Below are 206,461 nucleotides of genomic sequence, written 5' to 3'. Positions count from 1 at the left end.
GCTGGAAGCCCCCAGAGTAAGCCATCTTGCCCAGCACAATGCCAAGAGTTGCGTGGCAGATAATGCTTCTTCCTCCTTGGAGGGTCTGAAAGGGAAATCTGTGTTTTGAAAGTTCAATACGTTTTGTAGCTGCCGTAGGGAGGGAATGCAGAGACACCCCACATTCGCCCCCCTCTGGAGACAGCTCCAGAGCAGAGGCCTGCTTGGAGCCAAGCCCAGTCCTGTTGGGTTCTCCCGGCTGGCACCGCACACTTCAGACTTGCTAATTGATTCTGCTGCCATAAAGAGCCTCTGCCTCTCCATTGATTGGCCTGGAAAAAAAGATCTGACTTTCAAGGCCAAGCAATAAAAGGAATAATAGAGCAGTTAATATTTTATTCCGGCAATAAACACAGAAATACCATGCCGAATCCCCTTTTGCCCTCCCGGGCTGGACTGCAAAGGCAGAACATAATAAATGGTGACATGCTGCATGCTGGCTGTGCCAGGGGCAGGCACTAAAGAAGAGACTTCCGTTTGTCATGCCATGCCCGGTCAAGAGCCCACCCTCCAACATTTCTCCAATGAAAATAGGGACATCCTATTATTATTATTATTATTATTATTATTATTATTATTATTATTATTACTTTATTATCTGATTGGGTTGCCCCAGTCACTCTAGGTGGCTTCCAATACACACACACACACACACACACACACACTGCATTTTAAAGCTTCCCTTTAGAGGGCTGCCTTTGCATGTCTTCTAAAGGTGGTATAATTACTTCTTTCCGTGGCTCAGGGGTCACATAACTCCATGCCCTCAAATGAAAATAGGGGCATCCTAAAGAAAAGTGGGACATTCCAGGTTCAAATCAGGAACTAGGACAACTTCTGTAAATTTGGGACTGTCCCTGGAAAATAAGGACACTTGGAACTCAGCTACATTAGTTGTTTTTTTTATAAAAAGTTTAAAATGCATTCTAACACTGTGACCCCAGATGGCCTTGTGGTATTCCGTCTTTCTGCAATGTGATTTCCCATTATGAAGTTTACAACACGTTTCCCTGCAACGTTTTTTTTGATGTGTCTAGATCCAGCCTTGGAGGATGTGAGCACTATCCTACTAACAGCCAACTGGACATTGTAATAGCTATTGCCTGTGGTTTATTCTCAGAGGCTGGCTATTATCCTACCTGAGAACATCAGCATGCGCCACACATTCAGGGCCACTGTTTTGCACATGTCAGCTCTGGGCCAGGGACACAGATAAGAGCATAAGAGCCTGCTGACCCATCTAGTCCTCACAGTGGCCAACCAGATACCTGTAGGAAACCCGCAAGCAGGACCCAAACACAAGAGCAACTCTCTCCTCCTGTGGCTGAATATTCAAAGCTTCCAGACAGATAAACTATGGAACTCTCTGCTGCAGGAGGCAGTGATGGCCACCAATCTAGATGGCTTTAAAAAAGGGCTGCACAAATTAATGGAAAAGAGGACTTTGAAGGCTACTAGCGCTTGCCAACAAAGGTCCGTATAGTTAAAGCTATGGTTTTCCCAGTAGTGATGTATGGAAGTGAGAGCTGGACCATAAAGAAGGCTGATCGCCGAAGAATTGATGCTTTTGAATTATGGTGCTGGAGGAGACTCTTGAGAGTCCCGCGGACTGCAAGAAGATCAAACCTATCCATTCTTAAGGAAAACAGCCCTGAGTGCTCACTGGAAGGACAGATCCTGAAGCTGAGGCTCCAAGACTTTGGCCACCTCATGAGAAGAGAAGACTCCCTGGAAAAGACCCTGATGTTGGGAAAGATGGAGGGCACAAGGAGAAGGGGACGACAGAGGACGAGATGGTTGGACAGGGTTATCGAAGCTACGAACATGAGTTTGACCAATCTGTGGGAGGCAGTGGAAGATAGGAGTGCCTGGCGTGCTCTGGTCCATGGGATCACGAAGAGTCGGACACGACTAAATGACTAAACAACAACAACAGCCAGCATGACTATGCTTTGCCTCCATGGGCAGAGATCCTGCTTGCTGGCTTCCCATTGGGGCACCTGGTTGGCCACTGTGAGAACAGGATGCTGGACTAGATGAGCCATTGGCCTGATCCAGCAGGCTGTTCTTATGTACTTATGGTCATCGCTGTACTGTCTCTTTGTCTCTCCAACTGATAAAACTTTATATGATCATCACACATCACTCAGGCTCCATCCAGTGAAGCTGCCCCCTGGCACCCTCCAAAACGACTACAACTCCCATCAGCCCCTGCCAGCACAGCCATGTTCCCATCCGACCCAGCATTCCACAATGTGTTGACAGGGGCTGATGGGAGTCGTAGTCTGAAGGACCGCAGGGTGCCAGGCTGGGGGGAGACTGACTTAATTCAAATGAGCAGAGAAGCGCAGTGATGAAGGGCTGGATTGATCTTCAGCGAAATATTATGATGTTCCTTTCAAACAGCATGGCTAATCGTGTAATAACCGGAGACAGTGGAAGGTACCAGCTCACCAGCATCAGACAGGAGCTTTTAAGTGGCCTGCATTTATTCAACGCCGTCTTTCGCAATTTGACAGGGATCGTTGGCAAGGAAGCAAAACTTAAGTCAAGGAGACAGCTAATCAATCCCTGGTGTTCTAAGATGAACCGGCCAACCAGCTAGCTTGCCCTGCGTTGATGGTCCAAGAGAGGCAGATGGCTTTTTGAAGTGAAGCCCCAAGAAAAAATTATTGATGCTCTCAGCCCTGTGAAATATATTTTGGTCCCATTGCTGTTAAATCTGCACACTGGGCATCCACTTGATTGTATGTTCGGACTGGAGAAGGGAAAACTGAGAAGTGATAAGATAGCCACCATCAAATATCTGGATGATTGTCACATGGAAGATGGAGCAAGCTTGTTTTCTGCTGTTCTAGAGGGCGGGATCCAAACCAATGGATTCAAATTACAGGAAATAAGATTCCAACTAGACAGGAAAATAAAACCATCCTCATCATGACCACCATCATCAATCCTTTTCCCTATACACATTGTCCATGTTTTCTCACAAGGAATCAGCAAGGCTGGTCAGATTCTTAGAAGATCCCTTCTTGGAGACCCAATGGTGGAAAAGGGACTGGGTCCCCTGGTTTGGGGAGGGAAACAAGCTGCAAAAAGAAGTTCAGCTTCTTATCTAAAACTCTCCCCACCTTGGCTTCATTGGGGGGGGGGGTGACCCCTGGATCTTTCTGACAAGGTACCGCAAGTTCCTCAGTTAGACATTTGAAGTACAGTGGTACCTCGGGTTAAGAACTTAATTCGTTCCTGAGGTCCGTACTTAACCTGAAACTGTTCTTAACCTGAAGCACCAATTTAGCTAATGGGGCCTCCTGCTGCTGCTGCGCTGCCGGAGCACGATTTCTGTTCTCATCCTGAAGCAAAGTTCTTAACCCAAGGTAATATTTCTGGGTTAGCGGAGTCTGTAACCTGAAGCGTATGTAACCTGAAGTGTATGTAACCCGAGGTACCACTGTACAGCGGAACCTCTGTTTTCGAGCATCTTGGAAGCCGAATGATTCAGAACCTGAATGCCAAAAACCGGGAAGTAATTGCTTCCGTTTTTGAACATGCCTCGGAAGTCGAACGGCTTCCAAGGCACGTTTCTCAATTTTCCCCATTGAACTTGCTGACAGCCCATTGCGCCTCAGTTGTCGAACATTTCGGAAGTCGAACGGTCTTCCGGGACAGATTACGTTCGACAACCGAGGTTCCACTGTACCCATTATGCATATGAGGAGGACTGGCAGGAGATACCTGACAAACTCACTTAGAGAAGTGCTGGGCAGCTTAGCCTCCACTCTATTAAAAAAAATTTTTAAATTAATTTTGGGGAAAATGGTATACTGTACAAGATTCTGCAAAATACAGTGCTGTCATGCAGGACCTGGTGACAGTATGCATAGTCCATAAGCAATTATTGATCCCTGTTGAACACAGAAGGTTGCCCTAGAGTGTTGGCAAACACTGAAGTTTTGACATGGAAAGTGCAAGGTCACGGGGGGCCACCAGGGGGCGCATTGGAAGATGGCCGACAATAACATCTCTCCGACCAACACGAGGTAATTAAGAGGCTGATATGGGAGTATGCAGCCTCCCTTTGTTGCCCCAAGGGAATGGGGAACACTGCCTTGCCTGCTGTGTCCATAATTCACCCCCAGATTCGAAAGAAGGGGGTGAGGGCACTAGCCTCAAAGCCCTCAGGTGGGTCCGGCTCTCCCGGACGCTGTCTCTGATTGCACACTGGATGCATCAGCTCGAAATATATAATTGGAAATGAAGCAAATGCACATATTTCAAGTGAAGAAAGGGAGTGAAGACTGCTAACTGAAGTGACCTCTGTGAAACAAGAGCGATAGGTTGGATTTAACGGAATATAACATGAAGAAATACATCAAAGGTTCAGTATGCCGGAGTGGGACTGGATGGGGGGGGGCTTTTTTTCTTTTCTTCTATGTGATTAACCAATAACCCCTCCCCCAAAAAGAAGTGTCGCATAACTGACCTAAGCAGGATGATTAAAAACTGTGTGGAAATGATTTACTACCAAAAGTTTGGCTTATGAGATTGAGAAAAGAACAAGGGCTTTTGATGACGCAGCAACAAAAAGGGAGTCGCCATCTTGACAGGTCCTGTCGAGAGATTCATGATCGGGAGGAGGAAGCTTTGCTTTCATATTGGATTCTTGGCAGAACCTCCTCGAGGACGGAGAAGTGACAGACCTGTGAAAGTTAACGAGTAGACGGCAAGCATGTTTTTCTATATGGAAGTGATGAAACACGGTAGCCGTCTGAAATATGACTCTTGGACGAACGGAAAAATCCATACAGGAATACAAATTTGTTTTAACCCGCTTATGGAGACTATCAGAGGCCACAAAGAGAAAGGAAAAATATATGAAAATAACTAGGAGAGATGTGGAAAACAACAAGAAAGGATTGGACAGAATTGTGAACATTATTTGGACAGATTTGTTGACTTTTAAAGCAGCAGCAACAAGAGGATTGGATCCCTTTCAGAACTTGAAATATGGGTACCCCCAACAAAAATTTAAAATTCGGCTTTGTAATTTGGAATTTATGTGATTTGATTTGATTTGATTGGTCTGTTAATAAAAATAATTTTAAAAAAAAAGGAAAGTGCAAGGTCACTATGGTCAGGAGAACAGCCTCACAATGATCCACGAAAAAGGTGGCGCTGTCTTCTTTTGACCCCAACCCATACTTCCTTCCCCTTCCAAAGCACCAGAATAATGAAGATACGCAAAGGCTAGACATCCTTTTTTCCTTCATTCAAACTTGCCAGCTTAAACCAGTGCCTTCCGAGCAGAAATACAAGAATATGCTGAACAGAAGGATATGCCAAAAAAGCAAATAACAAATTTTTGCTGCAAAAGTTAAAGACATTTCTTTTTTAAAAAAAGATAAAATAAAAAAATAGGGAAAATAGGGAAAATAGCTCGTTCAAACTGTTGGATAGGCTAATTGAAAGCTAATATAGCCTCTAAATTGAATTTCAAATGAATTTTACATCCATAGTTCATTTTGCTAATTTCATTCCCTGCAACCTGTAATTTGGTGACAGTGATTGATCACTTGAGTGAATAATATCTATGTAGCAGGACCACTTAGTAATAGAATATGTCATGTGAGATCACACTGGTAATGAATATGGTTTATTGAGAAATTCATTATGTATTTAGGTTTCAGGCGAACAAAGGAATAGCTTTGGCTGGGCTGCACCAGCTCACAGACAATAGGGACAGGAGGGTTTCTGCCATCGTGCTGACTTTTTAACAAGCGTGTTTCAGCTGCTGTATTTCCGTCTTGCTGAACTGGAGTCCTGTCCTCACTGGGACCTAGATTACATGGGACCTTCCAGATAAAGAAGACTCGGAGCCAGGGGACTGGTGGTGGGGTGACGATGAGTGGTCAGAGGGAGAAGAGGGAGAAGCCTGGGGGAGGAGGTGTCGGAAGCTGAAGAGGTAACAGGGTTTAGCGAGCAGGAAGAGGCTGGGGCAGAGAGAAGCCCAGAAGCAGAGGCTGGAGAAGAGGGGGGCCAAGAGGCAGAGTTTAGACAGGCTGCTGAAGAGGCCAGGGGGTCTCCTGCTCCTGCTGTGACCAACTCCCCTCCCCCCTGGCCTCCCAGCACCCACAGAGGTATGAAGAGGGCAGAGCAGAGACAGACAAGGTGGCGTAGTCTCAGGCTTCTAGGGAAGGAACCAGGGGAGGAGGAGGAGACTTGGAAAGTGGTGAGGGGACCTTCAGTCCTTGCAACTGCTTCATGTGGGCAAGACGTACTGAGAAGAGTAGCTGGGATCACTAGGCCTGCGTTCTTTTGGTTTCTTTGGTTTCTTAGCTTCACTGACACTGGTGAAGAAGAAGAAGAAGAGTTTGGATTTGATATCCCGCTTTATCACTACCCGAAGGAGTCTCAAAGGGGCTAACATTCTCCTTTCCCTTCCTCCCCCACAACAAACACTCTGTGAGGTGAGTGGGGCTGAGAGACTTCAGAGAAGTGTGACTGGCCCAAGGTCACCCAGTAGCTGCATGTGGAGGAGCGGAGACGCGAACCCGATTCCCCAGATTACGAATCTATCGCTCTTAACCACTACACCACGCTGGCTCTCGGAGAGAGCTGCCTTGCAGTGAGTCAGACCATTGGTCCACCTAGTTCAGTATTGTCCACACTGACTGGCAGCAGCTCTCCAATGCTGCCAGTAGGGATTCTCTCCCAGCCCTACCCAGAGATGTTTCGGGAAGTTTTTAATGTTTGATCTTTTATTGTGTTTTTAGTATTCTATTGGGAGCCGCCCAGAGTGGCTGGGGAAACCCAGCCAGATGGGCGGGGTATAAATAAATTACTATTAATGATGATGATGATTCAGGTTGAACTGGGGCCTTCTGCATGCAATGAAGATGCTCTGCTATGGGCCTTTCCTGCTTGTTTCATTTGGACACCTTAAGATCTTTTGCAGAATTTCATGCTGGCATTTAAAGCGGTCTCCACGGCCTTCTTTTATAGATCCTTCTTTGAAGAAATTGACTGAAGCAGGGGGCAGGTTAGAGGTGGGCAGGGGAAGAGAGAGACATAGCTAGCTGCACATCCAGGAATGAGTTGGCAGAAGGACAAACCCAATTTGATTGCAATAAAATTTTCATGCAAGGAAGCTTTGCACTTTGCCACCAGCCCACAATTAGCCGTTGCTACGTTACAGGCAGTCTGACAAAACGAAGCAAATCAACCAGGGAGCTGCCTTGTTGGGAGACAGAGCCCTGCTCCCCCTAGCCTGGGGTGGGCAATCTTGTCTTTCTATCAGGTAGGGTGGCCTTCCCAAGGCCACCCAGGAAGCTTTGCTGCCAAGTCAGGATTTGAACCCAGGCCCTTCCAGTTCAACCCGGCATGCCTACTCAACCACACTGGCTCACAGCACATGGGAACAAAGCTGCAATTGATGGGAGGTGGGAAGTTAGTACAGAGGGCTGCACGAAGTAAACAGAACTTTGCACCTTTCTGCCAAGAGCTGTCTTTTCTAATTTCTGGTTTACAGTCCTAATAGCAAGATTGACATGAAATCCAAGGACAGCCTGTTGCTTCTCCAATGCTTGAAAAGGGGTTTGCAGAAATCATTGGGAAGAGACCTGTTTGTTTGTTTGTTTGTTTGTTTGTTTGTTTGTTTGTTTAATTTATGAATCACTGCCTGTAAAGCACAACCTGAAGTGATTTAAGAATCAGGAAACAAAAACAATAAAATTATATTTAAAGGCAATTTCAAGTCCAGTACAGACTGGGATAAAAATGATAATAATCTCCACTTAAAGGGCTCGTTGGAAAAGGAAGTTACTGTAGTTACTGTATTTTTCCGTGTATAAGTCTAGGTTTCCCCCCTAAAAAATAATGTCAAAAATTAAGGGACATCTTATACACGGATACATCTCCCCCCATTTTCTTAAATGTTCCCCAAAAAAGGGGGCGTCTTATACATGGGGGCGTCTTATAGACAGAAAAATACGGTATATGTATTTACATGAAAAACAAGCACCGTAACTCTCCAACAATTTTTCTTTACCCCAAAGGTGTACTCCTGCATTGACTCCCAGGACAGGTGGATGCCAACAACGAAACGACATTTCAAAAACAGAGGACATCAATAAAATGAAGAAAGTCAAACCTACAAAAGCCAGAGACAAATTAGCTTCTCTGGTCAAAGGACTGCCTGGAAGGGCTGTCGCTCTGTGGCAGAGCAGCATGGATTTCCTGTTGTGTGGTGGACAATCTGAAGCCACCCCTAGAGCCAGCCAGGCCCTCATTGGTTGCTGGGAGGATGAACTGCAGCCCCATCTTTCTGGTCACTGAATGGGTTCTACTGCCAGGCAGGACCAATCAAGTCGTAAGCTTCTTCCTCCTGCAAACTGATCTGCCTTGGTGGAGGACAAAAGACGCTTAAGTGCTTGGTTTGAATCCCCCAATGCTACCACCACCTCCCATTCTGCTGTGATCAAATCCAGAGCTCTCCACCGCCAGCACCGTTACATGAAAGTAGAAGCAACACTTGTAAGGAGACCCTCAACCCATCTCCCCATTTTGTACCTTGTTGGCTGCAGGCCAGATGCGGGCCCACCCAACTCCAGTCGGGAAGAGGCAGGCAATTGTAATTCAAAAAAACTAGAGGCAGTGGCATAGCGTGGGTTGCCAGTGTCCGGGGCTGTGCGGAGGGGTGGGTGGGAGAATGGGAAACGGATGGAGTACAGGCATGCACATTCAACTGCCTAATGGCTCCTGTGTCACTTAGGAGATTGTGGCCACAGAGATGAGAACAGAAGAGTCATTCCACTGTCTGGAGAGGTCACTTCCTGATTTGCATGGCGAAGCCATTTTCAACAGAGCCCAGCGACGGAAGCGTGCAGCTGTATGGAGGCCGAATTTTGCGCCCCCTAACAATTTTGCAACTTCCCCCCGGGCCCTCCCCCTTGCTACGACATTGGATGGAGGGCACCAGGTTGGGGAAGGTTTGGGGAAATGTGTTCCACCTGCATCCACAGTTAGGAAGTGACTTTGAGTATTGCATCTGCAGCAGATCTGGCTGCTTGGAATTCCACCCCCAAGCCGCCCACGCCGAGCTCTGAAATTTGAGGGGAATCATGGTCAGCAAAGACATAAATGTTTCATGTTGTTTGTAATTTCTCTGACACATAAAGAGAAGCGTAATTATGGACTCCCACGCACTCTGCACACCGACTGAGATGAGCGGCTCTGGCTTCCCCCTCCCGCTGCAGCCCCCACTCCCTGTCACACATTTGAACCCCTATTATCTTCCCACGGACTATGCCTAGCAAAAAAAACACCAACCCAGCTGCCTGGAATATTTGTTCTCTAGGCTCCTGCAAAGGGTCTTTCCAGGCAACGACTGTGGAGTTCCTACTCGGCTCTCGTGCAAGAGGATCCAGGTGACTCCAGGTTGGTCAGCACCTTGAGACCTACAGAGGCCAACAAGGTGAATCCAGGAAGCCCCAGGGGAGGGTGTGGGCTGTGCGCCAGTGCTATAATGTAACAAAAGCAGGGCAAAACAAAAAAAACTTGGAAAACTTGTGGTAGGAAAAGAGATTTTCTCAGGAGGTGATGGTATGTGCACTGGCTGGATGCAAAGGAGTGGGCCTGCCCCAAAACATTTGCAGGCACAAGCAGTATTGGAAGTGGGATTGTGGATAACTGTGCCTTGTGCCTTCGTGAGCACCAATAATCATGGTGTCAGGAATGAGCCAGCTCCAAGCAAAAGTTTGCAGCCAACAGCAGGAAGCAGCCCGGAACAGAGAGGCTTAGATATTAGTCAGACAGGGGAGAGCCGGCAGCTGCAGAATTTGGCTCTTCCTGACCTTGACGCGCAAGCTGATAAGGCAGTAATTGAGAGCAGGCTAGAACACAGCCAAAGCTCGCCGGAAGCACAAACACAAGCGAATAGACTCAGAGACAGCTCAGAACAGGAAGAGGTTAGAGCTGATCCAATAAGTTCACACAGTCAGCGAATGGGAGGGCTGTTAGACAGGAAGCAAAACAAGGTGCGGAAGTTCAATATATTCTGTAGACACTGGAAGGAATCTTCAGAAGGGTCATCTTGAGTAATGATGCCAGAGGCTTTGTTAGAGCCGTCCGGAGCTATCTGTTTGCTTTTGCAATAATTTCTCCTTTTTAATTACCTACGCTTACTGTGTTATCAAGCTGGGAACCTGGACTTCTGACACATGGATGCAGAATAAAAAGAATGTCTAGAGAGTCCTTTAGAAGTGTAGAATTGTAGCGTTGGAAGGGACCTCAAGGGTCATCAAGTCCATCCCCAGCAATGCAGGAATCAAAGTGAAAGAATCCCTGGCAGATGGCCATCCAAACTCTGTTGAAAAACAAACAGTGAAGGAGAGTGCACCACCTTCCCCGATCGTCCTTTTGACTGTTCTTACCTCCAGGAAGTTCTTCCTAATGTTTAGTTGGACTCTCCCTTCTTGTCATTTGACCCACCGATTTGGGTCTTCCCCTCTGGAGCAGCAGAAAACAAGCTTGCTCCATCTTCCACGTGATGAGGGCCTTTCAGATATTGGAGGATGGCTCTTGTATCACCTCTCAGCCTTCTCTTCTTCAGGCTAAACATTCCTGCCACCTCCTCCTCCTGTTCCTCATAAAGCTAGGTTTCAGATCTGTCTTTTGTCAACCTAGTGCCCTCCAGATGTTATGGGCTACCACTCCCATCAGCCCCAGGTAGGACTGTTAATGGTGGGTGGGGCTGATGGAGAGCCCCAGGTTAGGGCATGTCAGAGTAGGTGAACTAATAGCTGGTGTTCTGTGCAGCTTTCTGTTCACCGTTTGATAACTCTCTTCTCTGGAATTGGTGAAAAGCAGAGAATAATGGAATTACCTGACAAAGTCAATGCTTTCTGACAGGCTCAATTAAATAGCCTGTATTATGTCTCTATCTTACAGTTAATGGAGCGGGCAAAGAAAGTACATTAGCCAAAGGGGAAGAAAAATTGACATTTGATCTCTGTTGCCTCCGCTCGTCGCTTTCCTCTGAGATCTCTCGATCCCTTTATTAGTTAGAGTTCTTTCTCAGATGTGGTCCAAACTGGGTCCTTTGCCCATCCATCATCCACCGTCCTGCATATACACAATTCTGATGTGAAACTGATGTTGGAGTCCCGTAACCAATACATTATTTGGTGCTTTCGGTTGAATGTCTAGGTTCAAGGGCAAAAAAATCCCCAGAAACTATTATTGGTCTATGCTGAGAAGATATAAATTGCAAAAGTGAATTTAGAAATCTGACCGTGTCACTGCTCGGGCTCCAAGCAGATTCCTGGGGATGGGTTTGGCAGCTCAGAATGAAGCCGTCCTTCAGAGCGGCTATTATTAGCCTGGCTGTTTTGATTTATCAATAAAATATGATGCGGAGAGCACCGGGGCTTTGGAGCAGAGCAGCGCCACCCGCAACATGCATTTCTTATGGGGCCATTGTGTCGCTTCTCAGATAATTGAAGCCATTCATGCGTCATAATGCTGCACACAGTGCGCCCTAATGATGCGGAAGAGGGAGCCTAAATGCATCTCACCCACAGCTGATCCACAGAGAGTGCATTGGCACAGAGCCTCTGGGGCGTTGGCAGAGCCCAGGGAAACCACCTAAAAATCCAACACCTGAAGCCAGTCTGGATAGGTGTCCCACAGAGGAAGGGGAGACCTTCCATCAAGTCTAAGGCATTAACAGCCCCTTCTTTATGGCTTCCTTACATTGCAAAAGGAGTGGCACTGTGGGTTAAACCACAGAGTCTAGGACTTGCTGATCAGAAGGTTGGCGGTTCGAATCCCCATGACGGGGTGAGCTCCCGTTGCTCGGTCCCTGCTCCTGCCAACCGAGCAGTTTGAAAGCACGTTAAAATGCTCCGGTGGGAAGGTAAACGGCGTTTCCGTGCTCTGCTCTGGTTCGCCAGAAGCGGCTTCGTCATGCTGGCCACATGACCCAGAAGCTGTACACCAGCTCCCTCGGCCAATAAAGAGAGATGAGCGCCGCAACCCCAGAATCGGCCACGACTGGACCTAATGGTCAGGGGTCCCTTTACCTTTACATTGTAAAAGAGGCCTGGACAGGAAGAGAAAGTGGGGTGTCCAAAACCTGGGGTCCTTTCTCAGAGTAGCCAACCTGAAGCCTGCAAGCTGGAAATGAGTACATGACAGCCTTCTGCTCACCTGAAGATCCTGGCAACTTGTATTCAGGAGCATCACTGCCTCCAGCTATGGAGCCAGAACCTATCTATCATGGCTAGTAGCCATCAATAGCCCCATCCTTTAAAGTCCTAAACGGCCTCGGCCCAGTATACCCGAAGGAACGTCTCCACCCCCATCGTTCAGCCCGGACACTGAGGTCCAGCATCGAGGGCCTTCTGGCGGTTCCCTCACTGCGAGAAGTGAGGTTACAGGAACCAGGCAGAGGGCCTTCTCAGTAGTGGCTGTGGAATGGCCTCCCACCAGATGTCAAGGAAATAAACAACGATCTGACTTTTAGAAGACATCTGAAGGCAGCCCTGTTTAGGCAAGTTTTTATGTCTGATGTTTTATCGCTTTGTTATTATTAATACAATCATACCTCGGGTTGAATGTGCTTCGGGATGAGTGTGTTCGAGTTGTGCTCCGCGGCAACCCGGAAGTAATGGAGAGCGTTACTTCCGGGTTTCGCCGCTTGCGCATGCGCAGACGCTCAAAATAACGTCACACGCATGCTCAGAAGTGGTGAAAAGTGACACGTGAGTGCGCAGACGTGCCATCGCTGGTTACGTTTGCTTCTAGATGCGAACGGGCTCCGGAACGGATGCCATTCGCATCTAGAGGTAACACTGTATTCTGTTGGGAGTGCCCAGAGTGGCTGGGGAAACCCAGCCAGATGGGCGGGGTATAAATAAGTTATCATCACCATCATCATCAGTATTATTATCCTTCTTAAATTTTTCCAATTCTCTTTTAAAGCCATCTAAGTTGGTGGCCATCACTGTCGGAATCTTAAGCCTTGTCAGAGGAATTGGCCACTCTCCAGGCACCCGGCTTTGATTCCTTGTTGACCTCCCCATCTGCGACTCCCGGCAAGATACAGGCGAAGGTCTCTATCGGTGATCCTCCTCTAACGTGAGAAGAACACACCACTCCTCCTCCTCCCTGCCATCCCCAGGGAGGGGAAAGAGACAGACAGAAATGTATTTACATGCCTTTATTTCTGTCTTTTGCAGCAGTACAGAGAAACGTGTCTGCACTCTCTTAACACCAACAGCAGAGAGAGAAGGCTCCACCCCTGTACTTCCAGTACAGGTCAGATGACACTCTGAGCTAACATCCAGTGCTTAGTACAGTGAATAGACTGTCCCTTTGTTCCCACGGTACAGTCCCAAACATCAACATCCTGTCTGGCTTTCCAGCCAGCTGGAGCTCGCTGCTGCATTGCTCCTTTTTCGTAACAATCACTGGGGTGGTGTGGGATGAAGTTCCACAGATGTGCTGCATGTCCTTTATTTGATCTGCCCCCAATTTTCCAGTGTTCAACTTCACTTGAAGTCCATGAGTTCTAGGAGTTAGGAGAAAGGGAGAAAAACGCTTCTCCGCTTTTTTCTTTACACTATGCAGTTTTTGTTACAGTTCTATTATGTTGCCTCTTCGTCCCCTTTTTCTCTAAATTACAAATCCCTCCCAAAGGGTTGCGGGTGGTGCAAGTGGAGAGGCACCAAAGGCTGGCTGCTGGAGGCCCTGGTTTGATCCAGCCCCCTTGGCACCTTACGGGAAACGAGAGCAACGCTAGCACCCTGAGTCGGGTGCTGTCAACTGAAACTGCACGGCTACATGATTCCAGGCAAAAGTTTTAAAGCCAAGACTTCAGGGTAATGTTAAAGGCGGCCCAGTTAAAACCATTGCCCTTTGCCTTCCTTGTCCATTAGCTGGCTCTCCAGAGAGTTCCAGCTGCTGTTTTGTTGCGCTGCTCTGCCAAGGTTAATGGGGAAGAGGTGTGCTAAATGGGATTGCAGCAGCAACGGGTCACCGTCCAGGCATGCGTGGAAATCACAATGCGGAAAGTAGAGACAATCGTTGTTCTTTTTTTTAAGAGTCAAAAGTGGTAAGATGAACAAAGGCAGCGTTGTCCATCCTGCAGGAATGCCTTTCCCTTTTCCCTGCTGTTGTTATCTGGTCCAGCAAGTTTTACAGGTCTTTGAAGCCTTACAGAAACCAGCCAGACCTGTTTGCTTAGTCTACCCACATCTAAGTACAGTGGTACCTCGGGTTAAGTACTTAATTCGTTCCGGAGGTCCATTCTTAACCTGAAACTGTTCTTAACCTGAAGCACCACTTTAGCTAATGGGGCCTCCTGCTGCCGCCGCGCCGCCAGAGCACAATTTCTGTTCTCATCCTGAAGCAAAGTTCTTAATCTGAGGTACTATTTCTGGGTTAGCAAAGTCTGTAACCTGAAGCGTATGTAACCTGAGGTACCACTGTAGAAGGATCCCTTTTTCAAAGGACTCCCAACTCTCTGAAAGTAAACACAGACCATTTGTCTCCAGGCAAAGTCTTTTTTGGCATGTGATATGGATTTCTCCATCCATTCCACACCCACACACCTCAGCCCTAAGAGCATCTGGATGCACCAGCTGTGCTGTCTGGGGCTAATGGGAGTTGCAGGTGCCCAGTTATCTCTGCCAGCTGAGTCTAACACATAAAGCCTCTCACCAAGCAGACTCCCTCCAGCCCGTGAAAGCTTCTGACACGAGAAGTGTGGTTCCTTTCTCCAAACTGCAGATGAAGACGCTGTGTGTGTCCATTCCTAGTTCCATTTGGAGGGTGGCACTTTCTCAAGGGAAATAAAACTTCATAAATGAAAGGGAAGGGTCATAGCTCGGTGGCTGAACATCTGCTTTGCATGCGGGAGGTGCCAGGTTCAACTCCTCTAACAGCATCTCCAGGTAGGACTCCTTGGCTGAAATCAGTGTTGAGCTAGATGTGACATAGTGGTTAGAGTGAAGAGGATCTGGGAAAGACCAGGGTTCAAATCCCCACTCGGCCAGGAAGCTCTTTCTGGGGGACCTTGGGTCAGTCGCTGCCTGTCACCCAAACCTACCTCACAGGATTGTTGTGGGGATTAAATGAGGTGGAGGAGTGAAAGTAGATGAGAATGCTGGATTACAACAGGAAAATAAAGAAGAAGAAAATTAAAATACCGGTATTTCACACGGAACTACGAAGGACTAACCCGCTTGTTAAACGAACTCAGAGGCTGTTAAAAATAAATGAAGGATCAACATCAGAAATGTCCATTGGGACTATTGGACTGATTAAGGAATGCATTACAATATTAGATCATCACTCCCTGAACTTCAGAGCATGGGAAGCCACCAAAAGATATATAATTTGGCATGGTTATTTGGCTTTTTTGATTGTATGATAATTTGGAATGTTTTAATGTGGTTTTCATTGGATTGTTAAAATGGAAAATTTAATATATATACAGTGGTACCTCGGGTTACATACGCTTCAGGTTACAGACTCCGCTAACCCAGAAATAATACCTCGGGTTAAGAACTTTGCTTCAGGATGAGAACAGAAATCATGCTCCGGCGGCGCAGCAACAGTGGGAGGCCCCATTAGCTAAAGTGGTGCTTCAGGTTAAGAACAGTTTCAGGTTAAGTACGGACCTCCGGAACGAATTAAGTACTTAACCTGAGGTACCACTGTGTGTGTGTGTGTGTGTGTGTGTGTGTGTGTGTGTGTATATATATATATATATATATATATATATATATATATATAAGTGAGGTGGGGGAGAACCATGCATGCTCCTTGGAGGAAAGAAAAAGGTGGAATCTAAATGCAAAATTAGAACTAGATGGGCAAGTGGTTTGACTTGGTATAAGGCAGCCTTCTCTATTCGTAAATAAAGCACGGCAGCTGGAATGCACTCCTGTCTGAACACACACACCCCAAAAGAAGCTATGGCACAATGCTCTTTTGCAGGCCTCTCCAGAGCATGCTCAGAAGGCTGGGAGCTGCAGCTGCAGAGCAGGGAGGTGAGCCCAGACCCTGCTGCTCTGCCTGGCTGCTGCCTGGCCTTGCATTGCATCTGCGGCCCTTTGGAGGCCGGCAGATCAATTAGCATCAATTATGCATCAGCCACTTAGCTCACTGCCTTCATCTGCCCCCAGCTGTGTCTGTGGAGCGACAACTCACGTCTTCCTCACATCACAACAGCCTGTTAGGGAGTGCCTCCTGGCCCACCGGCAAAATATGACTGATGGATGGAGACAGATCCCACCTCCCACTGCTCCCTCCTGGAGATCTGGAAATTGTTAGAAGTTTGTGCACACCGTAAATACTCAGGGCTGGATATGTAAATGGTTAAATATGCCTATAGCATGGTGTAGAATGCTGTGACAAAGACCAGGGGCGATGAGCTGGACAGCCCCGGTTGAAATCTCAGCTTAACTTTAGGCAAGTAAGAACAAAGGAAAGTGCTTTATCCCGGGTCAAATCCTTGGTCCATTTGGCTCAGTCTCGTCTACACTGACTGGCAGTAGCTCTCTAGCATTTCAGGCAGGAGTATCTCCTGGCGGCCTTACCTGGAGAGGTGGTGGATAGAACCTGGGACCTCTGTTATCAGATTGTTGTTGTTGTTTTGTCGTTTAGTCGTGTCTGACTCTTCGTGACCCCCTGGACCAGAACACGCCAGGCACTCCTGTCTTCCACTGCCTCCCGCAGTTTGGTCAAACTCACGCTGGTAGCTTCGAAGACACTATCCAACCATTTCGTCCTCTGTCGTCCCCTTCTCCTTCTCTTTCCCAACATCAGGGTCTTTTCCAGGGAGTCTTCTCTTCTCATGAGGTGGCCAAAGTCTTGGAGCCTCAGCTTCAGGATCTGTCCTTCCAGTGAGCACTCAGGGCTGATTTCCTTCAGAATGGAGAGGTTTGATCTTCTTGCAGTCCATGGGACTCTCAAGAGTCTCCTCCAGCACCATAATTCAAAAGCATCAATTCTTCGGCGATCAGCCTTCTTTAGCCCTGCTCGGCATAGTTCATAGCTTCTCTGAGTTATTCAAGCCCCTTCGCCACAGCAAGGCAGTGATCCATGAAGGGGCTGTATGCAGATAATTCACCACAAAGCTTCTGTTAGGACTGGAAAGCAAATGTTATGGTGCCTCCAAGCTCTTGTTAGTTTGCAGGATTCAAGTGTGTATCATGGAATTTAGGTTTGTGCAATTACAGATTAAAGCGCTCTGTCACCCTAGTGAAAATCCAAATAGGGGAGCGACATTGATTACCGTACATCAGGAATCTCCAGATTCAGGGAAGCAGCGTAGCTGGAGGAGAACGCTGTATGGACGAGGGGGAATTAAAGGGGGGCACAAGAGCTTCATAACCTACATTAAGCTGAGATATAGTTGGGCCCAGAGCCGCTTTTAAAGAGAGTCCGTCTTGTTGTGGTTTGGAAAGAGATAGTGAAATGAATTGGAAAGTGTGGGAAGAATAAACTCCTAGCAGGAAGTTGTAAGAACACCCCACAAGTGAAGCAGGGTGAAGGTTGGGTGAATGATTGTTGTCTTGCAAACAAATCAAAACAAATGCTCAGTAAAGACCAGACATGGGGACCCTAGATGTTCTGTTCATTGTGCATTCATGATTATTTGTGCTCATGAATTGTGATATTGGAACGGTTACAGTGGTACCTCTGGTTAAGTACTTAATTCGTTCCGGAGGTCCGTTCTTAACCTGAAGCACCACTTTAGCTAATGGGGCCTCCTGCTGCCACTGCGCTACTACTGCACGATTTCTGTTCTCATCCCGAAGCAAAGTTCTTAACCCAAGGTACTATTTCTGGATTAGCGGAGTCTGTAACCTGAAGCGTATGTAACCCGAGGTACCACTATATAAGCTTCCAATACTGTTTGTGCCTGCAAAAGTGTCTCTGCTTCCAGCCAGGGCTCATTCACATTTCCTCTTGTCTCACAGTTTCTAGGCACGGGTTCAAGCAGTTTTCCCCTTGCCCCACTCCTTTCCCTGCTCCTTAGCTTTAGATCAGAGCAAATGGCAATTTGGATTTTATCCAGATTGATGTTTGATCTGATTTAGCACTAAAGAGCAGGTTTTCCACTTAAGTGACCTTTTAAAATAAATGTATTTTTATTCGATTTTATAGGCAATTTATAAGATGGAGAATGAATGACTCCCTATTTAGAGAGGAACAATTCTGTATAAAGGCCCTAAAGACATTGAAAGATTACTTCGAGATAAATTTGAGAACAAATGTGGAAAAAAGAACAATTTGGGATGCGAGTAAAGCCGTGATGAGAGGCTTCCTGATACAACAGAATTCAATCAAGAGGAAAAAGCAAAATGAAAGGAAAGAAAGAATCTTAGAAAAAATGAAGGAAGGAGAAAAGAAACTGAGGTCAAAACCAAAGTCTCAAGAAATTTTGAGAGAGATAAAACATTATCAGACGCAATATATGGAACTGACAAATCAAGAGATAGAATGGAAAATTAAACAAATGAGACAAAGGACTTTTGAGTCTGCAGACAAGTGTGGGAAGCTCCTTGCATGGCAATTGAAAAAGAGGCAAAAATTGAATACAGTTACTTGTTTGGAGATAGAGGGAAAGAATGTTCATAAGCCAAATGAGATAAGTAACTGTTTTCAAAGTTTTTTTAGGAAATTATACACACAAGGGCCAGTAAACGAACAAGAAATAGAAGAATTTCTTAAAAATTATGGACTACCGAAAATTCCAGAACAGGGTAAGTTGATTTTGAATGAGAAAATAACAGAACAGGAAATAGAGGAGGCCATTCAAAAGGCACAACTGGGAAAGTCTCCAGGACCAGATGGACTGACGGCTAGATATTATAAAGCTTTGAGAGAAGGTTTAGTGCAACCACTGAAAGAAGTTTGCAATGAAATATTGGAGGGGAAAAAGGCACCTGAAACGTGGAAAGAGGCCTTTATCTCACTTATACCAAAGACCGAGACTGAAAAGAACCAGGTTAAGAACTACCGCCCGATATCATTATTAAATGTGGATTACAAAATTTTTGCAGACATTTTAGCAAAAAGACTGAAGAAAGTATTGACAGGTGAGATTCATAAGGATCAATCTGGCTTTCTCCCGGGAAGACACATGTCTGACAATGTGAGGAACATAATAGACATTGTGGAACTGTTGGAAATGAACATTAACAGAAAAGCGGTTTTGATTTTTGTGGACGCGGAGAAAGCCTTTGACAATATTTGTTGGAGTTTTATGAAAAAGAATCTCCAAGGGATGGGGGTAGGCCAAGGTTTTGAAAATGGTATAAGTGCAATTTATTCTGAGCAGAAGGCAAAGCTAATTGTGAATAATGTGGTAACGGAAGAGATAGCTATAGAGAAAGGAACACGACAGGGATGCCCTATTTTCCCCCTACTTTTTATACTGGTTCTGGAGGTTTTGTTAAATATGATTAGAAAGGACCAGTTGGTTAAAGGAATTCAGGTCGGAGTGAGAGAGTATAAATTAAGGGCATTTGCAGATGACCTAGTTTTGACTTTGCAACAGCCAATCACTAGCACAAAAAGAGTTTTAGAACTGATCGAGATATTTGGTCAAGTTGCAGGATTTAAGTTGAACAAACAAAAAACTAAAGTCTTGGAAAAAAACCTAACAAATGAAGAAAAAGAGACATTCCAGAATGAAACAGGTTTGGAGATAGCAAAAAAAGTGAAGTACCTGGGGGTGAATTTGTCATCGAAAAATGTGAATCTTTTTAAAGACAATTATGATAAATGTTGGACAGAAGTTAAGAAAGATTTAGACATATGGTCAAGGCTGAAACTTTCCTTGTTAGGCAGAATTGCTGTTATCAAAATGAATGTATTGCCTAGAATGTTATTTCTGTTTCAGACATTACAAATAATAGACAAGATGGACTGTTTCAAGAGGTGGCAGAAAGACATATCGAAATTTGTTTGGCAGGGCAAAAAGCCAAGAATAAAATTTAAGACATTAACAGATGCGAAAGATAGAGGGGGTTTTGCCCTGCCGGACTTAAGACTTTACTATGAATCAGCAGCGTTTTGCTGGTTGAAAGATTGGCTGCTCCTCGAGAATACAGACATTTTGGATCTTGAAGGATTTGACAACAGATTTGGTTGGCATGCATATATATGGTATGACAAGGTAAAATTGCATAAAGGTTTTAAGAACCATATGGTGAGGAAAGCTCTGTATAATGTTTGGATTAAGTATAAAGACCTGTTTGAAAGTAGAACCCCCAGGTGGTTGTCACCAATGGAAGCAAAAGAGGTGAAAAAATTGAATATGGGTTCTAATTGGCCTAAATATTGTGAAATTATAGAACAAGATGGTGAAAATGTAAAATTGCAGAGTTTTGAGAAACTGAAGTTTAAGGTGAGAGATTGGTTACATTATCGACAGATAAATGAAGTATTCAAACAGGACAGAAAGAAAGGCTTCCAAGTGGAGAAGTCAAAATTAGAAACAGAACTGTTAGAACCCAATACTAAAAATTTGTCAAGAATGTACAACTTGCTGTTGAAATGGAATACTCAAGATGAAATGGTGAAATCTAATATGATTAAATGGGCACAGGATATTGGGCATGACATTGAACTTGCTGACTGGGAGCAGTTATGGACCACTGGTGTTAAATTTACGGCATGCAATGCCTTAAAAGAAAACATTATGAAAATGATCTACAGGTGGTACATGACTCCTGCTAAGTTAGCAAAGATCTATCATTTGCCCAACAACAAGTGTTGGAAGTGTAGTGAAACGGAGGGAACCTTCTATCACCTTTGGTGGACCTGCCCGAAGATTAAGGCTTTCTGGGAAATGATCTATAATGAAATAAAAAAAGTTCTGAAGAGAACGTTTGTTAAAAAACCAGAGGCCTTTCTCTTGGGTATGGTGGGCCAAATGGTGCCAAAGAAGGATAGGACATTTTTTATGTATGCCACTACAGCAGCAAGAATTCTTCTAGCAAAGTATTGGAAGACGCAAGATTTACCCACGTTGGAAGAATGGCAGACGAAGGTGATCGACTATATGGGACTGGCAGAGATGACTGGCAGAATTCGAGACCGGGGGAAAGAGGCGGTGGATGAAGATTGGAACAAATTTAAAGTTTATCTTAAAAACTGTTGTAATTTGGAAAATTAGGGGCTCAGAGTTACAAGAGATAAAGAACTACAGTTGTATTAATAACTAACTGAAGTTAAATACATGAAATATATTTAAGTTATGTTCAGAGGGTTGCTGAAAAATCTTGAAACAAGAATGCAGAAAAGGGGTGGTATGGGGAAGTCGTGTTTTTGTTTGTTTATGTTTATGTTTTTGTTTTGTCTCCTCTTTATTCATGGAAAACTAATAAAAATTTATTATAAAAAAAAAAGATTTTATAGGCAATTTATAAAGGTAATACAATAAACAACAAAACAACAACAGCATTAACTAAGAAGGTAGGAAAGGTAAATTGCATTGTGACTCCATGAACCTAGCTGCTAGGTAGGAGAACCATAGTAGGTAGGAGAGGCAGAGTCCGTGAGCCATGCTGGAAGCAGGCTGGAAGCTGGATACACAAGAGACATGCTTGCTTTGTGGTGGATCCAAAGCTGCAACTCAAGGAGAAGCAAGATCTGTAGGGGTGTTAACACTGGGAGCCGCTACATCTTATGCTCAGGTTGTATATATGTGTAAATAAAACTGGGGACTCAGCTACATTAGTAAAGAAAAACTGCTTTATATGCGTTATAACACTGTGACACCAGATGGCGCTGTGGAGCCCCATCTTTCGCCAACGCGATTTTCCACTTTGAGGTTTGCAACGCGTTTTCTTGAAACACTTTTTTTGATGTGTCTAGATCCAGCCCATATTTCCTAAAGACACGACAGTCTCCACTGACCTTCATTCCAAGGAAACAGAACCCTGAGTCTGGAAGCCCTGGAGTCTCCTACCACTTGGCAATTGGTGTGGCATGTAACACTATTTTGTGTGGCAAGGAAAAGGCCTCTTTTTGCTCCTTCCCTTTCTGCTGCTGCTGCCGCTGCTGCTGCTGCTGCTGCTGTGATGTGTGTTGAGCGGAAGGACTTTTCAGTTCTTCTGGAGATGAAAGGGACAGACAAATCCATGCACATGGCATCCCATCACACACACACACACACACACACACACACACACACACACACACTGCTTTGCCAATTACCGTCCCAGGAACAGAGCAGGGCTCCCCTGTGAGCAAGAATGGGAAGCAATCGAAGAAGATGGATGCGTCACTGGAGCCAGATGTACGTGGAGAGCCTTAAGAAATGCCAGCCCGTTTCAAGCATCAGGTTTCCGCCCTACTTTATCTGCCTGCACAGAGCCCAGGAAAACAGGGAGGATTGTTGCAGGCAGAAACAAATGCCTCCACCGCGGCCCCAGGTGTGTCCTGGGGAGAGTAGCAAGATGGGCTCCTCTGCCCATGACCATCACCAGGGCAAAAAGCTTTCGTTAGCTAGGTTTCCTGAAGATTCTTGTTCACACATGAATGTACATCCCTCAGTATTTCATCTCTCAGTGACCCACTGCTGAACATTTTGGGTGCCAGGTGAAAACATTTCTTTTCAGCCAAGCCTTTGGCCTTTAACTTGGGGAGTTTTCAATACTGAGGCCTCCTTTAGGATGGGCAGGGAGTCTATATGAATGTTTTTTTAGCTTTCATTTTATTTTAGTTTTGTACTGGTTTTAATTTTTGCATTGCATTGTAAGTCATTTGAGTTTACTTTTTATTTTTCTAAAAAAAACCACCTGATGATGATGATAGAAGAACTGGCAGTGTGATGAATGTACAGTGGTACCTTGGGTTAAGTACTTAATTGGTTCCGGAGGTCCGTTCTTAACCTGAAACTGTTCTTAACCTGAAGCACCACCACAGCAGATAGCTGTGATGAGCCAATCACCCATTCCCACCACCCTTCTGAGTAATACCCCTCCCCACCTTCTCACTATATAGAAGGATCTGGCAACTTTTGTTTCAGTGTATCTGAAGAAGTGTGCATGCACACGAAAGCTCATACCAAGAACTAACTTAGTTGGTCTTTAAGGTGCTACTGGAAGGAATTTTTTTTGTTTTGACTATGGCAGACCAACACGGCTACCTATCTTTAACTAGGGCTTTAAAGGTTAAAACCAGCACCTTAAACCTGATCCTGTACTCCACCGGAAGCCAGTGCAGCTGGTATAGCACTGGGTGAATGTGATCCTGCAGCGAGGACCCCATAAGGAGTCTCGCCGCAGCATTCTGCACCCGCTGGAGTTTCTGGGTCAGTCTCAAGGGCAGCCCCATGTAGAGTGAGTTACAATAATGAGCCTTTGGACCAATCTAGCAGGGCTTTCCTTATGTTCTTAAAAAGCCCATCTCTCTCTCTCTGGTTGTCAGTAGATATTCCACCTTCGTTCCACTCCAAGGAGGCCCTGCCAAGCAGAGCCATTGCAAACCAACAAGGATGTGCCCATTAGCAGAAGTCATCTATCCCCTGGTGTGGCAAATGGAGCGTGATGGGCAGGTTCGGGTTGTACCACATTCCCCCTTGCACGCTTTTCATTTTCAGTTTATTTGATATACATGTACCCATGCAACCCCCCCTTTTATTTTTTACTCATGGCTGATTTTGCCATAAAATAAATGTCTCATCCGAATGATTTTCTGCCCCCTCCCTGCAAACAGAGGAGTCAGCATATTGCACAGGCCCATCATAAAAACGGCATATAAATCTGCCGGGAAATGTGGTTTAGCAGGAGTATTTGTGTAGGGATGCAATCGGTCCCTTGTGGGCAATTGATAATAAAGAGAGAACCTCAGCCAAAGTAGAGAAGCCAGAGTCCCCGAGCCCCTGCTTTCTGTGCCCATGTTACTGAGTTGCTCTCCTGAATATGGTGGGTGGATGCCTTCGTTTTATTTTTATTTAATTCTTTTAAAAAAGTAAAGATTAGCCCAGCTCTCCTCCACCCCCCCCCTTGCCCAGCCGCCCACTATTTTCTTTGCAATGAAAGACAGCCTGCAGAGAAGTCTGCATGGAAACAGCGAGGTCTGGATCCTGTTTCTGATCACAAATCTTTCATGTAAAATGTCTGTGGGTTTTGCATTCTAATGCAAGCTCCCCCTTTTCTCTCTCTCCCACAGCTAGCAGCCAGCAAGGCCACAGGTGAGGTAGGCTTTGCATACGACACAACAGACCTCTGGACAGAAATGCAGATTTGAAGTTTATATACCCATTTATACAAGCTCAGCATAGGACGGAAGGTTCACAGTGTCAACACTCCAGTGGATCCTGCTCCCATTAGGTTTCTTGGGGGATGAGCAAGGATTCTTATCAAAAGCAAGTCAAGCCTCTTGTTGTGTCTCTCTCAGGCCCAGTTTCAAGACCGCCCTGCAAACAGGAGGCGTCTTGGTCACATCGCCTCCAGAAAGGGGAATGAGGGAAGAAGAAAAATATACTTCCCCTTCCAGAAGAACCTCCAGCTATTCAGTTTCTGTGGCAACACATCACTTGTACTTGACCGTCTCTTTGGTGATGCAAAGGACCATTCTCCCAAACAAAGAGATTGTGACATCCAAGTTAAGTTTGTCAAGGCCATTGAACCTCTTTTTACCACCAGAGTCACAGGGTTCTTGGTAGGGGATATTTAATCTAACACATTTAATTACAGTACAAACAGCTGCCAGTCCCATGGGCGTAGCTGGGATTTATGTTAGAAGGGGACAGGACACCCACCTGCCAGCATCCTCTAGTCTATCTGGCTCTATCTAGCAGATTCAGAATGAAATGTCTCAACAACAGTTGTTTTAAATTACACTTGTACCTTGGATCCCAAACACCTTGGTACTTGGACGTTTTGGCTCCCGAACACCACAAACCCGAAAGTGAGTGTTCCGGTTTGTGAACGTTATTTGGAACGTCCGATGGGGCTTCCATGGCTTCTGATTGGCTGCAGGAGCTTCCTGCAGCCAATCAGAAGCCGCACTTTGGTTTTGGAAGTCAAACAGATTCCATTCGACTTCCATGGTACAACTGTACTCCCCAAGTGTCCAGAAAAATCTTTCTACAATTTCTACTTTTAGTTAAGTATTTTCTTTATTTAGTTGATGGGGGGTGCCCCCCTGACTACTCCTATGTCCCACAGAAACCAGCTGTTCCTGTGGTTTTTCTGCCATGGTATATGAGGCCTCTGAATTAAGAAGGCAGGGCAGGATGGATCCCTTGGCCGGAGGAGACTGTGGTCAAGGATGGCTAACTTGACCAAAAAGCAGAGAAGGCCCCCCGCTTTGTTCTGTGCCTCACAAAAGGAGATGTTGGTACTTCCTTAGAAAGTTTCGCACAGCTGGACGGAATCTGATTTGTGCTAGCAGCACCCATCAAAGTCCAGCCCTGGCAGCTGCTTGCAATGGGAATATGGGAAGAACAGGTAAAAGTGGCAGACATTATGGACTGTCTGACCTGGAATAAGGCACTTTTCTGCATCCCCTGCTTTTTTGGGGGGTGGGGGGAATCACAATCTGCTTCTGCAGAAGAATTGCTTCTTATGCTGTGAAAGTAGCTGTGAAAATCCCTGGATTGTATGCTTTATATTAAGTGAGTGGTTGGAAGCGAAATCTCCTCCCAATTACTCATACATCTGCTGATTGAGCCACATGTATTCTCTTTCAAGGAGGGATATTTTGGATGGTGAGGTGCTGGCTCCCTCTGGTGGCGAAGAAAATTAATGTTGGCAGAGGGACGATGTGGGCTTAAATATGTGGGGGGCTAAAACACACCTTGAACTTTTTATATTTTGAGCAGGTGGGAAGGGGCACAGGGAAGAAATAATTTAATTTTAAACAGGTCTTAAAGCCTCAATTTGAGGGGGGCTGATTGGTAAATTTTAATTGTACATTATGCTGGTAATGTGCACTTTGAATACTTTAAATATATTTTGGAATTCATGGATTTGTATTTTTAAATGGTTGCGAACCACTTTTGGAGGCATTTGTGCTTAAAAAGTCTATTTAAAAAGTATTTTGCATTTATATGGCACTTTCAAATGTTCAAAGCGTTTCACATCCAATACCTTGCTTCCATCACTTGCTGTCCATCTCTATTTTCCCTGTATTACAGAAAGGAAGGCTGAGGCTGCAAGGTGGGAGGGGTGGATTGGCCCAGGCCACTTGGTGCTGTCACAGCTAAGGAAAGACTTTGAACCAGGCACTTTCCTGATTTGCCTCCCAGTGTCTTACCCAGTATGTGATGCCAGCGCTGGGCAAATAGAAGCAGATAAGCTGGAAACATGAAATTGTCTTTGGGTGGTGGTAGGGAAATGTGGAGCTAACCTGCCCAGAAAGCAGCTTGGGTGGTGGGGGGTACCATTACCAGCCAAGCCCACACAAGACAGTGGTTTCAGGATGAAATAAAAAAATTTAAGGTCTTGTATAATAAATGTTCATAAATGTACCAAGCAAACACGTACATAAATATATAAACCACATGTCGGAAGCAGCACAGGAAAACAGCCCTGAAACCATTTTGACTCCCAAATTGACCTCAAATATTTCTCTGCAAGGTCGAAGGAAATGGAAAAGGCTCCCCATTTTCTTTTCATTCACAAATCCTGTCTTAAGGGTATGTCTGTGTATGAATAGGGTGAGCCTGTGACCTGGATCAGGAACTAAGTATTTGTCATTACAAAAGACTAGCCAGGCTCCCCAGGGTATCCAATCAAGTGACCATTAACAGGTCTGCCAGACAGGAGACAAGCAACACACTCAGATTTCTGTTGTAGACTGCCCTTTCTGTGATGTAGGTATGATGTATCTGGGGGTGGTCTTGGACTCCAGGGCAGGCAATTTAAAATGTCTATATAAGGGCAGGCACACCTTTGTTCTGGGTCCTCCTTTCTCCTGCGTGTGAGGGGAGCACCCTGTTGCAACAGCTCAATAAAGATCAGGTTTATGAGCTGCTTTGCTTCTCAATATTCTCTGGCTGGCCTCTGTTATTTTCTCCAACCGATGGAGAACCTACAAAGGACTCTGTAAGGGCTCTTGTGTCCCCCAGAAGGGAATAAGGGCAGATTTTTGTTTATTACAAGGATTACACTCACTGAGCAAGAATCTCTTGTTTATTAACTTAAAATGAGGGCAGCTATGTCTGTCAAACACTGGTAGAGGAGGAGGAGGAGGAGGAAGAAAGGTTGTCCCGGCTCGCCCCTAGGCAGCTCCTGCTTTCCAGGCCTCAACAAACAGACACTGCCCTCCTCCTCCTCCTCCTCCTCCTCCTCCTCCTCCTCTGGCATTTCTTCATTCCTTTTGCCAGTCCAAGCCTGCCTGGGATAGCAGCTAGCAGCTGGAATCATCGCCTGCCCCTTGGAGGAGCGCTTCCTGGAAGAAGGAAGGGGGATATTTTCTCTCCCAGGAAAGGATAGGAAGTATGGGGCATGTGGTACCAAGTTGATGGATCTCTTCTCGACTACTCTTTGACGGTGGTGGAAATGCAGCCTACTCCAGGAAACCAGGGGGCAGGGGCTTCTCAAAATCTGCTCAAGAAATGGGTAAAATGTGCTTGATGTGCTGCTGGCCCTGCAGGCATCATAAAGCAGATTTTGAGACACAGAGAGCAGGGCCTTAGAGTGGCAATATTGGGTGTGTGTGTGTGCGCATGCTCAAATGAGCCAAGCATGTATGTGTGAGCTGGGAGTGTCTTCTGTGGCACTGCAAGGAATTCTGGGGCAGGTTGCGCTATGCAGCTGGCAAAAGCATCCTGAGCCAGCCCAACTGCTCTTCCTCACCCTGAACTGAACATGTTCTTCTGCCCCGTAGGAGCCTGCTCAGCTGAGCTTTCCCCATTGTTCTTTCCCATTGCAATGGTGACTCTGCAGGAGACGTTCCCTTCTCCTCCTCCTTGCATACAGTTGCAAGAGAGAAGAGAGAGGGCCAGAACCCAGGTGTGTGTGTGTGTGTTTGTGTTTGTGTGCGTAGAGGGATCCAGATTGGGACCACAGCAGGGAACAAAGTGTTCAAGCCCCCTCTCCTCCCCATGCTGACCTCCCTCCCAATCCAGACAACTGCCTTTCACGCTGGCTATTTCGGAAAGAATGGTCTTTTTATTCAATGGCAAACTACATGATTAACCACAATGTGTAGTTTGGCCCATTCAAACACAGAGGACGGGTTGATTCGCAAAGTATCCCTAGGACAGCAGTTATCAAAAGCATTTCTAAGGACCACTTGAAAATGGCTGGGGGTCTTGGTGAACTATTCCACAAATGTTTTCTTCCACAAATCAAATTGCCTACTTAACTCACGCATAACTTGCAGCCTTAACATCTCAGTCCAGGATGGCCCAGGGATGCTGCTCAAAAGTGCTCCTTGAAGAACTGGAAGTTGAATTGCTCGCAATGAGCTTTGATGACCTTGGCAAGAGCTGGAGAGCCGCAGAAGAAGACATGGACCTTCCCTTTCTTTTCTTTCGCTAGTTTCTGAAAGAGCTGGGGGTACCGGGAAGAGATGCAAGACAGAAATCTAACAACTCTCTTTTCAAGATTCAGAAGAAGGTGCTGGCCTTGCCTTGGGCTCCCCGATACATCTCGAATGCATTTTTTTTAAAAAAATAAAATTGCATTTTTATTCTGCCCTTCCTCCAAAGGTTCTGCCCACACCCATTTTATTTTCACAACAAGCTCTGTGGGGTCAGTTAGGCTGAGGCTGCCTGGCCCAAGGGAACCCACTGAGCAGGCTGAAATACTGACCTAGAATCTGTTCTTAAAAACCAGCTCACACCATAGTCACAAGGATGCTTAGGAATCGGTCTTCCCAGCCTCGTCCCATTCAGCTGTTTTGGTGTTAGGGACTGGTGGGAGCTGCAGCTCAAATATGTACATGGGGCACCGGGGTTTTTTTGGTGGGGGGGAAGCTGTTGTAAATGATGTTAAAAGTAGCTTTGTGACGTCTACCTTGTTCCAATCTGGGCGCCCCGGCTGGGTTCTTGTCTTGAGGCCCGTGATGGAGTCTTTCTTCTCCTTTTTGGCTAGGAGATCTAGCGCCATCTGCAGGCCGATAGCCTTCATGTCATTCTTGCCAAGCGCAGAGGTCATGTACAAGTGCATTTCCAAGAAGCGGTCTGCACATCAGAAGGAACATGGAAAGATATCTGAAGTGGGGGGTTGGGAGTTCAGGGGTTGGTGACCCTCACCTCAACCCACCAGCTGCATAGGAACAGAGGAAACTGCTTTATATGGCCTGAGAGCCTTGGGTCCATCTAGCTCAGTATTGTCTACACTGACTGGCAGCAGTGGCTCTCCAGGGCTTCAGGAAACCTCTCCCAGCCCTACCTGGAGATGCCACCAGGGACTGCAAAGCAGGGGCTCTTCTACTGAGCTATAGCCCCTTCCCATCTTTGGCCCTCATGAGATGTGGCTCTACACAGGCATGGCAACATATATGTGCATATAGCTCCTCCACATAAGAGGTGGGCGAGGTCCTGGTAATAATAATAATAATAATAATAATAATAATAATAATAATAATAATAATAAATTAATTAATTAATTACCCCACCCATCTGGCTGGGTTTCCCCAGCCACCCTGGGCAGCTCCCAACAGAATATTTAAAACACGATAAAACATCAAACATTAAAAACTTCCCTAAACAGGGCTGCCTTCAGATGTCTTCTAAAAGGCAGGTAGTTGTTTAATTTCCTTGACATCTGGTGGGAGGGCGTTCCACAGGGCGGGTGCCACTACTGAGAAGGCCCTCCGCCAGGTTCCCTGTAATCTCACTTCTTGCAGTGAGGGAACTGCCAGAAGGCCCTCAGAGCTGGACCTCAGTGTCCGGGCTGAACAATGGGGATGGAGACGCTCCTGCTGAGCCGAGGCCCTTTAGGGCTTTAAAGGTCAGCACCAACACTTTGAATTGTGCTTGGCCCATATAACATTGGTCTTTCAGGACCGATGTTATATGGTCTCGGCGGCCACTCCCAGTCACCAGTCTAGCTGCCGCGTTCCAGATTAACTGTTGTTTCTGGGTCACCTTCAAAGGTAGCCCCACGTAGAGCGCATTGCAGTAGTCCAAGCAGGAGATAACTAGAGCATGCACCACTCTGGTTGGCCCAGGATCTTACCGCATGTGGAGAAGTTCTGCGCTGGTACATTGGTACACACACAGAGCGCCACCTTCTCATGCATGCTGAACATGCTGGTGGCATGGCTGCCAGGAGCATTGGTGGTGGCAGGCAGCGGGCATACCTTGTGCAGCCCCCGCCCCAATGATCCATCACGCATTTCTTTGAAATCATATTGAGAGGTCAACTGAAACATGGTATTTTGCATGTGTGGGTTTTTTTAAGCCTGGATGTTAGAATGGAGAAATTCTGTGTTTTGAGCCAGTTCAGGTTTTCTAGCACCCCACTAATAGAAGGTGTGTGTGTGTGTGTGTGTGTGTGAGAGAGAGAGAGAGAGAGAGAGAGGGAGGGAGGGAGGGAGGGAGGGAGGGAGGGAGGGAGGGAGAGATAAAGGGTGCTTGGGAGGGTAGAATGGTTCATGTGTGAATTCAGTCCAGTTTTCCCATCATTCTGGTTCATCCTCTTGAGGATGGTGTTCAGTTTGGGTCACGGTTAAAGAAAGACAAGGACAAAAATTGGTCACCTACTGCTAGGGTCTTCTTCAGCCTGATTGATTTCCAGCTGGGTCAGCAGGCTTACAAACCATTCAAATGATTTTTGGTCTCTGTTGATCCAGATAAAGTCAACCTAAAGGCAAGAAGGTTTTACTTACTGCTACTGCTGTTCATTGTTTTTGTAGCAAAAAATTGCTTTTCTGCACAAACGTCCAAGCCACAGCTGAGGACGTCACCTCACCTTCAGGAGTTTCATGTTTTCCTGGCTAGAAGAGGTTTGCTTTCGCATACGGTGTCTAGAAAGAAAGAAAGAAAAATTATAGGGTATATTTTGAGGTGAGCAGAGAATCGCCAGCCTTTCTTAGCAGCTGGCATTAACAAATACAACCAGGAACGGCTGTTGCTTATTACTTGGAAAGTTCAATGGTGGTTTTTTAAAAGTTGCGTGTATTGGTTTACAAGAAGTAGACAAGGATTCAAATCATACTGCCTTTTTGACAGTAGACCAGGGGTGGGAAACCTCAGGCTGGGAAAGGAGAGGGTTTGGGGTGGGATGCAGACCTCCAAGAACCAAAGGTTGATCTTTCTATTTGTCCATGAAGATTCTCAGTAAGCCACACTTCCTCCCCAGAGGTACACTTCCTGAATGTTTAGGGAAGGCTGGAACGTGTCCTTGACCTGCGATAATCCCTCTTGCTTACCTGGATGAAGACTGTAGAGATGCATCATCTGTGGTGACCTCTGGCTTTTTTGTGGCTGGAATTTAGTCTGCTGTACAAAGGTACAGGGACTGTGTACACAGGGACTGTCCCTGTGTAGGGACGCAGGTGACGCTGTGGGTAAAACCTCAGCGCCTAGGACCAGTGGCGTGCAGGGGGGCTGGCCGCACCGGGCGCAACACCTGGGGTTAGGGCAAATCCACAGGTTAGGGGGCGCAAATCCACGGGTTAGGGGGTGCAAATTACTTGCCTTGCCCCGGGTCCTGACAACCCACGCTACGCCACTGCCTAGGACTTGCCGATCGCATGGTTGGTGGTTCGAATCCCTGCGGCGGGGTGCGCTCCTGTTGTTCGGTCCCAGCGCCTGCCAACCTAGCAGTTCGAAAGCACTCCCGTGTGCAAGTAGATAAATAGGGACCGCTTACCAGCGGGAAGGTAAACGGCGTTTCCGTGTGCGGCTCTGGCTCGCCAGAGCAGCGATGTCACGCTGGCCACGTGACCCGGAAGTGTCTCCGGACAGCGCTGGCCCCCGGCCTCTTGAGTGAGATGGGTGCACAACCCTAGAGTCTGTCAAGACCGGCCCGTACGGGCAGGGGTACCTTTACTTACAAAGGTACAGACACACCCGCTTTTGCCCTGACCCTCAGGAGGTACCCATGCGAGAATATAGCTCTCAGACTGAAAAGGTTTCCTCACCCTTGCAGAAGATGTTGATCAAATAAAAGATTGCACATTCTAAAACTAGTTTTGGAAAGGGGGGGGGAATGCAGGTTCTGCAACTTTGACAAAAGAATTTATTCTAATCTGCAGCAGACCAACCTGAACATGATGCTTTGCAAAATGGAGGCAAAGGGTGTAATCCCAATTCCTGCTCCTATCAGAACGGCATGCTCTGATGTGAAGATCCTTCGAGTGGGAGTCCCATAAGGACCGTCGATGTAACACTAGGGAGATAACGGCACAACACTGATTTGATCCTGTTCGTGGTGAATCTGGCTTGTTACGTTACGATTTGTCCTCAGGGACCGCAGAGGAGTTAACTAAGCTTTCAGTGAACAATCTTCATAGTGATAAGGAAGAATTCACAACTGTGGGAGTTCAGAACCCTGGCCTGCATTTGGGCCTGGCTTGCCTAGGGATTCACTCCCCCTGCCATTGCCGCTAGCTGCCACTGTCCCTCCCTTCTGGGACACCTCTTTGTGGCCATCGCTTTTCCTGTTGGTTGCTGTCTTGCTGCCAACTTTTCTCTTGGAAGTGCTTCTTCCCTGCATGATCCCAGCCCATCAGGGATTGTGTAACGAATATGATGTCACCGCAGCACCAGATATAGCCTATTTAGATTTGGCTACGTTACAGAACGGAGGGCAAGCATAGCTTTTGCTTTCCTCTCACTCTGAGAGAGAGAGATTTAAACTGCATCAAAAGTGAGGGGACATCTTTTTAAGAGGGGGAACGTTGTCCCAAAGCCCTCTCCCACATTTAGCTTAGCATCACCTGACACACGCTAAGACAAACTGTGGTGTTGGAGGTGCTAATATGCTTCTGTCTCTGCCCAGGGCACATTCCCACCTCTTTTTTCTTCAAGTGCCTGCTTGCCCCTTTATTAAGCCTTACAAAATTTGACTTCTGTACTCAGCTACTTGATACACCCCGAGCTTTCTCCTGATACCTGGTTGCTCCCTCCTGCACCCCCCCCCCCATGTCTCTGGGGAAGGGATGCTTCTAAACTCTGTACAGAACCTGGCCTGCTTGTGGGCGCTCAAGGCATTTCATAGAGCAGCAACAGATCTTACCTTGATGTTACAGAGTCTCTGATTCTCACTAAGCCTGCCAGGAATCTGTTAACAAATATGTTCTTGTTAGCAAAAGGTCCACCATATCCCATTAGAAAAAAGAGCCCTATGTAGGGGTGGAAATAAGGAAACACACACACACACACACACACACACACACACACACACATATATATATATATATATGCAGGTTTTGGTGTCCTCGGGTGTCTTCCCGTGTAAAAGTTGGGGTGTCTAGGCGACGTTTCGACGAGGTCTCACTCGTCATCTTCAGGCTGGTGCTTTCGGCTTCTTGTTACTGGAACAGAGCAGGATCTCAGTGTTTGAGTTCCTATAAATACTGTTGAGGAGGTGTGGTGTATAGCCTCCAATGTTCTGGGCCGAGAGGAAGTTCCCAGGCTAGTGTGCCTTTTCTTCTTTTGTTCCTTAATTGCTTGAGGGATATCTTGAGTGATTTCTTGAGTGATATCCTGAGTACCACTTAGGTGGGTCATTAGGTGTGGATTAGTTGCTAAAGCCTTTGTGTCTTGACCTCTTGAACTTTGTGAAGAGTTTTTCTGAGAAGATGGCTGTACTGCACTTAGTTGTGCTCTGGCTTGGCTTCGTGTATAGGGGCGAGCTGTGGTTTTGTGGCCTGTGCCAGCCAGATCTGTGTAGGGATTGCAGGGGGGTGCAGCATCCGGAGGTGCCACCATGGTTTGGCTACTGGATGGTGTCTGTAATTTATCTGTGGAGAGGGTCTGGGTTTGGGTCTGGTGTGGTTGATTGGTGGTGGCGTTCTGTGTGCCTCTGGATCTGGTGTCAGTTTTTGTGGGGAGGGCTAATTTCCAGATGTCTGGCAAGCGGGATGTGTCGTCACGCTTGTTCATGTTGTGAGGGTGTTTCTCTATCTCGATCCCAGAGGCTATTGGAGGCTATACACCACACCTCCTCAACAGTATTTATAGGAACTCAAACACTGAGATCCTGCTCTGTTCCAGTAACAAGAAGCCGAAAGCACCAGCCTGAAGATGACGAGTGAGACCTCGTCGAAACGTCGCCTAGACACCCCAACTTTTACACGGGAAGACACCCGAGGACACCAAAACCTGCATTCCTATACCCGTGAAAATCTACGAAAGCAAATATATATATATATATATATATATATACAGAAAAAACACACCAACAATATACCCTGCCAGTTCACAGTGCTGATGTTCCCTAATGACTGTGCAAGTTTCCTTAAGAGGGCAATTTACCTGCAAGTCTGAAACCAGCACTCTGCAAGGAGAGATGAAAGAAGTTGAACTTTTTTCATTTAGAAACTGTGAGTTTAGTGGCCCCAATCTGGTGGAACGCTCTGTCACAAGAGACTAGGGCCCTGCGGGATTTGACATCTTTCTGCAGGGCCTGCAAGACAGAGCTGTTCCACCAGGCCTTTGGCCAAGGCACAGTCTGACCCCCTCCTTTGGTAATCCTCATAGAACTCTAGCCCAATGGTTGCCATTAATTTGATTTTGAATTGATTTTTGAATGCTGTGTTACTTTTATTGTTGTTAGTCGCTCTGAGCCCGGCTTCAGCTGGGGAGGGCGGAATATAAATAAAATTATTATTATTATTATTATTATTATTATTATTATTATTATTATTATTATTTAGATGCTGGCCTGGAAACACAGGGGAACTGGTGAAAATTTTCATGTCTGTCTTAGGAGTCTGTTTGCTTCTGCTCTGTTCTCCTTGCACATTTGTCAAGATTCAAGAAAGCGCCTATGCCTCCTGTAGCCTCACTGCTGAAGGAAACTAAACCCTTCCGCACAGCCTCTGGATTCTTTGCCATATAGCAAGAGCTGAAGTATGCCTTTCTGTGGGGGAGAGGGGCAGATCTATCAAGGATGGAATGTACACATATTTGCCAGGAGAAGCCAGACCTTTCCTCTTCTGGGTTGTGTGTTCCCCTCCTTGCACTGGCTGGCTGTTCCGACACTCGCAGTCTCCCAGCTGGGATGCCTGATGGGCATGTAAGATAAGATCTCAACCATCTCATCAGAACTGCTGGCCACAGGCTGGTCCAGGTCAGAGGAGCCAAAGAGACATTTCTGGAACAAAAGTTCATGGTGAGCTGCAGGATCTGACCTGCGGCCCTCTTGGCCTTGGCCTTGCTTCAGCTCTGTGTTGCTGTCCACAAGTTGACAAGGGCTGGGTGAGTCAGTGATGGGTTGTGCTCAGTATTCTGCCCACACAGATTGTAATCCCCCTCCCCACAAAAGACCTTGCTCCATACGGAAATGATTTCTCTATGCAATGAATATCCAAGCATGCCCAGAGCCTCAGCTTTGCCTCTACCCCTAACCCTAACCCATAACCTCCCAGTACTGTGTGCATCCAGTGCAATGCCAAAGAATTTAACTTAGAATAAACCCATTAAGATTTTTTTAAATGCCATAGAGGACCCCACAATCATGCTTACTGAGTTGTTGTTGTTTTAATTGCAAACCTGCACCCATTTCTGGGACCTGTTTTTCTTCTTTGCCTTTGCCTTTCTGTCCAGCCATTCGGACCTGTGGTCATGACACTCCTGTTGATTCCAGAAGTATTCATATAGCCTGTTGGTCCACTGTCCCAGGGACCGTATATGCAGCCAGATGGTCCCTTTGGAGAGAAAGCAGAAGGTTACCCAGTGTGGAATACAAGCATCCTTAGCCGTCCTCGTTAAGCTGAGCCAGGAGCCAGGAGGTAACCCACCTCATAGCAAGAAGCGGATCAAGGCCACCTTTCCCAAATTAAGAGGCAGGACCTCACCACTTACTTAGAGCAGCCTCAGGGATGAGGTGTCAAGGTTTGGGTGGGCTGGAGACACCAGGAAAGGGATTATACCTGAAACATCCTGAGCCTGATCTGAGCTTTGCAAGCCTTTTGGAATATTGCAAACTTGATTTTGAAAAAAGGAGGAACAGGACCAATGTTAATTTCATAGCACATACAAACCAATGAGAATATCAAGCCTGGGGTACAAGAAGGGGATTAGGGAGAGAAGTGAGTTTATGAATATTTCTGCAAAGAGAGATCTATCGCAGCATTGATATGGGTTGCTTCAGTAGATCTGTACAGCCCTGAGTTGCTGCTCTGGGACAATAGCATGGCCTCTTTCTTCTTGGCATGACAGACAGTGGGACCAGATGAATTACATATCAAGGTTTTTACACCCTTTATGCCATCCTTCGCCAACCTGATACCCTCCATATATTTTTGACTATAGCTTCTGGCAGTGCTGGTTGGGACTGATAGGAGGACTTTGCATAAGTGCTGATTTTAACCTATAAAGCCTTAAATGGCTCAGGACCGCAATACCTCAAGGACCACCTCTTTCCATATGACCCTAAGATGATCTTCTGAGGGCCTCCTTCATGTGCTGCCTCCTTGAGAGGTCCGGAGGGTGGCAACACGAGAATGGGCCTTCCTGCAGTGGCTCCCCATCTGTGGAATGCTCTCCCCAGGGAAGTTCGCCTTCATTATACACCTTTCGGCGCCAGGCAAAAACATTCCTTTTCAACTGGGCACTTGGTTGATCCGATTTACATCCTATGCCCTTTAAAAATGTGGGGGTTTTGTGTGTGTGGAAGGGTACTGGGTTGCTGTTTTTATTTTTATTAGGTATTGTGTGGTTTTATATCTTGATTTTATTCTGTGAACCGCTCTGAGACCCCCAGGTATAGGGCAGTATATAAATTCAATAACTAATAATAAGAAGAACACAAGAATAGCCTGGCTGCTGGATCAAGCTGGTTGGTCAATCTAGTCCAATCCTTTGTCCTCACAGTGGCCAATCAGGTGCCTCAATGGGAAACAAGCATGCAGCACCTGAGTGCAACCGTTCCCACGACACCTGCAGGGCACCAGGTTGGTTTGTGCTGTTTGATGCCCTTTCCAGCTGGCTTGGGATCTACCTGGTTGCTCCGGAGCACTGCTGATGGTGAATGGATGCCATTCATACTTGGCTATGACTGGGATATTCAGGTACACGTAGTCACCAGGTTTGTAGTGGAAAAATGGAGGTCTCTTGATCACCAGATGAGTCACCTGGATCCAAAAGAACAAGATGGGGCACATGTGAAGAGGGGAAATGCCGTCACTAAGGCAACATCTTGTTTGCATATGACCTGGAAGCACAATGCCCAGCTCAGAGGAGGCTTCCAGATGGTCACTATTCAGCGGGTTGGGATTCTGTTGCATGCCAGCAAATTCAGGTTGCACAATGAGGCTGCGCATGTTCTATGCATTCCAAGTGCATGACTCCCCCTCAGAGAATCCTGGGAGCTGTAGTTTGTAAAGGGTGCTGGGAATGGTAGCTCAGTGAGGAGTAAACTGCAATTGCCAGGATTCTCTGGGAGAAGTCATGTGCTTTAAATGTATGGTACGCATACAGCCTTACAGTGGATTTGGCGCTCTTGCACAGCAAATCCATTTAAAAATAATTCTATTCAGAATGATTGTTATTATGAGGAACAATTGAGGGAGTTAGGCATGTTTAGCCTGGAGAAGAGAAGGATGAGAGGTGATATGAGTGCCGTCTTCAAATATCTGAACAGGCATTCACATGAAAGATGGAGCGAGCTTGTTTTCTCCTGCTCTACAAGGTACAACCTGACCATAAATGAGATTCTGATTAAACCTTGGAAATAACTTTCGGATGGTAATAGCTGTTTGACAGTAAAATGTACTACCTTGGAAGGTGGTGAACTCTCCTTCATTTGAGGATTTTAAACAGAGGGTGAATGGCCACCTGTCAGGGATTCTTTAGCTGTGATTCCTGCTTTGCAGAGGGTTGGACTAGATGACCCTTGGAGTCCATTCCAACTCTGCAATTCAAGGGTGCTATGAATTTCTGGGGTAAGGAAATTGATTAAAAATGCATGGAAAACTCTGGGATTGACACAACATCCTATAACCTCCCTGCAACAAATCAGAATGCTTTGTAAGCTTGGGGAATTCAAATCAGATGCTCAAGCCACCTCACTTCCACTTCTACTCTTTTCGGAAAATTAGGTATTTTCACACATTTCCCCTTTTAATTCATCATTGTTTGGGAAGCAAACCTTTGAGGGCAAGAGGTTGATTTCCACTATGTACAGTCCTCCAACGTGTGACATGGCAACACCGAAGATCTTCTCTAAGAGGAAAAGAAATCCAGGCACCACAAACCACTTCCAAAAATTAGGACCGTGGACAATTAGCAAAGCCCAAATGAAGATGTAAGAAAGGTGAGTCCAGTAGAAGACCTGCTGGTGACAAAGAAAAGTGTCTTACTTACTTGCTTACTCAAGAGAGCAAGGAGGTGTTTTGAACGATTAAGGGCTTGTCTACACTTCTCCTTGTCCCACCACTTTCCCCCAGGAAAACCCGCTGTGTACCGCTGAATCAGTTCAAATGTCAATCGTTTTTTGTTTTTGTTTTTGTGGATTGAATTTTCCACTGGACAAGTGGAAATGTGGATGAGCCCGAAGTTAAAATGGGATGAGGAGCACATCGATAATTTAAAATAAGCAAAGCTCAAAAGAGATCACTGACACTTGGGAGTTACTTGACTTGCAAGGCAAATGACGTAAGCAACAGGAAGGAGGAGGAAGTCAAGCACATCACCTCAAAATGGCCACCCTTGCGGACGAAAGTACTAGAGCACACCAGCATAAGGGCGATGAGGAGCTGCAGCATGAGGCCTGTGAGGGAGGCAGTTCCATAAATCCAGCCAATCTCAGGCCGGGTGGTGAAGAGGTATTCCCAAAGCTGATAAGTGCCTTTGATCTGAGACATTCTCACTACAGGGGAGAGAGAAAGACCTCCACTAAGAGAATTCAAGTCGTGCAGTATAACGGCATTCTGTACATTTCCAAGCACAATTCAGTGTTGGTGCTGGCCTTTAAAGCGCTAAACGGCCTCGGTCCAGTATATCTGAAGGAGCGTCTCCACCCTCATTGTTCTGCCCATTATTCTACCCAGACACTGAGGTCCGGTGCCGAGGGCCTTCTGGCGGTTCCCTCACTGCGAGAAGCCAAGTTACAGGGAACCAGGCAGAGGGCCTTCTCGGTAGTGGCACCCGGCCTGTGGAACACCCTCCCACCCGATTTCAAAGAGAACAACTACCAGACTTTTAGAAGACATCTGAAGGCTGCCCTGTTTAGGGAAGCTTTTAATGTTTGATGCATTGCTGTATTTTCATATTTTGTTGGAAGCCACCCAGAGTGGCTGGGGAAGCCCAGCCAGATGTGCGGGGTATAAATAATAAATTATTATATTATATCATTATGATATGAACCATGAAGCTCTAAGACAGCCTTTGTTAACCTTGTATCATCCAGATGAGAGTTGGACTACAACTCCCATAACCCCCTGGAATGTTGGAGCAGACAGTATGTCTGTTTGTGTAGGCAGGGAATGTAGGGGGTGCACACACTTTCTTCAAGCAGATAGCACTTTTTGTTTGTGAACATCCTGATCCATTCCGCCCACATCAAGGCATGTGAGCAAGGAGCAAGGTGTTGGAGAAGGACCAGAGCATCTATCTTTTAGACCTTTAAACAATTCAATTTTAAACAACTGTCCAGATATGCACTAAAGCACATTTTTATTTAAATGCTATGGCCCAGTTGCTTAAAAAACTTTAAACAGATGTTTCAAAGAGTTTAGAGCAACTTGGAAGATTGGAGTGGGTGAACGAGACGATAAAATGGGACCATCCAAAAATGCCAGACCAGGCAGCCTTTAGAAACAACACACAATGATACATTAATCTATGCAAAAAAAAAAAAAAAAACCCCACACCTTTCTGATTTACGCACTATTGCGTGTGAATATTTCAGTTTTCAAAAACAGGTGTTTTAGTGCAAATTAAAATCCTAATTAAGTGGGGGGAAAGCAACATGCTGATAAAATGACACCATGGGCAAAGGCAGTAGTTCACGTTTGCCTATGTGGATATGCATGGCAATAGGCATTGCTGCACATGTAAAAACCACACTCCTTTTTAAAAAGGGGGGGGGGGAGAGATTAGTGCTAAGTCATTTACACCTGTGGAGATTGTGCTATTGGACTTTTTAAAAAAGTCAGTTTTTCTGTAGCCTAAAAAAAGATGCAAGCACCATAGGGAAAACACAGGAACAGCCTATGGGTGGCTAAAATTATTGTTCCCCTTATGTCCTTATGGTGGAAGTGGAAAGTCCACAGAGCCCCCCCCCCCCGCTGCCGCCGCCGCCCCAGGCCTACCTGTTACTTAAAAGGAGGCATGGTAGGTTTGAAAGGCTGCATAAAAATATTTAAAATAAATAATTAGAAAACTGTTACTTACCAAAGTTGGCCACATGGGCCCCTGTGTGAAGCGCTGTCAGAACCGCCACTGCATAGCCCATGAGCTGGTGCAGAATGACATTCTGGTCTAGAGGCAGAAGTCTGGCTACCCAGGTAGCCCGTAACCAGGTCAAACATCGGCGCAACATTAGCACCTTCAAGGGGTGAGAAAATAGCTGTAGAAGTTAGTTGAAGGGCCACATGTTTGCACCAGGCATGCTTCTAAAAGGACAGTGCTCCACAAGCATATGAAATGGATTTATACTGAGTCAAAAGTTTAGTCCTTCTAGCTCAGGCTTCCTCAACTTTGGCCCTCCAGATGTTTTTGGCCTACAGCTCCCATGATCCCTAGCTAGCAGGCCCAGTGGTCAGGGATGATGGGAATTGTAGTCTTGAAACATCTAGAGGGCCGAGGTTGAGGAAGCCTGTTCTAGCTGTATAGCCTGACTGGTTGGGGCTCTTTGCAGAATCAGGGATACTGCTTGCAGGGCTTTTTTTTCTAGAAAAAGAGGTGACAGAACTTGTTGAGCTTCTTTTAGGGGAGCACCCACCACACTACCGCCACCCTACGCCACACCAGTTGCCGTGCCACCCCCGCATACAGCCTCCATCGCGCAACACAGAGTGTTATGCCAAAGTGCCGCAAAGCTTCAGAGCTGATAGGTAAAGGGACCCCTGACCATTAGGTCCAGTCGTGACCAACTCTGGGGTTGCAGCACTCATCTCGCTTTACTGGCCGAGGGAGCCGGCGTACAGCTTCCGGGTCATGTGGCCAGCATGACTAAGCCGCTTCTGGCGAAACCAGAGCAGCGCACGGAAATGCCGTTTACCTTCCCGCCAGAGTGGTACCTATTTATCTACTTGCACTTTGACGTGCTTTCGAACTGCTAGGTTGGCAGGAGCAGGGACCGAACAACAGGAGCTCACCCAGTTGCGGGGATTCGAACCGCCGACCTTCTGATCGGCAAGCTGTAGTCTCTGTGGTTTATCCCACAGCGCCACCCGCGTCCCTAATCACAGAGGTGATACAACATACCAAAGAGGTGACGAAAGTTCTGGTGAGTTCCGGCTGAAAAACAAAGCCCATGTGCTTTCCCAGCCAGTTAAAGATGCCAGGGAATTGAATCTATGCATGCAAAGCTTGTGTTCTACTTCTTGGCTATGAGCGTCTTCCAGAGCCTGGACAAAATCAAGGATGGCTGCCAAGGATGCTTGTGAATTGGGCATTGTCAGGCACAGAATGCTGGACTAGGCAAATCTATTTATTTCAAACATTCAAAGCACACCTAAGCAGCAACAGGCGAGATTTGACGACAGAAATCAACAAGGGGTCCTGCAACAAAGTGCTCCTTTCCACAGTTCTGGTGGTGGTGGTATGGAATGGAGTATCATGATGACTGAGCCAGCCATGCCCTTCTCCAAGACACTCCATTGCACTCCCAAACCTTTTCTTTTTTTGTTTTTCCAACTAACACTCAACTTATTGAGTATCTTCAGTCTTCAATGGGTTAAAAAAATATTTTAAAGACTTATTGTACTTTTGTAAACCTTGAGGTTCTCCCCAGCATGGCCAATATAGGCTTCCTGTTTCTCAGTAGCCCTACTGTGGCTCAGATCTTGCAGGTGCTCACCACCTGAGTTACTTATTGGAGGCCATGGGTTTTTATTAGCCTTAGAGGAGCAGCATAGAATACAAACAGAAAGAATTAACTTGTTCTTGCACTGTCTTTTCGCCGGATCTCTGCTCTGACCTACCATGGCCACTTCTGTACGCTTAACACATTCACTACATAATGAATACATCGCGTTACTCACCACTATAAATGCACAGTTGAAGTTCAGGCACTGACCGCAACCTTTGGCCAACATGATCCAGGGGCCAGAGTCAACATGCTTCAAGGCTGCAAAGGTGAAGAGGATGATGTTCACGCACAGGTAGCTGCCCAGGAAGAGAAGCTTGCTCCTGTTGTTATGCCAATAGGCTGGGCGCAGGTAGCGTGGCGCGTGGCTCTTCCTGAGAGCAGTGGGGGGCTTTAACCAGCTTGCAGCACTGCGAGAGGGGAGAGAGAGGCCCAGAGAGAAGAGACCATGAAGCATGTTAGATGATAAAAATAAATAAATAAACAACAACAACAACAACAACAACAACAATCTATTTATACCCTGCCCATCTGATTGGGTTTCCCCAGCCACTCTGGGCGGCTCCCAATAGAATATTAAAAACACAATAAATACATCAAACATTAAAAACCTTCCTAAACAGAGCTGCCTTCAGATGTTTTCTAAAAGTCAGGTAGTTGTTTATTTCCTTAACATCTGATAGCAAGTTGTTCCACAGGGCAGGTGCCACTACCAAGAAGGCCCTCTCCCTGGTTTTAGGGGGTGAAACTTAATTTTTGCAAATTTCTTCAGCGAGCGGTCTTAAAAATATGGTTTGGGGTGTGAGGAATACGAATCTGCTATTATTGATGTGACTGGACAACTTGCAGCTTGGTAAGTCTACGTCTGATGAATAAGCACATAAACTGCTTTCTGAAAACTAAATAATTTTAAGCCTGCCTTCTGAAAATGTCAGGTAATGCTTAATAATAATATAATACTATTGAATAATACTAATACTAATACTAATAATATATAACATATCTGCAAGTACTTGGTAATCTTTTTTTTAAAAGGCTTCTGTGCAATTTTTCACACATCTTACTTACCAAGCAAGACTGAATTATATTGATTTAAGCAAAACATCTTTTGAGTTCCCAAGTTATTTTTGGAATTTGAAAGCTGGAAAATTCTACACGCCCTAATGAAGCATACACCTTCCAGCTTAGCCATACTCAGCAGTTCACAGAAGTTTCAGGAGAGCATCTCTCCCCGATGCACAGATCATACTGCAAACAGTTGCTCTTTTAATCGCTCACTAGAACGTCAGCCTTGCTTTCAACCCATGAATGCAAATAGAGCTCTCAGGACTCTATAAGCCACAAGTGAAACTTTAATTGAACTGAGTTTTCTTTCTTTCTTTCTTTTTTGGAGGGGGCCTCTTAGGTTTTCTTTGTAAATATTTTTCAGTTTCTACAAACCTTGGGGTTCTCAGTAGACCTGTTTGGGCTACATAGCTTGCATAACCCTGAGCTCATCAGCAGTAAGCTGAACTGTGGCTTACTGGAAACAAGATTATGTGGGCTGACTTGAAGAATGGCCAGTGGGTGGATGTTTCTGCCTTGGGTGAGGCAATATGTATTCAAATACTGGAGCATGATAGCTCGGGGGTCTGGCTTCTGTCAACAGCATGTGCTTCTAGCCTCAGTGATCACACAGAGCCACCTGCTGGTTCACTCGAGTACCAGAGGACTGTTATCACATATGGAAAGATTTCAGAAGATGCAGGATCTGCTCAATGGACCCTCTTGCTGCAGGCTGTCGTGTCTCTTTTAGACTAGAGAAGCCAGTGTGTGATGCCCAAGGATCGCTTAACAAGTAAAGCACCGAACTGGACAGCAGACCCCAGATTTGGCATGACTTAGTCCAGGTTCTCAAAGCAATGAAAAGTCCACTGGACTTTGTCTAAGCCCTGTGGAATTCTCAAATAAAGCAATAGGTAAAGATTGGTTCTGCCTTGGCTCCTCTCTGGAACTGACATTCTTCGCTTCCAGATGTAGGCTTTATTGTATTTCAGACAGATATTTCAGATTCAGCTTTTCCATGTGTGTGATTGGTTGGCTCGCGAGCTTCCACACATTCCTATTTCTTTAACCGTGACGTTCACTGCTGTTTTGTCATTTGCCATCCACAGAACGGAAGATGGTAGGACATGCTCTACAGGGAGCTGGCTTCAGGCACCAGGTCCATTGGCAGACCAACTCTGTGTTACAAAGATGTCTGCAAATGTGACATGAAAGCTGGCAACATCAACGCTGCCTTGTGGGTATCCTTTGCGGACGACTGCAGTGCCTGGAAGACAGATCATGCATCCTCAGCAGTGACCAGAGGAGGAATGACTGCTGGGAGGAGCGCAGAGAGAAGAAATGCCACGGTGCATCTGCAGCAGCAAAACCCAGATGCCTTCATCTGCCCCAGTTGCAACAAAACATGTCTCTCCCATATTGGTCTCTATAGCCACAGGACTGCCATGTTCCAGTGCAGCCCAGCCGGGGTTGGGGCCCAGTTGCCTTAAGCAGGATTGCAGGTGTATTGCAGTCTGGACAAACCAAGGTCAAGCAGTTTAGGTCCAAAATATGATCCAGGGGCCAGGTCAGGCAGCAGTCTAACATTTAGCATGACAGGGAGTTTAGGCATGGTATAAAGAGAAGGAACTAGACTCAGAAGCAAGGAGCCAGAGACCTGTGTTGCTTCAAGCAACTGGAAGGCTCAAGAAGGCTCAACCTTACATACTTTGGCATCCTAGACATCACCCTGGCAGCTACTTCTGGTACTGAATGAGTTTCAGGGATGCCTTACAAGAGATTCCTAACCCACACTGGGCCCATAGATGCGTGCTATGCCATTGCACTTTGGCTTGGAAATGGAGCTTTTGGTGCTGGCATTCTGCTCTTACAGCTCCAGCAGGTATCAATCAGAGGACCCCTAGAGGGGAACCTGCCTGCTCCTCAAGGTCATTGACCTGTGGGGTGTCTGGTTTGTCTTCCGATGACTCCACATCTGGCACCAGGTCATGGATAGGCATGACACTGCTTTGGAAAAAGAAACTGACACGGAGGCTATTGCTCAGAGTGGCGATTCATTGCTAATTTCCCTCTGGCTCTCTCTCAGGAGCCAACAACAAAACAGGCTGAACCTGCAAGGACAAAACACTCAAATCGTGATGCTGAGAATCCATGATAAATGGGACTTGCTTATGAGTAAGCAAAGGACCCGTCTTGGCCACAGGAGAGGTTACTGCTAGGTAATATGGCGCTATACTAAGTTTTAATTTTGGTTCTGGTTAATTGCAGAAAAGCAACACCCCAGCAGCGCTAGAGGGCTCCAACATGGAAGCAGCTAGAGACAAAGATACAGCCCTTCTCTTTTTCCAAAGGGAGTTTTCTCCTTCCGACCACTGATCCTTTGTGAATTCCAGAGGGACAGCTGCTCTAGTTTTTCCCCTGCAACCGAATCAGCGAGAGAGACTTGGGGCACCTTTAAAAGATGGGAACCGATTTATCGCGGCATCTTTTCACTGGGCAGAACCCACAGCCAAGCACATCTGACGAAACAGGCTCTCATCCATGAAAGCTTCTGCGGGAATAAATGCGTTAATCTTTAGGGTGCCACAAGATGCTTTGGCTGTTTTTCATCTGCTAAGGAAACCGAAGTCCTCTCTGCCCCAGTGTTGCAAGCCGCAGCAGATTTCCGCCGCAATGACAGCTGACAGCAGCAGCAGCAGGCTCAAGAGTTCCAATTACGCGGAGCTGAAACATAGCAGGGGACTGCAGCTCATCCCCAAGAGAATGCAGGCAGCTGCGGCTGAGGGAAAAGGGTGCAACTTTCCTTCAAAGAGGTTCCCAGAGCGAGTTTCTTCGCCTAGGAAGCAAGCAGGGGTGGGTAATTATTTCTAAACCCCAGGTGCTGCTGGCAAGAACATTTCAAGGTGTCAAAGGGGAAAATATTTCTTAGGCTGCCTATGAAAATGGCCTGTCTAGGCTGAGTCAATGGTTCAAAGCAGCCTTCCCCAACATGGTGCCCTCCAGCTGCTTGCAGCTGCAACTCTCATGAGCCCCAGACACCCAGCCTGCAGAGATGGCAACTGAAACCTGACACCACCACCTTCTTTCTGCTTCTGTTTCTGCTGCAGGTATTTCCCAGGCTCTTTGGCCCAAGCTTTTGCTCTGATTGGTTCACAACTTTCTAAAACTAGAGAAATTAAGAAAAGCGAGGCATGTCAGGCCCTGCCCCAGCATAATTTTAGGCAGGTGGTAAAAAAAAGAGTTCCTGTTTTAAGAAGGCCTTCCTTCAATAACATTTTTCTCTTTCTCTTATTTCTCTTTGATGCTTTTTTGCGATGGCTGTTTTGGAATTTGTTACAGTAGTTTTGGTGTTTTGTGTTACTGTTTTAATCTCATGCTGGGTGTTTTAACGGGGATTCTTATATATGTCAATATCATTGTGTTGGCTGGATTTGTTACCGACCTTGAGTTTCTTTTGAAAATTAGGCGGGATGTAAATAAAAAATAAAATAAAATAAAATTGTTGGTTTGATGGGATGGATCCTCCTGTAAGTGGCAGAAAGAATTGTAAGACGGAACTGAGGATGAAGGAGCCCCGGTGCTCCCTTACTGCCGCTGGAGGACAGTGAAGTAGCATTTTCAGGGGGTAATTTGGGGTTACAGGATACAGAGGGGGTTAGGACAGTCTTCCCCAACCTGGTGCTCTCCAGCTGTTTTAATGCCACAACTCCCATGGACCCCAGCCAGCATGACTGTATGATGCTGGGAGTGGTGGGAATTGTCCAAAACATCTGGAGGGCATTAGGTGGGTTGAGAAAAGTTGGATTAGGAGGTGGGAGAGGAAATACCTTATGGTTAAGTTCTCCATGACCTCTGGGAAGCGCTCCAGTTCCTCCCTGAGCTCCTCAAAGGTGATGGACCCACTGTTGTCAGAGTCAGCCGACTCGAAAAGGGCTAACGTGAGGTCATCTAACTTCTTCTCTGGCAAAGATATTGAACTCTCCTTCAGGCATGACTCCAAGACCGTGCGCAATTCTTCGGGTTCAATGGACCCACTGCCTACAGTGGAAGAGCATCTCCAGTCGGCATCAAATAAATTAATCTGCAACAGGCCAGATTTAAGGCAGTTGGAGCCTCTAGGTTGGATTACCGCAACACAGGCCCATGCAGAGCTTGTCTGAGGCCCAGAGAGGCATGGGGTGTTCTCGTTTTTCTTGCTTCCCTTTCCTTCCTGTTGCTGCCTGTTCACCTGTTGTTTCCAGGTGTGCAAGGAGAAGCAGTGGTGTGAATGGGCAGTAGTGACAAAGGCAAGCCCAACGACGACAAACTCACACACACAAATATGAAATCACTTCTAACTAGAATATTCTTGCCTCTAAAAAAAACCCTGAGGACTTTTTCATAACCATTTTTTAATGCACTGAAGAAACAACCAACACAATGGATTTGGACATGCTGGGCTAGCCTTGTAAATGCTCCAACATATTTCATAGCCCACGATTTGATAAAATTTCTGAAGACTTATTTCAGGATACAGTGAGATGTAATCAAGTTATGCTGGCACTAAAACAGAAATAAAGTTCTGCACCAAAATAAAAGCTACATTTATGCCTGTTACAAAAACATTACTGATCTGATAAGAAAACATTGCTGTAGTCGTTTACCATTCCATGTGAATGGACCAAGACAGGAGCATTGGTAGTTATTGCCCTAAAGTGCCAATGCTGAGCAGAACAATGATCTTGTTTTGACAAAATGCAAGTGAACAAGGGTGCTGTTTTGGAATTTTACCGTCCACATCATAAACTTGGAAGAGGAACCGGAGTTTGTCTGTTTCACTTCCATGTACCAGCAGCTTCAAGGCCTCCAGCAGCTCGTCCAAACTGATGGTGCCGCTTCCATCCAAGTCAAACAAAGCAAAGAAACGCTCAGCGAAAAAGGACTATAGGAGAGGGCGAAAATGTTTGCAAAGTCAACTGGGAGGGCGGGGGGTTAATCCACGAGTGGAAATCAGACACACACACCCTCCAATTTCTCTCTAGTCTTTATTTAGACCTTGCTTCAATATTATGGCAATAGAAGCAATTGAGTACTTGAAATATTTGTGAACTGGGGACTTTCAGATAAAGGGAGATCTGGCTGGTTATTAAAAATAGGTTCTGAAAAACGGGCCCCCCACTCTGACCTAGCCCCAAATCCCCCAATCTTCAACATTTCCTTACTTATTCAGTCCCTACTGATGCCAGCATTCTCCCCCCGCCCTGCAATGAGGTTTTCTGCCTACCCTTCATTCTCTGCCATTCTTTACATGTACTGCTGATTTTGCTCTTCAGCACCCTCCTTCTCTGCCCAGGACCTCCTGGTCTCCATCAGCCTCCCTTCTTCTGCACACCATTCCCAATTAAGCATCTCCAGGTACGCATGCACAAATCTATATGCACAAATTCCCTCCCAAAGAAGGGGCGAAGCCAAATATCTTCATAATATTTCCTCACACAGGGGCCGTTCTAAGCAAAAACATCGTTGCATTGTCACAATCCTCAGCCCAATTGGGTTTCCTACCCCATTTGACAAAACTTGCCTCCTTCACCTTGAGAGCAGCTTTGAATTCTTCCAGGTCGATCTCTTTATCTTCCCCGGCGATACTTTCAAACTGTTTGGCTACCCACTCGAGCCACTTTGTGTCATCATCTAAGTTCATGTTGCTAAGAAATTGGAAACCAGCAGGACCTTTAATTTTTTTTAATATGCAGTCAACTTTGGGCTGATGGTTAAGATTTCTGATCTGAACTTTGCATTGTAAAAGATAGTTTTCGTAATGTGAAGGAACCATCTCAGGTGTGGTGGAACATGTTAGTTAAAGGGGACAGTCACTCAGTGTTTTGTGAGCAATTAGATATTGCACCCTAGTCACAGCAAAGAGCTCAAGATTTTATTGCCAGAAAGTATAGTAGGCAGAAAATATGAATGGCATCCACACACCGGTAAAAGCAGAATAGTAAACTAAACAAACTCTGAAATCTGCTTTGAGGGGAGTTATGGCCCTTCATTTGTACCTGGAGTGCTTTCCTGGAAGTCATACCTATCTCAAGACACTGAGAAGATTGCGTCTCCTTTTACCAGGTTGATGACTTTCATCAAGAGAGGTGGAGAGAGTGGGATCCTGCTTGTTCTCATTGGCCTATTCACACCTTTTGATACACTGACCACAGTATGTTTCTGGAGTGGCTCTGGGATGTGGAGGTTGGGGGCACTGTATTGCAGTGGTTCTTCTCCTAACTTCAAGGCAGTTTCCCCCCCAGAAAGCTGTTATGAGGGGCTATTGCTTAGTGCCATGGGAATTGTCCTATGGGCTGCACTCTCTTGGAAGGAGCAGGCCAGTAGGATGCTGATATCCCTAGATGCAACATTGTCACTGGTGGGTCAGGTGCCCTTGGTGGCTTATTTGCAGCTCTGCCTGGCTTGCCATCTACGTCCCCTTTTGGACAGCAATTATTTGGCCATGGTACTCCATGCTCTGGTAGGTTACAGACTGAATTATTGGGATGTGCTCTATGTGGGGCTGCCCTTGAAGGTGACTCAGAAACTTCAACTGAGCCAAAATGCAGCCACCAATCAATTCCATTTAGAACACATGTAATTTCTGTTCCAAAAAAGCTGCACTAGTTCCTTGGCTCAGGTCAGGTTGCTCACATGAGTGCTTAAAGCCCCATGGACTTAAAAGTGGATGCCACATTTGGTGAACTTCACAAGCCTTCCCTTACAGATCTGAACTCTTTTGTTACTTTCAGTGACAGTGACGCTAGTGCCAAATCATCACACTATTTGGTGCCTTATCTGTGAGCGACTAAACAAACACACAATCTTCTTGCTTGGCACTGTGATAGCTAATAGAAGCAGCTGTATTATTACCTATTGCATAGATTTGAGCCAACCAATTTGGTTAAACCTCTGCCTGTTTGTTTACGTATCAAGAGTCTCATCTCATGACAATTTTTTCTTCTGCATTATCCTCAGCTTGAGATTGGCTATTTATTGCTGCATTATATTTAAAATGCAGCTGATTGTGATGACACCTGTCTTTTCTTTACATTAATTAAAGTACCTAACCTTTGCAAGATTGGATCATGTCCACACAACCTGAGTCATGCTGTGCCTTTATTTTCTAGCTGTCAGAAGCACACAGGAAAATATGTCCCATTCATGTCACAGCCTTTTTACTCATCTTTGAACAGAATCCTGCTTGTAAAGCAACAGATGATGGGTGAGCTTGTGACACCAAAGTTGGAGGTGGGTTGCTATGGGAATGTCAAAACCAGGTAACAGCAAGGAAGCTACTTATATTTTTCTCTTTTTGATGCAGAAAAGATGCTATAATGTGTGAGAGAGCTAAGCTGCCTGTTTTGGAAGGTAAAGCCCAGCCTGAAGGAAAAATTGTATATGTATATGTGTATTTTACTTAACCAGATTAGGAGCCGCCAGTGGTATAATATGGCAAGTGTTGATTTGTCGTGGCATGAGAGAAGCAGGTTTACTGTCATGAAATGCACTGAGTAGTCAGTCTGGGCCTCAATGTAACCTACCTTGAAAGATTGCTGTGGCTATAAGAATTATAGCTCTGTGCACACTGAAAAACACTGCAGAAATATGTGCACACATTCACCCTTAGCTGCTCTCATTTTGTCAGACTGCAATTTGATGGAAATCACATTAGTCAGGGGAGGACTGTTACCATGAATGCCATTTAATGCAGTATCATTGACTTAAGTCTCAAATAAGTTTGTTCTCTTTCAGCTGAGCATAACTGCTAACTCTCACGGCCAAGTAACGATCCAGTTCCCTTGGCAAAAATAACCACCATCCTTAAACATCATGAAATGAGATATTCATGATGTACCTCACCCAAATCACAGGACGGGTAGGGACAAAAAGGGTCATTTAATTTAACCTCCTTGCCCAGAGGAAGGACAATTCATTCATCAGCACACACATCCTTGCCTCAGATTTATCTAGCAATTCACATGATGATATACATCAAAGCAGAGAGCATAGACCATAAAAATGAGTAACTCCAAAAGACTCATGCAAGCTAGTCAAGCCACACACTTCAGGGATAGACAAAAAAAGCTGTGTGTTACCTGCAACGTCTGTCCCAGAGACTTCTTTGTCTAGTTCCTCAGACTTCTTTCCCCTCCCAGCAGTTTACAGAATCTCTTGCACTTTCTAACTCAGTATAAAAAAAGATGCAACCTAGTGTACCATAGGAGATCCTATGGTACAAAAAGTATTTTTAAACATACTTTTTAAACATACTTGAATACTGAAAATGCCATTTGTTAAGATGCAACATTTAGTATCTTCTTTGCTGATGAACAGTCAAGTCAGACTGCACTCTGAACAAGACAGAGAAGGCTGCTCTAATTTAGGCAACAACCCAGAAACAGGTGTTGATGACTAGCTGTATGCAGAAACAAAAGCATAATGACTAGCCTCTTCTTGTCCATGAAACCTTTTGTAAGTAGTAGGACAAACTGTAACCTATTTAAATCTATTTGTTTCCACTATTCATTTGAGTAACAAAGGAGAAAGCATTTAAACAATCAGAATTCCACATGATCATAGACTTTTTTGGGGGGAGAGGGATCATATAGCTCTTCCATTACTGCCAGGAATATTTCATTCTTCTGGAATTTTATTGCCTTTGCGCTACATTTTGTTAGTTTTCATATCCTCCTTCCACTCTTGTCTACCATCTTCATATAAAGCACAGTTCTTACAGGGATTTTTGCTGAAAGATGTAGCAATGACCACTAGCAACATTATTTAGAAACGAAACCATGAGGCCAATCCACATAGATTGGATCTATCGATGACTCTTGGCTAGTAAAGCTAAAAAATGGAACCTACATCTATAGAGGCAAAATACCTCACTTCCAAACACAAGGGGCAAGCAACAAGAAATGGTCATTACCAGCAAAAACACTTGTGAGCTTCCTGGCGTATCTGGTCACTGCTAGATCAGGGTGCTGGACTACATGGACCTTGTCTGATCCATTGAGAAAACTCTTTTTATATCACCACCACCACACTGCTATGGTGACCTCTGAAGGCAAGAAGTGCCTTATATTGTGTTGCTGCTGCTGCTGTTATTATCATCATTACTGTACCTGCCTTTTCTCCTGTTGGGACTCAAGGTGGCTTACAACTAGAATAAAGGTAAAGGGACCCCTGACCATTAGGTCCAGTCGTTACCGACTCTGGGGTTGCGGCGCTCATCTCGCTTTATTGGCCGAGGGAGTCGGCGTACAGCTTCCGGGTCATGTGGCCAACATGACTAAGCCGCTTCTGGCGAACCAGAGCAGCGCACAGAAACACCGTTTACCTTCCCGCCGGAGCGGTACCTATTTATCTACTTGGACTTTGATGTGCTTTTGAACTGCTAGGTTGGCAGGAGCAGGGACCGAGCAACAGGAGCTCACCCCATCGCGGGGATTCGAACCGCCAACCTTCTGATCGGCAAGTCCTAGGCTCTGTGGTTTAACCCACAGCGCCACCCGTGTCCCTACAACTAGAATAGAAACAGCTTAAAAACATGTTAAAAAGCAATCAATTAAACATGCACAGGATTGCACTGTAAAACATTATTTTAGACATGGGAGGGAAAAGGACATTTAAAAGAAGTACATATACTCCTTTCTCTGGTGAAAACCAGCTTCTGTAATAACCTTGTGCCTTAACTCAGTTGGTCCCTTGAATAACCTTTCACATTAAACCTTAACTGGTGACTTAAATTATCTTAAATATAAACTCACACTCCACAGTGAGTATCCTGAATATCAATTCAAACTGAGGATGAAAAATGAAAACAAAAATATTTAAAAATAAGCATTTAATTCTAGATTTGGAAAGGGCTACAAACGATGGATATATATGTATATATGTAAATGGCTCTTACAAACAACAAAACTGATTTCTAGTGATACATAACTTGGATGAAAAATATCTACCCTAACCAAGAAACAAATGTGTCTTCTTAAGAGACTCTTTTTTCCTTCATGGCTTGTCTTACAAGCTCCATGTCTTCCTTTAACAACTGCTGCAACATCAGTTTGCTTTGCCCTTCAGGATTTCCACAGAAAATGCTTTTTATGGCATGAAGGACTGCCATTGCTCTATCAACAATGTCCTCACCAACTTTTTTATTGGCCGAATTCTGTGCATATGCAGTTAGGTGGGGACTAAAACCATATAGCAAGTTAATGAATGCTTTTAACTTCCCCATTTCCACTTGTGCCTCTTCTGCCTTTTCTGCTACAGACTCAGATGGAGATGCAGGCAACTGGACTGCTACTGTCGATACAGGCACAGTTTCTGATGGCAAGGGAGGAAGTACCACTTCCACCTTCTTCTCTGTCTCCACCCACTCCTGGCCCGAGGGAGGACCCTGCGCTTCCACCTTCTTTTCAGGCTCTGTGTGAGGAATCACCACTGTCACTTTTTCAGACTCTGTGTGAGGAATCACCACTGGCACGTTCTCAGACTCTGTGTGAGGAAACACCACTGTCACCTTCTCGGACTCTGAGGGAGGAATCACCACTGTCACATTCTCAGCCTCCATGGAAGGAATCACCACTGTCACGTTCTCGGACCCTGTGGAAGGAATCACTACTTCCATCACCTCCTCTGCTTTTCCCTTTCCCAACCTCTTCTCTGCTTCACCCGCTAGTTCCAGAGCACTTTTTAGGTAGCTCTCTGCTTTTCCAAGATAGGTATTGAGAGCTGGATCTTCTATAACTGCGCTAGGTGCATTCTTAATGGTTTCAATGAGTCTGTCAATCAACTCCAAGATTTCTGCACTTACAGACTTCTCTGGGGATTGTGTCACAGAAGTTTCACTGTGTTTTGGTTCATTACTGGTATGAGTTAGTTTCACATGCATTTTTCTCACGTTCCTTAGAGACTCCACCAGACTTGCCAAAGCTCCATTTGTTAGCTGATCAAAAGTCATAGCTTTTTGCGTGGTAGTATCAGTTTCCAACAAAAATGACACACTGACCAGTGATTGATCTGGAGTAGTTTCAGCAGAATTAAATACACTTGTCTCAGTTTGTTCTTCAGTATTTCCTTCCGGAGTGACAATATCAGAATGTAAAACGACTGATGCACCTGCGTCATTTCGGAGGTCCCAAAATGCTGTTGAGGTAGTTGGGGTATTTTCACTGATCAGGGCAACTGTTTCCAACGACTCTACTTGTATTCCCTCAGTCTTTGGATTCAGGTTTAGCAAAACGGTGCCCACTGCTTCAGATGGAGAAGGCTCTGGGTGGGAAGGCTCTGGGTGGGATATTACGATAGTTGCTGTTTCTGTTGGTTTTGGTGTTTGTGCTTGCGCTGATGCTGTTGGAATATTTTTCACCATATCTTGCAAAAGGCCTACAAGGTTATTCAAAGTCTTCTCTTCTTCGTTTGTTGTTTCCACTTCAAATATATGAGAAGGTTCTGTAAAGCAGAAAATGAGGTCATGTAAACCACAAATGGACCCATCTCTTGCTCACTTTCTCCTACTCTATAAGTGCAACAGTTTCTAAGGCCCACTCTACACTGCAGCAAACCACAACCCATGTGTTGCACAGCGTTGGGTCATAGGTCTTGTTCTGCCTAGAACTGATGTTCCTTGTTTTAGAACATGGAAACAGAGACAACGATCCATTTCTCTAGTGACTGGCTTCTCTGAAATGGACCTTTCAAAATGATTCTGTAGCAAGGATTTTCAAAGGTGTTGTGGAAAAGTAAAAGATGAGTGCTTACCTAGAGCTTGAAGATTGTCTGCTGTCTCTGATGAAATCTGCACAGTCATAGTTGGGTTCAGAGCGATCTGCAAAATAAGTAAGAACCCTAGTCATCCCCAGATGACTGTTACTTCACTGCAACAGCAAGATTTCCCATCATTTGGCATATGTCCAAATAAGCCCCATGTGCCAGGGTGTAATTGATATCAACATATTTAACACAGGAAGAAAATAAAAACTATGGCCAGGTGTCAGGATCCTGCCCAATTAAAACCCCAGGGAGACTTCCTCGGAGGGTGAGGCATGGCACCTTGTGGAAAATCTCACCACAGCTGGGAGAATGGAAGAGCCCTCAACAGCCCCAAGACAATCTGAATTACCTTGCCTCACAGACACCTTGCCTTCCTTCACTCCCAGACAACCTCTTTGCCACATCCTGAACTAGGGTTCCCAGGAAAAAGAGATGTCAGGGCTCTGGGACCATATAACACTGGTCAGGGCTCCTGCACTTTTCATAGTTGCATAGAAGTGGGAATTACAGCAGGTGCAGCTTCTCATAAAATGGCAAAATAAATTACAACAGTTTTGTACTAGTGAGCACCAGGGCCTGTTCTCCTTTTTTTGGTTCACTTTAGGTGCTTCCCCCGACCCCACCAGCTTTTTCTTGCTGTAATGGACAAAGTCAGAGTTTTGCATTGAGCCCAGAAAAAAAGGACAAAGTGAAGCTGACAGTGTAATGTCAACCCATCAGCTGGTCCCAGACAAAACCCTGAGAGATGAATTTGAGATGACTTGAAGTTTCCAGAAAGTCTTCATGGACAGACCAAAGCCATTTCCCCAAATACTAAAATTAATGTTACCTGCATTTCTTTAATATTGTCAAAAGTATGATGCACACCTAAAAAAAAGAAAAAGAAAATTAAACACCAGAGTTCTCACCACATTTTGATTAATTTTACAATGCTGATACTCTCAAAGAAGCCAAACACATCATTTTTAATATGTGGTCCAAAGTCTTTGGGATGTTGTTGTTGTTATTTTTTTTTTAATATCCCCCTCTCCCACTCAAAGGAGCCAGGGTAGCAAACACACAAATGATAATTTAAAAAACAACAACACCCCAATAGAAAGGCAGACTGGAAGTGACCTTCATTTAAAAGGCTTGTAGAGACATATTAACAACCAACAATTTTGCTGTTCTACCTTAGTTTGCAGATTGCTTCTCACACATCAAGCATTCACAAAACCCATTAAGAAGCTACTTAAAATGGCAACCAACAGTGACATCATCATACACAATGGCTGAGTACTGGCAAGGTCTACCTTACATTGTTATGAAGAAGACAAATACACTGGTACCTCAGGTTACATACGCTTCAGGTTACATACGCTTCAGATTACAGACTCTGCTAACCCAGAAACAGTACCTTGGGTTAAGAACTTTGCTTCAGGATGAGAACAGAAATTGTGCTCCGGCAGCACGGCGGCAGCAGGAGACCCCATTAGCTAAAGTGGTGCTTCAGGTTAAGAACAGTTTCAGGTTAAGAACGGACCTCCGGAACGAATTAAGTACTTAACCCGAGGTACCGCTGTATGTTAAATTTTCTTTTCTTTTTTTAAATTTCTCTTTATTAATTTTCATACACACATATACACACGTGTATGTTAAATTTTCAAAGATGGAAAAGGATATTTGAAGTAAAACAGGAAGGGCAGGACAAAAATATGGCTTGCTTTTACTACAAAGATTTTTCAAATGGAGAGATACCAAGAGAGAATCAAGGAGATGGACTAGAATTTTATTCAACATTTCAAAACAATTACTGAACAATATTGCCAAAAGAAACTTTAGAAAATAATTTTAATATATGAATTGATTACACAGATATTGTGGTTTGATGTCCAGCTACGTTCTGAATCTTTCTGTGATGGCCTGGGATTCCGAGTCTGAGAGCGAACGGGAGGAATCCCAGCCGGCACAGGAGTCCCTGCCTCCAGGGCCGGCTGAACTGGGGCAAGGCCTAGATGCTGAGGAGCCTGCACCTGTGCCAGATCCTCAAGAGCAGGCACCAGGTGAAACCATTCTGGCCCCAGAGGTGCTGGAGGACTCAGTGTCTACAGGTGAGCCTCCCCCGGGGCCCAGTAACCCTTCGGCCTCTCCTGAACTGCAGAGGCTTAGGGCAGAGAGGCGAAGGGAACTGGTGTCTCCCAGGAGGAGTGCTCGCCTTAAGGCCAAGAGAGGCGGGGCTTCTGGGGGCCGGGACCGCCCCCGGCCTTAGAAGAAGATAAAGGTCAGGCAGCCCGGTCCCAGGTTGCGGGAGCAACGTCATTGTGGAGTACCTGCTTTATCCAGTCCTAGATCTGCACTCCCAGTGTGCCTGTTCCTCGCCCGGCTTCCTGTTTCTGACTTTCCGGTGTTCCTGTTCCTCGCCTGGATTCCTGCTTCTGCCCTACCAGTGTTCCTGTTCCTCGCCTGGACTCCTGCTTCTGCCCTACCAGTGTTCCTGTTCCTCGCCTGGCTACCTGCTTCTGCCCTACCAGCGTTCCTGTTTCCCCGCCCGGCTCCCTGTCTCGGACCTCGCATCTCATCTAGTGATCGTCTACCCTGCTAGAGACTCTGGACTGAACTTGGGCTACGGTAATAGTACCTTTCCCCCCCTGGGACCAGCACACTTTCTTTATAATTATTAATTACCCCACCCTATTAGGCTGGGCTGCCCCAGCCACTCTGGGTGGCTTCCAACTCATATAAATACTTAATATAACATCAAACATTAAAAACTTCCCGATACAGGGCTGCCTTCTGATGTCTTCTAAAAGTTGTGTAGTTCTTTATCTCCCTCCATAGAGAGGATGTCACTACTGAGAAGGCCCTCTGCCTGGCTCCCTGTAACTTCACTTCTTGTAGAGAGGGAACTGCCAGAAGGCTCTCAGAGGTAGACCTCAGTGTCCAGGCTGAACGATGGGGGTGCAGATGCTCCTTCAAGTATACAAGGCTTTAACACTTTGAATTGTGCTCAGAAATGTACTGGGAGCCAGTGTAGATCATTTAGGACCAGTGTTATATGGTCCCAATGGCTACTCCCAGTCACCAGTTTAGCTGCTGCATTCTAGATTAGTTGTAGTTTCTGAGTCACCTTCAAAGGTAGCCGCACGTACAGCGCATTGCAGTAGTCAGATAACCAGAGCATGTACCACTCTGGCGAGACAGTGCACAGGCCGGTAGGGTCTCAGCTGGCATACCAGATGGAACTGGTAGATAGCTGCCCTCGACAAAGAATTGACCTGCGCCTCCATGGACAGCTATGAGTCCCAGGCTGTGCACCTGGTCCTTCAGGGGCACAGTTACCCCATTCAGGGCCAGGGAGTCCCCCACCCCTATCCCCCCTAAAACAGTACTCTGTCTTGTCTGGATTCATCCTCAATCCGTTAACCACCATCCATCCTGCAACAGCCTCCAAACACTCACACATACACATCCTGGTGACACATACAAACATGGTGAACATATTCAGCATGCACAAAATTATACAAGGGTATTTAGAACTTTGAAAGGTAATGAAATATGCTCAAAAGTTTTAGGCCAATGAAAGCAAAATAGGTATCAAATCTAGATTATTTTGTTTGTGAAGTTCATAAAATACTATCAGTGAAGAAAAAGAAAACTGCTTCTTGCCTCCATCTCTCTCACACACATATGCACGTCAGTGAAGAAGGGAAAAGATGGGGGAAGGGGAGAGTTATATCCAACCAAATCATACTCTTGAGTAGGTCTACTCCGAGTATACTTTGGTAGGCTAAGGCCCAGTTTCCATCACAGATAGCAGAAACATTGAGCCTCTGAATGGAGTGTTTATTGGTGCAAATGTTCCTGTTTCCTTCTCTAATGTGAACAGTAAGTTAGTAGGTTCCTATTTATTCTACTCTGGGAGGAAAATATCTGGATTGCAATATGGATGAGAATTTTAGGAACAGATTCTCAGAAGTAGAAAATTCTAATCTTCCCCAAAGAAAATTATGCTCTTGATTTTAAGTGTATGTGCAACTGATTTACTAATTTTTTTGGGGGGGGGGATTTATAGCAGTGTACAATTATTAAAATGCAATAAATAAAACATAAAACTAGCTTTTCAAAAGAAATCTGACACTACCCATGTCTAGACTCTAGACAATGCTCTAAATTTCTCAGTGAATGGAAAACAGACAGACTGCTTAGCATCTCTAACATAACACCGTAAGAATAAATAGAAAGCCCAAATGGATAAAAAGAAAGTTCAAGCAGAGCATTTGTATCTTTAAAAGGTATCATTAAAAGAGTTAGCTGATTAGTAATGCTGGAACCAGGTCAACTTACACACACACACAAACAAATTTAGAAAACAGGAAGTCTCTGGTGGCTGCCTTGTATTTTGCTGCCTCTGGGGGACAAATGCAAACGAAAGAAAGAGAAGATGACCTGGGTTGTCAAGAAAATTGATTGGTACTTAGCTGTCATCTTTGAAAATTCCTCACAAACTGCTATGGAATAAAAAATAATGTTGGATGAACAGCCTGATCGGCTGCAACTTGACATTCAACCTTCCTGTCCATCTTTCTAGTCTAGAAAGTCAGTTTATACGCTGAAAGGGGAGGCAAATTCTTTTTTAAAAAGTCTTAAATTAACAAATGTCAAAAAAGTCAAAAAATATATAGACAGTATCTATTTATCTATATGCAGAACTGAATGTATAGTATAACCAACCAATTTCACCAAGTTTGAGTACGTACTAGAATAGGAAGACAGAGGGAGTTCCCCCCTTTTTTAAAAAAGGTTAAAGAAAGGGATTCCTCAGTTTTTTTGTATTTCCCCCTTTCCCTTTACTGTACTTCACTTTCCATCTTATATGCTGGAAGCTGCCCAGAGTGGCTGGGGCAACCCAGTCAGATGGGCAGGGTACAAATAATAACATTATTGTTGCTGTTGTTGTTAAGGCTCTTGACCACTACCTAACAATAGTCAAACCAACCAATTTCAAACACTAGGGCATATAGAGAGGCTTTTTCCTACTGTAGGTCCACAGTTATGGTACTTCTTTGGAGACTCTTGTATCTATTCTGGCTTAAGCATCTTTCAATAGTAGGAAAACTTTAGAGCTGCTATGGAAGCAGACATATTTGGCATCTGGTGTAAAGCTTATTAGCTACAATTCATAAAGGTGAAGAGCTGAAAAATACTTAAAAGAAAACTTAAGCCCAGAACTGGACTGTGACTTCATACACGCCATACATTTATAGCACATGACTTCCTCCAAAGAATCCTGGGAGCTGCAGTTTACCTATCACAAAGCTAAAATTCCCAGCATCCTTAGCAAACTACAGTTCCCAGGAGTCTTTAGAGAAATTAGTGATCTGTTTTCCATTAATTAAATGATGTGAACCATCTCCTCTACTATAAGCCTGCTTGCTCTTGAATATGAAGGAGAGGCTCTTCTCCTCACCCCTTGAACATCTGAATTGTGTTTTACTAACACACAGGGGGAAGGCCTTCTCTGCTGCAATATTGTGAAAACCTACTTTCTTTCAAGATGAATTTAGATTGCCAAATGGATGACTGTTTACGCTCCCTGAAATTTTTGAAAATGTTTATATTCTGCCTCTGTCTCTCTTAATCACTTGCTTTTTGCCGATTGGTAAGGTGGTTTGCAACACAAAAAGTGTTTCATTTAAGTAACAACAGGAAGGCAAAGGTATATATGCTCTTAAGAGTAATTGGTACCAATGACTATACTTGATCACAGTCACCCTATTGATGTGGCTCCTTCTGTTAAACTTTTTTGCAGCACTCTGAAGCAAATAACTAGTAGTCCATAAATTCTAGGAGGTGGCAATGATACTATATGGTGTTAATAACACACACACACAAAATCTTCTGCAATACCTGGGTGGAAATCAAAGGCAGGCTAGTTATCTCTGATATAGGTACCACGGAAAGAGGCTTACTTCTTTAGAAGAAGCCTGCATACATAATACTGATTGACAACATATGTTTAAAAATGTAAAATAATTCCAGCGCAGGAATGATAGCTAGCATTTATATAAGTGGAAATCCAATGCCCAACACTCTCTTGAGAGAACTGCATACTCACATTAATTGGGCATTGGGTTCCCACTTATATAAATGCTAACTATCATTCCTGCCCTTTTCTAGGCCTTTTAAGGTGGTCAAGATTATTCAGGAGAATTATGGATATTGTTGGCATCTGTCTGTCTTCAGAGACAATGGAGCGCGCCTCCAGGGGTGAAGTCAAACCACTGTGTTGGGTGCACTGAAGTGACTTCCTCAGGGCGCAAGCCTGAGCAGTGTGTATGGAGGTCCTGGGCTGCCCAGACAACAAGACCCCGCTCTCAGTCTCGCTGATGTGGTCCAAAGGAAAGCAATACATTTGGCACCAGCTTGGCTACAGGAGTTGCTGGAAGGAGGCATACAAGGTTCATCAGCCTGGGAAGGTAGCTTATCTAGCAGAAGGAATACTAAACCTTTGCTGCTTTTTGGGTCACCTTCGGGAGATGAAAAGGCTAAGGAGTAAACCTTTCACAAATCCAGAGTGGCAACCCAAGGGAGGCTGGATGGTGTTTCGTTCGCTTCCTTCCAGCAACGGTTGCAGCAGAGTTGATGCCAAATGTATTGCTCTGCTTTCCTTTGGACTACATAAGTGAGGCAGAGAGGGATCTTGTTGTTTGGACAGCCCAGGACCTCCACACACACTGCCCAGGCTTGTGCCTCGAGGATATCACTTCAGTGCTACTATCACAGTGGTTTGACTTCACCTCCGGAGGTGCACTCCATTTTATCTCGAGACAGATGGATGCCGACAATATATACGTCCACCGTCCACCTGTAGCGTTATGAGGCTTTGAGCAGCACATCAGAAAGTGAAATCATTTCCAGAGGAGTAACCCTGCTCATCTTTTTCGGGGGAATAAAAACAGAGCAGCAAGTCTTGTGGCATCTTAAAAACTAATACCTCGTGATTAATAATAAAGGGTTGCAATAGCCAAGGAGCAGACCCACTGAAGCTAATGATAGGTCCCTTCTGCGGACTAGAATCTGATATAATAACAACTATCAGACTTTAAGGTGCCACAATCCTCGTTGTGGCTATTAACCCCATCCAGGCAGCCCCTCGAGTCAGCAGGAGCAGGCCATACTCAGGGGCTCCAGGTGAGGGGGCCGATTTGGGGGCGCCCCTTCCCTCTTCAGGGTGCGGGGGGGGGGAGTCCCCTCCATGCTTGGCCAGAGAAGCAGCGAGCGAAGGCGGCGCTCGCCATTGCCTCAACTCACTCACGCTGGGCCGGTGCTCCCGGCAGCAGGAAGCCGAGGAGGAGGGCCCGCAGCAGAAGCGGCGGCGGGAGGAGGAGCCAGGGCCGCCGCCGCCGCCCCACCATTCTCCCAACAGGCGCGCGGCTGCTAGGCCTCCGGGCGTGCGCTTCTTATGGCGGGAGGCGGCGGCGGGAACCCCAGAGCAACCGTCGCCCGTTCGCCCGCCCCTCCCCCCTCCTCCTCGAGCGAAGGGAAGGAACCCGCCGAGCCCGGCGGCGCGGGCTCTTCTTTGTTTCCCCCTCAGCGGCCTTCCTTCCCCTCAGAGAACCCAAATATCTCGTCTCCCAAGAGGCCGAGAAGGAGCGGGGCTCCTGTGCGCTCCCCTACAGACACCTCCTCCTCACGGACACCCCACCACCGTCGCCCGCCCTTTTAAGAGGGCCTTTTTATACCGCAGGAGGAGGGTGGCTCCCCAGATGTTTGCTGGTGGGAGTCCGAACACCTGGAAGGCCTCGCACGTTCCCCACCCCCGGCCCTGATAAGGCGGAGGGGAGGGAATTTCGCCCTCCCTCCAGTTGACTTAATTGGCCACACACGTGCAAAACACTGCCTCCGTTGTGCCCTCTCAATAATTATTCCTCCCCAACCTGGTACCCTTCAGATGTTGTTGGATTCTAACTCCCACCTGACCACCATTGGCCCTGGTGGCAGGAACTGGCAGGGCCAGTTGGGAGTCCCATCACCTGGAAGATGCCATGGGTTGGCTAATCTTCACTCTACGCCACCCGTTCTGGTACATATTTCCTCATGCACAACACTGTCTTGTCATGCTTCCACTGATCTGGTGCTCTCCAGATGTTTTGGACTGGAACGTCCATCATCCCTGACTCTTGGCCATACTTGCCGAGGCTAATAGGAATTGGAAGTAAAGAAACATGTGGAGGGCATCATGCTGGGGAAGGCTGTGCAGGAGGGCATTATACCCCCAGCCTCTCACTCTGACTGCCATCTTTTATTTCACCTCTATTCCTGTCTCCCCAAACACAAGCAGCCGTTGCACAAACCCCCTTTCTTCCATCCCTCCTCTCATACAACCAACCCATCTCACCCACCCCTTCATTCAAGATCTCCCTTCCAAGGCTACCCCCTTCATTACACTGCCCGCCCCCTTCCCATTTCCCCCCTCTTATGTCCCCCCTTGTTCCCCAGAGCCCCCTTCCTCACATTCAGAAGGATTAGCCATATTCCTATCCATTGCAGCATCATTTGCGCAACTGGCCTGGCTGAAGTGGTTGCTAGCAGTCCAGGACGTTGCTTTCAAGGTAGGTGAAGTTTATTGCACAGGTTCACATTGTTTCAGGGCAAAGTCGTGCATTTTGAGTATGGTAGTAGTTTATCAGACTTCTAGGTGATTTTCAATACCATCAACCAGTAGCCTTGTGAACTAGTTGGCTAGTACCATTTACGGCTGTTCAGATTGGTTTTAGGTGGGGGTTGGAGGTCTGCTGCTCTGATCTATAGCACCTGTAAAGTAGGGCTCCATCTTGTCCTCTACACTGTTCTAACATCTACATTAATGTGCTAAGATTTGGAATGTCACCAACATGCCTGTGACACACAATTCTGTTTCCTCTTGTTCAGGTTGATGCTCTCAACAGGTTCTTGAATCAATAATGGGCTGGATGAAGGCCAATACACTGAGTTTAAGCCAGGCAAGAAGCTCCCAGGCCAGACAACTATAGATATATGAATTTGACATATTATGGATGAGGCTGCATTCCCTGAAGTAGAGATGGGGAACCTCAAGCCTATGGAACTGAATGCAGCCCTCTAACTTATATTGTCTATGGTTTCAGTGACTTTGTTTTGATGCTGCTTTTGACTTCGAAAAGAACATTGTTGTTTTGCAATCTGCCCCTTCCTGGCCCTGCGTGGTTCTGAATGCCTTTGTCTTGCTGGAATTTCCTTGAATTGTTATAACAACTTCTTGTCTTGATGGAGTGGTCTGTGGGTCTACAAACCTGACTGTGCAAAGTTAACATTGCTCCATCTACACTTGCCTACAGGCCTGCCCAACCCTATCCCACACCCCAGCCCAATTGAAAAATTACAGATTCTTGCTTTAAAACATCAGGTTTGTAGCATGGGTGTGCTCTTGCTAATCCACCTTTGCTGACAGATGCCCTGGTGTCTTCTGTAGCTCATAGAATATTTTAAGAGCTTGAGCTAGAATGACAGCTGCAAACCTTATTGGAGAAAGAAAACCTGGCTTGTTATTCATACTCCTGATAGCATCCATCTTAGATTACTGCAATGCCTTCTACCTGGAGCTGCCTTTGAAGGCTGTTTGGAAACTTCATTTGGTTCAAATTCCAGCAGCTAGGCTAACTTGCACAAGGGCATATTCACCAGCTGCCACTTTGCTTCTGGGCACAGTTCAAAGTGCTTGTCTTGTTAAACCTAGGGCTGCCATATGTCCGGATTTTCCCATACATTACCATAATTTCAGAGGGGGGCATGCTTTGTCCTGGATCTTAGGTAAGGTAATCAAAAAAAGAAGTTGTTTTTTGCGTTTTTGTAAAAAAAAAGTTCAACAACTTGTCCTGGTTTTTACTTTTTGAAATATGGCAACCCTAGTTAAACCCTGAGTAGCCTAGCAGCATTTCCCACAAGATATGAAGATCTTTAGGTCAGGGTGGGAGCGCTCTACCTTATGCAGCATGGTGGGTGGCAACATAGAGGCGGATGGTGTCAGTTCACCTTACATGGCTTCTAGGTTACATACAGCTGATCATTTTACTCTCTCTTATAGTTGCTGATAACACTAGTCTCTTTTGGATTTTATTCAGTTTTTTATCATTTCAAAATTATGTTAAGACTCTTACAGTGGCTTCAACTAAGAGACAGGATAGAAATATTTCCCCAAACAATATTAAACATAATTTCCTTTGGGTTATCCTTATAATTCTATAGTTTCATGTGTAATATTTTGACTACAACTGAAATAATGACAGCTTTCAAATTATGCTCTTCAATAACAGTTTTTATTAAAGAATGCCTTCATAAAATATAGAAAATAGTGTAATATTCAAAATTAACTGGGACTGTAAAAATAAGAGGGAAGAAAAAAACCAACTTTAAATGAAGTCTGAATGACACATGCATCTCTGCTAATAAACAAGTGCAGGTATTTCAAGATACTTAGTCTGCAATTCTAAAAACATTAGAAAGTCCTTTAACAAACACAGTGGTATGTTTGAGTAAATATTTGTAGGAGTATGCTATTATAGATTTTTGTTTGATGAAGTATTTAGTGTTATCTTACAAAGCTTTCATTCTTTGTGTAGAAATAATTTGTGTTCTAGACACAATGGTAGCAATGGTAATACTTAAACAAGAACCCTATAACAATAGAAAGTCAAAGCAGCAAACACAACATCAGATCATCCTCCTTGAAAGGCCACTTCCATGTTGATACCAAAGTTGGTGATAAAAACTGAGCTGGTTTGACAGACTTTTCTGAAGTGAGAGTGCTGCCATCACAGAAAGGATGCTGCACCATGAGTACCAGTAAGGGTGACAAGCAGTAGTGGTGCTTGTCTATTATTATTATTATTATTATTATTATTGACACTTAGTTGCTTTTTTTGCCACAGCAACTCAAAGCGACGTACAATATTTTAAGCAAAAAATAAATACATTAAAACCAGCAAAAACAAAAATAAAACGACCCATATTAAAACATACCACCCATGCAAAAAGGCCATGTTAAAAGCTAAAGGCCCGATTAAAAAGCAATGCTTTTGCCTGGTGACTAAATATATGTAATGATGGTGCCAGGCAAGCCTCCCTGGGACAAGCATTCCATAAAAGGAGAGCCACCACTGAAAATGCCCATTCTTGTGTTGCCGCCCTCCAGACCTCCCATGGAGTCACACAAAGAAGGGCCTCAGATGATGACTGAACAATAACCTGGTGCCCTCCATGTTTTAGACCAGTGTTTCCCACATTTGGGTCTCTAGCTGTTTTTGAACTACAATTCCCATCATCCCTGACACTGGTCCTGCTAACTAGGGATGATGGGAATTGTAGTCCAAAAAACAGCTGGAGGCCCAAGTATTGGAAACACTTCCATCAGCTCCAACCAGCATAGTAAAGGCTGCCCTAATACAACAGCAGATAGGAGTACATTCACCAAAAGCAAACCAGGAGACCTCCATACGCCCCACTGAAATGGAAGCTAGAGGATAGTGGTTTATACCCACAAGCTGCTTGTTAAAAGTTAGAAAACGTCATTTGCCCTGAATCTGAAAAGAGCATTATATTAAACCTTCAGATGGAATCAGGAAACTGATATATTTCTTGTCTTTCAGTCCAATTATATCACATTATAATCTTAAGATATTTTGTTTAGAACCCTTAATTTAAAAACACAATTTAAAAATTCTCCTTTAATACAAAAAGGAATATAGATTACACCATGCTCTAATAGAAGTACTTCAATTGGCTGTGCACGTGCACACATGTGCAATATCAAATGCTCCATATCTGAAAATGATCACTACGCTGTACATTTTTTGCTTTTTATGAAAAAAATGTGCAATTGTCATGAAAAGTTGCCCTATGCCACATTATGTTACCCATTCTGTTGCCTCAGTCCAGCTTAGTTTAGAAAACAAGCTCTTCCCTTTATCCTCTTGCAGCAGCCTGAAATGCATTAACAGTTGTGAAAAAGTACATACACTTTCCTTTGAAGTCACTTATGTTCCAGTGGGGGAGGGAGTGCCAAAAAAAGTAAGAAGTATGTGCTTTTAATTCCCTTTGGAATAACAGGGGTTCCTGCAGCAAGGGAGAGAACCACCATTTCCATTTGTATTTCTCACTGAACTTTGGTGTGATCACACTTTTATAAAAAGCTGTTATTTCGCAGTGCTGGTTGTAGAGGCAAAACAGCAGAACCTTATGAAATTGTACAAGGCTTGCAAAACAGTGATCTTCTGATCACTGTTTTCCCCATACCTGCAAAAACAGAAAAGCGGGGGCAGGGAGGAAGACAAGAATGCCTACACCTCTGCAAGTGCTTAATTTGTGCTAACATTTTTCAGAGACTCAATGCCAGATACCATCCTCCTTTAAGACTTGAATTTTGTGGGTACTTGAATCTTTAGTCCTAACAGCTGAAGACTATAAAGCACTTTGCATACTGAAAACTGAGAAAGAGCAGCAGTAATGCAAGTGATCCTGCACTACAGCTTGGGTTCCCAAGCACTGAGGCTAGGCAGAAATATTAGCAGTTGCTTGTCATCTAATCAGTTGGCCCCAGAATCATGGCTGTCACCTCTCTTACTCTCTCTCTCTGTAATGCAAAGTAAATGTTTGAGCTCAAGTGCTGTGTATTTCATGGTTCTTGAAGCTCACTCATGGGGCTTTTAAAAATGCCAACAAACTCCACATGTCCTTGTGGCTTATGTTCTCTTCCTCCGAGCTGACCTTCCCCTGACCTCTCTACAAGACTAGATAAAAGATATGGTCCATAGTCAACTGATCTTTAGGAAGTCTTACAGAAAACCCTTCCCTTGACTTGTTGACTATGCCAGTTCCAGTTAAAATAGCCAGACAGCTCAGCAGACCTCTCCTGATGCACTACTTGTAAAGGAGAATGCTGGAATACCAAAGTCACTTTATGATGACTGAACCATTGAACTTTAAAACAGTTCTACCACTGGAATATGCTGATATTTACAATTAAAAGGGTAACACAGAGACCAACTTAAGAACACTGATACAACCTATTTGGTTCTTTAGAGGTATCATTGAAGGGTGAATTGCATCCTGCCAATCTTTCCTGAATTATCACATGTGAAAATATAGAAAGTCAGCCCTCCACTAAAATCCATTACAGTATTTTAAACATATGAAACTCAAGAAGATTTCAAGAAGAAATCCAACTTAGCATCCTAGTTTATCATGCTTGATTAGGCTCCTCGCTGCTTGGGAGGACCAAGAGCAAGATTTCAAGCCTTGGGAGGAAGGAGAAGAGACACAAGTCCATACCTGAAGGTTCGTCAGTGTGACAAGAGCAATTAACATAACAGTATGACCCTGTTTAAATAGCATTCCCACATGAACTTTATTTCTGATCCTGCAGCTTGAAGTCCTGGAAGTCCTCCAAAGAAAGTGAGCTTGCAAGTACCAAGCATTCCTTTTATAAATACCCCAGTGATTACCAAAAGATCTCTTCTTCACTCTGGGGAGTAGTACAAGAGGTGCAATGAAAGGGAAGAGACGTGTGACACTGCTTGGAAAGCAGAAGTGTAACAAGATAGGCCAACAGCAAGGGTGCCAACAAATGACAACCCTCCCAAACCAACCACACCTCTTTTCAAACAAGCCTGGATATGAGGGGAGGAAATGCAGTCACATCGGAGTACACCCCTTCCGTTGCTTCAAAATTTCTTCTGATGGATTCTGCCTTCTTTTCATCCCTAGCTGGAAATGCAGGGGAAAGGAACTTGCAAAAATTATTGTATCAGACGCCATAGTTGAAATACAGCTCTCTTGCAGCAATTCCCATTTGACAGCCCCCAAATTCTCCCTCAATGTAAACAACTCAGTCCTGGGATGCATTCTTTTATTTCGAAGTACAAGCCCTATATTCAGCCCCAACTTTAACAAACACCTTCCAATACTGTTGCTCATTGCCCCAATAGAAATTCTGCCTAGACCTACTAGTAGCATCACTTCAAGGCACAGTTCCTGCATACCCAACAGTGCTGCTGATTGTATAATACCACCAGCAACTTTAAAACACCGCCTTTTCCTCACATTCCCTTGCTTACACCATTGCTGAACTATTCATATAAGGATACCGCCTAATCTTTAAACACATGCTCTACCTTTTTTGCAGTTGACTACTATTGCTTCTTTTCGTTTCCTCACCAGACAGAAAGAACAAGTGCCCCCCACCTCTTATTTCTGAGATAGTTTTTATTCCATGAAAACTATCAACATTTGACAGCAATTATTGTTATCTTGGGGAAGATTGTCACTTTCTTGCAAGCTTTCTTTCTACTCATCATTTCCCACTTGATGCCTGTATTCAAAGCCAGCCCTCTCATTTCAGGAGCCACACCCACCCTGCAACTGGAAAAGAAGTGTTTATATTTCTAGGAGACAGCGCCACATTTCTAGATGCTAGGGCAATATGGAGCTAGGATTTGTCCAGCCGTTCCCCATCACAATGATCCCCCCTCAAGAAACTCTAAGTCTTCTATCTAATTTCCTTCAACTCCTTTGACTCTTTTCAACAGAAGAACCCATTTCACAACACACCTCCCTGAACTATTTCCCCTGCCAAAAATTCTAACCCACCTGTCAACGCCCAGCCCCATTGTGGATCTAGCCTCGTCTTTTCAATTTCAGAGCATCCGCTGCTCTAAAGTACAGGTTTCATGCATTAGAAATTACGACCTATGCTTCCTAAGCTTTAAATAACTCCCAGATCACTTATATCCTCTTCCCATCCCATAATAACCAGCCCTCCTTCCAAATCCAAAATAACCTCCCTCCCTCCCTGAATCCATTCATTTCCTAACCCTTAACGCAGACCCACAACTTCGCCCTTTCCATTTCTACAGCCCTACAGCCTTTAAGTGCTCCCATCGCATCCCTAGCCTCTTCCCTCCCTCCCTCCCTCCCTTCCATCCCCACCCCTTTCTTCTCAGGGTCAGCAGTGTTCCTACCCACCCACCATTAACCCACTTTTTGATACAGACCCCACCGCACACATTTCTGCTCAACAGCCCCTCCCCATTGCTGGTCCTCCTCCCCGACCGTCCTCGCAAATGCGCGCACACGCACACCCCGGCGCGGGAAAGGCCCCCTCCTCGCTTGCTCGCTCGTCGAATCCAGCCTCCGACAGCTCTTCCACCCGTCGCCTTCCGCGGCTAGTCCCGACTGCGCCTCAGCTCGCTGGTTCCCAACCGGGCTGTCCTCCTTGGCCGACCGTGCCGCACTCTCCCATTGGCCCCCGCCGCCCTTGGTCGCTCCCCATTGGATCTCGTGTGCGCTCCCCGAACTCCGGTTGGCTCTCGCGCACGTCCGTAACGAAGGAGCTTTTTTTCGGCAAGCGCCCGCCCCCGCAGTTATCAGGTTAGTGTGCGCGCTTGTTGGCCGCGTTGGGGGATTCCGAGCGGAGCTGGTTGAGCGCTCAAAGTCCCTCTTGCCTCGCGCGCTGGCTTTGGTCGGGGGGGCGGGAGGGGGGGTCCCTGGCTTGCTCCATTGGTGTCAATACAAAAGAGGGAGCCGAGCGCAGCGCAGCGAGACGGAACGAGCCTCCTGCTGAATCAGGGACATGGACATGAAGAAAAGGATCCACTTAGAGCTGCGGAACAGGACGCCCTCCGACGTAAGCCTGTGCAAGGAGATTTTTATTTTATTTTTGTAATGTGGGGCGGGGGGGCTTTGTGAGAAGGTGTTGGTACGGGGGGCAGCTTGCAAAAAGAGAGCAAATACATCAGGAGTAAGGGGGCGCGCTCGCCGTGGGGAGAGGTGGGCGCCGTCTGTGCCAGCTGCCGTCGTGGGTGCTTTTGCTGCCCTTGAGGTGCCCACGGTGTGTATGTGTGCGCGCGCGTGGCTGTGTGTGTACCCACATGGGGGGGGTGCCCAAAAGCTCACGCGTTCGAGTCTGACCAAAGATGGGGCGGGGGGGGGGGTAAGAAAAATTACCACCCGGTTTCCAAGGCAAGTCTCCTTCGTGTTTGGTTGCCCGGGTGGCAGGGAAAATAGCGCCCCGGGAAAGCGCGTCGCAAAAGCCTCGGCATAATAATGGCTTGTCGAGTTGGCGCTGCGCTCCGGCGGGGACTGGAGGAGTTTGCTAGGATCAGGTTCTGGAGCCGGGCAGGTTGGGGGGTGGGTCTGCGAGCGACTTGGGGGGCGATCACCAGTTTTCATTGCCTCCTCGCAGCGGATCAGGCGAGGGTGACTGGGGAGCCATATTTGCAACTTTGTAGTCCTCATGAACGCGCCCTTTCTCTCTCCCTCTCATCCTCCCCCCCCAGATGTTGCGAAGCTCAGGCATAGTTTTTGGGAGGGTAGGGGGAGTTTGCATTCAAGACAAGGGTTGGAGGATGGGTGGGGGGCTTAAACCCTCCGATATAGCGAAGAGGGCAAGGAAGCTGGCGGCCGAAGCAGCCCCTGATGGAGCCACCATCCTCACGCAAACACAAGATACACAAAAAGGCGGGCGAAAGGAAGCGGGGGTTGCTGACTGGTTGAGTTACCCCCCTTTTCCTCGGGGCTGGACTTGGGATGTTGTTCTGCTTCTGCCTCTAAATAAAGCTGAAACTTTGTCCGAGCGAGGAAGAGGCTGGAGCTGCATTTTGTAAAGTCTCCCAGCCTCGCCCGGGCGATTTCCAGGGCTCCGTTTCCCTCCCTGGTGCCCATTTGCAACAGAAGAAAACACTTCAGCCTGTGTAAGGTTGGGGCGGCGGGGGGGAGAGAGAACTTGAGGCGCTGCATCCTTCCCGCCCCGCCGCCCAAGGAGAAATTAAGGTTGCCCGTTTCGAAGGCTGGTCTTCGTGGGGAGAGATTTGGGTGGCTTCTACTCTGCGTAAAGACGATGGCTTCGGAACCGGAGTGCGAGCTCTCATCTCCCCCTCCCATTCTTTTGCAAGAACTCGCCTGTGTCTGGGGAAGCAAGAGCCCCCCCTCCCCAACCCCACCCTCTTTAAAGATGTTTTCCTCCGCTAACGCGGGGGTGGGGGCATTTACGTAAGGTTTTAAAATCATAACGCAGTTTGGTTCCACCGTGCTGGTGGCGTTGGGGGGAAAATGGATCTGTCACCTGCCTCCTTTCGCCCCCATCTCCCTTACTACCCCTGCCTCGGAAGCAGCAGCAGCTGCAGCTCTCTGCGATTTCGGGCCCCTAGACAAGCGCAAGAACCTGACCTGCAGATTTATGTAACGTGCTCTTTAAAACTTTAAAAGAAAGAAGTCTGGAGGGGGGGGGCGCTTTTTATGGCACACACACCGGCGCAGTTCTGCTTCTCCCTCTCTCTCCGTCGCGGGTGTTGACTAAGGCTTGTGCGGGCAGACGCGTCTCGTGTGGCCGCGGGCGTGTTTTGTGTGTGCGCTCGTGGGGACGCCGGAGCCGCCTTGCTTGTGGGTCGGGAGCTCCGTCGGAAGAGCGCACTGCTCGGTCTCTCTCTCTCTCTCTCTCTCTCTCTCTCTCTCTCTCTGCCTCCGCCCCGCGGAAAGCCTCTGCCTAACTTGGGTCTCCTCGCTGGCGCTGGCCACACACACTCACTCCGAAGTAGGACACGGCGCCATCTTTCCCCCCGTCGAACTGCAAAGGAGAGAAGAGGCTGGGTTGGGAAGCGGAGGAGCCCTCTGGATCCACGCGAGGAGGAGGAGAACGCAATCTGCACGGACGCCTAGAAAACAAAACAAAAAAATATGGGGGGGGGGGGAACATGCTCGTTCTTAAGCTGGGCGGGGGAGTGTCTGTGGATCGCGGCGCCCGCCCGCAGGAATCTCTGCGCGCGGTGCATAATTCATGGGCAGAAGGTTACCTTTTCCTTCCCGGGCGGCGGGAGCAGCAGAGCGAGCGAGAGAGAGAGAGAAGCAGGGAAGCGCCTCCACCCACCCCGCGCCCTCTCCCCCCCCCCCCCGTGCGCACGCTTGGGCTCCGATCACGGGAACGGACGGGGTGGGGGGGATGGACGGTGGCGCTTAGCCGCCTCGGAACCAAAGGGGGCAGCCGCCCGCCTGCCTGCCTGCCTGCCTCCCTCCGCCGTGCGTGCGTGCGAGCGAGCCGAACATGACTGCCAGCTTCCAGGGGCTGCCATTTTGTCACTGGTGTCACTGACGCGGGAGGGGGAGAGGCGCGCCGTTTAGACGGGCAAAACGGCCAGGAAAAGGAGGTTTGCACAAGCATTACGGAAGTTGCACCCAAGGTGATTGCGGGGCGGGGTGTAGTTTGAAGGACGATCTTGCTTTCGGGGGCCCAGGAATTTCCCATCTGCTTGCTGTTGGCGAGAAGGGGGGGGGGGGGCTTTTTGGAATCAGCCAGTCATTTTAAAGTGCTTCCCGACAGAGACAATATTTGGGTCGGGAGGAAGGGTGGGCTGTGGCGAAACGCAGCGAGGGCCTTCCATCCTATTTGGGGAGGGGGCCTGTCTGGGGCTCCTGCCCTATAGATTCTACAGTCGTTCCTACCGCCCGTTGTCAGTGAATTTTCTTTGAATTGTGGAAGATGTGGGAATGCAGAGAGTCAAGGCCATCTTTCCTAATGAGACAGGAAGGTTCCTTTTCTCTTTGGCGGCAAAAATACTGGCTCTGGGTTTTTACTTTATTGTATTTGAGTTACCAGCAACAACCGTGGAGCTCCTTTCCTTTCGAAAAAGCAATTGATTGCCAGCAGTCCCACCTTAAGAGAAGGCAATGCTGCAAAACTTTCATTTACACAGTAGTGTATACTAGTTATTGCTGAAGAGAAATAAGTGGGGGAATTCTTTTATGTCCCCTAGCAGAGCCTACTGCTTAAAGGATTTCTTGTAGAAGGTTTGGCTACTGTCTTCCACAGCAATGACAGCTTAAAACCAGAATTTTAGCCATGGGATCACAAAATTTTATCAAGAGAATTTCACAGTATTCTGCAATTTCTTAATATCAGATTACTTCTACATAGGTACATTTTGTCATGGAAAAGATAATCATCTATTTAAAATTGTCTCAGTTAAAATGAAAGCTAGTATTGTTAATCTAGCTGATTCATTGGAATATAGTGAATTTATTTATAGTGTGGCATTCCAAACATGTATAAAAGTGGCTTTATACCTAACTACCTTTTGTTCATTTACTATTCATTAGGTTTTTGCTAGACATTTGAATATTTACTATTCATAAAGTTCTAGCCAAGCATTTGGATTTGTTTTATTAAAGACGCTTGCTTGGAAATAGGTTACAAATGTGTCCAAAGCAAGACAGATTAACTTCCAATAATTTTTTTGTTGAGGGTGATGTATTTGGAATAGTCTGTATGGTTTATTGGGTTGCTGGTGGTGGTTTTCTTTTTTTCTTTTTACAAGGATTGAAATTATGCAAGCCGAGTCCATTAAAAATCAAACAAATCCTCTGTTGGATCTCTGTTCTCTTGCCTTGATTATATGAATGGGAGCTTAGCTACAGCAGGACAGCCCAGTGGATTGTGTCCAGGACAAAGTTGATAGTTTTAACCTGGTGTATCATATGCCAGTCTTTCCCAACCTGGTGCCCTCCAGATGTTTTGGACTACAGCTCCCATCAGCCCAACATAATAAAGCTCTGCTGTGCTGGCTGGGACTGATGGGGATTGTAGTTTAACATATCTGGAGGGCACTAGGCTAGGGAAGGCTGCCATATGATGTTTTTCATGTTAACTCCTTATGCCCTGGACCTGGTGAATTTCAATTCTATATGACCCATTTAACTGAAATTTTTAATTTAGCAGAATTTCCTTTTGTTTCCTCACTTGTCTCAATATTCCATGGGTCTCTGTAAACAGAAGTTGACTTTATTGGAAAAACTATATGCATGCTTACCTACGCTGTAACACAGCTGGTTACTTTTGAGATCTGGTAATCCTGTTGGTTTACAACAGACATTAGTTTACACAGGTATAGTGGGCAAGACTATTGCACTCCATTTTTTAAGCTATTTACTTCATGGCAAAATCAAGGAGCAAGAAATCTAACTCACCCTGGGCAGCAAGGTGAGCCCCACCTACCTGAGCCTGGCACTGAAGAGGAGGGCTGGGGTGGGGATAATCTTCAAGCTGCATGGGGAGAGGCCCTCATTCATTTGGAACTGGGCTAGAGGATTTTCAGCCTGGTGTTTTACTTATGATGGGCTTGCAGCAGCATGTCTGAAGCTCTGTGTAACAACAGAAACAAGATTCCCGGTCCTTTCCCTTACTGTTAGGTGTGGGTAGGGGGGATTGAAAACTGGGTGGAGGGTTAACAGAATGGGGTATTGTGGAAAAGGGCATGACTGACTGACTGGGACACCGAACAGGAGGACACTGCAACAATTAGTTGCATGTCTTCTGTATCCCAGCTGGAAACTTTGAGAAGAAGGGGTGCCAAGAGATCAGTTGTAGTTGATCCCCTGAAGAAGAGTGAGCCTGGAAATATGGGATGATTGTAGATTTGTAGAATTGGAAGGGGTCCCAAGGGTCATCTAGTCCAACCCCCTGCAATGCAGGAGTCTTAGCGAAAGCATTCATGACAGATGGCCATCCAACCTCTATTTTTTTTTAAAAAATGCACTGCATATTTTATTTGTTCAGACATTTTATCCTTGTTGTTTTTAAAATATCTGATCTTGCAGCTGTGTGGCTTTTCACTTTTCTTCCCACATCCCAAAATCTGGTATGATAAATCCTGGGAGCCTGTTGCCTGGTTGGTGGAGAAGAGTTGGCTGGACTTCAGCCCCAGCTTGGCTGTAATAGAGGATGAGAAAAGGGTGGGGGGAAATATTGGTGCAACAAGGAGGATCTCGTGCCACTTGCTAGGGAGGGCAGTTGAGTGGTTGATGGCTCCTAAGTATACAATTATGTGTACTAGGCACTTCTGTGCTTTAGCAGGGAGCTCAGTCCTTGCTCACATGCTCTTGCTGTTCAGTTTCTCTCTCCAATAACCTTCCTTTTGCTGAGACAGCAAGGAGGTGCTGGCTTTGCTTAATGCAGTTCTTCAGCCATCTGGCTCCCAGAGGCTCTGCCTGCCTGCCTGCCTTTGATGGGAGGGGTTCCTTTGGTACTCTGTAGGGAGAGTATTCCTGCAAGATGTAGTTCTTTGCTGCTGCTGCTGCTGCTGCTGCTGCTTGTTTTTATCTGATGTGATTTCCACATTGCAAGCCAGGTAAGCAGTGCTGAAGGAACCTGTTCCTGCAGAGGGAATGCCACAGAGGCAATTTCCAAACATGTTTGTTCACTGTAATTGTTGAACAGAGGCTAGACTGTCTGAAAAGGCAAACGGTGGATTCACTATTTTTTTTAGAAGTATAATAACCTGCTGGCTTTGTATGGAGAAGAAGGAGGTACACCTCCATCTCCTCTTTATAAAATGCCTAATGGTGAACTATATTCTAGTGACATTTCATAGTGACACACACACACACACACACACACACACACACACACACACACCCCGCATGTGTTTTTCTCTGGTCTTGACTACCTGACATCTGAGCAGCATGAGCCTGGCTGTTGGATCAGGCCGAAGGTCCATGTAATCCAGCACCCTATTCTCACAGTGGTCAACTAGATGCCTCTGGGAGGCTTTCAAACAGGTCCTGACCTTAGTTCTGCATTGTTTTCCCCCCAACTTTTTTTTTCCAGTCACTGGCCTGGTGTTTTTCATTTGAGGGACCCTGTACCTCAGTGTGCTAACCTCTTATTCGAGGACTCCTAGGTTTCCACCCGTTGTTCTACTTAACGGTACTATTTATGGGTCACAATGATATTTTCAAAAAACCCAACATGCCCTTTTATGTGCCCTGTCTGGTACTAAATAGCACACCTGCACAAATCCCTTGACATGAATGAGAGCTGTGCCAGAGCAACCAGCTGAGCTATCCCATCTGTAATTAAGTCATAATTTGGCATAAGAAGAGCCCTGCTAGTTCAGGCCAAAGGCCTATCTAGTCCAACACCCTGTTCTCACACTGTGGCTGACTAAATACCTATGGGAAGCCCTCAAAACAGGATGAGAGTGCAACAACAGCGCTCTCCCTCTTTGTAAACCCCAGCAACTGGGATTCAGAGACATAGTGCCTCCTACTCGACATAAATTAAGAAAGCTACAGGCATCCCAAAATAACAGCTGTGGATTGTTCAGTAACAGAGGATCCCCTCTGTGAAGCCAGCTTTGAGGTTGCACCAAGACCGTTGGAGATTTCTTTTGTCTCCCCACATCCTCCCTAATTTGGGCTGGGACAAGTAGGAGGCTGCCTAAAAATACTTTTATGGGAATTAGCCATGGAAGGGAGTCCTCCTTTGGACTAGAGGCTCACCACACCTTAAATTCTCACACAGTTATTATGGCAAAAGGTTTCATGGACCTGAGCCCACAGAAACCTAGGGCATAATAAACGTGTTCCTTTCTAAGGTCTCTGGCTGTTTTTGCTGCAATAGACTAACCCTGTTACCTTTCTGGAAATTACAATAAATGCCATTTTGTTTATTAAATTGCTGTTGCACCCTTCTTCCAAGGAGCCTAGTTCCTCCCCGTCCCCTTTGTGAGATGACACACACAGAGATAGAATGAGGGCCCCCATTGAGAGCTGCACAGATGGAGGCAGGTTTGAACTTAGTTCTCAGTCATAGTCGGATGCTCTGCCAACTGAACTACCCTGGCTCTCAGTTGCTGGGGCTTCTGTAGGCTAGGAGGGCCAGTCAGAGGCAAGACCATTCCAGGAGGCTGGAAGAACAGAAAGCTCCCTGGTGTTTGATTTATTTGTGTAGATACTTACACTGGCCAAATATATATATTGCGAAGAGTGCCATTTTGAATCCACAACAAATCTCTTCTCATGCAAGATCATAGCCAGGGTGTTGGGCCCTGGGCGATGAAGGTTAGGCTGAAATGCACTGCAGGACCACAGCTAGCTGGGCTCAGGCATGCAAGGTCAGTGGGTGGATTCAGATGGCTTATCAGCAAGCCATTCATGTAGGGAGGAGTGTGTATTAGAGAGTGGTACCATATTTCGTCGTTCCCCCCCCATGCTATAAAAGGAGGATCTTTTGCTATGTGAAGCACTTAAATGATGCAGAACACTTAACAACAAGGATCTTCCTGGGAACAAGTAGCAGCAACCTTCAAAAGCAAACTTCACAGAGGAAGCTGAGGGGCCTATTGCAAGGAAGATCCAGAGAAACCAGTTTGGAAAGCAGTCTTGGGTTCCGTGAAGAGCGAAGCTGTGGGGTGCCAGGATTCGTCAGCAATGCAGGGGTGTGGTGATCTGTGCTTTAAGCGGAGGCAGAGAAGCTGCCTAGAGATCTCTACTCTTCTCACTGTGCACTTTTGTAATAAGTTGCAAAGGCCTGTTTCAGCTGCCCTCAATGCAACTAGCACAAAACCACCCGAGGACAGTTTCAAGGAACAGAATGTATCATTTGGAGAAGGACCCGTGATAAGGGGACATGATAAAAAAAACAAAAACCTTTTTAAGCAGCCATCTAATTTCACTGGGGCTTTTAAACCATCAAAATGAGTGGGAAACCTCAGGCTGTCTGTGTTCCTTGGCACTCTCTGAAAAAGCCACACACCCACTACCAGGCAACTGCTGCTCCATCTCCCCCTTGAGCACTTTTACCTGGCTGGAAAGAGACTGACATCTGATCGTGCCTCTTGCATGCTTGGATGGAGGGCAGGGAGGGGGTGTGAGTGTGATGAAACTAGCCTACTGCTCAAAGGTAGAATTTATACTTGTTGCCCTGCCCACATCTGCCTCTGGCCCAACCCAACACTGGCACATGGCACCCAGAAAGTTGCCCAGAAGTGAGTATCTTGGGTAAATTTATTAAACAATTAATATAAAATATCTTAAGTGGTGAAGAAAATTAACTTATATTTGATGGCAGATTTCTTGTGCGTCGAATGATGTTTGCACATGGTTGGATATGGGCCCTCCTGAAAAACCCAGTACATCTGCTTAACTGTCCTTTGCAAGCAATTATTGTGGAAGTGAAAGTATAGCTGTAAGCTGCCTTGAGTCCCTGTCAGGGGGAAAAGGTGGGGGGAATAATAATAATAATAATAATAATGGAAGAACGGGATCTTTTATAGTTATGGCAGATACATTTTAATATAAGTAGTAAGGCATAATAGAGGATCAAGATACAGTTGCAGACATAGCTTGTGTCTGCTTTTCTCTGAATATTAATGTCAGATCACACCTGGCGTATAGTGTCCATTTCTGGGTGCCACAATATAAGAAGGATATTGACAAGATGGAGCGAGTTGAAAGGAGGGCAACCAAGATGATTAAGCGTCTGGAAACCAAGCCTTATGAGGAATGGTGGAGGGAGTTTAGCCTGGTAAAGAGGAGACGGAGAGGAGATATGAGAGCCATCTTCAAATAGGGCTGTCAAATGGAAGATGGCACAAACTTGTTTGCTCTGGACGGTGGAACCCGAACCAATGACTTCAAGCTACAAGAAAAAGATTCCAACTAAACATCAGGAAGAACTTTCTAGTGAGAGCCAGTGCTTTTTTCCCTATGGGGACGCAGGGGTACACATACCCCTAAGTATTTTGTGAATCTAGGTTTGGCCTCATTGAGGGGCAGTATTTCAATATGAGTAGGAAAATGAGAGTACCCCTAAACATTTTTTTTTAGAAAAAAAGCACTGGTAAGAGCTGTTCGATGGTGGAACAGACTCCCATGAGATGTGGTGGACTCTCTTCCTTGGAGGTTTTTAAGCAGAGGTTGGATGGCTGGATGCCATGGCTGCTTTAGTGGATATTCCAGTATTGAAAGTGTTGGACTAGATGACCCTTTGCACCCCTTCCAACTCTACAGTTCTATGATTCTAATACAGTGGTACCTCGGGTTACAGACGCTTCAAGTTACAGATGCTGCTAACCCAGAAATAGTACCTTGGGTTAAGAAATCATGCTCTGGTGGCACGGCAGCAGCAGGAGGCCCCATTAGCTAAAGTGGTGCTTCAGGTTAAGAACAGTTTCAGGTTAAGAACAGTCCTCCGGAACAAATTAAGTACTTAACCAGAGGTACCACTGTAGGTACTGTGTCAGTCTAGGATCGGTGGGGGAACCAACTGTCACCTTCCAGATGTTGTTGGTCTCCCAACTCCCATCAGCCTCAACCAGCATGGCCAATGGTCTGGGGTCCAACAACATCTGGAGGGCACAGCTGGTTCCCCTTCCCTAGCTTAGGTGGAGGAAGGAGTGGGGCTGTGGCAGGTGCATTTTGCTTTAGGGTTCTTCTCTCCCCTCCTTGTCTTTGCTAAAAGATGCTGTATTCCTCTGAGGCTCTTAGTTCCACACCCACCCACCCCGCTATCGACATCAGTTGCTTAAGCCTTCTTCTTTGTTATCTTGAGCACAAGCTGGCAGCATATGGTCAGATAGACAACAGTCTTGATCAGCTGTGTGCTGATCTTGGGGGTATTCTGATTTACTGAGGTCACACAGGGGCCTGGTTAGGCACTGTTAAAGTTACAAGAATAAAAAAGCTCCATATCAAATCTGCCAAACGAAACCAGCTGAGGATGCATGTCAGAATGATGAGGATATAGGGCACACTCAGGCTTTGGAGTGATGCTAACACTGCCTGTTGCTTCTTTCCTGGTGGTAGGATGTTCCTCGCTCCCACCACCTGCAATTGATTCATACTATACTAGATTGAGGACCTTAAGAACAGTTACTCCTGAACTAAAATTAAAGGTGCAATTTTGTAAAAACGTACAGCCGTTTACAAAGACACGCAGTTTTTGCTTAGATGTGACATTAAAATGCATAACGTTTATTTGTAAGCATGCCCTATTGATTTTGGTGTGTTTAGGGTCATAGTTTTACTCTAGTGTAATTAGAGGGCCTGCAGCAATTCAGCTGTGGGAAGGTGTGTTTCATTCACGGAGCTTAGAGCAGCATATTTGCAGATGAGCTCCGTTTTATCCTCACAACAACTCAGTGAGGTAGGCTAGGCCGAGTGAGTGACTGGTTCAAGGACACCTGTTTCACAGCTGAGTGAGGATTTGAGCCCACTTCCAACAGGCTGCCGACTGCACTTACTGGCTCTCTCAATCTCTCTATTCATTTTTATACCATAGTGTACATAAATAGTGAGTTGTCTCCTTCCGTAAGGTAACTAGTATCCTGAAATCTATAGAGTGAATGGAAAAGAGTCAATGGGCCAAGTCATTTGTTGATCTACAGTGTAATCTAGCTCAATAGATGAAGAGAGATTTCCTAGTAGCTTTTTATGGTAAACCGAGACCAATAATTCTTGAAGTGCTGTTGCAGTTTGCCTCAAAACAGCTTGTATGTTCGCTTAAGGTGGTGGTTGCAACTAAATATAATTTAACTTAATATTTTTGTTGTTAATTTTTATCTGCAGGTTAAAGAACTTGTTCTCGACAACTGTAGATCAAATGAAGGCAAAATTGAAGGTCTGACAGATGAATTTGAAGAGCTCGAATTCTTAAGTACAATCAACGTAGGCCTCACCTCAGTTGCAAACTTACCAAAGTTAAACAAGCTTAAGAAGGTAGGTGTTGTTGCTGTTTAGTCGTTTAGTGGTGTCCGACTCTTTGTGACCCCATGGACCAGAGCACGCCATGACCCCATCGCCCGTCTTTACTCTTCCAAGTAGCACCCACTCTCCCTTCCACCTCTTACCCTCAAGGTGGGTAGATGTCTTTATTTAGAAAGAAAAGAAAGGCATTCTTATTAAAGCATGGAATGAGTTTGCCAAAGAGGAACTTTTACATCAGATGTTTAGATTTCCTTATGGCAAAAGAGCAAAGCAAAATTGTGGTGTTTTATTTTAAGTTATTAATAGTAAGACACATATTTCTACGTAATGAGAGTTCCTAATGCATAAACTTCATCTCTGACATTTTTGACTCTCTCCTCCTTAATCTTTTCAGCATAAACCCCCTTGACCCAACTGCTTCTCATCTTCTCCTTTGCTTCTTCCATCCATCTTTCCCTCTGGGCTGATTCTCTCCTGCCCTGCCCCGGACACTCCTTTGCTCTTGCCTTCACCAAGAGCTCCTCTGTGTCTGCTGTAAAATTCCCTCTGTCAACTCATCACCTTCTCCCTTTCAGCACGGCACCTTGTCCACCATGCTCTGCCTTGTGCTCCTTCCATGACCTCCAATCTATTGATCCAGTGGCCTACCCAGCAGCCTCCCCTCTTTCCCATGTCTGCCCGACTCCTGTGTTTCCTGCAGTTTGCACCTTCGCTTCATCTGTCTCATCTGCTCTTGACTTCCTTAACCCTTTCCCAGCGTTTTTCTTTGCCCCTTTCAGCCCTCCTAGCTCATTCCCTCCATTTGATACCTCTCTCCATGGCCTTCTGAAGCTGAGTTACCTGTGGAGAACTAAAGAGTGGACCAACATTGTCCATTAGAAGCTCCCATATTCTCCTCTGCATCTTTATCTACCTGCCCAAGCAGCACCATTTTGCCTCTCTGATTCACACCAGCTGCAGGAATTTTCACTTCCCGTCTTCCTCCTTTTGATGCCCTCCTCGGGCACGTCCCACCCCACCCCCTTCTTGTTCCCTGCCCAAGACTTTTCCTCCTTATTCAGTGCTGAAATGGAAACCAGCAGCTCTGATTACTTGCCGCCTCTCCTCTTTCGGCTGCCCTTCATCCTGCACCTCCCTCTTTGCTTTCCGTTACTGCTTGATGAGCTGACTGCCCTGTAACCCCTCTCAGCACATGCTTCCGTGATCTCCTCCCTTTTTGGAGTTGTCCTCTCCAGCACCATTATCCCTTCTCCACATACACAGCTTTCCCCTTCTCTCCCACGGCGCTCAAACGTCCTGCAGTTTCCCTTGGCCTGTCTTTACTCTCCCAAGTGCCACCCCCTGTCCCTTCCACCTCATACCCTCAAACTCCTGGTGCACATGCTGCTTACTCCTATTGCCTCACCTCTCCTCTTGACACCCTCCGGTCTGGGTTCTGCCCCCTGAACGCCACTGACTCTACAGTCTCAAAAATCATTGCAAGATCTGAAGGTGCTACGTTCCTCTTGACTTTCTGCTGCCTTTGATACAGTTGATTCCCCCCATCCACTGCTCCAGGCTTGCCTCCTTATGCCCTGGATCTCCAAGATGCTGTCCCCTGCTGGATCTTTTCCTACATGTCTTAATAGTTCCTTCAGTGTTTTCGCTGGTGGGAGCTCTTCCTGTGCTTCCCTTCTTTCTGTTTGTGTCCTTCAGGTCCTCTACAATATTTTCTCTCTCCACAAGAAGGGTTGGGTTTCTTTTGTAGCCTGATAGTCAGAGTCCTCTCTGGGAAACTTTCCAAGGGCCACATGTCAGTGGTGGGTGGGGCCAGAGGCAAAAGCGGGTGGAGCAACAAAAGCTGTATTGTATAGTAGGCTTGTTTCTACACACATTCATACACACCCTCTGCAAGGGCACATTCCAGCCAGGCAAAAACCCTTAAGGGTGTGAAGCAGGGCCTTTGAGAGGCGTGGCCTGAGGAGAGTTCAAAGGGCCAGACAGAGAGGCAACCCCCCCCCCACCTCTGCTCTCTACGCTGTCCCCAGGCAATTCAGGTCAGTGCAAGCCATTCTGCAGAGCCATTTTAAAGCCCCAAACTTTAAAATGTGATTGAATCCTGAAAACTGCAAAATGTGTGGACCATTTATATATATATTTTTGCCCTCAGCTCGAGTTAAGCGACAATAGAATCTCAGGAGGACTGGAAGTATTGGCAGGAAAATGTCCGAACCTCACACACCTAAACCTAAGTGGCAACAAAATAAAGGATCTCAGTACAATAGAACCTCTGGTAAGTCGGTGCAAAGCTGTCAGAGAGCCACCTGAGGCCAGCTTTTGATGCCATGGCCCACACTAATGCCCATGATTCATGGTGGGGCTTTCCTTTCCTGCTGCATTTGGGGCCCTGGCGCAGATGTGGTCACCAGAGTATTGGATTGGAACTGAGGCACCTCAGGCTCAAAATCACCACCACTCAGCCATGAAGTTGACTTTGGGCCCATCCACTGTCCTTGGCCTAACCCACTTCACCAAATTGTTGTGGGGGTCAAAGCGGGGAGGGGGACAATTTTTGCCTTGACGGAAAGGTGGGACTATAAATAACAGCAACAAAACAATTGCGTGTATGGGTGGAGTCCCCTTGGGTGCCTCCTGCCCGTTTCTCCTCTCCTGATTGGCCTTGTGGGTGCCCAAACCTTACACCCCATGACCTCTTTGCCACCCAGTTTTGTTCCAGCGGCCCTCTAGCCCATCCTCATCAGAGTTTGTCTCTCAGGAAGGCCTAGCAATGAGTGGTTGCTTCCTCATTCAGCCAGTGGTGTTCCTGGTCTATTTTTTGCCTTTGCCCCTTCCAGGATCATCCAGTCAAATTTACCTTTCTTGTTTCCTGGTGGCTCTTCAGCAGCAGAGTGTGTGTGCCTGCTAGTGGCACAGGGAAGGGGATGGAATAGTCAGTGTGTGGTGCATTGCAAGAGATTTAACACCGTACATTCAGTCAGTCATCCTTGCCAGGGCCCTGTAACTTGGGTGCGGGGAGGGGGGGGGGTTGCCTGTGGCTGCATGAGCTGTTTATGGCCAAGACCAGATCTGAGCAGTATTTCACCCTCATAGCCCCCAAACATCACCACACTGTCAGAATTTCTTCTCCACCTGCTGCTGCTGCACTTTGTTTGCTGCATTTATATGGTGCTTTTCTCCCAAGGGCATTTATATGGTGCTTTTCTCCCAACTAAAAACAAACACAAAATGAAGCTTGTGAAAAACAAAGCAAGAAAACAGTAGAGTTGTGTCAGGCCCTTGATGCAGTAGATGTCAGGCCCTTGATTCCAGAGCTGATGGCCTGAAGTTCTCCTTCCTCCCATCATTTTATTAGCCAATAAAATGTTTGCTACCCTCTGAACCCAACAGCTGAGGGAGCCTTCTTAAAATTCCAGAAGTGGTGCAAATCTTCTGGCTGCAGCGTAGCCGCCTTTTTGCTCCCTTTTGCTCTTGATTGACACGCAGAGTTGTTTCCACAGCTCCCTCTGGTGGTCACTTGAAGGGTTGATGTTGCACATTGCTCGGAAGCAAGGTCTCTTTGAATTCTCAGGGCAGCCACAGGTGGCACAGCAAGTTTATTTCTCTTTCCATGTGTCTGAGAGATTTGGGACTCTTCCTTCTCAAGCCTCGCAGGGCCCAACCAAGCCCATCCTGGTCGCTGCAGTGGCTTAAATCTGCTAGGTATCTCCTGATGTGTCAGCTAGAAGACCTTCCTTCCTGTTCTGGGAGCATCTTTGCTTTTTAATACATACTTGGTGAGCTTTGGTTTGATTCTGATAGGCGAAACCCTTCATTTGCCTTTCAGGAAAAGTTAGAAAACCTGAAGAGTTTAGATCTTTTCAATTGCGAGGTAACTAACTTGAACGACTACAGAGACAACGTCTTCAAACTCCTCCCGCAACTCACGTATCTCGACGGATACGACCGGGATGATAAAGAGGCCCCCGATTCAGATGCTGAGGGCAATGCGGAAGGCTTTGATGACGATGAGGAGGAGGAAGATGGTAGGTCACTTGGTTCCTTACCTCTGTCTTGTTAGTGGAGTTTCCCAAGAGTAGAAACAAATGCCCTTGTGCTGTTTCTATATTAAGAACCTCCGGCAAAATTTGCTGCAGCTCAGTACTTTAACAGCACTCTAGTTTTATCCCGAAAAAGGTTGGTAAAATATAAGAACAGACTTTCTGGATTGGACAGAAACTATCCATCTAGTTGACTAGTCTATGTCCAACAGCAGCAGGCAGGCAGATGCCTCTGGGAAGCTCCCCAGAAAGTCAGGGCAATGATCCTTTTTTGCTGGTTGTTGCTCACACCTGCTGTTTAGAGGCTCCACTTAAGCTGTCATGGAGAATAGCTTAAGTCCCCTTAGCCTCGTGAGCTGCACATTGCTTTTTCAGATGCTCCCTTTGAATTTCTGCGGCGTTGCCTGCTTTAGCTCTTTATCATTCTTGTATTTTAGCCCCTCTCCCCTCCCCATCCAAGTACCACAAGAGCCTGAGGTTTGCCACATCCCATGATAGTGAGTGCTGTGGTGCATCAGGTCACTAGAGCAGAAAGCCTGATTCCGCAGCATCACGGTCTTTTCCCAGCTCCCATCAATTACACCAACTCTTGGCACGAGAAGGACCTCCGGCCGCCACTTGGCTTTACTTGGCTGTAGCTCCTGTGAATTTTATCGTGAGCCTGGCAGGCAGAAATCAAGCAGGTGGCATCTTTCCCCACCGCGACTATCGCCATGCCCAGGAAATGCTTTTCCTACTCAGCTTGCGCATGTCAGGCTGCAGGAAGACTTGATGGCAAGCTGCTCTCAAGCAGACCCGCACTGCCCCCCAGTAGGTCCTTGCAGCAAATCGACCTTGTGACCTTGCTTGCTTTTTGCAGAAGAGGAATATGACGAAGATGCTCAGGTAGTAGAAGATGAGGAAGATGAGGATGAAGAAGAGGAAGGAGAAGAGGAGGATGTAAGCGGGGAAGATGAGGTAAGAATGTCATTTTGGAGGGGCGAGGATATAGCTGAGAGTCTCTCACTGCTGAACCAGTGCTGGAAGGAACTCAGGTCCTGGGATTCCTTAGGCGCCATTGTAGATTCTTTCCCTCCCCTTTGAAATCTCTACAGTATTTCCCAATAGCTTTGCCAGCTTGAAAAAGTTCTGTACAAGGACAAAGCATGCATTTTCCGCTTTCTTTCCCACAGGAGGATGAAGAAGGGTTCAACGATGGTGAAGTAGATGATGAAGAGGAGGAAGAAGAAGCTGGTAAGTGCAGAACTGAAATAGGAAAAATAATCACCTCCTTGTGAATGGTCAAAGGGTTACAGCAACGCAAGCTTAGAGTCTGAATAGCCCATTCCTGCCATTGTGCCCAATAAGAGATAGAAAATGCCACATGGAGGAAAATCCATGACTGCAGTGTGATAAGATTTTGAGATATTTCACATGGAGGCTCTTTTCACAGAGATTCCTTCAAGATTCTTGACTTCGGATCTTCTGTGCCGTTTCCCCCTCAAGCCCTGCAGAGAGGCTGCTGGCTTCCTCCTGCCGGTTGTGGCTGTTTGATAAATGATAAATCATTTTTGTGCAGATGTTTTTATTCTTTGCACATACTTCATGTGGTGCAGAGGTGTGTTTTTTAAAATAATAAGCGTTTGGTAGACAGGACGATGGGATCTTCTTTCTGGTGGCCCCCAAACTGTGGCACTCCCTTCCCATAGAAGTGTGTTATCTGTGTCGACGCTTGGTGCCTCTGGCTGGTTTTATTTATCCTGGCCTTTGGAAATGAAATAGAATTTTTTACTTGCCTTCCCTGTATGGTATTGTTGTTAGCTGTTCTATGTTTTTGTTTGTCGATTATTTTGTACGTGCTTGTTTAGTCTATGTAAACTGCTCTGGACCCTTAGGGTGCGAAAGCCCTGAGACAAAATTGAGCTGTCTGTGCATCACTATTTGGCCCTTCAGTGGCTGGATCTGAGTGTGGGTTGCTGAGACACTGCTGGTAGATGGCATTTGGGATTTGTTGGCCTCCCACCCTCAGTCTGCCCTCTGACTGACCCTCTAGTTGCTGCTCAGGTTTTCCTGCTTCAAATGTGAAGACCATCACAGGCCTAAGCTGTGCTGGATTTGATGTGGAACAAGGTCATTCTATGCTCTGGCACAGAAAGGAGAATTTTACAGTGCTGCTTCTTCAACATACCGGCTCAATGAGCTTGCCAAAAATATCCCTGCAATGGAACAAGTGCCAAAACCACGGGGCCTGGGAGGCGTTAGGTCTCTCACTTGGGAAAACCATAACACAGCCTTTAATTTCTTTTCGCAGAAGAAGAAAAAGGACAGAAGAGAAAACGAGAACCTGATGATGAAGGAGAAGAAGATGAAGATGATTAAACTCAAAATAATCTGTTGTGGGGAGGGGGTGGGGAATAAATTTCCTACTGTGATTTGACTGTTTCTACCCTGTATTTCACCCCTCCCCCCCCTCCCCGGAGTGTAACGTTGCTGTGGGATCGAGCGGGACATGCATAATTGGGCGGGCGAAGGAATTAAAATATCATTTTTTAAACAACAACAACAACAACCTGCCACTCTTACTTTTTGTTCCTGAATAATTTCCTTTTGTGCCCATTATTAGTTCCTGTTAATGCAATAACAAATATAAAGCAAGTGGTGAATTTGTTTCTTGGAGTGGATCATTCTGGACACAACTTGAGTTTTGTTTTGTTTTTGAAAAGACGAGCGAGTAAATTTCCACATGTGATGCAAAGGTGAGATCTTTGGGGTCCTGAGAATGGCTTTTGCCAGTCTCTAGGCATTTTTTCTTCTACTTCTTCTGGATGCAGCAATTTTTTGCGGTGAAAGCATTCCAGCCACAGCAGCGGGGGTGCAAGCAGCATCTTGATAAAGTGTTTTTCTTTGTTGCCTGTTTGTGAATGGCTGCCGTTCCCAGGAAAACACACACACACACACACACACACACACTCTATTTCCTCCACTTCCTGTAGGTATCTTTTTACTTTTGCTGTTTGTAAATAGTGACCAAATACGTAATCTCTTTCCCTGACTCCTGGCCCTTTACCACCATTTGATTTGGTTTGGGGTGGTGACTTTGCAAATCTTCCGTTGTGGGTTCCCCCCATACTTGTTATTATTATTTTTTAGAGCACAAGCCACCCCCTGAGGGGAATCTTCCTTGATTTGGAGATGGCCGGGCAGACATTGATTCCCCTTGAATTGTGCCCTTTCTTTATTTCAGGTATATGGAAAAGTTCTCTGTCAACGGCAGTCATTGAAATATATATATAAAAATATATATAAAAAGTGTTCCTAATTTCCTGAGTTAACTGGTGAAATGAATCTGACAGTTGTAATAAAAAAGAAAATGTTTGAACCCTTTTAACTAAGGTGTGTACTATTTTGGTCTGTAAAATATTATATATATAGATATATTAACACCTCCTTAATGATAAGTGAATGAGAATCTGTTTCCACTTGTGCTCTGTAATACTCTTGAAGATTTTTACAAACCTTTAAATACTGGAGGGGGGTGGGAGACGGACAATGCCGCATGTCTAGCCTAGGCTGGTTTCCTTTCGTACACTCAAGCACGGAATGCTAATTGCAAAAGTTGTATTTTCTTACCATGTTGCGAAGTCATTTAAATTGACTGTGCAACATTCCTAGTTGAATGTACAGTTTTAATTTCATATCCCTCTTTAAAAAGATAGTTAGAAGTGACTTGTATTTCCTAGTCAATATCTCACCTGTGTATAAAAGACAAAAGCAAAAAAAAAAAAAAAAAAAGAATATTGCAACCTTCCCTCTTGCTCCCCAAAGAGCCAAACTTTTTCAGTTTTATGTCTTGTTTGTCATTGATGAATTTCAATAAATCTTTTTATACAATTTTTCCCCCCTGTGGCTTATTGCTGTAAAACGGGCCACGTCTGAATCCATTCCTCGCTTGTAAAGACGGGTGTTTTTCTGTTTTCATTTTTTGAAGAACCTCATTCTCATTCATTGTTAGCAACACTTAGTGCATTATTTCAAAAGAAATCATGACCGCCTAAGAGGATCCCCCACGTACAGAAGGATGATACCTCTCGAGGGCCAGATGCCATGGAACAATTTGTGTGCACCCATCTCCATGGGACAGACCTTTTCGGTCTGAATCGGCAAGGTGATGCAGATTCATTTTCCATGCCAAGGTAAAGTAATCCCTAGAGTATTGCGGAGGTGCAAGAGACTCCATCAAGGTGTTTGACTTTATGGTGCCTAACTCAGGCAGCTATCTTAAAATAAGATTTTGACCTGGTGCATGTGTCCATTTAATGTGCGCAAAGGAAATAGCCAGCCTTATTCGACAAGACTTGTCGTATTTGAGGATTCAAAACTTTATAGAGGCCCCTTCTCCAACCTGCTATCCTGCAGGTGTTTTGAACTGCAACTCCCAGACAGCACGGCCATGAAAAGATGGGAATTGTAGGACACCAGATGTAGAGAGAAGTTGCTTTAGAGCAGTGTTTCCCAAAGTTGGGACTCTGGCTGTTTTTTTGGGGGGACTACAACTCCCATCATCCCTACCTAGCAGGACCAGCACAGTCAAGGATGATGGGAATTGTAGTCCAAAAACAGCCAGAGACCCAAGTTTGGGAAACACTGCTTTAGAGATTCATCCCTACACGATTCTTTCCCCCAGCCCCATTGCTCAGGACCAGCTTCCCACCGAAGGCAAAGGGAGACTATCACCAAATTTGGTTTTGGTATCTTGGTAAATTTTTTTTATTATTTTGTCACTATTTTTATGGCAGCATAAATAATAAGCAAGTGAAAGCACACTGAAATGGAGCAGGGTGGGGTCAGCGTTAGGCACAGAACACAATGTAAACATTGGTGGCGTGGTGGGGGAACATGGGGAAGTATGGGGGGGGCGGGTGGAGAGAAAGCACACCTGTCTTTTGGGATGGTGCTTGGTGGTTAAAGCATGTGTGTGGTGGGGGGCACACACACATGAATGAGCACTATGTGGAACTTCTAGCAACTTGGGTCTAGATTTGGGCCGACTGGGATGCAGAAAGAAATCGGCAGGACTTCTTATCCAAGAGGGAACTTGAGGTGGCCGATGCATTACAACCTAAAGCCTCACCCTTTCGATCGGCTCATTCTACGGCCACAACACCCTTGCGGAACATTTGCTACATCCAGTTGGCAGTGGCGATGGACAAATTTGGGGTGGTTTCAAGACAGTCTTGGTAGACACATGATTTCTTGCGGCCAACAATCCAAAATGTTCAAATATGACCCCCGGAACTGGATCTACCTTGAGCCTAGCTCTGAAGATCATCTTGGACCAAGTTATAGGTGTTGGCATTTTCAGAGGCCATATTTTTTTTACCAGTTCTGGCCCCAGAAGTCAAATCTCTATATATGTATGTTTGTATTTAAACATAGCAATTCTATATACTGTAGCACTTTCTGAGTGTTCTAGTTGCTTCAAACTCTGAAATCAATCATAAAGTAGGCCCTAATATATTATCCCCGTAAAGGTAAAGGGACCCCTGACCATTAGGTCCAGTCGTGGACGACTGGGGTTGCGGCACTCATCTCGCTTTACTGACTTAGAGAGCTGGCGAACAACTTCCAGGTCATGTGGCCAGCATGACTAAGCCGTTTCTGGCGAAACCAGAGCAGCGCATGGAAACGCCGTTTACCTTCCTGCCAGAGCAGTACCTATTTATCTACTTGCACTTGAAGTGCTTTTGAACTGCTAGGTTGGCAGGAGCAGGGGGAGCTCACCCCGTTGCGGGGATTCGAACCGCGACCTTTCGAGCGCCAACCCCAAGAGGCTCAGTGGTTTAACCCACAGCGCCACCCGCGTCCCACATTATCCCCCTTTTGCAGACATAATGGCTCACCTACTTTTTATCCTCCCGTTCTAGGGTCCAGATACACGATAGCTCCTTATTGCAGGGTTCCTGCACTCAAGACCACAATGGAGAACTTATTCCAGGATAGTTGCACTGGGGGCAAAGGAATTTCAGTCACGGGACCCTGTCTCTTCACCCCCTGCAGGGGAATGTTAGTGGTCAGGATTCCAAAGGGAAAACTACCCTTACCTAATTTCTCAGCAAGGCGATTGTCTTCAGAAGGAAGGGAATGCCCTAACTAAATACTGAAGCAATCTTACTACCACTTGGATTTCCCCCCATCATTCACTAAAACCCACAGTGGCAAGTCCCATTTTCATTCAGGAAGTGAAATGCTTTCGGCTCACTCCATTGGCAGGAGGCTCTACCTGTGGTGCCAAATTCAGGATAGATTTACCTCTAGAATATCCGTCTCCAGGACCCAGTTCCCTGGGGCTCTTTCTTCAAACCATTGACCAATTTGGAGCGGATGACTGTAGGAATCCAACCTGAACAGCAATAACGGGCAAGGCAGATTGCTAGGTGATGCTAGGGGCTCATTGCATGGGAATGGTTTTTTTTTGGGGTGGGGCAGTCTTCTTACCTATAAATCTCAACTGGGGCATGACAGCCAGCACCTTGAAGGTCCCAGTTGCTGTGTGACTCACATTACCCCTTTTGCAGCAAGCACCCATTGGGCAACCTTGCATTTGGGTGGTGCTAGCAGCAACACCTCACCACCCCCAGCATATAAAAGTGAAGTTTGGGGACTCGTCCCTCCCTTTGCTGCCTCACAACAGTTGCCAATGGTTCGGCCTAGGGTACAGCTTCACCGGCAGCAGCAGAGAACTGAGCTAGCAAATGCATCAGAAGATGCTGGCAGGATCCAGCCAGATTGAAGCATCTTGCAGCCCGAGCCTTGGCATCCATCCACAGCGGGACCTCCTGCCTTCAAGATTTCCTCCTTCCTTGCAGTCCTGTGTCACGGCATGTGTTAATAACCACTATCTGACAGCAAGAGCTGTTTAAGACAGTGGAATGGACCACCTCAGAAGGTGGTGGACTCTCCTTCATAGGAGATTGTTGCTAAACAGAGATTGGGTGACCATCTGCCAGGTATTCTTCCTGCATTGCAGGGGATTAGACCAGATGACTCTTGGTGGGGGGGAGAGTGTCCCTTCCAATTCTATGATTCTAGGAGAAAATACAAAGTTCTATAATATGTGAAGGCTTGGGATTAATGGTTAGGAACCAGAGATACAAAGAGCGGGTATCCCTTATAAACTGGTGCCGGCGCCACCTGTTTCGATAGGACAACCAACCAAGGGGTTGATGCATAGAAAAGCCACTGAGCTATGGCTGAAGCAGAGCTGGCCCCACGGTACAAATGATGCCAGTGGCTATGGGGTGGGGAGGTGGGGAATGGCATTTTTTAAGGAATACTGAGAAAGCTGTGCATGACCTTAACCCCCAACATCCGCTGCAGCATTAAAGGGATCCTGGGGGTTCTGCTCTTTTGCTTGCGCGGCACATTGCGGGGAATTTCCCGGGAGAAGGGGATGAATTAATGTCCAGCTCTCCCATGTACCTTCCAGTTTCATGGACCTGAATTCCAGTTTTGTATCCAGTGTGCATTGTCAGTCACACTTTGCATAGGAAGAAAAAAAAAGAATATTAATAATACTAATCAATGCCATTGCTTCCTGCGGGGCATGCAGATCTCCCTTTTCATTCCTGCTCAAGGATGGAATGGAAAACCGGATGCCCCGCTTAGCTAATCCCGTGACTTGGCGGCATCGGGAAACACATTGACTCCTCTACTTCCTCCAAGGGAAGCTCGGGCTCTACACGGGTCCCTTTGCTTGTTTCATGCAGTAGTTTTCTCAGTTAACATCATACAGACAACACGTCTTTCTATTAGTGCTAGGAAATGACCACAGAAGGACACAGTTCCAGTTAGCGGGTGAGCTCCCTGGGGGCTGGCCACGGGGGTCTCTGGCTCATATCGTGTGTTAAGTGGATACAGTAAAATTAAAAGAGTGGGTATAAACAAAGAGTTTGTTTAGAAAATGTCCTTTAGAGTTCATTGTTCTTCGGGCTGTTGCGCAAGTTTTTCAGCTCCAGCTGTAGCTGTCGGATTTTGATGTCCTTCTGCGAGAGCTCAGCTTTCAACCGCCGGATCTCATCTTGTTGCCGGAAGAACATTCGGAGAAGCTTGAAGTTGGGGGGGGGGGGAGGAAGAGAGAGAAAGAGTTGGCCTCCATATTGTGCTGTTGCTTCATTTATTTATGGACCCCCATTGTTCTGCCCGGACACTGAGGTCCAGCGCCGAGGACCTTCTGGCAGTTCCCTTGCTGCGAGAAACCAAGTTACAGGGAACCAGGCAGAGGGCCTTCTCGGTAGTGGCACCCGCCCTGTGGAACGCCCTCCCACCAGATGCCAAAGAGAAAAACAAATACCAGACTTTTATAAGACATCTGAAGGCAGCCCTCTTTAGGGAAGCTTTTAATGTTTAATAGACTATTGTATTTTAATATTTTGTTGGAAGCCGCCCAGGGTGGCTGAGGAAACCCAGCCAGATGGGCGGGGTATGTATGTATGTATGTCTAAATAAATAAAATCCCGTCTTTTCATCCAAGCACCTCAAGGTGGTATACATGGTTCTCCCCTTCCTCATTTAACTCCCACAACAACCCTGTGAGGTAGGCTAGGCTAAGAGGCAGCGATGGGCCCAAGGTCACCTAGCGAGCTTCCTGGCTGAGTGGGGATTTGAACCCTGTTTTTCTGACACTCTGACCAATGCACCATATTGACTCTCAAAAAATTATGGTACTTTGGTATATCATGGCTGGCAAGTATTTGTGAGGGCCATGTACAAAAAAAGCCCTGCTGGGTCAGACCGAAGGTTCATATCGTTCAGCATCCTTTTCCCACAATTGCCAGCTAGATTCATATGGGAAGCCTGGAAGCAGGACATGAATGCAACAGTACTTTCCTACTTATGATCTGCAGAATCAGATGCGTCCTGCCTCTGATAAGAGGAGTAAATAGCCATCATGACTAGTAGTTGTTGATAGGTACGTCCTCCATGAATGTATCTCTTTTAAAGCTGGTCCTCACTACCTCCTGTGGTAGCAAATTCCACAGTTTCAACTGTGTGGTGTTGTGGTGTGTGTATATAAGTATTTTCTTTTGTCTGTGCCGAATCCTACCAACATTCAGCTTCTGTGAATGACCACACTGGGTTCTAGTATTATGAGAGAGGGAGAGAAAATCCTGTTAAAGTGCTCCCGCCCCCCCAGCTGAGGGAGCCCCAATGCTTTTCTGGCTTGCAAGTGAGCAAGCTGTGCTCTACCTCCAAGTGAAGCCGCCATCATGGTCTGCCCCTCATACTGGTTCTGGGCAATGTATGGGATACATTGCCCAGGCCTAATGATGACAACTCTCCATCTGGACAGAGGGTAGCTGTTTTTTCCTTACCTCATTCTCTGTTCTGGGGGGCACGTTTTCTAAGAGGTCGATCCCATTCACAACAACACTCTTCTTCTCTCTCATCGGTGCCTTGAAAACTACTTTCGATGCTTTCTTATAGCCTTCCTTTAAAGACATCAATATGGGATCTAAGAAAAAAAGAAAACAAGAGACAACAAATGCTAAAACAAAATGAACTGGGCTGGAGAGACACTTTTTGGATACGAGCAAATAATCTCCACTATTTTAGCCAAAGGACCAAACGTTTGCGTTCTGTATTTGGGACAATGTGCTGGAACTTTGTGAAGCTGCATTTTACTTTGCAGCTCCTGTGAAACTGCTGCTGAACATCACACGCAATCCAGGAGGTTGCATTGGAGTGGCAATGAAGCAGCCCATAATCTCAGAGGTGCAATTGAAGCTACTGCAAATGTCAGGGTTCTCAAGCTGGGAAAACCCAGGCACCTTTGTTACTATGCCAGCTTTCCAAAAGAGCCTGCCCTCTGTTGAGCTTTAGTGCCACCAGGACTTCTGGTCTGAAAGTGGTACTGCAGTTTCAACCTCAGGTGTGCCCAGGTGACAAAATGGGTCCTACAGAGATCTGCCTAGCTCTACAAGGCTTTGAACAGACTGGCTCTTCAGTTAGATTCTCAATTGCTTTAACAATCACATTCCTCATTCTATATTTTAATATGGCAGGGAGATGGGAAAGGTCCAGCATTTCAACTGATTCCACTGGGGAGAGAAACAAAAGAGTATCACTTAGTCACAGATCAGTCTTCACCATTTCCAGATGTTGAAATGGCAAATGCCCAGACTTCAATGCTTGGAAATATTAGGGATTTCAAGCAGTGTTAGCCATGTTTTGCTTGAAGTCAAATTTCTGACCACTTTAAAACTTTTTTTTTTTAACCTAGGTGGTGTGTGATTTTCTACCAGGTTGCACATCACAAAATTGCAGAGCTACTGCATTTACCCCGGTTCGTTCCACTCAGCCATTCATCCGGTGTGAGAGCAGGCTCTGTTCCCGGAGTCATTGGGTAAATATCTTCCTGGTATGTTTCCGACTAGAATGCAGAAGGAAGAGAAACAGCATATTTGAAATAATTAGTAAAGGACTTCCAGAGCGGTGGTGGTGTTCTGGGACGGATGCCCCGAGGCAGACAGCAAACACATAATGCTGTTGGCATCAGCATACTAATAATAAAAATTTATTATTTATACCCCGCCCATCTGGCTGAGTTTCCCCAGCCACTCTGGGCAGCGCCCAATCAAGTGTTAAAAACAGTACAACATACCAACCTGTATCCCCACCATCACCAAATAAAATCTAGATTTATCTTTCCCAAGAAAAATTCAATAAGTAACACACGCACCGACAATGACCCAGTTGCAAACAATCATTTAACAGTGGTTCCCGAACCATTTTGGGCACCCACCCCCTTGGTTCCATAATTGTAAGCTGCCCAAAGTGGCTGGGGAAACCCAGCCAGATGGGCAGGGTATTATTATTATTATTATTATTATTATTATTATTATTAACTCATCATCAGTCCCCCCACCCCAATTTAAAAGTGATAGGAGCAGTAAAGCCTTAAATACAAAACAAGGAAGTTTTTTTGTTCCAGGTTCTAGTCCTGTCAACCATAAATAAGCAATCAATGTGTTTGGAGGGGCCCACTTCCAGTGCCCCCCTTCTGCACCCTCTCCTCTTGGGGCCTCATTGCCCCCCCAAGGGTGGTACCACCCACTTTGGTAACTACTGCTTTATAATATTAACCTTGTCTGTGAGCCACTAAGTTCCATTATGCCCTCTCCCCCCCAAAAAATCAAAAAGATTTTTGATGCTATGGCAGTAATTAAACTACTCAACCCCCATCCCAAAAACAAGGAGCGGACATTTATCTCAGCAGCAGCACAAACTTTTGGCTCATTCTCTGCGCCAAGCGAAGCCATAAGCATTGCAACATAGCAGGTTAACCCCATTTCTCAGATTGCAGCTTGGGATGAAGGCTGCACATCCCTTTTGCCCCGAAGATCTGGCTCCACGCTGCTGCAGGAAAAGAGCCCATGCAGCCGGGAGCTCAGTGTGTTTGTGGTCTGAAAGGAGAGGCAATAAAGGCAGGAGAGGCTTACTAGAAGGCATTTGGGCTTGCGGAGTGTGGAGAAAAATGACTAGCAGTGAGGGGAATGGACGTGCGGGGCTTTGTGCAGAAATAATGGGACAGAATCGCAACCTTCCTTTACAACACCAAAACATAGGGAAATGCAACTGAGCATAAGTGCCAACTCCCTGGGGCCCTGCATTGCCACCCACAAAATTCCCCATGAAGGAGCTGGGCACCCACAAATTTGGGTGCCAGGGCCATGCACGTTGCATGGCACCCACACCCCTGGGGGCACCCACGGTTGTCTCCTGCCTCACTGCCTCCTGCGGAAGCAAGCTCCATCGTTTGAGGCAGAGCAGGCTTCTCCAACCTAGGACCCTATAGCAGCAACCCCCATGCCCCCATGCCTCTGCCAATCTCTGAGCAGGGTGGTCTGAGCTTGGCAAATCCCACATGGCTCCTTTTCACCTGCCAAGGCCACTTGGAGGTGGCACATCAGCCAAGGGAGCTTCAAGGCTGCCATGGTTTGAGGTGGAATTTAACAGCGTAAGAAATTTCAGGTTGTACCGTTGAGTGCTGGTTTGGTGTTGTTGTGCAGTAAAATTGGGAAGTGGCAATGAAACACCCTGAAAATAGGAGCTAACTTGATGTCCTCTAGCAGTCCCACAAGCAAATCAGGATGATGCTCAGTAAACGGGTCATCTGGAAGCAACCACAGTTGTGTGAACTGGGCCCAGGGTTCAAAGCCTCAGTCCCACCACACATTTAAAGCACATGGCTCCCCTCAAAGAATCCTGGGAACTATAGTTTTCCCCGTGCCATGCTACAGTTCCCAGCATTCTTCACAAACTACAGTTCCCAGGGTTCTGGGTGTGTGTGTGGTGAATTCCTGTGTATGGCATGTAGGCAGCCTTAGAGAGCAAACCTGCTTCCTGTGAGGGCCAGATTACTCACCCTCCTTGGCACGATCATGGAGATGGGCTCAATCAGCCCTTTTAACGTGATGAGCTTATAGAACCGGAACACCTCGCAGGCAGAGACATCCAGGCCATGCTTTGGCATCACTCCTACAAACACAGGGAATAGGAAGAAGTGATGCTTGTTGTCCTATAAAGGTAAAGGTAAAGGGACCCCTGACCATTAGGTCCAGTCGTGACCGACTCTGGGGTTGCGGCGCTCATCTCGCTTTACTGGCCGAGGGAGCCGGCGTACAGCTTCTGGGTCATGTGGCCAGCGTGACTAAGCCGCTTCTGGCGAATCAGAGCAGCGCACGGAAACGGCGTTTACCTTCCCGACGGAGCGGTACCTATTTATCAACTTGCACTTTGACATGCTTTCAAACTGCTAGGTTGGCAGGAGCAGGGACCAAGCAACGGGAGCTCACCCCGTCACAGGGATTCGAACTGCCGACCTTCTGATCGGCAAGCCCTAGGCTCTGTGGTTTAACCCACAGCACCTGTACATAACAGAAAATCAAATCCTTGGAGAGGTTGCAAGGCGACCCTCTATCATGGCATCTAAGTGACACAGCAGTTCCGCACGATTTTCTGTTTCCTTTTATTTTATCTCCTCAGAGATCTTCCTGCTGCTCCCCACCCCCTGGCTAGGTAAACCCCCTGCTCCTTGCACCAACCTGTTTCTATAAAGTAGGCCAGCCACTGTCCTTAGCTACTGGCCCTCTGATCCAGTGTCCTGAGAATGTTCATAAACATTCCATCTCCAGAGGGGAAAGGGCTCGGCACACAACTGTCACACACAGCGGAAGAGGAAGGGTCGGTTTGGCCTTAGGGGAAGACCGGCTGCCAGAACTTTATTTGGGGTGAGGGAAGAAAGTCTGGGGCTGAGCATGCCAAGATGTTGGAAAGGCAGGGAGGGCAAGGACTGGGGAGAGCGTCAGGGAGGCAGCAGACCTGCAGGAGGAGGCTGAAGAAAGGGGCAGAGTAGTTAGAGGAGGTGTGGGAGTCTGTGACTATGCTGGGGGAAAGAGGGCAGAGCAGATGGAATAACATAAGAAGAAGCTTCTGGATCGGGCCAGTAGTCCATCAAGTCCAGCATCCTGTTCACACAGCGGCCAAATGACCCTAAGAACCTAGGTATCCAGATAGACTGCCTCCAGGTCTGGAGGTTTCACAAGAGCACCAGAAGAGCCTTGCTGGATCAGGCCAATGTCCCATTGATTTATTTCATAAAAATTCACAAGCCGCTTGGTTGTAAAAAAAACCCCTCAAAGCAGTTCACAAAAAGAAAAAATCAAGAAAAATGTACAACCCTACTTTAAAAAATCCGAAAGTAAAAATACTGAAACAGATCAGAGTTGCCTCAGCTTCCTAAGCCTCTGGGCAGGCTTGTCTAAAAGGAATGTTTATAGCAGGTGCCAAAAAGAGTACAGTGGTACCTCAGGTTAAGTACTTAATTCGTTCCAGAGGTCCGTACTTAACCTGAAACTGTTCTTAACCTGAAGCACCACTTTAGCTAATGGGGCCTCCTGCTGCTGCCGCGCCGCCGGAGCACGATTTCTGTTCACATCCTGAAGCAAAGTTCTTAACCTGAGGTAATATTTCTGGGTTAGCGGAGTCTGTAACCTGAAGCGTATGTAACCTGAAGCGTATGTAACTGAGGTACCACTGTACAGTACAAAAATAGTCCAACATTTGGTTCTCACAGTGGCCAACCAGATGCCCCGATTCAGAGCCTGTCTCCAATTGTGGAGACAGAGCACAGCCATCGTGGCTAGTAGCCACTGACTAGTCCAAGGAAAGACACTGCCTCCCTTTGAGGCTGTAGCGCAGACGGTAAGCACCCCTTACCGAGGCCTTTTTGTGGAGCCGGAGAACGGAATTCCATGAGGTAAGTGAGGTATGGCTTCTCTGTACTGATTTCATAGTAGCGGATATTCCCATCTCCCTAGGGGCAGAGAGAGAGGTGTGAATCAGTGGGACTTTTGTGAATATTGGGGTCGGAGGAGAGAGCACTGCACAGTTTAGGTCATAGCAGAGCCTTCTCCAACCTGGTGTCTTCCAGGTTTCTTGGCCTACAACTCCGACCAGCCTCAGTTTGACATAGTGGTGCCAGTAGGCGCTGTGGGGAGTTGTAGTACAAAACATCTGGAGGGCTCCAGGTTGGGGTGGTTGTCATAGGAACTCTGACTTGGCCCACCCTTAAAAGCATGGATGGCCCTCTGTCAGGGGATTGGACTAGATGAACCTCAGGGTCCCTTCTAATTCAACCATTCTATGAATCTGGGTGCTGAATGTTTTTGCTTACAACAACCCTGTGAGGTATTCTGCCTTTATCCCCATTTTCTAGCAGAAGGACTGAAGGTTGTAGGACAATGGCATGGCTGGAGCCCCAATTAACACTCTATAATCTCCACAGTGCTCAAATTGGGATGGATCCATTTCTAGTCAGCCCAGATTCAGTTACATCTACTGAAAAGAAGGAGGCTGGTTTCAGGTCTGCCGGGAAATGGAGAATGTCCTTCATACATCTGAATGGAAACAAGGCATATTAATTTCATTAAAACCTGTTTCTGAATGCAGGAATCACAACTAAAGAATTTCTTTAGAAACCACCAGTGAAGGAGAATCCACCATCTTCTGAGGGAGTCCATTCTACTGTCAAACAGCTCTTACTGTCAGAAAGGGCTTCCTAATGTTGAGTTGCAATCTTCTTTCTTCCCATTTGACTCCATCAGTTCAGGTCCTACCCTCCGGAGCAGCAGCAAACATGCTTGCTCCATCTTAATATTAGTAAAATAGCAGTAGTAATACTAATAGTAATTATAATATCTGACAACTCTTCAGATATTTGAAGTTGGCTGCCAAATCGCCTCTCAATCTTCTCTTTAGACATCAAACCTTGGTTGTTGAACATAATCTGTTCTGGAAGTCCGTTTGGCTTCCGAAATGTTTGACAACCGAGGCGCAGCTTCCGAATGGTTGCAGGAGCTCCCTGCGCTCAAGCAGAAGCCGCATTGGATGTTTGGCTTCCAAAAAACGTTCAAAAACCAGAGCATTTACTTCCGGGTTTTCAGCGTTTGGGAGCTGAAACGTTCCAAAATGGAGGCGTTTGACTGCAGATTTAAATCTACAGCAACACAAATTGTTTTGGCTAAGCATTCTAGATGAACCAATTAAAGCCTTTTAAAAAACTACTTTGAGGGAAATGGTTTGTTATTTTTTTTTAGTCCAATGGAGTGACTATGAAGTGACTCCAGATATACGTTGGTTCATAGTGCGTACCTAATGGCAAGATACAGAAACTTTGGGATTCTGTAGCCAAAGCCCACTCCCCCATGCCAAAAGCATTTTGTGCCCACACACCTTGCCAGCCAGGTACAGCATGTGGGTATCAGCATCGTAGAAAGGGAAGAGGAGTCCAGACAGCCCGTCAATCTCCTCCTCTATTAAGGGCATGGCGAGATCTTCCTGCAGAAATCAAAGATATTCTTGTTGGTTTTTTAAGAAAATAAAAATAGCTTTCAAACCTGATGCATTTATAACCTTGACACTAGGAATGTTATTACAAATGTGAAGAAAGGTGTCTTTTAAAAAAAGCTGTGGCCATCCTTCCCTAATCTGGTGCCCTCAATATGCTTTTCGACTACAACTTTGGGCCAGTCATTGCCTTTCAGCCTAACCTACCTCCCAGGGTTGTTGTGAGGATAAAATGGGGAGGAGAAATATGTATGCCACCTTGAGAACCTTGGAGGAAAGTTGGGATATAAATAAATAAAGATTTCTTCTCTCAGGGCTTGGTCCCAAAAAGGGATGATTGAAAAATACGATTTTTTAAACTATATAATTATTTATTATGTTTGTTAGTTGCTTTATCTTGCCCATGGCAAATTACAAAGTGATTTACAACCGAAACAAAACAAAAAACCCCACACAGATATATTAAAACCAAAAAACATCCCTCTGACATTAAAAAGGTCACAGATGGTTAAAGGCCAAAGGCCTGCTTATAGAGGAAAGTTTTTGCCTGGCACCTAAAGATATATAATGAGGGTGCCTGGCGAGCCTCCCTCCGCAAACAGGGAACCACCACTGAAAAGGCCTGTTCTTGCATTACCACCCTCCAGAATAAGTAAATAAATATCATGGCCTGACCTGATCCCAGAGGGCAATCTGCCTCGTGTTCCACCGCGAGACTCCAGTCGTTAGAAGCCGCTTCATGTTTCCTAAAAAGACAACCCGGTTCACGCGATGGTTCTTACAATTCGCCTCCTGGAAAGACAACCAAGATTTACCCAGCCAGGCAGCTACACTCCTGGCAGCCTCCAGCTCCCCTCTTCAAATCAATCATAAAGTTTCAGAGTTGGAAGTCTAGTCCAAAAGTCTAGTCCAACCCCCTTCAATGCAGGAATCACAGATCAAGAATCCCTGACAGATGACCATCCAACTGCAGCTTAAAAACTTCCAGTGAATGAGAGCCCACCACCTTCTGTGGAAGTCCATTCTACTGTTAAATGGCACTTAAAGTCAGAAAGTTCTTCCTGATGTAGGAATCTCCTTTTCTGTAATTTGAATTTATTGGCTGGGGTCCTGCCCTCTGGAGCAGCAGAAAGCAAGCTTGCTCCATCTTCCATGTGACAACACTTCAGATATTTGAAGATGGCTGTCAGATCCTCTCTCCATCTTCTCTTCTCCAGGCTAAACACACCCAATTCCCTCAACCATTCCTCATAAGACTTGGTTTCCAGACCCTTGGTCATCTTTTCAATATCCATCTTAAGCTGTAGTACCCAGAACTGGGCACAGGACTCCAGGCTTGGTCTGACCAAGGCAGGATAGAGCGGTACTATGACTTCCTTTGATCTGGACACTAGACTTCTGTAGGCAATCGATTAAGGCAACTTTCCCTGCTGTGCTCCAGATGTTTCGGATCACAATTCCCACCCATCCCAGCTGAGACAGTTGGGGCTTATGGGAGTTGTAGTCCAAAACATCAGGAGAGCACCAGGTTGGGAAAGGCTGGCTTACCATTCTTTCAGATACGCCACTCAAAAGCCTCACTTTTCATTTCATCCAATGCAACTTGTGATTAATAAAAGATTAAAGCTAGACGTAAAAACAGACAGTGAATTCTTTCTGTTCCCTCTGTTGAAATTGTGTTTATCTGCAGTCAAAATTTGCACGTTGACATTTGGGGGGTGGGGGTGGGAAATATTCTAACCATGAGATCAAGAAGTTTTTTTAAATTTTTTTTGAAAAGGCTGCTTTCTTAGGAGATAGGCACATGCTTATAAAAAAATTGCTTTTGGAAATTTCATTGTCGGAAGAAGTAGCTGTGCATTCTTACCGACAAAAAGGTATCCAACAAGGACAGGGACCAACTTGCTTTTCCTGCCTTAGGAAAGGAGGCAATTTTTACACCAACGATGGTGCAATTTAGGTGGAGGTTGCAAAACATACAGGACATGAATTAATTGTAATCGGTAATTTCTTGGCTTAAAAAACAACAACCTTAAAGCTGCTCAGGGGAGCCCCTCTGTTTCTGAGCAGTTTCTTACACCCCTATGCCTTTTCTTTAATCCAAATTGCCCCCCCCCCAAAAGCCACTATCCACACTGCAGGCATAATTGTTGTTTTGGTGGGGCATTCAGACCGGTAAAAATAGGAAAGCTGGTGGGAGTTTTAATCTGTTTCTAGTTTCACTGTTGGTTTAACTTTTCAAAAGTCTTAAATTGTTGCTGATTCCTCTTGTTGATAATTTTATTGCTCTTTCTGTTTTGTAAACTGCTCTACTTGGAAGGTTCTTTTTTTGCCATCAAGTGGTGTATACATTTTATGAAATAAATAAATAAATAAATGCAAACAAATAACATAAAAGCATAAAAAGAGTCTGGATGGCTGGATCAGACCAGTAGCCCATCTAGATGTCCAGCTGTGGCCAACCATATGTCCCAGTACAAAGCCAGTCTGCAGTCAGGGCCTCCGCACCAGAGCAACCTCCCTCCTAGCAATTGTGTTCAGATTCATGCCGCTTCTAACCGCAGAGGCAGAGCAAAGCCATTGTAGCTAGCAGTAGGCATGGACAGCCTGATCCTCTTTGAATCTGCCTAATTCTCTTTTAAAGTAATCCAGGCTGGTGTCCATCGATACATCCTGCACCCCCTCCTCCCAGAGTTGTTGTCCTGATAAAAACTGGGCATGCGCACCCTCTTCTGTGGCTGATTTAAAAAACAACCACAGTCAGGACATTGGATGATGGCTCTCTGCCAATGCCTCTCTCTTTTGACCCTTATAAGAAGCTCCTTGCCTGGAGGACTTTGCCGGAGCGCGGCTCAATGACGCGGAGCTTCTTGTCTTTGCAAGTGGTGGCCAGCAAACTCCCGTCGGTGTTGAAGGACATGCAGAGGATGACGTCGGTGTGGCAGTCAATCATCTTCACAGGCTCACCGATGTCCAGGTTCCAGATGAGAACCTAACAAGGACAGGAACGCAAAACAAAGGTCAGCCTTCCCACCACTGGGGAGAGAGCCAGTGTGGTGTAGTGGTTAAGAGCGGTGGACTCGTAATCTGGGGAACCGGGTTCGCGTCTCCGCGCCTCCACATGCAGCTGCTGGGTGACCTTGGGCCAGTCACACTTCTCTGAAGTCTCTCAGCCCCACTCACCTCACAGAGTGTTTGTTGTGGGGGAGGAAGGGAAAGGAGAATGTTAGCCGCTTTGAGACTCCTTCGGGTAGTGATAAAGCGGGATATCAAATCCAAACTCTCTCTCACTGGCTGCAACGTTTTGCTTACTGTTGTGTTCATACCCCACCTTTTTCTCCATGGTTCTTCCCCTCCTTATTTAGTCCCAACAACAACAACAACAACAACAACCCTGTGAGGTAGGTTAGGCTGAGAGGCAGTGACTGGCCCAAGGGCACCCAGCGAGCTTCAAGGCAGAGTGGAGATTCGAACCCTGGTCTCCCAGGTCCTAGACCAATGCACCACTACACACTACACTGGCTCTCATGCATGAGGGCGACTTTGCCCAGCTCACCTTATAGTCATAGCCGGCACTGAACAGGATGTTGTTGGTGGTCGGGTGCCACTCAACAAGGCCGACGCGCCGGCTGTGCCCGTACAACTCCAGGACCGCCTCCATCATGTTGCGCTTCAGTCCTCCGTCTGGAATTTCCCATATCCGAACCTTGAAGGACATGAGAGCAAAAGGATGCTGTGAGGAGGGTTTCTTTGTCAACTCAGCGGCTTGCCTGGATGAAGTAGGTTTGTTATACAGTACACACACACACCCGAAACATTCTGCTACAGTAAATATGCTTTTAAAATGTCTCAGGACCCATGGGCCACACTCAAACCATACTTTATTACTGTTATTATTAACCAAAAATGGCAAGCATAGTAAACAAACAGAAACGAAGAATGAAAAATGTAAACCATAAAGCATCACAGCCTTGTTAGAAGCATGGGAACCTAAGAACCTGCTAAGCATTGTCAGCACTGACTGGCAGTGGCTCTCTTATTATTATTATTATTATTATTATTATTATTATTAAAGGTCAAGGGACCCCTGACCATTAGGTCCAGTCGCGGCCAACTCTGGGGTTGCAGCGCTCATCTCGCTTTATTGGCCGAGGGAGCCGGCGTACAGCTTCCGGATCATGTGGCCAGCATGACTAAGCCGCTTCTGGTGAACCAGAGCAGTGCACGGAAACGCTGTTTACCTTACCGCTGGAGCGGTACCTATTTATCTACTTGCACTTTGACGTGCTTTTGAACTGCTAGGTTGGCAGGAGCAGGGACCGAGCAATGGGAGCTCACCCCATCGCGGGGATTCGAACCCCGCGATGTACTGAAAAGGCCCTGGCCCTAGTTGAGACCAATCTAACCACCTTGCGACTTGGGACCTCCAAAGTGTTGTCATTTGTGGACCTTAAGGTCCTCCGCAGGGCATACCAGGAGAGGCGGTCCCGTAAGTACGTGGGTCCATATTTTTGTATGCCTGATACATATAGAACATGCCAAGATCTGCAGTCCCTGAGGTCTTTGGAGGGAGGCTCAGGCAGGAGCTGCTGCTGTGGAGGGGATGCGCTTCCTTGCAGCTGCATGGCTTCCCAACTGCAGCAGCCACCAGGCTATAAAAAGCACTTTCTGCTGATGGAGATCCATGACATCATGAAACGAGAGGGCGGGAGAGTCAGAGCCCCCAGACAGCGGCTGAAGATTTGCATGAAAATGTGAAGCAGTCTTCAACATCTGTCAGTGCTGTGGACCTTTTTGCAAGTGCCTCTATGTCCGACAAACATAACGGAGGCAGACAAAGCCGTCACATTTAGAAGTAGTATACCTCTGATTCTCAGAGGTACAGGACAAGAAAGATGTGTCTGGCTGGTAACAAGGCAAAGAGTGACCCCATGCGGAAGGGAGTTCCACAAAACACGGCCCACAAAACTTAACACAGCACAAGTGGATAGAAGGTCCCGGGTGAGTGACAACAATATCATAGGCAGATATCAAAGCAAGGGAATCACTTCTAAAAGCAAGCAAAACAAGTAAAACTGCTCCAACCAAAAGAAAACAGGATAGACTCAGCCAGAGAGATGGGTCACACAAAACAAGATACAGTGGTACCTCGGGTTACATACACTTCAGGTTACATACGCTTTAGGTTACAGACTCCGCTAATCCAGAAATAGTGCTTCAGGTTAAGAACTTTGCTTCAGGATGAGAACAGAAATTGTGCTCTGGCGGCGTGGCAGCAGCAGGAGGCCCCATTAGCTAAAGTGGTGCTTCAGGTTAAGAACAGTTTCAGGTTAAGAACGGACCTCCAGAACCAATTAAGTACTTAACCCGAGGTACCACTGTACTTTTATCTGTCAAAGGCTGGTGGGATAGAGAGGCATTTTCAGATGCATCGGCCGCACATCTCAAATTGGACATCAGAGCTGGCAATGGCTTTTTAAAGAAATGCCCCCCCCCCTCTAAAAATCCTCCTGCCTGGACAGCTTATCGGCCCCTCGGGAGAAACGTATAGGGAAGACAATCCCCCTGGGTCCTTCACCCCAACAGCATCTTCTTTGACTCCTTCATGTAAATGTTCCCTTGACGGCTCCACCCCTCAATGGTGCAAGTTTTCTATGCACAGACAGAAGGCTCTGCTGACCTCATCCTGGCATGCATCCACCCCACTGAGAGAGTGTGGGGCAGGGAGGGTTGTTCCTGCCATAGCAAAGTACCCTGGAGCCCCCTTGTATTGCAGACTGGGCTGGCTGCTAGCCTCTGCCTCTGCCTCCTCCTCTTTCCCTCTCGCTCTCAAGCACTGAAAACCTGCTTTGGCACAAGACACTCCAGCTTGCCTGCTGCGCCAGCCACTTGCTCTGAGCCCCACCTTCTTCTCTCTGCTGCAGGGATGCAGGTGACCTTGAGAAGGTCGAGAGGAGACTCCAGAACTGCAGAGGCAGCTCAGATAGGAAGGAAGGCAGGCAGAGAGGGAGGGATGGAATGAGACGAGCTGCCCCCACAGAAACCTCGCTTAGAGCTTGGGGTGAGAATTTGGGGTGGCGGGGGGGGGGGGAGACTTCTGAAAGGCAAGGTTGGTGGTGAGAGCTGTATGTCAACGTAGAAATAGTCTATCCTTTCCTAGCGCTCCCTTTCTTTTAAAAAAGAGGTGTCACCGGCCACTCCCTTCCAAGGGAAAACTCCCTCTTTAGCAATAGATCGGAAGAAATGGCAATCTGGGGAAAACCTGAATTGCCATTTGTTCCAAATGAGCACCAAAGAGCTGTTTTCACTGGGGGAAAGCAGTGGGAGAAGAGGAAATGTAGATGAACCCCCACATCATACATTTAATGCACTGTGATACCACTTTAAACACCCAAGGAATTCTGGGAGCTGTAGCTTGTTAAAGGGTGCAGCCTCTGGGGCTTTCAAGTTAAGAGAAAAGGCAAGGGAAAAGTGACTTCATAGAGATTTATAAAATTATGCTTAGCCTGAAGAAAATGGATAGAGGAAAGTTGTTTTCCCTCTCTCATAACACTAGAACTTCTGGACACCCAATGAAGCTGAATGTGGGAAGATTCAGGACAGGTAAAAGGAAGTGGGGGTGGTGGTTACTGGGTTGTTGTTTTTATTTTGATTATATATTTTGTGGTTTTCTATATTGCTTTTGTTATGTGACCTCTGGGTATAGGGCGGTATATAAATTCAATAAGCAACCAACCAACCACCACCACCAACAACAACAAACAACTATGGAACTCAGTCCCATAGGAGGTAGTGATGGCCACCAACCTAAATGGCTTTAAAAGAGAATAAGACAAATTCATGGCAGAGAGGACTATCAATGGCTTCTAGCCAGGATGGCTCCTCCTCTGTATGTGGAGGCAGCGATACTTCTGAATACCAGTTGCTGGAAACCACAGTGGGGCAGGGTACCCTTGTGCTCAGGTCCTGCTTGTGGGTTTCCCATTGGGAACAGGATGCTGTGAGAACAGGACGCTGGACTGGATGGGCCTCTGGTCTCATCCTGCAGCCTCTTCTGACGTTCTAATGTCCAGCTTTTGTCGTGGTCCCCTCCACACACAGCAATGCTGCAGAACGTATGGGCGGTCCAGTATAAGTCCACAACTAAAGCACTCTCATTGCATCGATTACATGTTGCAGAAAACACCTGCAGAAGTTCTACTACTCTGAAGAGTCCCCAATAATCCTTTTGAACCCCCTTCCCCTGAAACAGGCAGTACATTCTGCTGCTTTCTACTTACCGAGGTGTCTTCAGAGCAGGATGCAATGACGTTTTCAATAAAAGGGTTCCACTTGATGTCGAGCACGTTCCCCTGATGGCCGCACACTTTGGGGTAGTTTGGTTCAATCCGGCCAGTCTGCAAAAACAGAGCAAGAATTTGGGATCAGCAACTTTTCAACAATTCAAGTACAAATGTTTCAAGACCGCCGCCTGCCGTTAACAGGGAGTCATCTGTGACCCAAATAAGGCACTGGAAGTACTCGGTTTAGAAGCATTTATGTTGTCGTTGTTACTGGGGTCTCATCCAGACGATGTGCCACAAGTCCGGAAATGCTTAAAGTCCTGTGTCTGAGCGGGCTCTTTTTCGGTAATTTCCACAAAGTCTGGGTGAGGTTGTTGGGTTGGCTGAGGCCCAAACAAAGTCACGGCGAAAGGAGCGGCCGGATTGTGATTTGGAAGAGTTGGCCTTTTTGCAAGAATAGGGCTGCTTTGAAGCTCAGTCAATGTCAAGAGCTTCAAAGGTTCGCTGGAGATAGTGGCAGACTTGCAGGTAATTTCTACTGTGTGCCAGGGATCCTGTTTTGACACTGCTTCACTGGGAGGCTCATTTAATGCGGCTCCCCTTTCATCGCTTCACATCTCACCGCTTCAAAGTTCCCTAGCTCCCCTCGTCCAGGGATGGGCGTCTTGCCATCTATAAATACACAGAAGTGTGCTGTTCTGATGGCAGAGAGCAGACAGGCAGGGAGACGAAACCAGACCAGGTGGGTGGATGGAAAGGGGGACGGATTCTGAATAGTCTCTCCCCTCCCGGCGACACCACATGACTTCCCGCAATTCTCCTTTTTGAAAAATAAAAACAAAACCCTCCCTCTAGCCAGTGCCGGATTTACATATAAGCTAAACAAACTATAGCTTAGGGCCCCACTCTCTTGGGGCCCCTAAAAAAATGTAAAGGGAAAAACACACACCTGGATGTACATTTCCAGAATATAAGGTAGAAAACAAATAAAATAAAATTTCAGTTCAACAATTACTTTGATAAAATACATAGTTTGTTATGTGCAAATGGTTTTAGATACCTATTAGGTCCATAAATTACCATATAGCGTATATTCAACACAAAAAACAGTGCCAATTTGTTGTTGACAAAGGACAGTTGAACATATAAAGGGCCCCATTACCTTTAGTAGCTTAGGGCCTCATCAACCCTAAATCTGGCCCTGCCTCTAGCGCAGGGACGGGAAAGCCTTGTGGACCCGAGGGCCACATTCCGTACTAGGCAACCTTCTGGGGGGCCGCATGGCAGTTGTGGGTGGGCCCAGAGGCAAAAGTGGGCGGAGGAACTGATGTCTATGTTACCTTTGTGCCATAGGCCAGTTTCTAGATACGCTGTTACCCCCTCATCCTTCCAGGCAAACAAGGGGAACCCTCAGAAGTCAAGGGCAAATTCCAGCCAGGCAAAAGCCCTTGAGGAAAGTGTGACATGAGGCTGGTGAGGGGCAAGGCCTGCAAAGAGGGGGTGTGGCTTGGGAAAATTTGAAGGGCCAGGTGGAGAGCTCTGGAGGACTGCATTTTGCACCCTGGCCTGATATTCCCCACCCTGCTGCTGCTGCTGCACAGATGCATATTCTCCCCTAAGACAGCTAGACTTTGTTTTATTCACTGCATTCATATCCCACCTTTTCCTCCAAGGAGTCAAAGGTGGCTTCTCCTCATTTCATCTGCACAACAACCCTGTAAGGTAGGCTAGGCTGAGAGATGGCAGTGGCTGGCCCCCAAGGACTCCAGGGCCAAGTGGGGATTTGAACCCTGGTCTCCAGGGTTCTAGTCCGACACTCTAACCACTACACCACACTGCCTCTCACAACCACAAAATGGGCTACACCTAGCCAGCAGCAGATGCTTGAGCTCACTGGAAATGCAGAATAAGGGCTTGCTATGCATCAAGATAAACCTCTTGAAGCTGCCAGCTCATTTGGTGACAGCAGTGGTGCAGTGGCCAGGTATTGAATGAGGAAGCTATTCTGGAGCAAGGAGCATGGGGAATACTCTCTCTTTCTCCTTCCCAGCCTTGCATGGCTCTCTGTCCCTCCTATTTATTGTCCCTTCCAGTCCCATTGCAATGCTTCTGACTCCCAGTTGTGAAGGTAAGGGAGGGAAGCCTCTTTCCCCCCCTGCTGAGCTTGTGGGATTCCCACTGGGGCATCTGGAAGATTTAATCCACTTGCAGAGCTAAATTCTGCTCTTCTTCAGGGCTCGGGTCCTCAAATCTCCCTACAGAAGCAAGCCAGAGATAACAATTCCTCTTCTCACAATGGCCAACCAGATGCATGAATGGAAAGTTCCCAAACAAGACAAATTCCCCCTCCTGGAACTCCCATCAGCTGGTATTCAGAAGCATCACTGCTTCTGACAGTGGAGGGAGACCATAGCCATCCTGGCTAAAAAGGTAAAGGACCCCTGACAGTTCAGTCACGAACAACTCTGAGGTTGCGGTGCTCATCTTGCTTTACTGGTGGAGGGATCCAATGTTTGTCCGCAGACAGTTTTTCTGGGTCATGTGGCCAGCATGACTAAGCTGCTTCTGGAGAAACCAGAGCAGTGCACGGAAACGCCGTTTACCTTCCCACCAGAGAGGTACCTATTTATCTACTTGCACTTTGACGTGCTTTCGAACTCCTAGGTTGGCAGGAGCTGGGACTGAGCAATGGGAGCTCACCCCATTGTGAGGATTCGAACCGCCGACCTTCTGATCAGCAAGCCCTAGGCTTAGTGGTTTAGACCACAGAGCCACCCTCATCCCTAGTAGCCGTCAACTGCTTTCTCCTCCATGAGTTTTTGTCTAATCCTTTGTTTTAAAGCCATCCAAGCTGGTGACCATCACTGTCTCCTGTGGGAGCAAATTCCATAGACATAGAAGCATAGAGTCAGAAGGGACCCTGAGGGTCATCTAGCCCAACCTCCTGCGATGCAGCTGTCCCATACGGGGATTGAACTTGCAACCTTGGCGTTATCAGCACCATGCTCTGTGTGCCGTGTGAATAAAGTCTTTATTTTATCTGTCCTGAAAAGTCCTATGCAGGCTGGAGTGACAGCAATTTCAAAGCAAGCCTAAGCTTTATTTTCAAAAGCTGAGAAAGAGATATTTAATCCACATTAAACTGGATTATTTGCCTCAATAAATGTATACAGAGAAACAATTTTCGGGAGGATAGTTTAAGCAAGGTTTTAACCAGCAGAGGGTGCCATCAGGCACCCTTACAATCACCAGCTCTTTTGGCAAGATATATCTGGCCACCGAACAGCTACCGTTCCTGAATAGCATCATGGAATTATAGGAGATGGAAGGGACCGCGAGGGTCATCTAGTCCAACCCCTGCCATGCAGGAATCTTTTGCCCAGTGTGGGACTCGAACCCACAACCCTGAGATTAAGAGTCTTACGCTGTACCGACTGAGCTATCCTGTTACATTCAAGAAAAGGTTAGTCATGTTTTCATATATATCCTGAACGACAGTCCTGTTTTTAGATTGCTTAAAAAAGAAAAAAGAAAAAGATAAGGGGGAAAGTCACCTGCAGGTCAAGGCCCATCAAGTCTTTCCAGGAAAGTGTATTTGCAAAAATAAGATCAGGAGAAAATCTAACCTACTGTTATTGTCCCTAGTGTGAAATGCAGTCTTCGTCACCTCAAAAGTCGTGGGTTCATCACTCTCACCAGAAAGGTGATAAACTGCCTGGAAAGGTGACCTGACCTGCTTGCAGCCACAAAACTGAATCAAGGGCTAAACTTTCAGTTATTAAACTAGTAAATAGCTGGTTCCTCCCTTCCACCATATGCACGGAAATGGTGGGGGCACACTGCTGTCTAAATCTTGGGGGAGCCTGGTTTTGGGAATGCATCAGCGCCGTCCCTTCACCCTTGGATTTTGCTCTTGGGTATCCAAGCCTAGTCACAAAGGTTCAAGCATGAATTTCACCAGCAAGCCTAAGAAACCAGGTAAGCTGGAATGAAGAGAAGAAATGTGCGATTGCCTTTCTTAAGCTGCATGGGAATGCAGCCTTTTCAACCAGCTTACAGATGTGTGAAATGCAATAGCCTTACACAGATCAGAAGAGCCTTGCAACTAGATCAGTCCAGTGGCCCAACTAGTCCAGCATCTTCTCACGGTGGCCAGCCAGATGCCCCCGACTGGATGCAGGACCTGAGCGCAACAACCACTCTCCCAATTGTTGTTCCCCATTATTTGTATTTAGAGGTAGAGTGTCCCTGGGCATGGAGGTTCTGCTATCACAAGAGACTTCCTTAAGGTCTAGCCCAGCATCCTGTTCTCACAGTGGCCAACCAGACTTGACAATGGGAAATATGCAAGCAGGCCCTGAGTGCAACAGCAACTCTCCCCTCCTGCAGCTTCTGGCAACTGGTGTTCAGAAGCATTGCTGCCAGTTTCCAGCCATGCTGGTGAAAAGAGAGAGAGGCTGACGGCTGGCTTCATTTTTCACTCTAGTGCAGGCATAGGCAAACTCCGGCCCTCCAGATGTTCGGGACTACAATTCCCATCATCCCTAGCTAACAGCACCAGTGGTCAGGGATGATGGGAATTGTAGTCCCCAAACATCTGGAGGGCCGGAGTTTGCCTATGCCTGCACTGGTGCAGGAAACTGCAGCAGAGCCCAGCAAAGACTAAAATAGTTGCTAGCTGAGGATGCCTGCGCTTTTCATTCTCTGCACCCCTTCCCACTCCCTTCCCCTAAAATGAGGCATTCAAGGTCACACAGGAGGACATGCCTGGCAGATGGGGGAGCAGAGATAAGGGGCGAGAGATTAGCCCGTCTACCATGTGGCCTGTCAGGTCTGCTGCCAAGCAACCTAAATACAAGCTCTGGCCAAGAGGGCCCCCAACCTCTTGCAGATGCTCATTTCTCTCAGAGATGTTTTGGTTTGGGAGTCACTCCAGAATGACAAGGGCAGGCCGGTGTGGACACCACAGGTCCCCAAGGGTGCAGTGGACATGAGACATTGGCTCCCTGGCACAGAATTCAGCTTGCTTTTAAAGGATTAAACAAATTCCATTGACTGCATCGTTGCAGGAAAACATTTGGCAACATTTCCGTGACCTTCTTTCCCCTCTGTCGCTCACTCCCTTAACAAGCTAATTCCATTTTATTAGGGGGTGGAGATGATGACCCACGAATGGAAGCCCCACGAGAGAAAACTAAGCACTTTGTCTTGGAGTTTGCTTATTAATTTAATACTGGAAGTCGTGGACATTCAATGCTGCTGCTGCATGCTGGGAGATTTCAGGGCACATCAAAGAAAGTCTTTCTTTATACAGCACATGGCTAAACTATGGAACTCACTCCCACAGGAAGAAGCGATGGCCACTAACCTAAATGGCTTTACAGGAAGATTAGATAAATGCAGGGAGGAGAGGGCTGTCCATGGCTGCTAGCCAGGATGGTTATATACTCTGCTTCCATGATCAGATGCAGCAATGCACCAGTTGCTGGAAACTTCAGGAGGGGAGAGACCTCTTGGGCTCAGATTCTGCTTGTGGGTTTGGCATGTTTGGTTGGCCACTGTGAGAACAGGACGCTGGACTAGATGGACTACTTTTCTTATGATTGCTTAAGGATAGAGGAAATGATCTTCTACTGAATAGATCCTTTGGTACATCAGCTCAGCATTGTCTACCATGTAGTTTCTGTGCTGGCTAGCAGTGGGATTTAGTTAGCCATCTCCCACTTTCAGCAGGCAAAGCAGATGCTCTGCAGTCATTCATCATTTGTCTTGTAGTTAGTACGCCGCTTTCAGACTGCAGCATTGTATATTTGGAGGCTCTGATCCCCGATTCAAACACCAGAGTCTCCTGCGAGCCTCTTTCCTGCAGTACCAGATCGGTAGGGCCAGAGGGAGCCTTTGCCGGAAAGCAGCAAACCATCGCCACCTGGTTTCCAGCAGCCCTGAAATTCTGCACATTATTTTCCAGACATCCACTGGGCTCCAAGTGCAGCTGCAAAGGGGGGGGGGAGACCTTTTTGCTCTTTCATGACTGTTGTCCATCAGAAAGGAGAGCAGCAGCCTACATCCATCTGTTCCTCCCCCCCCCTTCTCAAGATGCTCTGCAGCTGCTTGCTACTGCCTTGGAAGGAAGCTTCACTGCAGAGCCTGGCAAGGGACACAGGAGGAAGCAGTTGACTGAAGAGTCTAAGCTTCTCCTTGCAGAGAGCAGCAGAATCAGGGCCAAAGTAAACACAAAGGGATCCTCCAGGCTAGTTTACTGGGTATCCAACCTGGTTTGCCTGTACAAAGCTTATGCAGAGGTCTATATTGAACATTCAGTCCGATCCATCTTCTTGTTAATTCCTTCACCCCACACTTTTCAGTGCATTTATTTCCCTATCACCTTCTGAACCACAGATAGTCCTTAAAAATCAAAAGTGGGTTTGTTGCATCAGGTTGCAGAGGCGAAGAAGCTTCTTGGCCTAGATGACCAGCCCTTTAGCTCCACCCCCCAGGATGGGATAACCCTGACAAGTGGGCGGGGGCCCCACCTGTCAAGTGTAGAGAAAAGCAGCTCAGCACATTTTCAGCCAAGGTTGGCCGTGTGCAGCACAGATTGGTTGCTGTCTACGACATCATTCCATTCCAGGGAAAGTTTCTGAAGCAGTTTGTGCCCATTTAAAAATGCTGGTCGTGCTTTCAAACAGAATAAGTAAAGAGACCAAATGTATATCTAAATGAATAAAATATTGTGTGGTATTCAGACTAAACAACAGGTGATGGAAACTGAAGCTCATGGAACATGGCCCCTGCCTCCCCCCAGCTGTAGAGTGGCCGAGGGTGCGTGCAGTCAGTGTGGGGGCTGCCGCTCTCGTGCGCCATCTATACGGATGTCCATACAGGCTGCCGTGTGTGTGCACTCCATACGGGATGCCGCACATGCGCAATCCATATGGGATGCCACTCGCGCAGCAGCCCGTATGGTCACCGTGCAAGCGGCAGCCCATATGGATGCCCGTATGGACGGCGTGCACGAGCAGCAGCCTGTATGGACTGTGCATGTGTGGCATCCCATACGGAGTGCACATGTGTGGCATCCTGTAAGGAGTGCGCATGTGTGGCATCCTGTATGGAGTGCACGGGCTGCCGCACAAGCACAGTCCATATAGATGTCACACGTGCACCACCGGGCAGTTCGTCCCACCCCTCAGCATCCTGCCCCGGGTGCCAGAGAGGGTTCCTCTGCCACTGCTTATGGGCTCCCCATTGAGGCATCTGGCTGGCACTGTGAGAAAAGGATGCTGGACTGGATGGCCCCCAGAGGGCTGATCGAGCAGGGATCTTCCTATGTTCTGTTTCTCTTCTCCTATTCTCTTAAGGCCATAGCAGCAATGGAAGGAGGCCAATGGCAGCAGGCGACGGAAACTGAAGCTCATGGAACATATCAGGCTGACTTCCTTGGCACACCCAGGAGGAATCGCTTTGGACCACTTCGTGCAGAACAAGCCCTTCGATTGTTGCAGGCGTTACAGAGACAGTGCGAGAAGGAAAGAGGGTGTGCTTTCACTAGCCACATCCCCCTGCTGCATTTCAGAGCATTTTTATTTCTGCTTTCCTGGACATGCAGTTCTTCCTCTTGGAATGTCAAGCTGGGTTGGGGTTTGTGTGTGTTGCTAAACTTGGACAATTGTGCCCAAGCCTGTCTCAGGAAATATGATTAAAAGGAGAGGGATCTTGATATGGGATATTTAAAAGGGAGTGGGCTAGGGTTAGGAATTGGTCCGAGCTCTCCATTTCAGATTTTTGCAGTTTCTCTCCCCCCCCCATCTGAAATTCAGTTCTCTGCTTCTCCACATCTGTTTCTCCTCCCCACCCCCTTTTTTAAAAAAGAGGTCCTTATGAAAATGAAAATTCATCAGCAAACTTCTCCCAATGTGCATGTTTTGTGCAATTTGGACAGATGCACACTCCCCCCCCAAAGGATTGCCTCCAAATATAATACAACTTTGCATGCTATTTCCATGAATCAATGCATTTCTTGCGTGCGTACTTTACGTATACACACCTTTGAACACCATGGTTGGCTGGAGAACTCTGTTGCAAAATTTGGATAAGTTCAAACGTGGAACTTTGGTTTCAAGTTTAAAATATCCCCCTGGATGCTTTGGGCTGGAACTCCCATCCATTTGGGGCTGATAGGAACTGTAGCCCCAAACACCTGGCAGGCACCAAGTTGGCAAAGAGCACTTTAGCTTTTCAAAAAGGCTTTAAAATCATTTTCCCCCCCCTGGAATTTAGTGACTGAGGGGAGCAGTGTATGTAAAACATCTTCTAAACTTGTAGCTTCTTTTTCTATGGAGCCACAGCAGCGATAGGAGATAGAGCTTCATTTCTTCAGCAGCTGTGCTGGGAACAATTGGCCTTTGTCAAATTACAGGAACGGCTCCAGCAGGAAGAGCAGGGCCTTCCTCGCCCTACGGGAAAGGTCACGCCCATCCCAGCACAATGGAGTGGTATCCCTGCCCCCCCCCGAAACCCACTTGGCCAGCCTGACACAGCCAGAGGCCCAAGGCTCTGGATCACATGACATCTCTGGCAGATCATAGAACTATAGAGTTGGAAGGGCCCCTGAGGGTCATCTAGTCCAACCCCCTGCAATGCAGGTAAGGTAAAGGTAAAGGGACCCCTGACCATTAGGTCCAGTCGTGGCCAACTCTGAGGTTGCGGCGCTCATCTCGCTTTATTGGCCGAGGGAGCCAGTGTACAGCTTCTGGGTCATGTGGCCAGCATGACTCAGTCGCTTCTGGCGAACCAGAGCAGCGCACGGAAACGGCGTTTACCTTCCCGCCAGAGCAGTACCTATTTATCTACTTGCACTTTGACATGCTTTCGAACTGCTAAGTGGGCAAGATCAGGGACTGAGCAACGGGAGCTCACCCCGTCGTGGGGATTCGAACCGCCAACCTTCTGATCGGCAAGGCCTAGGCTCTGTGGTTTAACCCACAGCGCCACCCGCGTCCGCAATGCAGGAATCACAGCTAAAGAATCCTTGACAGATGACCACCTAATCTCTACCTAAAAACCTCTGACTAAGGAGAGTCCACCTCCTTCCGAGGTCATCCATTCCACTGCTGAACAGCTTGCACCCTCCGGAAATTCTTCCTAATGTTTAGTCGGAATCTCTTTTCCTTGTCATTTGAATCCTCTCTTTTGGAGAAGCAGAAAACAAGCTTCTGTGTATCTGAAGATGGCTCTCATGTCACCTCTTAGGAGGGGGAGAAGAATCTTATGTAAAATCAAGCAAACTCTGTTGGCTCTAACTTCTACCCAGGCTTCTTGGAGAAGCTGAGTTGGTGGATTGTGCTTCCTCTCTTTGAGTCTGCGAGAGAACATGAGCTGGCGAGGGCGCTGTGTTGGAGAAGGAATTGGAGAGGGTGGTGCCCACGGCCACTCTCCAAATTCCAAATGTGACCTTGGGGCCAAAGACATTAGTGACCCCCTGTAAGGCATGCTGACCTCCCACACATGGTTTGCAACATAACGCGTGATCCCATTCATTACCATTATGCTTCTTCAGTGATGGTTTGTACATCACATTGACCACAGGTTAGGGTTCCCCCCTCCCTTTGTATGGGAAGGAGACTAAAATGGTTAAAAACAAAATGCTCTCACTTAGCAGCCAGGTTTTCTTCTCTTTCTTTCCATAATGACAACCATTCTGGGTACCCACTCGATCCGTCTAAATGCTAAATGTTGCTATGGAAACCCTCATTGGACGCACACAAAATTATCTTTGACATCACTTGGCGCAGACAAGCCATACCTTGCAAAGTTAAAGCAATCCTCCTCTCTTACCCAGATGGCACATTTTACACACTATAAAATGTGGTCAAAAAATGCCCCTCTGCCTCCAGCTCCTAGCGCTGAGCTGCTTGCGTGGGCGGACGTCAATCATCCAAATGGATCCCCACTTGTCAGTCATTCAGCCTACATGCTCAAGGCAGACCCTGTTTCTCTTTGCATGCTGCTGCCTAAAATATCCTAATTTCCCCAATCCTTCTCGCCTTTGACAGCCTGGATAGCTCTGTTGGTTAGAGAGTAGGGCTGAAAAGGTTGCAGGTTCAATCCCCATACGGGACAGCTGCATATTCCTGAGAGCCAGTGTGGTGTAGTGCTTAAGAGCGGTGGACTCGTAATCTGGGGAACCGGGTTTGCTTCTCTGCTCCTTCACATGCAGCTGCTGGGTGACCTTGGGCCAGTCACACTTCTCTGAAGTCTCTCAGCCCCACTCACCTCACAGAGTGTTTGTTGTGGGGGAGGAAGGGAAAGGAGAATGTTAGCCGCTTTGAGACTCTTTTGGATAGTGGTAAAGCGGGATATCAAATCCAAACTACTCCTCCTCCTCCTCCTCCTCCTCCTCCTCCTCCTCCTCTTCTTCTTCTTCTTCTTCTTCTTCAGTGAAGTAGGTTGGACGAGATGATCCTTGAGGTCTCTTCCAACTTTGCAATTCTTATCTTTGTTTTTCTTATCTGTGAGACTAAAGAAGAACTGCCGCACCTTTCAGTGGTGACATGACTCATAGAATCATGGACTTGGAAGGGAGATGAAGGGGCATCTAGTCTAACCCCCCTCAATTCAGTAACCACGGCTAACAGACTCATTTCAGTTTGTCTGGCCTTCTGACATGGGGGTCAACTGAGAACTTCCACTTTGCTTTTGCAGTCAGAAGGGCAAGAGTAGAACCTGCTGCTTGAATGCCATGCGTAAAGCAGCTTGTATCATGCTAGTGTGGCATAGTGGTTAGAGCGTTAGACTGGGGTTCAAATCCCCACTCAGCCATGAAGCTCACTGGGTGACTTTGGGCCAGTCACTGCCTCTCAGTGTAGCCTACCTCACAGGGTCGTTGTGGGGACTAAATGAGGAAGGGGAGAACCACATACACTATCTTGAGTTCCTTGGAGGAAAAAGGTGGGATATAAAATGCATTTTTTTTAAAAAAACAACAAACTGTTTTAAAAGTGAGATACGGAATGTTCAAGACTGGAAGGGGGGCACACGACTTCTTCGTTGCACCAAATTTGACTCAGCTTGCTGCAAATATAATCCCATCTGGGTGTGTTATTAATAGCACTGCCTACACATTAAAACAGGATGGAAGAGGTCAAACAGTCCACAGAGAGTACATAGATAATTGCAGGATCCTTTCAAATCTCTCCATGGCTCCAAAATGCTGATTCCAGGATCTGAATTTGTGGGGCAATTAAGATATTCGGGGCACGTGAGCCAAGCAGTGAACCAACGTGTCTCTGAAAAGAGGGGCTGAAGGTTTTGTTCAGAGGCAAGGAGCAAGCATGTTAAAGCTGATGGGATACACATCAGAAACAGAGAGAGCTGATTTATACAGAGACTACCAGTTCATCTAGCTATGTAATGTCTACATGGACTAGACATGTGGCTGCCCAGGATTTCAGGGAGGGGACACTCCCAGGTTCAGTCCCTGAGAAGCTGTTGGGGACTGGACCTGGGACCTTCTGTATGCAAAGCAGCTGACCTGCCTCTCAGCGACAGCCCTTCCCTCCCTCCCATTTCCCCACCATGTTGGAACGTAATTAGCTCGCCTCAAGCCAAGAACATAGCCTGCATGCAAAGCCATCTCTTCTCCAGTGACTCAGCTGGGCACTAGTAGAACACTTTCCACCATTAGACTTTCCTGGTGCTAACCACAAAATGAAAATTCAAGCATGAAGCTGGGGTTGCCATATTTCAAAAAGTTACGCCAGGACACCTTGAAGGTTGTTGAGCTCTTTTTAGGAAGACCCCAAAATTGCTGAGTCTTTTTAAGGAAAACCTGAAATTATTTGGCTTTTTATTTTTACAGAAATATGATTTTTTAATTGACTTGCCTAAGATACAGGACAAAGTGCCACCTTTCAGAAATTCTCCCTGGACGTCACATCTGCCTTTGAAATCGTGGTAATGTCCAGGATGTATGGCAACCCTGATGAAGCCATCCAACAAATAAACGCATCAAGGAAGGACTTGTACAATCAACGGCTATATTCATGCCTCTTTTGACTGGCTGCCCTGCTACAAAGGAGTTACCTGCGTCTATTATGGCATCTGAGCTGGTGTCTATAATGTCTTAAGACTGGAAAGGTGCTGGCATTATGGACTCCTCTGGTGCTGTGACTTCTGAGGAGATAGAAATGTCAAAGGCTGATTCAAAATAAACTTTCTTCTCCAGGTATGAGATGCCCTCTGAATCTGTGGCATTTGGCTGACGCCTGTGAGAACAGGATGCTTTAGCTGAGATTCCTCTATTGCAGGGGGTTGGACTAGATGACCCTTGGGATCCCTTCCAACTCTACAATCCTATGGTTCTAAGTGTTTACAAGCACTGCTCCAGAACCCCCAAATGGTACACTTTTGTGAAGTGTAGCCTAGAACCAACTCTGCACTGGGGCAACATATTGCACAGGGAACCAATGGTTTGCTTTTAAAGCGAAGGGCCCACAAGTTTGGTTCTTTTGTGTTTGGATCCCTATGGAGATCTGCATGAGCATTGTGTGATGTCATCTCCATGTACAAATAGTCAAAGATGCTTGGTCAGTGTGTGTCCAGTCGAGCGCCTTCATTAACCCAGTCCACATCAACCCCCCTGAGATGATATTGGCAAGTATGAAAAAAATGCATTTCAGCCAACAGGTGATTAGGGGGGGAAATTATGCTCCTAAACCAGAGATGTGGGACAGCCTGATGATCAAGATGGATGCTCTGTCCTGACCACAAGGGGTTAACAACAAAAGATGCTAAAGTGCTATATTAATGACTCTGGAGTTGAGATTCAGTGGCAAAGAGACAGGAGAGTCACTCCCAACTGCAGCTCATGTACCTTGTTTTTGGAATATTAATCGGAATCAAGCTGCGTCTCACAATTAGAACGCTGATTGTACTTCCCTCCATCTGTAGTCAACCCAATTAAAGACGGCAGCTTAGGAAGAGGTTCATCGGGGGAGCTAATTGGGGGAATGAAATGGGCCTTTATGCTTAGGAAATGGGGGGGGCACTGCCGAGCTTGAGGGGGCACCCTGCTTTCACTTCCCTGCCACTGCTGCCCCCACCCTGCTGCCCTGCCAGAAATCTCAAGTTATGAGATCTCAATGAGTACACTGCCTCTCTCTAATTTCAGTGCCACCATCAGAAGACAGAACAGTGACTTCTGGTTGTTTAGCCTTCTCTTAGAGAAGGTGGTGTCTTGAGTTCCCCCTGGATAATTTCACTGAGGTGTCTTTTCCATCTGATTCTAGGCAAAGGACCCAAATCTCAGGTGTCAGGGATGACCACCAATCTAGTTGGCTTTAGAAGAGGATGGGATAAATTCATGGAGGAGAGGGCTATTGATGGCTACTTGCCAGGATGCCAACGCTCTATCTCCAAAGTTGGAGGTAACAATGCTTCTGAATACCAGTTGCTGGAAACCACAGGAGGGGTGAGAGGGCTCTTGTGCTCAAATCCTGCTTCCTGGTTTCCCACAAGTACCTGCTTGGCCGCCATGAGAACAGGATGCTGGACGAGATGGGCCATTGGTCCAATCCTGCAGACTCTTCTTGTGGTCTAATGAAATCCCTCTGGGCTTAAACAGTTACAACCCAGGAGAGCATTTTCTCCTCATACATCCTTTTCTCCTTGGGAAATTCATAGCGAATGTCTTCTCATGCTCTTAGTCGAAACGCTTGTCTGATCTGCTTTGTTTTAGCCCAGCACTCCAAGATGGTACAACTCTGAGCCAGGTGCAAAAAGGCCTACAGATAGAATTAAAGAACAGGGATGCCTCCTAGCACTTTCTGAACAGGAGAAGTCTCTTTTGCGGATCAGAACTGAACTGAGCTCATTCCCTTTAAGACAGAGCTCCACTCCTGTTCGCCCCTCATTTCAGCAGCCTAATACAGGTGAGCAAATTTGTTTCCTTATTGCTGCTGTTGGGCAGTTGAGACTCATTGAGCATTCAACCTGAATTGGGCTGTGTACACATTACCAACCTAACATGCAGACAGGCCATTCTTTTCCTCAATTCAGATCAAAGCTGGGGGGTTTCGGGGTGGGGAAAACATTAAAACAGAGCATTTCATAAGAAAGGACAGGATAGATACAAGGTAGATATGGATTGCAGCTAATGTAATGCTAAATCACTTCCCAAACCAGTGGTGGGAGCGCAATGGATGCTGGTAAATGGGGATGCACACACTGCTTTCTTTGCAGGGAGATGAGATGACACTGACAATTTCATCAGCATTCATTCTGGTCTGCTTGCGGGGCAGGTTAGATGAGGTTGCATCAAAGCAAGTGCCATTCAACACTTCACTGCACAGTTTTGCATCACTTTCCCAAAAGCCAATTGGAGGGAGGGGGAGGCCGGTTTGTTGCAGGAAATCTCTGCAGGGTTAAACTATGGAACTCACTTCCGCAGGAAGCCGTGGTGGCTAGCAACTTGGATGGCTTTGAAAGAGGATTGCACAGATTCATGGAAAAGACTCTCAGTGGCTATTGGCCACGATGGCTATACTCTGCTTCCTGAATGCTTCTGAATACCAGTTGCTGGAAACCTTAGGAGGGGATATTACAACAACAACAACAACAACAACCAACAACCAACAACAATTTATTATTTCTACCCTGCCCATCCGGCTGGGTTTCCCCAGCCACTCTGGGCGGCTTCCAACAGAAGGTTAAAAATACATTAAAACATTAGTTTTAAAAACTTCCCTAAACAGAGCTGTGCTCAGATCCTGCCACTGTGAGAACAGGATGTTGGACTAATTGGGCTCCCTTTGACCTGACCCAGCAGGCTTCTCTTACATTCTAACATTTAGCCTCCCAATCGCCTAACATTCTGCAACCTGAATTTCCTGCTATGAAAGTGGATCCTGCCCGAAAACTGAAATGCTCAGCAACCTACTGCAGTAGATTCCCAATCTCCCTTCTTCTCGCTCTTGATCCTGGCCGTGTCTAGGTTAAGGAATTGGTAGCTTGCATCTTCTCCCCCAAACTTCTCATGTGGGGCTCCCCTTCCCCCATAGCTGCCTTGCAGTCTGCTGAGTGGGAGTTTTTCTGGCTTCCAGTAAGAACAGGGAACCAGGTTTTTATCATAAGTAGCTAAGATTTCTGATCTGCCAGGAGGGGAACATATGTCCCCCGAGAGAAGGCAATGTACTGGATGAGGGGGAAGAAAGACATTTTAATAAAAGCTCGCCAGAATATCACAGCAAGGACTTTAGACTCCTGAGCTGAAGCGGCTGCTCTCAGTAGTTTCTAGGCTACCTCAATTTATTTCTGCTAAATATAGAAGCATATTAATTAGGGGTCTGTTCATTTCAAAAGACTCCAGCTGATTGCAAAGAAACTAATCCAATCCTTCTTTGTTCTCCCAACCCACCTGTTAATTATGCAAATGCAGCAAGGTGCGCCCCTGATTTTATCTAGCTCCAGCAACTAGAAACCTAGGAAGCTGCATTATATATACCAAGTCAGACCCATTGCTCCAAATAGCTCAGTACTGTCTACGCAGACGGGCAACGGCTGTTTGGGGTTCGAGGCACAAGACATTCCTAACCCTACCTAGAAGTTCCAAAGATTGAATCTGGGACTTTGCACAGAACTATGGCCCTTCTCCACGTGAGTTCAAATACCTTGTTCCCTCCACCATTTCACAGATGCACATAAGGCCACTCCCTGTACATGGGTGGGTGGGGTTAGGGGCAGAGTCTGGCAGCCCATCAGTATGATTTTATGGACAGTGGTGGGCTAGCACAATCCAATTTCAAATGTGTCTCAGGTGCAATTAAAAGTTCATGCTGGCAGGGGCTGCAGGGACAGAGGACACTAGCCTTCCTCAGCCTGGTGCCCTCCAGATGCAGTGGACTAGAACAGAGGTCAGCAACCTTTTTCAGCCATGGGCTGGTCCACCATCCCTCAGACCATGTAGTGGGCCGGACTATATTTTAAGGGGGGAAATGAACCAATTCCTATGGCCCACAAATAACCCAGAGATGCATTTTAAATAAAAGCACACATTCTACTCATGTAAAAAGACACTGATTCCCGGACCGTCCGTGGGCCAGATTTAGAAGGCGATCGGCCCAGATCCGCCCCCCAAGCCTTAGGTTGCCTACCCCTGGACTAGAACTCTCATCAGGCCCTAGTTAGGATGGCTGATTTAAAGTAATGCATTCATCCCAGAATTATTTAGGTGGACATTCAGCTGATTTCAAAATTAGATGGCTGCTGGCTACTTTCTGCAGTGCAGGGGTTTGAACTGGCTGACCCTTTGTGTTCCTTCCAGCTCTACAATTCTATGACTCTATGAATGTAGATTGGTTTGCTGCCTGTAGGGTAGCTTCACATACACCAGCAGTGAGAAAGTTATGGACTGCTTTTTATGCAAATCCATGTTGACTGCCAGGAGGATTGTTCTAAGCCCTAAACAAATTGGGAGGAAAGCTCTACAAGTCCATGTTTTGGACATTTGCATTTCTGAAATGTGACATGTTTAACATAGGTCACCTCCAGACTCTGTGTTCTGTGGGAGTGATTCAGTCACATATTGGAACTTCTGGTTTCCAGGTTTAAAGTGGAATAAGGTGTTCTAATCCACACAAAAGATTTTTATGGCTAGGGAAATGCTTTGAAAAATGCAGGTTGAATGAATGGCCAGTGACAAGGCATAAACACCTGCAAGCAAATCAGAATGAATGCAGGAGAAATGTTTGTTGCCATATAACCTCCCTGCAAACAAATCGGAACAAATACTCTCTGAAGGCTGGATATGATCTAACTGCCACAGAAACTTTGTGCATGTAAAACAGGATGAAATCTGAAGAGAAAGGCCATCTGGAGGACCCCAACTCTTGGACTGTATTGTTTTTGTGTATTACATTGTGATGGCTGTTGGCCACAGACAATGGAAAACCAGGTGGATAACTGATTGCTAATGCCGTGGCAAAGATGTCGGGTGCTTCCAGAACATGAACTTAATCCAGCATTCTCTGTCTGCTAACACAAGTGGAAGGGTGAGCTTTAATGTTGCACAACAGCAGTTGCACTGGCAAAAACTTTGTGCAACAGAGGGCTTTATTTATTTATTTATTTATTTATTTATTTATTTATTGCATTGAAAACTCACCTTTTTCTCCAAGGAGCTAAAGGTGGAGCACAGGGTTTTCTCCCCCTTTTTCTTGAATCCACACAACAACCCCCAAGGTCACTCAGTGAGTTTCATGGACAAGTGATGATTTGAACCCTGGTCTCCAGCAAATTTAGGTCGTAAAGCTGATTTGGCACTCTGGGGCAACAAAGCCATCCTCTCTCTCTCTCTCTCTCTCTCTCTCTCTCTCTCTCACACACACACACACACACACACACACACACACACACACACAATGTTTTATGATAGGGGAAGTGATGGGGAAATGCACTGCCAATGTAACATTGTGTAACCTCTCTTCAAACAAATGAGGCTATATGCTCAATGAATAGCTGACATCATCGCATTTCCCTGGAAATGTTTTGCAAACAGGTCAGGATGAATGTTTGATAAGCAGGGCACCTGGAAAGGTGCACAGTCCCAGCTGAAATGGGATAAAGAACATCCCCACCAGGTCTATATTTGGCTGTTTATAGATTCAGACCAGCCAGTAGAGTCTGATGGGATTATCAGCTCTGGGGTTAGGGATCTCTCTCTCTTTCTTCCCCCTGCCCCCCCATGTGTCTCTCTCACACACATACACAAACTATTGATTGTGGGTGAATGCAGTGCTGGTTCACAGCATCAATCTCTCTCCAACACCTTTACACGGAAAGGGAATCAAGCCCATTTCCATCCATCTAAGCTGCAGCCACACCCTGAACCCTATAGCAATTATTATAGCATTGCCTGAGAGCCTTGGACCATAAATAAACATGACTGACAGGTGCCCCTGCATCCTCCCTGAGGCCCATTTCCAGGAAGTCGGTTTAAAATTACTCAGTGTTTAAAATTTTATAACCCAGACTTTCATGTTTAATTTTTAAAATCCACACAAGCATCTTAGGGAAATCCCACAGGGCAAAGTCAACACATGCAATCATTTGCAGGAAAATGTGGGGGTGAAACATTCCCCCTCCCCCACCCCAATGTTTTACGTTTTCAAGATGCTGGTTTCACTTTTTCCCATGCAGAAATATTCTCCACTTGAGTTGCCATTGGCAGCAGCTGGAGAACAGAAGGCAAAACAAAGAAAGTCCCTCCCCCATGTTGGAAGGACAATAAACTGGGGTTAACATAAGCTTGTTGAGCAATAATAATGATGATGGTGATGATATGCATGGGGGGATCAGTCTGGATCAGGCATAGGCAAACTCCAGCCCTCCAGATGTTTGGGACTACAATTCCCATCATCCCTGACCACTGGTCCTGTTAGCTAGGGATGATGGGAATTGTAGTCCCAAACATCTGGTGGGCCGGAGTTTGCCTATGTCTGGTCTGGATGATGCCCTAAGTCCCTTCCAATTCATGGGATCCTATACTTGTGGGGGGTATAAAATATGGAAGCAAAGTTGGCAAACCAGTCCTTTTGTTTGGCAAAGATTGTGGCTGACTAGTTAAACGGAGTAGCATGACCAAAGAGTCTGCTGTGTGCCAAAGGGCAGGCGGATGGGTCTTTCTTCCACTCCCTCACCTAGCTACTAGCTGGGAGAACACTAACCACTGAGGTGTGAGAGAGCTAAACTGGAAGTAGGCTGGAAGCTGGAGACACAGAGACCTGCTTGTTCAGTGCTGGATCCAAAGCTGCAACTCAAGGAGAAGCAAGATCTGTTGAGGTGTTAATTCCATGAGCCCCTCCATCTGATGCTAAGGTTGTATATATGTGTAAATGAAATAATCTATCCTGAAGACCCCACAATCTCCTCTGACCTTCCTTCCAAGGAAACAGAAGCGTGGTAAGCTTTTGGAAACCCGAGAGTCTCTCAGCGCTCGGAGATTGTGGTGGCATGTGACGCTGCAGATCATAATCAAACAAAGAGTCGCTTACTTGTTCCAGTGGAATGACAAGAAAGGAGCCCCCTCCGGCACTTTCCGTTACTATGGCAAGGAACTTCGTATTCACCGCACAGAAGTGGTTGTCATGGACATTCTTGGTGATTGGGATCCCGTCAAAGCAGTGCTCTCGGTTGGCCACTTTGCCATAGACGTTTCGAAACTTGGAGCTGCGATACTGCGGCCGCCATGACATCTGCAAAGGGGAAAACGTAGAGTGTTTTTTTTTGGGGGGGGGGGGGTTGTAGCAATGTCACCTTTTATGAGGGGTGCCTCAGGCTCCCACACTTAAAACAGAAAGGGAGACCCAACAAGATACAGAAGTACACCCCCCTTTTTGGCACCTAGACACCCTAAATAATACCATAAAGGTTAGACCACAGCCTGTCTCAGGGGTGTGGAGCCAAGGGACACATTCCTTCATGGGGACCCTTCCTGGGGGCCACATACCAGAGTCAATACAGTGGTACCTCGGGTTAAGTACTTAATTTGTTCCAGAGGTCCGTTCTTAACCTGAAACTGTTCTTAACCTGAAGCACCACTTTAGCTAATGGGGCCTCCTGCTGCCACCGTGCCGCTGGAGCACAATTTCTGTTCTTATCTTGAAGCAAAGTTCTTAACCTGAAGCACTATTTCTGGGTTAGCAGAGTCTGTAACCTGAAGCGTATGTAACCTGAAGCGTATGTAACCCGAGGTACCACTGTAGTAAGTGTGGTTGGAGGCAAAAAGGAGGTAGAGCAACAGGTGGGACTCTTGTGTTTCAGCCCTGCACAGATCTCTGCAGCCTTCATCCAGGCAAAGGAGGGGGATTGTGTCAGAGTTCAAGGACACTCCCTGGTCAGGCCAAATGCCCCCAAGGAGTGTACAGCACAGGGCCTGTGAGGGGCATGGCCTGGGAAGCCTGGGCCGGATAGGGAGTCCTGAAGTGCTGCATTTGTCCCCCAGAGCCTGAGGTTCCCAAACCTCTGGTCTATGGGAATCTAGTGTCAGCCAGATCCCGGCCTTTGGGGAGAATAAACCAGACTTCACATCCTGCTGAAACTCACAGCTCGGCTGCCCACCAGAGAGCAAGCCTGCATGTCTGCCAAGAACAACAATCCCACCAGATGCATGAAGGGATGGAGTTTACTCTTTGTAAGACAATGTAAGATCTTAACTGGCTCCTTAAGAGTCCTCTTCAGCACCCCAAAATAATGAGCTAGGTTGCAAGAGCTGAAACTAGGGGATAGTACCATCCAGGCTAATGGGAGGGCATTTCTTCCACCACCACAACCCTTATATAACTACCAGTAGGACAATAATAGCCAAGGTGACGTGAGTGAGTGAGCTGGAAGCAGGAGACGCAGAGACATGCTTGCTCTTTGCTGGATCCAAAGCTGTGACTAATGGGGAAGCAAGATCTGTTCGGGTGTCAATGAGATTGGGGTGGGGTGTAACTGTTACTGGCATCAGTCTGTCTTGAGAAACAATGGAGTGCAAGCCTGGGCAGTATGTATGGAGGTCCTGGGCTACCCAGACAACAAGATCTCCCACTCAGCCTCGCTGATGTGGTCCAAAGGAAAGCAGAGCAATACGTTTGGTACCAACTTGGCTGTAGGCGTTGCTGGGAGGAGGCACACAAGATGCCATATAACCATCTTAGGGACTCCGTTCCAGGTTTGTGAAGGGTTTACTCCATAGACTTTTCTTCTCACAAAGATGTACCTCAAGGCAGTGGGTATGGGGTGGGGAGTGGAATTCCCAATTTTATATATATATATATATATATATATATATATATATATATATGTAAAGGACTCCTGACAGTTAAGTCCAGTCGCAAACGACTCTGGGGTTGCAGTGCTCATCTCGCTTTACTGGCCGAGGGAGCTGACGTTTGTCCGCAGGCAGTTTTTCCGTGGCTTTTTCGACTGTGGCTCCGATCTGGTGGAACACTCTGTCACAAGAGACCAGGGCCCTGCGGGACTTGACATCTTTCCGCAGGGCCTGCAAGACAGAGCTGTTCCACCAGGCCTTTGGCAAGGGCACAGCCTGACTCCCTCCTTCGGCAATCTTCGCGGAGCTCTGGCCCAATGGCTGCCAGTGGCTTGAATTAATTAATTTTAGAATGAATGATTTTAGAGTGTTGTTTATGCTGTACTTTTGTACTGTTTCATTGTTGTTAGCCGCCCTGAGCCCGGCTAAGGCTGGGGAGGGCGGGATATAAATAAAATTTATTATTATTATTATTATTATGTGGCCAGCATGACTAAGCTGCTTCTGGCGAAACCAGAGCAGCGCACAGAAACGCCGTTTACCTTCCCGTCACAGCGGTACCCATTTATCTACTTGCACTTTGACGTGCTTTCGAACTGCTAGGTTGGCAGAAGCTGGGACCAAACAACGGGAGCTCACCCCGTCACGGGGATTTGAACCGCCAACCTTCCGATCGGCAAGCCCAAGGCTCAGTGGTTTACACCACAGCGCCACCCTCGTATATATTCTAAATATATACATTCAGAATGCTGGCCAATGCACCCACTTGACCTACAAAGCTGATAGCAAGGAGCCTGCAGCTCATTCCCTCTTTTTATTATGTGTGTTCTCATCTACACATACACAGCCATGCACTTGGTCACCCAGCCAAGCTCTCTCCCAGACTTCCATTCTAAAGAGCGGAAGTCATCCATAAGCAACCCATGTGAATTTGTCAGAGCAGGGAGAAAGGGGAGGGAGGGGGGTTGGGGAGAGGGGGCCCTTCCTCGCCCCTCTGTATTTCCTGTAAACAACTCTGAAGCTTCTGCGCCTGCCATAAGCTGGGAAAGGCAAGATTGCAGCTGCGGCTGGATGTGACTTTTGCACCGGGTTCCCTGGAAGGCTGCTCAGTATGGCAGAAACAGCAGGAGACTCAGTCCCTTGGAGCACCCAGAGATGAATGGCTCTTTTAGGGACTGAATGGGAAGAAAGTTCATCCTGCACAAAAAGGGTTCTTGGCGTCATGTGAGAGTCTCAGGACAGAGGCTCTCACACATCGAGCCAGCAGTTTCCAAGACTTTGGGGAGTGACTCATGATTCCAACACACACACACACCATGGTAAAAAGAACTGCCGAAAGGAAGAGCAGCCTCCATTCAAGGAAGTCCATGCACAAACCCACACAATGGCTGTGCCTTCAAGTGCTGCAACTGCTTTGTGAAACCCCCAAAGTCAGTATGATCAGTATAGAACTCAGCAAGGTTCTAGTCCATATGGGGGAAGAGCTAAGCTTGAAACCCGAAGGTCCAAAGCGAGAGGAGGTGGAAGAGATTGATGGCGGCTTCAGTCTTGCCTTGCCAAGACTCCAGGAGACTCCAGGAAAAATGAGGAAAGATAAGACAATCTGTACTTATTTGCTTCTAACCTGCGAAATATTTGGGTTCACCATTTAGGCTTTTCAGAAAATTCTCAGGATCTTGGCAACAACAACAAAAAAATTAAGGAATTTGGGGGGGGGGAGGGGGTAGTCCAGAGTACACGCGGCTTGTACACTCACAACAGAGGACTTAGGTAGGCATTGCACTTTAATCACTTTTTAAATTAAAATCACTAATGACCTCTTAGGAGACTGTTAGGTACTTTCAAAATAATGATAATCCACATGGAGTTTAAACAACAGAGCCTTGTGGCACCTGAAAGACTGGCAGACTTCCATGCCTTCTGCATTTGTTTATTATGCATCAACATATTAATTTATGCAACTGGGAAGTGGCGGGGGGAATATATTGCCCTCTTCTTCTATCCATTTATCACTCGCCTGATGAAGTCAACAAAGAAAGATTTCGTTGAATTACCGATAGTGTAAGAGAGCAGAGCCAGTTCTACACCATAGTGATATTTCTGAGTCAAATCTTTACCATTTTTCTAAACTACTTTGTCTAGGAGCAGGCTAACTGCATGTCAAGGATCTTAAGTCCATTGTAATGTAGCACTATTTATCCCCTGATTTTGCTGAATCCAGCCTCATGAATGGTGCATTCCAAGCCTGTCTTATCCACATTCAGAAAAATTATAATATCAAAAGCCATTTCCTCTGCTTCCTTCTTTGCCTTGCATATGAAGTAGCTCAAATTCTGACAGCCTGTTTTGTTCAGCTTTTCGTGCTCAAAGGTCTGAGCTGACTCACAGTTTTCCCAGCTCTTTGGTGGCAGAAATCAAGTTTCTAAAACTAACAGGGTGGTGGCAGAGGTGGTGGTAGAGACTCTTGAAGAAAGTCACATTGGCAGTGTAACACCAGGGATTCCAATGACCACCTCCATCCAGTTAAGTGCTTGGAGTGCATATATGTGTGTCTGTGTTTTTTGGGAGGAAGGTCAGCTGCCCAAAGAGCTATGGAAACACCTGACTCCAAATCAGCAGCTTCTTCATGTTCATAAAATCACAGAATTGTAGAGTTGGAAGGGACTGCAACTCTCCTCCAGCTCAGGAGCAATGCAGGAATCATAGCTAAATAATCCCTGACAGATAGTTATTGAACCTTTATCTAAAAGCTTCAATTGAAAGAGAGTCCATTGCTTTCTGAGGGAGCTTGTTCCACTATCAAACAGCACTTACCGTCAGGAAGTTTTTCCTCATGTTGAGTTAGAATCTCCTTTCTTGTCATTTGAATCCATTGGTCTCTTAGTCTACTCCATGGCACAGGATATGTGCCAGGTAGAAGGCCAGGAAGCACAAAAGAAATGCCCATCTGTAGACCAGAGGTTTGGTCCATTAAGGATTGCTAATCTCACAAAGTAGGTGGAACTTAGGAGCAACAGATGGGAGACAGAGGCTCTGGTCCTCTAGGCTCTGCTGGAGCCAAGTGGCTCTCTCAGAGCTCTCCATGGTGCTGAAACACCTGGCCTATATTACAGGAACCCTGGAGCCAACAAAGGCCCCCTCCTTGCCCAGAAAACAAGCAACTTATCATGAGGAGAGGGGGGAATGAACACCAGTTGCTCATCATTCAGCAACTTCATCCACATTGCCTTGTAAAACTGTGGCACTCCCAAGGTGAATGGAGCATGGCCATTTACGGCTTGCCACCTGCCTGTCATGCCTTGACCTGACCTGATGCCACACACCAAGTCATAGAATCATAGAACTGTAGAGTTAGAAAGGACCACAAGAGTAACCTGTTCCAACCCCCTGCAATGCAGGAATCACAGCTAAAGAACCTCTAGCAGGTCACCAAACCGCTACTTAAAAACCTCCAATAAAGGAGAGCTCATCTCCTTTGAGTCCATTGGTCAGGGTCCTACCCTCTGGAGCAGCAGAAAACAAGCTTGCCCTATTTTCCATGTGACAGCCCTTCAGAGATTTGAAAATGGTTCCCATATCAATCTCAGTCTTCTCTTACGCAAGCTAAGCATAACTCCAACAGTTCTTCATCAGACTAGGTTTTCAGACCCTTGATCATCTTGGTCGCCCTCTTCTGTACACGTTCCAGCTTGTCAATATCCTTCTTAAATTGAGGTGCACAGAACTAGACCTATTACTGCAGGTGTGGTCTGACCAAGGCAGAATAGAATGAAACCATGACTTCCCTTGATCTGGTCACTATTCTGATGATGCAGCCTAGAATTGCATTAGTTTTCTTTGCTGCTGCACCACAATGTTGGCTCAAGTTAAGCTTGTGATCTACTAAGACCTCTAGATACTTTCCACATGTATTGTTGAGTCCATGGAGGACAATCCAGACACCCTACAGGTCAAAGGCCTTGGGGAGCAGGCAGAGCTTCCACTTGGACCAGTGCTGAGGATCCCCTGGGAAATCCCTCTAGCAGGAAATCTGCTAAAGCAGCCTTTGAGCTGTCAGAGGATGAAATGGAGCCACCCCTCAGTCTTCAAGAACGCAGGCTCCAGAGTGATGGCACAGCATACACATTCCAACCCAGAGTTGTCATGTGACTCATGAGTAAGGTGCCTACTTGTGAGTAAGCAATTCCTGGAACTCCTTTTTTACCAGCAGGCTGGGGTCAGGGTGCAGTCTGGGAAGCCACAGAACATAAGGTCTGGTCTTGAGTCTTCCAGTTGCTGGAAACAACACAGGGCTTGTATCCACTGTTGCAAATCATCATAAAAATAGCTTAATTTGGAAAGGCAGGCTGGAAATTATAGAACAAAGCAACCCAATCACATTTCTTACCCGTCCACGGCAAGCTGAATCTGCTAAAATGCTCCTTTCTTTGCAAATATGGGAGCTGTACTTTGTTTCTTCACATGCCCTTGGGCGTGTCAGGTCTGTATTTTTTAAATTAAAAAATCCCAAATTCTGTCCCAAAGTAACTGAGATTCTGAGGCACTCTCTGGTGGCCAGAAGGATGCAAAAGCGGGAGCTTCCTTGCCGACTATGTTTCAGCTGCAAACATTTCCCAAATCACACCATGCATCAGTAAGACCATCCTGGGAGGAAGCTGTCCTTACTTGACACAGAAGAGTTTTATGAAGTAGGACATTTAAGTCAGTTGTCATCAGTGAGTCAGCAGGGGCCTGAGGACAAAGGAGCTCCATCAGGCTGGCAGATTTCTAAGCTGTTCTCTCCAGTGCCACCCCGTTATATAAGAAAAATATGAATGTACAGCAAGGAGCCTGAAGGCAGAACTCCATAGAAGCCTTCCAGTTCTGCCTGTTGCCACCTCCCCACCAGGATTCTTGGCCACTTGTGAGGCAGGGCTGGACTGATTCACTTTCTGCACGTCCAAAATGCACGCCAAGAAAAGCCTCTGATTGTGCAACCTGAAGAGTTTATGCATATGAAGCAAATGCATTTAAAAAACAACAACGCAAAGCTTATTTCTGCTAAATATTAGAAAGGTCAAGAAGCCGAACAGAATCAAGTCTGCACAGCCCCAAGAGCTCAACAGGCATTGTCCACACTTTCTCCAGCAAATTTTCCCAGTGTCATTAAGGACTAGAAACTTGCAAATGCTGAGAAATGTATTTTGGCACCCAATACAGAATGTGGCAGTTGCGCACACCCAGAGCAAGCTGTTTACTCTTTAGCAGCATTCCTCCGTCTTGGTGTCTGGGAGTTGTAGTCCAAAACATCTGGAAGGCACCAGGCTGGAGAAGGCTGATCTATGTACAGGGTGAAATACTGTAATTTATTGCTCTATAAGACTCACTTTTTCCCTCCTAAAAAGTAAGGGGAAATGTGTGTGCGTCTTATGGAGTGAATGCATGCTGCACAGCTATACCAGAAGCCAGAACAGCAAGAGGGATTGCTGCTTTCACTGTGCAGCTGTTCTGGCTTCTGAGATTCAGAATATTATTTTTCTTGTTTTCCTCCTCCAAAAACTAGGTGTGTCTTGTGGTGCGTCTTATAGAGCAAAAAATACAGTATATGGTAGGGGGAAAGGTGGGAGAGCCACCTCAAAGATCATTTTGCTGAGGGTTTCTTTAGACAGCCTGTTTCTTGGGCATCATTCATCTTGATTTGCTTTCACAAAGCTTATGTTGAGATTAGACAATGTCCCATCTTTATTGAGCATTCCTCTTGATTTGATTTATGACGATGAGCATTCATTCCAATTTCTTTATAAGTCTTCTCATCAATCACCTGTTCATCCCACACTTTTCAGTGCATTGCTCCATCACTGTTCTGTGCAAAAAGTCTGGGGGTTTTTTTAGAACTGGATTGTTTAAAGAAATGGATTTGTGCCACCCCACTTTGATTGTACATCCCCCACATTTCTGGTATGTGCTTGAGTGTCTCCTGCAAAACAGTGCCAGTTTGGAGGCAACCCAAGATCCCAAAATCAGAACAGACTCAGCGTCATCTATCTCCACTCACAGCCCACAGTGTAATCTTACTCCCTTTTATAGGATTTTGTTGTTTCACCTCAAGGCCCCCAACTTCCCCACAACTCCAACAGAGAAGGTTTCCATGGATTCTTTTAATGGAATGAGATTATATTAACACCCATTTATATTTTAAGAATTGCCATTTGGTACCTGGCCGGCTTTGGGGGCTTTACAGTCCTGATAAACATATTTCTGATAATATGTGGACGTTCTGGAGGTGGCATGATAGTACAGTTTATCCCTTGTCTCCTTGCGCTGAGTTTTCCAGGCAGACTTTCTGGTGAGCTTGGGGGGTGTTTCTGTCCTTTTTGCCTCTTCTCCATTTCCCAAGAGGAACAGCCGCTTTCCACATCGAAGGCACATCGCAAGGCTTTCTTTTCTGGGATCCTGGCTCATTTTTGGCTTGGACCAAAGAGAGAGAGAAGGAGTCCAGAGTGCTTTGTTTCCTAAGAAACACCTCAGAACTCAGGAATGTTAATTAAGGGATGTTTGTGGCCTTACAACACTTATTCTCTCTCTCTCTCCAGCTGATGCTTTCTTACCATTTCCTTCTTGCCAACAAGGAAACGCTGGCGCAGATTATATTGTTGCACACACTGCATTCTTCAGCCTTCTGGATGACCAGAGGAAGGTGGAGAGGGCAATGGGGAGGACTGTGAATACGGCACACGTTAGAGAGAGAGAGAGAGAAGCTTTTCTTTTCTGGAGAGCTTTGAATATGGAGACAATGAGCTGCTGGCTGCTGCAAGGATCTGACTCTGTCCAAGGCAGCTTCTTCTGTTCAGCTTGGCAAGAGCTGCAGCTGTTGGGAGTTGTCCCAGCAGGCCTGATTCCCCTGAAGAACGTATGACGAGCCCTGCTGAACCAGGCCCATGGCCCATCGAGTCTAGCATCCTTTTCTCACAGTGGCCAACCAGATGCCTGTGGGAAAGGAGCAAGCAGCGTAGGAAGGCCTGGGAGGGGTGCACCAGGTGCCACAGGGGACCGTGGGGTGGCCTGGGGGTTGCTGGGCTGCAGGGGGGTTGCTGGGCGACACGGGCACTGCAGGACAGCAGGAGACGCTGAAAGCGTTGCTACGCTGCTGGGCACAAACACAGGATTCAAACACAATTATCTCCCATCTTGCAGCTTCCAGCGCCTGGGATTCAGAAGCGTTGCTGTCTCAACCGTGGAGGGACAACTGCATATTCCTGCGCTGGATTGGACCCTAGATCCTCAGGGTCTCTTCCAGCTCTATAATTCTACAATTATATGAAACTTTGCATACCGAAAATCTTCTGAGGGTGGGTGGGGGTTGGCTGACTTTTGATAGCCCTTCCAGACAGCAATGACATGGTAGCATCACTGGGGAAACATCAGAGATCAACTAATAAAGCAGAATAAATCCACCGCTAATGCACTGCTATTGTGTCAGGAACATGTTGTACAAGAAACCCACAATAACACACCAGTCGGGGGGTGGGGGGTGGCTTTGGATATTGACAGAACCATAGCCCTGGGGACACACTGCAGCTGCTGAATTTGTCTGGGAAGGCAACTTAAAAAAGAAACTCGGAGCATCTGCCCGTTTTAAACAGGCAGGCAGCTCACCTTGCAGCCTGTGGGACAGACAGCACGAAGCACTGCGGTGCTCTCCAGTGAAACCTTTCAGGCAGAAAGAGCCAGGCGGCTGCCACCTCGCCACAAAGGCCTCCCCACCCTCCAGAAAAGCACTTTAAGGAATCTATACCGCTTCAATTATTCATTGCGCCAGACAGAGTGCTTTCCCGCAAGGGCGGCCCCAGCAATGGGCAGGCCTTCCTTGCAAGGCAAGCAAAGGGCGTGCAATCCGATTCCTAAGGCAAGAGAGGGAGGGGGGGTCTGAAAGTAGAGCCCGGCTCCGTTGTGAACCAAGGGGGGCGTTTGAGTCTGAGAGGTCTGTCTGGGTCTGCAGAGGAGAGGGCTTGACAAGTTTGGAGGGCATCTCCCGCGCAGGCCATGGAAATGGATCCCAGCCACTTTCCATTTAAGAGGAAGGTCAGCCTCATCTCTGAGTGACATTGGGGGATATCGATTGACCCGCTAAGCCAATGGAGGCAGTGGGGGTGGTCAATAATGCTCCCTTGCAAAAGTCACGTTCGCTGTGATGTTCAGCAGAGAGTGACCGAGAAAGATGGGGTGAGGCATGCCATCCCACGGTTGTTTCTGGGGTAACATTCACAACACCACAGCCACTGAGGTCTTAAATACTCACACAGCACAGATAGTACCTGTCCTGGACAAAATGCCATAGTGTTCTTTTTAGTGTTGTGGCACCTCCTACCCTTTGTGATTTCCTCCCGTTAAATATTAGGCGGGCTCCACCTCTGTTTATTATTTCATTGCATGAGAGTCCCATGGACTGCAAGAAGATCAAACCTATACATTCTTAAGGAAATCAGCCCTGAGTACTCACTGGAAGGACAGATCCTGAAGCTGAGGCTCCAATACTTTGGTCACCTCATGAGAAGAGAAGACTCCCTGGAAAAGACCTTGAAGTTGGGAAAGAGTGAGGGCACAAGGAGAAGGGGACAACAGAGGATGAGATGGTTGGACAGTGTTATCGAAGCTACGAACATGAGTCTGACCAAACTGTGGGAGGCAGTGGAAAACAGGAGTGCCTGGCATGCTCTGGTCCATGGGGTCACGAAGAGTCGGACACGACTAAACGACTAAACAACAACATTTATATCCCACCTTTTTCTCCAAGGGACTCAAGGTGGCATGCATGGTTCCTCCCCCTTCTCGTTTAATCCCCACAACAACCCTGTGAGGTAGGTTTGGCTGAGAGGCAGTGACTGGCCCAACGTCACACCCACTGAGCTTTATGGCTGAGTGGGGGATTTGAGGTCCTAGTCCAACACTCTAACCACTACACCACACAGGCTCCCTTTGTCTTTTTGGCACCTACTGTAGACCTTCTTCTTCCAACAACAAGAGGAGAGGTCTTGCCCGGTCTGTGTCTGTCCTGGAATTGATTTTAGAAGTTTTGATTGTTTTATCGTTTGCGTTTTGGCAGACCCCAATGCTTGGGACATTCTGGTTGGTCGTCATAAAGGCACAATGGGATTTTTTAAAACAAAAAGTGGCCATTGCCATTTGAGCCCTGAGCCATTCCTTCTGATGTAACCTGCCTCTTTCTCTGCTGAGCCTATCTGACGGGTTTCTCTTTGAGAAAAGTTTATTCACTTGGCATGCAGAAGATTGGCAAGGAGCATCTCAGGAGATGACATCATGACCCATGCTGTGAAATAAGTCCCTGTTCCACTAGGCCACTGCTGGAGTGGAAGACAGGCAGCTCTTTCTAGAGATGTATCTCTATCATCTATCTATCATCTATCTATCATCTATCTATCTATCTATCATCTATCATCTATCATCTATCATCTATCTATCTATCTATCATCTATCTATCTATCTATCTATCTATCTATCTATCATCTATCTATCATTTCTCATCTCTCTCTTTGTGTGTGTGTGTAAAGGTAAAGGGACCCCTGACCATTAGGTCCAGTCGTGGCCGACTCTGGGGTTGCGGCGCTCATCTCGCTTTATTGGCCAAGGGAGCCGGCGTACAGCTTCCAGGTCATGTGGCCAGCATGACTAAGCCACTTCTGGCAAACCAGAGCAGCGCACGGAAACGCTGTTTACCTTCCCGCCGGTGTGGTACCTATTTATCTACTTGCACTTTGACGTGCTTTCAAACTGCTAGGTTGGCAGGAGCAGGGACCGAGCAACGGGAGCTCACCCCATCGCGGGGATTTAAACCACCGACCTTCTGATCGGCAAGTCCTAGGCTCTGTGGTTTAACCCACAGCGCCACCCGGGTCCCCTGTGTGTGTGTGTGTGTGTGTGTGTGTGTAGGCATTTACAAATTGCTTAATATTTCAAAAAGAAGTGTACAGTCCAAAAGGCAAACAATATGTTACTAAAGCATTTAAAAGCCTAAAACAGCAGTATACACACACATTAAGGCAAGAAAAACATAAATTTACAGAAAACTAGATGGTGACAGCTAATCCTGAGTGTTGATGATGCCCCTGGTACCATTAGCTCAGACAGTAGAGCATGAGACTCTTAATCTCACAGTCATGGGTTTGAGCCCCATGTTGGGCAAAAGATTCCTGTACTGCAGGGAGTTGGACTAGATGGCCCTTCTGATCCCTTCCAACTCTACAATTATATGATTCTGTGATTATCAGCATTGCAAGGTAGGGGAGAATGCACACTTGTTGGGCATTTTCCTAGCCACCCAATTCTATTAACTGGATTATAGGGTTGGGGGTTGGAGACAGTGGGTCATTCAGACCGAACTCCAGCCTTAAGACAAGACATGGCTAAGGCTCATTAACTTAAGGCACAGATGCTCTCCTGGTCCAAAGCTGGGCAACTGTCTATAAGTATTTCATTGTCTGGACCCAGCTGCCAAACAGCTTAGTGAGTTCATAAAACCCTGTGAGTTTTTGGTGGTTGTTTTTTATATATAAAAAAATCCCCCTCGTGAAAAGCCCTTGCACTGATGAAACCCCAAAAGGCCCCTCTAGGGTTCAGGTCGGTTGCAAGTTCTTGGGAGCAGAAGCTGCTTCTTAAAGCACAGAGGATGCTTTTTGCATCCCCAGCAGGGGACAGCCTCTGTGTTCAGCCCGACAGCATTTTCTTTCCTTTGTTCTTTCTTATACCAATGGCATCCTGTGTGAAAAGGAAGGAAGGTGTAGAACAGGGGAACTCATGTTCTAAAGAGTAGCCAGCTCCTCTCCAGTGTTCCCTGGAAGGAGAGACCTTCCAAACACCACCGAAAATAATTGGGACCAATCAACGCCTTGTGCTTCCAATTAAAGCAGGCTGCAAGTACAGACAAATCTTGGCACAGGGACCTCTAGACTAGAAGAACTGCTGCAACAACAGAGATGCTGGCATGGCTTCCTACTACAGCAAACTTTTTAAGCCTAGGCACATATTTGGAAACCTAAGAAAATGTCGTGGGCACCACAAAGTAACCATTTCAGAGAAGAAAAACTGACAATACCCAGAGACACTCCTTGAGCGGCAGGCAAAACACCTGCACCATCGCAAAAAATAATACACACATACAAAGCAGGCTGCAACCCCTACAAAACCTCCCTCCAACCAAACAACAACAGAGGTTGTTTAATAAAAAATTGGGAAGGGCACAGAGACTGTGGGACCAGGGCTGCTCAGGGGCCAGGCCAATCGAAAGCTTTCTTTTTGACAACCAGGCTTAGTCCAGATCATATGAGCAAGAGGTGCCACTGTTTGTTTACTCCTTGATCATCTGCCTGGCTGACAAGCAAGTGACAGCAGTGATGAGGAAGAAGAGGAGAAGGTGGAGATAATGGGTGGTAGGAAGGTAGACCCAGTAAGTGAGCAGGGCCCATGGAGAAGCACTTGCCCAAGACATGAACAGCCCAACCAATATATTCTGTGTTGAATGAGCCCCACCCTACCTTGTCAAATGCCATTTTGTAGGGAAATGTCACATTAGCTGAATCAGATTTATCGGCAGGGAAGCGAAGCCAAAGCCTGCAAGCTCTTAAGGAGCCTGCGGAGCCAGCTCTGCCTCCCAGCAGGCAGAAATCGCTCACAATCCTACTGCATTATTATCCTGGGTGAGAGACAGCTTTTCAGCAACTACTTCAGTGTTGTAATTGTGCACCACTGCCACCCACTTCCCTTTTCAAACAGGTTGGGAAGCAATTCCGGCAGAAAGAACCACCAGAACTGGAACCATTAGCAACCTCAAAACAGCACGGGTCTCTCTCTAGTTCTCAGGCACACAGACTTGCAGAAAGCACAGCTTACGAAGCCCTCCTTCCGGCTTTAAAAGCTGTGCAGCTTACAAAATGGAGAAGAACAGAACATTTATCATGCTTTTGCAAGTTAATAAAGCCACAGGCAGGTACCAAATCAATCCTGGAATTGACCGATTTGTAAGTAGCTGGGAAAAGAATATTTGCTCATTGCATCTAAGCTCACCCCGTTTTCATCTTTGGGCACATGAGCTGGCAGGTTTTTGCATTGTTTTAAACCCCTGTTAGACTAGAGGTGCCAGTGAGAAAAAGGAAGATGCCTTAAGAACATCTAGAAAGCCTGCTGGACCAGGCCAGTGGCCCATGTAGTTCAGCATCTTATTATCACACGGTCAATGAGATGCCTGCAGGAAAGCTGCAAGCCGGACCCAAGGACAAGAGCCCCTGCCCCACAATGCAGAAATCACATCTGAAGAATCTCTGACCTCTTTCTAAAAACCTCCAATGAGGTTATATGCCATAACCCTGCAGTCCAACTCCCCATCTTCAGAAGAAGAGGCTGTGGATGCAGAGGAGGTATCAAACTGGGAGAGTGTATGGCCATCAGACATGGCCCTGGATGTCCTCCGTGGCCCCAGTAGCTCCAGCACAAGATATTCCCAAGGAGCCAAGCACAGAAACCCCAGTAGAATTCCTGCTCCTCTGCATCCTTAAGAGTCAACAGGTATTGAAGCAGGCCACACCTCTTTAGCTGACCAGACAGAGGATAACTTCAGCTCTGTTTAAGACTCAATCTGGGAGTGTGTGTTGCTGAAGCAATATCTGAGACTTGCTCTTAGGAGTTTTGGGCTTGAGCTCTTTCTGGAGCTGTCCAGGGTGCTACCTGCATCCTAAATACCTGCCTTGCTTTACAGTAGTTACTTTGCTTCATCAGAAGAAGCTGGACTGTGCCTGGCCTAACCTTGCTCAGCCTCACAGAAATCTGGGCTCTGTCCTCTGTCTCACCTGACTCTGCTTCGCTGGGCCCTCAAAGTATGCCGTGAACCTCCTGCTTGAGCTAAAACCCTCAGATTGTTGTGGCCATCACTCAGAATGGAGCACCGTAGCATTTGGTCACCTTTGGGAGGAGGTGGGGAGGAGGCAGTCAGAAATCCACTCTGTCTCACCACACAGTCCAGCTCCACCTGTTTCCCTCCTTTGTGCTGGCAGAGTCCCACCTGCACACAGAGGTCACAAGAGCAGGAAATTTTCTTTTCCTGTTCCGTTTTGCTGCTCTGGTGTAAGAGGGAGCTACCCCATCCTGAGGGTGTAACTGACAGTTTAAGATCATGCTGCTTCAGATGCTTACTACTGTCATTATCACCGTGATCAGTGATTTATTAATTGCCTTCTTTACAGCTGTTTCAAGGCAATGTGTAGGCATATCTTGTTTTATTGCGAGAAGGGAAGCTACAGGGAACCAGGCAGAGGGCCTTCTTGGTAGTGGCGCCCACCTTGTGGAATGCCCTCCCATCAGATGTCAATAAACAACTATCTGACTTTTAGAAGAGATCTGAAGGCAGCCCTGTTTAGGGAAGTTTTTAATGTTTGACATTTTATCGCTTTTTATGGGTGTTTTTGGTATTCTGTTGAGAGCTGCCCAGGGTGGCTGGGGGAACTCAGCCAGATGGGTGGGGTATAAATAATAATAATAATAATAATAATAATAATAATAATAATAATAATAATAATTATTAATTGTGCATTGCTCTATTGCGTGTCATAGATATTGCTCCTTACGAGGATGCGGATGCAGCTGCAGGCAGCTCAACTGCTTCCAGTGGAAAGAAGCCCATCACCACCTTTCTTCTGTCCAAGGGAGTGCTGCTGGCTAGGGCTAAACCAGGTTTTTTGCCTCCTGCCCCTGCCCCTGTGGAGAGCCAGTGTGGTGTAGTGGTTAAGAGCGGTAGTCTCGTAATCTGGGGAACAGGGTTCGTGTCTCCGCTCCTCCACATGCAGCTGCTGGGTGACTTTGGGCTAGTCACACTTCTCTGAAGTCTCTCAGCCCCACTCACCTCACAGAGTGTTTGTTGTGGGGGAGGAAGGGAAAGGAGAATGTTAGCCGCTTTGAGACTCCTTCGGGTAGTGATAAAGTGGGATATCAAATCCAAACTCTTCTTAATAGACCACAGTATAGTGAAAACCAGTGTTCGAAATTTGCCAGGCACCAGGTGGATTTTTCACCTGACTATTGACCCCTTGCAAAGAAGTGAAGAAGCCTGGGCACCAGGATGGCACCTGACATCTTCATCACCTGGAGATGCATGCCTGAGGATCACTGGATCTTGACTGTTTTCACACACTAATACCACATCCTATAGAATTCTATCAGTCATATTTTATCTGCACAATCAGAATGAATTTCAGGAACCAAGTTGCTTTCCCCTGGAGCCTGAGCAGGAGCAGGAGCGAACAACAATATACATAAAACAAAAAAAATTCCTTCCAGTAGCACCTTAAAGACCAACTAAGTTAGTTCTTGGTATGAGCTTTCGTGTGCATGCACACTTCTTCAGATACGCACGAAAGCTCATACCAAGAACTAACTTAGTTGGTCTTTAAGGTGCTACTGGAAGGATTTTGTTTTGTTTTGACTATGGCAGACCAACACGGCTACCTATCTGTAACTGGAACAATATACATGTTTGTCTTTACTTACCCCACCCCGCTGCCCTGCTCACAGTTGTGAAGAATATCCCTACGTTGTGAATGGTCCATGTCACCATTCAGAAAAAAAGGTCGGAATAGACCAATATAAATGTGGACTGCCCCTGGATCTAGTCACATTTCTTCTTAAACTAGCTCAAGGTTGTCATCTGAACTAGCCATCTCTACCAATCCCTGCACGCCCCTCTTTTCCCACATTGACTTTTCATCACTTTCCAGACCTGGATAGTGGTGATTGTATTAGTTTAATTCAAACACAAATTATCTGCCCAAATTTCTATTGAGACTTTTCAGGGCTATTATTGCTTTAATTAGTAGCTCTCTGCTTACCCCTTTCCATTAAGTTAGATATTTAGTTGCTTCTTATGCAATTGTTGCAGCATTTCCGAATTTCCCTTAATTAGTCAGTTCCTGTTCCATGGGGGTGGGGTGTTAGCTTTAATTATTTGCTTCTTCTTTGCAGCAGTCCCCCCCCTTTAAATGAGTGCAATTTTACAAAATAGAATACATTGAATTAGCAAGCAATTGTTCTGGCTGCAAAGAGGAAACCAGTAATTAAGGTCCCCTATCCTGAGCAAGGAAGAGAAACTGACTAATTAGCAGCAAGTCAGGAAGACCACAGCAAGGCAAATGAACAGGAAGAAACTAATTAGCCACTTTTAAAAAAAGAAGAAGTAGTAACAGCAAGAAATGTTACATTGACATGGCTGAATGGGACTCCTGAACAAATATATATATTTGCATCTTGTGCAAAGGGACATTACCAAATTTTGATGGGGGACAGAGAACTATATTAATTGCCATGTAAAACTGCTGGGGTTGAAGACATTTGCAGTGGGCTGCCAAAATTCTTTAGTTGTGACTCCTGCATTGCAGGCGGTTGAACTAGATAACCCTTTGAGTCTCTTCCAAGCCTACAATTTATGATTCTATGAGTAGCTCAGCAGCACTAATGAGTCCTAACATGGAAGCAGACAATATCCACTCCATCTTGAAGCCAGTTCAGAACTGGGCTGGAGTTTAAACCAGCCTTTCCCTGATATATTGGACCACAACTCCCTTCAGTCCCAGCCAAGCATGGCCATTTGTCTTACTTCACCTCAAAAAGGATATTGCAGAGTTAGAAAAGGTTCTGAATAGGACAACCAAAACAATCAAGGGAATGGAACGACTCCCCTCTGAGGAAAGTCTGCAGTGTTTGAGACATATTGTTGCTTAGAGAAAAGCTTGTGAGTAAGAGTTGTCATGATGGAAGTTTATAAAATTATGCATGGCATAGGGAAATGTTCCCTGATACCAAGATGAGGGATTCTATGGAATGCAGATAGAGAGAATTGATAAGAATAATGATCTGTTGTGACCTTGACAGAAGCATACAATAGATGAGCCTTCTTGTGTTTTGGCTCATCTTCCTCTTTTTTTCTTTTTCTTTTTTCCTTTCTCTCTCTCTCTCCCCCCCTCCTCTTTTACTTTTTCTTTTTTCTTTTTTCTTTCCCATAATGGCTTATGTTCTGTGCCATGTACCTTTTTTTTGTAGTTTTTAAGCTTTTTTCGTTATTATTAAGGATTTTTCTTTTGTAATTTTGGTTGTTTATATTTATCTGTATTTGTTTAAAGCAAAATAAAAGTATTAAAAAATTATTTTAAAAAAATTATGCATGGCATAGAGAGCATGGATGGAGAACAGTTTGTGCACCCCTCTCTCGTAAAACTAGAACATAAATGAAGCTGAATGGTGGAAGATTCAGAACGGAGAAAGGAAAGCCTTTACACAGTGCATAGTTAATCTATGGAACTCACTCCCACAGGAGGCAGTGATGGCTGCCAGCTGCTTGGATGGCTTTAAAAGAAGATTGGACAAATTCATGGAGGAGAGAAATATTGAGGGCTACTGTTCTGTCTCCACAGTTGGAGGCAGTATGATTCTGAATACCAGTTGCTGGAAACCACAGGAGGGGAGAGGCTTCTTGGGCTCGAATCTTGCTTGAGGGCTTCCCACAGGCCTCTGGCTGGCCACCGTGAGAACAGGATGCTAGACTACATGGACCATTGGCCTGATCCAGCAGGCTTTTCTTCTGTTCTTAACCTGTTGGTCTCCTGGTATATTGGATTACAACTCCCCTCAGTCGCTGTCAAGCTTGGCTGTATTGTCTGCACCTTCTCTGACCATAAGGACAGGACAAAGACATTGTCCAACCCTACTGCATTGGTTGCCCTTATTCTAGAACCTTATTTGTTTTATTTGTTTATTGCATTTGTATCCCACCCTTTTCTCCAAGGAGGCCACTGCAGTGTCCATTGTCCTTCCCCTTCTAACCCTAATTCTCACAACCCTGTGAGGGAGGTCAGGCCAAAAGTGTCAAGGTCCAGTTCATGGGTGATCGAAGTCCCGGCTGGGGATGTCGGGACCGGGGGCAAGATGGTGGGGTGGGAGCAGGAATGGGAGTCAGGAAGCCAGGAGTCAGGAAGCCAAGAGTCTGAGGGTCAGAGAGCCGGGAGTCAAGAAGCCAAGCGTCCGGGGGGTCAGGAAGCAAGGAGTCATGAAGTCAAGGGTCCGAGGATCAAGTAGTCACACAGCAAGGCAGGGAACATGTTGCTGTGGCAAAGAGTCAAAGAGAAATGCTGACCTTATATCCCTTCCTGGCTCTTGCCACCAGGTGCTGTGAGTTACCAATCGGCCTCACCTGTGCGGCCACGCCTTGCCTCTTCAGAACAAACTTAGGAAGGCCCCAGTCCTGCAAAGTCCTGCTGGTCACAGGGCCTGGCTCCTGCACATACTCCTGACAAAAAGGCAGTGCCTGGCCCAAGGTCATCTAGTGAGCTTTATGGCCAAGTGGGGATTCAAACCCTGATCTCTCCCAGGTCCTAGTCTGGTGTGCTAACCACTAAACCACACTGGTGTACATAAGGGTGAAAATATCGAAAAAGAGGCTATGAAGGGCAAGCTATTATCCCCCCCCAACCCTGTCAAATTTTGCTGTCATCAATGGGAAAAAGTAGCACACAGGTTGGCTTCACAAATCCAAGTCACTTTGACCTTTTGTATTGGGCGAGGCACCAAACACGCCTGGCTTTGGGATGCTCTGAATTCTGTCAGCCTCACTTCACTGTGGCTGCGCTGAAGAGAGATAAAAAAAACCTGGTTTGAAAAGACCTAAGTATACAAAGGCCTCAGCTGGCAGGCAACAGGAATTCTCACCAACCCGTGTGGACAAAGGATAATATTCTCAGGGTGGGAAAAGGGCGATTCTCCATTCCCATGGAGCTCCGTGAAGTGGAAGAGCAAGGGGGCATGAATGCCAGCCAGCCAGGTTTCGGAGCAAAGTCTTCCAATTTGCCTTATGTTTGAGGGAGAAATTCACCGCAAAACCGCCACCTTCCAGGCCAATAACTGGACCTCCTCTCCAAATTGGCACAGCTCTCCCATGAAGACATTTCCCCCTCTGGCTAGATTTGGAGCCAGCAACAAGTCATGGGTCCTCTCCCATTGCCAGGCAGGGCAGATTGTTGCCCACTTTGTCCATCGCTCACTGGGTGACGGGACTTGCATTCATACTGATTGTGAAAAGCTCCTTCCAGCCTGCTTTTGTCCCATGCTTATGTTATAAGCTGATCAGGGAACAGGGAAGGCGGTGGGGGGTGGAGTAAGAAATCGAATAAAAAGTGTGTGTGTTGTTGTTGTTTCACTGGGCTTGACATGGCGGGCAGGGCAGACGTTCCAGAAGGATTATCTCATCGCCATTGGGGGAGGGGCGGGAGCTGATGGAACAGAGAGGGAAGCAGCAGCAAAAGCCCAGGGGAGGTGGATGCAAACCGATGGCTTATCTGCGTTTATTGAATTCAGGTTGTGACTGCCACTTAAGAGAGATGAGTGATGGAGGGCTAGTGTGGAAAGAGACACAGCTCAGGGCTACTGGATTTGTCCCCCTCCAAAACAAAACAAAACAAAACAAAACAAAACAAAACAAAACAAAACATAGCTTGCCGGCTGGCACTTATAGAAACATAGAACTGTATACTTGGAAGGTGTGATCAACAAAGGGACCCCAAGGATCATCAAGTCCAACCCCCCAGGAATCACAGCTAAAGTTGCTTAAGAGTGTCACAGGGATCAACATCTACGCTGAAGTCTTCCTCAAAATATCCGACTTTTTGCACTAAGCAATGGGGCAGGTCAATGCATTGGAAAGTATGGGATGAAATTTGCTGGCTACAGTATCTTCTAACCTTCCCACAAGCAGATCAGGATAGATGCTCAATAAACAGGTCCTCTGGAAGGGGCCTCTCTCCCACCAGCCCCAACCACCACCATGGCCAATGAATGGTCAGGGGTGGTGTAAGTTGTGGTCCAATGACATCTGCAGGATACAGGTTGGCTATACCTGCCTGGTCTGGGGCAACAGGGTCCCAGTTCCGGGGCTTACCAGGGTCTTTGAACTCTGGAGGATATGAATGGATGAAAAGGGGCCTTGTAGAGAGCTTCAAAGGTCTTTCCCCAATGCCACAGAGTAAGCAGAGAGAGTCATCACACAGCAGAGATTGCAGGGTGGAGTATTCTGTTGTTTCCAGACAGCGCTGAGCTGCAATGTATCTCCTTTTATCAATTAAGCATCCTTTGGCAGCCTCCAGTGCCCCAGCAGAGGAGGAGGGGGAGGAAACCCCCACCATTCCTGATGTGACAGACAGCCAGATGCTCTGTCGGCAGGAAGCCGACGTGACTCTACCCACGCCAAGCTGGCTCTGCAGTCTGCGCAACAATGCCCGCGTCTCCACCATCTGATGCTGCGACCTTGAACGACAGATGGGAGATGCCTGGGCAAAGGCAACCGACTCTCTGGGTGGACCTAATGCAACTGCCCCCTCTATCTGCTGTAGAAACCCGCCCTGCCCCCAGACAGAGCCCTGAAGCCACCAGCATCATGCACACCACCCCACAAGGAAAAAGAAGAGACCCCAGTGCAGCTGTAATGTCCTTTGAAAGATCAACCTGTGAAAACAGATTGCAAAGGTTTCAGGATGACCCGATAGCAATGCTAGGGCAGAGCAAGCAGAAGATCCAGGGTCAATCAAGCCATTGGTTAAGCAAGGCTCATGCCCTCCAGATATTTTGCACTATAATCTGTGTTAGAAACTGAGATATGAAAGCTAGGAGCTAAATGGCATCTTAAACCTAGGTTATAGGCACAACAACGGAACAAGTGCGCCTTTTTTATAACAAGAACACAAAGCTGCAAATGAATGAACTGCAGCTAAAATATTATGTTCATTTTTCACATGGTCTAGTCCTTCCCCTGCCCACCCCCCTAATATTCTTAAGAGGGGCTCTTCTCTAGTCTTCAGAGAGGAGCTAGAAGTGGGGAGGCAGAAAAAGTCCTTCCATTCTGCAGTTTTAATCAGAAATCTTAGGCGCAGCACTGCGCCCAGAGCTCAGAAACTGCTCGCTCTAATGAAATACCCTGTTGCAAAATGCGCCTAGAACAATGGGAGTTTCGAACACTGACTATAATCCCATCAGCCGCATGATGCCGGGGCAGATAAGCGCATGGTCATGCAGGCTGAGGCTCAGGAGACATGCAGTCCAAAACATCTGGAAGGCACCAGGTTGGCAAAGGCTGATCTAAGCATGGCAGCTTTTTAGATTAGAAAAAAAATACAACTAAAGAGGTCCATAAAGTCATGAACAGTGCAGAGGGGGGATTTCTTTCTCTCATCAGGCTGGAATTCAGGGTCTACACAGAACTAAAGGGAAATAGATTCAGAAGGAGCAAACTCTTTTGGATCACCACCCGTTGGGTTCCCCAGTTCCCCCTACTCTACAAATAGTAAGGTAAAGGTACCCCTGCCCGTACGGGCCAGTCTTGACAGACTCTAGGGTTGTGCGCCCATCTCACTCAAGAGGCCGGGGGCCAGCGCTGTCCGGAGACACTTCCGGGTCACGTGGCCAGCGTGACATTGCTGCTCTGGCGAGCCAGAGCCGCACACGGAAATGCCGTTTACCTTCCCGCTAGTAAGCGGTCCCTATTTATCTACTTGCACCCGGGGGTGCTTTCGAACTGCTAGGTTGGCAGGCGCTGGGACCGAGCAGCGGGAGCGCACCCTGCCGTGGGGATTCGAACCACCGACCTTTCGATCGGCAAGCCCTAGGCGCTGAGGCTTTTACCCACAGCGCCGCCCGCGTCCCTACTCTACAAATAGCATTATTCAAAATAGCAGTTTGCACGACACACTAAGGAAGATAAAAACACAATGAAATTTCAAACAATTAATTCAACATTTGTTCAAAACCCAATTAAAACTGTTTAGTTTAATTAATTCAACAAAATTTATGAACTTGATGCAGTCAGACCAGCTTTTCAAAGTCTAACAGGCATTTACACCTCCAGCAGTTCACTGTAATCCTTCTGCCTTTTATACAATAAAACATGTATACAGCTTGAGAGAGAGATGGTGGGAAATATTATTTTCAAGCTCTCTCCCTCCTTCCTTTAGCCTGAGGGAGAGGCTCCGATTCCTGGGCAAATGTCAGATACCATCCATGGGCCTAAGGAACTAGCCTCCCTGGTCATGGGCTGATACTGACTAGTTATCCCGTCTTTGTGAAATTCAATTTTCTGTTTCTTTTGGCAGAGGGGAACTATGCAGGTTTATAAGGGTGCAAAGTCCTTTGGGCAGGCAGATGTGTGTTTCTCTCATGATCTGCAACCATTTAAATATTAAAAGAAAACAACAAGATCCTCATTGCAGGAGGCTGGCTCTGGTTTGTTATTCTGCTTTGTAAGTTACCCAGTTCCCTCTTTAATATTTCACTCCAGAGGGAATATTAGAAGGCAAATATTAGTACTGGGTACGTATCATCTTGAGACAAACAATCTCAAATAGATTGAGGGTAGGCTCTCTCTCATGGATATTCGTGAGCTACTTGAGAACCTTTTCCAGCTGAATAGCGGGATTTTTAAAAAACCAAGAACATAAGAAGAGCGTGCTGGATCAGGCCAGTGGCCCTTCAAGTCCAGCATCCTGTTCTTACAGTGGCCAACATGATGTCTGCGAGATTCAAACACAAGACCTCTCTCCCCTCACTGTGGTTTTCTGCATCTGGTATCATCTAGTGCAACCGCCTGCAATGAAGATGGCCATTCAACCTCTGCTTAAAAATCTCCAATGAGGGAGAGGGCACCATCTTCCAAGGTACTCCATTGGACTGACAAATGGCTCTGTCAGAAAGTTCAGTCAGAATTTCCTTTCTTGTCATTTGAACCCATTGGTTCAGGTCCCACCCTTTGTAGCAGTAGAAAACAAGCTTGCTCCATCTTCCACATGGCAACCCTTTGGATATTTGAAGATGGAGATCATTCTCTTCTCTCAAGCCAAACATCCCCAAGTCCCTCCACCATTCCTCATAAGGCTTGGCTTCCAGACCCTTGATCATCTTGGTCACCCTCCTCTGCACACGTTCCGGCTTGTCAATATCCTCCTTAAAGCTGTGTGATTTAAATGAATGATGTGCATGCAGGGCTGGAATGATCCCTGAATATACAGGAATGTGCTACATCTACATTCTTGCAAATGCATTTGGATGTAGCCAAATAGGCTTGCTTTCTAACTCAAGATATTATAATCCTTAATGTAATACGAAGATTGTGGTGGGATGGGGAAGAAGCAGCCCTGTTTAGGAACTCAAAAAGGACAACTGCATATTGGGCTTTCCCCCTTTTTTTGAGGGGGCAGATGTTTCTATTGTTTTCTTAATACATCAAGGCACTGATGCCCATTTTGATGAGGCTGGTTCCATCACTCTGCTGGCACCCAGTGGACAGATTCCCCACTTCCTGTGCCAAGCTGGCTATGAGACGGGCTCAGGGTGTGGGTGCCACTTCCATTGCCAGTCTACGGGCAGACGCAGCCAGCTCTGCTGCACGGCTTGCGAAACAAACATCCTGGCAAGCGTTCTCCAGCTTCGCCCTGAAGACATGCAGTCCATGTAGGGCCCATTGGAAATAAGCAAACAGGCCTGCATCACAGAATTGTAGAATTGGGAGGGACCAACCTCTGTTGAAAACCCTCCAATGAAGTAGAGTCCACCACCTTCTGAGGGAGTCCATTCCACTTAGGGTTGCCATATTTCAAAAAAGTAAAAACCAGGACACCCCAGAATGTATTGAGCTATTTTTTTAGGACACCCCAAAAATTTCAATTTCAATTGACTTGCCGAAGATCCAGGACAAAGCTCTGCCTTTCGGAAATCCAGCAGTTCTTACCACCAGGAAGTTCTTCCTACTGTTTAGTCAGAATCTCCTTTCCATTCCCCCTCCACTTTTAAATGGTGGTTTGAGTGCTGGACTCTGGGGCCCTGGTTCAAATCCCAATGGGAGCCGTGAAGCTCCTTGGGCGATTATATTTTTTAGCCAGCTGACCCTTCTCACCCAAATCTACCTCGCAGGGTTCTTGTGAGCATAGAATGAGGGTGGGAGAGAGAGAACTGCAAATGAACTCACTGGAGGAAAAAGTGGGACAGGAATGCAATAAACAGGGGGAAACTGAAATGCGAACATGGAAATATAGAAATGTATACGCTGCTTCGAGTTCCGTGTTGGAAGAAATGTGGGGAAATAAAGACATCAAAGACAGAGCATTATTTCTAGAAAGAATGGTGAGCAGCTGAAGGCCAGGAATCTCCCCCTCCCACAAGACCTATCTGGGCAATGCTATCCCCCCCCCCCCACATTTGTGCTGCAGACTCATGTATCTCCTGCCCACCCCCCTGCGGCAACTGCCCTCCTAACCTTGTGGCATGAGGTTCATGACAGAGTTAATTAGGGTGCTCTGCAACCCAGTTCCTATGGCAACACACCTCATGCGCACGCACACAAATGCACATCAACTACTCATTGATTTAATTTTGCCTCCAGCAGCAAGGCTGATGATGCATTTGCAAGAGATGCGCCAGGAGGTCCAGAGAGTGGCCTGATGTGTACACACACACACACACACACACACACACACACAAACTGGGTCCCTGCTACTGAGGAGGAGCCACAGTTAAGGACTTGCTTTAAGAACATAAGAAGAGTGTGCTGGGTCAGGCCCATGGCCCATCCAGTCCAGCACACTGTTCTCACAGGAGTCAGCCAGATGCCTGTGGGATTCGGGAAACCTGCAAGCAGAATTTGAGCACAAGAGCACTCTCCCCTCCTGTCATTTCCAGCAACTGGTTTTCAGAAGCGCTGATGCCTCCGAGTGTGGATGCAGAGCATAATAGTGGCTAGGAGGCATTGATAGCCCTCTCCTCCACGAATCCTCTTTTAAAGCCATCTTGGTTGATGACTATCACTGTTTCTTGTGGGTTTAAGTTCCATAGTTTAACTATTCACTTTGCAAGTAGAAAGCCTTGATTCAGTCTTCAGGTAACAGGTGGTAGGAATGACCCTAGAAACCCCTCTGCAAATCTGGATATTTCAGCCTTCCCCAATCTGGTGCCCTCCAGATGTTTTTGACTACAACTCCCATCTGCCCCAGCCAGGACATACTGCATTTAGGCCACATTTAAACCCTACATTTAAAGCACTATGATATCCTTTGAAACAATCATGGCTTCCCTCAAAGAATTCTGGGTGCTGTGGTTTGTTAAGGGTGCTGCGAGTTCTTAGGACACCCCTATTCCCCTCCCAAAGCTACAATTCCCAGAATTCCATGGAAAGAAGGATTGATTGTTAAACCACTGTGGGCAGGTAAGGCCCATCCCATCACAAGATGCGGCACACAGACACCCTGTTTGAATGGCAATGCTCATCAACTTTGAGGGGGAGCCAGCCCCCTCAAATATTTTATTGGGGGGGGCGAAGGGACCTTGGGCCTTAGGAGGTGGCTCCTCTGACTCTGGGAATTGTAGTTTGGGGAGAGGAACAGGGGCGTCCTAACAGCACCCTTAACAAACTACAGCTCCCACAATTCTTGGACGAAGCCATGGCTGTTTGGAGTGGTACCATAGCGCTTTAAATGTTTGGTGTGAGTGTGGCCATACAGGACAGATGAGCCAATGGTCTGGTAACAGGAGAAGCCAGCATTTTGCATGCTCGGCCAACCCCCTGCTTCACAGATGCTGGCAACTGTATTGCAGACAAGGAGGCTGAGTACAGACCCGCCTTATCCTGGTCTCTACCGATATTCGCTCTGTACAGTTAAAACATTGGCTAGTATTACAAAGGGCATCTTTTCCGGCTGAACGGAACCCAGCCTGTGAATGACTGCACTATACAAACAGCTCTGCGATTTCAGCCAAGCACTGCCTCTCCCAAATTTAACATCCAAGTTTGCTTCTGATTGTGTATTTATTGTGTGCCTCAACAGGAGATGGCCATTATTCAGCTCAAGTGTCAACGGTGGACCACGGATAAGAAGAATCTCCTAGAGGCCCAGCTGAGGGCTGGTGAGCCCCACGCTGGACCCAGAACAACTTCTGCCTTGATACATTTAGCAGCTGAGCACCAGGCGGTGTGAGAAAAATGGCCTTTTCCTTTGAGGAGCTTCTCCCTTCCTTTCTCTTTTTAAATAGAAGTGGTCTGACAAACTGCGCCAATGATCTGCTGCTCCAAAGATCCCTCAGAAAGACTCAGTCTGGCAAGCGGAATCGCTGCCGGGGCAACAGGATAGAGATGGCCAACAGACTTGCTGGAGAGTTTCCTTTGAAATGGGTGTGTCAGAAGCAGCAACAACCAAAATAAAAATGGGAGAAATGGGATTCCCAGCCCCAAGTCAGGAACAAGGCCTCGGGGTCATAGTCCATAGCTCGGTGAAGATGTCCACCCAGTGAAAAAGGCAAATTCCATGCTGGGGATCTTTACATAGGGAACTGAAAATAAAACTACCAGTATCTGAATGCTATTATACAACGCTATGTAGTGACATAATAATAATAATAAGAAGAAGAAGAAGAAGCCACCCGTACATACGTTTAGAGAAGATTGGAAAATGTTTATTGAATATATGGAGGGAAATTGTGTACACTTGAAATTGTTGGCAGCATTAAGATAAATTCCACAGTGTAAATAAGTTTTGATGGATGTAATAATGGAATGCTGAATGGTTTAGTTTATGTAAAATATGCAGGGATTCATGATATGCAAAATGAACCATGGAAGGAGAAGAAGGGAAGTCATTGATATTTTAAGGATGTTTAAATAAGTATTCTAAATTGTAAAACAGAAATTTTAATAAAAATGATTATTAATAATAATAATATTTCTTATAACCCACCCATCTGACAGGGTTGCTATTTGGGATACTGTGTACGGTTCTGGTCGCCTCACCTCAAAAAGGATATTGTTGAGTTTGGAAAAGTTCAGAAAAGGGCAACCGGAGATCGAGGAGATGGAATCTCCCCTAAGAGGAAAGATTGCAGTTTGGGCCTTTTTTCTTTTTTTTAGTTTAGAGGGAAGGTAAGTAAGAGGTGTGGGACGCGGGTGGTGCTGTGGGTAAAACCTCAGCACCTAGGACTTGCCGATCGTCAGGTCGGCGGTTCAAATCCCCGCGGCGGGGTGCGCTCCCATTGCTCGGTCCCAGCGCCTGCCAACCTTCGAACCCCGGGTGCAAGTAGATAAATAGGGACCGCTTACAAGCGGGAAGGTAAACGGCGTTTCCGTGTGCGGCTCTGGCTCGCCAGATGCAGCTTTGTCACGCTGGCCACGTGACCCGGAAGTGTCGGCGGACAGCGCTGGCCCCCGGCCTCTTAAGTGAGATGGGCACACAACCCTAGAGTTGGACACGACTGGCCCGTACGGGCAGGGGTACCTTTACCTTTTACCTAAGTAAGAGGTGACATGATAGACGCATATGAAATTATGCATGGCATGGAGAAAGTAGCTACAGAAAAGTTTTCCTCCTCCTTTCATAACACTGGAACTCGTGGGTATCCAATGAAGATGAACATTGGGAGACATAGAAGAAAGGACATCTTCATGCAGTACACCGTGATACAGAGCCCTCTCCCACAGGAGGCCGTGATGGGTTTAAAAGCGGATTGGACCAATTTATGGAGGAAAAGGTTATCAATGGCTACTGTGCTCTGCCTACTTGGTTGGAGGCAGCAATGCTTCTGAATGCCACTAGCTGGAAACCACAGAGGGGAGATGGCTCTTGGGTTCAGGTCCCAGTTGAAGGCTTCCCATTGGGGCGTCTGGTTGACCACTGTGAGAACAGGATGCTGGACCAGATGAGCCCCCAATGGTCTGATCCAGCCGGGAACTTCGTATGTTCTTATCACATCTGCCACTCATACATCAGCTTACAGCTGCTGCAACTGATCATGCAAAGCGTTTGTTTTGGGCTGGCAACAGAGAGCTGGAGGCCAGATGCTGTTCACGGTATGTCCACAAATTATTCCTCATTTAATGAACACACTTGCACTGTACTTTTAGGGCAGGCATCCCCCCACCGGCTGCCTTCCAGATATGTTGGACTACAACTCCCAGGCATGTTGGCTGGGGCTGAAGGGAGTTGTAGCCCAGCACATCTGGAAGGCAGTAGGTAGAGGAAGGCTGATCTTAGTGGAACTTCACATCCACTCATCGTCAGTTTCACAGCAGAACATGTGCATTCAAAATTGCTTGAGAAATGAAACACTTCAGCTCAACAAAGGCCCATCACTACGCTCCATTTACAAGCCACTTTAAAGAAGGAGAAAATAAGCAGGACAGAGTTACGTTTATGGGGGTCAGTCCCATGAGAATCCTCCCCAAACACCTGGAGAATCTAACTGGGCCAGCCTTTCTCCCTTTCCGTGGGCAGCTGAGCAGAAAACAACAGATACACAAAAACTCTACCAGCAATTTAGAGGCTTGGAAGACGCACTGGGAGAGATGTACATGCATGCCCATTACCCATGACAACACATGAATTCATGCAGTCTCCTGCATGGAATGTACCCTTAGCTTGCATTAGTTATGTGCAGGAGCTAGAAACTGACATCTGCTAGTCTGAATCCATCTTCTGTTCTCTTCACTTGAGGATTAGAAAGACCTGTTCGTCCCCAGTTGGTGTTGTCTTCCCTCCCTCTCCACCATTTCTACACAAAGCAGCTTATAACGAAGTCTGGACAGAATGAGGGCGAGAAAGAAACAGCATCATTTTCCGTGGAATATTCCACTCAGGAAGGTGTAAGGAGGACCAAACACCCCCTCAACCAGGGCCTCTTCTCCTGGCATCCATTTTTATAGTGCATTCAATGATTGTTTGTGCTCATGGCAGTACTGAGGATATGAGAACGCGATCCTGCTTTCAATACTAGTTGTGCCTGCAAAAGATTCAGGGCAGACACACAGCTTTGTTTCTGTTCAGTACACATCCCATAGTTCCCTGCTAAAATCTTGTAACAGGGGTGGGGGGGTGGGGGAGAGGGCAGGGAGGAGTAATTATTATCATTATTATTTCATTTTATAATGTATATAAAACAAAGAGCAATTATAACAACAGATGAAAATTAAAATAGGAAAAGCAAAAGTAAAAAATAGGCATGTAGAATAAATAGCTGCTCCTGAGTTGAAATAACAAAGTCCAAGTAAAGACTATCAACGTTATCTGATCGTCAAGTATAGTTCCAGATTTCCATCCTATAAATTTATATGCTACAAATGTTCTGCAGTCTGTCTGTTGTCCCACTTTTGTTACACAACAGTGCAAGATGGCAATAACGTGGTAACAATGGGGAAAGATTCACACAGCTACCAGTAAAGTGGACTGATGTGTGGATGGTCCAGTATAAACCTATCCCAGATGCCCTCTTATTCAATCATAGAATCACAGAATTGCAGTTGGAAAGGACCCCAAGGGCCATCTAGTCCAGCCCCCTCCAATGCAGGAATCTCAGCTAAAGCATCTATGACAGATGGCCAACTTTTGTTTAAAAACCTCCAAGGAAGGAGGAAGAACGTCAACAATGACATGCTGCGGATTGCACCCCCCAAAAAAACCCACCCACTAGTCTGGAGGGGTCCTTGGAGTATATCCTTCTCAACATACTTGAAAGGTGCAGGATTACCCAGAGATCTTTGTCCACCCCACCCCCATGCCCAAAGGCTGTGTAGGAAAAGGCCTGATCAGCCTGAATGGGAGAGAGACACTGTGCCTATTATTTGACAAGTTACAATGGGTCAGTCAGGACTGATGAAAGAGGGGCAACGAGTGGAGAACTGTACCAGGTCCCCCAAGCTCAGAGCCATCCCCTCAGACAACTGAGATATGTACGGATATATGATGGGCAAATAAGAAGAAGAGTGTACTATTTTGTACAGAAGGGGTCCTGTGTGCAAATCTGGCCATGCCCACATTAGGTCTGCTGGGATGCCCTAATAAGCTGCCTTGCTCTGGTTTTTCAGTCTACAAGGCACAGGTGATGTGCACCCAATCCTCTCAAACTCCTCTTGGCAGCCACAACATTGGAATATAAAAGCCAGGTATGGAAGATGTGATGCAAATGTGAGAATGTAGCTAGGGAAACTCTGGAGAAGTGACTATTCTACCCTCCTGGTGCCTTCCAGATGTTTTGGACCATATGATGCTGGGGCTGATGGGAACTGGAGTCTGGGCTAGTTGTTAGAAATATCAGCCAGAGAAGTTCAATTGCCCATCCAAAGCTTAGGATGCAAACTTTCCAAAGCTGGCACAGATGTAGAGCTTGATAGAAGCACCAGCTGAAATTTACTGTATGGTAACTGACTTTTCTATTTATAAGGTATCTCACTACACCCAGTCGCAAAGCCAGAAGTGCTAGCAAGCTGCCAGGAGGAATCAGCGAAGTAAGCAGAGTGGTGGAGTAATGGGTGGGCTCTGGATGGGTGCAGCATCACGTGAGTTTTCAGAGCTGTTATGCAGGCTGCTTTGCAGGTCCTGAAGGACTAACTCCCTCTCCTTCCTTCTGAAAGAGAGATTCAATATATGGTGCACCCCTTATGCAAATAAGCAAAAGGCTGGACCTCACTTCTCCTACAGACTTCTGAAAGTGTTAAGGAGTGGCAGATCAGGGGAACTGTCTTTAGAAGAAAGTTTGCACAAAAAATGCATGTATTCATGGGGGAAGGGAGTACATTGCCTGCAAAAATGCGTACAGTATGGTGGAGAAATGCATATAAAAACACTGTCTTAAATTTTTTCTTAATTAATACAGAAATGGTGTGAAATGAACTGGAAAAGTAAGAAACTCAGAGAAACTCATTCATCCACACATACGTCTGCCCACTATCTTAATTTGCCCAGAGGCGCTCCATGCATTTCTGCCTCAGTCTTGTGTATTTAGGTTTTTTCCCCTTCTACAAGAACAAAAAGTAACCCCATCACTTCCCTTTCCATTGTTCTGCTCATTGCAATAAATAGGGAGCTCCCTTAGCCTGTGATAGATCATTGGTCCATCTAGCTCAGTATTGTCTACACTGACTGGCAGCAACTATCTGGGGTTTCAGACAGGGGTTTCTCACAGTGCAGGAGTTTGAACCCAGGGTCTTTTGCATGCAACCAGGTGCTCTGCCAATGAGCCATGGTCCTTCCCATTGACAACTTTGGGTCAGTGAGCAAAACCATGGTTCCCTACTACAAGAAGAGCCTACTGGATCAGGCCAGGGGCCCATCTAGTCAGGCATCCTCTTCTCATGGTGGCCAACCAGATGCCTCCTCTGGGAGACCCACAAGCAGGATTCAATCACAAGATCAGCCTCCCCACCTGTGGTTTCCAGCAACTGGTTTTCAGAAGCATCACTGCCTCCAATTGCAGAGGCAGAGCATAGCTATCATGGATGTTGTTGTTGTTTAGTCGTTTAGTCGTGTCCGACTCTTCGTGACCCCATGGACCAGAGCACGCCTCCACTACCTCCCGCAGTTTGGTCAAACTCATGCTGGTAACCTCGAAAACACTATCCAACCATCTCGTCCTCTGTCGCCCCCTTCTCCTTGTGCCCTCCATCTTTCCCAGCATCAGTGTCTTCTCCAGGGAGTCTTCTCTTCTCATGAGGTGGCCAAAGTACTGGAGCCTCAGCTTCACGATCTGTCCTTCCAGTGAGCACTCAGGGTCGATTTCCTTAAGAATGGATGTGTTTGATCTTCTTGAGTTCATGGGACTCTCAAGAGTCTTCTCCAGCACCATAATTCAAAAGCATCAATTCTTCAGCCATCAATAGCCCTCTCCTCCATGAATTTATTTAATCCTCTTAAAGCCATCTAGATTGGTGGTCATCACTGCCTTCTGTGGCAGTGAGTTCCACAGTTTACGCACTGGCAAAACGCCTTTCTCCGTACATGCCCATCTTACATAATAAGAAGAGGAAAGGGGAAAGCTGGTATTCCAAAGACTGGGATGCCATTTAGGTCTTTTGACAGTGCAGTTTTAATGGATCAATGAGTAGTTAAACATTGATGGGTTAATGCCACTAGAGGGGCACATTTTAGGTAGCACATCCAGCTTCTCTGGATGCATTTCCTACCCACATGGGATGCTTTTCCCTGCCCCCACCCCAGTATCAAACCAGGTAGAGCACTGCTGATAACCTTCTTCCTATTTCTGATAAATCACCATTCCTACTCTGCTTCGTAGAACGCGGGTGGCGCTGTGGGTAAAACCTCAGCGCCTAGGACTTGCCGATCGCATGGTCGGCGGTTCGAATCCCCACGGCGGGGTGCGCTCCCGCCGTTCGGTCCCAGCGCCTGCCAACCTAGCAGTTCGAAAGCACCCCCCGGGTGCAAGTTGATAAATAGGGACCGCTTACCAGCGGGAAGGTAAACGGCGTTCCGTGTGCTGCGCTGACTCGCCAGATGCAGCTTGTCACGCTGGCCACGTGACCCGGAAGTGTCTGCGGACAGCGCTGGCTCCCGGCCTATAGAGTGAGATGAGCGCACAACCCTAGAGTCTGGCAAGACTGGCCCGTATGGGCAGGGGTACCTTTACCTTTACCTTTACTCTGCTTCGTAGAACGTCATCCCTGGGTGGGTCTCCCTGCAGCTCGTGAGCTGGCTCATTTTGCTGACTGGGGAAGAGCAATTGGTGCCCCTTTCCCCCAGAACAAGAATATTAGAAGAGCCTGGATGCAGGATCAGGCCAAAGGAGTCCTAGCTAGTTCATCATCCTGTTCTTGCAGTGACCAATCGGAAGTCGGTTTCATCTGTACCAGTGGCTGAAACCCAGCACTGAAAAGGCAAAGTCTAAGACAGGCGTTTTGTGAACCCCCAAGCTCCCAGACCCTCCAAGTGTTCCAAGGCACAGTCCTAGATTTACAGAAGCCCTCCTAGTTTCTGATTTGATCCTGGAATCTCCCATGTTTTCTTGGGATGTCCCTATTTTCACCAGAGAAATGTTGGAGGGTATGGAGTTATGCGACCCCCCTGAGCCAAGGAGATAAGTACGGTAACTATACAACCTTTAAAGGACACATGAAGGCAGCCCTGTATAGGGAAGTTTTTAATGTTTTAATATATGTTGGAAGCCGCCCAGAGTGGCTGGGGCAGATGAGCGGGTTATAAATAAAACTATTATTATTATTAAATAGAACGTACCTATTTTCATCAGAGAAATGCTGGAGGGTATGAGCTTCCCTACCCTTTTTTCCATTGCAAGAAATCAATGTGGAAGCACCTCCACTTTGGAACTCCCTGCCTCTTGACATCAGGTAGGTGCCTTCACTGTACTCTTTTCAGCACCTACTGAAAGCATTTTTGTTTAGACAAGCCTACCCAGATATTTAGAACACGGATGTGTTTTTAGTTTATTGCTGGTCTAAGTTTTTTTGAATGTTTTAACTGTTTTTACTAATAATCTGGCTGTTTTGCTCTTCTTGTAAACCCTGCTCACATCAAACACACCCACCCACCGCCAGTTTAGGTGACAATCTCCCAGGGCTGTTTCCATTTTTAACTTGGGAGATTTCTTCTAATGAGCTTCATCAATAGAAGTACCCTCTCTGTTGAGAGATTCTAGGTTGCCCTCCTATTTTTAGCATCTGTGTGCTATCAGTACCAGGTCAAGGTAGGATTAATCATAGGTGACATCTTAACAGTTTTAACTTGGTGTGGTCACCTCTCAGGTGTTCTCTGCTAGGGAAGAGGAAAGAGCTTTATAAAGTGTTAAAAGACTTCCCCACTCCAGAACTCACCAAAATACCTGCTTAGCTTTCTTTCTAGATTCTTTGACTTCTCTGGATACTGCTCACCCATTTTCAAGTTTTGTCCTCAATCACAAGGGCTTTTTAAAGTGAAAATAAAGATTCCAAGGTGGAGTCACCTTGTGTGCCTGATACTAAACTACACACCCATTTGACTGCAGAAGTGCAGTGCTTTTTAGCCCCTTAAAAATGCCATACATCCTATGTTGCAGTGGGACTTGCTCCCAAGTAAACATGCATACGACCAGACTGGAGGTAACTGTCAAAATTAACCCAAGGAAGTGCAAGATAATAATTTGCTCAGCTTAAGGAATTTAACAGACACCAAAGGGTAGAAGATAAAGATGTGTGGATTAAAGCGAGTGCTTTCATCACACTTCAGAAAAAGCTTCAGTTCTTACATTTTAATGTTTGGATTAGATGTGAGGAGTAATGAGATTGTGGAAAATGCAAGGATCACCTTTGGGCCCAAAGAACAAGAAAATATGCCCACAGATGATCTGACCAGAGAGGAAGTAGTTAATGCTTGCAAAGCATTTTTTGAAAGAAAGAAAGAAAAAAAGAAAGAAAGAAAGAAAGAAAGAAAGAAAAGAACATGGGCAGGGTAAACTCTTTAAAAAAAGAAATGAAAAAAGTAGATACTTAGAAGCCAAACTGTTAAATTTCTCCTGAGGGGGTTTATATTGGTACACTATGCCCGCAATTTGCATGCATTTAACTTTATGAGGGTAGCAAAACGAAAATGACTTTGGCAATCCCACCCGCCATTGAACCCAGTAGGTTTTGACTATATGCAATTTTGGCTTCAGGTATGATCTCCAAAATGTAACCCCTGTGTAAGCTGCAGGCCTACTGTATTGTAAATGGAAAGGAAACAAGGCCTTCATTTGCAGAGAAGTCTAAGTTGCTTCAATACAGGAAAGAGAAACGTTGAGCTCAGCTGCCCAGGAAGTTCACCTGCAGAAACCTCATTGAATGGATAGTGCAGCAGCAGCATAAAATGTCTGCAATGGCAGGCATGGCACCACCTCCCCATAGCTGGTGCCCTCCAGATGTTTTGGACTACAGCTCCCATCAGCCACAGGACCCATGATGGCTGGGGCTGTTGGGAGTTGTAGTTCCAAATATCTGGAGGGCACCAGACTGAGGGTGGCCAGCAGTCATAGCTTCCATACTTAGATTAAAAGAAGCAGGGCGTGGGCAGAACGTATGACTCAGGCACCCCCAACCTCCAGGTTCTCCTTGTCTCTCATATACAGAAAAGATGCTGAAGGAACCTGGACACGATGGGATCACAGATGAATGCTTCCCCTGTTCTACAATACCTGCCCACTTGCACTGTATCTCGCAGCAACAAAAAGTATTGCCCAGCTGAGAACATCCAGCAGTGTGTCACACCTTGAGAATCGGTGATGCTGTGTGGGTAGAAATGCAAAGGGATAAAAAGGGATAGGTTCCCTCTTCCTGAGCTACAGAGGCCTCTGTGCATGTGCAAAACACTTTTCTGGAGCACGTGGCAGAGTAGCAGCTGATTTTAACTTCCAGCAGCTGCTTTTTAGTCCCTTGCTGGGTACTGCTTGGCAGGGCCCTCAACTTGCAAGGGCAGAGCTCTGCAAAACAGAAGACAAGACTACAAAACTACTTTTTGTAGGTGTTCCTAGAGTTATGCCGAAGCACGAGGCCAGAGGGTTGCTGACACTGTAAAGGCTGTCAAATTTGAGAGAGCTTTGTCTAATTCCCCAGCTAACCTGGCCTCTCTCATATCACGTTGGAACAGAAGCCACAGGCTCCAGTAAACAGTCAGACCAAAGCACCAAGCAAAACTTTTCACTTAAGAGGAAAAGGGAATTTTCAGCCTGATAAACAGGGAGGAGAGACCACACACTCTCAAAGAAAGTGACAAAAAAATCCCCAAGACTGAAACAGTAAAGCTGGCTCCTTTGTATGGTATGGCCTTGCAAAGTCTCTCCAGAAAGCAGAGACCTCTGGGTCATCTCCCTTCAAATTCCCTTCCCTGCTTTCTCATTCCACACATGTAGGCAAACTCTTCCAGGTTAAGGGAACTGACGCCAAGAACCCTCAGATTTTGAGGGATGCACTATTCGTCTTTATTTATAGAAGTATTTTTATACTGATCTCTCACAAAACATCAAGATAGCATACAGCAACACGAAACACATTTAAAAGTAACTCAGAATCATCCTTGAAACTACTGGTTACTGCTTAAGACATTTTGGAACTCAATGTGCTGATCTACAATCCTTGCGCCGACCACAGGAACCCTGAATGATCCCATTTTGCAGTTTTGATCAACTGAGGTCAGGGGGACTCCCTGGTTATAACTCAGGAAGGCTGGATTTTGAACTCACCTCCAAGTATCTGCGGTTAATCGTTTGACTGGCATGTAAAGCTGAGCAGGTTTTACACTTGTGCCAATGAAGCAGGAGGACTGGGCAAGGCTAGTTTAAACTGTGAGAGGCTGCTCCATCCCAGGGCGAACTCCCTTGCCCTCCCTCTTCCATGCCCCCCCCCATTAGACTTCCTTCCCCAACAGCCACCTGTAGGGCTCCCCAAGCACCCTACCCAGAAGGTTTTTTTATATTAAAAAAAACGCCCTCCCAGGAATGGGGAAAACGCGCTGGATCTCCGTCAGAAGCAGAACTTGGAGAGCAGGAAGCTTTCCCTTCCCTTGCTGGGCTAATGCGAAGCCAAAGCGGGACGTGTCACAGCAACCACTGGAAGCCGAACGGAGAGAGCAGCAAAGAAGTCTTGCACGCGGCAAAAACGCACATACCACACCGGGCAACAGCTGCCGCCACTGTGGAGCGGGCACGCTGGCTGCTTCCGAAAGGGTTAAAAATGCAGTATATCTACTGCACAATCTCCCCCTGTGCAAAGGCGCTCGCAAAGCTCCGCTGATGCAAGGAAGCCCAGCCGACACCACCTCGCTTGCTCACACTCGGGGGCCTTTCCTTGAAAAACTGGCCAAAGACCCTTCCTGATTTTGCAATTAAAAAAAAAAACAAAAAACCTCGCAAAAAAGGGAGCTGCAGAAAATCACGAGGCACCAATGCCAGCTCTGCGAAAAGGACTGGACCTGGAGGCCGGTCTGCAGCCGGGAAGGCGCCTCTGCTAGGGACCCCCATCCCGGGCAGGCAGCCGCCGGGAGGACCCCAGCAACGGGCGCTGAGCTGACGGAAAGACCCTACCCCACCCTGACCGCCACCTCTGGATGACAGCCGAGGCAAGGGAAGGCAGGTCCTTACCTTAGAGACAGTCATGCAGAAAGTTGTCTAGGAGGAGTGAGGCAGCTCTCCAGCAGGCAAGCGGGGAAGCGGGAGGGCGCTGCTATTCCCCCCCTCCAGAGAGAGAGAGAGAGAGAGAGAGAGCGCACGCGGGCGGGGTGGCTCGGAGAAACCGCCTCTGGATTTTCCCCTGCAGAGGAATCAGCGTCAGTGGTTACAGGAAGAGCAAAGGACCACCCCTCCCCCCTCCCCTCCCCTTTGGCACAATCTGGTGGAGCTGCCCTTAGTTTATTCCGGGGTGTGTGTGTGTGTTTCTGCCCGCGTGTGTACTAAGAAGGGACGGAGCCTCCTCTGCAGGAAGAGAGGCAGGAAGAAAGAAAAGGGGGAAAGAGCCAAGCCTGGGGGGCGGGGGGGGGGAGCGGAGAGAGAGAGAGAAACCAGCAAAATGAAACTCCGGGGGGAGAGCAGAAGCAGCAGCAGCAGCCCAGGAGGGCGGGGGTCGACATTCAGCCTCCCCTGCGACACCCTCCTCTTAACTCTTGATGGACCAAATATCTGGGCAGAGGGATTCGAGGATGCTCTTCAAAGGGTTGCCACAAAGGCCCAGACTGGCCTTGGTGGATGCAGCTGGATGGAAGAACAAACCGATGCAGTTTCGGAGAGGGAGGGCAGAAGGAACAAGCCACCCTCAAGTTTCAGTGCCAAGGCTAAGGGTTGGGCACATCTGCTCCCCCAATCCTGGAGCGGGGGGGGGGGCGTTGTTTGTTTGTTTGTTGCATTTATAAAAGGTAAAGGTACCCCTGCCCATACGGGCCAGTCTTGCCAGACTCTGGGGTTGTGCGCTCATCTCACTCTATAGGCCGGGAGCCAGCGCTGTCCGGAGACACTTCCGGGTCACGTGGCCAGAGTGACAAGCTGCATCTGGTGAGCCAGCGCAGCACACGGAATGCCGTTTACCTTCCCGCTGGTAAGCGGTCCCTATTTATCTACTTGCACCCAAGGGTGCTTTCGAACTGCTAGGTTGGCAGGCGCTGGGACCGAACAACGGGAGCACATCCCGCCGCGGGGATTCGAACCGCCGACCATGCAATCGGCAAGTCCTAGGCGCTGAGGTTTTACCCACAGCGCCACCCGCGTCCCGTTGTTGCATTTATATGTCACCTTTATATCCCACCTTTTTCTCCAAGGACCTCAAGGTGGTGCACATAGCTCACCCCTTCTCATTTAACGCCCACAACAACCTAGTGAGGTAGGCTAGGCTGAGAGGCAGGGACTGGCCTTGAAGTCACCCAGTGAGCGGGAATTTGAAGCCTAGCTTCCTAGGTCCTGGTCCGACACTTTAAAAGCTGGCAAGCCTCCCAGCCTTGACTACACATGCATGTTCTTGTGGTCTGATTAGAAATGGACACAGTCATGGAGAAGGGATTATCTATAGCAGCCTCCCTCAATGCATTGCCTTCCAGCTGTTTTCCACTTCAGCTCCTATGAGCCCCAGCCAGCATGTAGCACAAAACATCTGGAGGCTGCTATACGCCGCCGTCTCTGGCTGGGTCTGATGTGAGTTCTGCTTTGAAACGTCTGGAGGGAGCCGAGCTGCAGATCAATGGAACCTCCATGGGCAGCTATTGTCCACCTCTGAAAAGTCAATGCTGGAACAAACAGTGGGGTGTCTGGCTTTTTGCCCTCTGCTGGTGCATCTCTCCCAGGCACTGTATCACAACCAGGATCCCAGAAAAGGGCATCAAATCCTTAGTCTAATCCAGCTTCTCTCTTTTTAGGTTCAGACCCGAATGGCTTGCAAATGGTAGAAGGGCCCTGAGGAGTTCTGCTCACTCTGGACAGTTGCTTCCTGAAGCTTTTGTTTCTGAGAATTTGTTTAATTTTATTTTATTTTCATAAAATTTATGCACTGCTTATTGTAAAACAACACAAAACTTTGAAGTGGTTTCCAAAAAGGATAAACCAATAATATAATTTTAGAGAAGAAGAATCAACGTCAACAATTTAAGCCTTCCAAAAAGTTAAAATAACAATAGACTAAAAGAAAGAAAGAAAGATTAAAAGTCGCACCAAATTTCTAAGTATCTCAGTTGGCTTGCTATACAGGAATGTTTTCAGCAGGTGCCGAGAAGTGTCCAGTGAAGGCGCCTGCCTGACGTCAAGAGGCAGGGAGTTCCAAAGCTTGAGAATGACTGAGTTATTACAAAAACAGGAAGGGTATTATGTGGCACCTGCAACAGGGCCAGTTCTATCAATAGAAGCGGTTGAGGGGGCATATTTGGTTTAAGGAGATCTTGTAGGTAAACTGGTCCCACGTTATTAAGGGCTTTATACACTAATTATAACACCTTGAACTTGGCCCAGTAGCAAACTGCCAACCAGTCCAGATCTCTGAGCACAGGTAGGCTGACAAGATCTCACTCCTATCAGCAATCGCGTTGCAGCATTCTGCACTTTCCAGATCAAGCGCAAGGGAAGCTCCATGCAGAGCACATTGCAGTAATCCAGCCTTGAAGTAGCCAATGCATGAACAATATGGCCATTTTTTTCTGGTCCAGGGATAACTGTGGCTGTCGAACCCACTGTTCAACTTGACATCTCTGTAAGGCTCCAAAGTCCAGGCTCCAAAGTCATGGACTGAGAGAGGAGAGGGCCTCTTGAGTTTGCAAGATAGCAAGCCCGAGAAAAACTTGGAGGAATCACTCGTGCCAACTTTAGGAAAGTACAAGCTGTGTTCTTTGTTGCACGCTATCAGAGCATCAGTTCCGCCGGGGAATGTGATGTGCGTCCCTTCCGGGCGGCACCTGGTGGAGCTCAATTACACCACTGGCACCTTGCAGGATGTTTGCAGGGACGGATCATTGGCAAGGTAGCTTTGAGGTCAAAGCTGGGACTGCTGTTCCACCAGCTGGGCTGGGAGATCCTGGACCCTGCTGAGCAGTGGTGAGTAACACAGGGAGAACCTTTGCTCAGCTGCCCGTGCTACTGGAGAAGTCAGATATGGCCACCATCATTGTTGAGGGCTGCCAAAAAAGGCCTTGAGGGGCACATGCGACTTGATGTGTTGGACTAAGGTACCCCTGCCCGTACGGGCCAGTCTTGCCAGACTCTAGGGTTGTGCGCTCATCTCACTCTATAGGCTGGGAGGCAGCGCTGTCTGCAGACACTTCCGGGTCACGTGGCCAGCCTGACAAGCTGCATCTGGCGAGCCAGCGCAGCACACGGAATGCCGTTTACCTTACCGCTGGTAAGCGGTCCCTATTTATCTACTTGCACCCGGAGGTGCTTTCGAACTGCTAGGTTGGCAGGCGCTGGGACCGAACGACGGGAGCGCACCCCGCCGCGGGGATTCGAACTGCCGACCTTTCGATCGGCAAGTCCTAGGCGCTGAGGTTTTACCCACAGCGCCACCCGCGTCCCGATGTGTTGGACTACCCTGCCCTAACTGCTACCATCACACACTGGCTCATGGTCTCAGCTATCTTGGTGCCCTTTCTGTTAGGATCCAGCCAGTACATTCAAGGCCACGCCAGGTCAACTCTGAGCGATTGTAAAGTGAGCAGTTCCTAGGCTTCTTTTTCTTTTCTTGCTAAATGAACATTGTCTGGAATGGCGATTGCTGGCAATTGCCCATCTATTTACAAATACCTCTGATAAAAATGAACAATGGTTTTATTATTATTACTGTCAGTGCTAAATTCTGAAGTGCCCGAGGACAGAAAATAATAAAATTAAATCCTTTCTGTCTGTCCGTTCAATCCCTCCTCAGTTTGCCAGCAGACAAAGGGGTATTTTTTCCATAAGGAGACGATCCAAGTGTATCCTTGCTGAGCTGAGGCATTTCATAAAATCTGCCTGGATCTGATAGGGAAGGAATGCCAAGAAAACTACTTTCTTGTCTTTCTTTTTTGGTGGGGGAAGGAAGAAATATCAGATGATGACAACTCTTTTTGTGAAAGCCATGATGGGTTTGTGATCTTCAGAAAGGGGAGCTTGCATTGCATTGTGTTGGGCACAGTGAGACTGAGAGCACTTTTGGGATGGAGTCAGGGGCAGGAACCAGAGATGTAGTGGTTAGAGTGCTGAACCTGGACTGGGGAGACCAGGGTTCAAATCCCCGCTTGGCCATGATACTCACTAGATGACCTTGGGCCAGTCACATTCTCTCAACCTAACCTACCTCACAGGGTTCTTGTGAGGTTAACAATGGACATATAGTGGCTCCACCATGCGGCACTTCCCATTATCCTCAATATTTCAAGAACTGGTGAACCTGATACACGAAGGTACAGGGGCCTTAGTTAGAGATTGGAGAGAAAACTGATTTGGTCCTCAGTTCATTTATTATTTTTATTTTTAAAAATAATTTTATTGAATTAAAAAAAGGCATATCAAATAAGAAAAGAAATACAGAACAAATTTCATACATATACACATAAACATAATTATTTATACATCTATAAAGCAATATTCAGAAAGAAAGGGGGAGGGGGGAAAGAATAAATGAAGAAAGAAAAAAGGAGTACAGTGGTACCTCAGGTTACATACGATTCAGGTTACAGACTCTGCTAACCCAGAAATAGTGCTTCAGGTTAAGAACTTTGCTTCAGGATGAGAACAGAAATCGTGCTCTGGTGGCGCGGCTACAGCAGGAGGCCCCATTAGCTAAAATGGTGCTTCAGGTTAAGAACAGTTTCAGGTTAAGAACGGACCTCCGGAACCCGAGGTCCCACTGTAAAATAATTTGGTCCTCAGTTTAATGAGGGGCAGATGGGGCTCATCAACCTGGAAATGTTGCCCACTAGAAGGTAAAATCAATTGCAAAAATGTGGTGGCACCAGTCATGCAGAATGCTTTGCTTGCTGAAATAGGAAAGTCCCCATCAGTATTGGCATTCCGCCGACCCCTGAAGATGCACCTGTTTAGGTAAACATCCCTTTGATTTTCTGGCTCAAACCACCTGCTTAAATTGTTGTCTTACCTTCTGTGCTGTTTGGACAGGCCTCATTTTTATTGATGGTGTTTTAATGTTTTGATGGGATTGCTTCGCCTCCCCCATCAGCCCTGCCATCCTACAGTTGGGTCTGATGGGAATTGGAGTCCAGAACATCTGGAGGGCACCAGGCTGGGGAAGGCTGCTGTTGTAGCCTCGCAGGAATGATGAAACCCAGCCAGGACTGTGTGTGCAGATTAGGAGTCCTGAGCTGCACTTTTAAGCATGTTGCTGCTGCCGCCGCTGCTGCTGAAATTAATCCTGTTTTTGGCATCTGCTGTGTGTCCCCTTCTGGCAAAGCAGACAACTGCGCCTGAGCAGAAATCTGCAGTGACACCAAATCTCCTCGGACTGCATTGCACTAAACACCCCTTTGCAAAGCAATGTGGGTCTTGAGCACCTTGGCTGCCAGAGGGGAGAAGGGGGCTGCCCACAGCTCCCTCTTATGGCCCTCTAATTGGATTTATCTGTGGAGAAGCTCAGAGGGAAACCTCAGTGGCCTCTGCTGCTGAGATTCTCAAAGCGTGGGGGCCATGCCAGGTGATCACTTTGATCCATGCCTGTCTTAATATCCAGGTCAAGGCTGCCTCTCGGGAACATTGCTAGGAATGGGCTTAAGAGGGTTGTATCTTAGATCTTTTTTGTAAGTGCCCTGACTGTTTTTGGATGGGAAAGTCAAAGGAACTTGCTTTTAGATTGGGAGGGGGGTTTACTGGGTAGGGTTTTCATTTGGGAAATGAATTGCTTCAAGGTGACTTTTTCTTCAAATATTGGGGGTGGGTGGGGAATGAATAGGACTAATGAATGATAATTAATGGTTACTGGGGGCAACAGGAATTGAATTCATTTGGAACAGGATCTGTTGGGAAACTAATTGAGAGGGTTTGGGGGCACCTAAGAGGAACTAACCTGGGGTGCAAATTCATTGAAGAATTAAGCTGGATGGAGAATTAGCCTGTTTGCCTTCTTTGACATTTAAATTCTAAACTTTGGTTCTGTACGTATGAATTATAATGGAAGTGCTTATGTATGTTGATGTCTAGAGCAGGGGTAGGCAACCTAAGGCCCCGGGGGCCAGATGCAGCCCAATCGCCTTCTCAATCCAGCCCACGGACAGTCCGGGAATCAGCGTGTTTTTATATGAGTAGAATGTGTCCTTTTATTTAAAATGCATCTCTGGGTTATTTGTGGAGCATAGGAATTTGTTCATTATTTTTTTTCAAAATATAGTCCGGCCCCCCACATGGTCTGAGGGGTGGTGGACCGGCCCACAGCTGGAAAAGGTTGCTGACCCCTGGTCTAGAGGCTTCTGCCCTGAGAAGGTTTATGTTCCTAGCAAAGCCTCTGCTGCTTCTAAATGGTTGGATGAGTGTCATCCTCCTGTCTGTCTGTCTGTCTGTCTCCTAGGATTTGCATTCAAGTCTGATTTGGGGACCACTTTACCTTCTGTTGGAAAATGTCCTTTGCATCCTGCAATATTTGGCTGTGTAACTTGCAAGCCCAGGCGGAAGACACCCTTGCCTCAAGGCCTTCACTGGCCACCTGGCTTACTGAAGGGTTGTGGACCCAAGGCCTGAGCAGCCAAGCATTCCTGTCTGCCCATTTGGAAAGTCTTGTCTCTTGCTCTGGGATGGCCAGCTTTTCTATCAAGGCAAATCCCATGCTAGGGGATCTTTGGAAAGGAATCGAAAACAAAACTGCTGACATCATAATGCCGTTATGCAACTATATGGTGTGACAGCACATAGAATACTATGCACGGCTCTGGCCACCTCACTTCCAAAAGAACATTGCAGAGTTAGAAAAAGTTCAGGAAAGGGCAAACAAAAATGATCGAAGAAGAAGAAGAAGAAGAGGAGGAGGAGGAGTTTGGATTTGATATCCCGCTTTATCACTACCCAAAGGAGTCTCAAAGCGGCTAACATTCTCCTTTCCCTTCCTCCCCCACAACAAACACTCTGTGAGGTGAGTGAGGCTGAGAGACTTCAGAGAAGTGTGACTGGCCCAAGGTCACCCAGCAGCTGCATGTGGAGGAGCGGGGAAGCAAACCCGGTTCACCAGATTACAAGTCCACTGCTCTTAACCACTGCACCACGCTGGCTAGGATGGAAGGGATGGAGCAACTCCCCTAAGGGGAAATATTGCAGAGTTTGGGATTTTATAGCTTGGAGAAAAAGTGAGCAAAGAGGTGGCGTGATAGAACTTTATAAAATCATGCATGGCACAGATGGAATTGTTCTCCCTCTTTCCATAACACTAGAACTCATGGATATCAAATAAAACTGAATGTTGAAAGATTCAGGACAGAAAGGACTTCTTCATATGCCACAGACTTGCTCCAAAGGAGGCAGTGATGGCTACCAACTTGGAAGGCTTTAAAGGAGGATTGGACATATTCATGGAGGAGGAGGCTATCAATTGCTAGTAGCCACAAGGCTATGCTCTAGTATTGCTTCTGTATACCACTTGCTGGAAACCACAGGAGGGTAGAGGGCTTTTGTGCTCCTGTGCTGCTTAGCCTTATGGGTTTCCCATAAACATCTGGTTGGCCCCTGTGAGAACAGGATGCTGGACTAGATGGGCCATCTGTCTGATCCAGCAGGCTCTGCTTATGTCCTTCAGGCAGGGACTGCCATGCCTTTGATATCTACATGACAAAGGAACACAGGAAGCTTGCCTTACACTGAGCCAACAAAAACAAGTGAGAAGGTCCCCAGGCATATGAGAAACAATAGACAAGACCACAGGAGCCTCCCAAAGCAATGAGAACACATTTTGGAAAATAAAGCAAAGAATTCAAGACCACATATAAAATGTTTGTGTGTCTGTGTGCATATGAACGCCACAGTTTGTGTGACAGTTTCTCCAAACATCTCAAACGTCTGTACATAGGAGGGCAACCAAGATGATCAAGGGTCTGGAAACCGAGCCTTATGAGGAATGGTTGACTTGGGCATGTTTCGCCTGGAGAAGAGAAGCCTGAGAGGTGAAATGAGAGCCATCTCCCAACATCTGAAGGGCTGTCACATGGAAGATGGAGTGAGCATGTTTTCTTCTGCTCCAGAGGGCAGGACCCAAACCAAGGGATTCAATTAACAAGAAAGGAGATTATGACTAGACACTAGGAAGACCTCTCTTACAGTAAGGGTTGTTTGACAGTGGAATGGACACCCTCAGAAGGTTGTGGACTCTCCTTCACTGGAGGTTTTTAATCAGAGGTTGGATGGCCATCTGTCAGGGAATCTTTAGCAATGCAGGGAGTTGGACTGGATGACCCTTGTGGTCCCTCCCAAGTCTACAATTCTATGTATACAATTCTATTCTATATGAAATGTTAGATGAGATATCCTGGACCACATCCTGTTTCACGCTCCATCAGAAATAAAACTGGATAGTTCCTTTCAGTTGGCTGCCACAGATCTCACTGAGACTTCTTGCTTGGCTTTTCCAAATTGTATTATAAATCACTTTTTATACCTGTGATGCTGTCTGTTTCCCATACCGAACCAGACCACTGGTACACTTGTTCCGACAGGCAGTGGCTTGCCACAGTTTCAAGTATAATTATTTCCCCAGTGCTACCTGGAGATGTTGCTGGGAATTGAACCTGCGACCTTCTGCCTGCATAGCAGGTGCTCTGTGACTGAGCCAGAGTCCTTCCCTGTGGACAAATGGCAGCAGGCCAAGCTTTCCCAATCACGCAAAGCCCTTGCTTCACTTCCTGAACTTCTACTTGTCTTGCAGCAATTAAATGGAGAGGGTGAAAAATTAGCTGCCCCAGCCATTTCCGGCTCTCAACTTGAAATGGTGCCTCAGGGAAAGCGTTTGCGGATGCAGTCCTCCTCCTTGGGACACGTGGAAAGCAGTTCCCGCTGTGTGTGCCTCTGGGGTAAAACCAAAAATGAAACTGAGAGTGTGTTCAGCTTGGACCTGGGAGGCCAGCTCTGCCAAGAAGTCTGCCTGTGCGCTTGGTTAGGTCGCCAATCTCGGACCTTCTTTTACCAGCTGTAAAATGGGAACAGGCAAAGAGTAAAGTGGCTAGGCCTTCACTTCCCTATAAACATATAACCTTAGCCCCTGATAAGTGGCATCATTGTCTTTAGCTCCCTTGGGGGGCGGGGAGTCAATCAAGTGGGGAAAGCACTGCCAGTGGCATAGCAAGGTCAGGTGGTACCCGGTGGGTCAGGTGGTACCCTCAGGTTCTGCTTATAGGCTTCCCATTGCGGTATCTGCTTGTCCACTATGAGAACAGGGTGCTGAACTATGTGGGCCACTGGCCTGATCCAGCAGCCAACTTCTTAGGTTCTTCCACATCCTTCCCCAACCTTGTGGCCTCCCGATGTTATGTACAATTCTGGGCTGATGGGAGTTGTAGTTCTGAACACCTGGAGGGTGCCAGGTTGACCAAGGCTGTTCTTATGTAATGCACATTCATCGGTCCATTAATTATATGTAACCCCTTCCATCTGATATCAGGCAGGCCGCCTCCCTACTGAGCTTCCGACGCCTACCAAATAATTAATGTTTGATTCTGTGGGTTAAACCACAGAGCCTAGGACTTGCCGATCAGAAGGTCGGTTGTTCGAATCCCCGTGACGGGGTGAGCTCCCGTTGCTCGGGTCCCTGCTCCTGCCAACCTAGCAGTTCGAAAGCACATCAAAGTGCAAGTAGATAAATAGGTACCACTCCGGTGGGAAGGTAAACAGCGTTTCCGTGCGCTGCTCTGGTTCGCCAGAAGCGGTTTAGTCCTGCTGGCCACATGACCCGGAAGCTGTACGCTGGCTCCCTCGGCCGATAAAGCGAGATGAGCGCCGCAACCCCAGAGTCGGTTACGACTGGACCTAATGGTCAGGGGTCCCTTTACCTTTACCTTTATAGTTTTAATTGATTCTTTTTTCTTTCTTTTTTTGGATTGTATCATGTAAGCCGCTTAGAGACTATTGTAGGTAAGCATTATATAAATTGCATAGATAAATAAACGAGCAAACAACAAAATGCAAAAAAAAAAAAAATCTAACATAAAACGAGTTAAAATGGAAAAGAGAAAAACAGTGCAGCTAGGATTAAACTTGCAGAATCTCTTTTCGCTTCTTTACCGCAGAAAAGAGAGATCCAGCAGCGGTTCTAATTAATCTTTTGCTTGCCAATAAGGAGGCCAAATACCTGGAGTGATTTGAGGGAAGCTTCCCTTCTTATGCTGTCTGCACATGCATTTTTTTCTGCCCCTCTCCCTCTCCTGCCCTCTAATGAAACAGGTTTTTCAAACAAGATAAAAACCTACAAGATCTGTTAGTGGTAGCTGATGTCCATTGACAGGACAGAAGGCAAGGAGCCCAACAGTAGGTGGCGCCAGAGTCAATGGCAGGTCACCCCAACTAATTCTGGTTTTGCCCCCATCCTTGAGTTCTACAAGGGCAATGTCCAGAACTGTTGCTCCTAAACTCTTTCACCAGAAATAATAACCTGCAACTCAAACCTCAAATAAATTCTCTTCTGCTAGCAGGCAGGCTTATAATGACGGGATCCTGGAAAAACTTAGATGGGGCTTCTCTGACAAATTGGTGCAACAAAAATATGGCAAAATTGCATTTGTGGGAAAACTGAATACAGTGGTACCTCGGGTTACAGATGCTTCAGGTTACATACGCTTCAGGTTACAGACTCCGCTAACCCAGAAATAGTATCTCGTGTTAAGAACTTTACTTCAGGATGAGAACAGAAATTGTGCGGCGGTGGTGCGGCGGCAGCGGGAGGCTCCATTAGCTAAAGTGGTGCTTCAGGTTAAGAACAGTTTCAGGTTAAGAACGGACCTCTGGAACGAGTTAAGTTCTTAACCTGAGGTACCACTGTAATAAAATAAAATTGGCACAAGGGTTAAAGCACAAATACTCGTTGTAAGTGATCTGAACAGTTTTATTTAGTACATGGCTAAAAAAGAAAACAGAGGACTCCCCTCACATTATAAAACTTTTGGGTTCACGTACATTGTTTATCACCTTCCTTAGTAGTCTGGGATAAGAACATTAGTTTATTCGGATGTTATTTTACACTTCTTGTCTAAACGCTGGCTTGTATGATGTTATATGTTGAAAGAGTTTAATTATAATAATAAGTAAGAAGGCAGGCAGGTGGGGTTTTGGCTGAGGTTGGTGGGGCAAGGCTCCATTTGCTTTAATGGATACAGAGCCATTGTGGTGCAGTGGTTAGAGTAGGACCCAGTGGCGTAGCGTGGGGGTGCAGGGGGGGCCGGCCGCACCGGGCGCAACATCTGGGGTTAGGGCAAATCCACAGGTTAGGGGGCGCAAATCCACGGGTTAGGGGGCGCAAATCCACGGGTTAGGGGGCGCAAATTACTTGCCTTGCCCCGGGTGCTGACAACCCACGCTACGCCACTGGTAGGACCTGGGAGAGACCCGGGCTCAAATGCCCCACTTGGCCATAGAATCATAGAATTGATTCCCTGCAATGTGGGAACCTGTTTTCCCACAAGGGGCTCAAACCCATGACCTTGAGATCAGGAGTCTGTTGACTGAGCTATCCCATCCACGAAGCTCACTGGAAGACTTTGGGCCAGTCTCTGCTTCTCTCAGCCTAACCTACCTAACAGGGTTGTTGCTGTGTGGGGATTAAATGGGGAGGGGGACAACCACGTGCACCACCTTGAGCTCCTTAGAGAAAGAGGTTGGGATAGAAATTAAATAAATAAGCAAATCAGCACTGCATTATTACCCAATGGCCAAAGAGGGATGTGTGTGTGCAGCTCTCTGAATAAATCAACCAGTTGCCCACTCGCCCTAGAAACTGGGAACCCTGCAGAAAGCAAGTGGGAGCACGCCTTCTATTGCTCACACTAGAGGAGAAATAGACCCTTCCCTCCCTGGGCTGTGCCTGCCTCTCCCACCAAAATAACTTAAGACTTCCTAGCGGATGCCGAGGGCCCCTTTCCTGTCATTGTGGCTTAATGCACTCTGCTTGCCAGGAGCCTTTGAACCAGCTTGGCGTTATCGACAAATGAGCTCGGGATTGCTGGACAGGATTCCCGGAATACCAGGATTCTGGCAGGGAAGGAACTCGACTTTTTTTGCCTCCTTGTATCATGCCTGTCTGGGTGGAAACAAAACTGACAGCCAAGGGGAGGAAGAAAATTGCAAAAAAATAACAATGCAAGACATTCCCATGCTGAAGCCTTTCCAACAAGCCTTTGGGAATGCGATTCGAAAGCCAGCTTTTAAATCCTAGGTGATAAATGTTGAGGCAATCTCGTATTATACTTTGCTAAGTTCAGTGCTTGCGTAACTTAGGGCAGCCTCCCTCAGTCTCCAGATGATTTGGGCTACAACTCCCAGTACATACCGGCCAACATTCTTACCTCTGGACCCGGGACAGCATGCGGGGGCATCATCCTGGGGGCGGAAGTGACAGGGAGAAGGAGTGGCGGCTCAGTCAAGTCTCCTGCCAATGTGAAAGTAAAAGGTTCAGTCCAGTTTATTATTAATTTTCCCGCTGATTTTGTCCCAGTGTCAGTTTCTGTTGCTGCTGGGTGTTTGTGTGTGTAGGTTTTAATTTCCTCTCATCCCCCTTCACCATCTAACTTTTAAAAAATGAAATACTGGGGAGAAAAATGGAGCTGTGAGGCAATGGAGAGCTGCTGTTGCTCGTTCATCTAGCTCCTATACTCATCAGGAAGCAATAAAACTGCAAGCATGAAGCACTTTCCTAGAGGCACAGAGCCCTTGAAAGCCTCAATAGCACTTCACCTCCCTCTTTGCACTGAGAGACCGTCAATGTGGTGTAGTGGTTAGAATGATGGACTAGGGACTCGGGAGGCAAGGGATCAAATCTTGAACTGGGCCATGGAACTCACTGGGTGACCTTGGGCCAGTCTCTGCCTCTCGGCTTCACCAACCTCACAGGGCTGTTATTGTGAGCACAGGCACTGGGTTGCCCATAAGATTGAAGGGGCCTGGCGCGCACTTGTGACATCACACATGTGGCGAGTGATGTCACACGCATCTCCCAACACTGCGCAGGCCGGGGCAGTCTTCCACTCTGCCAGAGCTTTCCAAACACTTCACGGTGGTGACACACTTTTTAGACATGCTTAATTTCGTGACACAGTAATTGGGTTTTGCATCATTTTGCGACACAGTGGTTCAGTTTTCAAACCAGAGGTTAAACTAACCCCTTTCTAGCCCCAGGAGGAGCGTGGGGAGTTTTCGCATGACACCTACACACTGCAGCCGACACACTAACGTGTCGCGACACAGCATGGAAAGCTCTACTCTAATGGACTACGCAGAATTAGATAAAATGACAGGAAGGATTCGAAACCTGCGGGACCAGAGATTCACAGAAGAATGGAAGAAATATACGAACAATTTGAAGAGCAACTGTAATCAACAAATTACGCTAGTAGGACTACAAGAAGTTTTGTAAGGAGAAATGTATGAAACATTGCAAAGTAGAGAAAGAATAGAGATATCAGTTATGAGTTAAATGTAATTGTGGGAGTAAGAAATGCATATTTAGTGAATAGATTGGAAATTTTTCAGATGTGATTGATGGTAGTTAAAAAAAATGGTATAAGTTATGAAGTATGTTTAATTACTGTTGAAAATGATAAGTTGAAAAACTAATAAAAAATTATATATATAAAAAGGAAAGCTCTACACTAGGCCTTACTAGTCCCTGCATCAGGAGATGTTGCGCAGGCCAGTGTGACCTTGTGCCAGGCATGCCAGTTCCCACAGTGTCTTCCAGCACTTCACGGGCCGGTGCAGCCTTCTGCTAACTGCAGGTAGGCCTGGCGGAGCCATGGAATATTGAGGGGGCCTGCCCCCCTTTGAAAATTGGGGGGGCTTGACCCCCCAGCCCCCTAGATAGTGCCTCTGGTTTTGAGGATAAAATAAGGGGGGAGAAGTATGTACACCCTATCAAGCTCCTTGGAGGAAAGGTGGGATATACATGTAACAAAATAACAATAACAAATTAAAAAGTCACCATAACTCCAGTCTGAAATAGCCAGAGAACATAGAATTACAAGAAGCCAGCAATGACAGATCATCAAGGTACCCTGTCAAATAAGTTGGTGCATAGACAGTGACGATTCCAAAGGGTGTAGAAGCAGTGTGGCTAAAACCAGAACTGCAAACAGGTATGTGGAGAGGGCTGTTGATGACTCCTAGCCACGATGCCTCCACAATCAGAGGCAGCAATGCTTCTGAATTACTGTTGCTGGAAACCACAGGAGGGGAGAGGTCTCTTGTGCTCAAATCCTGCTTTTGGGTTTCCCATTGGGGTATCTGGTTGGCCACTGAGAGAACAGGATGCTGGACTAGGTGGACCATTGGCCTGATCTACGAAGCTCTGCTTATGTTCTTCTGAGTTACAATTGGCAGCAAAGAGGGTTTAGAGATGTGCAGTAAGATAGTGAGGTTCAAATCTGCTCCGCCTTTGCAAGAAGACCAGTGGCTCTTTCTTCCTCTTTCTCCCTGTTCCGAACAGCCACCATCAAAAGTCCAACAGGGCTACACTTTGCACTTTTGAACTTCGGCTCTCCATCTAGATCCTTGTTGCTCAGCAGTGCTTCTGCACAGGATGAAGCGATGGAGGATGCTAGCAATTAGGATGTAATGATCAATGATCTTGGAGACAGCCTGTCTGGCTTGGCTTGGGAGCATCAGGGCCTCTTTTCCTGGGGAAGCAGAGCTCTGAGCTGTGGCTTCTCTGCAAGGAAGAATGCTGTCAACGGAGGTCTCCTTTGCACATGCTTTGCATCAGCCTGGGTTGCTGGGTCTTGGAAGGACAAAGGTGAAAGGATGCAGTTTGGTCCTACCTTCTGCAATATGTCAACTGCACCCTCTGCAAACAAGCACCCAGTCTTCTTTTCTTCCCTGGGCACCTCATTCCAAGCATTCATTGCTCTCTTGGCTGGGAAGCTTTATCTAAGGACTCAACTAGGTACCCCTGCCCGTACGGGCCAGTCTTGACAGACTCTAGGGTTGTGCGCTCATCTCACTCTAGAGGCCGGGAGCCGGCGCCGTCCGCAGACACTTCCGGGTCACATGGCCAGTGTGACATCGCTGCTCTGGCGAGCCTGCACCAGCGCAGCACACGGAACGCCGTTTACCTTCCTGCTATAAAGCGGTACCTATTTATCTACTTGCACTTTTTAAAGGGTGCTTTCGAACTGCTAGGTGGGCAGGAGCTGGGACCGAAAGACGGGAGCTCACCCCGGTGCGGGGATTCGAACCGCTGACCATACGATCGGCAAGTCCTAGGCACTGTGGTTTTACCCACAGCGCCACCCGCGTCCAACTATACAGCTGCAAATAAAACATTTTAAGTGTGTTGTAAAGTGCATTATACAAAGGTGACACTAGATGGCGATGGTGAGCTGTGGCAAATTCAATATATTTTTCAAAACTTTTTTTAAGAATCATTTTCACAACGTTTTTTATATGTGTCTAGATTCCACCCAAGATTATTCTAGTTTCACACAGTTTTGTAGCGCAGACTGTGATGCTGGGCACAGAATCCAGCTTTCTAGGAATCCCGGCTTCCTTTAAGAAAGGAAAGAAAAAGTGCATGTATTGGCCAGGGATGGAGAATGTTTTTTGGCCTTATTTCTTCAAGGGAAATACATACCAGGGAGGCACATACCAGGAATAAGCGGGGTGAGAGTTTTTAGTGGGCAGGACTAAAGAAAAATGTGGACAGGGCCAAAGTGAGTGGAGGGTATTCATATTCTCTGTCTGTCTGTCTGTCTGTCTGTCTGTCTGTCTGCCTGCTTGTCTGTCTTTATCTCTATTTCTGCATGAAGGGGACCTTTCCCTAAGCCCAATTTCCATTTCTAGCTGCCACCCCCCCCCCCAAAATGCTGCCCACTAGGCTATGGGAGCTTTTTTCTTTCTTTTTGGAGTGGGGGGGGGGTTAAGCCTAATTACCCAGCGGGGCACAGAGCCAAGGAAGATGCAGCACGCACATAAACACATCAACATTGGTACCTTGGTTCTCGAACTTAATCCATTCCAGGAGTCAGTTCAACTCCTGAAACCATTCAAAAACCAAGCTGCGGCTTCAGATTGGCCACAGGAGCTTCCTGCACTCAATGGAAGCTGCGTCAGACATTTGGCTTCCGAAAAGGTTTGCAAACTGGAACATTTATTCTGGATTTGTGATGTTTGGGAGCCGATTTGTATTAGCAAAAACAAAATACAAACATGCATAGTATTAGGGGGAAATCCTTTGCAAAAATGTGCATATTAGGCAAAATTGCATATACAGTGGTACCTCAGGTTACATACGCTTCAGGTTACATACGCTTCAGGTTACAGACTCCGCTAACCCAGAAATAGTGCTTCAGGTTAAGAACTTTGCTTCAGGATGAGAACAGAAATCGTGCTCCAGCAGCGTGGCAGCAGCAGGAGGCCCCATTAGCTAAAGTGGTGCTTCAGGTTAAGAACAGTTTCAGGTTAAGAACAGACCTCCGGAACGAATTAAGTACTTAACCCGAGGTACCACTGTATAAATCATGTGCTGCAGGAGAAATTTGATGAATTTTAATGAGGCCTTTAAAAAATAATAATAATAATCGCAAACTGGTCCAGAAAACGGAAGAACTGAACTTAAGATTGGAAAAACGAGAAAGTGAGAGAAACTGAAATTGGCAGATTCTCCCCTCCTGACTTTGACCTCACCCTGGGGTCTTCTGCTGACTTCTAGCCCCCTTCCAGACTCCATCTTCCCCAAAGGAGAATATTGTGGCAGTCTAGTTCACTCTGCCTCCCAGCTGCCTCCCGAATCAAAGCAGATGCATCGCGCACACCCCTGTCTGCCCCACACCCCACATCCATGGAGCTGTTCTAATTTTGCTCAAGGCAGGATGTTTCCCCACTCAAAAACAAAACTCTGTTAGAAAGAACCCATTGCCTTTATCTTAACAGCTCCCACAACCCTGGCTATTAACACCCTCATCTGCTTTGGATTAAAGAGATCTCATCCCTGTTTGGTTTGGGAGCTGAAAGGAAAGCTCTGGATCCCTTTCTACTCGTGCCAAGTATGAACTGAATGTGGTGAACAAACAGAGCCGAGATGGGTCTCCAAAGGGGCGTGTGGGTGTGTGGACGCCTGTGCACTTTGGGGAAGAGAGAGAGTGTGTGTGTGTGGGGGGGGTTGTGTTTAAAGCTACAGCAGATCAGGAGATGGGAAGGGATGGAGCTCTCTGCTTCTCTCCAGCCCTGCACAAGGAAAAAGGTAAAGGTAAAGGGACCCCTGACCATTAGGTCCAGTCGCAGATGACTCTGGGGTTGCGGTGCTCATCTCGCTTTATTGGCCAAGGGAGCCGGCATACAGCTTCCGGGTCATGTGACCAGCATGACTAAGCAAACCAGAACAGTGCACAGAAACGCCGTTTACCTTCCCGCTGGAGTGGTACCTATTTATCTACTTGCACTTTCACGTGCTTTTGAACTGCTAGGTTGGCAGGACCAGGGACTGGGCAACGGGAGCTCACCCCGTCGCGGGGATTTGAACCGCTGACCTTCTGATCAGCAGGCCCTAGGTTTGTGGTTTAACCCACAGTGCCACCCGCAAGGAAACTCACTGCCAAAAGCCATGTCTTTCCAGCATTGTGCGTTGCAGGGAGAAAAGGGTACCAGACTAGAAGACATCTGAAGGCAGCCCTGTTTAGGGAAGCTTTTTAATGTTTAATAGACTATTGTATTTTAATATTTTGTTGGAAGCCGCCCAGAGTGGCTGGGGAAACCCAGCCAGATGGGCGGGGTAAAAATAAATTATTATTATTATTAGCCACTTCTCCATTGCCAGCCTGTAGACCATCAGCAGGAGCGAGTTCTGACACTCTTTATCTCTCGAGGAAGGGTGGAGATAGTTCTGCTTTCCCTGCTCTGACCTGTGTAAGCTTCCCAGAATCTGGCACCTGGCACAACATCTGGATTCTTTGCACATGAAAGGAGGAAAGGAGAGAAACTGTCCCAGACCTTGGTGGCCCACTCCATCCAAACTACTGGATGTCCACCCTTCTTCTTCAAGGAGATCAGGCAAATGCCACCGGGAAGCTCATGAGGACAGCATGACAGCAGCAGCCCCCTCTTGCTGTTGGCTCCAAGCAGAGGTAGACTGCAACTGAACAGAGAGGTTCCATTTACGTCTCATGACCAATAGCCATTGAGGGGCCCATCCTCTGTGAATTTCCTAAAGCCTTAAAAAATGTAATCTGAACAACTTCAGAAAGTGGTGGACTCACTTTCATTGGAGTTTCTTAAACTGAGGTTGGATGGCCATCTGCCAGGGATTCTTTAGCTGTGATCCCTCCATTGCCAAGGGTTGGACTAGATGACCCTTGGGGTCACTCTCAACTCTACAATTCTATGATTATATGTTCTGCCCCTAGGGCTGAGACCCATCTTATGCCAGTAAATGCCTATAAGTACCTACAATTCTGATATAACACTATTCTTTGTTTAAAAAAACCAGATTATGTAATGTGAAGGTATGGAAAGAACACCATTTAGATCACTTGAAAGATTAGTATAGGAAAGGACATTCTCTTACAAATAGAATAGAAGAGAACCATAGAGCTGGAAGAGACTCCTAGGTGACCCTCGGAGTCTCTTCCATCTCTATGATTCTATTCTATTCTAATCTATTCTGCAGCAAATATGCAAATACATTTAGAAAATAATCAGTTTTCATGGCTGTCAGTTGAGATCATTTCTAACAAATACACAGATGAAAAATGAAGCTACAATGTAAACTAACAGAATATGAAAAGATAGCAATAAGAGATGGTATATTGACTAAGGGATTAATTTCCCTTTTATACAAAACCCTTTTTAAGAACCAGTTTTGCCCAGACAATATCGCAAAAGATGATGGGGTATAAACATTGAAGAGGATAAATGGGACAATTTATGCACAAAACCACCATACAAATCTTTGTCAGCAACAGCTAGGAATTGTTCACTAAAAAAATGTGGGTGGGTGGTATTTAACACTGAGGCTCCTATCTTCTATAAAGCCCAACAGCTCTTCATGATGTTGGAGAGGATACCAGATTCTAGGTACCAGCCAATGTCTGTGGTGGGAATGTCCACAAACAGAGCTACTGTGGAAGGGAGTTTTTTAAAGAGATACTTGAGATTACAGCTCAGACAATCCCTATAACCCCAGGATTTGCCTTCTCTAATTTGTAAACTTCAGACATGGACCAATAATTAAGACATGTGGCCCCCTTGCAGGCTTCAAATGGCCCCCCAGGCAATTTTGAAAGCCATTTCTTTTTTGGGGGCTTCTCAGGAGCTCTCCCTTCTGCATGGGGGGCGGGGCTAGCCCTGCACCATAAGGGAGTCCCCGGCTGTGTCACTCCTTGGGTCGACTAATCTGGTTGGCTGGGGGGGCGTGGCTAAATAAATAAATACCACAGTACACGTTCGGGACATTGATGCTGCAGTGATGCCGGTGGCAGAGGGGCCGCCGCCGCCGCCTTGACCCAGTGCTGGGTTTATGTATAGGATAAGTAGGCTGAAGCCTAGGGGCTCTAAATCTAGGGGGCCTCGCTAGCCCACCTGCTCCCCAGCAGGCAGTCTCCCCTCTCCCAAAATTGCAAACACAAGACCATGTGAGGGCAGGGCAACTTGGGCCTCTAAGTATAGGGGGCCTGACCAGCCTGCCCTCTCCCCAGTGCCACACCAAAATTGTAAACCCAAGACTCAGGACCAGCAACTATGAGACTCAGGGCTAGCCAGTGGGCCCCAAATTGAAGCAGTGGGGGTGCAACTTGAATTTTTTTTTTGGTAGGGTCCTAGTTCACAGCCAAAGTTTGCAAGATCTTATAAATAAAATCCATCTAGATTGCCCTGGTGCGGGGGGGGGGGGGGCTTAGGAGCGGCACACGGGGCCCAATTTGGCCAAATTGCTCCAATTGCACCACTCATTAGAGCACTTCTGTTCCTCTGTGTTTCCCAAGTTGATTTATTGAAGAGCTCACTTTGCTAGTTTGCTGTAATCACCTACCATTGCTATGTACTGCAAAATAATATCTGTAGTATTTCACTCCTTCCAGTGACCTATATATTGTTGGTCACGTCATGTGCAATTTTGTAACAAGAAAACACAAAAACGTCTTGTTTTTAAATGCCCGAAGTAGTGCATTCTTTGATCAGTAAGGAACTTGCTCCTGCCAATAAGATTCATTAGGTTTTGAGATGGAGTGTGGGCTGTGCGAGGTTTCGCCAGCTCTGCCAGGTACACATCGCACAAAACTCCTCCGCTCTCCAGCCCGATATTAAGTAAACAACCATGCGGTACTTGAGAATAGTCAGGCGGGCAAGGCTGCCCTCTAGTGGAAAACAAGGCACATGACGTTGGGTGGCGATTTGGTTCTCTGTGATCTGGGTCCATGGTGCTGTGCAGCAGAATGAAAATACCTGGTTCAGGTGGTACCAATATCGGAATATAGATGGGGGCTGGAACTGAGGCAGAAAGTGGGTTGGCTACCCTTGCCAACAAAGGTCCGTATAGTTAAAGCTATGGTTTTCCCAGTAGTGATGTATGGAAGTGAGAGCTGGATCATAAAGAAGGCTGATTGCCGAAGAATTGATGCTTTTGAATTATGGTGCTGGAGGGGACGCTTGAGAGTCCCATGGACTGCAAGAAGATCAAACCTCTCCATTCTTAAGGAAATCAGCCCTGAGTGCTCAGTGGCAGGACAGATCGTGAAGCTGAGGCTCCAATACTTTGGCCACCTCATGAGAAGAGAAGACTCCCTGGAAAAGACCCTGATGTTGGGAAAGATTGAGGGCACAAGGAGAAAGGGATGACAGAGGACGAGATGGTTGGACAGTGTTCTCGAAGCTACCAACATGAGTTTGACCAAACTGCGGGAGGCAGTGGAAGACAGGAGTGCCTGGAGTGCTCTGGTCCATGGGGTCACGAAGAGTCAGACACGACTAAACAACAAATGGTTACCAGATTTTTTTCAATAAATCCGGGAACACTTTTTTTCCCTTCTTTGAATTTCATGCTTTATTATCCATAATTACATCTATTCTATACATCAAAAATGTATCTTCCTTATTTTACATAAATCAGTTTGTCCAACCATACAATTCTATGATTCCATGATCTTGAGCCCATGGAAATGTAACCTGTTTCAATTAAGTATGCTAAACTATCTATGGCAATTTGGAGTCATTGCTACTAGTTAAGGAATAATGCAGCAAATTACATTTCACTGGCCCTTCCTCGTGAAACATTTTTAGGATGGCAAAGAACCAGGATAGCACCCCAAATTGCACAGAATCACGGAGAGCTTCTTGGAATTGTGTGTGCCAAAACGACTTGCAGAAAAACATGCAGAGAACCAAAAATGTGATTCTTCTCTCTCTCCCTCCCAGCACATCCTACAGGCGCCCCATTCAGCGAAGTGGGACTTGCTTCCAAGTAGAAAGCATGCACATGACTGGGAGGAGCTGCAGGAGGAACACACGTGTCCAAGAAGAAGCAACCTACCTTGGGGCCACTGGCTAGCATCCTCCTCATGGACTGGGAAACTATATGGGCAGCACCAGCAGCCAGGAGGAGGCAGGAGACTAGGGACATCGCCATCCCACAGCCACCGGGAAAGAGGCGTCAAGAAGGGCACCCCTCCCCGTCGGTCACGTTTCCACTGGAGGGAAAAGTGGGAGCGAGGCAGGTGGGAGGCTACCAGGCCCAACCTGTGGCCCACAGACCCGCCAAACCCTCGTCCTGACGTTACAGATCCGAAGGGAGGGAAGGGGAAAGCCCTGCCTGCCACCCATAGCAGTACAAACAGTTGTAGCGGCGGTGCCTCCTCCGACCCCCTCAGTCCAGCGGCTCTGGGCTCCTTCCCAGGGCTGCCCTTCCCCTTGAGGGCGGCCTATGGAAGGAACCAGGCGGCAGAGGCGGTGGGAGGCGAAGGGCGACGCTGGTGGACCCAGCAACTTACCGCTCCAGAAGTCCTCCCGAGCCAAGCTGTGGCCCTCATCAAGCAGTGCACCTCTTTTTTCAATGAAACCTGGCTCCAGGCTGCTGAGACTGATGCTGACGCTGCCACATTTCCTGGGGACATTTAATGAAATCCAGGGACATTCCGGGGACGGAATTTCTCCAGGGACGGATTTGCAAATCCGGGGACTGTCCCCGGGAAATGGGGACGTCCGGTAACCCTACCCTAGTATAGAGGGCTGAGTATATTTGGGCTTTGCTTCAGGCAGTGAAAGGTCTTGAGCTGGCCCTATCATTATTTTAATCTGTAACTGGGACATTTGTCCTGTTGAACTAAAGATAGAGGATGCAGACATGCAGCTGGACTAGGTCAAAGGAGCCAACTGAGTCCAGCATCCTGTTTTCACAGCAGCCAACCAGATGCTTGTGGGAAACTAGCAAGCAGGATTCGAACACAAGAGCACTTTCCTCTCCTGTGGTTCTGGAACTCAGAATCATTGCTGCCTTCATTCATTGTGGCTACTAGCTATTGATAGCTCCCTCATCCATAAATTTGCCGCATCCTCTTTTAAAAGCATCCAAGTTGGTGGCCATCGCTGCCTTCTGGGGGAGTGAGTTCCATTGTTTAACCTTGTGGTGTGTGAAGAAGGACAGTCTTTTGTCTGTCCTGAGTGATTGGCAGAAGAATGAGACTACACAAAAGGAAGCTATTCCTCACACAATGCAAAAGTAGATTCTTTGCCAGCCATTCAGTCTCAGCTGGTAGAAAGAGCATTGTCTAGGCCAAGGCAGGAAAATTTGAGGGCCTATCCTGGGATATACCATATATTTATTTCATTTCTATCCTACCTTTTCCTCCAAGGAGCTTGAGGTGGTCACATGGTTCTCCCCATCTTCAATTACAGTGGTACCTTGGGTTACATACGCTTCAGGTTACAGACTCCGATAACCCAGAAATAGTACCTCGAGTTAAGAACTTTGCTTCAGGATGAGAACAGAAATCATGCTCTAGCAGCGTGGCGGCAGCAGGAGGCCCCATTAGCTAAAATGGTGCTTCAAGTTAAGAACAGTTTCAGGTTAAGAACGGACCTCCGGAACGAATTAAGTACTTAACCCGAGGTACCACTGTATAAATCATGTGCTGCCACTGTAACCCCCACAGCAACCCTGCAACGTAGGTTAGGCAGAGAGAGGCAGCGAATGGCCCAAAGTCACCCAGTGAGCTTCATGGCTGAGTGAGGATTCAAACCCTGGTCTCCCACATCCTAGTCGAACACACTAACCACTACGCCACAGTGGCTTTCTTGTGTTTAATACAGAAAGGGCAGGTGCATGCCATACATTCAAAGTCTACCCAATGCACATTTCAAGCACATGATTTCCCCCAAGGAAATCCTGGGAACTGTAGTTCATTAAGGATGCTTGAATCTTGGGAAGGGGGAAACTACATTTCCAAGGACTCTTTGGGGGCAAGTCAGGTGTTTTTTAATGTGTGTTACACATATGGTATGGATCTGCCTGAAGGCATCCACACAAGCTGTTTGTACTGACCTCATTAGAAGGCAGGACTTCTGCAGGGATCAGGCTGAATCCTGTAAGAGAACAACACTCTGGTGCTGTTTCAGCAACAACCAGTTTTAGGTTGAGCCTTATATAAAAGCCCCTTGCTCCGCAAGCCATCACCATATCTTGCGAAGCAGTAATTATCACCAGCTACTCAGAAAAAGAGGGATGCGGGTGGCGCTGTGGGTTAAACCACAGAGCCTAGGACTTGCTGATCAGAAGGTCGGCGGTTCGAATCCCCGCGACGGAGTGAGTGCCTGTTGCTCAGTCCCAGCTCCTGCCAACCTAGCAGTTCGGAAGCATGTCAAAGTGCAAGTAGATAAATAGGTACCTCTCCAGCAGGAAGGTAAACGGTGTTTCCGTGCGCTGCTCTGGTTCGCCAGAAGCGGCTTAGTCATGCTGGCCACATGACCCGGAAGCTGTACGCCGGCTCCTTCAGCCAATAAAGTGAGATGAGCGCTGCAACCCCAGAGTCGGCCACGACTGGACCTAATGGTCAGGGGTCCCTTTACGTTTACTCAGAAAAAGGAAAACCAATCCAGCTTTGGAAGGGAAAGAAGCACACTTTTGCTACCCTGGGCAGGGCAGTAGTGTCATCTCAGGGACAATGTTTGATAGCTGAGTGTTCACAGGCCGCCGCCAGAAAGATTGCACCACCCTTTAATGGGACACACACACACTTTAATGATTTATCATCTGCCTGAAAGATTAATAAAGATAAAATATGGCAAGGCGGTTGAAAGCAGGAAGAGCAAGGATAGAATGTCCTGTTTCCTTTTAAAAACCGGTAGATCAATAAATGGCTTGTTTTTCTAGAAAGAAGGGGTGCGGGAAATAGAGAGAAATGATTGGTAGGACCAGGTGGGCAACTGGAGGGCAGAAGTGGCCTGGATCTGCTCCCATTTCTCTTAGATGAGAGGAGATCTTCCTTTGAATTTGCCCTGAGCATCTGGCAAGCACATTGGCCAGGGAAGGACCCACCAAAGCAAGACAGAGGTCTGCCAAAAGTGTTCTATTCATGTGACTCCAGACTGGCTCTTATAGGGGGAGAAAGCCAGTGAGGGGCCTTTCCAGATTATCTATTTTTAGGAGGCTAAATACACACAGTTGTTTCCCATTTGCAGCAGCCTGTCGAGACACCTTCCCAGGGTGTGGGGAGATGGCCTTGTTGGAATGCTCCAACCACAACATTTTATAAATTAGGAAAATGTTATTCTCTCCCCCCCCCTCCAACTAACCAGATCGCCAGATGTTGCAACTGCTGTATACAATATGAGCTGGTGGAGAAAAGAGGCTGGTGGGAGCATGAGTTGTGCATTGGAAGTGCTCTGTTCAGCATTGAGTTTTGGAATCTCTCAGTGCATGAAGGCATTGACCCATAGCCCTAGGGAAAAGTCTTAAGAACATCATCATCATCATCATCATCTTAATTTATTATTATATAATGTATATTATTTATATTATATTATTTATACCCCGCCCATCTGGCTGGGCTTCCCCAGCCACTCTGGGTGGCTTCCAACAAAACACTAAAATACAATAACCTATTAAACATTAAAAGCTTCCCTAAACAGGGCTGCCTTCAGATGTCTTCTAAAAGTTTGGTAGTTATTTTTCTCTTTGACATCTGGTGGGAGGGTGTTCCACAGGGCGGGTGCCACTACCGAGAAGGCCCTCTGCCTGGTTCCCTGTAACTTGGCTTCTCATAGCAAGGGAACCGCCAGAAGGCCCTCGGCACTGGACCTCAGTGTCTGGGCTGAACAATGGAGGTGGAGACGCTCCTTCAGGTATACTGGACCGAGGCCATTTAGGGCTTTAAAGGTCAGCACCAACACTTTGAATTGTGCTCGGAAATGTACTGGGAGCCAGTGTAGGTCTTTCAAGACCAGTGTTATGTGGTCTCGGCGGCCGCTCACAGTCACCAGTCTAGCTGCCGCATTCTGGATTAGTTGTAGCTTCCAGGTCACCTTCAAAGGTAGCCCCACATAGAGCACATTGCAGTAGTCCAAGCGAGAGATAACCAGAGCATGCACCACTCTAGCGAGACAGTCTGCGGGCAGGTAGGGTCTCAGCCTGCGTACCAGATGGAGCTGATAAACAGCTGCCCTGGACACAGAATTGACCTGCACCTCCATGGAGAGCTGTGAGTCCAGAATGACTCCCAGGCTGCACACCCGGTCCTTCAGGGGCACAGTTACCCCATTCTTGACCAGGGAGTCCTCCACACCCACCCGTCTCCTGTCCCCCAGAAACAGTACTTCTGTCTTGTCAGGATTCAACCTCAATCTGTTAGCCACCATCCATCCTCCAACCGCCTCCAGAGGATCCTGCTGGATCAGGCCAACGGCTCACCTAATCCAGTACCCTGTTCTCACAGTGACCAACCAGTGGGAATCCTGAAAGCAGATCCTGAACACAACAGCGCTCTACACACTTGTGATCCCCAACAATTGGTATTCAGAATCATTACTGCCTCTGACAATTAAGGTAGAACACAGACATCAGGACTAGTAGCTACTGATAGCCTTCTTCTTCATGAATTTGTTTAATTCTCTTTCAAAGCCATCCGAGTTGGTGACCATCATTCCTTCCTCCTGAGTCAAAATCTGGAGAGCTGCCGTCATCCTTGTGAGCCTTGCTTTTCCTCTCCTGAAGCTGTGTGTTTGTATAGCTTAAACCTAAAAAAGTTTTTTGGTGACCATAATCATCTAATTTGGGAGCTAGAAAAGCCACTCCTAAAATGTGTCAGTCAACTTGCATAGGCATATATGGATAAAAGCAGTACCTCCAACATAGATTCACAGAAACATAGTGGATCAGACGTCCTTAACCTGTTGCCCTCCAGATGTTGCAGACTACAACTCCCATGAGCCTCAGCAGAAAACATTGGGAGGGCACAAGTTGAAGACAGCTGAAATGGCATTATTCAGAAAAGTCAGAAAGTCATTTCTCTCAAAACAGTTGCCCGCTTGCTTTAAAAAAAATGTGTTACAAAGAAAGGGAGAAATATACTGCTTTGCCTTTTCGGTTTTGCTTTTTAAATAATTTCTTTTTTTAAGAATTAGGAGCAAGAGAGACAATGGAATGCCTCGTAAATGCATGTGATGCACATATTCTGATTAGCAATAAAATCATGGCTTAAGAAGAAACTAGACACAGAGCAACAACATCATTGTTAATCCCATCATTCACACCACATGCAGGAGACAGAACAGCATTGCTGCAGTAACTTCTCTGCCTGGACACAGGATTTTATTATTATTATTATTATTATTATTATTATTATTATTATTATTATTTTGTAATACTTCCTGCCTATTCGTTGAAGATTAGTCATAGCAAAGGAGGAGGGAGATGTCTTTCTGAATGGACATCTCATGTCTGTGTTTTGGCACTGGACATCTGAATGGACATCTCATTCTGTATGGACATCTCATGTCTGTGTTAACTCTGGCCTTGGAGGGATGATTTACCAGAGAGACAGGTGTCCAGGTCCTGGCTGAGCCTGTTGCAGAGTCTTCTTTGCAGAGCCAAGCTCACAGTGATAGATAGATTGAAGGTAGAAATGTAATCAAAGCAAACAGACAAGGTGGCTGGAAGGGAATTCATCTGCATATCCATCTCTACAAACACTCCCCAAATAGTCTTCTAGAAGCCACGTTGGGGTCAGGGGTTTGTGCTTCAAGACCCCCAAGCCACCCCCACTCTAAGATCAATTAATAAGAAGCCACTGCGTCAACTGAAAATGCCTGTAAGCGCTTGAATCCCTCCTGCGACAGAGCCACCCCTCGCCTTTTAAAGATTTTTAACAGAACTGTTCCATTCATGGCAGGAGAGCGACAGAACTTCAGGCGACACACAGCGGACTGCACTGCCAAACAGGGGAAATACCAGCATCTTCCACAAGAGGGCGTTTTGAGGATGCTGGAGGGAAATGTGTCTGACCCAGTGGTGTCCAAACTTTTTTCAAAGAGGGCCAGATTTGATGAAGTGAACATGCATGAGGGCCGGCCTTTTTTAGGATTGCTCCCCACAGAAATTGTTGCCCCAGATGATGGAGACTACAACATGCAGCAGCAGCAGCAGCAGCTACAGATAGCATGAGAGCTGAGGCATGATTTGATGAAGTGAACATGCACGAGGCCCGACCATTTTGCCTGACATTCTTAGAAACATTAAAATTAAATGCAATTTTATGCGAAGATTTTATGCAAAGTTTATTGCAAATAGCATACTTTTCATTTTGTCACATGGGTGACAAATCTATACAGGTGTTAAATCACTCTGCGTCTCATATCTGAAGGCCAGCTGAAAAATAAATCCAGAAAGCTGAAATATATGTCAGGAACATTGTAAAGTACATTACATAGTAATAAAGGTTGTCTGTCAATTTTTAAGTTCACAACATATGAACAGGAACATAACACCAGGTATACTTGTTGTGTCCAAAATATGTTGTTGTGTCCAAATATATTTATACCTGATTTAGACCAACTGACATTAACTGAGATTTTACAATGTATTCATCTCAACTGAGATGGGCAGGCTGGAGGCCTGGGCAGACTGGGTCGCCCTCTTATATACCTGTTGGGATTGACAAGGCATCTGACCCTCACCTGAATCTCATAGCTATCCTGATGAGTGCTTTTGTTTGCCCACCAGATACCAGGCACTCTACTATTCAATTTAGGGAAACAACTTTTCTGCTTGTATATGTTGATAATATAATTTTGGTTACTGAGGACAAACAAGATTGTACAGAAACAAGATTGGGTGCAGGCCTGGCCAGAACATAGGCATCTTAACTGTGACAAAGGTGACCTGTGTGCTTGCTTGCTTCAAGGTCCTTGCTCTCCCTTCTTATAGTCTTTGTACTGGACTTGGAGACTCCAATAGAGAGCATTCCATGTCAAGAAGGAGGGCAAGTAGGCACCCTATCAAATCACAGGGCAGGAGCTACACGGAGCAGGGCCTTTTCACTGGTGGTGCCCATTGTATGCCTCACTCTTCCCAGACCTGCTCTCTTTTGGCCTGTATTTTGGAGCTTTATTGTTTAGGAAGACTTTGGAAGAACTGGTTGACAAGTCTTATCAGTCACTGACGTACGAGCAGATTTTATTTTCTGCTATTCTGGGCTTCTGGTGCACCAATAATAGAGTTGGCCAGCATGCCAGAAGGGATACAATTTATGAGCTTTATCCATTGTCTGCACAGCAGGGGGTGTTCAGTCAACAGTGCAAAGGCTGAGATGAAGCATTCCCTGCTGGTTACCTGCTTTCAGCAATAGGGGTCGCTGTTTGCTAGTACCCAATGGGTTAGCTGTCAGATTCTAGAGCTCCCTATTGGTGGCTCTTAGGTAATTCACAAAATACAGAGTCCATTCATAAAACACAGTGTTCAATCATAAAGTAGTAACATAAATCTCCATTGCTACATATGGGTGTATATTTCAGCAGTTGAACATACAGGTTTATGGCCATGCTGTAGTGTAGTGCTTATGTGACTGTGAATAAAAGGTGGCTGGGCTCATTGTCTCGGGGTTTGGTGGGGAAGAGATGACAAAACTGATTTCCAATAAGTGCCCCCCCCCCTTATTTCCATAACAAGTCCTTGACTCTGTACTCTGAATAGTGACACCAGGGACCTAAAAGGTGCGGGGCTTGTCAGTCCAACCCCTGCACAGTCTCATCAGGGCCTCATTAAGGCAATTGGAGCAATTTAGCCAAATGGGGCCCCGTGTGCCGCTCCTAAAGCCCCCACACACACTAGGACAATCTAGATGATTTTGTTTATATTTATAAGATTTTGCAAACTTTGGCTGTGAACTGGGGCCCCACCAAAAATATATATATATAAAAAAAAAAGCAAGTTGCACCCCACTGCTTCAATTTGGGCCCCACTGGCTAGCCCTCAGTTGTTGGGCCTGAGTTGCCCTGCCCTTGCATGAAGTCTTGGGTTTACAATTTTGGAAGAGGGGAGACTGCAGCACCAGGGAGTAGGCAGGCTGGCGAGGCCCCCTAGACTTAGAGGCCCAAGCTGCCCTGCCCTTGCAGGAAGTCTTGCATTTCCAATTTTGGGAGAGGGGAGACTGCCTGCTGGGGAGCGGGCAGGCTGGCAAGGCCCCCTAGATTTAGAGGCCCTAGGCTTCAGCCTACTTATCCTATACATAAATACAGCACTGGGTCAAGGCAGCGGCAGCGGCCCCTCTGCCACCGGCATCGCTGCAGCATCAATGTCCCAAAGGTGTACTGTAGTATTTATTTATTTATTTATTTATTTATTTATTTACACCCCCCCCCCCCCGTGGCCGACCAGATTGGTTGACCCAAGGAGTGATGCAGCCGGGACTCCCTAATGGTTCAGTGCTAGCCACACACCCCGCACAGAGGGGAGAGCTCATGATGAGCCAGCAAAAAGAAAATGGCTTTGGTGGGCAGGCACTGGGGGCCGTTTGAAAGCTGCCTAAGGGGCGCAAGTAGCCCCTGGGCCGGACTTCGGACATGCCTGGTCTGACCCAAAGCGTCTGGATTCTGAGACTGCGTCTCTGCTCCAAATCCAGAAGCATTTTCAATGTGGGTTTTTTAGGTTGAGCTCATCAGGGGCTCGCAGCCAAGACAAATAATCTCCACCATTCTTCTTGAGTGGAATGAAGCTCCACTGCCTTTGAAATTGATGTCTTGCGATGGAAGAGCCGTCCCACCGCCTGCTCCTTGCCAGTAAAGGCTGAGAGTCTGGTGCTGCATAATAGATTCTTTCTCGCAAGCCAGGCACGGGGGGGGGGGGGGGGAGAGCGCAGATTAAACAATGTGAGGCTGAGACAGGCTGCCAAAGGCTTACGGCAGGGAGACCGATCACTCGCCCCAGTTTAATGTCTCTAGCAGGCCCCGGTGAGTTCATGTAGTGTCATTATCTTTATTATCGTTATTTAGAGCTCTGCTAAATGGCTTTCAGGTGCAACAAGAAGGCAGGAGGTAAGATCTTGTCGAGCTCCGCTGCTTTCACTCACCAGAAGACATAAATTCCCGAAGTTGGAGAGCAATAGAGGAGGAAAAGGTGGGAGAGGATTTGGGTGATCACTCACACCCTTTCACGTATTTATTCAGTATTGCATTTGCAAAAATTTACAAACCTCAAATGCCAAGCCAAATTTTCAAAAATTTACAAACCTCAAATACCAAATTTTCAAAGTGGTGCACAACTTTATATACCGTATTTTTCGCTCTATAAGACGCACCAGACCACAAGACGCACCTAGTTTTTGGAGGAGGAAAACAAGAAAAAAAATATTCTGAATCTCAGAAGCCAGAACAGCAAGAGGGATCGCTGCGCAGTGAAAGCAGCAATCCCTCTTGCTGTTCTGACTTCTGGGAAAGCTGCGCAGCCTGCATTCGCTCCATAAGACGCACACACATTTCCACTTACTTTTTGGGAGGGAAAAAGTGAGTCTTATAGAGCAAAAAATACGGTATATATATATATATACACACAATCAGTAAAACAATGCAGGTAAAATTCAACTCTGTATCGACTGGCAGAAATAAGACACCAGGTAACATTGAAAAATAAGCGTTGAGGAAATAGCGAACATGCATCCGAAATCAGAGATGCATGTTGCATGTGCAAAGGGACTGTGTCCCATAATGTAGGCACCATTGTGCTAAATGGTGTCTTCCCAGGAACCACCAAGAAGACCTCTTTGGATGACCCCAGTGGCTGCATCCCCAATTCTACAAGAGGTGAGAAATTTCAGCAATGCCGTGCTTGTTCAAGTTTTATTTCCCTTGGAAGGAGATTACTGGAAGCTTCCTAGCATTCTGTAACATTTAGGTTTATTTATAAATATACAGGTTGGACACAGGGGAAGGTGCGGCATGAAGCCACTCCAATAGACACCCAACGTTTACTGCACCCTCACCAGGTTTTCTATGCAGTGTTCTTTGATAGGCCTCTGGATGTTTTTGGACTACAACTCCCACCACCCCTGACCATTGGCTAAGATGGCTGGGAATGATGGGAGTTGTACTTCCAACAGCGCTGGTTATTCCAAGGCAATAGAATGCTGTTCTGGGGAAACAGAAGGGACCACAAGGTTTTGTTAGTATATTCAGAGTCCAAACGCAGTTCTCAAACTTCTTCTTCCAGGTCTTTCAAAAATTGTCAGCCTGTTTTTTGTTTTGCTTTGTTTTTGTAGTTTGTTGCTCCCACAGGTCCAGGTCATGGAGGGAAAGGGGCACCCTATTCATTTCTTTACCAACCATTGATAAGGACAGCCAGTGGTGTAGCGTGGGTTGCCAGCACCTGGGGCTGCACAGCGGGGCAGGTGGGTGGGTGGGAGAGAAATGGGTGGAGTATACAGGCACATTCAACTGCCTAACAGGTCCCACGTCATCCAGGAGATTGCAGCTTGCAGAGATATGAAAAGAAGAGTTATTCCGCTGTCTGGAGAGGTCACTTTCTGGTTCGCATGGAGAAGCCATGTTTAACGGAGCCCAGCGATGGAAGTGTGAAGCTGTACAGTAGTACCTCAGGATGTGAACAGGATCCGTTCCGGAGCCCCGTTCGCACCCTGAAGCGAACGCAACCCACGACTGCGCATCTGCGTGTGCGTGGGTCACGATTTGCCGCTTCCACGCATGTGCGTGACATCATTTTGACCGTCTGCGCATGCGCGATCAGCAAAACCCGGAAGTAACACGTTCTGTTACTTCCGGGTCGCTGCGGAGCGCAACCCGAAAGCACTCAACCTGAAGCAACTTCAACCTGAGGTTGTATTAAGGCAGCACCAGGCGCTGAAATTTTGCACCCAGGGCAACCGCCACTGTGTCTCCCACCCCACTCTATGCTACCGAGGACAGCAAATTAAGAGCCACCAGCCAATTATGGGGATCTGCCTGGCTGGACTTTTTCAGTCAGTTTGACCCACTGTAGTAGACTCTTTTTACAATCACATAAAGGGTACTTTGTCCAAAACCTGGAGTTGGCACTGAAAATAGAGACAGAACACTGTACTGCATCATCAATATAACAGCAGCAGCAGCAGCAGCAACAACAACAACAGTTCCTTGCTCAACGTGGTGTACATATTTCCCCCCTCCTCATTTAATCCCCACAACAACCCTATGAGGTAGGTTAGGCTGAGAGACATTGACCAGCCCAGAGTCGCCCGGTGAGCTTCATGCCTAAGCAGGGAAATGAACCTGGGTCTTTTCTCAGGTTCTGATCTGACACTCTAACTAATACATCACACTGCACTACCTTGAACCTTGAGTTGGACCCAGCAGAATCTCCCATTCTTTTCACAGGCAGCTCTTCCATCCCTAGCCAAGGGGTGAGTAAGGGATCCCATCTCAGAGGCCCCTTCCATGGTTTCCTTGACATGTGATGCCAAGAGAACCCAAAAGGATAGAAGGCAGAAACTTGAGTCATTCTGCAAAGCTGGTTAAAGGAGTGCGTGGGTGGGGGCAAGGGGGTCCTAGATTGATAAAACAGCAAGCCCCCAAACCCCAGCTGGCCTACGGTTTCTTTTAAGAAAATCCAACCGAGTGTGATGCCTGTCTGGCAGTTTTCTGGAACTGAGTAAGAAAGGAAATCCACCTGGGTGCTGCCGAGAGTCCGAGGTCCTAAATCTTGCAATCTTGCTCATAACTTGGAGTCGGAGCTGGTACCCGAGTTGCCTGTCACTCATTCACTTTCTGTGCAAGACTGTTCCTGTGCAAAGAGTTCAAATGCTGGTTTAATGGTCTCAAGTTAACATTTGTTCACCTCAATTTTTGTTTCCATGTTATCATTTCCTTGGTTTGGATTATGGAATGGGGCGCGTGTGTTATCCTGATAAGGCAATCAGGAGGAAATGTCTACCTTTCAAGGCAGATGAGAACAAAAAGGATATGGCTATGTTTAGCCTGGAGAAGATGGAAGACCTGAGCAGGGTGGGGGAGAGCCATGGCAGCCCCTTTCAAAGATCTGAAGGGCTATCACAGCCTTGCCCAACCTGGTGCCCTCAGGATGTATTGGACTACAACTCCCACACTGCTGGCTGTGTTATCTGGCTTGGGGCTGATGGAGTTGTAGTCCAAAACATCTGAAATGCATGCACAAGGTTGGGCTATCAGATGGGAGAATGGCTGAATGGTTCTCTGCTTGTAATTTGCAATGGAAGCTTTCAGTTGAACATTAGGGGAACAAATTCTGAATGGATTAGAAATGAAAGCTTTCTCTTGACTTAATTCTGGGCCTGCCTCTTGTAAAGGGGACACAGAAATGTGGTTTCTATTGTTGTAGATTTGGGAGGTCGGTCTGGATTATGATCTGAGTCCTTACCAATTCTTGGGGTCCTGTATTCCGGGAGGGTTAGACTGTAATATAGGATTCTATTGCTGAACAAGTCAGACAGGTTTCCTTGTGAGACAACTGTAGCTGGCCACTTAAGTGTCCTCATCAGCATCCCAAAAGAGTGAGCCAGGTTGCAAGAGCTACAAATAAGTGATGGGGCCCTCCAGGTTAGTGGGTGGACTTTTTCTCCTGGTTAGTAGATAGAAGAACAATTGTTGTTGTTGTTGTTTAGTCGTTTAGTCATGTCCGACTCTTTGTGACCCCATGGACCAGAGCACGCCAGGCACTCCTGTCTTCCACTGCCTCCCGCAGTTTGGTCAAACTCATGCTGGTAGCTTCGAGAACACTGTCCAACCATCTTGTCCTCTGTCATCCCCTTCTCCTTGTGCCCTCCATCTTTCCCAACATCAGGGTCTTTTCCAGGGAGTCTTCTCTTCTCATGAGGTGGCCAAAGTATTTGAGCCTCAGCTTCAGGATGTGTCCTTCCAGTGAGCACTCAGGGCTGATTTCCTTCAGAATGGAGAGGTTTGTAGCCATTGTCATATATGTGAACTGAGCTAAAAGCAGACTGGAAGCTGGAGACATAGAGACCTGTTTGCTCTGTGCTGGACCCAAAGCTGCAACTAATGGAGAAGCAAGATTTGTTGGGGGCGGGGGTTAATGCTGTGAGCATCTCCATCTTATGCTTAGCTCATATATCTACGTGTAAATAAAACCATCTATCCTAATGACACCACAGTCTCCTCTGACCTTTGTTCCAGGGAAACCGAACTTGGGTAGGCACCTGGAACTCCTGGGATCTGTCACCGCTCAGAGATTGGGCTGATGTGCAACAATATGAATAAAGAGGCCAAGATGAGAGAAAGTGCTAATGCCATCCTCCCCCTCTCTTTGGTTCTCCCTGCTTCCAGGCCACAGGAGAAGGTGGCTTGCAGCCTCTGCAAGGGGTCTTGGGCAGAGGTTGCCTTTTCTGCCTCCCTCTCAAGTACAGTCAGCTGAGCATTCAACAAGGTTTCCTCCTTACATTGCATGGCTTTATGAGCTGCTGGCTCAGAGGGTTTGCCTGGGCTTCGGGATTTCAGTGGCTTTTACGTCTGCCTTTGGGACTTAACCATGTGTGGAGCTTTGCAAGGATTAAACAGGCAAATAGCAAAATGTAAGTCTCTGTTTCTGTTGGATGGCGGATAGCCTTAACAAAAAGGGGATATTTCCTCCAGACACACAAATGGCAGTAGCAGAAACACCACTCAGACGAATGCTTCCAGGGAGAAAAAGATAAAACCATCATAATTACAACCATACAGTGCACGGCATTGTATCCACATAAAGGATTTTATGGAAAGCATTTCCGGGGGTGGGGGGTGGGATCCTGTTTTATTAATGGAATATTTAATTTTCCCCCTTTCCCCCCAGACTGAAAGTGTATGGGCCACACTTCAGACTGTAATGACTCTGAGTGTTAGTGTGCAGTGGAAATTATAAGGCTCGGATTTTCCTGGCAAGGTATAATCCACACTTGATGTTATACAGGTGGGACTTGCAACGAAATGCTGTAGTGCTGAGTGTTCCTAGTCAGCCAGATATGCTGCCTCCAAGGTGGTTTATAATCCCCCTCCCAACCGATTTTCCACTTTCCCCAATAATCAGCCAGAAGTCTGTGCACATTGAGCACAACGGGTTATTCCTTTTTGGAGTGGAGGGTCCCTCTTGGGTGATTTCCCTAAAAATATTTTTTTTTTTAATTTTTGCAAACTTTGGGATTCCTCTGAGTCTGTGTTCACAACTGTACCTTTAAATAAAGCACATTCCCCCCTCAAAGGATTCTGGGTATTGGAGGTTGCCCCTCACAGAGATCCAATCCCCCAGCAACCCTTAGCAAACTACAGTCCCCAGAATTCTGTGGGGTGTGTGTGTGTGTGCTCCAAATGTGCTTTAAATGTAGGGTGTGTATCCAACAGAAGTAGAGCTTCCTCAGCAGATTTTAATGCCTGGAAAGATGGGAGCATTGGAGGCTGCTTATATCAAGAGTTTGAGGTCACTCCAGCCAAATTCCAACATGGCAACCACTATGCTACCCATTGCCAGTTCACTATTTTGTGACAGTCATAGGTTTGTGCAGCTACTTGCATTCATAGGCTGTCCTTGGGAGCATATGAGAGCTGTCGTCATTGGCTCTTGCATTCCACAACTGATCATGGCACTACTGAATGCAAGACAGCAGGTAGGACAAGTGGGAAGCCACCAAGGTCCATTTAAAAGCGTTCCAGATGTACTATTTTGCATTTTGCTGATACTGGGACTCCATCTAGCCAGTCTAGTTGTTTAGGGAAGTTTTTAATGTTTGAAGATTTATTCTGTTTTTAGTCCTCTGTTGGGAGCCGCCTAGAGTGGCTGGGGAAACCCAGCCAGATGGACGGGGTATAAATAATAAAATTATTATTATTATTATTATTATTATTATTATTATTATTATTATTATTATTTAAGGCAAATGGGGTCTTGCCTTCAATCAGCCTTCAAAGCCGCCTGCTTTCTTACTTACAACCTGCCCAGAGGGTGGTCCTGCCTGTCAGCTTCCTCCTCTGTGTTGCCCTTGCAGAACTCAGCATGCAGTATGCAACAACACTAGAATTAGTTGACTTCAACTGCCATTGGCTTTGGCATCACTTACTGTGGGCACCTCTGTCTTCTGCTTTATCGGTGGTTATAGGCACCAGTCCACACAGACCACAGAATCATAGATTTATAGAACTGGAAGTGACCCAAAGGGTCATCTAGTCCAATCCTCTACAATGCAGTAACCACAGCTAAAGAATCCCTGACAGATGGCCATCCAACCTCTGTTGAAAAATCTCCAACCAAGGAAAGCCCACCACCTTCTGAGGTAGTCCTTTCCACTGTCTAACAGCTCTTACCATCAAAAATGTTTGGTCCTAATTTCCTAGAGATGCAGGTGGCGCTGTGGGTTAAACCACAGAGCCTAGGGCTTGCCGATCAGAAGATCGGCGGTTCGAATCCCCACGACGGGGTGAGCTCTCGTTGTTCAGTCCCAGCTCCTGCCAACCTAGCAGTTTGAAAGCACAAAGTGCAAGTAGATACAGTGGTGCCTCGCAAGACGAAAAGAATCCGTTCCGTGAGTCTCTTCGTCTTGCGGTTTTTTCGTCTTGCGAAGCAAGCCCATTAGCGGCTTAGCGGATTAGCGCTATTAGCGGCTTAGTGGGCTTAGGGGATCAGCTGATAAGCGGCTTAGTGGCTTAGCGGATCAGCTGATAAGCGGCTTAGCGGATCAGCTGATGAGCGGCTTAGCGGATCAGCTGATGAGCGGCTTAGCGGATCAGCTGATAAGCGGCTTAGCGGATCAGCTGTTAAGCGGCTTAGCGGCTTAGCGGATCAGCTGTTAAGCGGCTTAGCGGCTTGGGAAAAGGGGGGGGGAGGAAAAAACCCCTGCAGGAACTCGCAAGACATTTTCGTCTTGCGAAGCAAGCCCATGGGAAATTCGTTTTGCGAAGCACCTCCAAAACGGAAAACCCTTTCGTCTAGCGGGTTTTCCGTCTTGCGAGGCATTCGTCTTGTGGGGCACCACTGTAAATAGGTACCGCTCCGGCGGGAAGGTAAACGGCATTTCTGTGTGCTGCTCTGGTTCGCCAGAAGCGGCTTAGTCATGCTGGCCACATGACCCAGTAAAGCAAGATGAGCGCCGCAACCCCAGAGTCGTCTGCGACTGGACCTAACTGTCAGGGGTCCCTTTACCTTTAATCTCCTTTGGTCCTAATGTCAGAATCTCCTTTCTTGTCCCTTGAATCCACTGGTTCAGATCCTGCCCTCCGAAGCAACAAAAAACAAGCTTGCTCCATCTTCCATGTGATAGCCCTTCAGATATTAGAAGATGACTATCCTATCACCTCTCAGCCGTCTCTCCTCCAGAGAGGAGGCTCGGTGCCATTCAAAATCTGCTTATGAGGCATGATCAGAGAAGCCCAGAGTGAGGCATTGCCCTGGAAGATATATTATTTCAGGAGTAGAGGAATCCCCAGGCAGAGCTCAGCCTGACTTACATCACCTGCATCCCCTTTCTAGCGCCAAGATTCCTTGATGGGATCCCATCATGAAACCCCAGTCTCCGGGCACATGCTAAAAGCATCAAAGGGAGCAGAGTGTGCCTCAGGATAGTGAAAAGCTTTCCAAAATGAAAGAGAGTTTGCCATTATTGTGGGCTGGAGGAAGGCAGGGAAGTCAAGATGCAATTTGCACCCGGTGGAGTTATGCAGTTAATTTTTTCTCCCTCTGCAGCCAGCCTTGCTAATGAGGACCATGTGAATATCCCAGCCACTTGCTATATCCCCCTCCAACTTGGAAGGAAAGACTCTCCTCCCCACCACTCCCTCTTGGCACCGATTTGTCATCAGACTAACTTTGGCAAAAAAAGAGAGAGGGAAAAATGGAATTCCATTTGTTCCCTCGAGATCTGGCACACAGACCCTTAAGTGGCCCCGTCAGACTGTCAAGGGTTACACTGCGATTTGTCTGGATTTATCAATCTCTTAGGAATCCTCCAACTCATTTGAGATGGTCTAAAGAGAGAGAGAGAGAAATGGATGTGGATTGTTTAGGAATCTTGGCAGGGTCCAAATGCTAATTCTCTGAAACAATATTATACAGCTTATTCTCTTCTTTCCACTGGAACAGGTTCACAGTGGAGACATTTCCAAGGGAGCCAGCTTTTCAGCTGTAGGGCTTCTGCAAAGAAATAAAATAAAAGGAGGGTATTATGAATGTGCATGGACAAATGTTTAACAGAATCCTTTGCAGGTTGCTCAGCCAAACTGGGAACGGGTCTCCTGTCTCAAAAACAGGTCTGGTAAAGGTATTTCCAGCATTTGCCATGAATAGTTTGAAAGATATTCATTTCACGGAGGAAATCTAGACAGGGCTGTGGAGGTTTGGCAAAACAGCCCAGCCTGGAAATACATCTGTTGCCAGGGATCGGTTTTGATTATTGCATTGATAGTTGGCAGGTCAGACAGAAAAACAGGATCAATTCTTCAGTAGAAGATGGCTCTTGCTCAGGGGTCGGCAAGGTTTACCTCGCCTGGGCCGGTTCACTCCAGCGGAGATCCCTCTGTGGGCCGGATTGTATGTGTGTGAGAGTGCGCAAGCCCACGATTTCCAGCTCCTGCACCTGTGAAGATGCAATTTTCAGCATCTGCATAGGCGCAGACATGATTTCTGGTGCCATGGAAGCGAGTCCCCATGCTGTGCTGCACCGGTTTAGCGCAGTGTGTGGGGACTTGCTTTGGGGGCAGCTCGTGAGCTGGTTAAATGATCCCTGTGGGCCTTAGGTTGCCTACCGCTGCTCTTGCTTGATCTGCATCCTGGGCCTTGTCCCATGCAAGAACATGCCAGGAAGCAACTACGAATGGAAGGCATGCTGGTTCCTCACCAGGAAAAATCTCAGCTGGGGAAAATATTGGCTGGTGGAGTGGCCTGGCATTGAGAACAATGCTTTCTAAACTGTTCTGGGGGAAAGCTCCTCGAGCACTTATTGGGAGGTTCTTGATAAGATCAATGATGGGAGACAAGCTCCCATCTTCCCCTGTGAATGGGGCTGAAGGCACAGCATCTGCTTTAAAAGAAACATGAGAAGAGCCTGCTGGATCCGGCTGGTGGCTCATCTAGTCACAGAATCATAGAACCGTAGAGTTGGAAGGGACCCAAGGGTCATCTAGTCCAACCCTCTGCAACGCAGGAATCTCAGCTAAAGCATCCATGACAATCTGGAGGAGAATGTTTCTTCTGAACCAGCCTTTGACATTTCTACCTCCTCAGAAGTCACAGCGCCAAACGAGTCCATGATGCCAGGACCTTTTCAGTCTTAAGACGTTATGGATTCCAGCTCATATGCCATAATAGACGCCCCCCCCCCACCAGAGTCCAGAGCTTCTAAAATAGGCTGGGCCCTTTTAAAAGTGGATGCCCCACCCATTAGGGGCTAGCTGTTCAAAGGTCTATTTAGCGCTCAGTCTGGGTTTGCTGGTTGTTAGAACAACATTCAAGCCTGCCTTGGCTGATAGCTGATCTAGGTGTTAATTGGAGCTATCCAAGGTACTGCTCACCTTGCTGGCTTCTTTTTTGGAATGTGACCTCTGCTTTGCCTGATCTTCCTTATTCAGACTTGCCCTCTGCTGTGTTGGCCTTGCCTTATTGGGTCTTGACCTGACTTTGCATGTTGGATTTGGAAGCGGAGCTAGCAGTATATGATCTGATGACCCTGTACTGTGCGCCTAGCTCAAGCCCCCTCCCTCCCCAACCCTAGTTCCCCCCAATGAGCCAACTGTCTAGCATAAGGCTACCAGACGTCCCCATTTCCTGGGGACTAGTGCCCAGATTTACAAATCAGTCCCCATACAGAATCCACTGAAGTTGAAAACTGTCCCTGGATTCATTGGAAAAAATCTGGTAACCTTAGTCTAGCACAGAATGGGCACCTGCAACATGAGAGCATTAAAACTGTCTCAGACAATGGCCAACTGAATCCTACTCAGAGTAGGCCCGTTAAAATGAATAGATTCAGAAAGGAATGCTAACTTGACCCCACAACCGTGGGTGCCTGGGGCTATGGGTGCCATGCAACACGCATGGCCCTGGCACCAAAATTTGTGGGTGCCCAGCCCCTTCATGGGGAATTTTGTGGGTGCTTGGGCACTCAGGGCCCCAGGGAGTTGGCACCTATGGATGAAGGTTAATTTTAGTGGATCTTTTCTGAGTGGGACTAATACTGGACGACAACTTTGATGGCTTTAAAAGAAAAACTGGACACATTGATGGAGGAAAGGGCTATCAGTGTCTACTAGCCATGATGGTTATGTTCTTCCTCTATGGTCACAGGCAGTAGATGCTTCTGAACACCTGCTGCTAGAAACCACAGGAGAGGAGGAAGAAGAAGAGTTTGGATTTGATATCCCGCTTTATCACTACCCGAAGGAGTCTCAAAGCGGCTAACAATCTCCTTTCCCTTCCTCCCCCACAACAAACACTCTGTGAGGTGAGTGGGGCTGAGAGACTTCAGAGAAGTGTGAGTAGCCCAAGGTCACCCAGCAGCTGCATGTGGAGGA

General features: G+C 46.7%; 4 protein-coding genes across 11 annotated transcripts; 1 reads left to right on the top strand and 3 right to left on the bottom strand.

The window, feature by feature from the left end:
• Positions 1-28,167: 28,167 nt before the first annotated feature.
• On the bottom strand, positions 28,168-49,155 carry NOX5 (NADPH oxidase 5). The gene is made up of 17 exons (XM_077919066.1): positions 48,787-49,155; positions 47,988-48,138; positions 47,045-47,255; positions 42,349-42,583; positions 40,535-40,688; positions 38,833-39,008; positions 38,289-38,471; positions 37,140-37,272; positions 35,696-35,844; positions 35,180-35,291; positions 35,109-35,133; positions 33,210-33,237; positions 32,236-32,360; positions 30,939-30,993; positions 30,731-30,830; positions 29,037-29,203; positions 28,168-28,571 (listed from the first exon to the last, which is right to left on the bottom strand). The coding sequence occupies exons 1-17, from the start codon at positions 49,027-49,029 to the stop codon at positions 28,440-28,442; spliced, it is 2,379 nt and encodes a 792-aa protein (XP_077775192.1). The 5' UTR covers positions 49,030-49,155; the 3' UTR covers positions 28,168-28,439.
• Positions 49,156-53,070: 3,915 nt separating this feature from the next.
• On the bottom strand, positions 53,071-70,411 carry LOC114584774 (uncharacterized). 6 transcript variants are annotated; one of them, XM_077919067.1, is made up of 4 exons: positions 70,140-70,411; positions 55,846-55,883; positions 55,005-55,071; positions 53,071-54,695 (listed from the first exon to the last, which is right to left on the bottom strand). In XM_077919067.1, the coding sequence occupies exons 2-4, from the start codon at positions 55,849-55,851 to the stop codon at positions 53,230-53,232; spliced, it is 1,539 nt and encodes a 512-aa protein (XP_077775193.1). In that variant the 5' UTR covers positions 55,852-55,883; positions 70,140-70,411; the 3' UTR covers positions 53,071-53,229. The 6 variants fall into 6 exon arrangements, with proteins under 6 accessions (XP_077775193.1, XP_028562687.2, XP_028562686.2 ...); XM_028706854.2 differs by having other exon boundaries at positions 70,146-70,411; XM_028706853.2 differs by lacking the exon at positions 70,140-70,411 and adding an exon at positions 62,311-62,999.
• On the top strand, positions 63,944-89,449 carry ANP32A (acidic nuclear phosphoprotein 32 family member A). Of its 3 annotated transcripts, none has more exons than XM_077919071.1 (7): positions 63,944-63,997; positions 81,405-81,554; positions 83,692-83,814; positions 85,366-85,564; positions 86,439-86,536; positions 86,752-86,812; positions 87,870-89,449. In XM_077919071.1, exons 1-7 carry the CDS (start codon positions 63,959-63,961, stop codon positions 87,935-87,937), a joined length of 738 nt encoding a protein of 245 aa, XP_077775197.1. In that variant the 5' UTR covers positions 63,944-63,958; the 3' UTR covers positions 87,938-89,449. The 3 variants fall into 3 exon arrangements, with proteins under 3 accessions (XP_077775197.1, XP_028562691.1, XP_077775196.1); XM_028706858.2 differs by lacking the exon at positions 63,944-63,997 and adding an exon at positions 70,555-70,692; XM_077919070.1 differs by lacking the exon at positions 63,944-63,997 and adding an exon at positions 72,114-72,245.
• Positions 89,450-92,649: 3,200 nt separating this feature from the next.
• Positions 92,650-165,799, bottom strand: CORO2B (coronin 2B). Its single transcript, XM_028706064.2, has 12 exons — positions 165,494-165,799; positions 127,797-127,997; positions 108,745-108,861; positions 105,021-105,170; positions 104,292-104,456; positions 102,140-102,256; positions 101,351-101,455; positions 99,836-99,932; positions 97,983-98,095; positions 95,897-95,987; positions 94,930-95,069; positions 92,650-93,663 (listed from the first exon to the last, which is right to left on the bottom strand). Exons 1-12 carry the CDS (start codon positions 165,506-165,508, stop codon positions 93,526-93,528), a joined length of 1,449 nt encoding a protein of 482 aa, XP_028561897.1. The 5' UTR covers positions 165,509-165,799; the 3' UTR covers positions 92,650-93,525.
• Between the last annotated feature and the right edge of the window lie 40,662 nt (positions 165,800-206,461).

Source organism: Podarcis muralis, chromosome 14 (genome assembly GCF_964188315.1).
Source record: "Podarcis muralis chromosome 14, rPodMur119.hap1.1, whole genome shotgun sequence".
In the NCBI taxonomy this organism is placed as follows: domain Eukaryota; kingdom Metazoa; phylum Chordata; class Lepidosauria; order Squamata; family Lacertidae; genus Podarcis; species Podarcis muralis.
This window is presented reverse-complemented; position numbering and strand designations above follow the sequence as displayed.

What these genes read in the sequence shown, in the direction of transcription:
- NOX5 (XM_077919066.1), bottom strand. Translation starts at nt 49,029, where the DNA reads ATGGTTCCTTCACATTACGAAAACTATCTTTTACAATGCAAAGTTCAG. An exon ending in ATGGAGAACTTAACCATAAG is followed by an intron (nt 42,584 to 47,044) that starts GTATTTCCTCTC and finishes CCCCTCTCGCAG; the next exon opens with TGCTGCAAGCTGGTTAAAGC. An exon ending in GAAAGGTCTGGCTTCTCCTG is followed by an intron (nt 33,238 to 35,108) that starts GCAAATATGTGT and finishes TGGCAGGCTTAG; the next exon opens with TGAGAATCAGAGACTCTGTA.
- LOC114584774 (XM_028706853.2), bottom strand. Translation starts at nt 62,410, where the DNA reads ATGGTGGGGCGGCGGCGGCGGCCCTGGCTCCTCCTCCCGCCGCCGCTT. An exon ending in ACAATATTAAAGAAATGCAG is followed by an intron (nt 55,072 to 55,845) that starts GTAACATTAATT and finishes CTTATTTTGCAG; the next exon opens with ATCGCTCTGAACCCAACTAT. An exon ending in AGACAATCTTCAAGCTCTAG is followed by an intron (nt 54,696 to 55,004) that starts GTAAGCACTCAT and finishes TCTGCTTTACAG; the next exon opens with AACCTTCTCATATATTTGAA.
- ANP32A (XM_077919070.1), top strand. Translation starts at nt 72,117, where the DNA reads ATGGATCTGTCACCTGCCTCCTTTCGCCCCCATCTCCCTTACTACCCC. An exon ending in TCAGTACAATAGAACCTCTG is followed by an intron (nt 83,815 to 85,365) that starts GTAAGTCGGTGC and finishes TTTGCCTTTCAG; the next exon opens with GAAAAGTTAGAAAACCTGAA. An exon ending in CGATGAGGAGGAGGAAGATG is followed by an intron (nt 85,565 to 86,438) that starts GTAGGTCACTTG and finishes TGCTTTTTGCAG; the next exon opens with AAGAGGAATATGACGAAGAT.
- CORO2B (XM_028706064.2), bottom strand. An exon ending in TTGTCATTCCACTGGAACAA is followed by an intron (nt 108,862 to 127,796) that starts GTAAGCGACTCT and finishes CTGTTTTTGCAG; the next exon opens with ACTGGCCGGATTGAACCAAA. An exon ending in CCCCCAGAACAGAGAATGAG is followed by an intron (nt 93,664 to 94,929) that starts GTAAGGAAAAAA and finishes CCCAACTTCAAG; the next exon opens with CTTCTCCGAATGTTCTTCCG.